The sequence below is a fragment of the Citrus sinensis genome, chromosome 3 (assembly GCF_022201045.2).
Source record: "Citrus sinensis cultivar Valencia sweet orange chromosome 3, DVS_A1.0, whole genome shotgun sequence".
Classification (NCBI taxonomy): Eukaryota; Viridiplantae; Streptophyta; class Magnoliopsida; order Sapindales; family Rutaceae; genus Citrus; species Citrus sinensis.
The window spans coordinates 37071036-37320378 of NC_068558.1; the positions used below are offsets into that span (position 1 = coordinate 37071036).

At 33.6% G+C, this 249343-nt stretch overlaps 26 protein-coding genes, 3 long non-coding RNA genes and 1 pseudogene across 66 annotated transcripts; 19 read left to right on the forward strand and 11 right to left on the reverse strand.

Moving 5' to 3' along the window:
- The first annotated feature begins 17484 nt into the window (after positions 1 to 17484).
- On the forward strand, positions 17485 to 22390 carry LOC102612170 (uncharacterized). 4 transcript variants are annotated; one of them, XM_025099411.2, is made up of 12 exons: positions 17485 to 18008; positions 18132 to 18355; positions 18451 to 18674; positions 19667 to 19812; positions 20059 to 20261; positions 20375 to 20656; positions 20740 to 20798; positions 20911 to 20947; positions 21043 to 21114; positions 21205 to 21355; positions 21438 to 21581; positions 21670 to 22390. In XM_025099411.2, the coding sequence occupies exons 3-12, from the start codon at positions 18569 to 18571 to the stop codon at positions 22096 to 22098; spliced, it is 1629 nt and encodes a 542-aa protein (XP_024955179.2). In that variant the 5' UTR covers positions 17485 to 18008; positions 18132 to 18355; positions 18451 to 18568; the 3' UTR covers positions 22099 to 22390. The 4 variants fall into 4 exon arrangements, with proteins under 4 accessions (XP_024955179.2, XP_024955181.2, XP_024955180.2 ...); XM_025099413.2 differs by having other exon boundaries at positions 18556 to 18674; XM_025099412.2 differs by lacking the exon at positions 18132 to 18355.
- A 1196-nt stretch (positions 22391 to 23586) lies between these two features.
- Positions 23587 to 26115, forward strand: LOC102611490 (uncharacterized). 2 transcript variants are annotated; one of them, XM_052435647.1, is made up of 8 exons: positions 23587 to 23839; positions 24291 to 24478; positions 24578 to 24638; positions 24747 to 24795; positions 25067 to 25115; positions 25194 to 25281; positions 25478 to 25596; positions 25868 to 26115. In XM_052435647.1, exons 1-8 carry the CDS (start codon positions 23668 to 23670, stop codon positions 25934 to 25936), a joined length of 795 nt encoding a protein of 264 aa, XP_052291607.1. In that variant the 5' UTR covers positions 23587 to 23667; the 3' UTR covers positions 25937 to 26115. The 2 variants fall into 2 exon arrangements, with proteins under 2 accessions (XP_052291607.1, XP_006478756.2); XM_006478693.4 differs by having other exon boundaries at positions 23589 to 23839; positions 25067 to 25121.
- Positions 26116 to 29319: 3204 nt separating this feature from the next.
- Positions 29320 to 29796, reverse strand: LOC102619109 (putative defensin-like protein 20). The gene is made up of 2 exons (XM_006478714.4): positions 29707 to 29796; positions 29320 to 29602 (listed from the first exon to the last, which is right to left on the reverse strand). Exons 1-2 carry the CDS (start codon positions 29762 to 29764, stop codon positions 29412 to 29414), a joined length of 249 nt encoding a protein of 82 aa, XP_006478777.1. The 5' UTR covers positions 29765 to 29796; the 3' UTR covers positions 29320 to 29411.
- Positions 29797 to 32612: 2816 nt separating this feature from the next.
- LOC102611205 (uncharacterized) lies at positions 32613 to 42172 on the forward strand. 20 transcript variants are annotated; one of them, XM_052437471.1, is made up of 12 exons: positions 32621 to 32972; positions 33088 to 33305; positions 33425 to 33485; positions 33591 to 33639; positions 34045 to 34099; positions 34180 to 34267; positions 35028 to 35146; positions 36343 to 36468; positions 37155 to 37248; positions 37518 to 37672; positions 38348 to 38452; positions 39903 to 40017. In XM_052437471.1, the coding sequence occupies exons 1-11, from the start codon at positions 32819 to 32821 to the stop codon at positions 38405 to 38407; spliced, it is 1179 nt and encodes a 392-aa protein (XP_052293431.1). In that variant the 5' UTR covers positions 32621 to 32818; the 3' UTR covers positions 38408 to 38452; positions 39903 to 40017. The 20 variants fall into 20 exon arrangements, 16 of the variants coding, with proteins under 16 accessions (XP_052293429.1, XP_052293428.1, XP_052293430.1 ...); XM_006478690.4 differs by having other exon boundaries at positions 32622 to 32972; positions 39763 to 40046; XM_052437469.1 differs by lacking the exon at positions 37518 to 37672 and having other exon boundaries at positions 32613 to 32972; positions 33124 to 33305; positions 38326 to 38452; positions 39903 to 42172.
- A 2695-nt stretch (positions 42173 to 44867) lies between these two features.
- On the forward strand, positions 44868 to 46753 carry LOC102610900 (protein SHORT-ROOT-like). Its single transcript, XM_006478689.4, has one exon. It carries the CDS (start codon positions 45050 to 45052, stop codon positions 46430 to 46432), a length of 1383 nt encoding a protein of 460 aa, XP_006478752.2. The 5' UTR covers positions 44868 to 45049; the 3' UTR covers positions 46433 to 46753.
- Positions 46754 to 50998: 4245 nt separating this feature from the next.
- On the forward strand, positions 50999 to 52731 carry LOC102610590 (60S ribosomal protein L38). Its single transcript, XM_006478688.4, has 3 exons — positions 50999 to 51145; positions 52212 to 52395; positions 52532 to 52731. The coding sequence occupies exons 1-3, from the start codon at positions 51143 to 51145 to the stop codon at positions 52552 to 52554; spliced, it is 210 nt and encodes a 69-aa protein (XP_006478751.1). The 5' UTR covers positions 50999 to 51142; the 3' UTR covers positions 52555 to 52731.
- Positions 52732 to 53996: 1265 nt separating this feature from the next.
- Positions 53997 to 59737, reverse strand: LOC102618807 (TMV resistance protein N-like). Of its 2 annotated transcripts, none has more exons than XM_052437206.1 (4): positions 58900 to 59737; positions 57718 to 58810; positions 54831 to 56084; positions 53997 to 54731 (listed from the first exon to the last, which is right to left on the reverse strand). In XM_052437206.1, exons 1-4 carry the CDS (start codon positions 59379 to 59381, stop codon positions 54135 to 54137), a joined length of 3426 nt encoding a protein of 1141 aa, XP_052293166.1. In that variant the 5' UTR covers positions 59382 to 59737; the 3' UTR covers positions 53997 to 54134. The 2 variants fall into 2 exon arrangements, with proteins under 2 accessions (XP_052293166.1, XP_052293165.1); XM_052437205.1 differs by having other exon boundaries at positions 54831 to 56582; positions 58900 to 59736.
- Positions 59738 to 78264: 18527 nt separating this feature from the next.
- Positions 78265 to 79151, forward strand: LOC127901340 (uncharacterized). The gene is made up of 2 exons (XR_008053494.1): positions 78265 to 78512; positions 78651 to 79151. It is a non-coding gene; the product is annotated as an uncharacterized LOC127901340 (long non-coding RNA).
- Positions 79152 to 80767: 1616 nt separating this feature from the next.
- LOC102609975 (protein TRIGALACTOSYLDIACYLGLYCEROL 2, chloroplastic) lies at positions 80768 to 84311 on the forward strand. Of its 3 annotated transcripts, none has more exons than XM_006478686.4 (6): positions 80768 to 80930; positions 81148 to 81694; positions 81847 to 82176; positions 82623 to 82738; positions 83632 to 83722; positions 83836 to 84311. In XM_006478686.4, the coding sequence occupies exons 2-6, from the start codon at positions 81179 to 81181 to the stop codon at positions 83926 to 83928; spliced, it is 1146 nt and encodes a 381-aa protein (XP_006478749.2). In that variant the 5' UTR covers positions 80768 to 80930; positions 81148 to 81178; the 3' UTR covers positions 83929 to 84311. The 3 variants fall into 3 exon arrangements, 2 of the variants coding, with proteins under 2 accessions (XP_006478749.2, XP_006478750.2); XM_006478687.4 differs by having other exon boundaries at positions 80773 to 80930; positions 81042 to 81694; XR_003065598.2 differs by lacking the exon at positions 83836 to 84311 and having other exon boundaries at positions 80773 to 80930; positions 81042 to 81694; positions 82612 to 82738.
- Positions 84312 to 90760: 6449 nt separating this feature from the next.
- LOC102609198 (uncharacterized) lies at positions 90761 to 96171 on the forward strand. 2 transcript variants are annotated; one of them, XM_006478685.4, is made up of 5 exons: positions 90761 to 91390; positions 91485 to 92477; positions 92852 to 93160; positions 93605 to 93696; positions 94930 to 96171. In XM_006478685.4, exons 2-5 carry the CDS (start codon positions 91509 to 91511, stop codon positions 95804 to 95806), a joined length of 2247 nt encoding a protein of 748 aa, XP_006478748.2. In that variant the 5' UTR covers positions 90761 to 91390; positions 91485 to 91508; the 3' UTR covers positions 95807 to 96171. The 2 variants fall into 2 exon arrangements, with proteins under 2 accessions (XP_006478748.2, XP_052294117.1); XM_052438157.1 differs by having other exon boundaries at positions 90762 to 92477.
- A 304-nt stretch (positions 96172 to 96475) lies between these two features.
- Positions 96476 to 102141, forward strand: LOC102608719 (calreticulin-3). Of its 2 annotated transcripts, none has more exons than XM_006478683.4 (14): positions 96476 to 96642; positions 97120 to 97227; positions 97501 to 97693; positions 98033 to 98291; positions 98526 to 98582; positions 98681 to 98728; positions 99025 to 99111; positions 99193 to 99250; positions 100029 to 100096; positions 100643 to 100738; positions 100822 to 100878; positions 100965 to 101048; positions 101414 to 101443; positions 101767 to 102141. In XM_006478683.4, exons 1-14 carry the CDS (start codon positions 96552 to 96554, stop codon positions 101776 to 101778), a joined length of 1248 nt encoding a protein of 415 aa, XP_006478746.2. In that variant the 5' UTR covers positions 96476 to 96551; the 3' UTR covers positions 101779 to 102141. The 2 variants fall into 2 exon arrangements, with proteins under 2 accessions (XP_006478746.2, XP_052294278.1); XM_052438318.1 differs by lacking the exon at positions 101767 to 102141 and adding an exon at positions 101531 to 101707.
- Positions 102142 to 107629: 5488 nt separating this feature from the next.
- LOC102608429 (hydroxyacylglutathione hydrolase 2, mitochondrial) lies at positions 107630 to 112857 on the forward strand. The gene is made up of 8 exons (XM_006478681.3): positions 107630 to 107797; positions 108775 to 108957; positions 109337 to 109540; positions 110195 to 110318; positions 111016 to 111116; positions 111846 to 111920; positions 112015 to 112113; positions 112525 to 112857. Exons 1-8 carry the CDS (start codon positions 107741 to 107743, stop codon positions 112669 to 112671), a joined length of 990 nt encoding a protein of 329 aa, XP_006478744.1. The 5' UTR covers positions 107630 to 107740; the 3' UTR covers positions 112672 to 112857.
- Positions 112858 to 116321: 3464 nt separating this feature from the next.
- Positions 116322 to 131291, forward strand: LOC102607843 (3beta-hydroxysteroid-dehydrogenase/decarboxylase). 2 transcript variants are annotated; one of them, XM_006478679.4, is made up of 12 exons: positions 116323 to 116718; positions 117209 to 117298; positions 117398 to 117531; positions 117626 to 117796; positions 118220 to 118336; positions 118433 to 118512; positions 119020 to 119218; positions 120367 to 120484; positions 121069 to 121243; positions 121660 to 121816; positions 122030 to 122093; positions 122190 to 122583. In XM_006478679.4, the coding sequence occupies exons 1-12, from the start codon at positions 116478 to 116480 to the stop codon at positions 122402 to 122404; spliced, it is 1761 nt and encodes a 586-aa protein (XP_006478742.2). In that variant the 5' UTR covers positions 116323 to 116477; the 3' UTR covers positions 122405 to 122583. The 2 variants fall into 2 exon arrangements, with proteins under 2 accessions (XP_052294885.1, XP_006478742.2); XM_052438925.1 differs by lacking the exons at positions 122030 to 122093; positions 122190 to 122583 and adding an exon at positions 130943 to 131291 and having other exon boundaries at positions 116322 to 116718.
- LOC102618529 (LRR receptor-like serine/threonine-protein kinase FLS2) lies at positions 122553 to 136800 on the reverse strand. The gene is made up of 3 exons (XM_052438924.1): positions 133527 to 136800; positions 133121 to 133431; positions 122553 to 122903 (listed from the first exon to the last, which is right to left on the reverse strand). Exons 1-3 carry the CDS (start codon positions 136687 to 136689, stop codon positions 122793 to 122795), a joined length of 3585 nt encoding a protein of 1194 aa, XP_052294884.1. The 5' UTR covers positions 136690 to 136800; the 3' UTR covers positions 122553 to 122792.
- A 2611-nt stretch (positions 136801 to 139411) lies between these two features.
- Positions 139412 to 141456, forward strand: LOC102606874 (small ribosomal subunit protein S13, mitochondrial). Of its 2 annotated transcripts, XM_015530475.3 has the most exons (5): positions 139519 to 139574; positions 139788 to 139886; positions 140177 to 140233; positions 140710 to 140954; positions 141035 to 141456. In XM_015530475.3, coding segments are annotated over exons 3-5 (414 nt in total). In that variant the 5' UTR covers positions 139519 to 139574; positions 139788 to 139886; positions 140177 to 140232; the 3' UTR covers positions 141203 to 141456. The 2 variants fall into 2 exon arrangements, with proteins under 2 accessions (XP_006478741.1, XP_015385961.1); XM_006478678.4 differs by lacking the exon at positions 140177 to 140233 and having other exon boundaries at positions 139412 to 139574; positions 140730 to 140954.
- A 217-nt stretch (positions 141457 to 141673) lies between these two features.
- LOC102631470 (uncharacterized) lies at positions 141674 to 144741 on the reverse strand. 2 transcript variants are annotated; one of them, XM_052438255.1, is made up of 4 exons: positions 144373 to 144741; positions 144152 to 144290; positions 142292 to 142377; positions 141674 to 142162 (listed from the first exon to the last, which is right to left on the reverse strand). In XM_052438255.1, the coding sequence occupies exons 1-4, from the start codon at positions 144646 to 144648 to the stop codon at positions 142031 to 142033; spliced, it is 633 nt and encodes a 210-aa protein (XP_052294215.1). In that variant the 5' UTR covers positions 144649 to 144741; the 3' UTR covers positions 141674 to 142030. The 2 variants fall into 2 exon arrangements, with proteins under 2 accessions (XP_052294215.1, XP_006478739.2); XM_006478676.4 differs by having other exon boundaries at positions 141674 to 142172; positions 144373 to 144735.
- Positions 144742 to 155632: 10891 nt separating this feature from the next.
- LOC102631162 (cytochrome P450 87A3-like) lies at positions 155633 to 158914 on the forward strand. Of its 2 annotated transcripts, none has more exons than XM_052435856.1 (9): positions 155633 to 155928; positions 156034 to 156361; positions 156850 to 156999; positions 157089 to 157337; positions 157455 to 157544; positions 157695 to 157773; positions 157887 to 157975; positions 158224 to 158351; positions 158493 to 158914. In XM_052435856.1, the coding sequence occupies exons 1-9, from the start codon at positions 155729 to 155731 to the stop codon at positions 158587 to 158589; spliced, it is 1410 nt and encodes a 469-aa protein (XP_052291816.1). In that variant the 5' UTR covers positions 155633 to 155728; the 3' UTR covers positions 158590 to 158914. The 2 variants fall into 2 exon arrangements, with proteins under 2 accessions (XP_052291816.1, XP_052291815.1); XM_052435855.1 differs by having other exon boundaries at positions 155636 to 155928; positions 157869 to 157975.
- Positions 158915 to 159852: 938 nt separating this feature from the next.
- On the forward strand, positions 159853 to 161935 carry LOC127900534 (uncharacterized). Its single transcript, XR_008052715.1, has 2 exons — positions 159853 to 160126; positions 161622 to 161935. It is a non-coding gene; the product is annotated as an uncharacterized LOC127900534 (long non-coding RNA).
- An 88-nt stretch (positions 161936 to 162023) lies between these two features.
- LOC112498236 (uncharacterized) lies at positions 162024 to 164239 on the reverse strand. The gene is made up of 3 exons (XR_008052716.1): positions 164005 to 164239; positions 162443 to 163882; positions 162024 to 162166 (listed from the first exon to the last, which is right to left on the reverse strand). It is a non-coding gene; the product is annotated as an uncharacterized LOC112498236 (long non-coding RNA).
- A 6194-nt stretch (positions 164240 to 170433) lies between these two features.
- Positions 170434 to 180408, forward strand: LOC102630663 (flowering time control protein FPA). Of its 3 annotated transcripts, none has more exons than XM_006478674.4 (6): positions 170434 to 170948; positions 173073 to 173318; positions 173794 to 173886; positions 174130 to 175127; positions 175855 to 177123; positions 180063 to 180408. In XM_006478674.4, the coding sequence occupies exons 1-5, from the start codon at positions 170670 to 170672 to the stop codon at positions 177110 to 177112; spliced, it is 2874 nt and encodes a 957-aa protein (XP_006478737.2). In that variant the 5' UTR covers positions 170434 to 170669; the 3' UTR covers positions 177113 to 177123; positions 180063 to 180408. The 3 variants fall into 3 exon arrangements, with proteins under 3 accessions (XP_006478737.2, XP_015385984.2, XP_052294221.1); XM_015530498.3 differs by lacking the exon at positions 180063 to 180408 and adding an exon at positions 178336 to 178608; XM_052438261.1 differs by lacking the exon at positions 180063 to 180408 and having other exon boundaries at positions 175855 to 178143.
- Positions 180409 to 180748: 340 nt separating this feature from the next.
- On the forward strand, positions 180749 to 184986 carry LOC102630354 (F-box protein SKIP16). Its single transcript, XM_006478672.4, has 5 exons — positions 180749 to 181139; positions 182137 to 182850; positions 183656 to 183874; positions 184175 to 184281; positions 184435 to 184986. Exons 1-5 carry the CDS (start codon positions 180936 to 180938, stop codon positions 184511 to 184513), a joined length of 1323 nt encoding a protein of 440 aa, XP_006478735.2. The 5' UTR covers positions 180749 to 180935; the 3' UTR covers positions 184514 to 184986.
- Positions 184987 to 187181: 2195 nt separating this feature from the next.
- Positions 187182 to 192321, forward strand: LOC102629290 (probable transcription factor PosF21). The gene is made up of 4 exons (XM_006478670.4): positions 187182 to 188695; positions 189509 to 189641; positions 189860 to 189944; positions 191613 to 192321. The coding sequence occupies exons 1-4, from the start codon at positions 187998 to 188000 to the stop codon at positions 191975 to 191977; spliced, it is 1281 nt and encodes a 426-aa protein (XP_006478733.2). The 5' UTR covers positions 187182 to 187997; the 3' UTR covers positions 191978 to 192321.
- Positions 192322 to 192557: 236 nt separating this feature from the next.
- Positions 192558 to 202405, reverse strand: LOC102628838 (electron transfer flavoprotein-ubiquinone oxidoreductase, mitochondrial). 2 transcript variants are annotated; one of them, XM_052436163.1, is made up of 18 exons: positions 201842 to 202405; positions 201573 to 201649; positions 200914 to 201020; positions 200277 to 200358; positions 200092 to 200200; positions 199360 to 199406; positions 199175 to 199249; positions 198587 to 198703; positions 198053 to 198121; positions 197137 to 197229; positions 196721 to 196823; positions 195406 to 195530; positions 194896 to 194945; positions 194710 to 194776; positions 194134 to 194213; positions 193361 to 193489; positions 193207 to 193273; positions 192558 to 192816 (listed from the first exon to the last, which is right to left on the reverse strand). In XM_052436163.1, exons 1-18 carry the CDS (start codon positions 202284 to 202286, stop codon positions 192724 to 192726), a joined length of 1935 nt encoding a protein of 644 aa, XP_052292123.1. In that variant the 5' UTR covers positions 202287 to 202405; the 3' UTR covers positions 192558 to 192723. The 2 variants fall into 2 exon arrangements, with proteins under 2 accessions (XP_052292123.1, XP_052292124.1); XM_052436164.1 differs by having other exon boundaries at positions 192558 to 192807; positions 201842 to 202404.
- A 4754-nt stretch (positions 202406 to 207159) lies between these two features.
- Positions 207160 to 210063, reverse strand: LOC102628538 (protein STRICTOSIDINE SYNTHASE-LIKE 13). Its single transcript, XM_006478667.3, has 4 exons — positions 209583 to 210063; positions 208924 to 209208; positions 208654 to 208821; positions 207160 to 207673 (listed from the first exon to the last, which is right to left on the reverse strand). The coding sequence occupies exons 1-4, from the start codon at positions 209948 to 209950 to the stop codon at positions 207274 to 207276; spliced, it is 1221 nt and encodes a 406-aa protein (XP_006478730.2). The 5' UTR covers positions 209951 to 210063; the 3' UTR covers positions 207160 to 207273.
- A 1452-nt stretch (positions 210064 to 211515) lies between these two features.
- On the forward strand, positions 211516 to 215266 carry LOC102628053 (protein ENHANCED DISEASE RESISTANCE 2-like). Of its 3 annotated transcripts, none has more exons than XM_052437669.1 (3): positions 211516 to 211718; positions 211997 to 212094; positions 213337 to 214289. In XM_052437669.1, the coding sequence occupies exon 3, from the start codon at positions 213345 to 213347 to the stop codon at positions 214287 to 214289; it is 945 nt and encodes a 314-aa protein (XP_052293629.1). In that variant the 5' UTR covers positions 211516 to 211718; positions 211997 to 212094; positions 213337 to 213344. The 3 variants fall into 3 exon arrangements, with proteins under 3 accessions (XP_052293629.1, XP_024955027.2, XP_006478728.2); XM_006478665.4 differs by lacking the exon at positions 211997 to 212094 and adding an exon at positions 214822 to 215266 and having other exon boundaries at positions 211520 to 211718; positions 213337 to 214285; XM_025099259.2 differs by lacking the exon at positions 211997 to 212094 and having other exon boundaries at positions 211518 to 211718.
- A 288-nt stretch (positions 215267 to 215554) lies between these two features.
- On the reverse strand, positions 215555 to 217300 carry LOC102627759 (RHOMBOID-like protein 13). Its single transcript, XM_006478664.4, has one exon. The coding sequence runs from the start codon at positions 216806 to 216808 to the stop codon at positions 215999 to 216001; it is 810 nt and encodes a 269-aa protein (XP_006478727.2). The 5' UTR covers positions 216809 to 217300; the 3' UTR covers positions 215555 to 215998.
- Positions 217301 to 221494: 4194 nt separating this feature from the next.
- Positions 221495 to 224504, reverse strand: LOC102617965 ((R)-limonene synthase 1, chloroplastic-like; annotated as a pseudogene).
- Positions 224505 to 235214: 10710 nt separating this feature from the next.
- Positions 235215 to 238344, reverse strand: LOC102627456 ((R)-limonene synthase 1, chloroplastic-like). The gene is made up of 7 exons (XM_015530476.3): positions 238068 to 238344; positions 237686 to 237956; positions 237174 to 237543; positions 236701 to 236919; positions 236419 to 236560; positions 236083 to 236331; positions 235215 to 235799 (listed from the first exon to the last, which is right to left on the reverse strand). The coding sequence occupies exons 1-7, from the start codon at positions 238296 to 238298 to the stop codon at positions 235458 to 235460; spliced, it is 1824 nt and encodes a 607-aa protein (XP_015385962.2). The 5' UTR covers positions 238299 to 238344; the 3' UTR covers positions 235215 to 235457.
- A 5319-nt stretch (positions 238345 to 243663) lies between these two features.
- Positions 243664 to 245183, forward strand: LOC127900810 (uncharacterized). The gene is made up of 6 exons (XM_052436050.1): positions 243664 to 243830; positions 243919 to 244089; positions 244175 to 244606; positions 244694 to 244789; positions 244890 to 245018; positions 245136 to 245183. The coding sequence occupies exons 1-6, from the start codon at positions 243681 to 243683 to the stop codon at positions 245181 to 245183; spliced, it is 1026 nt and encodes a 341-aa protein (XP_052292010.1). The 5' UTR covers positions 243664 to 243680.
- A 530-nt stretch (positions 245184 to 245713) lies between these two features.
- On the reverse strand, positions 245714 to 246247 carry LOC127900811 (uncharacterized). The gene has a single exon (XM_052436051.1). It carries the CDS (start codon positions 246245 to 246247, stop codon positions 245714 to 245716), a length of 534 nt encoding a protein of 177 aa, XP_052292011.1.
- Between the last annotated feature and the right edge of the window lie 3096 nt (positions 246248 to 249343).

Genomic DNA, 249343 nt, shown 5'->3' on the forward strand with positions numbered 1-249343 from the left:
ACTTTTAGGATTGTGGCCGTGGAATAAGCCGGTTCTGGATGGGCTTTGTCAAGAAAGAAATGTTTGAATTTAACTGATTCAGTTATTTCCAAAATGCTTTGATAATAAGACTGGGGTTTTGTCAAATCCCATGGTTTGAAAAACCAGCCTTTGGGGAAAAACTTTGAAATACTTTGAAAAGGATCAGTATGGTAAAATCCATCTTCCATAGAAATAATGTTTTGAAAATGGGTTTTATCAAACCAATCGGAGGTTTTCTTTGAAAGTGTTGGCTGAGAAAGCACAATTTGGGAAGATGAGCTTTCAGCAGAGACAACAACATTTTGGGAAGAGGGCTTTGAAACTTCAATTTCTTTTTTAGGAGAGATTTGGCTTTGAGAAAGGTTTTGAAGGGCGAGCATGAGCTCAGGGGATTTTGTAATGGAACTCATCCATTGCTTTACTTGGTCATCAGAAGAGACAGATTTGTAATGGGCTCCATGATCTTCAACCATTTCGATCCAAGATTTAATGGGTAAGGCTGAAGAAAGTAATTTTTCTTTGGAAGGGGTTGAAAGGGGTTCTTTGGAAGGTTCTTGGGAACCAGTGACTTGGAGAACTGCTTTACCTTTATTCTTCTTTGGCGGCATTATCTGTTTTGAAGAAATTCTCTGGTTAGAAAATCAGGAACAGAGTTTTTGTCACCTTTAATAAATTCAATATCAAAATCAAAAACACTTAAAATTGCTTGCCAACGTGCAAAAATCTGTTTTGATGCAATGTTTTGAACATCTTTTTCTAAAACATGTTTTGCAGCTTTGCAATCAATTCTAAGTAAAAATTTTTGATTTAATAAATCACTTTGGAATTTTGATATGCATAAAACAATAGAAAGAATTTCTTTTTTGATAGTAGAATAATTTTTCTGGCAATCATTCCAGTGAGCAGAAACATATTGTACTATCTGTTCTTTATCATTTTCTTTTTGTTTCAATATACCTCCATAACCTATGTCAGAAGCATCAGTTTCAACAATTTTAGGAAATGCAGGATTCGCAAGAAATAAACATGGGATGTTTTTAACAGACTGTTTTATTAATCTAACAACTTTGGTGTGTTCATCTGACCATGCAACAGGATTCTTTTTTAACCTATCATGCAAAGGTTTAGATATCCTATTGATGTTAGGGCAGAAGTCAAGAACGTAATTTAAACTACCAAGAAATCTTTGTAATTGGGTTTTGTCAAGAATTTTGTCTGGGAATTTATCCGCAAACAAAAGTGATCTCTCAATAGGGGTAATAGTGCCTTTGGAAATATGGTGACCAAGGAACCTGACTTTTGTTTGAAATAATGAAATCTTTGTACTTGAAAGAGCCAGGCCAGCTTTCTTTGTAACAAGATGAAAAGTCTTTAGATGTTTGAAGTGTTGATCAATATTTTGAGAAAAAATCAACACATCATCAATATAAACTATACAAAACTCGGAATAGGGATTATAGATATCATTCATGATTCTTTGAAATTCCGAGGGTGCATTTTTCAAACCAAAGGGCATTACTGTCCATTCATATTGTCCAAAGGGAACAGTAAAAGCTGTTTTGTAACGATCTTTAGGATGGATTTGAATTTGCCAAAAACCAGACTTCATATCAAATTTTGAAAAAATGAAAGCTGAGCAAAGTTTTTGGAGCAAATCTTTTTTATTAGGTATTGGGTACCTAATCCATTTTAAAGCTTTATTCAAAGGTTTGTAATTTATCACAAGTCTAGGAACGCCTCTTTCAATTTCAGAATTTTTGTTGACATAAAAAGCGGCACAAGACCAAGGTGATCTGGATTTTACAATTAGTCCTTTATTTTCAAGATCATTAATCTCATCTTTACAATGTTGTTCCAATTCCATGTTCATTTGGATTGGACGAGCTTTGGTGGGTATCTGTTTTTCATCAAAAGAATTTTCGTAAGGCAAATCCACCAAATGTTGTTTCCTTTTCCAAAAAGCAGATGGTAAATCAGCACATATTTCTTTTTCAATAAGGGTTTTGAAATCAAGGATTTTTCTTTGTATAAAATTACTTTGTAATTGACTTTCAATTCTTTGGAAATCTAAATCTTTTTGTAAGCAAAATAAATCATCCTGTTTAGACTTGAGAATAGCATTGATTTTGTTTTGGTAAACTGAACAAGCTTTGACAATATTCAAATCCCTTGTTTTGGGTTTTTCAATAAACGAGAAAACAAGGTCCTTGGATTTTGCTTTGAAATATATACCATCATAATTGACAGCATATGGGGTTATAAGATTTATAAAAGGGGTTCCTAAAATGATAGCATGGTGTATATCATTTGTAAGAACAAAAGAAGTCTTAAATTCAATTTTATTATTATAAATCGAGGCTTCAACTTTGGAGCTAACATTCAATTGTGAATTGTTAGCGGCAGAAAGTCTTTCTTTTGTTTTTTCATGAAATCTTTTGGGGACGATATCTTCTCTGATGCAATTTAAATCGGCGCCAGTATCAAAAAGGGCAATGGCATCTATTGCAAAATCATCAGAAAAGATTAAAGTGATTTTGATTAAATACTTTCTGGTGGTGATTTGTTTTAAAACAAATAGAAAATCATTGGGTATAGATTCAATGTTTTCCACTTTAATTTCATCACCCTCATCAGGATTTGATTCATTATCTGAATTATCCTGCAATTGTTTTTGTAAAAGAAGTTGTATAGTCTCAGAATCATTTTTTTGTTTTTCTTTTAAATCACGGATTTCACATTTGATTTCTTTTATCTCTTTCTGAAGATCTTGGATATTAGGAACCATCTTTTTTGTTTTCTTTTTATCCAAAATTTGAGTAAGATCATAAGAATTCTTTTTGATAATTGGAACCTTAGAAATCTCAGCTGAGGTTCCGGCTTTGTCGGAGTCCATAGTTTTCAAAAGTTTATCAAGATACTCCTTTTGAAGATTTGGATCAGAAATATGCTTTACAAGTTCAAGAAAAATCTCTTGGTCTTTGGTTAAAACATTGATTTTCTTTAAATAAGAATCCGAATCAGAATTGCTGCTGCTAGATGCAGAGGTGTCTGAATCAAATAACTCATCAACTTGGAGGGGGTCATTATCTCCCGACATGGAAGACTCAGAGTCTGAGGACTCTATAAGGAGGGGGGCTATTTTGGAAAGGATGTCCTCATTGAGGTCAAGCTCATGGAGTCTCTTGTTCATTCTGCAAAACTTTGCAGTATGACCTTTCATGCCACATTTAAAACATGTAGCATCTTTGAAATTGAATGGGGTTTTAGGTTTGGCTTTAAACTCTTTCTTTTTAGAGAAACTATGTTTCTTATAAGGCCTCGAAGGTTTCTTATAAGGAAGTTTCCTAAAATCATGAAAGGGTTTCCTATGGCTTTTAGACTTGTAATGTTTCTTGTAAGGTTTCGAAGAGCACTTACCATTACAGTCTTTGGAAGTAGAAGCTTTAAAGGGGTCATAGTTGAATTGCTTACAAAAACTGCCTAATTCTTGCTTAGATCTCCTAAGCTCCTGTTTCAGACGTTTCTGTAATTTCAAATCTTGACAGATCTTTAAGCCTTCTTTATTGACAAAACTGACTAGTTCACCATAAGTGAGCTCGTCATAAGGAATACGATTGTCATAAAGAGCTTTGATTGAATTCCTAACCTTTTCTCCCAAAAGGGTGGGTAGACCTGCAAGGAATTTTTCCTTCCAAGTTACATGATTTGCATCATCCCTAAGGAAGAGTCTAGTAAAGAAAGTGGTTTTGTACTCTTGGAAATCACTGAGTTTTCTACACCTCAAGTTGTGTAGTAACTCGGCGTTTTTGTCCCTAAGGTGAGAAGGGTCACCTATGAAGTGAAGGGAAATGGTCAATATCAGGGTGGCAACAGCATCCTGTATTGGGTTGTTGAATTCGTCAAGAATGGGAGCGCCATTCTCATCGGTTTGGATGGCATTAAAGATGTCTAATTGCTGCAATTTAGTGAGAAGATGATCCCACCATCCTTTAAGTTGACCAGTAAAACCCGCAATTAGGATTTCTGCAATGGCCTTGTCAGAAGTTCCTGATTGTGTTTTATAGGCATTGGCTGCCATGGTCATTTGCTGCAATACCCCTAGAATGTTGTATTCAGACATTCCATCTATATTCCACTCATAGACAGAGGATGCATTATAACGAGCTTGATTTAATGCACTAGGCCTGTTGTCTATAGTTAAATCAGGTGGAGATTTAGAAGTAGGGATAGCAAGTTCCCAATGGATTTTGTTGGCTTTAGAAATTGGTTCATCAATAAAGGCTTCTAAGTCAGAAGAGGCAATAGAAGTTTGGTCATCTTTTTCTAATACTCCAATCTTGCTAGATTGAGGAGTATCAAGGGCTATCTGAACTTTGCTAGATGAGGAAGAAGCAGCTTCTATCCTATCTAGTTGTTCTCTGATGGCTTTTGCAAAATCCGATTTTGATTCATGGACAAGCTTTTGGCTAGTTTTCGAAACCTGAAAAGGTTTGAAAATAGGTTCCTTAAGCTTTTTATCAGAATCTGATTTTGAAAGAATGGGCTTTTGACTATGAGAAACAGATATGGTTGACTGATGGAATTGGTTTTCTATTCTAGTCAACTGTTTTCCTATAGTATTTAAGTTAGTATTACAGAAATTATTCTGTTGAATAATACTACTCAAATTACTATCAGTATCATTAGGTTTGGGGATTTTGTAGGGTGAAGCTCTAATTTCTATAGGAGGTTCGCCGTGGTCAACGGTTACACTCCGGAGGGGTGGATGCTCAGAATCGACAGTTCTATTACTTTCGGAGAGTTTCCATTCAGTGGTCTTTTTCCTAATAGTAATAGGGTTTGACTCTTTGAAGGGGTAAGAGATGTTGTTATCAGAAGAATATATCTCAAACCAATCAAAAAACAATATATGAACTTGATGGAGATTCACAAATTCATAATAAGTTTGTTGGATTTCTTTTCTTTGATTTAAAAAATGTTTGAAAAACCAAAGTCTTTTTTCTTTGTTTAAATCAGAATAAAAGTCTTTATGCAGAAGAGTTTTATCTAATTCAAATTCTTTTTCAATGACACTAATGACATTTTCTGTAACAGCAGAAAACGTAGGAGATGTTGGAGGAGAAGGTTCCTTGTCTTCCTGACTTTGAATATGTTGATTACTAGTGTAGATCGGATGAGGAACACTAGTGGTATAATCAACTGATCGGATGGAGGTACTAGGAATATCTGAAGTAGAAAACCTAGGTTGACTTTGAAAAGGAAGATTTATAACAGAAGGGACTTTTGTGAATTTCCTTTCTAGTGAAGGAATACTTGAGCACGATGCTTTATCAGAAAATCTGGATGAGGTGGATCTTCTGAATGACAATTTGACTTTTCCATCAGAATATTGAGTCACATTTTGCAACTCTGTGTTAGGCTCAAGTTGTTTTGGAATCGCTGGTGGAGCGGCTCCTTCAAGAATCCATTCTTCTGGAAGATGGACATCTTTCCATTGAATAGGTTTTGGAATGACAGTGTTGGCTCTAGATAAATCAGTCTGCAAGAGAAGAGTCTCATCTCTTTTTGACTGAAATTTATGTTGTGTACTGAATGCAGTGATCATTGCCTTATATGAGATTTTAAAAATTAAGGCAACTGGGATAGATCCCTCAATCATATGATAATTATGAGTTTTGATTTGTAAAATCATGCTTTTCAAAATATTTTTGTCTTTGAGTGAAATTGTTATATTTGGATAACAATCAAATGAAATTGGACCTTTACACAGACTGGATTCGATGCTACTTAGCAAGGAATCATCAAAAGAGATGAATCGCCCATCTCTTAGGACAGCAAGGATAGAAGTGTCCAAGCCTTCTTTGGTTAAGGGTTTTATTCCAACCTGAATAAGACCGATGTGAACATAATTGAAATTCTTTTCTTTTAATTTCTTTAAAGAATGCTCAGAAAACAATTGAATTGTTTCAAAAGGATTTGAAAGGGTTATGTCACGTTCTTCAGTCTTTATAATATAATCACTCTTTAAAAAATCAAGCTTTTTTGTTTTGTAAATCTTTTCTTTAGAAATTTTTGGAAGTTCCCAACAATCAATTGCTTTATCAAAGTTCTCAATAAAGAATTCTTCTGAACTCACAACATGCTTTGACTCACTAGTCTTCCCGGAAGAAGAGCTAGAAAAGGATGATGTTCTACAGTGTATAGGATCCATGGATAGAAACCTATGGTCTATCTATGGTTTTGTCAGAATGGCTACAGGTATGGTTTTACAGCCCTAAACGGATGACCTTATCCTATGGCGGGACTTACTACCAGTAAGGATTCACCACACAACAAAACTTCAAAATAAAACACAAGTCTTTAAACACAGAACTATAAACTGCTTTACACTATCCTCCCCTTGGCTCTGATACCAGAAGGAAATAGGATCGAAGGATGGATGTGCTTTCGTTAGATCTCAATATTAAAACTTTAATGCCATGGTCATTTGCTGCAATACCCCTAGAATGTTGTATTCAGACATTCCATCTATATTCCACTCATAGACAGAGGATGCATTATAACGAGCTTGATTTAATGCACTAGGCCTGTTGTCTATAGTTAAATCAGGTGGAGATTTAGAAGTAGGGATAGCAAGTTCCCAATGGATTTTGTTGGCTTTAGAAATTGGTTCATCAATAAAGGCTTCTAAGTCAGAAGAGGCAATAGAAGTTTGGTCATCTTTTTCTAATACTCCAATCTTGCTAGATTGAGGAGTATCAAGGGCTATCTGAACTTTGCTAGATGAGGAAGAAGCAGCTTCTATCCTATCTAGTTGTTCTCTGATGGCTTTTGCAAAATCCGATTTTGATTCATGGACAAGCTTTTGGCTAGTTTTCGAAACCTGAAAAGGTTTGAAAATAGGTTCCTTAAGCTTTTTATCAGAATCTGATTTTGAAAGAATGGGCTTTTGACTATGAGAAACAGATATGGTTGACTGATGGAATTGGTTTTCTATTCTAGTCAACTGTTTTCCTATAGTATTTAAGTTAGTATTACAGAAATTATTCTGTTGAATAATACTACTCAAATTACTATCAGTATCATTAGGTTTGGGGATTTTGTAGGGTGAAGCTCTAATTTCTATAGGAGGTTCGCCGTGGTCAACGGTTACACTCCGGAGGGGTGGATGCTCAGAATCGACAGTTCTATTACTTTCGGAGAGTTTCCATTCAGTGGTCTTTTTCCTAATAGTAATAGGGTTTGACTCTTTGAAGGGGTAAGAGATGTTGTTATCAGAAGAATATATCTCAAACCAATCAAAAAACAATATATGAACTTGATGGAGATTCACAAATTCATAATAAGTTTGTTGGATTTCTTTTCTTTGATTTAAAAAATGTTTGAAAAACCAAAGTCTTTTTTCTTTGTTTAAATCAGAATAAAAGTCTTTATGCAGAAGAGTTTTATCTAATTCAAATTCTTTTTCAATGACACTAATGACATTTTCTGTAACAGCAGAAAACGTAGGAGATGTTGGAGGAGAAGGTTCCTTCTCTTCCTGACTTTGAATATGTTGATTACTAGTGTAGATCGGATGAGGAACACTAGTGGTATAATCAACTGATCGGATGGAGGTACTAGGAATATCTGAAGTAGAAAACCTAGGTTGACTTTGAAAAGGAAGATTTATAACAGAAGGGACTTTTGTGAATTTCCTTTCTAGTGAAGGAATACTTGAGCACGATGCTTTATCAGAAAATCTGGATGAGGTGGATCTTCTGAATGACAATTTGACTTTTCCATCAGAATATTGAGTCACATTTTGCAACTCTGTGTTAGGCTCAAGTTGTTTTGGAATCGCTGGTGGAGCGGCTCCTTCAAGAATCCATTCTTCTGGAAGATGGACATCTTTCCATTGAATAGGTTTTGGAATGACAGTGTTGGCTCTAGATAAATCAGTCTGCAAGAGAAGAGTCTCATCTCTTTTTGACTGAAATTTATGTTGTGTACTGAATGCAGTGATCATTGCCTTATATGAGATTTTAAAAATTAAGGCAACTGGGATAGATCCCTCAATCATATGATAATTATGAGTTTTGATTTGTAAAATCATGCTTTTCAAAATATTTTTGTCTTTGAGTGAAATTGTTATATTTGGATAACAATCAAATGAAATTGGACCTTTACACAGACTGGATTCGATGCTACTTAGCAAGGAATCATCAAAAGAGATGAATCGCCCATCTCTTAGGACAGCAAGGATAGAAGTGTCCAAGCCTTCTTTGGTTAAGGGTTTTATTCCAACCTGAATAAGACCGATGTGAACATAATTGAAATTCTTTTCTTTTAATTTCTTTAAAGAATGCTCAGAAAACAATTGAATTGTTTCAAAAGGATTTGAAAGGGTTATGTCACGTTCTTCAGTCTTTATAATATAATCACTCTTTAAAAAATCAAGCTTTTTTGTTTTGTAAATCTTTTCTTTAGAAATTTTTGGAAGTTCCCAACAATCAATTGCTTTATCAAAGTTCTCAATAAAGAATTCTTCTGAACTCACAACATGCTTTGACTCACTAGTCTTCCCGGAAGAAGAGCTAGAAAAGGATGATGTTCTACAGTGTATAGGATCCATGGATAGAAACCTATGGTCTATCTATGGTTTTGTCAGAATGGCTACAGGTATGGTTTTACAGCCCTAAACGGATGACCTTATCCTATGGCGGGACTTACTACCAGTAAGGATTCACCACACAACAAAACTTCAAAATAAAACACAAGTCTTTAAACACAGAACTATAAACTGCTTTACACTATCCTCCCCTTGGCTCTGATACCAGAAGGAAATAGGATCGAAGGATGGATGTGCTTTCGTTAGATCTCAATATTAAAACTTAAATAAAACAATTAATGGATCGGCTTTTCCAAATTTTAAAATAATAAATTACCAGCTTTGATCATGGAGTTCTTTGGATCATACAATGTTCAAACAAATTTGAACGCGGTTGGTCAATTTTAATAACTAATTGATACGTGGCGTTGTTCTACCGGAACGATGCGACCGAAGTCAAGCCTTTGGATCCAGATCTGACTTAGAACAGATCAATAATCCGCACGTTCTGGTTTCCAGCCGATATATCAGATCAGTTTTATTTTACCAAATAATATTAAGTTGCTTTAAACGTGGTTGATTCTTTTTATTGGGCTATTGTCAGATTTAGATTAGATTCTTTTAAAGGTTTGGGTACATACACAGTACCAGATCCGGATCCCGGAAATGGTGCTCTGAAGGAATGGAGGGAGAAGAGAAGATTTACAACTGAGGATCGAGATCCGGTCTCTTTGCCTCAGAGGAATGTAGAATTTGTATGGCAGATCTGATATAGATCAGTCTGCAAGCATGCTTTGAAAATAAAAATGCTTTAAAAATAAATTGCTGGAATTTAAATGTGCATAAAATTAAATTGCAGAAAAGTAAATGCTTTAAAGTAAATTGCGAAAATTTAAATTACATCGAACTTTAAAAATTTAAAGAACTGAAATTTAAACATACATCTTTGTTTTCTGGCTTTTACAAATTTTCAAATCTTTCCAGAAGGGAAGATTGAAAGACGGGAAGATTGAAGATAAAGAATTAGTCTGATCACCCAAAGCTCTTGTGATAGAACTATTGTGTAAACAGAAAATTTCTTTGAACTCTTCGGACTTTAGAGAGAGAGAGAGAGAGAGAGAGAGAGTTTTTTGAGAGAAGGAAGAGAAGAAGAGAAATGAAAAACCTGAGGAGTCTCAGTCTTCCTCTCGGTTTAAATACAAAATTCTTTAAACTGTTCACTGTAGCGGAGTTTTGAGTGCACAGTAAGCTTTGGATCGTATACAACAGTAGTCTTTGTAGCGTATGAAGGAATAGTGACATACGGAGATACAAAGCGGGTGAAGAGACATGTGCGCTCTCACTTGTGTCCAGGGGACCACCCGAAAACATAAATTTCATTTTTTTTTTTTTTTTTTTTTTTTTTTTAAGTAAATAATCAAATAATTATTTACAATGCTTTATCGGAGAGAAAATGCCGAAACAGTCATCTTCATTATCGTCTCCGAGAGAAATGAAAGGCTCTTCGTCATCATTATCCTCTTCGTCTTCATTTTCAGAGGAAGCTGCAACCGAGGACTTTGAGCGCGAGGCGAGGAGCTGTTCCATGGCTTTGAAATACTCATCTTCAGTCTTGGCACCTGCCAACAATGACTGGGCTTTGGATTTTTGGGTTAAGAAGGTTTGTTGGGCTCTAGAGGCTTCTAGGGTTGGTTGAAGGAGGTTTTTTGAGGAGAGCCAATCTTTGATCATGTTAACAGTCAATTTGGACTGTTCATCAAACTTTGACCACCATTTGACTTTAAAAGTTCTTTGAAGGATGACTTGGGAATCCTGGGAATGGAAACGGAGGTTCCACGAACAAACCCAAGGTAGGAAGAAATTTGCACAAAAGCAAAGAAAGGGGGGAAATCTTTTTTCTGAGTCAGAAGGTAAATAATGGGCTTTGAAGACGTTTAGGCAATTGGTGGCGTTTGGTGTTAGGATTTGTGGAATTGGGCCAAAAAGATTCCACCATTGATGAAACCAATTTGGGAGACTTTGAACGGTTATTTTTGTGTTGAAGAAAAATAACCAAGAATGGGATTTTTTAGGGTTCTGGATAAAAAAGGTGTTATACCACGCTTGTTGGTAGTCCCAATAGGAGAAGGTCCGACAATGTGGTAAACGGGTCTCAAAATTTAAGGGGAAGGTTTTATAACTGTGGAGTAGGTCACCCCACTGATTTGGGCTCAAAACTTTTAGGATTGTGGCCGTGGAATAAGCCGGTTCTGGATGGGCTTTGTCAAGAAAGAAATGTTTGAATTTAACTGATTCAGTTATTTCCAAAATGCTTTGATAATAAGACTGGGGTTTTGTCAAATCCCATGGTTTGAAAAACCAGCCTTTGGGGAAAAATTTTGAAATACTTTGAAAAGGATCAGTATGGTAAAATCCATCTTCCATAGAAATAATGTTTTGAAAATGGGTTTTATCAAACCAATCGGAGGTTTTCTTTGAAAGTGTTGGCTGAGAAAGCACAATTTGGGAAGATGAGCTTTCAGCAGAGACAACAACATTTTGGGAAGAGGGCTTTGAAACTTCAATTTCTTTTTTAGGAGAGATTTGGCTTTGAGAAAGGTTTTGAAGGGCGAGCATGAGCTCAGGGGATTTTGTAATGGAACTCATCCATTGCTTTACTTGGTCATCAGAAGAGACAGATTTGTAATGGGCTCCATGATCTTCAACCATTTCGATCCAAGATTTAATGGGTAAGGCTGAAGAAAGTAATTTTTCTTTGGAAGGGGTTGAAAGGGGTTCTTTGGAAGGTTCTTGGGAACCAGTGACTTGGAGAACTGCTTTACCTTTATTCTTCTTTGGCGGCATTATCTGTTTTGAAGAAATTCTCTGGTTAGAAAATCAGGAACAGAGTTTTTGTCACCTTTAATAAATTCAATATCAAAATCAAAAACACTTAAAATTGCTTGCCAACGTGCAAAAATCTGTTTTGATGCAATGTTTTGAACATCTTTTTCTAAAACATGTTTTGCAGCTTTGCAATCAATTCTAAGTAAAAATTTTTGATTTAATAAATCACTTTGGAATTTTGATATGCATAAAACAATAGAAAGAATTTCTTTTTTGATAGTAGAATAATTTTTCTGGCAATCATTCCAGTGAGCAGAAACATATTGTACTATCTGTTCTTTATCATTTTCTTTTTGTTTCAATATACCTCCATAACCTATGTCAGAAGCATCAGTTTCAACAATTTTAGGAAATGCAGGATTCGCAAGAAATAAACATGGGATGTTTTTAACAGACTGTTTTATTAATCTAACAACTTTGGTGTGTTCATCTGACCATGCAACAGGATTCTTTTTTAACCTATCATGCAAAGGTTTAGATATCCTATTGATGTTAGGGCAGAAGTCAAGAACGTAATTTAAACTACCAAGAAATCTTTGTAATTGGGTTTTGTCAAGAATTTTGTCTGGGAATTTATCCGCAAACAAAAGTGATCTCTCAATAGGGGTAATAGTGCCTTTGGAAATATGGTGACCAAGGAACCTGACTTTTGTTTGAAATAATGAAATCTTTGTACTTGAAAGAGCCAGGCCAGCTTTCTTTGTAACAAGATGAAAAGTCTTTAGATGTTTGAAGTGTTGATCAATATTTTGAGAAAAAATCAACACATCATCAATATAAACTATACAAAACTCGGAATAGGGATTATAGATATCATTCATGATTCTTTGAAATTCCGAGGGTGCATTTTTCAAACCAAAGGGCATTACTGTCCATTCATATTGTCCAAAGGGAACAGTAAAAGCTGTTTTGTAACGATCTTTAGGATGGATTTGAATTTGCCAAAAACCAGACTTCATATCAAATTTTGAAAAAATGAAAGCTGAGCAAAGTTTTTGGAGCAAATCTTTTTTATTAGGTATTGGGTACCTAATCCATTTTAAAGCTTTATTCAAAGGTTTGTAATTTATCACAAGTCTAGGAACGCCTCTTTCAATTTCAGAATTTTTGTTGACATAAAAAGCGGCACAAGACCAAGGTGATCTGGATTTTACAATTAGTCCTTTATTTTCAAGATCATTAATCTCATCTTTACAATGTTGTTCCAATTCCATGTTCATTTGGATTGGACGAGCTTTGGTGGGTATCTGTTTTTCATCAAAAGAATTTTCGTAAGGCAAATCCACCAAATGTTGTTTCCTTTTCCAAAAAGCAGATGGTAAATCAGCACATATTTCTTTTTCAATAAGGGTTTTGAAATCAAGGATTTTTCTTTGTATAAAATTACTTTGTAATTGACTTTCAATTCTTTGGAAATCTAAATCTTTTTGTAAGCAAAATAAATCATCCTGTTTAGACTTGAGAATAGCATTGATTTTGTTTTGGTAAACTGAACAAGCTTTGACAATATTCAAATCCCTTGTTTTGGGTTTTTCAATAAACGAGAAAACAAGGTCCTTGGATTTTGCTTTGAAATATATACCATCATAATTGACAGCATATGGGGTTATAAGATTTATAAAAGGGGTTCCTAAAATGATAGCATGGTGTATATCATTTGTAAGAACAAAAGAAGTCTTAAATTCAATTTTATTATTATAAATCGAGGCTTCAACTTTGGAGCTAACATTCAATTGTGAATTGTTAGCGGCAGAAAGTCTTTCTTTTGTTTTTTCATGAAATCTTTTGGGGACGATATCTTCTCTGATGCAATTTAAATCGGCGCCAGTATCAAAAAGGGCAATGGCATCTATTGCAAAATCATCAGAAAAGATTAAAGTGATTTTGATTAAATACTTTCTGGTGGTGATTTGTTTTAAAACAAATAGAAAATCATTGGGTATAGATTCAATGTTTTCCACTTTAATTTCATCACCCTCATCAGGATTTGATTCATTATCTGAATTATCCTGCAATTGTTTTTGTAAAAGAAGTTGTATAGTCTCAGAATCATTTTTTTGTTTTTCTTTTAAATCACGGATTTCACATTTGATTTCTTTTATCTCTTTCTGAAGATCTTGGATATTAGGAACCATCTTTTTTGTTTTCTTTTTATCCAAAATTTGAGTAAGATCATAAGAATTCTTTTTGATAATTGGAACCTTAGAAATCTCAGCTGAGGTTCCGGCTTTGTCGGAGTCCATAGTTTTCAAAAGTTTATCAAGATACTCCTTTTGAAGATTTGGATCAGAAATATGCTTTACAAGTTCAAGAAAAATCTCTTGGTCTTTGGTTAAAACATTGATTTTCTTTAAATAAGAATCCGAATCAGAATTGCTGCTGCTAGATGCAGAGGTGTCTGAATCAAATAACTCATCAACTTGGAGGGGGTCATTATCTCCCGACATGGAAGACTCAGAGTCTGAGGACTCTATAAGGAGGGGGGCTATTTTGGAAAGGATGTCCTCATTGAGGTCAAGCTCTTGGAGTCTCTTGTTCATTCTGCAAAACTTTGCAGTATGACCTTTCATGCCACATTTAAAACATGTAGCATCTTTGAAATTGAATGGGGTTTTAGGTTTGGCTTTAAACTCTTTCTTTTTAGAGAAACTATGTTTCTTATAAGGCCTCGAAGGTTTCTTATAAGGAAGTTTCCTAAAATCATGAAAGGGTTTCCTATGGCTTTTAGACTTGTAATGTTTCTTGTAAGGTTTCGAAGAGCACTTACCATTACAGTCTTTGGAAGTAGAAGCTTTAAAGGGGTCATAGTTGAATTGCTTACAAAAACTGCCTAATTCTTGCTTAGATCTCCTAAGCTCCTGTTTCAGACGTTTCTGTAATTTCAAATCTTGACAGATCTTTAAGCCTTCTTTATTGACAAAACTGACTAGTTCACCATAAGTGAGCTCGTCATAAGGAATACGATTGTCATAAAGAGCTTTGATTGAATTCCTAACCTTTTCTCCCAAAAGGGTGGGTAGACCTGCAAGGAATTTTTCCTTCCAAGTTACATGATTTGCATCATCCCTAAGGAAGAGTCTAGTAAAGAAAGTGGTTTTGTACTCTTGGAAATCACTGAGTTTTCTACACCTCAAGTTGTGTAGTAACTCGGCGTTTTTGTCCCTAAGGTGAGAAGGGTCACCTATGAAGTGAAGGGAAATGGTCAATATCAGGGTGGCAACAGCATCCTGTATTGGGTTGTTGAATTCGTCAAGAATGGGAGCGCCATTCTCATCGGTTTGGATGGCATTAAAGATGTCTAATTGCTGCAATTTAGTGAGAAGATGATCCCACCATCCTTTAAGTTGACCAGTAAAACCCGCAATTAGGATTTCTGCAATGGCCTTGTCAGAAGTTCCTGATTGTGTTTTATAGGCATTGGCTGCCATGTGTTTTTAAAAATTTTAAATAAAGAAAAATTCTGAAGAATTAATCAACTAATTCTTTCTTAAATTCTTAATTTATTTTTTGTGGCTTAGGTGGCGTTTTTTTTTTCTCCGAAATCTAAATAAACCTGAATTAATCTGAATGATGTATTTTATTTTTTTTCCTGAATCATTAAAAATAACTATTAAGTTTTTTTAACTTAAAAAACCTGAAAACTATTATTTTTACATTTACGTCCTTACAAATTATAAATATTAAACAAATAATAAATATCTCAAAGAATATAAATAAGATAATTCATGATCACAACATAAATAATATTCAATTGAATACAACTCTTTAATATTCTACATTATATATGTTTGCCAATTTTATTATAGTTTATTATGTTTTTATGTGAAAAATGTTTATAAAAAATTATGTAGATAAATAATGCTAATTTGAAGAAAATAAAAAAAAGATAAAAATAACAATAGTCTACCACTATATATTATCACAACTTATATAAAGATGGGTAATAATGCTAATTTTTAAATTTTATTTAGGTAAGGATGAAAATTAATTAATTAGATAGAGATATTTCGGATAATATATTTTAATGATATCATTCAACCTTTTTAGATTAAGCAAAAAGCTAAAAAAATAGCTTAATGACTTAATGGCTAAAAATTTTATTAAGTTGAAAAAACAAACATACTTAATGACTTAACTGATTAAAATTAAGTTTATTAAGTTATTAAGTCAAAAAAACAAACGGCCCCTTAGTTTTTTAATTATATTTGACTACTAAGATTGCTTTACCCTAAATTTAAGTTAACTATTTTTATCCTTAAAAGCTGAAAATACCAAAATAGTTGCTTTAACTCCAACATTTTTATATCTTATGCAAAATTTGCTGTTCTAAATGGTCAATTTTATTTTACTAGTATGATTATTAACCTTTAGTTAAACAAACCTAATGTCTTAATGAACCAATATTCATGTAAATTATTAGGCTGTCAAATTTATGTCATTTACATGTAAAATATTGAAAATTATCAGATTTTATTTAAAAAGTTAGATTATAAGTTGCAAAATTAAGTACCTAAGGTATTGGATACAAGAATACATATTTATTCATGTAATTAGGTCATTTTATGTTATAAAGATAAAATAATTAAATAAAACTTATATCAAAGCAATCTTATTAGTGAAAATAATAATAAGTAAGAAAAAATATAAAAATAATTTAATTGATTAATTACACAAATATTTTTATTGATTTGTATTTATTAGAAATAATATGAACATTTTGTAAGTTTTTTTAGAAGTGGAGTGGAGATTTCCCCACCCGTAATTAAAACGTTAAAAGCATAACTTGATTTATAAATCATACCTAAGAGTTTGTCAGAATTCATTTTTGCACCAGATTAGTGTATGTTCCACGAAAAGGATTGAAAACTCCCTTGTCACACTCATTGGACCATCAAAATACATTTGAAATTCTAAGTCAACTTGATGGTGTAGAAAACCTCCTCTTCTTAAAACTTAATTATAAGGGAGATAATTGACATTTTCCCCTACAATTTTTCAGCTTTACCACTTTTACAATTTACACTTTCCCCTACATTTTTTCAGCTTGACCACTTATTTCCAATTTAGTATAATACTCTACTACCTCCTTACCTCCTTAATATTAAAACTTAAATAAAATTTTTTTTTTTTACCTATGATAAATTTTTTATGTGCAAATTTTGGCATTATTGATAACAAAAGTATAATTACTCTATTACCTCCTTAACATTAAAACTTAAACCAAAAAAAAAAAACTAGTAGTTTTATTTTTTTTTTCCGCCTATGGTAAATTTTCGTGTGAAAATTCTGACATTGTTGATCACAAAAGTATTATAAATTCTGTAGGAGTGTAGGTGGTAAAATTTAAAAAAAAAAACTATACGAGGAGAGTGATATCATCATACTATCCTTGTCCCAAAATAAAAAAATAGAAAAAAAAAGAAATAGTTGGAATTAATATATTCGTAATATATTTATTTTCAACTATAATCACCACTTGCCTAGGCGTAGAAGCCATCATAATAAAAATAGAATTCCAACTTGAATCACCACTTGGCTACAGTAACATAAAATTTGCAAATTGCAATCAAAATCTATATTCTTACCCAAAACCATATAATAAGATTCATTTTTTGTCACCTATGACGATTCATTTTACACCAACTAGCGGTATTTTTTTGACTACACATGCTTTTTCTTTTTATTGACAAACTGAAGGAAAATTAAAAGAAAAGGGGGGAAAAAAAGTTGAGGGCCAACTTTAATTTTGAGGTATAATGTATAATATTTAACTTTCTTTTTGGGGACTATTAGTAGAAACAATAAATAAAATAATATGACGACTATATCCTTGACCGAAAGGGTAGGTAGCGTTGACAAAAAGGAACTTTGGTGTTTATTATTGACTATTTAATGGAGGAAAAAAAATAAATTGAAAGAGTTTTGGTTGTTTTAAATCAGATATTGCATCAATCTCAGACTAATCCATTAATAAGATAAGTGGATTAAGTTGAATAAAATTCTTTTTTTCCAGTTTTCTTTATTTTTTTATACCTTGAAAAGTGGTTTTTAATTTTTAATTCATGGGTTTAATATTAAACTGTGCATTTGAAAGTTATAAATTTGGAACACCAGCGGTGTTTCCGTTGAGGTTCTTGACTTGAAAAGGTATCATAATTTGAATAGAAAACTGAAGAGTCTCAGCTTCTAGATTTGTGTCGTGTTTATTATATATGCATGTTTTATACATGCATATGCTTCTCTCTTAAATAGATGTTCATGCATATGTTTTGCCGTTTTGGGGGGGGAAAAAAAAGCTTTTAATTGCTTATTGTTCATAAATTGATTGATTTTAAGCCAGAAGCAATTTGGTAATATAGCTGGAGAAATTAAGGTTGAATTATCTCAAGAATATGTGTAAGCAATTATTCATCACCATCGAAGTTTCAGAGAGTTGCTAGGCAGCTAGCTCGGGGTACATGTTGATGCTTTTCTGAGAAGCTGCTTTTTCAAGAACCTGGTCAAGTTCCAAGTAAGTTGATTATTTTGCTACATGGATATGGTTTAACTTTTCAGATTCTACAAAAAAATTGTATCCCTAAGTTTCCGATTGTGTTTTCTTTGCGGCTAAATATATTGTTCTTTGCTTGCAAAGGAGTGATTCTAGACAAAGCAGCCGCTGGGTTGCTTTTTGAAAAGGGTTTGCATCAATTTGCACTCCAGCTTAAACCCGTTTTGGCTTTTGTCCGTTCACAATGAAACAAAAGCACTTTTTTTCCTTTCTCGCACGCTTTAAATATGAAGCCTGGTTAGGTTTAATCTCCTTCTCTTCAATTCACAAAAACCATGAGGAGTTTCTCTCTCGCTCCGACGTAACTTGTAAAGTTTCTGTTCAGCTTCTTGTTTTGTTTTGATTCAGTTTTCTTGATGTGTTGAGTTTCTCTCAGCCATGATGAAGTGTTTTTTTTTTTCAGAAAGGGCTGCCTGCCCGTGATGGCTTGTTCCAGATGAATAAATTTGGTGAAATTTTGACGACGCTGATGAAAGTCTAATGAATGCGACATTATTTTGTTTGACAGGTCAAAATCAAAGATGGAGTCCAAACGCGGCAGCCAACTTGTTCTATACGGAATCTTGACGACGTTGTTTTTTGCACTTCATTTCGAAGAAATTTTAGCTCAATCAAGCTCTGTACCAGGTTAGAATTCTCATTTTGTTTCTTTCTCCTTCTCAGTGTCTTTCTTTTTTTTAATAAATTAGTGGTAAATGCTTTCATTTTGTAAAAGCTGTACTCTTTAATTCTTTCTTTGTCGTCGAGTTGGGCTGCAGAATGCGTAAGCGCTGATGCTTAAGCAATTTTTGCTTTACTAAAAGTTTGTGTTACATAAACTTTAAATTATGGGGTTTATTAGTGCAATTCGAACGGTTGAGATTGTTCAAGTTGTTACAAGTCAATGGTGGACCCTTACCCACTCCATCCTATATCTAAGATTCAATGTTGAGTTAAATTTTTTGTTAATAATTTAAAAGTATATAATTAATGGTTATTGGATAAGAATATAAAATTAAATTTTAATCATATATCGGCATTTATATATCTGTGATAAAAAATTATGAAGAGTTAAATACATATAAACTTAGTACTGAATCCAAATTCTCTATGATTAGAAATATGTCTAACAATTTTAGGTCTAAATTTCTGGATTGTAGTACCCAAGAGCAATCAGCCGTCTACATCAAAACAAATAAATCATTGAAGCGATTCATAACATTGGTTTAGGGGAAACTAAGAAACTTTTACACAGGTGTAAAAGTTTGTTTTGATATTAAAAATGAATATTAATATTATTGATAGTTGTCTTGGTACGCAGGTGATTCAAGTGAAACACATAATAAAGTAAGAAATTTGAATGTGGGATTAGTTTACCTAAAAAAATTTAAAAAAAGGTTAATTTAGTACAAATCATCTCAGTGATTGACGTTGGCTTTTGTTGGCTTAGGTAATCGGCACTTGAGCCCATATTGTGTATTGTGTCAACCCAAGGCCCAACAAATCCCCCTTGACCCAATCAACAAGTTTCCATTTTGCTCAATGTCTATTTTACTGATTTTTTTTAATACATAAGCAACTACGAGGTAATAATTTCTTAATCTTAAAGGTTATTAATCATACTCCATTTTCTTTTTCAGATTTCTCAAGGAGGAATTTGCTTCAAACAAACAATGAGTCACCACCGATTAGTGAGGAAGATGATGATACCGTGAGGGCAGATCCTTTGAACAAGTTAAAGAAATATAGAGGAGGCTATGACATCACCAACAAGCATTACTGGAGTGTAATTCTCTCTCTTCCTTTTCTCGTTCATAGACAAATGTTAAAAGAATACAAAACAAAAATTCATTTGATCAAAATTTACACGAGAAAGTTTTATATGGGACATCACCACATTCAACTGTGTCATAATTTTATTGGATGTCATATCCAGATATTTTCATAAAAGATTTCCTTAAAAAATAAAGACGGATTACGAAATAAATATGAAATTAGTTAGCAATGTAATTTTCCTTTTTTTGGGTTGCAGTCAACTATATTTACAGGCATTTATGGCTATGCCCTTGGATTGCTGTGGCTTTTGGGTGGAATAATATATGGAAGCTTTCTGCTAGTAAAAATCCTCTGCTGTAAAGGCAGGAGAAAAGCAAAGCTGAAGAAAAAGGCACTCTGTTACAAGCAATGTTACCTCAGGCCGATTCTCCTAGCTACATTCCTCACAATTTTGGCAATGTAATTTCCTAAACTCTGAATATAGAGCTACTTAATAAATTTGATCGAATCAATAATTGTTTTTTCTTTTTGTCTTTTAACAACTCTGTTTACTGATCACAATATTTATGCAGACTTGGATCCGGGCTGGTTCTTGGAGGAAATGCAAGATTCAATTCGCGTGCAAAAACCGTGGTGGGGATAATCATAGATACTGCTGATCAAGCATCAGAAACTATATACAGCACTACAGGAGCAATGAAAGAATTGGATGGTAGCTTGGAAAACACTGATACAAGAGGTGTGCCTCGTGGCTTCCTTACTTCAGCATCAAGAAAACTTGATTCCGAAGCAGGAAATATAAAGAGGCAGGCCAGGAAGAACCGGCGGCTCATCGATAAGGGCCTTCAGATAGCGTAAATTTCATTTCTCTCTCTTAAAGGTCTGCATACAGTCATAACAGTGGCATAATGATGAAATTGTATGTTTATTCTTGCAGGTATGCGGTAACCACTGCAGCAATTTCCCTTAATCTGGTTGCAGTGATTGCTCTTTCCGGTATGTGTCTTTTGTTTGTAACTTTACAAAGTACAAACATTGTATTGCATGCTTGTTGTTAACTGTTAAGTGGTAGTTAACATCTTTAAGTGTTGATTCTTTTTTTATGCAGTTTTTGGTGTTTTAAGATTTCAAAGGACACTTCACCTGTAAGTAAACTGAATCATTTTGCCACAAACAAATTGATATGTGTTATGTAGATATAGCATTTGATTTCTTTTTTTATATATGTTTTCTTTTCCAGGCTAATTGCACTCTGCTGGATCTTGACCTTTTTGTGCTGGGTACTCTTTGGACTGTATTTCTTCCTAGAAAAGTAAGTGAGTCTTCTAATTTCAAGAACAAACTTTTTCAGTAATTTCTTGCACGCCAAGAAAGTGACAGAAATTGATCCGGAACTTTTCAGTTTTGCTAGTGATACATGTACAGCTCTAGAAAACTTCCAAGAAGATCCAAGCAACAGCACCTTAGGTGCAATCCTTCCCTGTGATGAATTGCAATCGGCAGAATCTGTCCTGTCCGATTTTGGTGCAGGAGTCTACGATATTGTTAATCAGGTATGTATACTTTCATAATCTTTTGCCGCAAATTAACGCATTGAAGCTTTTGATAATTATATGTTGGTGTATATTATTCCAGGTGAATGCAAACCTATCAGTCCTGCAAAAGACCATGTATCCAAATATCCCTACCATATGCAATCCTTTTTCGGGACCACCAGATTATCAGTACCGGACAGAATTATGCCCAGAAAATACAGTTCGCATTGGAGACATCCCAAAGGTGTGGCCATTTTTTCTAAATGACGTTAATCAAACATTTTTATTTTTGAAAATTTGTGTTTGAACATGTCTGTTATAAATTGCTTCAGATACTGAAGGTATACACTTGTTCTAATGGGAACTGTGAAAATGGAGCATTCATCACAATGTCAAACGATGTACTTAACTCAGTAGAGTCATACACAAGCTCGATTCAGAATCTGCTTAATGTGTATCCCGAACTGGAAAGTCTTGTAGAATGCCAATCCGTAAAGAATGCATTTTCTGAGATTCTTAACAATCACTGCAAGCCATTGAAGAGATACGTTCACATGGTGTGGGCATCGCTTGTTTTTCTCTCAGTGGTCATGGTGCTGTTGGTCATTTTATGGGCCGGCCTAGCTCATCATCATAAGCAACTCCCTCACTCTTTAGATGGTTCTGTAAAACCTGAAGATCATTCAGCAACAGCTGCAAATTTTTCGGAATTTGATAAGTCTAAAGTAGCAGATGATCACCCAAATATTAGTTCTGTTTAGGAATTAAATTAGGGGCCAAGTTCAATAGATTACATACATAGCCAAACAAGATATTGGCTTACACAAGTATGAATCACAGGATTAAGTTAGCTATAAGTTGCTTAGGAAAAATATTTACTGAAATTAAAAGATTCAGAAAGATCAAGGAAAAAATATACATTGTGCGCAGGAGGTGAAATATGTTGTAACACAATTTTTTGTTACAATTGTACATAATGTTTTATCTAGTAAATATTTACGAAACCCAAATTCGGGACAAACCCGAAAATGGGATTTGAGCATTTATAATTTACTCCATTTACTTCAAATTTTCATTAATACATCTCTTATCTGAGAATCTATACATAACTAAATTGTCCCATTCATTTTTCATTGACCTTTTTCAAGTGTTGATGGAAAGAAGCGCAATATTAGGTGACACATACAATTATAAATCTATTGAAACCTTGATAAGATCATATAGAGATTCCACTCCTCATGAATTTATCTTGAATCACGATTTTTTGGCTAATTTTGTCTCAGTTTTTGCGGAAAGAGTCACCCATTTTCTACCTTGAATTAGTCAAAAATATGCAGAATCTTTTACTTTTCGTGGTGGATCAATTCCAATAATTTAGAAGTTTATGAATGATTGATATTGCACACTTTATGATACCGCAATTCGAATATAGGTGTAAAATAGACTGAATAAACCATTACCATAACAATAAGGCGAAAAGGTATCCAATCACTCAATTAAAGAATGGTTTAGGGTATTTCAATCTTTTAATTATCTTTATTGAGGGCATACAACTTTCTTAAAGTATTATTGATAAAATCATAAAATTAAGGTAAAATACGAAACTTACAAACAGGCCCTTCATGAGTAGGGATGGCAATTTGCGGGCTTGGGCCGGGCTTTTTAAAGCCCAGGCCCAAGCCCGCATCATTCAAAAGAAGCTTAGGCCCTTCAAAAGCCCGCCCAACTTAGACGGGCCGAACTCGGGTCGGGCCTAGACAGGCCTAGGCCGGGCTCGGGCCGGGCTTAGGCTTTTTAAATTAATTATAAAATATTTTTTAAATTAAGAAAAAATATTTAAATTAAAGATAATAATATAATACATAGATAGAATAATGGTAAAATACATGAAATATTAGTAATACAACCTAATAAAATAACAAATACTAATATAAAAAATTAAACTAATTTAATATTTTGAATTTTTTCTTTTTTATTTAAATTAAATTTATTTTTTATTCATAAATTTAAAAAGCCCGGGCTTTTTTGCTAAGCCCTTGTCCAGGCCCAACATATGCGGGCTTTGTAATTTTTAGGCCCATATCCATGCCCATCCGTGCGGGCCGGGCCAAGCCCGGGCTTTTTTGCCACCCCTATTCATGAGTCCAGGAATCATGAAAATTTTCAAAGACTAGGACTTAATTATAAACTCTGTCAAACAATTAATCCCCTCAGTATATCACAAAACTCAGGTATCTAACTGATAGTTTACCATAACTGTGATTCTACTGAAGCTGAGTCATTTGACCAGGAGTTGACTTTCTGAGCAGAGTGAGGAAAAAACGGAGAAAATGGAGCAACCATCATCACCAGGAAGAAGCCCAGTTGATTACAGAAAATGCATAGAAGAAGCATTGAAGTTCATCTTGGAATCTCACATCAACCAAACACTTGAACTCGATCTTGGTCTCTCCAAAGACTTATGTTCCTTTCTTCTTACTCATGATGTTCCTCTCACTGCAGGTAAGCAACAGAGAAAAAGAACTTAAAATTTTTTCTTGCTATCACTACATCTTTACTTCGATAGTTTCTCTTCTTCTAATGAATGCAATATTAGAGAAAAAAAAAAAGGGATTTTTTTTTCTTTTTCGTTTTGGTGCTTTTTCTGAATTAAAAGTATGAAATTTACTCTTTCAGTTGAATGCTTGCTGTAAAACTAATATGAGAAAAAAAAAAGGAAGAGGGGAAAACAATTTAGTTTCTTGTTGGGTTTTTAATATGAATTTCAATGACTTGACTGAGGAATCAACTAGTTCAAAATCATTTTTTTTAATAAATGGTTCACATAAGAATTAATTTAGACAAAGTTTTAGTTGGAATATTTAATGGGGTTATGCTTCGATTGAATTGGGAATCGGAAATCAATCTTATTGTTTTGGGGAAAGGCATCATTTCTTTGTACTCTATGTGGCAGGTTCTAGTGATACAGAGTCTCAATATCCTTTATACAAACGATTAGCATCAGTTTTTCGTGAATCGGTAACTTCTACAGCCTCATGTGGGGCATTTAGCAATATTGCATCATTGAACGAGGACGATGACCTGAAGAAGCGAGAGGATTGGGGTAAATTGGTTCTGAAAGAAGGATCTGAAATGATAGAAGTATGTATATGTGTTGATTTCCATTGTTCCCAGCTTAGTGTTGTCGTATCCATGTATCAATGATGAGCTTTCAAAAACCAACTGCTGTCTTTGCACCAGCTTCTTAAGACTGTAAACTTTGAACTTCATGTTCAGGAGCCATACTTTACCCAATTAAAAGGTAGTTATTTGATTTTGCAATATGAATGTGTTTATTTCTTCTTGATATCATGAGTAATCATGTCAATTCACTTGAAGGCCATTGATATCAATTTAATATTGTTTGTAGATGGATTGAAAACTGTTGAAGGAAGGTGTGCTGTTGGTGACTACAATAGGTATATCCCAATTTCAAACTCACACATGTTATGTTTCATGTTTATTGGCGTCGGATTCCTGCAGACCCTGCTTAGTATTGATTTTCACAACATACTGATCTTTTCTGACTTAGTGCTTCATTCATAATTGATAGTGAACTAAGGCTGGTTTAAGCACTTTCAATTTGGAGTTCCTGAGTTGTTTTATCAAGATCGATTTGGTATAAGGTTTTGCTTCAGTATATTATTAAATTCCCTTCTTTTAATTTTGTCTCTTTTTTTCTAATCTCAGAATAGGCTCTGGATCTTTGATTCTATGCAACAAATGTCTGGTGCTCAAGGTTCAGGTGAAAGCAATTAGTTCAAATTTACAGGCTCTCTTCTAAAACTTTCTGTGTTGTAATTATAATTGATTGTAGGATGTCCACGGGTATCTGTCATTTTCTGAGATGCTTCAAGCTGAGAGTCTCGCAAAAGTCCTTCCTGGCATAAAAACCATTGATGAAGGTATCAATCAATCTTGTATTTTCTTGGTGTCCCGATTCATTCTTGGAAATTGAAAAAGTTATGCAAACAGAGACAAAATGTCTTCCAAGTTCAACAAAATTTATATGGTCACTTATAAGAATCAGAACTCTTAACAATAAAATGATTTATTAATTACAATCAATATTTCTCCTCCAATTGGATGTTACATTTTCAGGTGTCCAGGTTTACAGGAGGTTTTACACAGAAGAGAAGGAAAAGACCAATGGTGTCATTGCAATTTGTGTTACAAAACCAGCAGCCCAGCCATTCCTTTGTTTGGCTAGAATTCTTTCAGTGAGTTTGCTAATCACTTCCGTGTTTCCTTTCTATTGGACCTTGAAGTTCTTTAAGAGGTGTCAGATTTATTTTTCATATAAGTTATGTTCAAAAGCATAAATGTGCTTAGGATATGCATTGATGTGTGCTGAACCATAGTATTCCAAAATAATTATTAATATACAGTGGTCAATTTATCATATCCATATCATATTTTCCTCACATTATACCCTCTGGATCTGTGTGTTGTTCTGCTGAAGCTGATCTGAATCTTTAATGTTTGGTCCAGAGATTAAGCTATGGAGGTCTTCAAAGTCTTTTGGGTCTTACTGATAGAACCACAACAACTACGGAGTAACCACTCTGAGCAAGAACTTTTCTTCTCTTTCACCTGTGTCACAAACTCAGCCAAATATGAGACAATGATTTGATATGAATTGTTCATTTTCTTGTGCATTTGCAAAGTTGATTTCTGACTCATCAATGAATTCTTTCACATCCATTTACTAATATTGTGAAAGACACTAAAATTTTTAATGCATGAGTTTGTGATAAAAATTGAAGCCATTTTGGGGTTCGCATTCGTAAAACCAAGTTAAAAAATACTCACCCAATCTCGCATGCACCTTTTGCAACGGAGTCTAGTCTTCATACCCTGAGAAATTTGGTGAAGATGATTCTCAAATAATTGCAACTTGCAAAGTGATTGAAAATTTCAGAGTTGATAGGAAATTTAGATAATTTTCTGTCAAAAGGATAGAGCATCTATGCTATTTGAACTTCTTCCTTCTTTATACTGTCATTATCTGTTCAAAAGATTGGCTGAATATGATTTCCGTTGCACTCGATTAATGCCTATTTCTGCATTACAAAGTGTGTATCGCAGATTTTGGATGGAATGTGATACAATCATTTAAAACATAGTTGAAATTATTGTACCATCACTTAGGATTTGAGAATTATGTGATGCATTGTTTTATGTTGTACATGTAATGCCACTTACATTTGTTTGACAAATTTGATTACTTTCTTTTTCTTTTAAAGCTTTGAATTTATCTGAAGCTTTCCCTTCTGTTGTGCTTGTAAAGTATGCATTTGTAGTTTCTCTAAGCCTCCAGCCAGTGAAATTGGTAGAAGATGTAGCAATATGAGATTCTGCAGATACTGGACAACAATGTTTCAATATTCCAAGCTTGGTGGCTTTGAAAATTCTTCATCGTTTTGAAAATTGAACAGGTTTCTTGTGATGATACAGAATGCATTAAACATTTTATTGACATGAAGTAATTGCTTTGGAATTTTATCATACATCATATATGTTCTTCGCTGCTTTAAAGCACACTATTATCGAAAGGCTTTATGAAGTCTTAAACCTATCGCACATCCACACCAGTGTGTAGAAATTAATCTCCTTAAAAACATTCTTCTTTCAAAAACACTCCGTATGGTGTTGATAGTATAATAAATAAATAAATGAAAAGGTGACAAACACTAGAGAGATAATAGATTATATACGGAGAATGTGAAATAGGGCTGAACTCTTCATGCATATTCTCTCCACCCCACCTGTTAGACTTTTGTTGCATGTAAATTGATTGTATTCGATCAATTGTGTATGAATAATTACACATGTAACAAGAATTTAAGGATGACATAATATACACGGAGAGCACCCAAAACTTTTTTAAGATTTCAAATCTTGCTCCTCTCTATAGGATTGAAAAAGCACAAGCAAGGATTCCAAGATCTTGTTCAAATTTCGGCATGTGGTTGTTTGGCAAGCCAGTCCATGCATCAATTCCCTTAGCATCGCTAGTGTCAACAAAAGTGGAAGTATTACTAAGTCTCATCGCACCACTTACCAATAATGGCATTCCCCATCCAAAATCAACTTCATAATACAGAAGGCCAACCGGTCCGCTAAAGCCAAACACCCAAAATTTACTATTTGTAACGATCTCTTCAGCATCTTTTACAAAGTGATTCACAAAGATCCACACCTTCAGACAGCTCTCTAACAAATTCATCATTCACCATCTTCACAGATTCCTGAATGGTTCTTGCTAAATCTTTATAATCATTGGGCTTGTCTACAGGCCAATTTGCTAGAACTGCATGAAAGACATTCCCGATGCATGTAACACTCCGGCAAGTGCGGATTCACTCGATTTCGTAGATTCACAGGAATTGTTGTTATAGTTGCAGGAACGTCACGCATAGCTATCAAAGCACCCCAGATAAGAGCGCACGCGACCTCAAAGCGTGTTGGACGATATTAGTCACCTGATTCTTTATATATTCTCTCTCTTAGGGCAGCTATCTTAGTACCATCAAATGTGAACCTCTTTCTTATGCATTCTATTGAACGTCGTATCTTCTAAATGCACCGCCAGATGCAAGGAATCAAATGGCCTGGAGGAAATACAGAACAGCATGCTTCATATTATGATCACTGGAAGTTACCACAATTAGTAGTGGTAGTGACAGTAGCCCAGTTTATGGGAAAAGATACAATAGCTGTTGCAAGCATCTGCTGTAATATGCTTATAACAAACAGCAATTGCTACTCCACCACAGTCAAGTAATTGATCTGAACACGGAGGTTCGCTTAATTAGCTAACTTTTGTTCATGGGGTTTGAATGGCAGTATCCGGTCAAGTGAATCCATTTCTGGGGTTTTCTGAACCTTGGACGTGTCACTGGCTACTAGGGTCTTAATAAATGGGAAGCCATTATCGTCACAACCAACAGAAAAAACATCTTCGGCTCGTCCCGCCAAAGAGTAGCAGTGGGTTAGTGTTTTTGTGAGAGATTTTTTTTGAGGAGATGAGAAATTTTTGGGATTAGTATTTTTGTCTGATACAACTTTATAAAAGAAAATAAGTGGGAAGTAAATGTCAGGAGCTAATTGATCAAGAAGTGACATTTTATGAGATTTTAGGTGCTAAGGAGTCGGTGAAGATGGTTTGATCATTTCTTTTGATATGATACGGACTTACATGGCTGGTTGTATTGCTTTGGATGTACAGAAGCTTTTTCTTTTTTCACTTTAATTTGCATGGTTCGGGTCTCTGAGTGTTACGTTCATATATGCATGATGGAGACTAAAATTACAGCTGCACCCTGTATCGAGAAAAATAATTTCAAATGGTTCTGAAGGGATTAATCCGAATGTTATTACAAAATCAAATCCTGGTACTTGAAGAAAGATTCTAGATGTAACTAAGCAGAAATGACATCCCACCGTATCTATTGGCCTAAAAAGTCCATGCCATAAATTTAGATATTATTTTCTAAATGATGTGGGTAACACATTTCATTATCGTTGGGATCTTTTGTCTGTTTCTCTGCAGGATCCGGCTGTTTATGCAATCACAGAGTCAATACTTATCTTCTGCATAGTTTAGATTCAGTCTTCGATAGTTACTCAACAAGAAGAATTTAGACACTTTTTTGGAGTTTAATTTTGATGGAACCCAACGCTCAGCAGCACTTCTTTCCACGTCAAAACTGCGACTAATGACAGAGATTCACAGTTTTTACTTTCGCAACAAGAAAAACATCAATCACATGAAAAATTAATTTATCCATTAGATTAATTCAATTTAGTGGCAGTTCAACGACGACTTATGCGCCAAGTAGCATCATCAATTTGATGATGATTCAGTGATCGTTTGTCTAATATGCAATTTGAGAGAAAAAAAATTTAAAAAAAGAAAAATCAACCAAATGATAGTAATTATTGCCAATAATGTTGAACATTTGTTTATTTTGATGGTTACATCATTTATTTTGATGGTGGTTACATTAATATATATGTGCTTGATGTAAAATCAGCAATAACAGTGACATTCAAAATGATTTTTGTAGACTTCCTTGCAGAAGCCTCCCTTTTCACAATCTGAAACACAATAAGTCCAGCATTTGCCACCTTGATCAGGATCGTCATCCACACCATGCTTACAACCCCCAAGCTCTGGATGATTATTGCAGCATTTTGATTTGCTCACCACTTCCTTGCTATCTGTAAAATTTATTATAAAAAAATCAAAATCAAAATTAAACAAAATAAAGAAAAACCTTAGATAAATAAAATCAAATTAAATTAAAAGAAAAAAAACTACATACTTATGCACAGCATGAGTGCCACAATGAGCACATATGTGAGAACCTTCACTTGAGCCATTCTTTCTAAACAAAATATGTTTTAAAATTTGTGTGAGAATAGATTAAACTAATCACTAGTTCTTGCTATTTATATAGTGGTGAGTGACACATACATTTTTGGTAAAAACGATTTTGGCGTTTAAAACAAAATTAGTATAATTACAGACAATCTCCAGTCATCATTTACAAAAGGAATATTTGGACCAGGGAAGAAACAAAATCCCGAAAATCTATACACTTCATTCCAAGTATCCTTTTCTGGTCTTATTTTCTTCTTTTATTTGAGATTTTGAAATTCTAAATTGTCTTCCTTTTTTGTTTATTACAAAATTAAATTATTGCTTAATTTTAGTTTCTTTCCTTGCCAATAATATTTCAGAATGTATTCGCCCAACAAAGAAATTTTAAAATACATCAGAAGTATTTTAAAATGATATTATGATGTATATATATTTATTTTAAAAAATTATCAAGCAAGTGGTGATTATATTAAATTCAACTACATATGTCATGCATACATCAATTGATTGCAATATATTAAATGTATTTTAAAATTTCTCCGCCCAACAACATATATGGAAAAAGTCTTGAATGTTTATGGAGTACCAATGTTGTTCTAAATACTCTCACAGTCTCACCCAATTACAAATTGACACATATTATGGGAGGAAAAAGTGATGAAATTTTGTTCGTGGTGCCACACAGTTGATTCTCCCATTCGTGCTTCCATATCTTGTTAATATATTATCAAACATATTTTAATAAATGTCAAAAGTTTATTAATGTGAGGACACACTAATTAAATTCGGATAATCTCATCGTCTAATTTTTCTTAAATTTTTATTTAAAATTCGGACATGTGAAATTTAAAACATTTCTGGTGCGTTTACTTTCTAAATTGAGAAATTAGAATTTGGAATCAAAATAATTGATTGCTTTTACTTCCCAAAATAGAATTAAGAATCGGAATCGTATGACCCACCCCAATTTGAGAATGGGGAATGAGAGACTGATTCCTAACGAGCTTGGGAATATCCACCATTCCCAAGATTGACTATTTTACTCCCCAAAATAAAAATAAAAAATACCTATTTTTCTCCTCAATTAAAAAAAAAATTGAACACAATCGGATCTTTGCACGATCGATCTATCGCCGACGAGAAGCAGAAGCCATGACCAATGCATGTTGGTTGTTGAACGCAGTAGAGCCATGATTGTCGACCTTGCTCCACTAATCGTTGCTAGTCATTTGTAATATCTATCGATTGTTGCTATCACTCTCTGAACTTCATTGTCGCTTGTCGATAAAGAAGCCACTGCCATCGCTCGCCAGTGATTTGTTATTTTGCTGTTATTGTTGTTGTAGTTATTATCATCATCGCCGTCGTCGTCGTCTTCATAATAATAATAATAATAATTTTCACACATATTATTATTAATGTTATTATTAATAACAATAAAATAATAATTATAGTTATTATAATAAATAATAACAATAACAACAATTAGCTAGGGGCATTTTAATAAATTAAAATAGTCCACTCCGGTTCCAAGACAAAGTAGACGCATTAATGGCAACCCATCTCATTCCGATTTCAATTCCTACCATCTAAGTAAACAACTTATTTTAATTCTTATTCCTCACTCTTGTTCCAACCCATTGTGATTTCTGCCCATTCCGATTCTCATTATATAAACATGTTCCAAATTGAATAAAAATCTTAGAGCTTGAAATTTAAAGATCCTTCAATATAAACAATTATGAAGAAACATGAGTGATGATAGAGATATGAACTCTTGTACAAATTGTTGTGTCATAAGTTTATTAGTTAAATGAAACTATGAAATAATAAAAGTAAATTATCTGGGTCAAGAGTTATTTAATCTACTAATTCATTATGCTGAATTAATTTTTATAAAATAAGTTTATATAAGAATTTATAGATGTATCTTTATTTTTACTACATATGTCCATAACTAATCATAAAACAGAGCACCAATAAAGATATTCGAACTGGGTAGAGTTTACATTGCCACATAAACAATGTAGTCAATCATATCTTATTTTATTGGAGGAATGAAATTTGTGATTTTATTATCAATATATTTAGGTGGCGTTTGTTTTTTTGTCTGAAATCTGAATAAACCTGAATTAGTCTGAATTCTGAATAGGTCTGAATGTCTGAATCTGAATAATATGTTTGTTTTTTCATTTGAATCTCGGAAAATAAGGATTAAGTTGTTTATTTTTTTCAACTTAAAAAGCAGAAAATATGTACTTTTACATTTATATCCTTATTAAATTTAAATGTCAAATAAATAATATATTAAATACCATAATATTTTAACATTTATAAGTAAAATTATATTCAAGTGAATACATAATTATTTTAGAATTTTAATATATAAAATACCATAAATTTCAATTTTTATCGTATATAATATAAGAAATAAAAAAACAGGAATATTTTTATGTGGGGTAAATATCTATGGGTGAGTTTTGGGATAGACATGAAAAATAAATTATAAACCAGGGATATTTTTTACATTAGCAAGTAATTGACTTAATTCAGTTTTCTCCATTAAATAAAAAGCTAAAAAAATTAGCTTATTTTATTAAGTCAAAATTATCTAAAAAGTCTCATTAAATTATAAAAACAAACATCTCTAATTAACTTAATTAATTAAATTAAGTCACTTTAAATCATTAAATTAAAAAACAAACGACACCTTAATTATTATATATAATTGCACAAGTAAAATTAGAAATCTCAATAATCAGGTCTTAGTTAATATTATATTCATATATTGAATACTCGAATATTAATATTTATCAGCTACAGAAGATGTTATCCAATAAGAGAGTAACACAAAATGGTGGGGTAAATTTTGGACTTTTCAGTAGAATAATTGTCATATTTGCAGTATTACCGAGCGCGGTGCCAGTGGTGCCGTATTTGGAGAAATAAGCCGCTCGTTTTTGAAGAAGGAAACAGAGAAAGCTTGAGACTCTGTTTATAAAAGCAACCTTCAAAGACGATTGAAGAGGAAATTACCTCAGAGCCATTAACAAATGGAACGATTGAAAGACTGTATGGAAGAGCTACTGAAGTTCACGCTGAGTTCGCACATCGACGAAACCCTGGATTTTGACCTCGGCATTTCCAGTAAATTCTGCACCAATCTCCTTCAAGACGATCCAAACGATGCCGTTTCACCCTCCACCAGTAATCCTCATAACACACACTTCATTCTCCATTTGTTTGTATCTTATTTGCGTGCGCGCGCGTGTATGAAAGTAACCTTATGTTATTTATTTTCTATTGGTTCGACATAATGTAGGTTTTGATTTTGATTCTGATGAAGATTCTCTTCAAGGAGTTCCTTTGTATCCTTTGTACAAGCGTTTAGCGTTAGCGTTGTGTCGTTCCGTGAATTGCGGGGCATTTTGTCGGACGTATAAGAAGGTTGCTTTGATGAATGAAGAATGTTTCTTGGAACAGAAGGAAGAGGAGTGGAGTCAATTGATTTTAAATAAGGGGTCGTCTGATTTGGTCGATGTAAGTTTTCAAGTTAAAATCACTTTTTATAAAAGCTCTTTGTTAGTTAAACATTACAAAATAGATGCAGAAGCACTTTGAGTGATTCTAAAAGCTCTCCTGTGATGGTTTTGTGGTAGATTTTGAAGGCTGTAGAGTTTGAACTTCATGTTCAGGAGCCCTTCTTTTCATTTATAAAAGGTATAATTATTTATTTACTATAGTACTTTAGATAATTTCTCATTGATTTCTTCGTAATTTGTTTTTATCTGTGTTGTTTATTATTTAACATTGACATGTGTGTAGATGGCCTCGAAACTGTAGAGGGAAGATGCACAATCAGTGATTACAACAGGTGTGGCTTATGCTTAGTTGTTTATGAGTTGAATTTTCATAATTACGTTTTCTTTTTTCTAGGATCCTTTCATATTATATTTGATAGTGTAAAGTACTGTTTTGCTGATCAACAAGGAATCTATGAATGGTTGTTGGAGTCTATTATGGATACAAGACGTGTAGTTTCCACATCTAGAGGCTGGGAATTGTTAAGGGACTCTGACTAGGTGACATTGAGTATGTTCTAGATTTAATTATTAATTTCAAAAATAATGTTGTAGTGTTGATTTTGAAGCTTTGACTATTAATTTATGGGTTGTTATGATCACTGTAGAGGGTAGTCTCTTTTTGCTATCTATAATCTGTGTGCAGTTTTGGTTGGCCACTGTTACTCTTTCTTATTTATCTAACTATTTGCTCACAGCATAGGGCCAGGTTCAGTGATTCTCTTAAATAAGTGCATGATGCTTAAAGTTCAGGTGAGAAATGTTCATTTTACTTATTTGTTACTATCATATTTCTAGTTGAGTTGCACATTCATAGTCTTATCCATTGGCAGTCTGTTTGCCACTATGATTCATTTTCAGAGATGTTGGAAGCAGAAAGTCTTGTGAAAGTCCTTCCTGGGGTTAAAACCATTGAAGAAGGTATTACATCTGTGATAGATCTGCTACTGCATCACGTTATACTTCAGTATCAAGAAAGCCCTTTAGCTCTTTGCAGTAATGTCTGGTTTTGTACAAGTGCCATCAATGTTGGCAATACATGCAAGTTGCCACCATAAATTTGAAATGAGGGTTAGGGTGCTGTATATTTGTTTAAGGGTGACCAGGGTGGGTTTTAGGGCTGTTTTATGGATTAGGAAGTACCACTTAGAGCAAACCATCCTATCTTCTGTTTCTCTATGGGACTTTTGTGGTGGTTGCATATTTGAAATAGCAAATGGCTAGCAACTGTTAACAATTCACTGAAACTGAGAAGACAGAATGCACAAATTCATAAATTTTTAGGAAGTTCATAGCTAGATCAGAGCTACAAGAGTGTGAAAAATAATGCTTTAGTGCCTTGCTAAACTAAATAAGATTTGCTACTAAGATTTTATTGAGCATTTACTTGTAATTGGTAACCCCTAAGAATACTTCTGATGGAGTAAAATCATTCAAAATACCAAATATTCCCTTTCATGTTGGCATGCTGCTATAAATATAGCCAATGAGCAATTTCCAGATGCAGGGGATTGTCAAAAACTTTAAATGCAAGTCACAATTGGTATGGCTTTTGTGGTAAATATGTGTCTCTTTATTAGTTTTGGACATAAAAATAGAACTTTCAATAGGTTGACTATTGGGCAAGGTTTTTGACCTTTGATGTCTAACTAATTGGAAGTAATGGGTGTAAGTTTTGCAGGTGTACAAATTTATAGAAAATTCTACACAGAGGAGAAGGAAAGGTCCAATGGTGTCCTTGCAATATGCATTTCCAAAATGGCTACTCAGCCCTATGTTACACTGGCCAGCATACTGTCTGTGAGTTGCCTATCTGCACCCCTGACTTGCATTTTTCATTTTTAGTTCATAAGTTTTATGTTTTGAAATTCCTTTTTATTGCTTGAACTCAAATTTGTCTGGTTTGGACAAAGTTTAATTTGTCGGTTATAGCTTTTGGTTTAGGCTAATTAAAGTACTGTAGAAGGTTATAACGTTCACATTTAATGAGTATGTGAGTTGTTATTAAGTTATATCATGTCCTACATTTAATATACTTATTTTGTTTCTGAGCCAAAAAATTCTAAGCCAGAAGAAAAAAATGTAAGTTATTGAAATAGACATTGCACAGCTTCAAATTCTTTAAGCAATGAATGGAAAATGGCTGAAGAAAATCGAAATAGGCACTCTTGAATTTGTTGAGGTTTCAAAAATTGATAGGTTGTGGCTATTAATTAATTTCCCAGTTTAGTGAATCTTGCATCATAACCTTCAATTATCATTATCAAATTTAAACATTTGATCCTACGAGGCAAATGATTTTTGTTGTATGTATCATGATCATATGTTAACAATTTATGTTATGACTGATTTGAGATCGGAATTCTCCATTTGGTCAACGGGTGAAAGTGCTTTAGAACTTATAATGGTCCACCTTACCAAGAAACAGTTTATTTTTATTTTTTGAATCATTTTGAAACTTTGCTATTATATTGTAATAAATCTCTGTTGAACATGACATGGATCTATTCATGATGAATGTTTAACTTAGAGTCTTTTAAAATCCAAATTCTATCCATAATTGATATTGCCATATTGGAAAGTTAAGAAAATTCTGATGAATGACTCAGTCGAGGTTTTGACCATTTAAAGTGTTGTTCATCTAGAATATCCTCTTCTGCATGAACCAAACTCTGTGTAGAGCAGTACAGAGTGAATTAGATTTTTGAAGGATATCAAGTGCCTGTTTTAGCAGTGGTTGTAGTGCATTTGAATGATACTTTATTTCTCATCTGAAACTATAACTTTCTATATGTGTGCACTGTGTGCAGACATTCATATATGTGTTTGCTTGTGATTCTGGGTGTGGATCTGTGCCATTAGCATTTAACCCGTGGCATGGCTGTAAAGTGTTTTCATCTATAATTGGCCATGTGAAATGTCCATGAACAAACCTTTGCCTGACAAAATTGCAAAGTCTTAATTGTAGTGCTGACTGCTTGAAGTTTCTAATTTAGGGACTCGGTTATGTGGGCATTCAAAGCCTTTTGGGTCTTTCGCATACTGCTGGAACGATTTCAGATGCACTCCCACCACCAAGATCAGCTCTTCTCTCATCATTCATGTTGCCTTTTAAGCCAAATGTAAGATAGTGACTAGTTCTGAAATGCCTTTTTATCTTATTTTATTTTATTTTTTAAATTCACGCTATACTTTGGTTTTCCTCTGATTGGTTTGTTTTTTATCCCATCAACAAAATATTTTGTGTTTGGTTTTGAAAATTTATAATATTTGAATAAGATTTTTTTTTTAAGAAAAAAAACCTTCAATATATGTCTGTGATAACAGTGCACAGAGGATTAGTGTGATCAGGCAGCATTTGAGAAGAAGATATTCTGTTTTATCTGTCCCTAAAGGGATAATCCATTTGATTTAGCCTTTTGCCGCATGAGTAATAGATTGATGGTTTGATCCCCACACATTAGTTGAATTTGGTTGGGTGGGGTGCATGGTAACTGAAACAAAAAATAAATAATAAAAAATGCAGCTAGACATCCAGAAGAGAAGATTATCTGTTAGAAACAAAAGTGTTTGTGATCATCAAGTATTGGTGGTCAATTGGACCCACTAGATAGATGTTGGGAACAAAGAGCTTGGGTATTCCATTCTGCCTATCTGCAAATGACTGTCCATGTTTTGATCTCAAATCGGTACAAGAGAAAGAATGTTATTCGTTCAAAATCTAAGAGTTTTTCTATGCTTTAGTTTTAGGCTTGAACCTTCTAAAATTTTATTTGCTTATTTATCAAATTCTCTCTCTTTTTTGGAGGTCAAAGGTAGTTCCTTAACTTGTGGAGCCAGGGCCTTGGCAAAACATGCTACTAGGAGTAGCAACAGGTACTGGGGTAGATATGATGGAAGTGGTTAGTATCTTGTTTATGCCTTTGTTGTTTTTGTTTCTTGTTTCGTTGATATTTGTTATGTTCTTAACATACATGCACGGATACTTTAAACCATCTGCTGAACCTTCATGATTGGCTTATGCTGCTTTGGTTAAACAAATGAGTCAAATTCAGGCATTTTTACCAGTCTATTAATTGGGGAAAAAATAATAATAATAACCTTCAGCTTGTAGTAATTCTTTTAAATTTCCAGCCACTACTTAATGTTGATCCCCCCCCCCCCCCTCCAGATTCCAATAAAAATAGGCTCGCAATGGATGTCATTGGTCCTTTAATTGCTTACTGCTGCTGGCTACATGTGCATATTGTTCAACCTCATGGAATTGTCTTTGAGATTAGAGTAGCCGATGGTTATGGTGCTTGTTGGTCTGAGGATGGATGCAAGGTATATGCTTAGTATTGCATATATGCTCACAATGTATATTTAACTAAACAGGTTACTGAGTATGCAGAAGTATTGCTATTACCATGAATGTGAAAGTTTTAATGCGTGTGCGAGGTCTGTCGTAGAAATGCTAAACTTTGAATTCTGGAAGTTCATTTTTATTAATTTGAAAGATGTGATCATTTGAATCCTGCTTTGTTATGTGCTCATTTGAATCCCCTTATGTTCTTGGTTGGTCATAGCAAACTGCTCAAATAAATATACGGCTCACCTACTTGGCAATCTTGCATCTTGAATCAATTGACCAAACTGGCAAATTATATGGCTATAACTTGAATAACTGTCAGCTCCTATTTTGACTCTTTTTTTTCTTTTTTAATATAAACCACTGCTGGTATTGGAATCAGTGTTGCAGTTAAAACATTTATACAGTCTTCTTTTCCTAGCCACTGGAAGGTTTAGTTTCTCTGGCTTGCTGTGCAAAACCATTTATATTTCAATGCACTATGAATGCATTTCTAGTTACATATTTTGGCTGGCATAATATCACTTCTCTGGACAGGATTGTTTCATGATTTCATCATGGACCTTTTAGTCAATGAAGCTTTTATCCCTTACACGGTCACTGCCAAGCCAAATCTTTAATTTTTCAGGTTCATATTTGTTTCATTTCAGTTCATTGGATTTCTTGAGCCATACATGGAAGATGGCCACTCAAAGGGATGGAAGCATTGAATTGACTGTAGATATTTTTCCATTTTGTTTACTTGATCAATATTGGTATGTCTACTTAAGATAGCTTTCTTTCTCTTTTTATTTTAATTTTTTTAATTCTTTATCCCTCCCATTCACTTGTGTTTGCATCAGTTTCCATCCTATTGTAATGAATGGGAAACATTGGAACAATGTGACGATTAGTTTTCTCTCCCTGATACAAAGAGTATGTGATGATTATTATTTGATCTTTTGGATTTGGGATTTTTTTTTTAATTAACATGGTCCCCATCACATCTACCCTAAATTAGACTAATCCCCCTCTAAGGTTGATGCGAGGGCATTCAGACCCTTGGCCTCTTGCTTTGACTAAAAGTAGTCAAACCATTCAGTCTCGCAGTGGAAGCAAGAGGTCTCAAATTTGAGTTTTGGGAATACGTTTAATTTGGGGTTGGGTAGGGATGGGGTGTGATGTAACTGAAAAAATACGTTCCCTTGGGCCTTGCATCTTTGGATATGGGATATGCTTCGCCATGTAGGATCATTATTGACCTTTATTAATACTCTCATGAAGCACTAATTGAAGATGAGAGAGAGAAAAATGACAAAAGGCATGCATGGTTGCTTGTATTTGTAGATGAAACTGAGGTTGACCTGGGTGGATATAATGACAAATAATCTTGTCCAGGATATAATGACAAATAATCTTGTCCAAAAAGGATTAAAACAAGCTTTTAAAATTAACAAATTAATAATTCTTCATCCTCCCATTTTTGCTATTCATTAGAATATCTACCACATTAAGGCCCCGTTTGGGACTTCCGTGCCGTCAGCGCAGCTCCACCATACGGTTCTTAAGTTAGGGGATGAAAATTCCATGTGTAACAATTTTCAAGATGGATTTTTGCTATGCCTTTGATATCTTTGCTTCCTATGCTCTCTCTTTGTTGTTTTGGTTCTTTGATGGGATTTTTAGGTGCTTAGATATTTCACCTTTGTGTTGCATGCATGTGCACACAGGCATGGTTAGTTATATATGCATTAATGCTTCTACTTGCATTCCCCCTCTTTACTAAGATGTGATTGCCGTATATTAGCAAGGAATCATGTCTGGAAAGAGAAGGGGATAACTTAATACCTAAGGTGATAGGCAATAGTAGTATTATGGCGGTGATGTTGGCAATTAAAGTAGGAGATACACAGAAATCATAATTTTTTAGCTTTTAAGAACCATTGAATGTATCAATGGAGCCTTCAGATTTATAAGTGTGGAATCAAGCTGGTTCTTGACCACATTGTTTGTTTCAATAATAATTGCAATTGTCATGATGACAGTAGCATGATCCCTCGATAATTTATTCATGCTACTGTACCAGATTATAAGCTCATGGATACAGGGGAAAAAGTGATTATAAAGGATGGTAAACTGTGTAGCTGACGCTGAAATTATGTGGATTGATTTTGATTGACGATGTCGACCACAAGTGAGAGAAACTTTTCTTTTAACATATGACAGCCAAGAATTTATATTTGTCGGCCACATCACTACAGAGCTTTCATACGGATCTGCTTGCGACATGATTGCATCAAACTGCCCCCCAGGTGGACAACTTTTAATCTCTCTTTATGTATTCGTGAAGTTGGTTTATCTGGTTCATTCTTCAAAATTTTATCTGATTGAGCCATCAATGTCAGTGACCTCTTGCAATGGACATTTAGTGTATGTATTATACTGTGGACAATTCATAATGAAATTTAAGGATTTGTGAAGGCATGCAACATACGGTAGCTAACGACATTTCCTGTTACCTCTCCACTTTAATAATTATAGAACAATAGTATTATTTGAATATCCTATAGCATGGCGCTAATGCTTTTCAGAATAATTAGTTTTTTTAACTTCTTAATAGATCAGCCTCTTACTTCATGTTGTACTTTGAAGAGATTGGACATAAGAACCTTGTAGTCATTCTATGACATGATTTTCATTATCAGTATGCCTTTCCTTTTTATGTTACTGTTTTTCTACTTAAAGAATCAGTGATTGAAATCATTAGTTGTTGATTCAAAGCATTGGCCTAAATTTGGAGTTCTAAAGCAGATCATGATATTAAAACCAGGCAAATAACTCACGCCTTCGAAATGTTGCTAGCGAATCATCCCTTTTAACAGTTGCAATAGATTTAGGACTCTGTTTGGTCTTGAAGTGATTGTGGCTGCATTGATTCTTACATTTGTTGTAAAGTTTGTGAATTGTGATGTAGTGATATATATTTTACTTCCGGAGAGATCTTTATTTTTTTCCATAACACTTGCATTTGTCTTTGGTAAGTATAATTTTCATTTGGACATTTCCTATGCGAGACCCACATGTGTGCATATACTTTTTTCATGAAAAAAGTGATGTTTGTTGAATTTTGTAGTTCTTACTGTAATCTTGAAATGACTGTGGACCCAAAGCTTTATTGATTTTCCAGATATCAGAGGTTGCCTTCTCAAGATACCCAATGAACCTCTTAATCTTTGGTTTTGATAGGTTATTGTGGTTGAATTATATCAACTAAGAAGTTAATCGCCGATAACCCAGCATATGTTGAACACTGTTGTTGTTCCGTTGTTCTTTTCTTTTTGTGGCTGTGTTATCGGAAGTTCTTTGACACCTATTATTGTCAATATTAACATGTAAGTTTATTCTTGTGTGGAAGGTTATGTCCTTTGGTATATTTATCGTAGTTTATGGTCATTTGCATCTGTTTTTTCAAGTCTGTTAGGCACACTTGTCAGTGAGTAAAGCAAGTTGCCCATGAATATTAGAGCTGTATTCTTTGATTTTGACACAAAATGGAAAAATGAGTGGAGGTATGTAACATAACCTCTCAGAATTGTACTTCTTTTCTTCTTTTGTAGAAACATATCATGTGGCTCTTATATTTTCACATGTTATTATCTGATCATCTTCGGTACCCAAGCTTGTTATGTTCATTGTCTTGATTTCAATACATAGAAGATTGTTCAGTTGTGTGCAGTCGTGCACCAGATAGTATGGGAGTGTGTGCGTGCCAAGCTTCCATTGGGGGTGGGCCCCACTGCCCACGAGGTTGACACGCACCCAGTTGCGCACTTACGGTGCACACCTGATCAGCTCCCTTGATACATAATCTAATTAGATTTTGTTCTCTTCAATTGAATTTGGCTGTTGTTTGAACTTAAGTAGAGCATAATTTGTGGTCTATGTTGAGTTAATATAACTGCGTGTAGTAGCAGTACACAAAATTTCGACTGCAAGGTGTAAATTTAAACTTATGAGTTTTCTGCACGGAGGAAATTGTAACAAATTATATGAAACTTTTGAGCTATGTTTTTGATGACTTTACAGGAGGATCATGATCATCTTGAGAATTTCGAATTTCAAAGAGGCCATTGATTATTGCTATTGGGTCTCAGGTTTTTAAGAAGCTTTGCTATGTAGGGTTATTATGGTCGGTTTCAGGGCCCTCTGTAGTTTTGTTTGTTTAACCCATAATTGCTTTTTCTGGTAGCGCTTCTCTCTAGTCTTAGAGGTGCTTTTCTATTTTAACACCTTTGGTGTCAGCAGAAAGCAGTTATGTGCAAAAGCCATACTGGAAACTGGAAAGGGAAGAAGCAGAAAGTCAAAAAAGAAGAGATATAACCTTTTTGTTAAAGCATAGTTTCTTTTTCATTTTTAAAGTTATTTGCCCATATGGTTTGATCTCAAGATTAGCATTGTCAGAAGTACTTTTTAGCAATTTAAATGTTTTTTTTTTTGTTTACTTTTTTAACAATTATGCTCTCGAAGGATACATATGGTGTACAAATTCAAGTCATAAAACTTGTGCACTCATATAACAAAAAACCTATAAAATTAATTTGATGACGTTACTGCATAGATAATTTGTATCTGTAGGGTCATATACTTACCTTATAATCATCTAATGTCGGAACAGTTATGTTACCGATTCTTAAATTTGTTGTTACACTTCTTAAGTCGAATGTCATATCTTCCAAGCGTTGTGTCCCTCGTTTAAATAAGAAGTTATCGTGGAAAATTTATAACTAAAATAATTTTAACACATTTTTTGATATCAAACACATATTTTCTACATTCTAAACATTCCCATGAGTATATAAAACTTTTATTTTATTTTTTCAATCTAATTGCAATTGTAATATATATGTTGGGAAGAACTTGCAGACAAAGAATGCTGCAAATTCATGGGCCACTTAAATGGAATCATCTTGGAGGCCACCCTTTTTTATTATTGTTAATATATATATATTATATACAAGATGGGTGAGGCAGAGACATTTCTCCAATGATTGGATGGATAAACAGTAGATCCAACAGTCCAACCTTGTCTTCTTGTCAAATCATTACCAAGGAATAAGCATCATTTTGATACCCAATTAATTTTAGTTACTTCACCTTCTACTTCGTTCTTGTTTAAATTTTAATTTTTTTTTCTTTTGTTTCATCTAGTTCTTGCCTCTTTGCCCCCACTTTTAAATTAGACCCCAAATTCGCAATTTTATGGTGTAAATATATGACTTTAAATATTAAAAAATGATGAACGTTATTCGTGTGTGTCTGTGTAGAGTTCGTTCATTCATGAGAAATTCTTCTTTTTAGTGTTATTAAGACGTATCAATTAAGAAAAATGTGTTTTTAATTTATTTTTTTCTCTAGGAAAAAATAATCATCAACATCAATACCTTGTTAGATAGTTGTCTAAACCTTTAGAAATAGTAAGCCTGCTTATCACCATTATGTATTGATACAATGTGGTGTTGTCAATTAAAGACATTTCATTTTACTTGAAAGCTAGCTAGCTTGAACTATGGAGTAAACTAACAATGAGAAGGATTGAATTGACAAGAACATGAAATGATATGAACAGATTAAAAATGGAACAAATACAAAAAACGCATCATCAAGTTCAACGGCGTTTTGATTATAATGGAAAGTGATTTGTGTGTGATAAACTAATAAATGATGGTTATTGGATGATTATTAAAAGACAGCAGCTGAGTTGTAGACTCCATTTCCTTCTGAGTGCAATAAAAATTAATGTACATGTCAATTTCCAATGGTCATGGTGTAGTCCAAAGTCTAATATTTATATTTCTAATGGATGAATCAGTGATAAAGATTTATTATTTTATATGAATGAATGTTGTTAGATCTAATACTAACATTGGGTTATTCTCGCTTTTAATTTAAGATTTTTTAGCTCAATTAGTAAACATCTATATCTTCGAGAACTGTCATCTGTCGTCTCTCATATTTTTTATAATGTAATTTTTTTTTGTCTCAACCTATCTTCCCCTCCCCCTCCGCCCGTCCCTTTTTTTGATAATTGTAGGGGGAGCGATAACAAACTTATTAATAAGAAAACCAAACGATACATGTAGTCAGAAGGTGAAATAAACCTTATTCCTCAATAAAATCATAGAGCTAGAACACGTATCAGCATAAAATTTATGAAAACTACTGAAAATTGTATTAAGGACCGCAACTTATAATTTAGAAAGCCTTTAGCTTCCCGTGACAAACTTAGCCAGATACTGTCAGGCCTTGCCCTTCAAGAGTTGTCATCTTCATAATCACCACCAAAACATATAGAACAAGGTATTGAACAGTATTATAGAACTCCAACTACAATATTAATGTCTCCAAAATTATAGAATGATACAAAATTTATCTGAATTATATGCTAATAAAGTTGACAAAGTTAGTTATATAGGGAAAATCCAATGACATCAAGCCATAATTATTATGCTATTATTAATATTGCTTTTATAATCATCTCTTTGTCTTCATTTTCTCAGGAAAATATGTAGTTTGTTATTTTTCTGGTGGCAGGATGCAGTTACTATTGAACAATTGGGATTCCACTAACTTATTTTATTAATTTTTGGGAATAAATGTTTTATTCCTTGCCAAACCCTCCCAGCTACTCTACCAATGTGGTGATAACATCAACTTGATAAATCATTTAAATTATTAATTAGTTTATTTTACTTTCTTAACTCCTGGTGCATTGAAATCCCATACTGCCAGACCAAATTCTTAAAAAAAAAAAAATTGAGTTAAAGGATTGGACTGGTCTATGAATCAGTGCTACATATCTTTTCAGTTTCTATTTTTATTTTTATTTTATTTTTTCCTCCAAAGTTGGTCTTTGAGATTTACTTTAGTATGGCTTCTCAAGTGAAACCATAAGCATGAATTGCTTTTTCCCAAGAAAGCTAGCTAGGAACTTGATTACAATATACAAAGTCCTAGTGATGATCTTTCTATTCTTTCATGCATATATTATTTGTTCAAATAACAAACAAAAACTACAATCCAATTGAATTTCTAAGATCCTAATTTGTGTCACCAAATATCATAAGACGAAGCATTATGGTAGGTCCTTATTCTCAATATAAGCTTTTATTTAATAGATGTTGGATAGATACAATACTACTTATACATTTAAAATATTATAACATGAAAATGACCCTAAAATTTTATAATATATACCATGGCTGTCTCTAAACCATAGTTTTGTACTTGACCATTTCATGAAACCGAAATGAATTGAGTTTTGCAAAGTTTATTGCGGTTGCCTCAAGTCTCAAGGGGGACCTCCCAAATAGTTTATGGACATAACTCTTTTTTCTCCAAAAGGAACACACTCTCATCACTTCTTCTCTTTATCAAACCAGCAGCTGCAGCAAAGCAATGGTGATCAGATAGCTTTAGACATGCAAACCAACAACAACAACAATATTCAGCCACAAAACAGCTGCCACACATCGACTAGCCGGTCATCGGACTCCGGTGAGCCGTGTGCAGACACGACGGGTGGCAACAAATGGGCATCAAAGCTTCTTAAGGAGTGTGCTAGAGCCATCTCTGACAAGGACTCTAGCAAAATCCATCATCTTCTATGGATGTTAAATGAGTTGGCTTCCCCTTACGGAGATTGTGATCAGAAATTAGCTTCGTATTTCTTGCAAGCTCTTTTTTGTAAGGCTACTGAATCAGGGCAAAGATGCTACAAAACCCTAACTTCAGTTGCAGAAAAGAGCCACTCCTTTGATTCAGCTAGAAAATTGATTCTCAAATTCCAAGAGGTAAGCCCTTGGACTACTTTTGGTCATGTAGCTTCAAACGGTGCAATTTTGGAAGCCTTGGATGGAGAGACCAAACTTCACATAATTGATATGAGCAACACACTTTGTACTCAATGGCCTACTTTGTTAGAAGCTTTGGCTACCAGAAATGATGAGACACCTCACTTGAAGCTCACTGTTGTGGTAACTGCTAGCCTTGTTAGATTGGTCATGAAGGAAATAGGTCAAAGGATGGAGAAGTTTGCTAGGTTAATGGGTGTGCCCTTTGAATTCAAAGTGATAACTGGATTGAACCGCTTAGTTGAGCTCACAAAGGGAACACTAGGTGTCAAAGAAGATGAAGCTGTCGCGGTGAATTGTATCGGTGCCTTGAGAAGAGTTGCTGTAGAGGAAAGAGGTGCTGTGATCCAGATGTTTCAATCCCTTAAGCCAAAAGTTGTGACAATCGTTGAGGAAGAAGCTGATCTTACAAGCTCTAGATATGACTTTGTGAAGTGCTTTGAAGAGTGCCTTAGATTCTATACATTGTATTTTGAGATGCTAGAAGAGAGCTTTGTCCCAACCAGCAATGAAAGATTGATGTTGGAGAGGGAATGTTCAAGAGACATAGTTAGGGTTTTGGCTTGTGATGATGATAATAATAGTAGTAATAATGGTAATGGTGATAGAGAAGAAGAAGAATGTGAGAGAAGGGAGAGAGGAAGCCAATGGGCTGAGAAGCTGAAAGAAGCTGCTTTTTCACCAGTTGGATTTAGTGATGATGTTGTTGATGATGTTAAGGCATTGCTTAAGAGATACCGAGCTGGATGGGGACTTGTGCTTCCACAAGGAGATGATAATACATCAGGGATTTACTTAACATGGAAAGAAGAACCTGTAGTATGGGCTTCAGCATGGAAACCCTAAAAGCAGCTTGGCCAAAAGCACCATTGATTTTCTCAAGAAGCGCACTTCAAGCTTAGCATGGCATTTATACACAAGTACTTGGAAGCCATATATGAATCATGCATGTATGAAGTTTATTAGCATTCAATGTTTCCACTATCTTCTCCATCGTATTCATATCCAAATAACTTTTAGTTTACATGCTTTGTGGTTGGGAGTTTGTGTTGCCTTTTTTTTACTTTCTCCTCCTGCTTTTAGATCATTGTTCTTGTTTGAAGGTGTTTTGAAACTTAGTTATTAGTTCCTTTCTATACCATATTTGCCATTTGGATTGCTTGCTCAGTTTCTTTCCTTTGATCCCTTAGCGGGACTTTGTAAGAAATTATTTCAATTGTATGTTTTCAATAAAGATGAAATTGTTATTGATATAAAAATACCCATTAATCTAGGTTTCACTATGAACACCCCCTGATTGATTTCCTATAGTGCCTGAAAGTTTGATTCAATTCATTTCTCATAATCAAGCAAGGGCATCAATGTATAAAATTATATGAAACTTTATAGATTATTAAAATTTCGTTCGACATTGAATAACCAATTACAATCAGGGCTTTAAGTTTATTATCCTATTGAAACAAATTTTTTTCAAAAACTTATGTAGTTAAACTAATCTCATGCAACTGTGCAGATTAAGACCTAGAGTTAGTGAAATAGTAGTATAATATGCTAAAGTAAAACTAAAAAGCTAAGGACTTCAGTAAATGAATTAAAGAAATCAAATTGTTGGAAATTGGGGGTCTGGCTAGCCTAGCTAGCTACATATTCTCATGTTTATGGTGCAAAATAGTCTTGATTCTTCAGATAGCTAGGCACCTATATCTAGCTCGCTAACTCACATAGCAAACCAACCCTATCATATCCATTATTTTCATTTCCTTTTTCATTTTCATACTGCTCTTGAAAGCTGAAGCTTAGGCTTTGAGCCTTAAGGATATCGAATTGATCTTCCAATCATGGTGAATCTCTTTTTCTCTGTTTCTTGGAAACAAAGCAAAAGAAGTATACTACTTTTATCATCATCAGAAGAAGTTGAAAGGGAATAGTGTACAATAAATTGACATAAAGAAAAGAAAAAGAGGGGGCCAAGAAGAGACCTTGGTGGCAAACATAAGAGTACCAACTAGAGATCCCATGTTTGCCTTTATGTCTAAAACGATTTGAATAGCATATATATTTTGCTTTTAATTACTATACTCTTGTACTCGCTTTACTCCAACATTATATAGTGGAACACAACTTTTCCTGATTTAGATAAGACTTTGCTCTATTCAATCCCCATTTCCTTTAAATTCTTGTTTATCATTTATTACAATTATGCAAATTCTTTTGCATCATCACATGCGTGTGCGTGTATATTTTATATATACTAGTATGGTTATTTACAAATGTGTATGTGCACTAAAAGCATGCAAATACAAACAGATAATTACAAGATTTTGTGTAATAATTTATTTCTTTTCAATCTTTGAAAACTCCTTCAATTGATGTGAGATAGGTTTTCAAGTCAAAAGTAGCTCATATTTACTTAATTAAAGAACATGATAGCAATTTTTTTTTTCCCAATATCTGATTGAACAAATAAAACATTTCTTTAGGTCATATTTGTACATCAAATAGAGAGTTTTGGAAAAGCTTCTTTATCAAAAATTGGATAATGAAAGGGGATTCTTTTATGATGATGTATAAATTTTTCTTTTTTTTATGATGATGATAATGAGGTTATTATAGACCCTTAAATTTTTATGTTTTAATCATCACTAGTGATTTAGAGCTAGTTTGCTAATGCTGTAACTTTTAAATTTATTATTATTAGTTGTTCTATGCAAATAATCTGTTATAAAAAGAATTAGTTAAATGTTTTGTTAAAAATTTATTTTTTAAAGTGCTATAAATTTTAAAAACAATCGTATGTACTTGAAAAATCTTATTGTTAAACTAATGTAAGAACATAAATAACCAAAATAAATATAATGACAAATAAAATTTATTTACATATTTATAAACATGTATATATATATTTTTTACATTGTATATGTAATAATTTATAACTAAAATAAATATTTTTATTTTATTAATTTTATTTTTTATCTCAATATAATTGGTAATAATAATAATCTCCTTAAATTTAATAATTTTATTTTCTTATTGAATAAGGATAATTTTGGATTTTTATATTATATGTGAGGATATATCTGATATTATATTAAATATAAAACATATTCTCAAAATTAAATTTTGAAAAGTACTTCTTCACTACTTTTTAAAATGAACTATAGGATGAGGTGATTTTACCAAAATTAATTTTTAAAAAATTTACAAAATACAGAAATTAAATTTTAACTTTTCAAAATTACTTTTGAGTCTCTTAAAAGCACTTTCAAACAGGTTCTTAAATTATAGATGACTAAGCAGAGTTGTTATGGACCCTTGAATTTTAATGTTTAATCATCACTATTGATTTAATTTAGTAGATAACTAAATAAATGCTAAATAATTATTAGGTAGTATTCAAATTGCTGATAATATATATGTTCATGGATATAATTTATTTTTAATTAAATTGGTAAATATTTTCTAAATCAACAACAAAATTAAAACTAAAAATCAAATATGCAAATATGCATATTATAATCTTCAACGACACATATTAATAGAGATCCTTTTTGTCATTTATTGCTGGAACAATAGAATATTGAATTCTTAGTTTATTCATTGGCTTTTTTTTTCTTTAAATTATTCATTAGCTAAAATTGAGTTGATCCAATTATTGCAACACATTTTAATCTAGCATTTTTTTTAAGAAGAAGAAGAAGGGATATTTTTAAGAAGAAGAAGAAGGGATAATTATAAGATGATAAACTAACATTCAGTTTTGTCATATTAATTTTTTTTTTTAGAAGACAAATATAGAAATATAGATATACTTATTTCTTTTTTATTAGTTAATCTTAAAAAAATATGTTTAACCAATTGAATAACAAGTAAATTAAATTTTAAATAATTAAAATCAAAATATTATCTTAACTAACTTGATAAAATTTAATAGTACATGTTTTATGCCACTTTTGATATTGTAATTTATATAACAGTGTTATAGAATGACCCTATAAAAGGATTTATTTGTTTAATTTGTAGCTTAGTTTATTAAGTGATTACCAAATATTCCAAAATTGAGCATTTCACTATAAGAACTTTTAAATTGTAGCAACTCGATACTGGGGGACCTATGTTGTGGTGGGGGGTTGCTGGCTCTCCATAATCATAGAAAAGTTTTAGGAAAGATGGGGGTTTTAATTAAAATTTATCCTCTTTTCTTTGAATTCTTTAATTTAGATAAAAAGATGCCCATCACTCAATCAAATTTACCTTCATGATACACACAAGAGGACTCAAACAATAAATCTCAAAATTTAGGCAAGGACATGATCATCACTCAATTAATGAGTGGCTTGCAACCAGGTGTAGGTAGGGGACCTCGGCCATCCTAAGTTTAAAAAAAAAAATAAGGGATGAAGTTGAAACTATACTAAATTTTTGGCTTATTTTTATGCTTGCTCTTTTAAAAATTTTTGTTACAACTTATTAATTTTTATATGTTATAACCAATTTAAGTTTATGGATTCATCATTTTGGAACCCTCGAACCAAAATCTTGTTTTTGCCCTTAACTTGCAAATACATATAGGGTTATGATCTCTTGGATGGAGGCGCATCATCTTTAGCATGCTTAACTACGGAGTTCTGAAGTAAATATGGACATATTATTCTGAAAATCAATTAGTGATCAAAGAATGGACATCAAACTATTTAACTCCATCCCTCTATAGTCTTAAGGGTGATTACTGACCCCCCATTAGGCCAACACAATAGAATGACTTGCATATTTTGAGTTAAATTTATGAAAGTTAATTCATCTTAATCTAAATTTTACCTTTTTAACTTTAAATATCTAACGATTGATAAACACAACTGTTGATTGTATTGAATGAGATAGACAAGCATTTAGGCAATAGTTAAGCTTATCATACCCCTTTAAAATCCTTATAAAATCCCATTTTTGTAAACGTAGTTCTATTACTAGTTGAAATTATATAAAAGGAAAAATTGAATTAAATCAAATTAAATTAAAATGTCTTTAAACCCAAATATGAAGCCTATCTTTATATTTTAATACTTGATATAATTAATTTTTATAAACTCGAAATTATTTTGAACTGATGAGGAAATAAATTATCTAATGATCGATTCTTATTATGAAAAAATATAGTGTAAAATTTAATTAATTTATTCTAGACGATATTTGAATATAATGAAATTGAAAACTCTATTGGATCTTTTGCCCTTTTCTATTATTGTGATTACGAAGAGCAATAAACGTAACAGCTTGGTTTTCACAAGAGTTTTAATGGGGTGTTAAAAGTCTACTGTTTAGGCAAAGATAAAGGGCTAGCCCGGCATAAAAATAAGCCCAGCTCATTTTAAGAGAGAAGTGCTAAAAGGTAAATATAAAAACTAAATGGGGACAAAACTGGAAAGTGACGCATAGAAATTCTAGGTTTTATTCATAATCAGCACTTCAGCAGCTATAAAAACATAAAGCTTCACTTAGCTCTAGGGTTTGGGGGCGCGCTTAAATTCGAAAACTCGAGTGGAACAAAAACCTCGACCGAGAATGGTAAATTTTCTTTAAATTAACTTTATTATCTTTATTTTTCTGTAATTCTTTTGTGAGACATGAACATGACACGTTTTTTGTTCTCTTTGTTATGGATCCGTTACCTGTGTGTAATTATATGTGTGGTGCAAAATTTATAATGGGTACTAATGATTTGTTGTTTTACCTCTTTTATCATCTGGGTTTGGTTTAGTTTTCCTTATTTTTTTGGTATTTTTGGTGAAAGCTATTGTCTTTTTGCATATAAAGTGTTGATAAAGTGAATGGTGAATTGACTGTTTGTAATGATTTTGATTTTTTCTGTGTTGGGTGAACGTGTCTGTGTTTAGTAGATAGTGTTTTTATTTGTGTTTTGCTCATTTCCTTGCCTTTTGATTAGTTCTCTGGAAGGATTTTGTAGATAATAATGCAATAATGAATTAAATTAAAAATAAAATTTAGTGGGATTGAAGAAGGTAGTTACTCCTATCATTGTATGTTCAGAAAATGCTTTGGTTTGACCGACCTTGGGAAATTAGACATCTTTAAATGATGGTTATGTAGCGGGAGATTTGCTTTTGTGGTGTTGGCTTGAGCTGATTGTCAGTGAAGCTGGCTAAAGATTTTCTTGTACTTCTTGATGTGCATTCTATTTGACTTTTGGGGAAAAAATATCTGCTCCTGTTTAAATGGTTGAATGGCTTGAAGTTAGCACAAGTCCGTATCAGTTAACAAATTGAACCACAATACTCATTTATGTATATATTCAATTAGCCAATGCTTGCTTATTGTACTTTTGTAATTAATGCTCACAGTTGTTTTGAATGTTTTCTAATCTGTCTTTCTTGTCCAGTGTTCCCTGCTGCTTCGCATTTATGCATTAGCTTGTGTTTTGCTTGTTGATTTTTTTATTTTTTATTTTTATTTATTTGTTTTTGGTGTTTAACTTTGATTTGAATTGTGATTGAGTTCATCCAACATTTGCTGATAATTTAACTCATGATGCATGAAACATTTTTAAGTTCATTTGGTATTTTACAATATTTTCTTCTGCTGCTTACTTTGTAGTTTTTGTTGTGTTGCACAGCCTAAGCAGATACACGAGATCAAGGATTTCCTTCTCACCGCCAGAAGGAAGGATGCACGCTCTGTGAAAATCAAGAGAAGCAGAGATGTTGTCAAGTTCAAGGTTCGCTGCTCTAAGTACCTTTACACCCTTTGTGTGTTCGACTCAGAGAAGGCCGACAAGTTGAAGCAGTCTCTTCCTCCAGGTATGTTGTTGATTGAAATACTTCGTCAGTTTCTGATGCACAGAGCTATTATGACTCATTGTAATACGTAGTGAAATCTTTGTCTTTCCAATGCTTTTCTAGAATTAATTTCTGTCTCTGCATTTCATGTATGCAGGTTTGAGCGTCCAAGACCTGTGAGTGTATGCGAGCTTGTCTTAATTTACTAGGCGATGAGAGCTGCTTTTTTACATTTCATGCTGTTTTCGCATAGTAGAAATATTGTGTGGATTTGAGCGTATTGGATAATTGTTATTTTTAGAGGATGCGGATCTTTTTGCCAGTTGATTTATGGACGTTGAAACTTGGTTTGCACAATTGCAACTTTTTGCCTACTACATTATCTTCAGTTTAATTTCTGGATGAAATCTTGACAAATCATTCCTCCACAGATTGTTGTTAGGTATTTGAGATATGTATTTGAGTTAGAAGTATTAATCAACTATTAAGCTCAAAATCTGGGTGAATTCGGTTAGGGAATATGAAGTTGTGTTAGTCCTAAATTTCATTAACTGGAAAGTTGGGAACCCGTTAAAAATTCATCAATTTTTGGTTTGGTAATAGGTATATGTGGAGGTTTTGATGCTTTTAGTGTTTAGTGTATGGAGTGTGATATGGGCTAGCCGGCCGGTAGCAAGTCCTACTAGTTGCCATACTTATTGCCATCGGAGGCAAAGGTCTAAGGTCTTCGGCCTCGGAGTTTAATGGAATTCAAATTTCATTTTGAGTTGTTTTTGGTATTGAATTAATAATTGTTAGGTGAAATAAATAAAACAAATGAAAATTTAAAATAATTGTAACTATTGATTCAGCAACACTGAATTTTTATCCTAGCCATAAATAAAAGGTAGTACTTTAAACACTTAAGAAAATCTCTTGATAAAATAATTCTCCCTGTATTGTCTTTTCTTCTTTATTTGAATCCTAAGTGAGAAGAATTTGAATGTCAATAATTAGTAAAGGGGCCTTATCAGAACACTGAAGGGATGTTAAAAACACAATTCCAAATGAAAGCTCCAATAAATTTGGTTTTGTCCAATTCTATAACGGATTGGGATCCGGTGTTGTGCTGGCTTCTTATTCAACTTCTACAAATCATATTTCTCTCGTCTACTTCGGCTGTTAATGGGTGGGATTGGTTCCCTTTTCAATTTTTTCTACTTTTTAAAAAATGCATCGTATTGAAATAAAATCTTAATTATAAAACATCGCGCTTTTTTCTTCCAGCTTGTTTGCTTTCAGCCTCATCATGCATTCTTGAAACAGACTTCACTTCCATCGTCATCATCGTGATATCAATTGAAGAAAGTTTGAAAAGAAAAAAATTCAATATGGTTTTTTCTTTTTTGCATATTTTTTTCGTTAATTAAAGTGGCTGCAACAAAGATTAGTTTAGAAAATTCAATCGATTTATGCTGCAAACCGAGACTAGGCATGGGGTTTGATCTAGAAGAAGCAAACACTTCTTGAAAGTCACACGCTGGCTGTTAATCAAAACCTCCAAAAATATATGTCCATGGTTGATTCTCGATTTGAGGAGCTGCGGTCAACTGATGCTTTGACGTATTAATTCTGCTGCTAAGTTAAATAAAATAAGGTATTTTCAAAAGCAAAATGGAATACATAGATAAAACATCATCTTAAACAAATCACAATCTAGAATTAGAGCATTTTCGACATGCCTAAGGAAAAAGATTACGTGAAAATGGGTGACTCATTTGCTAAGGAGTGTTGATTTGATTGGCTCTGCAAATTCTCTTGGGGCTCGGTTCCAATTCCTCTACATCCGAAGTTCCACTCGCGCTTGACAAATCATCCAATTTCCAAACTTCGGTAGCGAAATTGATAGTAAAAGTGTTGTCTTTGGTCTCGCTGGGATTTGCATATACTGGACATACTCCGCAACGTTTTATACCCTTTAGGTTACGCTCAGCGAAGAACTTAAATGTGGCAGTTGTATGATGGTAACCATCAGGAAACCCAACATTCAAGCAAGGTTTAAAACCAAGTATGACATGATCTGAATCAATGTGGTCTTCAATAAAGCGCGAATTGTAACCCAGATCAACATGTTTGGTTTCAGAGAGAGTCTTTATTTCTAAGTCCAATTGACACTTGACGTAAAAATAACGAAAACAATCAGAACAAACTTGCTTTAAATCAGGAACAGCACAAAAAGCAAACCCGATTAAGTTTCTGCAAAAAGAGTGCGGTGGCAGTTGAATACATATCGAAGATCCTGAACTTTGATTGCTGAACCAGTCAGGAATTTCGCTCCCAGGTAAAACAATTAGGGATCCTCTGAGTTCAGAAATTTTCTGCGAAATGACATTTAAAAAAAGAAAATTGTAAAATGAAAACCATGATTTCAGATATAACAAAGAGGGACAGAGTAAACAAGAGAGGGAATTTGATACCTGGTTGATTGCCTTTTCATAGCCCAATCTCAGTGATGCAATTGCCATATGCCGAATTCTTAGTAGTGAATCTGCCAAAATCTTGTTGTTTGCTTTTCCATTCAGTTTCAAGCAGTTAGTGAACCCAAAATAAATTGGTTGTGACTCCAGACTTCCGGGTGCCCATTGAAGAAGGTCCGGAGAGGGTTTGGATAGCGTTTCGAGTACGGATGCATCTAGTTCTTGCAGACATGACGGAATCTCTGGCAAAGATTGAAGCCGGTTGCAGTTCCATGCGTTTAGTGATTGTAGACACAATGAAAGTTCTGGTAATGACCGAAGCATGTTACAATCCCCCAAGTAAAGATATTTTAGGCACAATGGAAGTTCTGGTAATGACCGAAGCATGTTACAACCCGTCAAGTTAAGAGATTCTAGACACAATGGAAGTGCTGGTAATGACCGAAGCATGTTACAACCCGTCAAGTTAAGAGATTCTAGACACAATGGAAGTGCTGGTAATGACTGAAGCATCTTACAATCCCTCAATTCAAGAGATTTTAGGCACAATGGAAGTTCTGGTAATGACTGAAGCATCTTACAATCCTCCAAGTGAAGAGACCTCAGCCGCGACAGTTGCTTGATACTTGCAGGTAAACTCTCAAAGTTATTTCCACTTAGATGCAAGCCTGTCAGTGAGGATAGACAGGCAATCTCTTGTGGAATTTCCATTACAGCAGAGTAACTTATACGTAGAAGTCCCAAAGAAGATAAACCTAATAATAATGATCGAGGCAATGATACCAAACCTTTGCAGCTAGAGAAATCAAGAATTCCAAGTACGTTTGAATCTGCAACAGAGGATGGTAGTTGACTAATAGCTGATCCAGCTGCTGAGATGTGACCCAAAGATTTTAAATTGCCAATGTTATCCGGCAACTTATCAAGTTTAGAGCAATCTTCTACGAACAATACTTCAAGCCCCGGTAGATTTTCAAATGACGATGGCAGCTCTGTAATTGCCGTCCGGCCTAAATAGATGCGTTTTAAATGTTCCATTTTCTCCAAGATTTCTGGGAAACACTCCAGGTTCAAGCAGCCATTAAGGAAAAGATCAACCAAAGATCTCAATTTACAAAACCTAGTTGAAATCCTCTTCAGCCGTTTGCAATTCCTCAAATACAACACTTCAAGATCAGTTAGGCACTCTATTGATGATGGAACTTCTTCTATTGCAGACTGGTCTAAGTATAGCCGTGTAATTTTCCCAGAAATCTGTGGAAACTCTACGAGACTAACACAATAGGAGAAATTAATAGTTACTGGACAAACAAAATGAAGATTGCTTGGAAAAGACCTAAGACTTTTGCAGCCCATAAAATCCAACCTACTGAGATACTTGAAATTCTGGATAGATGAGGGAACACAAGCCTTTTCTCCTTCCCAAAGTTGCTCAACTTTACTGAAACGCAAATTCAGTTCAACAAGGTTCTTTGGCTTGAAATTTGATGGCAGTGTCCTTAATGGATATGTGTCCCAATGAAGATATCTCAATTTTTTAGGAAGACAATCTAGGCCTTTTGGAAGCTGCACTTTAGAGTATGAAAGTTGCTCTTCAATGCTCATACTTAGAAGCTCTTCAATCTCATAAAACTTAGGTACATAAAATTTGAGCAATCTCATACTAGACATATTTGTGAAGGCTCCGGGGTCTAAATTGATGCCTTTTATTTTGGACAAATTCAGAAATATGCCTTCAATTGCATTGGTCCCCTTATAAAAAAAAAAAAAAAACAAACAAAGAATGGGTAAGCCTAAAACAGAAAAGAAACATTCGTAAACTTTATTAACTAAGAGGTTTTTAAACAAAAACAAATTATGCAATCTTTGATTTTATTTTTTTAATATATTAAATATCTATATGCGAGAAAAGAAAATTTTGGGGACCATTGCAAAATTAAACTAACCAAAAAAAAAATTCAAAATTTCTCTAATTTACAAACTTGTTATCTTAATATTTAGAAGTTGAAAAGACAAGGCCTATTTGATTGGTATAAGATTTCGATTTTTTTTTTTTAGTCCATAGAATCCAAAATGTTAATTCAAAATTAGGGAAAAAAATGAAAGTCATTTTTTTTTCTACTAACTGTAATTGTATCCAAATCAAATTGAGATACGACCCTTTTTGAAAGGATTTAACCATCTTACAGTCTCCTTAAGGTACATTTTTAAGCTAAAAGGAGTGATTGGAGGTAGAACTAGGTGGGCCAATCAGTCCATTTTATTAATGACTGTTGCTTACAAAAATTATACTCTAAAACACACTTACTTTTTTGAAAAAAAATATAATTATATTGAAGTAGAACCAGGTGGGCCAATCCTCATGGCACTCACTTTGTTCTGACACTCTTCATTAAATTTAAAGAAAAATAAAATTATACTCTTCACACTCTTATTCAACATTCCAAAATTGAAAAAATCTGGAGTTTTCTTTAAAAATTTAAAATTTGAAGACTTGTTCTCTTGACACCCTTAGTCATTAATTTTACCTAATTATGATTTTTATGATTTTGGCTGTTTTGTTCATAAAAATGCTTTTACTAAAGGATGTTCTAGTAATAATAAAATTTATAAAAAAACACATGGGTGTGCTGGTATGGTTGGAAAAATATGAGTGCATAACTCCAAACAAATAAAAAAAAAATATATATATATATATATATATATATATATATATATATATATATAGAGGACAGTGATCCAATCTAGGAGTCCCGGATTGAATCATTGTGGGAGTCCCGGATTGAATGATTGTCCACCATGTGCAGCCACTAGTGGCTTTTGGATTGAAATCCAAAGGCCACTAGTTTTTGACCCTATATATATATATAAAATGGAGGATTCTTACCTTATTATGCTTTAGTACGCGGCGGATTTCCTTAGGATCCCACAACCTGCTGCGTTTGCCTGGCTCTTTCTCAGATTCTTGGCGAACAATCTGTCGCCCCATTTCTTGCAATAAATCATGCATTTGCAAGCCATTATATGACACTGTTATGAGTGACTTGTCCACGAGGACATCCAGTCTGTGAGACCCAGAATCATCAAGTATCCTTGTCACAAAATCTTTATCCTCTCCCTCAAAGAAACAAGCAATATCTAGAAATACACTCTTGACATTGGGCGTTAATTCATTAAAACTAATCTTTAATATATCATAAATATTATGAATATCAGATTCACAAATCCGATTTAAGTCGTCCAATACGTTTCCCCAATGGCTTTTCCTCTTGAGGGAGGAACCCAACACTTTAAGAACTAATGGATTGCCATCAGCATACTTTACAACTCTCCGTGAGTCACGTTTGAAATCTTCAGGACAATGCTTTTCTTTAAAAGCGAAGTTACAGAAATGCTCGAAAGCCTCATCAAATTTCAATCCATGAACCCTATATATTTTCTCCACTGGAAACGTCTCGAGGACATGTTTATTCCTAGTGGTGATGACAATTCTACTTCCTGGACCATACTGATCAAGCCCTCCAATCAAACCCTCTAATTGTCCATCTTTACTCACATCATCAAGCACAATCAACACCTTCATGCGTCGGACCCTCTCTTTAGTAAATTGTGGAATATTGGGACCATCTACTTTAAGTTTTTCTCTTAATATCCTTGAAAGAATTTGCTTTTGTAGATCTTCTAATCCATCCCCTCGTTCTATATTTCTCCTAACATCTGACATAAAGCAGCTACCTTCAAACTCTCTGGAGAATTGATTGAAAATAGCTGTGGCAAGGGTGGTTTTGCCTATACCACCCATGCCCCAAATTCCAACAATTTGGACAGTATCCGACAAATCCATGCACAGAAATGGTTTAATCTGCTCAATTCGTGAATTTAATCCAACTAGGCCATTGGATGAGTCCGTTGACACTGTTATTTTTTCCATCTTCTTCAAAACATCTTCGACAATTTTGCTTACAAGTTGGGCATCATGCCTAATATGAAGGTGCAAAGATGCAAAAACATTGAGTCAAATCGGGCCAACACAGAAACAGAGATAAGATAAATTAGGAAAGAGAGTTACCTGAATTTCGTGGATTCGTGGCCAGCTAGATGGGATGTTTCTATCAGTGCACCCCTCCACTTCTGAACCATTTCTGGCTTCTCTTTGAACTGTTGTTTCAGCTGATCAAAACCGTGCCCAAAACTTCCAGTTTGATGCCGCACATCGGACGGACTTACGCTATAGAAAACTGGAATAACGATTTGGCCGTTTGTGTGCTTGCATTCAAGAATCTTGACAAGTTCATTCAGGCACCATTTTGAAGAAGCGTAGTCCTTTGAGAAAATGACCACCGAAATTTTTGAACCTTCGATTGCGTTCAAAAGAGCAGGTGAAATCTCATCGCCTCGCCTAACCTCCTCATCATCAATAAACGTTTTGATTTTCGTTCTTTCATTCAAATTATAATAGAGATGGCATGTAAAGCTCACGCGAGTGTCCTCTCCTCTGAAACTGAGGAATACATCATAATTGCAAGAAGAAGAAGAAGAAGAAGCAGCCATGAAGGAAATTTTAGAAATTTGGTGACAGAAACAGAGAATTAATCTTGAGAGTTGAGAGGGGATATGTAAGAATGAAAATGCGTAAATAGTAAATAATTGAATTAATCTGGCCAGTAAATAGTAAATAATTGAATGGCCGGAGCTTTCTTAGTTTCCTGGAAATTTCCTGGAGCTTTCGTATACATGATTTGTCAAGTCAAGAAACATAATCATGATAATGGGGCAGACCAGGAAGGAAAGAAAATTTGATCCAACCAATAAAGGAAGGAAAAGTAAAGAAAGAAAATTTGAAAGTAGATTCAGAGAATTATAAAAAGCTAAAGGATATTGGAATTTGGTACAATTTCTCTATCACGGTTTGGATTAAGATTTGAGCAAGCATTCACCTAAATTTTACCTCTGCTGTAAATTCTTAAGTTTTGAAAATTATGAGACCTTTATATTGGGAGATATTATAATCGAATCAAAAATTAAAATTTTAATATTATTAATCTTTAATCTTTTAAAGAAAAATTGAACAACTGAGTAATTTCTAACATAGAAAAAGTTGTCCACGGTAAGTTATAAGTCTAGTCAAGCACATGCATAGAGCTAGCTAGAACAAGAGAACCAAAAAAAAAAAAGTGATAATGTGTATGGGTCCTTGAAAGGAAAAGCAAAATCGCTTGGTGGCCCAGCAAACTTAAGACCGAATACGTTTTTACATAATATGTCAAGCACATAAATGACAAAAGTCATTTAATTTCTCTTTTACATGTTATTAATTTTTGTAACACGGGGAGGCAACATATGCATAATCAAGTGAGGCAAAAGGGTTTCAAATTATGGTGGCAAAACGTGAAGAAGGATGCCAACTGAATTTTTTTTTTACAAAATTCAAGCTCATAAATGACAAAAGCCATTTCATTTCCCTTTCACACGTCATTAACTTTTGTAACACGGTGTGTGCATCGTCAAGTGAGGCAAAAGGGTTTCGATTACAATGGGAAAAGATGAACAAGAATGCATAATGAATAATTCCTTCGTTAAAGCGAAAATTAAGCACAGAATAATCCTAAACTTTAAACTCTAATATCTTATAATGTATTGATTAAAAATAATCCTAAGAGTTCCCAATTGAAACTTCCATAAGTATTTTTATTGTTTTGGATAAACAAATTGCACTAGGATAAAAATTTGGCAAATTCAGAGGATAATGGAAAATAGTTATGCTTCAATAGGCCAAAGATTAGAGAACAAAGAAGAATTAGTTTTTGATATACAAAAGAGAAACACTCCAAAATTTCAAGCAAAAATAGTTTCATATACCATTTCGATTTTGGAAGGGGTGAGGTTTTGAACTTCAATAGTTTCCTCTAAAATCAAAAGGAAACTATTTGGAGATGGAATGTCTAGTATTTGTAAGTGTATATATATATATATATATATATATATATATATATAACCATTAAAACTAAAAAAGAATGTGAATTTAAAATTAATATGAAAAAGCCAAAAGTAATTTCATAATTTGGTATAATTTTTAAACAAAATATGTCTTCTTTAGATATACAATCCTTCACAACAAATATAAAGAACAAAACCAAAATCAAACCCATTGGCTACTACTGCTGGAAATAAAGCCTCTTCAAAACATCACCCCCATCATCTTTGAGAGCAATCCCACAAGCTCCACAATAGTGGTCTCTAATAAATTGATTGATAAAAGATCTGTATTTGAAGATAATCAAGAGTTAACAAATAAAATTAATAAATTCTAGAGCTAGAAAAGTGGATCAAAAGTTATCTACTATGAGTACCAAAACCAAAGTATTTTTTCCAATAACTATTCAGCAAACCTGATAAATTATGCAGTAATAAACTAATTCAAGAAAATTGAAAGCTCAAAAAAAAAAAAAAAAAACCGAAGCTAGCTAAAATTTTGAAATTTCAAAGATCGAAGTCTTGTAGCTATAAAAACTATTATCATTCGTTGAAAAATGAATAAATAAAAGATGATCAAGAATTATAATCAAATAAAAACCCCCCAGGTTATGGACATAAGTAATCAACTTAGATTTGTTTTAGAATATTGACATGACTTAAAAATGATTTCTAACTCCCAAGTATAAGAGTGTCTTATTATATTATAACTCGGTGAGTCTGAGATCGATCCACAGAGAAATGATTAATTTGTTTATTTAAGTTTATCAAAAACAAATAAAAATAAAATTTAAAAGTATGCAATTTAATTTAAGAAAAACTATAAAATTTAATTAGTTAGGGTTATGGATCCACTCCTAGTAATAAATACAATTTAACAATTTCTCTTTATTTTATTTCTCAAAAGATTAATTCTATAAATTAAAATAATTTTCCCTTTAATTTTATTATGGATTAAGAACTTAATGTGCCAAAACTTAACTTGTCTACACTAAGTCAAAATACCATTTTGCCATACTTTATACTAGGATATTAAGAATTCATTGTGCCAAACTCCTATGTTTGTCTACACTAAATCAAAATTTCAAACTATAAAATATGGATAAAATTAAATAGAAAATGATTCAATTTATAAAATTAAAAATGGAATTTGATTAAATCATATTTCTAACTATGAATATTTAGTTAAACATTTTTGAAATAACGAAAATTATTAAAATTGAAAAACACATAATAAAAAAAATAGAATTTTAAAATTGAAATAAAACTAATTTTATTGATTGATAATATATTACAAAGAGAGATGAGAAGAAGAAATTGAGGGGAAAGAAGAGAAGAGAAGGTGTGTAGAGGTGTGTTCCACCCTCCTCTATTTATACTAATACATGGTTAATCCACACCACACAAATAAATAAAACTAATTGCATCTTAGCCTTACATTTGTCCCACTAATAAAACACAAACCTAACTTAATCCACTAATGCATATCCAACACATTCCACTAACAATTACCATAAAGTAGTGTACTAGGGTATATACATAATCATTTTACATAACTCTGCACTGAATGTAATACATCAGCAAACTTGGAAATCATACATTCACTACAAAACTGCACCAAATAATACCTAGAGGAAATAACTCTCAATACTTACCGGGATCATCATCGCATGAGTAGAGGGTGGAAAACCTCTCAATACCTAACAAAATTTAACTACATCATACAGGTAAAGTAATTTAACTCTCAATACACAATGCACATAGCTTATGGGGAAGACTACATATATGGTGATTGGCAATCACATATCATGACTCAATTAAATATATAATATGTGTATATAAAATCATATTATCAATCATAAATGCTTCACAAAATACATAATGGTAATAATAGTATCTACTCACAGATTTTGTTTCACTCGGGATCCGTTGGGGCTCTTGTGGGTTCCCAAATTCTTGAATTTCTCCTAAAATGCAGAATTCAAAAATTAAATGTTAGAACTGATATAGAAACTAATGCGTACGATGTAAATTAAATCACAGCTTCTTATATTTCACAAATCTATTACCCACTGACTCACTTAATATAGATTTAACTGTCCAATTCTATTTCCTATAATATTTCCCTCAATTCCACTTTTCAAATTCTTTTCCACTCACAACTTCTTAATTTTCTTTTTTCTCTTTTTTCAATCTTTTCCTCTTTTCCCATTCTCGGCTTCTTTCTTTTCTTTACTCTTTTCTTTTTCTTCTCTTTTATCTTCTCTACTTTCTTATTTCTCTCCTGTTTCCTTTATTCATTCTCAGTGCTCAAATTTGCTAAAATGAAGCAGCTGTCAAAAATTTGCATTTATATAGCCACCAAACAGCCACCGAATGCAAGCAAGTAGCTCTCACTTTTTAAATATATGCAGGCACCGCTTAAAGCAAGAGAACATGTAGCTAGCTGCTTCCAATTACCTGCACTTGTGCTGTATAATTGTAAAATTGGACTTGGGTTTGAGAGGCCTCTTCAATGCTTTCTATTCTCTCATAATTATTGTTATTAGAATATTCCAACCTAGTCTACGTACAACTGTATTCTTCACTCGTCCTCATCATAGGCCTCTCTACTTCTCTATGCCTCGGTCACATTGCCTCGAGCACATGGTGCTTAATACTCCAAGAAGAGCCTTCACCTTAATACTCCAATTGTCTTTGTTGCTTCCCTTTGATAATGGAACTTCCAATAACGCAATGCAATTATTTGCCACAACTCTTAGGCTCTGTTTGGTATTGAGGTGGTGTAGCATAAAAGGTACAAATGCTATAGAAAAAAGATATAATTATGAAATAAAAGTTAATAATATATAGTAAAAATAATTTCAGATAAGAATTTTAATAGAATTAATAAAGATATAATAGATTTTTTATTATACAAGTGTAAATCAAATCAATTTAGTTTTCAAACTACAACATTTATTATTTACAAAATAATTTAGTATTGTATCTTTTAAGCTATAATTGTTCAACCTCAATTTTAAACAGAACCTTAATAAAATGAGAACTTAATTGGACATTCTGATCACCTAAATGGATCTAGAACATGAAAAACCCTAAAAAGGGACTCTAACCATGATTTAGTCAACAGCTTTACCTTTTTTGTCATTTCAGTTTTTTTTGGTTGAAACTTTTGGTGATATCGATCCTTGGACACTTGGAGATTTCATGGTAGCATGCTTGTAACCTTAAGCCGCTTAGCACCAATACACCATTTTGGAAATGAAGTCCTTGAATAAATATTTTACTTCATTCAAACATTAAAAGCTCACTAGCACTCAAAATAAATGCCACTCCTCATAACTTCTTAATTTCTTTTTTTTCCTCACACTTCAATTTATTTATTTATCTTTTTTTGTGCTTCTTTATTTTTTTCTGTGCTTGGACAATCTTAGAGAATGATGTAGGACATTGTTTAAGGATTTAGATTTTGTTTTTATTTTACGTATTTTGATATTTTTATTTTTAATTAAAGTCCATTACGGTATGCATTTTAGTCTTTTATTTCCAGTATAATTATAATTTAGTTTCCCTTCTAAGATGACTTAGGGAAATAGGTTTATCCTATTATAAATAGGGAGGTCATGTTATTATTTTCATAAACTTTTATTAATGAAAAAAGACCTCTTTTATAACTCTCCTTGTAGAATTATCTATCAAAACTTGCTTATAAAGTCGTTTGGATTATAATATCACCTAATCTTATTTATTGAGTCATTTATATTAGAACGAGATCTAATCGTGCTTCAATTAGAGCGTAACCTAATTGCATTACCTTAGTCCGATACTAGAATGATATCGAGTATTATTTATCCTATCAATCTTCTTCCATGATACTGCTCTGTCATTGGTATCAGAGCAGTTTTATGCCTATTACACAACGTTCTTGGTTACCCGCATCCAACCTACCAAATCCATCATTGAAAAAAAAAGTTCCCAAAATTTTAAAAACCCTAGCAGCCATTGCCGCCACTTAGCCTAGCCGTCCTTTCAACCATAGTCGCCCATCAACCCACCACTAAATGTACTAGCCTCGACTAACTAAAACTAATCAAACCGAACTTACGATCATTGCCATAAACTATCACAACACCAACCAAAACCCGCAACTCCACTACTTAACTTATTGTCGTTCTGCCACCTTTGCCATTGATCAACACTATAACTCGCTCCTCTCTAGCCATACATCCAAAACCAGTCACTATTGCCACCAACAACTAGCCATAAACCACCATAAATCACAGCCAAACTCACCACAAGTCATTACTATTTCAAGTTGGTTTTCTAGTCAAATTGTTACTGCCACCATCACTATGCTCCCGCCACCATATCTACCAAATCTGACCATCATCACTCCAATTGACAGCAATGTGAAAACTTGACAATAAATGGAAACTACCATCTTATTTATAATGTGCCGGACTTACATACTTACCTCTTAAGAAATTTCTTGATTAGGTAGACAAGATTGGACATTGGTTTATAGCTTTACACACTCCTAAAGAATAGAACATACCATTTGCTTTTGTAAATTGGGAATAATTGTTTTAGATCGGTGGGAACATTTGCAAGATTCTCGTCTTGATGAAGGCAAATGCAAAATTCAATCATCGAACCATATGAACCATATTCTACAATCTAAGTTTATTCATTTTGATTATTGTTTGGTACAACAAGGAATGAGATCAGTTCTAATTATGCTTTTGAGTTTGAACAATTTTATGGATGCAAATATTATTATGACCCTGAAGAGTGTAAAGTTACAAGATGTTAGAGGGCCAAGTTTTCATATTCATAATAAAATGCCTACATGCACTATCTTCACTTTACAGCATGCAATTCATTTACCACACAAATCGAGTCACAATATCATGTTAACATATATGTTTCCATAATATTGATTTTGATGATAACAAACAAGATTAAGAATGATTAATCTTTTAAGCTCAAATTATTTAATATTCTTTTTAAATAAATCATTATTTTCACATTATAAATGTTTTGTATTTAATGGAAAAATGATTTTATGAAATTGATTATTTTTATTCTTTTTAAATAAATCATTATTTTCACATTATAAATGTTTCATATTTAATGGAAAAATGATTTTATGAAATTGGTTGTTTTTCAAAGTTTATGGTTTAATTGAAACATTTTGAAAACTTTGAAATAAACAAGTATTGCTTGAAATTTTGGTGAAGGACTTATTTGAAAAGTGTCATAGCATTTTGGGCTATAACATAATTTCAAAAAGTTTTGGGATTAACAAAGCATTACTTAGAAATTCTGAAATTGGACCTATTTGTAAAGTTTCATAACGTTTTGGGTTATAGTACAGTTTTGTATAGTTTTGGGGTCAAACTGTAATTTCAGAAAAAATGAACTGTGCAGGTTACTGTAGCAATCACTGTAGCAAACGGCTAACCGTTTATTTAAAAAAGGCTAACCGATAATTTCCAGAAAGCATGTTCTGCAAAGTATTGTTAAAATGATGATTCTGGAAACTAACGGTGAACCGTTTACTGAAAACGGTTAACCGATTATTTCCAGATTGCTAACCTTGAACCGTTTAGTAAGAACGGTTAAACCAAATTTGTTTTGCAGGTCTCTGGAAATTAACGGCGAAAGGGTAAGCCTAAACGGCTAACCGTTTATTTGAAATTTGGTCCAACGGTAACTTTGACCAAACGAAACGGTTAACCGTTTATGGTTAACGGCGAACCGTTTTCTGTCCGACAGTTTGTAACGGCTAGATTTTCAGCTCCAACTATAAATAAGCTCAATCCAATTCAAACAAGTCTTCTTCGAACGATCATCATTGAGCAAAATATAGAGAGTACAACTTTCATTGAGCTTTAAATCTTTGTATTCATCTTATTCATTCACACATTGAGCTTTCACTTGTGATCAAATACATTGTGTGAGAGAGATTCATTTGTAATCCTTTTTGTAAAATCAAGTTAAAAGATTGTAAGTGTTGGGATACACTTGGGTTAAGAGATTGGGGATAATCTCTTGTTGTAAAGGTCCATTGACACCTTGGAAGTCAATTGTAAGCGTTTGAAGCCTTGGGAGGCTAGCTTAGTGAAATCCTCAAGCCCGGTGAGCTTGGAGGCGTGGACGTAGGCGGGGATTGCCGAACCACGTAAAAATCATTGTGTTTGTTTTCTCTTCCCTTACTCTTTTAATATTGCGCATGATTGAATTTATTGTTTTCAATTTGATTAAGGCAATAGATTAAATTGTTGTGTGGTTTGCCTAGGATAATTTTTTAAATTTCCAATTCACCCCCCCTCTTGGGTTGCACACTCATATTTCAATTGGTATCAGAGCGAGGTGCTCTTGTGTAGACTTAACCGTCTAGAGTTAAAGATCTATAGCAACCCAAATTAGCTCAACCATAATGGAAGGACAATCTATCACTAGACCTCCATTTTTCGATGGAAATGATTATAGTTATTGGAAAACTAGGATGAGAGTTTATTTACAAGCTTTAGATTATGAAATTTGGGAAGTTGTTTGTGATGATCTATTCATTCCTAGAAAGAATGTTTTAAGTGAATTAGATAAGAAAAAGATGTCTTTAAATTCCAAGGCTATGAATGTTTTATTTTGTGCCTTAGATAAAAAGGAATTTCATAGAGTTTCAAATTGTTCTAATGCTTATGAAATTTGGAGAAAACTTGAAATTGTGTATGAGGAGACTACGAGCGAGGAGGAATTTCACGAAGTGTCGAATTTGGCACTTATGGCAATTGGAGATGAATCGGATGATGAACTTGACGAGGTAAATGATCTTCCTACTTATAATGAATTACATGATGCGTTTAAAGAATTGTATGATGAGTGGATGAAAATTGGTAAAAAGAATGCATGTTTTAAGAAGAAAATGCTAGAACTTACAAATGAAAAGGATACCATGCAAAAATGCATTGATTCATTTAATGAGAAGATAAAGGAGTTAGAATTAGAAAATAAAACATTGCATGATGAAGTTGCATTATCAAATGAGAAATTTAGCACTTCACATGAGCATCTAGAATCATATGTAGATGACTTGAAAAATGAAAATGATGCTTTACAAAAATGCAATGATTCATTAAATGAAAAGCTTAAAGGACTAGAGATAGATAATAAAATGTTGCATGATAGAATTGCATCATTTAAATGTCAACAAAGTATTTCGTATGAGCATGAAAAATCACATGTTGATAAATTGATGAAAGAAAATGATGTGCTTAAGAAAAAAAGTAATGAGCTCAATGAAATTGTTTTGAAATTCACAAATGGGCAAAAGATGTTGGATAACATGCTTAATTCACAAAAATGTGTATTTGATAAAGGAGGACTTGGGTATAAGCCTTACTTGAAACAAAAATATTATAAGAATTATTTTGTTAAGGCTACCTCCACAAATGATCAAATTGTATGTCATTATTGCAATCAAAATGGTCATATGAAGAATAAATGTCCAATTAAAATAAATGTGTATTATGGAGTCAAATGTATTTGGGTTCCGAAAGGAACTAAATCTAACACTCAAGGACCCAATATTATTTGGGTACCAAAAGGCACAACGTGAATGTTTTCTTTATAGGTACCACAATCAAGGAATGGTGGAGAAGTTCCTTGATGAAAGCTTGTGAGGATAATCACTTGAGTATGATCTAGGAGAAAAAGATGAGGCAAGATAATTTAATTATTTTGGTAACAATTCTTGCCATATTAATTTTGTTGAATGAATCATAATAAATGAAATTGCGAAAGTATGCTTGTATGTTTACATGATGGAATTATCATTTTGTGTAAATATTGAGTGATTTATCATGATGGATTTGTTTGATGTTAATGTTCATGAAGTGTTTAAGCATGATAGTTAAGTGGTGTGTTGGATTTATTAACTTTCGAATGCTTATATGTTTCATTATTGGGAAGAACAATTTTCAAAAATTTGGCATAAACTTGGGATGATGAAATTCTCGCATTAACATTTCTATTTATGTTATTGAATGATTGAATCTATTAAAATTGTTTGGAAATCAAATGAGTCGTTGAAAATCCTGAGTCTGCACATACTGAAATGAATCGGTCATAACTTCTTCTAGAGAACTCAAAATCCAGCTCTGTAAAATTTATTGGAAAGCTAACTCAATTATCTTTCCAATGGTATATAGCATACATGTTACTTCTTGCTCAATCAATACAGTGTTTATTCAGAATTTGACATTTCTGCATTTTATCATGAGTCTGCACAGGCTGTAATGAATTGGTCATAACTTCTTTTAGAGAACTCCAACTCCAGCTCTGTAAAATGTATTGGAAAGCTAACTTAATTATCTTTCCAACGGTATATAGCTTTCATGTTAATTCTGGCTCAATCAATACAGTTTTTATTTTGAAATTGAACTTTCTGCATGCTCTTAAGTTTTGAATGCTTATATGCTTCATGATTGTATGCTTGTTGGATGCTTATTGTTTCATGACTGTGATGAATGAATTATATGCATGAATTCTTGTATCATTAATTGTGTTATATCATCATTCATTTATAAAATTGCCATTATTGTTTGATATGATTTCATATGTTTGGTCTTGTATACATTTTTGTCTCATGCATTAAAATGGCTTATAAAAACATTTTTGGATCAATTAAATGATTTTGGAATGTATTATTTGCTAGCCAAAAATTAAATTAATTGTGCGGAATTATAGATGAAGTAAACGGATAACCGTTTCTCAATAAACGATGTACCGTTTAATTCCAGAAACTAGGCTATGATGATTTAAACCTTACTCCCTTACCTTTTCGGCAAACGGTAAACCGTTTAAAAACTTAAAGCTCACTGGAATTTACCCCTTTACCGTTAAGGACTAACCTTTCACCGTTTTTCCTTTAAATGTTCTCTGGAAGTTACTCCCTCACCGTTTACAGAAAAAGGCTCGCCGTTTTCTTGAAATATAAAGTTGTTCCAAGGGTTTCTTCTCCTTCTTCATTTGCCCTCTTACCGTTTCTGCCATTGTTGCACAATCGAAGCTTTCTCCTTCTTCAATCCTTCATTTTTCTTCATTTTCTTGCCAAATCATTCTAATAAAATCATTTCTCTTCATCTTTAGAAATCCAAACCCTAAGGACAGTCAAACGGATTTCCTCCATGTTGACCGAAACTTTGCCCTTCCTCAACCAAAATTGAGCCATAATTTCACATCTTCACCACCTACTTAGTTTCTGACTCTCATATTTGCACATACATTTCATATTCTGTTTCCTGGTGTGTTGCTATTTTGTTTGGTATACATTACTACTTGTATTTGATTTTGATGTTGGTATTTTTCTTGGCTATTCAAACACAAGCAAAACTTATGGAGTGTATAACAAAAGAACTTTGATTGTGGAAGAATTTATACATGTTATATTTGATGAGTCTAATTCTTCCTCTATGGAGAAAGTTGTCTTTTTTTTTATGATAATGTAGATGAAGAGTTACAAGAAGATTATCAAATGATAGCCAAAAGATTGCACCACTTGAAAATCAAGAGGAGCAACATGAAGAAACAAATGCGGAGTAAAATGAAGGTACTTCTCAAACACTCCCCAAGGAGTGGAGGTATGTTTCTTCTCACCTTAAGAACTTTATTTTGAAAGATCCATCACAAGGTGTAACTACTATATCATCACTTAAAAATATATGTGAGCATTTGTAATAATGGATTTGATCACTTGTTCTTTAGCTCATAATGATGGCTTTTTAGCTATGTTGATTTTGATGATCTATAATGGCATATGTTGATTTTAATTATCTATATATTGCTATTATGTACTTATGCTTTACTTAAGTTTTGATGATAAAGAATGTGCATTGATGATTACATTGTATTTGATGAAGTTTTGATCTTATGCAATTTATGATTAGTGAATGAATGCATTTTTTAAATGTGCATTGATGATTACATTGTATTTGATGAAGTTTTGATCTTATGCAATTTATGATTAGTGAATGAATGCATTTTTTTTGTACTTTATCGATGCATTGTTGAATATGTCTTACTTGTTTTTAAATGATATCGAAAAATGGGAGAAATATATATACTTCGAGAATTTTAAGCATATGAGATTTTTTTTTGGTTATATTGAAATGTCACATTAGATATTTGTTGAGTTTAGTTGTCTTTATTTATAAAATGTGATTGGTAATTATGGAGCTTGAATATTTGATAATATGCATGCCAATTTGGTAAAGAAATCAAAACCTTTTTGCGAAGAAGAATTTTCAAAAAAAATTCGGCATAAACTTAGAATGATTTGATTTCTTGATGATTTTGGTAATTGATGATTATATGTGCTTGATTTGAAGTCTTGATGATTGATAGGGGGAGACAAATATGATTTTTTTTGATAAAATCTTTTTGGTTAAATTTTTAAATTGGCCATATATTAAGGGGGACACTACTCTGTCAAAGAAGTCGTATTTATACATGATGAGAACTCATCAAGACACAACATATTTTAACTACCAAATAGATTCCAACCACATAAATGAAATACTATCTAAGCAACCCAAGAGGGGGGGTGAATTGGGTTATTAAAAAAATAAGCTAAGCTAAGCAAACCACACAACAATTAAATCTATTGTCTTAATGAAATAAAATAATAATAAATTTAATCTAGCAAGATAATAAAAGAGTAAGGGAAGAGAAATCAAAAACTTGATTTTTACGTGGTTCGGCTAACTATGTCTACGTCCATACCTCCAAGCTCACCGGGCTTGAGGATTCCACTAAGCAAGCCTCCAGGGCTTAAATCGCTCTTACAATTGACTTCTAATGTGTCAATAAACCTTTACACAAAGAGATTATCCCCAATCTCTTATCCAAGTGTATCCCAACACTTACAACCTCTCAATTTGTTTTTCAAAAATATTACAAAAATAAATCTCTCTCACACAATGTGTTTGATTACAAATGAAAATCTAAAGTGTGAGTAAGTGAGATGAATACAAGAATTTAAAACGCAAAGAAAGTTGTATGCTCAATAATTTGCTCAATGACAATTGTTGGAATAGTTGTTGTTTGAATTTAATTGAGCTTATTTATAGTTGGAGTTGGAAACTAGCCATTATTGACTTTCTGCTCACTGTCGAATCGTTGTTTAACTGGTCAATATGACCGTTGGGCTGAATTTTCAAATTGTCTGATTGTCGTTAGTGTCCAGAGGCTAATCTTTTAATTCTGTTCAATGTCGGCGAGCCGTTATTACGATGTCAGATCGCCGTTAGTGTCCGGAGACTAATCTTCAATTCTGTTTAATGTCGGCGAGCCATTATCAAGATGTCGGATCGCCATTTTCTACAATGACTGCTACAGTGAACTTTTTTTTGTAAAATTATAGTTTGACCTCAAAACTTTATAAAATTATACTATGACCCAAAACTTATAAAACTTGTCAAATAAGTCCATTTCCAGAATTTTAAGCAATATTTGCTTATTTCAAAATTGTCAAACCTTTTTCAATTTAAATCATTAACATGAGAATAACCAATTTTATATTAAAAAAAATATTTTCATAGAATATAAAGCCTTTATAAAGTGAGAATGATGATTTAAAAGTATATGAAAACTATTTTAAGCTTTTAAAAGATTAATCAATCTTAATCAAATTTGTTATCATCAAAATCAATAATAAAGAAATATTTATGTTAACAATAAATGCTTATAACACATATTAATCAAACAATTATATAATAGTAATCAAGCTACATTTTCAAAGCTTATTTGGTGGCAAACTACGCCAGTTGATATTCAGAGCACTCTTTCTAAAGAGTTTTTCTATATGTGCGATCATCGTACTAATTTGATTGATTTGCTATTTTACTTCCCCCCCCCCCCTATGTCTCTTTTGAAGAGTAAGGTTCACTACGACCTCTGATTTTTTTTGTGTTTTTTTTCTTTATTATTAGTAATATGTCTTTGTAACAAGGCTCATTTCAGGGAAAAAAATAAAAAATAAAACTATAGAAAATGATAATAAAAAACTAAAAATAAAATATATAAACACGCATGACACTTAAATTAAACAATTTCTTTATTACATTCATTTAGTCATAGGATTACGATAAGAAAAACAAAAATAGTTAAACACAAACATGACACGTCAATTTATTCAGTCCTCAAAATAAGTAAAGAAGACAAAAGTACGTAGTTCACAAGCACTACAAGCGACTACCTTATAAAAAGTAATTAAATAAGTGGTAAAAGTCATATGGGACTATCTTATAGCACTATGAGCGAGTATCTTAGAATATTGCAACCTCATTTAGGACTGCGGCCGTCGTGTCGTCCTCCTCATCCTTGACTTCTCTACCATTGCCTCTTAGAGATGGAAAAAAAGCTTGGCCCAACCAAGCCCATTTCCACAGGCTTTGGCTTAGGCTCCCTATATAAGAGCCTAGGAGAAAAAGCTCGGGTTAGGCTCAAGCCCCTTTTTTTTAAAAAAAAATTATAAATTAGAAGAATAAATTTAAATTTAGAAAATAATGGAAAAATAAAAAAGAAAGCTTAAGTTCCAAATTTATATATCAATAATGAATAAAAAACTTAAAATTATAATACTAAACTCGCTTTTAAGTGTTAATTAATTAAGAGAGTGCTTTAATTAGCGAATTTAGTATTGAAAAATTAAATCTCTAAACTTTTAGTAAACAAAACATAAACCTACAGAAGTTACACAAAACTTGTAAATCAACATTAAGTGTAAAATAAAATAAAAAGTAAGTAAATAAAACATTAAACCTGCAAATAGAAAGTAAAACAAATAAACTAACAAAAGAGTGGTAAAATGATGTATTATTGATAAACAAGATATAAACTTACAGATGAAACATAAAAATTATAAATCACTATTAAATGTAAAATAACATATGAATTTTGTAAATGAAATAGAAGACTTATAAATGAAATGGAAAATAAGTAAATATTATAAGAGTTATTAAGAAAATAAAACTTACAAATATAAAATAAAAACTCACAATAATAATGATTACCTTATATATTTATTGTTTTTATTTCTAAAATTGAATACTGATAATTTTGGGTCTATATAATACATGTAATGATATATGTGAAATTTTATTAAGGATAAAACTTATTTCTAAAATCAAATTTTGAAAATTTGTTTTTCATATTTTTCAAAATTGTTTGTAAGAGAAGTGATTTTGCATCCTAAACCTGCTCGACAATAACCCTAAATAAGACTTTTTTTTTTGTTTTGGCTTGATTCACATCAAGAAAAATAATTTTACTTAATTAACTTGCATATTTAACAAATAATATGACGGAAAAAGAAAAAAGGTTTATAAGTGTCCTAGCATGAACATAGAATTTATGGTTAAACCAGTTTAATGAAACTTATTCCAATTGTCTTCAACATAAATTATTTGTTTTCAATTGAAGAGTAACTTTTTTCATTACCTAAATAATTAAATAAATAAACATTTCTCGAGTACATGCGGATTAATTTTCTGACTCCATAAATTCTCAAACTGTGTTGCTCTCTATAATTTCCAAGCCAACAGTTGATATATTGACCACTTTACATGAGGAAAATTCTTCCTTACTTAATCTGTTGTTGCTTCACAAAAAGTTTGCAGAGGGAGAACTTTCTTCAGCTTTCTCTGTTCGTGATGGACTATTACTTTACAACCATCGATACTACGTCAGTTCTCACTCCAAATTAAAGAGCACGCTTCTTAAAGACTTCCATGACTCTCTCATGGCAAAGCATGCAAGTGTGAAACGCACCCTAGTTCGGCTTTCTTCCACTTTTTTTTGGCCGAAAATGCGCTTTGATGTTGAGAAATACATTGCTTCATGTCTTCACATGTCAACAAATTAAAAATTCTACTCAAGCACCTGCTGGATTACCTCAACCTTTACATGTTCCTTTACTTGTTTGAGATGATTTGACTATGGATTTTATTATAGGCTTGCCAACTTCTAAAGGCTTTGAGTTAATCTTGGTAGTGGTCGATCGTTTAACGAAATCAGCCCACTTTGGTGCATTGCCATCTCAGTTCACAGCCGATAAAACAGCTACTTTTTTTGCCGATTTCGTAGTCAAGTTACATGGGTTTCCAAGCTCAATATTATCATAACGAGATCCTATATTCATGAGTAATTTTTGGTAGAAACTATTTGAGCTAAATGGCACTATATTACGGCATAGTACTGCTTATCACCCTCAAACTGACGGCCAAACTTACGGGCCTTTACTCGGGACAAACCGCGATCGTGCTCAAGCTTGCCAGGCTGGGCTGAATTTTGTTACAACACTAGCTATCACAGTGGGTTGAAGATGACACTATTTCAAGCACTCTATGGGAGACTACTGCCCACAATTCCTGGCTATACGAAAGGTTCTACTTCGATTCAAGCCTTAGAAGATATGTTGTTGGAACGAGATGAATTTTTGAGAAATTTAAAAATTAATTTACTTCAAGCTCAGCATCGTATGGAACAAAAAGCCAATGCCCATCGACGAGAACTCCAATTATAGGTTGGTGATAATGTTTTGGTACGCATTCAACCTCATAGGTAAATTTCAGTGGCTAAGCTTGCTTCTCAAAAGCTGGCTATGCGATACTATGGCCATTTCCGAGTATTAGAACAATAAGAGTTATTGCTTATAAGTTGCAGTTGCCTGAAGGATGCATAATTCATCCGATATTTCATATCTCAGCACTCACGCCTTATGTGGGAGACTCGGTTGTTTATGTTTCATCTTTGCCTCCTGATACCATTAACAGCAAGCCCGTCTCTACCCCTATAACTATATGTGTTGACCGATCCATATTAAAACAAGGAAAAGAGCATTGTCAAATTTTGGTTCAGTAGTTTGGTTGTGCTCCTGAAAATTCGACTTGGGAAGACTTTGCTGATTTTTGCCGACTTTACCCAGAGTTTCACCTTGAGGACATGGTATATTCTCAACAGGTGGGGAGTGATACATCCTAGCCCATTAAAGTGAGGGAGCTTGAAGATGGCCCAATAGTTGAAATGCAAGAAGTGGAGCAAACATTGCAACGCCCAGCTCGTATTCACAAAGCTCTAGAGTATCTCAAAGACTATATCACCTAGGGGAATATTCGAGAGGATTATTCAATAAGGATAGCTATGATTTCTGTTATTTTATTTCTATTGCAATTGGTTAGTTACACAAAAGTTGTAGAATGAAAAGGATATATGTAAAGGGGAAATGCATGAGCTGGATATGAATAGAATTCACAAAAAGTTTATTCTCTTTCTTATATCTATTCTTCCTCTTTTTCTCTGTTCTTCTTTGGAGCTTGTGCCTGCTCGAAAGGTGGAAATACCCTAATACGGACAGATATTCATCTGAGGACGTGTCACATCATATGAATATTATCGTAAGTATGCATTAATTATGGGCGAAAAGATACCCATACTAAGGATAAACGTACTTGTGAAATTATATCATGTTTGCTGTAAACAATGTTATCAATCGAAAGTCAAAAACTCAAAATAGATCTTCCAAAAGTAAAAATATAGAGCAAAGAAAAGAATTGGGTGTGATGCTAGATTATTTATCAAGCTAAATAGGAAGAAGAATAATTGGTTTGTTAATCATTTTATTGAGTCTCATAGTCATCTGTTTGTAATGCAAGAGTGTGCCCATATGATATCTCCTCAAAGAAAAATAACAGCTTCACAAGCGAAGGAAGTAGGCTTGGCAAAATAATCTAGGATTTCACTTAAATCTACATATAAGATGATGGATATGCAAGTGGGAGGGTGAGAATCTCTTGGACATACAAAAGTAGATCAAAATAATTGTCTTAGAACAAAGAGACAAAAAGATTTAGTGTATACAGAAGTAGGGTATTTATTGAAATATTTTTCTGATAAAACTTTAAAACATCCATCATTTTTCTATTATACACAGCTAGATAATGAGGAACAGATCACAAATATATTACAGGCAGATGCTAAGATGATTATTGATTATGGCCAATTAGGAGATGTTGTAAGTTTTGATACAACTTACAAAGTAGATAAGAAAATCAACCATTCGCAATTTTTGTTGTATTTAATCATCATCGACTGACAATTGTATTCAATGTATGATGAGATTGCCGATTCATTTATGTGATTGTTTGACATATTTTTGAAGGCAATGTCTTGGAAATCACTAAAAATGATCTTTATAGATCAAGATGTTGCGATGACTAAAGTTATGTCTCATGTAAGCGAACCACAAGTTTCGTGCATGACACATAATGCAAAATGCCTTAAAGCATGTAAACAATGCTTTTAAAATGTACTGAAGGGTTAAAAATTGCATTATCTATGTTCATGGAGTCTATTGAAGAGGAAGATGAGTTTTTTAGTACTAGGAATGCAAATGCTTAAAGAATAATATGTGCGTGATAATAATTGGTTGAAAAGCATATTTGAGTTAAGGGAGAAATGAACTTATGCATATAATAGGTAATCATGGCCAGGTGGAATCAGTAGCACCCAACTTAGTAAAAGTTTTAATGCTAGCGTAAAGATTACCTCAATGTAAATCTTTTAATTGTACAAGCAAGAGAGGTTTATAGAAATATATATCAAGAGTTTCAAGATGAGCTTAAAGAAGCTATTGATTTGTGCATACAAAATCCTGTTGTAGAAGATGAATGTTTCCTTTATGCAATTATTATGGACAAGCACTTTAAAAAAGCGATGTGCAAAAAAAGAGATTAAGGTTACATCATCTTGTAATTATATGATGTTTGAGAGGAAAAGGGTCTTATGTAGTCATGTGATTAACGTTCTTAGAGATATTATGGATATCAAAGAATTTCTTCTTAGCTAGTGTATCTTTAAAAAAATAGACAAAAGAAGTAAGAGGTGTATCCACTCAAGACATTCATGAGGGTGAAATTTAAACTGATCCAAAGTTGCAACAGACATGTAAATATAAAGTTTTGTGTTCCACCTTCCCTAGGGTTTCAATTAGAACTCCTAAGAGTGAAAAAACATACAAACCGGCAAATGAACATGCAATTAAATTAGGAAAGCTAATTGAAGAACTTTCGAGTTTAGAAATGGATGGTAATAAAAATGAAAAAAAAAATCAGTACTCTCTTCTTGTTAAACCCGCAAAAGGGAAAGGGCTAAAAAGCAAAAGAGTGTTCTCGCCCTGAATGGTTGACGAATTGTGGAATTTCTATGTTGAGAGTGGTGGGTGGGAAAATAAAAGTTGGAAGGATACGAGTGAAAAATAACAATTACCCTATGCGGCACGCGATTGTCGTTAGGGGTGGGCATATTTTAACCGAATCGATCCAAACCGACGGTTTGGATCGGTTTCATTAATAAAAACACTGGTTTCGGTTTATTGGATTGCAAACCGACATCACTCGGTTTGGATTTTGGTTTGGAAGGATTTCAAATGGATTCAAACCGATCCAATCCAAAATTTACACTTTCATACACAAAGGAAATGTACACTTTCATACACAATAGCATATCTCTTACTATAAAAACAAAAAGATAAACATAATTTTCCAAACACTCACGCCTCCGCCTCCACCTCCAGTGGTTCCTAATTCCTATCATTCTCTAACTCTTTCAATCTCAAATTCTCAATCGCTCATTCTCAAGTCTCCTGAGGTATGTTTTGATTTTATTTTTCTTGCTAAGATTTTATTTCATTTTAGTGAAAAGTAAAAATGGATTTTGGTATAATTGATGATAATTTATTTAATTAATTAATTCCATAACTAATTTTTTAATCTTTATTAATTATAGAAGCTCTCACCTCTTGTCGTTCTCAACTCTCTCAATCTCAATCGCTCATTCTCAAGTCTCATCGTCATAATTTCAAAAATCGAAACTTGAGGTATGTTTTGCTTTTGAAAGGCTCGAAGAAGAGGAACATGATGGACCATATATGAGTTTTTTCAATGAGAGGAAGACAGAACAGATCAGGCCACCCACTCCCGAAGATTGGAAAAATGCTGAAATATTTATTGAGTTTTTGAAAATTTTCAATGATGTTACAGTTGATTTCAGTGCTTCATTATCAGTGACATCTAACTTGTATTTTCATCGTCTTTGCACCATTCAAACCCAATTGCATTTGTATATTGAAAATGAGGACGTGCTTCTCAGTAAAATGGCTGAAAAAATGTATTCTGTTGTGAACAAATATAAAAGCAGTATGTATTCTGTTATTAGAACTCAAACCGATCCAAACCGATCCAATCGGTTTGGATCGGTTCGGTTTATAAAAAATTTATGTCTGTATCAGTTTGGGAATATTTCAAACCGATAAGTTTGGCCGATTGGATCGGTTCGGTTTATAAAAAATTTATGTCTATATCAGTTTGGGAATATTTCAAACCGATAAGTTTGGATCGATTTGATAATATATCTCAAACCGATCCAAACCGAATTTACCCACCCCTAATTTTCATGCCGTAAATTGGTGGGCTACCATTAGCAATATTTGTGAGTGGAGAGCCCAATACTTGTCAGTGGAGGGCCACACTTTATTCAAAGTTGTGGCAGCTCTTTTTTTTTTTTTTTTAACAATTACCTCTTATATTGTTAATAAATTATTAAGAAAATTATTTTATTTCCTTTTCAGTAATAAAAAATTTAAAATTATTGAATAGCTCGAGTGGATGTTGAATTTGAAATTTGCCCTACCAGAACTGTATTAAATTATGCAATTCACCGTCAAAGTGTTAATCTCTAATTCATCAATTTATTTTCAATTGTTTCGTTTACATTAAAGAAAGAAAGATTTGATGAATCAATATTTTCTGTACATTTTATCAAAATATACACATGCAGCAGTAAAATATAAATAAAAAATCACTCTAATTTATTTTCACAGAATATAAAATAAATAAATAAAAATATGAGTGATATGGGTTGCCCATGTTACGATGAATAATAACACTTTTCTATTGTTGGAGAGTTGCGAAATCATGTCACGGATAATAAAGGCAAATCATAAACCATAATTTTATTTGGAAAATTATTTTTTTTTAAAAAACTTAATTTTGCTGTTACTCAACAGTCAACAATAATAATTGGAGGGAAAATATCATAAATGGTAAATCCTAGAGATGGCAAAATCCTCCACGGATTTGGAGCCCCACCCCAAATGGGAAAAATTTTTAATAATTTTTGGGGAATGGGATGGGGAGTGGGGGAAAAGTAATCCACAAATTATTAACGGGGTGAGGTTTGGTATTGCACTTCCCACCCCACCCCCACCACAATCCCCATTATATATAAATATATTTTTAATTCTTATTTAATAATTTTTATTTTATCAACTATAATGTCAATTAATAATTTTTTTAATTTTTATGTAATATAAATAGAATATGAATAAAAGAAAACCCTACAATATTTTTCAACTTTAAAACATTATTATATATTTTTTTCTCTTTTAAGGAGTTGCTCTCTTTAAATATTTTTCACTTTTAATATCATTTTAAGATATTATTTCAAATTTTTAAAGATTTTTAAAAAAAATTTCAATACTTTATAATATGGTAATGATTTTATTTTAAGTCTTTAATTTTTAATTTACTGAAATCATATTTTTATATCTACTATAAAATAAGTAAATGGGGAATGAAGTTGGGATGGGGGAATCATTATCCACGTGGGGATTCCCCATCCCCAACCCACTAAATTTATTGAGAAATGAGGTGGGAAATAGTGGCAAAAATTTTTAATGGGGTAGGTATCCCCACCCCCACCCCGCCCCATTGCCATCCCTAGTAAATCCTAAATCCTATATAGCCAAATTCCAATTTAAATTGGGTCGGGTCGAATCGGATACCAAGATCCGAGCTTGAAAAACGAATCAGAATGACGAATAGACCCTCAAGTCACTCTGTGCTCAACTACCATGACCAGGACCAGGACCTTTTTTTTTTTTTTTAATTTTTTACTCGCTCTCTTTGGAAAATAGAAAACGAGCTTGGACTGAGGGAAAGTTGGCTTGGGGCTTTGCTTGTTAAGGATAATACGATCTTAGAATTTGAGAGTAAACCCTAATTCAAGGTAATCCCACAAATCTTTTTTTACTTTCGGTTGATCTTTGTTTTATTTTGTTTGTTTATTTTGGTTAAATATTCATCTTCCTCGCTCTGGCCTTTGAGTAAACGGGAACAGGACTTAAATATTGCTCAATTTAGATGATTCTGAATTTGGCCGAAGACACTTACTACCACTGACAATATTTTTTGGAACCTTTGGGATTGGTCATTCGTCATTGCAGCAGCTACAGTTGAACCGGGATCGTGGAGAGGATGGTTGGAAATTCTTTAGTCCAGGTTTCAACATGCCCCGCTGTGTTATCTTCGATGATTGCTCAATCTCGTAGTTCTTCAAATTTCTTGCCCTGTCTTCCGCCGAAACCAAAGGCAAAAGTTACCCGCATAAGAGCCTTGTCTGCTGATGCAGGACATGACCAACCGCCGTCTTCTTCGGAAGGAAAGAATCCGCTCACTGCCGTTATGGATGTGCCTCGGAATATTTGGAGACGAACATTACGTCCGTTGAGCGATTTCGGGTTTGGTCGGAGGAGTGTGTGGGAAGGTGGGGTGGGATTGTTTCTTGTATCGGGCACCGTTCTTCTTGCCCTCAGTTTGGCTTGGTTGAGGGGGTTCCAGCTGCGGTCTAAATTCAGGAAGTACCTGGCTGTGTTTGAGTTTTCGCAGGCTTGTGGTATATGTACAGGAACACCTGTGAGGATTAGAGGGGTGACTGTTGGCAATGTCATCCGTGTTAATCCTTCTCTTAAAAGTATTGAAGCAGTGGTCGAGGTGTGTTTCAATACCATAATTTTGTCGTGGATGTTTAAGTCTGGTTATCTTTCCATTTTGATAGTGAGGTATCTGAAACGTGTTGAAAAAAAAAAAAATTGGCTGTTCCACTTAGTTCATCTTTTCACTTTAAATGTTGTATTCTTTTGTAGGTTGAAGATGAAAAAACAGTTATACCACAAAATGCTCTGGTTGAAGTGAACCAGTCTGGTCTTCTGATGGAAACTTTAATCGATATAACACCTAGGGATCCAATTCCAACACCTACGGTTGGGCCTCTGGACCCAGAATGTGTTAGGGAAGGTCTAATTATGTGCGATAGACAAAAGATGAAGGGACATCAAGGAGTAAGTTTGGATGAACTGGTAGGGATAGTCACCCGTCTTGGACGAGAAATGGAGGGAATTGGTATTACCAATAGCTATTTGCTGGCTGAGCGAGTTTCTTCTGTTATTGAAGAGGCAAGGCCACTTCTTACAAAGGTGTGATGTGCCCTTCTAACTATTTTTTTCTTTTTTTAAAAAAATTTTTTCTGGTTTGAATGATAATAACTGATTCAGAGTAGTTGAACAGGACATACTTGTAGCGTAAATGTTAAACCATTTCGTGAAAAGATTAGGATTTTGCTAAGAAATTTGAAAATACAATGTTCTGATCTTTTCCTCTCTTAGGATTCCTTTGTCATTTGAATTTTTGTTTCAGGTATTTGTGGGAGAATTTGTACTTGTTAAAGAATTAATTTAGGTGATTTTGTGAAAGATAAATATGCAGGCCATTAACCAAAAGCTATTAATTTAAATATTTTAATCAAGCAAAATTTCCCCTTTTCACTGTGTAAAAGCATTATTGAACAAGATCCAAACTTCATTCTCGGTATTTGATGTATGCTCATGCACAATTCTTTGGCATTGATGTAGTGATGTCTCAGATTCAAGCCATGGCTGAAGATGTCCAACCTTTGTTGGCTGAAGTTCGTGATAGTGGTCTGCTTAAGGAAGTTGAGAGTTTAACCAGAAGCCTGACACAAGCCTCTGAAGATTTGAGGTGCAGTCTCCCGTTCTTCTCTGTTCATTTCTTATTTTGGCATACATGTCACATCACACGGTCACAATTTGGGGAAAAAAATTGTAATTCCCATAGTATAAAAGAGAAAGTTATTAATGTAAGGAAGAAAGAGATTGATATTCCTGACTTTGTGTGAGTTTATGAAAGCTGTATGGCACTTTTGCACCAAGAATGACTTGCATCTGACTTGCATAACCTGAGTGTGAGTTTATGACCAGGCCAAAAAAAAAAGTGCTTGCCTACGTGAACAGAGGTGCAGAATATTAAAAGTCAGTCTCTATATGTTGGCCTGGCTGTAAGTAGGATTAAAAAAAATTACAACTGTAATGAGAATTGTGATATGTGTCCGTGAGAAAAACACGTAGACGGGCAATTAGGAGACGTCAGTATGTATTGCACTTCAAAGACTGAATGTCCATTCTCCAGGCCTCTAGCTGTCAGCCTCTCATATAAACAGATGAATATAGTTGTAAAATTTGAGATATATTCTTGTTTCAATTTCAAAGGCTGATTTGTGTGTTTTGAGACCTGGTGAGGGAGTCATATAGCTGTTATTCTTAACTTTGTCTTGAAACAGTTATTGTTGAGAAACTGATTCCAGATGTTCACATTGAGTCAGTGGCCCTGTCAAATTTTCACCATTAGCATGTAAATCAATATTTGATCAAAATTTGGCCACAAACATTGCCTTGAGAAAAAGGCTCAACAGTAGACACAAAATGGAATGAATCTGTAGTTCCTCTCACTTTCTCAGGCAGACAAGTGCATATGGATGCATTTTCCTCCCCCTCCCTCTTTCTCCCTCTCTTTTAGCTGAAAGGCTGATAGACAATCCACTTTACTTTTTTTTTTTTTTTTTTTATAAATTGCAGACGGGTGCATTCATCAGTTATGACCCCCGAAAACTCTGAAATGATACAAAAATCTGTGTACTCTCTGATTTTTACTTTGAAGAACATTGAGGTAAAATTTTACTCTCTATATCCTTTTGCTATTTACTTGATTCTTCAACTGTTTTTGGTTAAATCTATATTTTCACTATTTGTCCCATCTTCTCCCTCCTTCCATCACTGCAGAATATAAGTTCCGATGTTCTGGGTTTCACTGGAGACGAGGTTACAAGACGGAATCTGAAGTCACTTATAAAGTCCCTCAGCAGGTTACTTTAAAGACTGTGATACGTGGAAAGAAAAGATGCAAGCACGTAACAGTTGATTAGATGGTAGGTTGGTAACAATGATTTTTAGCCTTCATTTATTGAAGGTTAGAGAAATTCACGTGTCAAAAGTCTTGTTCGCTCGAAACGCTGGGAAAGTCTCAATGCTTAGGTAGTTGGCACATTCTTTTATCTGATGGAAATGTGAAAGCAAGTTTTGTTCAAATTCTCTTCTTCCCAAATTAGTTGTGAATGCTTTGCTGCTGAAGCTTTATGGATATAGAAAAATTTGTTGCCAAGTTGAGAACATTTTCACTGTTTTGTGCTTGTAGGAGATTGGAATTCAACTATTTCTGCTGTCTGGTTCAAAGATGGAAATTTTCTTTATTTTCTCTCTATCATAATCTTCTTCGACTTGAAACATTTCCCTTCGATTTTGAAGGAACTTTACGGAAATTGCTTCGTTCAAGTATTTGATGATTGTTTAGACAAAAGCAGTTTATTCTCATCTCATTCTTGCATTTATCCTAAGTATGTGTAATATCATTTAGCTTAGATTATAAAAAGTTCAACATAACCCTGCTGGGTACTGGGTTTAAACTCTGTAATTGCATGTTGATCCAACTTGGGATTTGGTTATTGATGCATGTTGCCAATCTAACTCTTCCTGGTTTAAAAATTTCAAGTTTAACGCTTCAGTTTCTAATACTACAAAAATGTACTCTTAGCGATTATACCCAGTGTCTCATCGTCAAGACTCGTTTTCTGTCCTGCTTCCAATTATTAGTTGGTGAAATATATTCTCATGGAAAAGGACATGTGCCCATAGCGACTTAACCTCAAATCTTCCAAGCCACCCACCTTGTGGCCCTCTCTTAACACCACAATTAGGACTCTTACCCTCTGATTATTCGATAGGGACAGAAATTTCTTTCACAAAACGTGAGTGGACCGGATATATTTTTTTTAATATTAGAGCGGTAGATATATGTTAATATAGAAATTTAAATTTTGAATTATATCATAATAGTTAGTTTTTTTGGGGTTTTTTTTATTATAAATATAATTAATTGTTGATACATATTAGTTTTCTGAAAATAAAACCTCAAATGCTATTGAAATAACTTAGGGGGTTCATGGGTAATATAATTACAAATGAAAGCAAGCGGTATGCTTTTGAGTTGTTTAGTGGGTGGTACATGAACCGGCATTTTCAATTAGTAGGCATGACTATAAGTTAGAAAAATAATCATTGATGTATGAGACTTTTAATCCTTATTGTAATTCAAGCACGAGACAATACCCCACATATCTCAAGACTTTGTATGCATTGAGATTCCACATGCTTTAAATATTTTTCTCAATTCTTGATTGTAACATGGATTAGCGTGTGTGTGTGTGTGTGAAGGTGTGCATGAATAGCTGTCACCCCAAATAATAAAGCTTTTTTTTTTAATTTTGAATTTTTAAAGCACTATAATATTTAATTTTGAAATTATTTGTCAGTTGATGCAAAATAATTAACATACTAATTTATTTCATTGCTAAAAATTGATGGATTTTTTTTGGTTTGCCAACTATCTAACGCTTAATTACTTTTTGGTTGACTCAAATATGAGGTGCTTGTTGGTTCATTTGAACTTTTTTTTTGGTTATATTTAGATTAAAAAAATAAATATTTAATGACCTTTATATAAAAAAATTATTATTCATCTTTTTATTTTCCCATTTTACTTGAAAAAATACTATAAAAAAAATAAAAAAATAAAAGTATTTGAGACCAATTAAATGCAAGTTATCAACAACCACCGGCGCCAATATGAACACAACAAGTACACGAGTTTCAGGTGAGAGAGAGAGAAAGAGACGGAAGTCAAAATAATCACATGCTCTCGCCGTTTACTGTATTTAGTTTGGACGTATGTTATAAATCCTGCGTGTCATAATCATAATGGCTGACACACGTATCAGTCGTTGACTGATCTCCGCCGTTGTATTTGATACCATTGGTCCGTACTCCCCGTTCATAAATTTGTTTAATAATAATAGCAAATTTAGAATGTCCCTGATTTGAAATTAATTGAATCTACTAAAATTTAATTCAAGTGAGCAGTGGTGATTCCAAATAATCTTTATTTTATTTAATTCAGTATATTCAGTTTGATTTTGAATTAAAAATCAATTTGAAACATCAGGTTGGTCGGTGTTTTCTTTACTTAACTTTAAAGTAAAGGGTTTGAATCTTTCACTGCTGGTGAAAGTTTAGCATTTTTAAATTATGTATTTGTTTGAATTTATCGATCCAATAACTAGACAATAAGAGGTCTTATTAGTTGTGACTATTCACATTTGTAAATTACTTTTATCAATTTTATTCAACCTATTTAACCAAAAAAAAAAAAATACCGTTATACCTTATAACTTGAATACTGTCATATGACAAAAGAGTCAATAAAATCAACATGCAACATCTTACTTTTAAAATAAATAAGTTAGAAAAAATAAAAAAGTCAGTTCAGAATTACTTTCAGAAGGCTTAAAAATAATTTTGAAAATTTAAAAGTTAATTTTAGTGTTAGATAAAAAAAATTAAAAGTACTTTTGTCAAAATCAACTCCTCCTACAATTGATTTCAAAAAGTATAAAAAAGTAACATTTAAATTTTGATTTTGAGAATCAATTTGATTATTTCATACAATTTCACAAATATACTTGCAATTATTACCTTAACCAAAAACTATCCTCATTCGAATTGAAAACAAAATCAATATTTTAATAAATTTTGATTATAATTCAGGCATTTCTTTCCTTTACCCTATGCCTTCTTCATGTTTTACATTCCATTAAAAGTTCTCTAGGGCAACGAGGCGAGATACCAATACGAGTTTCGTCACCCTTTAACTAAATTCATCTTGCATTACGTCCATTTTATTCATTTGTTTACTTAAAATAGTTTAATAGTAAGATTAACGATCAAAACTCATAATATTTTAAAAAATAAATTTTATTAAATATTTAATTAATTTTTTTCACAACTGATTATTTTTATAACTCTAGTTACCAATAATTACTTTATATATAAAGAGAAAGAGGGAGAATTATGTCCTGTATGGGTCCTATATATATTTTCAAGTACGGAAAATCTACTTAGTTGAATATGTGTAGATTTTGTTCTGGTTAATTTATTAAATTAATTGACAGTGACCCCTTTCTGCTTTGAGATTGCTTCTCTGCTAATCATTCTTGCTTTGTCTTTAATTCGCCCGAATAATTACAACAACTTTAGAATATTCTGTGTGTATAATTTGTTTTAATCTGTAAAATTAATTAATTACTTTAAATTATGCTCTGTTTTCTTCAAGAAGAACAATTTCCAAGCATAGGTATCATTCGGTAATCAGTCAATTGATAGATGCTGTGTCGGCGAGCTTACTCAATGTAGTTTCCAAAAGTGAGAAATGATATTGTCCATGTATGCATGATTTTCTTTTGGTCTCTCCCTTCTCTCTTGTGCTTTTTTTTTTTTTTTAACCTTTTAGTGAAATCTAAAAGAATAAGAAAAATAAATAAAAAAAATCATACAAAGGAAAATCTATGGTCCTCCTTCCCCAAGAATCATGGACTCTTTGGATTCTCTCTTAATTCCTTTTCTTTGAGTATAAAGTTGTTATTATTGGGTGACAATTTTGTTGAAATTAAGATTAAAAAAATCATTTATGAGATTTTCCGTGATACCTCAAGTCAAAATTAAAAACAACTAAAGTTGTTTTGATAACTAATAAGTGGTAATAATAATAATAAAACCATAACTGTCGTGTAATGTTTGAGTGAAAAAGAGAGCGAAGCTCGATTTTTTTTTTCCCCCCCCCCCCCCCCCCTCTCCAAAAAAGAAAAAAAAATTTCTCAAGTTAACATTCACAAATACAAGTTATTTAGTAAAAGTATTATTAGAAGAGTGAAAATGTAGATGATTTGCCATGATAATATTACATTAATTAATATAAAAATTATAGTATTTACTAATGAAAAAATTATCATTTTATGTTTTTTTTTTCTTTTGATCTAATTGAAATCATGGGATAGTGGTAGTTTATATAAGTTCGAATTTCAATTAAGGCTTCATGTATCCTCAAAAATTATTCTCGTTCAAAGATGTAATTAGCATCTTTCACTTCTTTAATAGAAACATGACCTCTTTCTTTGGGGTAGTGGGGAACAATTACAAGACCCAAAAGAAAGTGGTATTCACAATTATGATGCTTAATTAATAATTAATCATGTTTAAGTGGCTTGCTTTTGTTTTTAACTTGTTGACAACTTAGCTTTATTTTTTTTTATTTATTATTTTTTTGCTCAAATGGTAACAAACATTATCTAAATCGCAATAATGTTGCATCATGTCACTACTGAATGAATTATGAGCAATTGTAATGCGGACTTCTAGATCCTGTTGTTTGACTTGGTAATGTCAACCATATTAAAAACAATGCTTCATTGTTTGAATTCACTTTTTTTCTGGCACGTTCATTTTATTTACTTTTAATTGGCCTTTTTCCGGGAAAATTCTTGCTAATTTCCGAGAAAACAAACATGATGGGGTTGTTTGTGCTTTTATTTAACCTTTTTTTTATCCCTTTACCTAACACACAATCTCTAACTATGCAGTTAGGTTTTGGAAAAGAAAAAGAAAAAAAAGAAAGAAAGCATAGACCAATTATTTTTGAAACATGGTTTGATTGGTGATTTTCTCATGTAACCCCAATATTATATCCTCCAAGATTGTCCCCCAACTAAATAATGGTCTATACATTATATGATAAACGAATTAAAAAGATATGCCAAAACTATGTGGATCAAGACCATCCAGCCAACCAAAAACAAACCCTTTTTTAAAAAAAATATTATAATAGACAACTAACATGGAACTAACTCCATACACATAATTTTATATGAAATAATTTAGCTATTTTAAAATGACAATCAGAGGGTATCAATTATTCATTGGAGAGGGGAAAAAAAGGATGAATAAGAGAAAAATAAGCTGATGAAAGATGTGAACTAAGTACCTATATGGATGGTCCCAAATCATTGGCTTGCTATCAGCCAATATTTTGAGCAGATTCAAATGGGATCCGGAGTGCAACTTTTAAAAATTGGATCTAGTAGAAATTGACATAAAATATTTTTAAACATTAGTAATAGGGGTTGAAATTTTTAAACTATTTGAATAATATTTGGATTTTGTTTTAAAATATAAAAGTTAAGTTAATTGGAGCAGTTTTCAATCAATTCAGTATAAATTGGTTAGACGGGTGAATTTCAGTGACTGAGTTGTTATTTTATTTTCACAATAAACCATCATTCAATAGGTTACATCAAATTTTTGTGCATAATCAAAATAAATTGATTTGAAAATTTTACAAAACCAATGCAATAATATTCAGTAGTCTTGAAACAACGAAATTCACCACTATTCATTTTATTTGACATTAATTTGTTCCCACCCAAAAAAAAAAAAGAATTGAAAGAATAAACATTCTTTTTGTGAAAATTGTAAAATCAAGGATACATCATGTTGGTGGTGACAATACTTCACATCTTGAGATAGTGAAATTTCAATGCCATATATACCTTTGTTAATGAATTATTTTGCAAGTTTGTGGATTGGGGGGTCCCATCTCCAATTGCCTACCACATGTTGGGTATGTTGCTTGAGAGCCATTCTCTTAAACAATTTGTAGCTAACACACCCAAAAAATAAAATAAAAAATAGAAGCAAGATAGAGAGATGAGTGCACTTATCTTGGGGATGTGACAACTTTTCAGGCTAGCCGACACCCCATTACATCGTTTTTGACATCCCCATAGCTTGGCACATGCACCCATTTCCATTACAAAATCAATTAACACTTCTAAAACTATGTATAAAAAAAAGAGAGAAGTTTATTGATTCTCCAATTCACTAAAGTTAAAATATAAATGTTTAATTCTACGTATGTAAAATATTTAGGTTCAAGATATCTAACTCTATATCTCATAAGTGATTTTTAAGTAATTTCATTTAGTTGACTGCTTGGATTCTAACTCTTAGAAAATATAAGAGACTAAAATATAAATATAAAATTTATTCACCCTTAACTTTTTTAAAAAGAAAAAAAAAGGTTTATATTTTGCTAAGTAAATTGGTAATTTCGTTTGAATGAAAATAGTAGTCTGATATTTGAACTCTACATAAGAAGAAAATTGAGTTACATTTAGAATATAATAAAAAACAGTTTATAGTTGGCTATATGCTCACCTTTATCATTAAATCGTTTATATAGGTCTTTACATATAGTATGTTACATTGAACGTACCATACACAACTAATAAGAACCACACAAATTGTGGGACCCACATAATTATGTGGTTCTTGTTAGTTGTGTATGGTACATTTAATGTAACATAGCAAAATCCTTATATATATTCTTTTATTGTAATTATGATGGTCAAAATAAACAAGAAATTAAAAATAAATAAATTTGTACATATATTTATATTCTCTGCCAAGATTCGGCTGCAGTTACTGTTAAGAATTCCATAAAATTGGCTCAACAAAAAAAACAAGTCACAAACTCAACCAAAGCCAAAGCGTTTGTCAGTGTCCATTTTCTTTTACAAGATACATCTTAGTCCATGTGTTTGGATATATGTGTTTGTGTCAGAATCTGACACATTTCATATGTGAAGAATCATAAATAATCAAACCATATTACGTATAAATAAATATAAACAAAGATGTTAAGGATATCTATACACATATACGTAGAGGAGATGATGGATACACTATACATATTTGTTCACGTCAATCATGCATTGAAGAGTAAGCCTGGCTTCAATTATTATTCCTCCTTTTTAACCTGCTCCCATGTTACACACATTGCACTTCATTCATTTCTTCTCAATGTTAGGTTTCTTTTTCTCTCTTTATCTTCTAAAAAAGTTGCCTTTTGCTCTCATTGGGTTTCTTTTCAGCCGGTATAATTTATTTTATAGTAACTTGCAAGCCCAGCCAAAAGATTTTATCAGTTTTGTACTTTGTTTCCGCTCTTTCTATTCTGTTCTGTTTTTGTTTTCTTCATAAAATGTGAATTGCTCTTTATCACTCCCACCCATTAATTGCTTTTTGGGTCACTGAGTTTTTGGTAAAGCTTTTATTATTTATTTTCGTTTTTCCCAGCTGTACACCATTATTACTGTTACTTATCAAAATACCAAAACCTTCCCATTCAGTTTAGTTTCTTGCCTTTGTTTCCGTATTTAGTGATATTTTCTTTTTGATATTAAAGTCAGTTGAGTTGGGGTATAATCTGTTTTTGTTTTTTGTGTTTTTAGTAATTCTTTGTGCCTTTATTATTATTATTAGTACCGAAAAGCTTCGACAGGTTCCTAATCTGAATCCAAAGAAATATCTCTGAGTTGTTCTCTCAATCTGGGTATTGATCAAATTCCAATCTTTTTGAGTGTTTCTTGAAGATCTCTTGTGCTGTTACATGAAATCTTGAATCATTTCCATCTGGGTTGCCACAGTAATGCAAATTGGAAGTTTCAGCAATGGCAAATCTTGTGCCTGGTGTGCTTCTCAAGCTTTTACAACACATGAACACAGATGTGAAGGTTGCTGGTGAGCATAGGTCTTCTCTGTTGCAAGTTGTGAGCATAGTGCCTGCATTAGCCGGAGGTGAGCTTTTCCCCAACCAAGGCTTTTACTTGAAGGTTTCGGATTCATCCCATGCTACCTACGTATCTTTGCCTGATGAACATGATGATTTAATTCTTAGTGATAAGATTCAGTTAGGCCAGTTTATTCATGTTGAGAGGCTTGAATCTGCTTCTCCTGTCCCCATTCTTCGTGGGGTTAGGCCTGTTCCGGGGAGGCATCCTTGTGTAGGAAGCCCTGAAGATATTGTGGCAACTCATTCTCTTGGGTTCCTCAACAATGATAATAAGAGTAGTAATAGCTCTTCGTGTTCTAAGCCTGGGGAGAAAGTGAAATCACCTGTGAAAGTAGTGTCAGGCAATAGTCATGTTGGTGAAAAGGAGAAGGTTGTTGGGAATAAATTGAACGGTGGAGCTAAAGATGATCCATTGGAGAAGAAAAGGGGGACTTTGAGTAGATCGAATTCTCAATTGTCGAAGGCATTAACTTTAAATGTGAAGAAGGAAGTTTTAGGGAAATCGAAGTCATCAAGTTCAAGGTCAATCCCATCTTCTCCGACTAGTGTTTATTCATTGCCGACATCATTTGAGAAATTTGCCAACGGAGTTAAGCATCAATCAAGGATTAAGGGATTGGATAAGGTGACAGCAAAGGTGGGATCAGTGGAAAAGGTGAGTTCTGTTCGTGGGGGGAGTCCCACTGCAAGGAGGTTACCTGTTATCAAGAATTTAGTTCAAGGGTTTGAGTTTGGGGCCAAGGCTTTGCGGAAGAGCTGGGAAGGGAATTTGGAGGTGAAGACTAGGGAGAATTCAAAATTGAGAGCTGCCAAACATGATCCCAAGCCTGAAGCTCGGAGTACTTCTGTGAGTTTAATCATTTGTCTTAATTGCTTAAATTAAATTGAGAATGTGTTTGTTGATTTGTGATTAGAAGAAAAGTGGAAGAGATGCTTGTCTATGGACTTGAAAAAAGTGACTTAATTAAATTTTGAACCAGTGATTAATTTGGTATTTTTTAAGGATCTGATCACTAAGTGTTGGTTCGTGCATTTTTTTCCCCATTTTTTAGATTTTCTGTTATCTCCTAGAAGGTTTTATCAAAATAACAAATTTCTTGTTGCATTCCTTTCAATCTAAGCATTGTTTTTTGGATTCTTTATTTCATTTTATATTATATTATATTTTATTATTCATGTTAAACACTTTTGCCCTTCATCTAATTAAGTCCTACTTTCCAGGCTCCTAGAAGAAGCACATCAAGTGATAGGTTACCATCGAAAGAGGATGGTAAGGTTCATATGTCTGCAAAAGCATCTAAAGAGGAGAACAAGTTTCAAACCCCTGCCAAGAAGATTCCTGCAAATGGAATGTTGAATGATCAAGAACAATCAAATAAGAAAAAAACTTTCATTGGAAGGAAATCAGGGGAACCGAATAATAATGGTCTTCCAGGAAATTTGGTCAAGGTTCCAATAAATAGTAGAAGATTAACAGATGGAAGTGTTTCATGGGCTGCGCTTCCCTCTTCCCTTGCAAAGCTTGGAAAGGTAAAAACCACATGATGACTTGGTTCTTGATAAGTTCCTTAGCCTTCAATAAAGAGAGCTTCTTTTAAGCTTCTTCCTGTTGAATTTTTATCCTGCTTATGCATACAGTTCTTTGCTTGCTGTCAGCATCTCTTGCACACTTGTAATCACACACTGATACATGCATTCATGGGCTATTGGATACTGGAAGCACAGATATTTGTTAAAACTTCAGAGTGTTTCTCTTTTGCATAAATTCCCTTGATTATATTTACCGAAGAATTTGCTGAGATATTTTGTAAGTTGAGGTTTGAACCTGATGTTACTTGATCCATTCTGCTTGCTTCAGTAATTTGTCTCCTCAGGCAAATGTGAACCAAGTAGTTAGCTTTAAAAGTCAGAAATTTGTCAATTTCATCCTCTCTAAACCTCATATTTCTTATGAAAACCTATTTGTTATTACAGGAAGTAATGAAGCACAGAGATGCAGCGCAGACAGCTGCAATAGAGGCTATGCTGGAGGCTTCTGCTTCAGAGAGGTTACTTCGATGTTTAAGGTATGACGTTCCCAAAATAAACGATGTCATTGTAGTCAAACTAGGTGTATTATTTTGCATTGGATACTATGAATTATGTACCATCTGTGAAAGACTCCTTTTCTCCCCTTGCTAATCTTGTATAGGATGTCTGTCTTGATTTTTAAATATGCTGAGAGGATTCTTAATAGCTTGAGTCCAATAGATTGGTACATAGCCTAGATTGTCCATTATTTCCTTAAATTTTTTTGTCTAGAGGATCTGTGTCAAAATAACAGTTTGATTAATGCTTTGACCTTGAACTTTAAGATCAATTAGAACAAGTAGAAATAATTTGAAATATATCTCTTTGCCTGTTGATAGTTCATGTGGATAAGCAGAACTCCCAAATCTCTGTCAGAGTGTGCATGATTTGCTTTCTCGTTTTGAGGGTAGGAATGCAAAATAGGCATGAATTCTGAAGACTTTCCAACTTTTCGTCGCTTTAGGATGATCAATCAATTAGGGGTAGCATGAGCTGTAGGTTATTAGTGCTCTGCTCTTGCCCCTTTTCTCATAAACTTAAAATTCATACTTTTAAGTAAGATGAACTAGGGCTAATAACCAACCTAAATATGGTAGAAGAGGTGTTCAGCTACCAACCCAAAAAAAAATATTTCAGTAGCAACCAATCAAACACCAATTTGTAGTTGACTTCCTATAGATGATGACAAATCTGAGATGACTGAAATTGGTATTTTTCACCAATGTAGATATATAATCTCAATTTTCAAACATCATAATTATCATCATTCATGAGCAGCAGCAACAGTCAAACTGCTGCAACAAATCTGAGATGACTGAACACCTTTGCTGCATGGTTGGAATTCAGAGTTTGTTCAGAGCTGGAATGATTTAGTTGGAAGATAAAATTATTGAGTGGCCTAATAAAAGGGAATGATGATGGTACAGACTGTTTAAGTAAAACCGTAGACTTATTGCATGATGAGGCTGCGAATTAGTGGATAAAGGATATACAATTGTTTTATAGAAATGTCATAGATACGCTATCATGTGGTATTGTTTGTGGCATTTAGGCAGCGTGTTCATTTATGTGGACCTATGCCTATAGTGAATTTTGGAAATTCTTAATTTTAAGCGAAATTTAAGTATATTTTCTGTTGTGGTGGTACTTTATTTCGTATTTTCTCTTTATGTAAGGCCTTATGAATTGGACCTTTTGATCCAACTCATCTACTCTTATTCCTCTTGCAGCTTGTATTCTGAGCTAACATCCTCTGCCAATGAAGACAATCCACAGCCAGCTGTGGAGCAATTCTTGACGCTTCATTCAAGCTTGAATAATGCTCGCATGATTGCTGATTCTCTATCAAAAATTCTACCAGTTGGTTCGTCCCCAGATCAGGAGGAAAATCCTTCAGAAGAAGCACTAAAGGTCACATCAGATAGACGGAAGCATGCAGCCTCTTGGGTCCAAGCTGCATTAGCCACTAATTTATCATCGTTCTCTGTTTTTAGTAAAGAAACCAACTCTACTCTTTCAGCTCCTGCGGCCTCTTCTCAAGGCCAAAAGATTGTTTCTGCCAATCAACCAATGATAGTGCTAGAAAATTCCGCTAAGAATGTTTCAGCGAAAACCCCAGGGAAACCCCGTTCAACAGTTGTCTCTAAGCTTGTTGCATCAGGAGCAATTCGCAGACCTGGTGATAGTCCAGCCACTGGTCAGAAGCCACAGCCCCAACCCCTACCAGAATGGACCAGAGGAAATGGCCTTGACGAGGCTGTTGACTTGGCAGAGATGTTGCAGATGGAGTCACAGGATTGGTTCTTGGGTTTTGTCGAAAGGTTCTTGGATGCTGATGTTGATACCTCGTCTCTTTCTGATAATGGTCAAATAGCAGGGATGTTGTCTCAGCTCAAGAGTGTGAACGACTGGTTAGACAAGATTGGGTCCAGCAAGGATGAAGTAGAAGCACCCCGTGTTTCAGCTGAGACAGTTGATAGGCTAAGGAAGAAAATATACGAGTATCTTCTCACACATGTCGAATCAGCAGCTGCTGCACTTGGCAGCGGCTCACAATCTTCACCACGAGTTCAAGCAGCAGAAACAAAATCAAAAAAGGTGACTTGACTTCCCTTCACGAGTTGCATGATCCTCAATGTATATGCAGTATCCCTTTGACCACCAAGTGGTTCCAGGAGCTGGGTGACCTAATTTATATGTACATAAAAATCCTACACAAGGGTTGTGGTATAGATTGGAGTAGAACTTAAAAGTCATGTTGAATATCAAAAGAGAGGCATTGGATATGAAGTGCAAAGAATTTTCACATTTGTTGGCATTTGTTTATTGAAATTATACAAATGAAAACAGTTTGGAGAGAGTAGGAATTTGTTCTTTTTCATCATCCACCAGGGCGGATCTGTAATCATATTGATTATTATCATTGCAATTGCAATTTATTATCTATAAGTTACCAAACTTTGCATTCAGAATTTTTTTTAAAATTATTGTGCTAATTTTATAACACCTATCGACGAGTGACAAACAAGTGACACGCAAGCCATGTATTATGCAGTCAAGTATTTTAGTATTCAAGACTTATGATTATTTATTTATTTATTATTTGAGGGATAAATGTAAAAAATTGAGGAAAATTGATCGCCGGGACTGAGAGCATGGTGGCAGACTAGTAAAAATGAAGCGGAAGCTTCCAGACTCGAGTTACCAATCAACAAAATAATTATTAAGTTAAAATGTGAGGGTATTTTGGATATTTCACGTTCATAAAAGTGCTACGCCGCCGATGTTTTTATAAGGCGAACTCAGTTCCGCAATAGGCAGCGTCCCGTAAAGGGTTCGTTTGGCAGCGGAAATGAGAGTCGAGCTTCAGCTTCTGCTTTTACTTACCTATGTTTTTCTTCAGTTCGCTTCCTCAGAAATCTTTTTCGAAGAGCGCTTCGAAGGTAAGTGAATGCACCTTTGAGTAAATTAACTTCCTTTGCAGAAGCACCTTTTTCTAGTTCTCTAAGCGCTTTGGCTAATTGGTAGCGCTTTTGACCCAAAAAAAAGAGCAGCAATATTGAATGCTTTCTTATTGTCGTTTATTGATTTGAATTGCTTTTGAATGTTTTATATTCTTCAATGTGTGTGATCTTGATCGCTTGTTGTGGAAGTAGTAGTTCTACAAGCTTCTATTATTTACTACTTAATGATTTGGGGAGTTGAAAGCACTTTGAGCATAGTCGCTTTTTTGTAGAAACACTTATTAAGTGATTCATTATCATTAATAAGTGCACCTGTCGAAGTGCCTTTTTAAAAAAGCAATTTTCTGGGAAGCACTTTGTGCGCTTCTTAGAAGATCACTTACGGAAGTTCAGTTTTTCATACCAAAATGAGCTCTATTGAAAGCTGAATATTGTTGCACTTGAATGTGTTGCAAGATGGGTGGAAGAGTAGATGGGTTTTATCAGACTGGAAGAGAGCTGAAGGAAAAGCAGGAACCTTCAAACACACGGCAGGCAAATGGTCTGGAGATCCTGATGATAAAGGTATTAAATATTTTGGAGAACTTGATGGGTTTTCTTATTCTTTTCTGCATTGATGTGATATTTTATTAACATGTTCGAAATTTATGCAGATTTAAGTTGTTTTGTGTTCTTGCTCAATGTTTTTGAATGTGAAATATTATTGGCATAGTTTACAGAATAACTTTATACAAAACAAATGCTTTAAATTGCTGAATCTTGTCTTTGGAATTTATGTTTATACCCTTTAACTTGTGCTTGGTCAACGTGAGATTGATAGGCCCAGAAATCATGCAGGTATTCAGACATATAACGATGCCAAACACTATGCCATATCTGCAAAGATACCAGAGTTCAGCAACAAGAATAGAACGCTAGTGGTCCAGTACTCTATTAAGTTTGAGCAGGATATTGAATGTGGTGGTGGTTACATTAAGCTTCTTTCAGGTTACGTCAATCAGAAGAAATTTGGTGGTGATACCCCTTACAGGTCTGTCAACTTTTTATATTTTCTGCTTGACCTGTGCTTTCTAAATTTAAATTCAATTTTCCTTGTCCTTTTTTTTTATATGTATGTATGTATGTATGTATAATTTTTTTTTTTCACTCTGTATGTTTTTGTTTTAGTTGATCTCATCATTTGATTGTCCTCTAGATTTTCTTTGCATTAGTTCTGGCATTGCTTTCTTTGTGATTTAGTGATTTTAATTTCCCTCTGTCATCAACATCATCTAAAAACCCAGTGCTTGAAAGTCATTCTATAATTTGTCATTATCAATTCTCACTATAAACAGGTATAAATCCTCTGACCATCACTTTATCCATGCAGTTTGATGTTTGGACCAGATATCTGTGGCTCACAGACCAAAAAGCTTCATGTGATACTTTCCTATCAAGGGCAGAATTATCCCATCAAGAAGGATCTACAATGTGAAACTGACAAGCTTACACATTTCTACACATTCATTCTTAGGCCTGATGCAAGTTATAGTATCCTAGTTGATAATCGAGAAAGAGACTCTGGGAGCATGTACACAGATTGGGATATACTTCCTCCACGAAAGATCAAGGATGTTAACGCCAAAAAGGTATGCCCTCAAGATTACTACCATCCCAGTTTTTTTGTTATGCTTTGTTTTGAGGATTATATCTACTATGGTGGAAAACACTATTTGACTCTAGAATTTTTTACATAGATATTTAGCTGTATTATTGTTTGTTCTTTGGGGTTTTTTTTCTCTCTCATTTCATTGTAAGGCTTTACCTCCTGCTTGTATTAAGTTTCCTTTTCCTGGCATAATATTATTGATTTGTATTTACAGCCAGCAGACTGGGACGATAGAGAATATATTGATGATCCAAATGATGTCAAACCAGAGGTACGTTGCATATTGCTCTTTCTGAATGGATTGAATGGTACAGGAAATTGTTCCACATAAATTAAACTTGTAATTTTTTACCTGTCTTCTTATTGTAGGGATATGACTCAATTCCAGCCGAGATTCCAGATCCAAAGGCAAAAGAGGTATGTTGCTTACTCTTCATACATAATAATCCCACATTTCATGGCCATCTACTTTGGAGATTCAATAGACATATTTCTTGCTGCCAACGAGAATTAATAATTAATTTTCATTATCAAGTATTTGACTTCTATCTTTATATGTTTATATATTCTCTTGCTTATCTTGAAGAAAGGATGACTCCGTTGTCTGTGAGGGATCCATTAATCGTCATATAATTTTGTTGGTTGGTTAATAGCCATAAAAGAGATATACAGTTACTGCATCGAATGACCTTTTCTTGCTGATTTTGCATTAGCCTGATGATTGGGATGAAGAAGATGGTGGAATTTGGAGGCCACCAAAGATACCAAATCCAGCTTACAAAGGAAAATGGAAGCGCAAGGTACTTTCGAGTTCTAAATAAAGTTGACACCAAGTATTCTTGATGTAATTCATAACTATTTAAATGTTTGTGGTTTTGCAGAAAATCAAGAACCCCAACTACAATGGAAGATGGAAGACTCCCTGGATTGATAACCCAGGTAACTTCATCTCTGCAAGATTTAGTGACTTAACTGGGTCGCAGTTCAGGAAGTAGAAGATAAACTTTGAACCATTAATTCAAAGAAGAATAAATATCAATGAATGAAAATGAACATTTATCAGACTTTCAATGTACAGTAAATTTGAAACTTGACTGGACTGGGTAGCATGGTCAAACTCCCAGAAGCAAGTCCAATTGCTTTAGAACATTGAAAAATCATTTCTATGAATTAGTGTGGGATTACCTGCAACCTGACACATACTTCTATGTTGAAAAAATTGGTTTTGTGATTTGATCTGTGCTTAAATATCAATAACCCATTACCCAAAATAAGCAGGCAAAGGTTAACTGCCTGGTGAAGTGATGCATACAAGTACTAACAAAGTATTTTATAGCTGTCTTTGACCCCAACGTGAGGAGAATAAATTAGATAGAGGACTTTGAATTTTAATATTTTTTTCAATAAATTTTGTCTGTATATCAAAATCTAATTACTTATGTTATACTGTAGCTTAGATTGAAAAAGAAATGCCTTGATTAATTGGGTCCATGAAGAAAATTGTTTGCCTGATTTTGGTTGTGTTTCGACAAACATGCTTTGCAGCAAAAAGTTTCTTTTTTCTTGACAAAATTTTCTTCCTTGTATGTGCCTGCTGTTCATGAATTTGGTTGTATTTGGTTGCATTTTTTGTCTGACTATTCAAACTATCTTTCAATTGCAAAATGTACCCTCTCTAATTGTGCATAAACTTTGCTTATCTTTTCTTACTTTTCAGAGTTCGAAGATGACCCCGATCTTTATGTCCTGAAGCCAATAAAGTATGTTGCAATTGAAGTATGGCAGGTAACTATCATGAACTTTCTTGTTCTACATAGAGCTAATGGTACAAATTAAAATTTTAGAAATCAACGAATTATCATCTCATTCAATGTTTTTGTGAAAGCATGCATGTTGTTTATTTTCTCAAGTTGACAAAACCAACAAAGTTAATGAATATTAAGGTCAGTGATTTAGGTTTAAGTTTGTTGAAATAAATTATCTTATTTTTTAAAGCTAGTCACTACATATACCACAAGGTCCACGACAATAATTTTTTAGTTTCATATCTCATCATCATATTCAATCAAAATGGTAATTAATGTTTTTAGTTACTATGAAAAAGGTTGGTGAACTTGAGTGTTGATTGGGTTTTCTATCTTCAACTGGAAGTCACTGTGGGTGTGCTCTTAGCAGATTCAATCTTAGCTGTTGAAGCTGCTGCAGTAAATGTTTATTTGACCCTCTTCATCTTTGCATACGTCTCAGTGGAATTTAAACTTGAACTTCTGTTTTGTGTCTTGATGGACTTTCTGAAATATTGGAATAAGTGGATCAATTGTCGTACTGCAGGTGAAGGCTGGGTCAGTTTTTGACAACATTTTGATTTGTGATGACCCACAATATGCGAAACAAGTTGTAGAAGATATCTTTTCCTCAAATAGGGAGGTGAGCTGCAGCTTATGGAAATCCATATCTATTGTTTACTTCTGCTGGAGCTGCTAACTTGCTTATTTTTGCTTAATATTCAGGCAGAAAAAGAGGCCTTTGAGGAGGCAGAGAAAGTGAGGAAAGCTCGGGAAGAAGAGGTGTGCGCAATTTATGTTACAATTATTCACCACTGTCCCTTTTTGAATTTTCCTCCAAATAATAATACGAATCATCATATGTATAGGAAGCTGCAAGAGCTAGAGAGGAAGGTGAGAGGAGGAAGAGAGAAAGAGACCACGAGTATGCAGAGAGGAGGCGCCGTAGAAGGGTACTTTTTCTCTTGATTTCCTCATCTGTTCTTTTATTATCATGGATATGTTTTTTGGGAATGGTAATTTGCTACTGTATCATACTTTGTCTATTAGGATTTGAAAAAACCACTCCTCAGTTCAGATAACTCAGTTGGAGAGACTTAATGGGCATGGTGAAAACGATGATTGAGTGAAAAATTGGCCTGAGTTTTTCTATCATCTTTTTGTCAGATAATTTTGAAGAATTAAATAGAATGAGAGTGTGGCTTGAAAATGCTATCTTGTTGGTTGGATAGGATCCTTAATTATGATGATTGTGATGCTTCAGTTTCTTTGATGAAACACAAATTTGACTTTGTTTAATTTCTTTTTACGTTTGCAGCATTATCCCCATGATTTGGACGATTATCATGTAAGTATTAAATTAACACACACACACACACACACTCCATGTTTCTCTCATTTTCCTTATTTTATTCTATTCCATTTCCTTTTTAAGAGTTCTCACTGTTGATTTGACGATTAATTTGGTATGACAATGCGTCTCCATATGAGTCTTTCATTCTTTTTCATGCAACATGACGGAGTTTATGCCCCAGCACCTCATATAATTAGTTTTCTCTCAAGAAAAATTAGTTAGAACTGCATGCCATAACGGCTATTGGCATCCGAATGTGGTGTTCATATTTGTTAATATTCTGACGAAAGTTTCTACATTCCTTTTCGAATTTGCAGGATGAACTATGAGGTGTCTACTGCAGTTTCCAGCTTTCTTTGAGGTGTCTACTTGAAACGAAAGAAGAAAATCTGTGTTCCAATTCTCTGAGGCAGCATTGTACATTTTTGCAAAGTACGTCAAAACCTGTTGTTGTACCATCATGGAAGCACAGGAAATAATTTCCTCAAGTTGATGAGTGAACTGATTTTATTGATTAGGATTCATGCGGACTCAATGCTATGTAAAACTTGATGCACACAATCTAGTGCTTTGATGTAATCACAAAGGATTTTTTTTTTTTTTATATTTTTTAAATCACAGAGGACTAGGATCGGTGGTGTTGTTATTTTTTAATCACGATCATCTAAAACACGTCTCGGTTTTTTTTTGAACTGATGATCCAATCGGACATTTGATATTTAATTGCATTGTTGATATGTTACAATCGGATAGTTTATTGGGACTGCAACTTTATATTGACGATGCGCTTGTTTCGTGGACTGGGGATTTAAAATTTAGAATTAGAATCTACAAGAAAGGCGGAAATTGGAATAGGAATTTGGGGACATCCTAATTTGGGAATAAAAAAATGAGAGATTGATTCTTAGGGGACGGAAATTGGTCTCCCATTATCAGGAATTTTAATTTTACCGCATTAACATTTTAAAATTTTGAAAATGTCGTCCTATATAAATTTAAAAATAAATAAATAAATGAGAGCCAAACAAAACAAATTGTAGTATGCCAACCTTTGCTGCCAAATCGAGCAGTAGCAGCAACTGCGATCCAATGGGCAAACTATTGTCGTAGGTTGTCGAGCAGCAGCTGGTTGCCAATGTCGTCCCTACTTGGGACCGTTTTCGAAGTCGTGCGATCCAACAGCAACGTCGCCAATGATGTCGTTGAATGTTGATGATGTCAACGTTGTTGATCCCTTTTTCGCCATCGATTCGCTGCCATTGTTGATCATGATAATGACTTTGATTTTGATTATTATTATTATTAAACTTAACTCATTAGTTTGTTGTTTTTATAGTACTGTCTCTGCTGATAGAACTTGGATTCAAAATCATCACTTTTTCATTTACAGAGCAATTAATATATATATATATAGTAAAGCGAAACAAACTCTTGTTACAGATCCTAAAAATAAGAGTTGTTGAAACTAAGCTAACTAATTTTCGAAATCAGTTTTAAACAATATACAAACAAAAAAAATATTCAAAATAAAATCCCGATTGTCAAGGAGATGCAAATCTTCTGTCATGCCCCCTCAAGATGGAGCTTGGGAGAGAATTCCAATCTTGAGTTTTAGTTGTGAAACAGTTGACGTGGAAGAGGCTTTGTGAGTGCATCCGCTATTTGGTCTACTAAAGAAATATGAGCGACACGAAGAGCACCAGCTTGCACTTGATCACGAATAAAATGGAAGTCAATAGCAACATGTTTCATTCTTGAATGGGAGACTGGATTTGAACATAATTGATTGGCCCCAATGTTATCACAATAAATTATTGGACAGCAAGAGAGCACAATACCAAGATATGAAAGTAGATAGCAAATCCACTTGATTTCAGCAGCAGTATTAGCAACAGAGCGATATTCGGCCTCGGTGGATAATCTAGCAACGGTCCTCTGCTTTTTATCCAAGAAACGAGATTTCTACCAAGATAAACTACATAAGCACCTGTAGATGAGAAAGTATCTCTGTCCCCTGCCCAATCCGCATTAGAAAATGCATGCAGACTAAGAGAAGAATCACGATAGATTTGTAAGCCATCATTCACGGTGCCAACCAAATAACGGAGAAGATGCTTAACATAAGACCAATGCTCAGTGCTTGGGCAATGCATGTATTGAGACCATTTGTTAACAGCAAAGGCAATGTCGGGTCTCGTAAGAAGTAAATATTGAAGGCTACCCATGACTGTTCTATATTGAGAAGGATCCGGTAAAGATGAACTCGATTGTACAGTAAGAGATTGACTGGTTGGCATCGGAGTGAGAACAGGTTTCACTTTATGCATTTGAACTTGAGTTAAGAGATCTTGAATGTAGCGTTTTTTAGAGAGTAGCAAACCATTTTTGTTATGGACCACTTCAACACCGAGAAAGTAAGTTAACATGCCAAGATCCTGAATGGAGAATCGATGAGCAAGATTGGTCACAAAACGATCTATCACAGCAGCGTCATTACCCGTGATGATTATGTCATCAACATAAACAAGGAGATACAAAATATGGCCATTAACATTGAAGACAAACAGGGAAGCATCGGCATACGAATTCTTGAAACCAGATGACAAAAGAAAATTTTTAAGTTCCTGATACCATGCTCGCGGAGCTTGTTTCGGGCCATAGATAGCTTTTCTGAGTTTGCATACATGGATTGGGTTGTCTTTATCTATAAAACCTGGTGGCTGAGATATGTATACATTTTCTGATAGATTACCTTGAAGAAAGACATTGTTTACGTCTAGTTGCCGTAAAGACCAACCGTAACTTACAGCGATAGCAAGTACAATTCGAATGGTGGTTGGTTTAACCACAGGGTTGAATGTATCCGTGTAATCTATTCCTGGTCATTGATGAAAGCCCTTTGCAACCAAACGAGCCTTGAACCTATCAATAGAACCATCAGACTTGTGTTTAGTTCGAAAAATACATCCAAACAAAATTTTGACTTGTATCAGGTGGTACCAACTCCCATGTTCCATTATTGACCAATGCATCACACTCCTCAGACATAGCACAATAAAAGTGTTATAATTAATTAACATACTAATCATATTATTATTAATCATAATAATTTTTAAATAAATAATCGCAGTAATTAAAATACAAAATAAAAATTATGACAATAGTTAATTTAGGGTTTTTTAGTAATTTGTAATAATTTAGAATTTTTTATTAATTTATAATAATTTAACTCATTCTTATTCTGATTTTAAAACAAAGTAAATACATTAATACAATCTAGTTTATGCTGATTTTGAATCCTATAGTTCAAGTAAATGCATTATAAATTTTTATTCTAATTTTTCATTCCGATTCCCGTTTAGTAAATGCATCATAAATTATATGAAGCTCTTTCCCAAATTGTCTACTCTCAATAATATTTAAGGATGCCCATTCCGATTCCGACCCATTTCAATTCCTATTTAATAAATATACCATAAATTCTATGAAGCCCTTAACCACATTGTCTAACTTCACTATTATTTAAGGGTGCCTATTCAAATTCCCATTTAGTAAATGCACCATATTTTCTATGAAGTCCCTTGCCCATATTATCCTTACTAAAGAGGGTGCCCATTTTCAATTCCTATTAAGTAAGTGCACTATAAATTCTGTGAAGCCCTTGCCAGATTGTCTACCATCACTAATATTTGGGGGTTATTTGCTCTACTCGCATTTTACAAGAGAGATAGATTGCAAACTAGCTCCACTCAATGATTCTTATGCTGCGTTTACTTTTTGAATTGGAGTGGGAATTTTGAGGAGTGAGAATTCTTGGATTAGGAGTGTGGAGTGGGAGTGGGAGTGAGAGTAGGATGTTTACTTAGACTAAATGAAAGTATGGATTGTCAATCAGAATCCTAATTATTTGTTTATTTTGTCTTGGATTGGGAGTAAATTGTTTTAAATTATAATTTTATCCTTATGTACAGAATTATAATTTGTAATTAAAAAATTAATAAAAAATATTTAGAAAATAAAATAAATATTTTATTATATTTCTAAATTAATAATAATTACTAATATTCTTAATTATGTAAATCATAATTTTTTATTAATTTTAATTCAAATTATGTGAATAAAAATTATTAATAATAGCAACACAAATGAAATATTATTATTGATAATATAGTACAAAATTAATATTTTTTTAGAATAAAATATTTATTATTATTAATTAAATAAATAATTAATAGTTATTAAAATTAATTTTTAATATTATTAATTTAAATATAATATTTATTTATTTTTATTTTATTAAATTTAATAAAATAATATGATATAATTATTATTTTTAATAAATATGATATTATTTATTTTATTAAATATTATTTATTTATTTAATTATAGGGATAAAATGGAAAGAGGGGGGAGTGGATCCCCCCATGGGAGTGGGAATCCCACTCCCCACTCTAAAATTAGGTGGGACCCACGGATTCCCACTCCCGCTCCCCCTTTTTTAAGGTAAGTAAACACTGAAGTGGGAGGAATCCACACTCCACACTCCTACTCCAAAAAGTAAACACTACCTTAATTAAACTGACTATAAATTGGTTCTACTCAATTATTCTTAATTAAAAGAGAATTTTGAGTTTCTAAAGACTTAAACTACTATTCTAAAAATTGTGAGAGTAGGTCAAATTTTAACTTTTATTCTAATATCACAGTTATTGTGGACAGTTGAACCCTCCTAACAGCTGATCAATCCAACTAGGAGTGTGTGTTGCTTTGTTTCTAAGTAAAATTTTTTCTTAAAAAATAAACAAGCAACATAACGCCTATATTTAAAATTTTAAATAACTCTTGGTATTTTAAATCCCGGAAACACACATACATCTTGTGGCCCAATAGAACGAGGGAATAAAATCTCTATTATCAATTTGAGCCACGTGGAGCAGAAAACTGTCGTCGGTGACACACACGCGAACCTTAACGGGTGGCATAATCATAACACCAACACGGCAGCCCCCACCTCCACGTGTACTGTCGTTTGAATTTAATTAATAAAATTAAAAGCTCTTTAATTTCCTCGCCAGTCGCCACCCTGTAAGTTTTATCTGCCGCCCTTCTCACCGAAAAATTAATTAAATTTCTTGAAATTTTAAGTAAATACGTGTGATGGTTTCCAAAAACGACATATTTTCATTGTTTTATTCACCAAATAAAATATAATTATTTATCTTCAAAATAAATACCACAATTATCAGCTCAAAATATTTCGCATATTAAATCCCAAAAAGTTATTTACACTCGTCCTTTTATTTTTTAGAATTTATATTTTTTTTGTTACATCTCCCTTTCTCAATTAAAAGCATCCTAAGTCATTTGATTTATTTTGAAGTAATTTGTTTCTTTTATTCCTTCAATTTTATGAAGCCATAGTTAGTATCATATTACTATTAAAGAATAATAATAATAATAATAATAATAAGGTAGGACAAAGTTTTTAAGTTGAAGTTTTAGTTCCTACCTCCCTTAGATTGGAACATTGATTACCAGCAAAGTAATATAATAATAATAATAATAATAATAATAATAATAATAATAAAAGAAGTAAGAACAACAACTAAATTACTTTTAATTCAATTTGAAAATACACTTTATTTTGAGTGTATCTACAATTTTTATTCACCTATCGCTAAGACTCCGTATATCCCCTAATAAAATAAAATAAATAAACTCGTGGTAGTGGTCTTTTAAAAAAAAAAGAATTTATTTTCTCTCCAAATAAATTTAGCATCTCAAAACAAATATCACAACAATTAATTATTTAATTTTTTTTCCACCCCAAAAAAAAATCACCTTCTCAAAAAGTCAATATAAATAAAGTAACAAAATGATTATCGGGATAATAATATCCAGACCCCTAATTTTTTTTAATATATTCAAATTGGATATAGTTTCATAGTTTGTCCTCTTTCACACGCAGGTCCAAACCTCGGACTTCTTTAGAGCTCTGTCCAATGGCCCAAAGCAAAGACAATTAGACAAAGGACAATTCTGGAGAATGGGAAGACTTATTTGATACAAATGGATAAACTATGCTTTTATTTAATAAATAGTGATAAAACAGGTGTCCATATGATATTATCCAATGGATTAATAAAATAATACTTGAGTAGCAACTGCCAAGTGCCAGCCCACTGAAATCACTTTCCCTTTTATAAATTAAAAACACTTTCTTCTCTCTCTGCGTCACAAGGACACTTTCTCTCTCTAAACATTTTTTCACAAAGGAAGAGAGAGAGAGAGATGCAAATGATCTCCAGAGCATCATCTGCTGCCATGGCCTCCTTCACTTGTTCAAGGGTATCCGCTCTTTCCCATTTTCTTTTTCTTTTTATTTTTTATTTTTTATTTTTTATTTTTTATTTTTTTGCGTTTGTTGGTTTCATCTTTCATGGATGTTTTAAAACCTTTTTTAGGGTCACCTTTTTTTTTTTTTAAATTTGGAATGTTAGTGGGAAAATAAAATAATGGCAACATTTTCAATTTGATGTGACCGTGTGGGCAAAATCCAAATTTCGAGTTGAAAACGATAAAGAAACTTTTTTATATGTTGTTTTAAATGTTATTTTCATTTGTTTAATTGTTATATACTTTATTTTATTTAGAGTTGTTTCTTTGTTTATGTTTTTGTTTTGCTTGTACTTAACTGAATTTGTTGGTGCAAACTGAACTACTGGTATATTTTTTAAAATTAAAATACAAAATTAAGTTAAATGCTGTTTTATAATTCATTTTTATGTTGGAAATTTTATTATGGATTGTGGTTTTGTAGAATTTTATATAGTTTGGGTTAGGAATTTGATGTGAAGTTGAAAATTTCACATCAAAATGAATGATGATATTGTGAGACATTAGAAATTATGTTATTGATTATACAAAATGATTATATTCTTGGAATGAATTGCGTATGATTCCACACAGATGTAGTCATTCATCTATTATTTTGGTACAAGAATGTTTGTGGGTGCAAAAGTAATTTGTGATTTGTATAATCCGCATAAGTTTATTTTATATTTCTAATTGGCAAATGAAAAAAATCGCAGTCTTTCGTTTTGTTCAATTTATGTTTTGTATTCATATTGCAACATGAACTGTATTCCACTAGTCCATTTATACCTTTGATAAAACAATAACATGTATTGTTCTGTACGCTCATGTCTATGTAAATGGTGATACTTGTAGTTTATTTGCTACTTACATTTTCTCTGACTTTTTTCTGAAGTGGGTATTTCATGATTTTGTGGTAATTAAGATTGGAAATGTTTCTCATGTTTTAGGGGCAGAGTGGCCTTTGTGTTGTGCCAGGACCAAGACAACTTTGCCTTAGAAAGGGTCTTCTGTATGGTTTCATGCGCTTATTATCAATGCCATTCAAGACATTGCATTTAGCAAGTCGATCTCTTAGAGTTGCTGAGTTTTGCAGTATCTCCAATATGTCATCATCGTTGCAAATTGAGTTGGTGAGTTGATTTTTAAATATCATGTTTTATAATATAAAGTAATGGATGCTTCTTGTAATTATGTTATGTCATTTTTGTTGGCCTTGATTAATGTATAATTCTTTCCCTTTCTTCTAATATGCTTCTTTGAGCAAGAATGTTATGCTCTCCATGTTGGACTTAAAAATCTTGGACATCTTCACCACCAAGTCGCTAAATTGGATTACCTATTTCTCAAAAAATGAGAACATAGACTCTTATCTGTAGCAAAGAAACATTGAAGGAGCTAGGAAATGAAGTCTTTTTCAACATGAATCCATTGATATCACTCTGCCTACTGCCTTCCCATGCTAGTAATGTTTATTGTTGCCATCGTTAGTAATCACAATCTTATTTTCAGGTACCGTGTCTCAGGGACAACTATGCATATCTTTTACATGACATGGACACAGGTACTGTTGGAGTTGTTGATCCTTCTGAAGCTGTTCCTGTGATAGATGCTTTGAGTAGGAAAAACCGAAATCTGACTTACATTCTAAATACACATCATCATCATGATCACACCGGTGGTAATTTGGAGCTAAAAGCTAGGTACGGTGCAAAGGTATGAATATGGTATCTGTCTTTCTCACTTTTGTAGCTGATTGTGAATGAGTAATTGACATGCAATTGAACATCAACTCAGCTGTTGAATCCTTGTGAAGATCATTGATGTGGTGCTTATGTTTTCCGTTGCGCACTGTTTATTTGAAGAAAACTCCAATGGCTCTAAAGAATTTTTCCCCATAAGGTTTACAGATGATACCATATGTTGTCTTTACTTGTGAAGGACAAACTTTGAAGTTTAATACTCCTGGCTAATTACCCAAAGAGTCATAGTTAGCATAAAAAAACTTGTATGCTTTTTAATCCTGGTTCCATTGACTTACATGTGCAGACCACGATCTGTTACATGACTCAAAAATTAAAATTATAGAATAGGCAGGTAGCCAAAATTTCTGAATGCAAGTATTTTCCCCTGTCAAAATGAGCATTTTTATAGTCAATAATGACCAAGTGTACAATTTTATTACTGAAGCAAGTATTTCTTTAGATCATCATAAGCCTTTATGTTTATAGTGCCCATATTTGATGCCCTAGGTTATGATTGAACTATGGGGATGCGTTATTGCGTTATTATGAACAGAGCTCATATCCGTAATGATTGGTTACATGATGCATGTAAGTTTCTGAAGTTTTATACTTTCCTTTGTTGTAGGTGATTGGTTCAGGAGTAGACAAGGATAGGATCCCTGGCATTGATATAGTTTTGAATGATGGAGACAAATGGATGTTTGCTGGTCATGAGGTGCACGTGATTGATACGCCTGGCCATACCCGAGGTTGGATGTCATTACTTAATCATCTTATAAAGTCATTGAAGCATTTTTGTTACTTAATGATTATGCCCTCTTTTAAACTACTTTAAGTTGCTCTTTGTACTTGTCTTTTTTTTTCGCCCCAAATTTCTATGAAGTTAAAATGGCATGTAAAAGGTCCATTCACTGCATCATTGAATTTTCAGCATTGTTTTTGGTTGTTAATTTTACTTCATTCTACAAATTCTTTTGGTAGACATGGAGATGTATGACGGTTATCATCTGCATCAAATTATTTTTTTTATTACGGAACCATATGATTGTTCAGGTTTGGAATTTTGGGATTTGATTTTTGAGTCTGCTCCATATGGATACACAATTAACATCTGGGGTCTGTAGCCAAAAGGATTACTTTCATATTCTTTTGTGATGTTTTCTTGAATAGAGAGAGTAATTTGATCTGAATAACATGCATGCAATGTGAAGGATAATGGACATCTGACTTCTGTAACTTAAATCGAAGTGAGGTGTAATTCCGAAATATAGATTAGTATATTTAGATTTGTGATATGTTCTTAAAGTTTTAAATTGTCTTTTTTAGAGTATTATTTCCTGACGTACAGAATATATGGATGTGATTTTGCATTTCGTTTTACCTTTGTCATTTCTACAGATTATTCCCAATTTTTCTGACTCACTGTATTGGTTGTATTTGCAACAGGTCATATTAGCTTCTACTTTCCTGGATCAGCGGCAGTTTTTACTGGGGACACTTTGTTCAGCTTATCCTGTGGCAAGCTTTTTGAAGGAACCCCTGGGCAGGTAGATTTTGTCTTTCAATGATTCTTTGTGGGTTGGAACTTTTTGTTATAATTATGGCATGCAGATGATGTTATTTTGAATTGAAAGGTTATTTTAATTGTTCATCAGTCTTATCTAAAAGGTGAAAAGAATAACCTGCTATTTAGTGCTCATTTATGTGTTTGGGGAGGAGAGAATTTTCTTGGAGAAGACCTAAAGAGATTAAAATTGTTGCCATCTATATTAGTTCAAGTAGAAATATTGATTTTGGGATATTTAAGTCGAAAACAGAGCTATTGTTGTATCATTCTTGAATAATTGTTATAGCTATATCGAGGTCCAATTGAGAAGTCCATAGCTAGTCCAATTTTGAGAAGATTTTAGCTTTTTGCTCTTTGTTGCTCATCGAAAACAAGGCTTCTAAAAGCGTGAAAACATAGTTTTATTTCCATGATGAGATTTCTATATTCATATTTAAAAAGAAATTGAGAAGATAGCATGATTGAGGATAAAGAGAATAATATAAGACGGAAGCTCATTTTCCTTTTAATGGGTATATATGCCATTTTAGATATTGGCCTTTTAAAGAAATACTATATACAATAAATATACACTGGTAAATGGTTGTGTCTGCGAAGATGTTTAATACACTGCATGAAAGGCATTTCTTTCTCTGAAAAACATAAAAACTACGTTAGCTCACTGTTTTGATATGATTTGTATATCAACAGTTGGTTGTCTATGTTACAGATGTTTTCTTCCCTTCAGAAGATAATGTCTCTGCCAGATGATACAAATGTATATTGTGGTCATGAATATACACTGGTATGTAATTATTTTCTTTTTCCCATTTCAGCAATTTGCAATTTTTTCAAGCTAAAACTTTAAGAACCCTAACTGTGATTTAAAAATTGTACAGAGTAATTCAAAATTTGCATTGTCCATAGAACCCAACAATGAGGCCCTTCAATCATATGCAGCGCACATAGCCCAACTTCGAAGCAAGGGTGTGCCCACGGTAATTTCTTGGACTTTCTTTGTTTGGATTTAGTTCCTTGACTCTCTTTGGATAGCTATCTTTCAGTTTTACAATTGTTAAGTCTTAGTTTGGTTGGAAATTCTTTGCACTTGAAAGCACGATTATCTTGAATTCGTCACATGATATTATTTGGTTAGCTAAGGGCATGTGCAGTCCTTGTAAATTTTTAGCAGCCCTCGCATGCGATCATTTGTATGTCAGGAACGTATCAATTGTGGCTTGTTACAGCACCTGATTTCACTCAGTCTTTGATAAGCTTATATAACTATCTATCAAGTTCATTTTCATTCAAGGAGCAACGCACGCTTTCTTCTTACTGCAACATGTTGCTCTTTTTCTATCATTTTTTTTTCTTTTTGGCAATAATTGTTTACTTGTGTGTCTACCCAGATTCCAACAACAATAAAGATGGAGAAGTCATGTAATCCATTTCTCCGCACGTCAAGTCCAGAAATCCGGCAGTCATTGCGCATTCCAGACACTGCAGATGATTCAGAAGCCTTAGGTGTCATTCGTCAAGCAAAGGATAACTTCTAGGATCGTTTTAACTACTATTGTTTGTGTACAGAGAGTAGCTGGTGCCAATATGAAATAAAACCACCAATGTATACATTTTAACCCTTTTTTTTTTCAATTTTAATTTTTACTTTGTCATTTGTCCCAAAGTTATTTGAAATTTCCATGTTCTCTTGAATTGAGTTTAATGCAATGGCTTTTTGGGAACTGATAAAATGTACTCTCTTTTTCTTTTTCTTTCGTACAATTTACTTGTGTTACATTTATGGTCAACCAAGAATTTAGACTTGTGCAAATATAACATAATTTCAAGGTGTATATAATTCGAAAATGTTTGCTCATCATACAAAAATTCATTCGGCTAATGGCTGTTGATTTGTATAATAAGATGAAAAGATCAAAGATTTGGTATGGTTGTCGAGTCAGATTTGTCAAAGGAACAGGATAAATCTGTCATTTCTCAACCCTTTTTGGCTATGAGTGGTTGGCTTGTCTACAATTCTGCACGTACTTCTTTTCTCAGCAAAGAAAGTGAGGAGGACATTTTGACTGAATGATTGGGATGGTTACAGTTCACATCTTGAAATATTTAGTGATAAAGGTTTTCGTTAAAAATAATAATAATTAATTAATTACTAAGTGTACGTATAATTCAATAATTGTGTTTGGGGAATGTTTCCTTTTTTTTTTTTTAATGTAATTACTGAAGCAATTTAATGTGAAGATATCTTAATGTGTTGGAGATATCTTCACATTAATCACCAAAGCAATTCAATGTAAATATATCATAAATAATTTTTAATGTGCTTCCAGATATTACTCAAAGGGGAAAGGAAAACATCTGTCGAATATGATGTTTCGCATTTTATTAAAAATATATTAAATTTTTTTTTTTGCGTTTATTTGTTTGAAATTTATCACTTTATCACTTTTTTTATTAACACCATAAGAAAATTTAATAGAATATTGATAAAATAATTATCTTACCTTTGAATGTAAAAAAAATTGTTTAATCTTTATCTAAATGACAAAAAGAAAAAGATTTTATCTTATATATGTTGGAACTAATAATAGCTACAAAATCAACTATATAAACTCATCAAGCCGACTAATTTAAAGATATAAAATCACCAAAAATAAGCAGCTTAACTAATTTGTAGCTCATTTATCGTATAAATTAAGAACCCTACTCATATAATCCATCATGAATAATATATTTTCAACAATAATTACAAATCTTCAAAAATGAAAAATCACCAAGAGAAACAGTAATAGATATCTAACTTACATTCAAAGTAATCATAAAATCAGTTATATGAGAAATTTTGAACATTATATTCCGTTACTTAGAGTTTACGATTTATTCCCATCAATCCAAAATAACAACTAATATTTTATTAAATTATCTAATAATGTTAAAAAAAGGTGATGCACTTTCTAAATTTTAAAATTAATAAATTTTTACATAAATTTATTAGTGGAGAAAGCCCCATCAATGAATGTATTTGGTGGCTCAATTCAATTGGATGTGGATGGGTTTACCAAACACAACCCATTATTTTATATATTTTGCAAACTGAACTGAGATCACTTCCTCCTTTTCAGTTTTCAAAGAAACTTGAACCACTATGGCTAGCTAACATTATCTCCATTTTTTATAGTATTTTTGTTCGCTTCCATTTGTTTCAATTCTCTAATTATTCTGTTACCCTCTTACTTTATTACATAAGACTAATTTGCTTCTCTTAATTATAATACAAAGCAGGGAGCTTGCTATGTATATATATATATATATATATATATTCCAGGCCTTAGTTTTGAGTTATAATTAGGCCAAATTTATGGATTACTCATTTGAGGTAGAATTTCTTCTTATGTAAAAATAAATATTCATAGGACCCGAATCCCTTGAATGTTAATAACACAACCTATTAGTCTTATTATTTTAGTCCTTCATAATTACAAATAAAATTGTAAACTGCATCAACATTGGCAAGAAAGGAAGCGTTCTCTTTTGAGTAGATTATTGTAGAAACAAATCTATCAACTTAATTAGTATTCTTCTAATAATAATGATACATCTACAAATGACTGTACTGTTTGAGAGAAATACGTCGACGAGACCAGGCATGATGAGCAGATATCTGATGGCAGAGTTCTGCGAACCGATGTGTCCCGCAAGAGCCTGGTATCCAGGGGAGCAGGAGTAGAAATACCCTGCTCATCCACGAGCACGTCAGCCGCGAGTCCAATCTCCTATAAGAAGCATAAATTCATTCCTGCTGTATTCTTGCTAAGGGTTTATTCGAGGAGACCTGGTCAACGACAGTTGGCGAGGTACGCTCTCCAGCCCGAGAATCTAGGCACGAAAACCACGCAACCACCCACGACTACGGAAATGGGGAATCCACATCCGAAGGTGGGGAGAATAACGGGCGTAAACTGCGGAAGGTCGGGACTCAGAGGAAGCCTATAAAAAGGTAGCCAACAAAGGTAAAAGGGTTAGACTTTTTGCTATTTGTACTAAGAAAAGAGAGAAAACAACCTAACAGCCATAAGATTTGTGGCAAGCGTTCCCCGAACCTTCATATCTGACTTGAGCGTCGGAGGGTTTGCGCCGGGAAAACAACCGGCGTACTCTGACCTGTCTGTGTGCGCAGGAACCTCTGGAGAAGAAGCTTTACGAGGAGAGATCCTGGTCGTGGTGAAGTTGATCGAGCAAAGACCCTGGTCGTAGAACGAGGAGAACCAGAATCTCGCATCAACATGTACAAATTTTCTTATACAATATGAGGTGGTAACTTATATGGCATGAAATAATGTTTAAGCAACTAATTTCTTCATTACACGTAAGCCGCCACTAGATATAATAATAATATTATTGTCTTAATTGGAGTTTTAAGCATTAAAGTAAGCGAAAAGAACATCTACATTTTTAAGAATTGAGGAAATAGTTATGTAAACCTCTAAATTTTTAATAAGAGATACTTTTTTATTATAATACATGTTGGCTCTATTAACTAAAAAAATTGACTCTATTGTTTCGTAATAAATAAAAATATAATATTTAAAAAATATTTTAATATTTTATAATCTTATATTATATTAAACTAAATTTTATAATAAAAAAATATAATATTAAAATAAATTTATAAAAATTTAAATTATTTTAATATTATGTAAAATAATGTTAATATAATTAATAGATGAGATATGTTTTATTAGTTTAAAATCTATTTAACCAAAAGATTTATTTAAAAATTTTATAATACATACAAATATATTATTAAAATAAATGCAATAATTTATATTTTAAAGATAATTTTATACATTCAAAATTTTCTAATACTATTAGTCTTAGAAATTAAGGTATTTAAATTATATTTGTATTTATTAAAAAAGTTTAAAATTAATTATTTTGGTTACTATGTATAAAAAAGAATTATAATTAAAAGCATTAAAAAATGAAAGGTGTAAAAAGAATTTATCATAATTTAATTCTACAAAATAATATTAAAAATACTTTCAATCCAATCACCTTTTCGACCGAAAGGCGAATGCCCATTAAAATCAATCAAACTTCCAAACCAAGAAAATTGACCACGTGATTCTGTGGGCCCCTGACACTCTACAGTCAACAACGCACTTAAGTGAGCAACTTCGCTTTTTTGCCCGCCGAACGCACACGCCCTCTTGAAATAAACAAACAAGCCCTCTCGCCCTCTCTCTCTCTCTCTCTCTTCCCCCCTCAAAACGACACCGAATTGGAGTCGTCGATTGTTTCAATTCAAAGAAGGGGAGAGGAAAAGAAAAGGTACTAAAACGACATGCCATTCGACGAGGCGATCCCGAGGACCTGCGTGGTCCTCAACGGGAGAGGATTCGTCGGGAGATCGCTAGTTTTGCGGCTGTTAGAACTCGGCAAATGTATCGTCCGAGTCACCGATTCGACTCAGTCTCTCCAGCTCGACCCCTCCGAGTCCAACTCGCTCCTCCCCGACTCTCTCTCTTCCGGTCGCGCTGAGTATCACCAAGTCGATGTTCGCGATATCTCTCAAATCAAAAAAGGTGTACCAAAAATTATAAATACACTCAAACGTATTTTTAAGTACACACGTATACGTCATCATGAGCATTCGTATGTTGTATTTCGTGCGTGAACTGGATGCTGTTTGGTTGCCGAGTAAAATGCGGAGAAAGAGAATATGAGAAATGGAATTCATGAATTGATTATTATTGGTTACAAATTTATGAGTTAGATTTTTCTTAATCTTTAAAAAATGTAAATGCATGTTGTATGTATTTATGTGTTGTGGTTGCTGAGGAAATGTGGAAAAAGGATTTATGAAAAATGAAAAGTAGCTATAAATGAATAAATGTTGATTATATTATTGAGGACTGTTTGGTTGCTAAGAAAATGTCGAAATAGACATTTACATCTTTGTTGAGAAAAGGAAATGGTAGAGATTCTTGTTACTGTCCTTTTGCATTTTATTGTTCAATTTCTGCAAGAGTTTAAGTTGAATATACTTTTGTGTGTTGCATACACCTTTTGCAGTGCTGGAAGGTGCGAGCACAGTATTCTATGTGGATGCCACTGATCTGAACACTGATGATTTCTACAATTGCTACATGATTATTGTTCAAGGTAATTTGGATATCCCAATGAAGGAAAGATCTTTTGAGAACTAAACAGAGACATCTTTTAGTGGATTAGTGATTGTTCTGTGTTTAATTCTATGTTCAGGTGCAAAAAATGTTGTCACTGCTTGCCGAGAATGCAAAGTTAGGCGGCTCGTATACAATAGTACTGCAGATGTTGTATTTGATGGTTCACATGATATTCATAATGGGGATGAAACCTTGACATGTTGCTGGAAAGTAAGTTAGTTAATTAGAAGGGTTTTCCACACGTCTTGTAAAGTGTTTCATTTTATCTAATCATCCTTTGACTTGTGATGTGTGCATGATGCAGTTTCAGGACTTGATGTGTGACCTTAAGGCTCAAGCTGAAGCTCTAGTCCTGTTTGCTAACAATATCGATGGTCTTTTAACATGTGCTCTTCGTCCAAGCAATGTCTTTGGACCAGGAGACACACAGCTTGTGCCTCTTCTTGTGAATCTAGCCAAACCTGGATGGACTAAGGTTTGATACTGTTGCTGTGTTAAAAAAACTCCATAATTTCTGGACTGGGAAGGACATTGTATTAACATTTTGACTGCCAACTGAAATTTGAATGCAATTATGGATCTTTTTGGAATCTTGTTCACATTTTTATCCCCATGTCTTTCTTTCTACAAACCTTAGTCCATCCAGGTTTATTTTAAATATGGACTAAGGTTTGTTTGAAATCTTTTAGAAATGATGCACTCAAGTTCCCAGCCACAATACAACTTATTTTAGTAATGATTCTTAAATACTACGCAGACCCAATCATTATAAGCTCCATTTTTCTTTTCTTCACATCTTCATTGTTCAGAAGTTTCAATTTTTGTGTTGTTTTGTATTTCTTATTCATGCCAGTGTTTTGTTAGAACTTTTCTGGAGTAACTGAATTTCTCATTTCAGTTTATTACAGGAAGTGGTGAAAATATGTCCGACTTTACCTATGTTGAAAATGTTGCTCATGCTCATGTCTGTGCAGCTGAAGCTCTAGATTCACGAATGGTCTCTGTGGCTGGAATGGTACTCTACGTTTTGGATCATTGAATTTAAAGGCCTTATATATTTTCTGTTTTTCATATATCTATCTATAAGGAAGCTTTTTCACTGAATATGCAGGCATTTTTCATCACTAATCTAGAACCCATCAAGTTCTGGGACTTTTTGTCTATTATATTAGAAGGCCTGGGATATCAAAGGTACAGTAAGCATTCTGAATTTCTAGTGAGAAGTTGCATACAAGAACTGATGAGTATTAACAGAATTGCAGTTTTGAATTTACAAGTACTGGAAAAGGTTTAATTTTGTTCTTGTCTTCTTTCCTTATTTGATTTCAGCTATTAGATATGGTAAAAAGAATACCAGAAAAGGCATATTGGTATGGGGAATGCACTGTGTTATAATCCATTCACCGGCACACAGAAAACACATTTATGAATGGATATATCTCACTGAGTAGAACGAGAGTCATCATCATCTTTCCTCTTTATCTTTTTATGTAACAACAAGGTCATTAGACATTTTGAATTGGGCAAAGATGAGATCCCAATTATGTTGTTGTTTGGCCTATTTTCTTTTTTGCATTTTTCATGCTGCTGTGCTATACGGCAATGCATGGACTAATTCTCGTTTCTTTTATCTTCTTCTTTTCTTTGTTTTTCTAACAGTATACTATGAACTTTAAGTCTCTATCTCTTTAATTCCAGACCATTTATTAAACTTCCTACGGGGGTGGTTTGGTATATTATCCTGCTTGTGAAATGGATACATGAAAAGTTGGGCCTCAGGACATATAACCATTCTCTATCAGCTTGTTACATCGTTCAATTAGCCTCTCGCACCAGAACCTTTGACTGCATTGCTGCACAAAAACATATTGGATACTCACCAGTTGTCTCCCTGGAAGTAGGTGACTTTTTGATCTGATGTCTTTCTTCTTACATATATTGATTTTTATCATCTATCTTTTGTTCTATGTGTTTTTCATTTCATATGTTCTGTTAGTATTTCTGATTTCAAGTCCTTAATTCTAGGAAATTTATGAAATCAATTTTTATAATCCTTAGGATTCCTGTTACCTCCTTATTTTTACTAAAGTTAGGACTATTGTCATTATTTGTGGTTATATCTTGTTTTTGTTGGACACAGCAATAAGACCAAGTAGAACTAGATGGTCAGACCATGTGGCACTAGGTCCAAATCTGAAGGGAAAGAATATCAATTGTCCGATGGAAGGATTTTTGTTTGGCTTCAGTTTTTTTTTTTCGTTTCTTTTTGTCTTCCTCTTTAAGTTTCGGTTTTATTAATCTTATGGTGGCAAAAGATGACTATCCATAGAGGATCGGGGAATTATGGATTCATGGTGCATTTTTTGAAGTTAGTATTTGTCATATGAAGGCCCAAGAAGCAATCTTATTGAAGTGGCTCTATTGTTTTTCTTGGCATGTCCAATACTCATTTTTTGACAATTTAACAGTTAAAACTAGGTGGTTAGGCATCACTTTCTAATGTAGTTCGTTGAGATATTAAAAATACATCTTTGGTGTGGAACATTTTGTTTATTAAGAAATGATAAGAGATGAGGAAAGGGTTAGAAGGAAAAGATTGCTTGAAGGCCACTTCTGTTGTTTTATTGGACGGAATATGTAAGACAGGGATTTGTTTTCCTATCTTCAAGTAGTCAAAAGGGAGAGATTTGCCACTCACTTGGGTTCATGTGTGAAGTTCTCACCTTGGTCTCTGAGGGTTCAGCTTCAGTCTCTTTGACAATTGCATTGATTTTGCTGCGTTCAGGACAATGCTTTGCTTCCTTTACCTGTTTACTCCATGCCCTTTTTTCTCTTGTCTTTTCTTTTCTTCTTTCTTACTGCCTAATAAGTGTTGTTGGATCTACAATGAGAGCAATTGATTCTATTGCATGGTACCATATGCTGGGCAGGCTGCTTCTCCATTTCCTATATTGGAATTTACTAGCATGATTAGCCAATTATTGCTATGGAAATTTGAGTTGTCGGACATTTTGCTTATGCCTGTGATGGTTGTTCATTCTGCAGGAAGGTGTCTCTTCAACCATTCAGTCATTCTCTCATTTAGCCAGGGACTCCTCTTTAGCTTATTCCAGAGACTTTAATGAACAATCAAAAGTGGAGAAGCTACTAGGCGGAGGGAAAGGTTGGAAACTTAAATAACATTTTTTGAAATGGCTCAAAAGTCAACCTAAGACAACATATGGCTGTAGATTATGCATGGTTAAAATTCAGTTTTTACTGGTATATGTTGTGGGATCATTAGCTTATCCTAAGATCTTTTAAAAGTCAGCAGTTAATTTTGTGCGACAAATTAAATGGTTGGATATCAAACATGATAGACATGGCAAACATGGATCTAGAGACCTGGTTGGCTGGATTTTGCTTGGCTAGCTACTAATCATTTGCCACAGCACATGTTGCTGGTCTTGGCAGAACCAGTTTGTTGTTCTAGGCTTGGCTTTCTTTAATATCACTGTATTGCAGACAAAGGAAAAAGAAAATTTAATTTGCATCTTTAAGCACTGAAAAGTAAAGCATATTTCTGTGTGGAAATTACATGGTCTGTATAAATCAAACGTCATAACAGAATAATCAGACGGCCGGAAATGATCATCAGTAGAACAGCTTACGAAGCAGAACCTGCTTTTAAGTTTAGACATAGTTTGTTCCTAGGATATTTCTTATGTGAATATTATTGTTTTTTGACCTTGAGGTATATCAGTGCAGTTGCAGACATTTTGCTGTGGAAAGATGAGAAGAAAACATTTACATACTTCCTTGTTCTGGTTCTGTTATTTTATTGGTTTTTTCTTGGTGGAAGTACTTTGATCTCATCTGCGGCCAAGCTTCTTTTGCTGCTTTCTGCTGTCCTTTTTGGATATGGCATTTTACCATCAAACATGTAAGTATGGATGGTCATTGAGGCTTAGTATTTCGTTTTTTGTTCCCTTGCGTGTAACTAGCTCTCCAAAATCAGCCATGTTTCCCTCTTATTCAACATTTGTTTTATTCACTTAATTTTCACTATTATTTTTCCCCTTCCCTTTTCGTATGCATGTATGCCAAGGTCACCCCACTAGAGTACCGTTTTCCATATGGTGGAATTTGTTCTTTCTAATTGCTTGTTGGATTATGCCACTGATGTTTCTTCAAAATTTCTGAATTCATTGTCCAGAATTTAGAGTGTTTTAGCATCATAAATAATGTGTACTCGATTTTCAAATGAGCCCTCCCTTGATTTTGATCCGGCTATATTGTTAAGCTCATTTGTTTCAGAAGATTATTTAATTCTGTTGACTATTTGCCTTCCTTATGCAGATTTGGCTTCAATGTTAAGCGCATATCTCCATCTTGTTTTGAACTTTCAGAAACAGCGATAAAAGATTCAATTGCAAGAATATCATTTTTGTGGAACATGGGGTTTCGGAATATAAGATTGTTGGCTAAAGGAGATGATTGGAATAACTTCTTCAAGGTATGCAGTGCATATTACATTAAAGTTTCCAAAACTCATCTTCCAGGCAATTTTTATGATAACCACTTCTTAATAAAGTAAGCTGGAAATCAAGGTCGTTTTGTTTGATAATGACACCTTGTTAGCCTCAGAGTGACATATGGTTAGCCTCCTTTTGCACTGTGCCCTTAGAACATTTTTTCTTGGCCTTAAACCACATTGAAATTTATACAGGTTGCAGGTTCTCTTTATCTTTCCAAATTGATGTTGCAGTCCTTCACTTGGTCAATTGGCTTAGGTAAGCAACTATTGATCTTCCTATTCCTCAGTGGTTCTAGTTGATATTCGAACATTTTTCATTTTTCAAATTGACGTTCTTCGGAATTTAATGCAGCTCTGGTTTTTGCATTCACTGCATTCTTCGTTTATGAACAATATGAACCGGAGATTGATGGATTAGCAAAATTCTTGTTCAACTATTTGAAAAAGTCAAAGGCGTCGTTGATAAGAAATGTACCCGCTCCATTTGTGTCATTTCTCTATGACTGCAAGATCCTGCATGAACATAAAGCGCCTACTGAGGGAAATGATCGGAAGCGGCTCCAATGAGTGAATGCATGAGAATTTCTTTTAGCTCATTTTAGATGCTTGTACATGATTTGTTAGCTCGATTAGTTGCCTGTAACAAATATATGGCGAGAATGTGGTGTCCCCAAGAAAAACGAGAGGGGGTAGAAAAGGAAAAAGACGGGCTATATTCACATGGATCAAATTCAGGTTTCTTTTTTTTTTCCCCCTTTTCATTATTACTAATCATCATTAACAAATCTGACTTTGAACACATAACGTTGAAAAGGAATTTGCTAGCCAATTTCAGAACTTAAAGCAAGTTTTCCCACCTTTTGCTAACGCTTCTCTTCTACAGTTGTACATGCAATGTTTTTATGAATAGAAAAACAACTAATACAGTAAACGATTAAACCAATATTGCATAAAATTAGAACTGTCCTTTTAAAGGCGCTGTTGTGTTTGATTCTCCACCGGAAGGAAAGTGTTCATCACGATTTCCAAATCTTGTTTCTCGTAGCTTCGGAAGCGTAGACAGCACCTCGTTCATATTGGGACGATCCTCAGGATTTGAGGAAGTACAAGCCAAGGCCAGTTTAAAGAGCTCTTCCAATATTTGGTACTGCTCCTGCTCTTCATAAATACTCAAAACCAGCCTAGGGTCTGTGATTTGACGAACCCCGTTGATTCCATTTGCCACAGCTTTCTCCACAAGTTGACGCAAGCTGATAGGCGACAACCCATTCTCTGCATCCAGTCCTGTTGGCCTCCGTTTTGTCAAGAACTCCATGACCACTATACCAAAGCTAAACACATCTACTTTAGTCGCGACTGTCCTCATGTACGCAAACTCTGATGAGAAAGAACACATATATGATTTAGTACAAGACTTCTATAGAAATCATGACCTGTAATAAGGAAACACTGATGAGCTTGAAAGATTTACCTGGTGCCAAGTAGCCAATAGTGCCTTGAAAAGCTGATGATAATGAGGAGACATCTTGTAGATGAACATCCAACATTCGAGACGTACCAAAATCGCTCACATGAGCCTCAAAGTCTCTGTCTAAGAGAATATTGGAAGGCTTCAAGTCACAGTGAACAATGGGGAAGTCATAACCTGAATGCAAATAATCCAACCCACTGGCAACGGAAATAAGAACATCTATTCTTTTGGGCAGCGTCCACCTTGAGTGATCCACCCCAGGTCCATGTATAACGCTTTCCAAGCTTCCATTTTCCATGTATTCAAGAACCAATGCCTTGAGTTTCCCACTTTCCCAAGCATACCCCAGCACCTTAACCAGATTCCTGTGCTTCAGCTTCGATAAGGTTTTGGCCTCGCGGTAGAAGCTCTTGTCAGACTCTGCAGAGAATTGATGGAAATTCAGTTTTTTCACTGCTACAATCTGCCCATCTTCCAGTCGACCTCTGTAAACAGTACTCAAACTGCTGTTACCAATAATGTTGTTTTCACTGAAGAAGCCGGTAGCATTTTCTAATTCTGTTCGATCAAACCTTTTTAGTGTCATCGCGGAAATGAACTCTGGTTCTTGATCTTGGGCCTCAACCCTTTCTGATGTCCTATTTTTGGCATATCGATATCGACGGAGTGTTAACATCAGTAGCACTAGAACTAGAACTAGAACCACAGCAACTGAGCAGCGAAGTACCAACTTTGTCCTCTTGGATAAATGGTGTGAGTTTTTCCTTGATGAGCTGCATGATCTGAGAGTTTTTGTTCCGCAGAGAGCTTGGTTTCCGACCAAACTAGACATGTTAATGCTTCTGAATATGCCAGTTTCAGGAACGTGGCCTTCAAGTTGATTGAAAGAAAGGTTCAGTTGTTTCAAGGCGGAAAGACTGCCCAGGCGTTCCGGGATGATGCCCGTCAACTTGTTGTGAGAAAGGTCTAGCGAGCTAAGATGCTTCAAATTTGCCAACTCTTCAGGAATTTCACCGTCTAAACCATTTTTTGAAAGGTTCAAGCTCATAAGCATATCCATTCGACCAAAAACTTCAGGAGGGATTGCACCAGAAAGTTTATTTCCTGACAGATCAAGAGAGAACAGATTTCTGCAGCCTTGAAGCATTTTAGGAATTTTCCCTGAGAGGTTATTGTTTGAAATGTCAATGGCTTGTGCCATTTCCAGCTTACCAAGCTCATCTGGAATACTTCCCTCCAGGAAATTGTATGAGAAGTTCAAATATATTTGTATACTCCCCATACCTGCAATCGTAGCTCCTGGAATGGATCCTGTTAAATGGTTGTGAGAGAGATCCAGGGTCAAAAGTCGATGAAGACGCTCCATGCTTATTGGTATTGACCCGTTAAGATTGTTGCCTTGGAGGTTCAAGTATGAAAGAAACCCAAGATTTGAGATAGCATTTGGAATTGGACCTGTCAACTTGTTTTGCTGCAAATCAAGATAGGTTAGCTGCTTCAGTTCAAACAGTCTATCGGGTATTGCACCTTCTAGATGGTTGTGATTCAAAAGGAGTCCCTGAAGGAGAGAAAGCTTGGATAAGTCTGGTGTAATAGGACCTGTGAAACTATTTTCACCAAGAGACAAGGTCATGAGTTGGCTCAGATTGCCGATCTCTGGTGGGATTGGCCCAACAAAGAAATTTGTTCGGATTTTCATAATCTTGAGATTATTAGGCTTTCCGACTCCTGGTTTCAGCAGTCCACTGAAATTGTTTTCACTCAGATCAAGAATTTCAAGATTTGAACAGTTGAAAAGGTCATCGGGGATTTCTCCGGACATACCATTTGATGACAAGGATAGGAATGTAAGGTTTTGCATCTTTCCTAAACCAGTGGGAATTCTCCCAGTAATCCTATTGAATGCCAAACCTATGGATGCGAGATGGGTACAGTTCGTGATACTAGATGGAATGGTTCCCTCAAGAAGATTGTTATTCATGGTCAGATTTTCGAGGTTATGAAGCAAGCCAATGTTTGATGGAAGCTTCCCTGTTAAGAAATTGAAGCTCATTGACAAATATGTTAAATTTGTCAGGTTTGTCAATGAAGAAGGGATCTCCCCAGTGAACTTATTGGAATGTAGGGTCAATACTCGTAACGACCTTAAAGATCCTAGCTCAAGGGGTAATGTTCCAGTCAACTCATTCTCGGAGAGGCCTAAACGAGTTAAAGATTTCAGCTGGAACAAAGAAATTGGGATTGTGGAATTCAATCTATTTTTGTATAGATGCATTGATTGTAAGCTAGCCAAATTTCCAAGCTCAGAGGGAATGCTTCCGGTGAGCTGATTGGTGTACAGTTCAAGGGCGAGAAGCTTTGTAAAATTGCCTAGTTGGGACGGGATTCTTCCTCCAATAGAATTTTCAAATAACTGAAGATATTCTAAGTTCGACAGGTTTCCTATTTCTGGAGGTATTGTTCCCGACAACATGTTCTGACTCACATCTAAAGCTTGCAAGGCTTCTAATCTACCCATGGAAACTGGAATTGAACCTACAAGCTTGTTGTGGTATGCTACAAACATTTGAAGGCTTCTCAAATTTCCTATGTCTTTTGGGATTGTACCAGTAAGATTGTTGAAAATGAGACCAAGCGCTAACAAGGAAGTACAGTTGCAAATGCTTTCAGGTATGCTTCCATTCAAGAAGTTATTTCCTAAGTCCATTGCTTGCAGATTCTGAAGGGATCCTATTTCTGGTGGAATGGAACCCGAAAGAGAATTATGGTACAGAGTTAGTTCAGCAAGCTGGGAGCATTGCCCCAGCTGAGCCGGAATACTCCCAGAGAATGAATTCAAAGATAAATCGAGAACCTGGAGGGCTGAAAGGTTGCGAAGGAATGGAGATATCTGGCCTTGGAGCTGCTTGTCGACGAGTTTAATGGCAATGACATGGTTTGACGAAGGGTCACAGGTGATTCCAGACCAGTTGCAGTGATGAATTTGATTTGCGCCATTCCAATCAGCGAGTGCTCCTAAAGGGTCGCTGGTGATGCCATTCTTAAAGGCCTTCAAGGCTTCAGTTTCTACTTCTTCTAAGCTTCGTTCTGCAGTTGATAATGCAACAGTGGAAAAGAGAGAAAAAAATATGACTACGATTAAGCTTAAGCTGACTGTTTAAGACTCCATTCGCTAGATGTGAAAGTTTGTAATGAAGGGGGAAAGTTATATAGAAATGTTAAATCATATCAAACGGCCCCGTTAGACCTAATATGTCAAGCTAATCACATGGGTTCTTTGAACCTTAGGCTCAATTTCTCCTACTGTTCCACTGTTGACTTTGAGCTCTACACATGATGACAAAGAACTATCGGCCATTATCTAGAAGAGATAGATACCGCCAACGTTTAGTATGAACATTACGAAACTATGACCGTCCACTCATAGACAAGCGTTAGCAGCAATCTTAGTCTTGTACAAGATCGAGCAGTTGGGTCGTAATTAAATCATATAATTTTAATGCTTGATGCGGCGGTTACAGACTTGCAGAGTGACCCATTGATATGCAAGTTGCAAAAAACGGCTAGAAAATTGAAGGGGTTGATTCTGAGTTTCTGACTCGTGATTTGGCCACAACAATAAGGCAAAATGATAGCAGATTCTTCTTCTTTTATGTGATGATTTTGATACCGCCGACGTGTTCAGGAGGGGCCCATTTTTATAACCTATATCTTTATTTGTTCATTTTTTTTTTAATTTTATTTTCCTTGATTCGTTTGATTGGATGTGCGAACCCATTGGTTTGATTTGATTAGTTTGATGGCTTGCAAGTTGAATTTGAGTGGAAGGTTTTGAAAGAATGGGTTTTTATATTTGTATTAGAGAATAGTTGTAATAACAAGGGTGGTGGGGTTATTTTTTCAACTATTAAAAGTTTAAAACAACACTTTCCTAGCCTTCCATAATACCGAAAATAATTTCAATATGATTTTTATCTTCAAATAATTTATTACCAAGCAACCACGGAACTCTATTAACTCGTCATTTTCATTTTCTTGAATTGAACTTTCATAAACTTGGCAATCTCACAATCAGAAAACAAGGGTAACAATTGATGCCAACATAGAATTGTTAATTTTATGTTGAAATATTAAATCACAGGAGACAAATCAGGATGGGGTCAAGTGTTCCTGTCCGAGATGCTGATGCATGGACTTAAAAAATATCATTTCTTTTATATTTGATTCTTTTGTTTGGTATATTATCCTGCTTGTGAAATGGATCCATGAAAAGTTGGGCCTCAGACCGCGCAGCCATTTTCTATCAGCAAGTGACATCATTCAATTAGCCTCTCGCACCAGAATCTCTGCACAAAAGCCCTGGAAGTAAGTTACTCTTTGGTCTGATGCCTTTCCTCATGCATATATTTGTCTTTTATTCTATGTGTTCTTCATTATTTTCATTTATGTTGCATTTATTTTCCGCATTAAGGAAAATCAGAATTAATGACAGTATTTATTTCGTAAAGTTTAAAAATACATATATTATTCTCATTTATAATTAATTAATATATTATTATTATTATTATTATTAATTCATATACTACTCTAATAATTAATTAATATAGTTGTTACTATTAATTAATATATTAATATATTATTAACAATAATTATTAATAATTATAATTTTTGATAAATACTCACAATAATTAATATATTATTATTAATTAATCTACTATTATTAATATAATTATTATAATTAGTTCAAATATTATTAATAATTAATTAATATAATTGTTACTGTTAATTAATATATTAATAAAAATAGTTATTAATAATTATAATTTTTGACAAATAATTGCAATAATTAATATACTTTTATTATAATTAATTAATTGATATACAATTATAATAATTACTAATATAATTATTTTAATAATTCATATATTATTAATAATATACTAATATATTAATTAATATTTAATTTTAATAATTATTAATATAATATTACTTATTATTGTTTTTGAATAAATAATCACAATAATTAATATATTTTTATAATAATAATTAATATAATTATTATAATTAATTAATTAAAATTTTTAACAATTAATTAATATATTATTGCCAATAATTAATAATAATAATAATAATTTTTGAATAAATAATCACTATAATAAAAATATAAAATAATAATTATGACAATAATTCATTAAGTACGTTTTAGTAATTTATTATAATCTAATTCATTCTGATTCCGATTCTAAGATAAAATAAACACATTAATGAGATTTCATCCCATTCCGATTCCGATTTCTATAGGTCAAGTAAACAATTTATTATGATTCTCATTCCCCATTCTCATTCTCCATTCTCATTCCAGCTCATTCCGATTTCAGCCCATTTCGATTCTAACTCATTCCGATTACTAACAAATAAACGCAGCATTCTGTTAGCCTTTCTGATTTCAAAATCCTTAATTTCAGGAAACTGATGAAATCAAGATTTTATAATCCTCCAGGACATTACATTCTTATTATTTTATTCAATTTGGGAACTAGTGCCATTATTTGTGGCTATATCTGGTTTTCTGCTCAATTTTTCACGTTAGCCATGGCAAGAGGACCAAGTAGAACTAGATGATCTAACCGTGCGATGCAAGGTCCACATTAGAAATACATCTTCGGTGAGGAACATTTTGTTTATTAAGAAATGATAACAGTTGAGGAAATGGTTGGAAGGGAAAAGATTGGTTGAAGGCTACTTCCGTTGTTTTATTGGAAGCAATGTGTGAAACAGGGTTTTGTTTTCCCATCTGCAAGTGGTCAAGAGGGAGAGAATTGCCACTCGCTTGGGTTTATTTATTTTGCCTTTTTCTTATCCAACCCCTTCACCTTATTCAACGAAATGTGAAAAGAGTCTTTCTCTCTTTCTCTCTTTCTTACCGCCTAATAAGTGTGGTTGGATGTACCATGAGAGCAATCGATCCTAGTGCATAGGCTCCATGGTAATATGCAGGCTGCCTCTCTGTTTCCTATATTTGGAATGTACTGGCATGATGGATTAGCCTAATTATTACCATGGAAATTTAAGTTGTAAGACGTTTAGCTTGTGCCTGTGATGATCGTTCATTTTGCAGGAAGGTGGCTCTTCAACCATTCAGTCATTCTCTCATTTAGCTAGAGACTAATCTTTAGCGTATTCCAGAGACTTTAACAAACAATCACTAGGCAGTGAGAAAGGTTGGAAACTTATAACATTAAACATTTTCTGAAATGGTCTCAAAAGTCAATCTAACACAACATTTGGCTGTAGCTTGTGGTTAAAATTTAGTTTTTACTGATATATGTTGTAGGATCATTGGCTTATCCGAAGATCTTGCAAAAGTCAGCGGTTAATATTGTGTGAAAAACTAAAAGTTTGGATATCTAATATGATAGACACGGTAAACATTGTTCTAGAGACCTGGTTGTCTGGCTAGCTACTAAAAATTTGCCACAGCAGATATTGCTGGTTTTGGCGGAACTGGTTTGCTGTTCCAGCTTTGGTTTTTAATTATATCATAGCATCACAGACAAAGAGGGGGAGGGGGAGGGGGGAGGGAATTACTAATTTGGGCTCTTTAAGTACTGAAAAGTAAGGCATATTACAGTGTGTTGACCTTGTCAGTGCAGTTGCGGATATTTTTCTGTGGAGTGATGAGAAGAAAACATTTACGTAATTCACGTACTTCCTTGCTCTGGTTCTGTTATTTTATTGGTGTTCCTTTGTGGAAGAAGCCATGCTTCTTTTGCTGGTTCCGCTGATATGGCATTTTTCCATCAAACATGAAAGTATGGATGGTCATTGTGTGTATATCTTCTATTGTTCCCTTGTGTGTACTACTTCTCCAAAAACAGCCATGTTCCCCCCTCGTTCAACATTTATGTTATTCACTTTTTGAATGTAAGTGGATGTACTTGTTCTAGTTAGAAAACTTAATTTTCACTATTATTTTTCCCTTCACTCTTCGTATGCTTGTATGTCTAGGTCTCTGCTGGCAGCCATCCCTCACTCCGCTAGAGTTCCCTTTAACACATGGCGGAATTTGTTCTTTCTAATTGCTTGTTAGATTATGCCATTTCTTCATAATTTCTCAGTTCATTGTCCAAAATCTAGAGTATTGCACGTGAATTTGATTTTCAAATAAGCCTTCTCTTGATTTTGATGTAGTTACATCGTTAAGCTCATTAGTGTCAGAAGATTATTTGGTTCTGCTGACTATTTGCCTTTTCTGTGCAGATTTGGCTTTAATGTTAAGTGCATAGCTCCATCTTGTTTTGAAATTTCAGAACAACAATAAAAGATTCGATGCAAGAAGAGCATTTTTAAGGAACGTGGGGTTTCAGAGTAAAAGACTGTTGGCTAAAGCAGATGACTGGAATAACTTGTTCAAGGTATGCAGTGCAGATTATATTAAAGTTTCCAGAGGTGGTCTTCCAAGCAATTTTTATGGTAACCGTTTCTTAACGAGTTAAGCAGGAAATCAAGGTTTTTGTCCGATAATTGCACTTGTCAGCCTCAAAGTGACATATACTTGCTTTTGCTCTATGCTCTTGAACTTGTTTCCTTTCCCGGTGAAAGCTTGGCCTTACACTGCATTGAAATTTCTACAGGTTGCAGGTTCTCTTTATCTTTTCAAATTGATGTTGCAGTCTTCACTTGGTCAATCGGTTTCGCTAAGCAACTCTTGATCTTCCTATTCCTCAGTGGTCCGATTTGATGTTCAACGTTTTTCCATTTTCAAATTGATATTGTTCGAAACTCAATGCAGCTCTGGCATTTGCATTCACTGCATTCTTCGTCTTTGAGCAACGAGAAATTGATGGATTAGCAAAATCCATGTTCAACTATTTGAAAAAATCAAAGGCGTCGTTGATAATGTACCAGCTTCAGTTGTGTCATTTCTTAATGACTACAAGATCCAATGAATGAATACATGAGAGTTTCTTTTAGCTCGTTTTAGATACTTGTTGATGCAAGAAATCCGGATAAGTTGGTCAGATCTCAGATCCCTGCATCATCATTAAATTTGTTTGGTGGGAAGCTGATGATTAGTTAGCACCATGAGCAGATTTTCAATGAGCAGATGTTCTGTGAGTAGACAACCCATGAGCAGATGATCCATAAGCAGAGAACTCATGAGCAGACAAACATATGAGCAGATAACCCGTGAGTAGACGATCCATGAGCAGATAACCCATGAGCAGACGATCCATGAGCAGATAACCCATGAGCAGACGATCCATGAGCAGATAACCCATGAGCAAACGATCCATGAGCAGATAACCCATGAGTAGACAATCCATGAGCAGACAACCCATGAGCAGACGATCCATGAGCAAATAACCTGTGAGCCTGTGGACACAACCAACAATCAGGAGGTACCGGAAGTTTTTCTGGCGAGAACCCTCCGACGCTCAAGTTAGCGATTCAGGTCTTATTTGGAAAAACCCATACCACAATTCATGTGGCTTAATTATGATTGCCTTAAACAAAAAGTTTTTAAGTAAATTTAAAGGAAAAGAATTCAAAATAATCAATCTTAAAGAAATCACAGGCGAAAGAGAAATTTCTCTGTGGTAGAGAGAGAAAAATATCCAATGGGTTCAGTTGCTTAGAGAGAGAGAGAGAGAGAGAGCGCGCTCCAAAGACCCCTTTTCCTTTCCCTTCCTAGGGTTTTTATAGTAAACTATAGCGGTTTTCATCCACTCTCCTAGAATTATTAAGAAAACTATTAATTTTCAGCCCACTAAGAATATGATCCCTAATATTTCGGAGAAAATGTTTTGACTGAATCGTGCTTTCTGGTAATTTCCTGGTCGAGGTCACCACATATTATTCTGGTTGAGGTCACCACATATTATTCTGGTCGAGGTGACCAATAATATCCTGGTCGAAGTGATGTACTCGAGGTCACCACATATTATTCTGGTCGAGGTGACCAATAATATCCTGGTCGAGGTGATGTGCTCGAGGTCACCACATATTATTCTGGTCGAGGTGACCAATAATATCCTGGTCGAGGTGATCTGCTCAACCATTTGCTCGCATTTACTCTGGAGGAGAGCATGATAACGTATGAGAAAACACCTTTATCTTGGTCACCCTATTTCATTCCCTAAACAATACTTGTACATGATTTGTTTGCTCGATTAGTTGCCTGTGTCAAATTAATTGCGAGATGGTCGTGTCCCCAAGAAAAGGAAAAAGAAAAATAGATTGGGGGTATTTGGCTACATTGACTTGGTGCAAATTCATGTCCTTTTATTTTCATTAACAGTTAACACTAATCATTATTAACACATCTGTGACTGTAAAGTGTAAACACATGATGTTGAAATGGAATTTGCAAGCCAAATTCAGAATTTACTAGCAAGCTTTTCTCACCTTTTGCTAACGTTTCTCATTTTCAGTCTTCTCTTTTCCATTTTTCTCAAAATGGCTAGGTTATCAAAAGCTGAAAAAAGAAAAAAAAGAAAAATTACAGCTTGTTATTCTATGTGTAGAGTGTTTAGGAATACATAAATAGATAAAAGAAGTAAGAGAGCAATCATCCTCTCAATCAATGACGATCAGCCAAAATTAAGTTACAATGTTCCAATGTGAATGACGTCAGGGCGTTTATATTGAAGTTATGATTAAACAAATATTCCATAAAGACCGGAATATGAACTTCAATAGAACTGTTCTTTTAAAGGCGCTGTAGTGTTTGATTCTCCTTCATCGAAAGGAAAGTGTTCATCTCGATTTCCAAATCTTGTTTCTCTTAGCTTCTGAAGCACAGACAGCACCTCATTCATATTGGGACGATCCTCAGGATTTGAGGAAGTACAAACCAAGGCCAGTTTAAAGAGCTCTTCCAATACTTGGTGCTGCTCCTGCTCTTCATAAATACTCGAAACCAGTTTAGGGTCCGTGATTTGACGAACCCCGTTGATTCCATTTGCCAAAGCTTTCTCCACAAGTTGACGTAAGCTGATAGGCGACAACCCATTCTCCTCATCCAGTCCCGTTGGCCTCCGTTTTGTCAAGAACTCCATGACCACTATACCAAAGCTAAACACATCTACTTTAGTCGTGACTATCCTCATATACGCAAACTCTGATAAGAAAAGAACACATAAATGATTAAGTACATGACTTACATAGAAATTAAGACCTGTAATAAGGAAACGCTGATGAGCTCGAAAGATTTACCTGGTGCCAAGTAGCCAATAGTGCCTTGAAAAGCTGTTGATAACGAGGAGAGGTCTTGCAGATGAACATCCAACATTCGAGACGTACCAAAATCGCTCACATGAGCCTCAAAGTCTCTGTCTAAGAGAATATTGGAAGGCTTCATGTCACAGTGAACAATGGGGATGTCATAACCTGAATGCAAATAATCCAACCCATTGGCAACGGAAATAAGAACATCGATTCTTTTGGGCAGCGTCCACCTTGAGTGATCCACGCCAGGTCCATGTATAACGCTTTCCAAGCTTCCATTTTCCATGTACTCCAGAATCAATGCCTTGAGTTTCCCACTTTCCCAAGCATATCCCAGCACCTTAACCAGATTCCTGTGCTTCAGCTCCTTTAAGGTTTTGGCCTCGCGGTAGAAGCTCTTGTCAGACTCTGCAGAGAATTGATGGAAATTCAGTTTTTTCACTGCTACGATCTCCCCATCTTCTAGTCGACCCTTGTAAACAGTACTCAAACTGCTGTTACCAATAATATTGTTCTCACTGAAGGAGCCGGTAGCATTTTCTAATTCTGTTCGATCAAACCTTTTAAGAGTCATTGCGGAAATGAACTCTGGTTCTTGGGCCTCAACCCTTTCTGACTTCCTCCTTTTGCCATATCGATATCGACTGAGTGCTAACGTCAGTAGCACGAGAACTAGAACCAGAACAACAGCAACTGAGCAGCCAAGTACCAACTTTGTCCTCTTGGACAAATGGTGGGAGTTTTTCCTCGTTGAGCTGCATGCTCTGAGAGTTTTTGTTCCGCACAGAGCTGGGTTTCCATCCAAATTAGACATGTTAATGCTTCTGAATATGCCGGATTCAGGAATACGGCCTTCAAGTTGATTGAAAGAAAGGTTCAGTTGTTTCAAGGAGGAAAGATTGGCCAGGCTTTCAGGGATGATGCCTGTCAACTTGTTGCGAGAAAGGTCCAACGAGCTAAGATGCTTCAAATTTGCCAACTCTTCAGGAATTTCACCGTCTAAACCATTTTTTGATAGGTTCAAGCTCATAAGCATATCCATTCGACCAAAAACTTCAGGAGGGATTGCACCAGAAAGTTTATTTCCTGACAGATCAAGAGAGAACAGATTTCTGCAGCCTTGAAGCATTTTAGGAATTTTCCCTGAGAGGTTATTGTTTGAAATGTCAATGGCTTGTGCCATTTCCAGCTTACCAAGCTCATCTGGAATACTTCCCTCCAGGAAATTGTATGAGAAGTTCAAATATATTTGTATACTCCCCATACCTGCAATCGTAGCTCCTGGAATGGATCCTGTTAAATGGTTGTGAGAGAGATCCAGGGTCAAAAGTCGATGAAGACTCTCCATGCTTATTGGTATTGACCCGTTAAGATTGTTGCCTTGGAGGTTCAAGTATGAAAGCAACCCAAGATTTGAGACAGCATTTGGAATTGGACCTGTCAACTTGTTTTGCTGCAAATCAAGATAGGTTAGCTGCTTCAGTTCAAATAGTCTGTCAGGCATTGCACCTTCTAGACGGTTGTGATGCAAAGAGAGTCCTTGAAGGTGAGAAAGCTTGGATAACTCTGATGTAATAGGACCTGTGAAACTATTTTCAGCAAGAGACAAGGTCATGAGTTGGCTCAGATTGCCGATCTCTGGTGTTATTGGCCCAATAAAGGAATTTGTTCGGATTTTCATAATCTTGAGATTATTAAGCTTTCCGATTCCTGGTTTCAGCAGTCCACTGAAATTGTTTTCACTCAGATCGAGAATTTCAAGATTTGAGCAATTGAAAAGATCATCGGGGATTTCTCCGGACATACCATTTGATGACAAAGATAGGAATGTAAGGTTTTGCATCTTTCCTAAACCAGTGGGAATTCTCCCAGTAATCCTATTGAATGCCAAACCTATGGATGCGAGATGGGTACAGTTCGTGATACTAGATGGAATGGTTCCCTCAAGAAGATTGTTATTCATGGTCAGATTTTCGAGGTTATAAAGCAACCCGATGTTTGATGGAAGCTTCCCTGTTAAGGAATTGAAGCTCATTGACAAATATGTTAAATTTGTCAGGTTTGTCAATGAAGAAGGGATCTCCCCAGTGAACTTATTGGAATGTAGGGTCAATACTCGTAACGACCTTAAAGATCCTAGCTCAAGGGGTAATGTTCCAGTCAACTCATTCTCGGAGAGGCCTAAACGAGTTAAAGATTTCAGCTGGAACAAAGAAATTGGGATTGTGGAATTCAATCTATTTTTGTATAGATGCATTGATTGTAAGCTAGCCAAATTTCCAAGCTCAGAGGGAATGCTTCCGGTGAGCTGATTGGTGTACAGTTCAAGGGCGAGAAGCTTTGTAAAATTGCCTAGTTGGGACGGGATTCTTCCTCCAATAGAATTTTCAAATAACTGAAGATATTCTAAGTTCGACAGGTTTCCTATTTCTGGAGGTATTGTTCCCGACAACATGTTCTGACTCACATCTAAAGCTTGCAAGGCTTCTAATCTACCCATGGAAACTGGAATTGAACCTACAAGCTTGTTGTGGTATGCTACAAACATTTGAAGGCTTCTCAAATTTCCTATGTCTTTTGGGATTGTACCAGTAAGATTGTTGAAAATGAGACCAAGCGCTAACAAGGAAGTACAGTTGCAAATGCTTTCGGGTATGCTTCCATTCAAGAAGTTATTTCCTAAGTCTATTGCTTGCAGATTCTGAAGGGATCCTATTTCTGGTGGAATGGAACCCGAAAGAGAATTGTAGTACAGAGTTAGTTCAGCAAGCTGGGAGCATTGCCCCAGCTGAGCTGGAATACTCCGTGAGAATGAATTCAAAGATAAATCAAGAACCTGGAGGGCTGAAAGGTTGCCAAGGAATGGAGATATCTGGCCTTGGAGCTGCTTGTCGACGAGTTTAATGGCAGTGACATGGTTTGACGAAGAGTTACAGTTGATTCCAGACCAGTTGCAGTGATGAATTTGATTTGTGTCATTCCAATCGGCAAGTGCTCCTAAAGTGTCACTGGTGATGCCATTCTTAAAGGCCTTCAAGGCTTCAGTTTCTACTTCTTCTAAGCTTCGTTCTGCAGTTGATAATACAACAGTGAAAAAGAAAGAACAAAATAAGACTATGATTAAGCTGAAGCTGACCCTTTTAGACTCCATTACTAGGAGGAAAAAAGTCTTGATCCTCGTGTGAAAAGTTTGTGATAAACGAGGAATGTTATATAGAAATCTTAATCACATCAAATTGTCCCATAATGACAGAACATTTTGAAGCTTTGCTGAATTTCTCCTACTCGTACTACTGACTTTTGAGCCATGTAATTCATAACAACAATTGAATAATAGCTAATTGGCAATTATCTAGAGATAAGTACTCCCCTGGTTAAGATAAGTTCGCGTGCTCATATGAAACTATCAACTCATAGAGATTCTGCTTATATTTACATAATTAAACAAGTGTTAGTAGCAATCTTAATCTTGTTTAAGATGAGCAATTGGGTCATAATTAATTCATGTAAGTTTAAATGCTTGGTGCGGCCTTGCGTGATGGGGTCTTCGACCTTCCCAGTTACAGTGTGTCCCATTCGATTGATGTGCAAGTTGCAAAAGAAAGGCTGATAAAATTATGGACTGATTCTGACTTGTACTTTTAGTTGATAATGCTGACGTGTTTGGGGCCCATTTTATGATTATTCATTTGGATATTATTGGATTTGTAAACAGTTCGGTGTGTCTGACTTTGATTGTGGATGATGGATTGCTTGAAATCGAGGGGAAGCCTTTGAATCAATGGGCCAACTTGTGTTGACCCTATTCGGTTTGACAGAAGCCCTGTGTGAACTTGCCCTCAACCTGTAATATGTGAGAAAATATTCTACAGTGAAAATATAGCACCCCAAAGCGAACAATAGCGAACAATTAGGAGCTATTTTTTCACTTTCCATTTTAAATAGCACGCTTTCTCTCAATTTGTAACTCAGATGAGCAATTAGTTTCTTGTTTACTCTCTGCATGTGCAATATTTTTTTAAATTATATATATGTAAATGGACAGACTTTGCTTTGGGCAATTTGAGGTGTCGGACATTTTCCTACCATTCTGTAGAGCATTCAAGAGATTGCTTCGTTACCACTGGAACTACACTTTATTTCATTCAAAGAGGCCTTTATAAAACACCTTTTATGCCAATTATTTATGCATTCAGCTTAATCAGGCCTATGACGAGCATTATGTTCCCCTAATTAGTGCAAGATTGGTGCTATAATGCATTAAAATAATACTAGTTTAATGTAAATTATAATATAAAATATTAGAGTATACAATACATAATTCTATGTTAAATTTAATACACATACAATTTCTAGTAATTTAAGAAAATAATGCAGAACATACGATTTTCAGTGGATTTTTTTTATTTTATAAAAAAGTATACCTTTTATTAAGGACCAAAATCAGTCCAATTATAAAATGTCATAGGGACATAAATACATGACACTAAACTTAAGTACAAAAAATTGGATAAAACCAATAACTCAAGTTTAGGTTAGGGCAACTCCTAACAACAAATATAATTACAAACCAAAAGGAAAAAATAAAGAGAATTTCACCTGTTAAACCTATTTACAATCAAGAGAAATTTTACGGACCGTTGCCAATCTCAACTAATGCAAATGAAAATAGTACTACAAAACTAACACAAAACACCATAACACAAAATCAACTACTAACTACAAACACAACAAAACCTACAAAACTCAACAAAGCAACCACCCCATCTAAATTAAGCATCTCGGAAGTCTCTTAATAAGCCCTCAAACCAGGCCATTGTAACTCGCACCAAGTCATCGGCAATATCGATGCACCACTAGTAGAGCGCTTCGTCAACTCCAATACAGACAAATCCTCGGATTTAAACTTTGACACGATACTGATCTAAGGTAGTGTTTACTTGCTGGAGTGGGAGTGTGGAGTGTAGATTCCTCCTACTCCATTGTTTACTTATCTTAAAAAAGAGGGGAGTGGGAGTGGGAATCCGTGGGTCCCACTCAATTTTGGAGTGGGGAGTGGGAATCCACTCCCTCTCTTCTCATTTTATCCTTATAATTAAAATTAAAATAAATAAATAATATTTAATAAAATAAATAATATCATATTTATTAAAAGTAATAATTATATCATATTTATTTTATTAAATTTAATAAAATAAAAATAAATAAATATTATATTTAAATTAATAATATTANACANTAATTTTAATAAATATTAATTATTTATTTAATTAATAATAATAAATATTTTATTCTAAAAAAATATTAATTTTGTACTATATTATCAATAATAATATTTCATTTGTGTTGCTATTATTAATAATTTTTATTCACATAATTTAAATTAAAATTAATAAAAAATTATGATTTACATAATTAAGAATATTAGTAATTATTATTAATTTATAAATATAATAAAATATTTATTTTATTTTCCAAATATATTTTTTATTAATTTTTTAATTACAATTTATAATTCTGTACACAAGGATAAAATTATAATTTAAAACAATTTACTCTCAATTCAAGACAAAGTAAACAAAGAATTGTGATTCTAATTGACAATCCATACTTTCATTTAGTCTAAGTAAACACCCTACTCCCACTCCCACTCCCACTCCACACTCCTAATTCAAGAATTCCCACTCGAATCCAAAAAGTAAACGCAGCATAAATTTTAAGTTGTCACCATCGACGACCATACAAAATATCAAGAGGGGCATATAAACAACACCCAACAATCAACAATAAAACCGACCACCATAAAAATGAAAAAAAAATTTTTTAAAAATTTAAAGCAATTCCTCGGTCGTTTTTAATTTTCTACAGTTTGGTTTCTTCGAATTGACCTGAAAATCAATTTCTAACCCTTTATTATTTTGAATTTCCAGTTATGCCCTTCGTGTATTAAAGCTGAAAACTCTTCACGTCTCGTCATTTCGCAACTCTCTTTCGAATTTTCACAGCTGCGACTGCCGATTCATCTCAGACTCAGAGGTAAAAATTATGTGATTTGACATAGTGATTTCTTGTTATTGTGTTGGATGCTATTTGCTCTTCGGTTGAATGAATTAAACTGGATGCTTATCTTCTGTTTGATAAAATGTCTAATTTGCCACCTTGAACCCCAACTGTTTGAAAAAAGGTTCAAGTGAACCATTAGGTGCTATTTGACTATTTATATTCATGCTCAATGTTTTCTCTTTTAAGCCGAGGCGCAAGGACCGGATCGACATAAAGATGATTAGTTTACGCAATTCCGTTGGGATGTTATCCAATGTCAGTCGGCAGCTTATTCAGACCATTTCGGTGAGTTCAGTTCGTCGCTGCTTATGTGACAATCTTTCTCATTTGCTCAGAGTTTCTAGGGTTTAGTGAAAATTTCAAGTTTATGATGTATATGACCTTTGTAGATATTTTTGTTGGTGGTTTTTTCTTTTTTTCCTTTAATTTTTTAATCTAAGTAAGCAGCATACCTAGCAATGTATCCTAATCCTCTAGAATGAAAGCAACGACGAGTTCATTGACAATATTTTACAAGAGAAATCTTCATAGAGAATAGAATTTTAACTTTTTAATGTCTGTTTTTGTTCTCGCAGAAAATGAATGGAACTATGGGAATGACTGATTAATTTGCTGCACTACTCCGTATAACAGTAGGTGTTATGTAATAGGAACTGAATGAAATAATTTACCCTCTATGGAGTCTTTCAATTTCATCTAGAAAATAGTTTTCGGATTTTGAATTCTTTTCGCTTTCTCTGGGAAGAAACTTGTTTATGAATGGAGCTAATGCATATAAGCACATTACTTTTGAGAAGAAAAAAGGCCTTAGTTATTAAGGTGTAAAGTTCTGTATGCTAATTGACCATTGTTTTCACATTTTTATCAGACGCGACATCAGGTTAATTGGAGATTTAAGAATTTTCAGGTTCTAAATATTTGTGAATTTAGTCTTCAGTGATTTGTGTTTGTTGTCTTGTGCATTAATTTGGCGGCAATGTTTTCAACTGATTGCCCAGTTGATTTATTTGCAAAGCTCAGTCAAGTTCTGTTACAAGTTTTTTGGTGTCTTAAATGATATATTTGCATTGATACCTAGTGGAGGAATATGGTTGAAACAAACCATTAGTGTCATATTGTATTCTGCAGTTTCATGGTCTACGCGTACAAGGTCTTCGTGTGGGAAACACAGAGATTCCAAATGACAAGAGACTTGAAACCTCTCTACAGCATGTTTATGGAATTGGGCGCTCAAGGGCTCACCAAATTCTCTGTGACCTAAACATTGGGAACAAACTCACCAAGGAACTAACTGGAGTGGAACTCAATTCTCTTCGTGAGGAAGTTTCCAGATACTTGACTGGAGAAGATTTGGTAGCTTTCTCTTCCACTTGTCTATGTTATATCTTCAGATTCTTCTTTTCATATTCAAACTTGCTTTTGCCATGTTTCAGAGGCGATGCATTAAAAATGATGTAGAGAGATTGGTTGACATCCAATGCTACAGAGGTATTAGACATAGTCAGGGGTTGCCTTGCCGAGGACAGCGAACCAGCACCAATGCTAGGACCCGTAAGGGTAAAAGAGTTGCAATTCCAGGGAAGAAGAAACCCACTCGTTAAACTTATTGGCTGTTGTTTGTGACATATCAGAATATTGTGAATTATTTTTTTGATACAAATAAGTTTTAGGACAAATTCAACTAGTTTTCAAGTTAACTTTTATCTATTTAATCTCTTTTCTTTAGAAGTGTGCTTGTTAATTTTTGCTCTTGACGTTATGAAGTCGAGATGCAACCCCAATCCCTTTGGAAATGGGTAAAAGAAGGGATCAATCTGTATTGACTTGACTTAGTTCTGATTTCTCTCTTTTTTTCCTTTTTTTTTTTTTTAAAAAGAAAATATCACTTCTTCCTACCCGCATCAAATAGAATTTGTTCATGAAAACATTATATTTTGCCTTGAATTCAACACGTGAATATTAAAGGCAATAGTTTGATAACAAATTTGTTGGGTATTTTAATGTTGTGAAACATTAATAAAGTAACAATAAACATAAAGATTGGTTCTTGTAGATATGTGTTTACTGTGAAATAAAACCAACCAGGAAGGAAAATCTGTATTAGACAATTAGATTACATCGTTATACCTGTATTCACACAATAAATTTACAAATCCAAAATCTCTTCAATGTCACTTTTCGACCAGTACCTAATCCATGGTTGATTAACAAATTTGTAAAAAAAAAATAAAACAGTGAAGGAACCAGAGCATTAGAATCACTGCATTTTCAATAATCTCTTTCAAATACTACCCCTTTTACCAACCATTTTGGAAGGATTGAAAAATGCAAGTGAGGTTCGAAAATGACAGCAACCTTCACGTTCGATATTCTCACATTTTAACTCTTGCCACATGAAAAAAGATGTGTAATCCACTCTCACCTTCTAATCAAAGCTCGTGCCTACTGATTCTTCTTTTGCTTGGAAGCAGTAGCAGATGATTTGTTATCATGATTGGAACTTCTAATAATAAAAAGAAGCGTCTCAACGAGCATGCCACAAACCAATCCGAGGATGCCTCCTGCAGCACTCTGAAAATCAAGGTTCGAGTCCATCAATCTCATCAATGTATGTATGGCAAAAGAAACAATTTTAACCAGAGGAATAGAAAAAAGTGTACTTATATTTAAGATAGTCTTTAAAAAGGTACCATGGCAGTGCTGTCGCTAAACAATGCTCTGAATGCTAAATACCCAACCAAATAGCCGGTAAACATTATAAGTACAACATGTAAACCTGCAGAATATGAAAAAGAGTTTATACAAGCTTAAGCATCTAAATCAAAATGTAGAACTTAAAAAAGAAGATTTTAAAAAATCGTAATAGTGAAAAAAGTAAACATGATGCTCAATGGCATAAATACAGTGGCACAAATTATACGCTCAGCACAATTTGGAAGTGTGTGGCTAGTGCTAGGCCAGTGCAATTGATTGATTTCTTCATTAAGGTCTTGAATACCAAAAAATTAGCCAATAACTGCAGTAGAAAGAAAAGAAAGGGAAAAAGAAAAAAATAAAGAAAACTTGATACATCCACAAGAAAAAAAGTGATACTTAAAGTCATACACAAAATAGGCACGAAGCTTGTGGGACAGAGAAATTTCAGAAGAGCATAACTGAGCACAAATTCAGGTATTATCAAATAAGTTGGTGTCAAAAATGGTGTAATAAGAGAAACAAGCAATAAAAAGATACGACACTACATTTTGCAGTTTTCCCAATTGATCTAAACCGATGGAAGTCTGAAAAAGGTTCTCACCCTCGATCAATGAAGTAAAATGGACAAGATTCTTCTACCTCTAATCTCTTCCACTAGACAGATCTCTCTTGGCTCTCAGAATTATACCCTATAGAGATACAATCACTCTTTTGCAGAGGCTCTATACTTGAATTCTCTCAACTCAGTGGTCTCAATCTATAGATGCATTTCCAATACATACTCTTGGTGAGTTTCCCATGCACTCATTGGTGGGCCTCTTGCATCTCTCCACTACTCTCAATCTACGCACGTATAAGTGTAGGGAAATTCTCATTACTTGTAGAGGTTGCACTCAACTTAGAAGTGAAAAACCTAAAAAGAAACTGCCTAAACAAAGGAAGCTCACAAAGATTTCTCCCAAATAGCATACAAATTCCAATAGTCAGTACATTTTTTCTCACAAAATGGGCTAAAAGCAATCTTGTTGGTGGGGGGATGAGGTGATAGTCAAGTTGTGTCTACATTTAGCTTTAAGGTGGCTCAAGCGACGAAATTTGTGAAGACGGAGATTAATAAATTTTGGGTCATGTTCTAGGAGAAAGAATATAAATTTGGACAAGTTTTGTGGAGATGTTGCAAAAGAATAGCATGTCAGTCCCTAATTCACATGACTAAGGAAAACTTTTGATATTTTTTGTTGCCTGTTATTTGCAGACGATATGGTATCAATGTAAAACTAGAGCAGAAGGACAATTACAATTACAGAGTTATGGAGATATGCAGTACAGTCAACAAGACTTGGGACAAAAAAGCTGACAGATAAAAAATTTACAAAAAGAATACAATCTTGCTAGAAGAGGAACAGGTTCACATAACAAAAGCTGAATTGATATGTTAGTCCCTACCGCAAGATTTGAATTCAGGCGTCCATCCAAAGAAAGCTGGTTGAAAACCCACTCAGCTAAGTCCTTGGGGGCAATTAAACCCCCAAGTCGTTAGCCTCATTTGTGATTAGTTGAGTTGAATATAAATTTTTTTCCGCACTTGTAAACAAACCATATTCATTTCAAGTCACCCAATATCTGAAAACCAATCTTCACAGACGTAAATGATATCCCCAAAATCATCCTCCTACTCCGTCAAATTTGCAATAGTCATCTAGTTTGAAACTACAGCCTTAAACGAACTCCGGTAATTAAAACTAGCTGGATTGAAAGTGCATGTTGACATGCTTAAGATAAACAAACTATCCAAATGAATGAATTAAAAATAAACTAAAATAAATTATTTAAAGTTGAAAAAAAAAATTTACCAAAACCAAGCTGATCCTTGTAAGAGGAGAAGGGTTCAGTAGCACTGCTCTTGGGCAATATATCCTTAACAAGCTCTCGATACTCATCCCTCTCCGCTCTTTCCGCTAGCTGCCTTAATCTCGCCTTCAGTTCTTCACTCTTCAACAAACAGACATTTTTATCAGTCAAAAAGCGCATCGAAATTAATTAAGTAATTTCATTACCCATTATTGTTTCTCACCTTCTCCCTCGGCTTGGGGCTGGTGAAGACGAACTCAGAGCCAGAGAAGAGGCGAAACAAGTCGGGTCGGATTGAAGGGAGAGACCCGACCCATATTTGTCGGATTGACTTGTATGGAGCTTTGTTCAAAGAGGAGAGATTCAAAGCAGTTTCTCGCAATTCTCGCGGGAGCTGAACGTCTTCTGAAGCGGAGAGAAGAAAAGATCGAATGGAATCGTTGTTTGAAATTATGAGTCCGGATGAGTTCTGCTCCGGGTTGTCGGATTCGGATACCATGCTGATGGATCTTAGATTTTGTTCTTTTCACTAAACTCTGCAAGCAAATAAACAAGCTTTCAATAACTTTGCGAATGCTCAAGCCCTCTCCTTTGAATTTGATTTATTCGGGCTCGGTTTGGTTTTTCCTAAAAAATCAAACCGAACCTGAACGTATCTCAGAAATCAAACCGAAGAAATAATAAAAACTTTAAATTCAATTTTTAAATTATAACTTATTAAAAAAACGAATAGTGATAATAACTTTTCAAATTTTGGCACTGAATAGTGCAGATTCAGCTGCAAGCAGTAGTTGTCATAACTTCTCTCATAGAAATTGTTACCTTAAAAAAGGTAAATTGATTTTATGTCCATCAGTTATTTCTCAAAAATTAATACTTTTGGTTTACTTTTTAGTATTTGGTTCAGTTTAGTTTATACCTGGTTTGATTTGATTTGTTTTGGACATTTTTTACTATTTGGTTTAATTTAGTTTAGTTTTTAATAGGTTTGTTTTGAGGTTTGCAGTTAATTTCTATCCTTTTCTAAATTGGTTTTAATCGTTTTAAGTTAAAACCAAACAATTTTTGTTTAATTTCGTTTATAGAGAAAATAAGTTGAACTCATGATTTTACCCTTTTTTACTATGGTGGGCAAAAAAGTCCGGGTCGTCTCATTGGACAAGGGCTTAATAAAAAATTCCGAACCAGGCTCAAGTCCATTATTTAAAAAAAAAAAATTTATAAACTAGAATAATATAATTAAAATTGAAAAGTAACTTAAAAAAATTTTAAATTCTTAATTTATAAATTAATGATGATTCAAAAAAATTAAAATTATAATATTAAACTATCTCTTATGCGTTAATTAATTAAGAGAATATTTGAATTAGAGAATTTAATATTAAAAAAAATTAAATTTATAAGCTTTTATTTGCTTTGTTTATTATTTTACTTTGAAATATTCATTTTCTTTAATTTATTTATAACTATAATAACTTTTTTATCATTAATTTATTTCAAATTTATAATAATTTAAAAAAATTTTAACAATAAATAAAGTATGAGCCCAGCCCAAACCCTCATACTTAACTTAAAGTGGATTTGGGCCTGGGCTTGAAAAAGCCCAGCCCAAACTCACTTTTTGTCATCCCTACTTTAGAGTTTAGACCCATTATTTAATAAATTTATTAATTATTAATTTATCCTTCAACAAAATCACATTTAAGGACAAGAAAATGTAATTTAAATAAATAAATAAAGATTATTCTCACACTCCATTTTTGTGATGAACCATGTCTCCTCTCCTCCTTCACAAATCACTTAAAACTCTTGTCTTCAATTTTTCAGAAGGATGACTCAATTTTTTTGGCAGTTCTTAATTTACATTCTAAATTACTATGAACTAACAACGAAATTCTCATAAATCATAATTCCTCTATGATTTCATGAGATTCTGAAAGCCTCTTATTCATTAATTAGTTATTCCTCTATCCATAGCAGTTGAAATTTTTATAAATTTGAAATTTTTTTTGAGAGATTGGCTTTAAATAAAAAACTTGAGAAGCTGGTTCTCGATAATATTTTAATAGAAGCTAGTTTTTAGACTTTTTAGGGTGCATGGAGTAAAACCCTACTAATTAAATTCCAGTAATGGATTTATTTTAAAAAAAAGTTGTGAGTAACTTGATGAGTTCAAATAGTCCTACTCTTTGACTTAATAAGGTTAGTTTCCTTTTCTTTGATTTGTCAATCAAATTAGTTTAGAATAAATGCTTGTTTAGTTCTTGCATTTTGATTTGATTGCCCATTAATCCTTATATTTTAAAAATATCTCAAGACACTTATGCTCTTAAATTTGTTACACTATTGTCCTTACTCTTTTTTTTTTTACTTTTACAATAATATCCTTACTATAATATTCTCGACCATGATTAATTTATCTATTGAAAAATTTGATTAGCAAATTAACCAATAATCACTTGTTAGTAAATAAACTAATAAATATCAATATTAAAGAACTGGTATTTTCCATACATTTGCAACAATCTTGCTAATTATTATTTTTAAATAAGTTAATATTAGTCAATTTTAAGGAATATTTAATACCCTTACAACAATCTTACTAATTAACTATGTATAAACAAATTAATTTATAAACTTAATCCTAAAGAGAAATAATAACAAAAAAAAAATTACACTAAATTTTATTTTACTTTGATTTGATAAATTATCACTATAAAAGTAAAGAAAAAAAATAAAGGTATGAGTATAACATATTTAATAACAAGAGAATTTGGAGTTATTTTTTGAAATATAACAATTAAAAGGCTACTTAACTTAAATTATAGAGATTAAATAAGCATTTATCCATTAATCCTTATATTTTAAAAATATCTCAAGGCACTCCTGCTCTTAAATTTGTTACACTATTTCCCTTATTTTTTCTTTACTTTTACAATGTTATAAACAAAGCCTCTGTACAAAAATAGAGTAGAGCTGAAAATACAAAAGATAAAGGAAAGATGAAGTGCTGAATTGATTCATTTATTCATAATCAATGGCCTTTATACAGGCAATTACACCAACTGATAAAGCATGAAACCGAGCACTACATAACGTGCAAAACAAAATTTCCTAAAAAATAGAACCACATGTTTTTGAATAGGACACTTATGCTACCAATAACCAATTAAATAACAAACTCCTATTGACTAGGACTCAACATAAATTAATTAATTTTATTTAAGACTTGGTCATGTGACCTATCACACGTGCTACACACAATCAAAATTCAACACCCTCCCTTAAACTGATATTTGCATAAATCAGTTTACATACACCAAATTGTAATCCGCTCTTTTAAACAACTTCAGCTTCCTTTGAAGAGCAAATCCCAAGCATACTTCGAAGTTTCACAAAAACTGCAAGTTTTAGCGGTTTAGTCAATAAATCTGCCAATTCATCTTCACTCCTGCAAAATACCAAATCAATAACACCATCCTTACATAAATCACACAAGAACTGAAACCTCACATCAATATGTTTGCTTCTTCCATGGAGGACTGGATTTTTTAAGAGTTTTATTGCAGAAACATTATCACAATAGATCACAGTTGGTCCTTGCTGCTGGTTGTGTAAAGTTTCAAGTAACTTTCTCAGCCAAATAGCTTCATATGAACTTGATGTTGCAGCAACAAACTCAGCTTCGGTTGTTGACAAAGTCATTATTTGTTGCTTTTTATATGACCATGCAACAGCTCCAAAATTCAACATAAATATTGTTCTAGATGTGCTCTTTCTATCATCAATATCTCCAGCATAATCACTGTCTGAGAACCTAATCAAGTTTGAATTTTCACCATTTTTGTACAAGATTCAAAATTTGCAGTGCCTTTCACATAGCGAAAAATTCTCTTTGCAACTAAAAGATGAGCTTCACTTGGATTCTCCATGTATCTGCTAATTAAACTGACAGCATGCATAATATCTGGTCTTGTTGATGTCAAATACATGAGACTCCCAACAATTTGTTTGTAAAGAGTAGTATCCACCCTTTTTCCAGCTTCATTCTTTGAGAGTTTCATACCATACTCTGTTGGAGTCGAAACCGAATTGCAATCCTTCACTATGAACATGTCTAAAATTTACAGAGCATATTTTTTTTGAGAAATAAAGACACCAGCAAAGGATTGTAGTACTTCAATGCCAAGAAAATAATGCATCAACCCCAAATCAGTCATATCAAATTTAATCATTATAGATTTCTTAAAATCATTAAGCATGGCTATGTCATTACTAACATAAATGAGATCATCAACATATATACACACAATTAATATTTTCGTATCACCTCTATATTTAATATATAATGTGTGTTCATAAGGGCATTTAAGAAAATCTTCCTTAGTAAAGAAAGCATCTATATGACTGCACCACGCTCTCGGTGCTTGCTTCAATCCATATAATGCTTTCTTTAATTTGTATACCTAATTCTCATGACCTTGCCTCACATATCCAGGAGGCTGATCAACATACACCTCTTATTCCAATTCGCCATGCAAAAATGCTAACTTTACATCCAACTAATTGGATAGGCCAGGAATTATGTGGAGCCATGGATAACACTAAACAAATAGTGTCAAGTCTTGCAACTGGAGCAAACACCTCTTTATAATCAACACTATGTTCTTGTTTGTACCCTTTTGCAACGAAACAGGCTTTGTACTCGTCAATTCCACCATCCTTGTTCAATTTTGTTTTGTAAACTCATTTAACCTCAATGGATTTTTGCCCTTTTGGAAGGTCAACCAGGTCTCAACTTTCATTTTTCTCTATAGAACATATCTCCTCATCCATGGCTTTTTGCCACTTTAAATCCTTGACAGATTCTTGGAATATAACAGGATCACAATCTGAGAACAAAGCATAATAAGCAATTGTATCATCACTATCAGATTGAACACAAGTTACCTCATAATCTTGCATCCATATGGGCCTCTTTCGACCTCGGCGAAGACGTGGTTCAGCTGCTACTTCAGCAGCTTCTACAACTGATGAGGACGTTTCAGCAGTTATTAAAGCTTTATTTGATAGTGTAGGAACTGCTGAAATTTGTTGTTGTAACAATTGTTGATTTTCTTCTTCACTGTCATTGTCAAACATGACTTGTGTAGTTTGCTACCCATTCCAGTTCTAAGTGCTTTCCTCGTCAAAAATGATATCTCTGCTGATTATTATCTTCTTTGTGATTGGATTGATTAATTTATATGCCTTGGATTCTTCAATTATGCCAAGAAAGACACATTTTTCACCTTTATCATCAAGCTTTTTTCCTTTTCTCATCTGGAACATGTGCATAAACGATGCAACCGAAAATTCTGAAGTGATCAACAGCTGGGTTTCGGCCACTCCAAGCCTCCTCTGGTGTCATGTTTAGAACAAAAAAAATAGGACTTCTATTCAAGACATGGATGCTCCAATTTACTGCTTCCGGCCAAAAGCTCTTTGGAATTCTCCCTCTTTTCAACAAGCTTCTCACCATGTTGAGAATAGTTCTATTTTTTCTCTCCGATACACCATTTTGCTGTGGTGTATAAGCAGATGTGAGTTCCCTTCGAATACCGTGATTAATACAAAAATGTTCAAATGTTTTTGAGCAGTATTCGCCACCACGATAAGTTCGAAGAGTTTTAATTGTTTTTCCTGTTTTATTCTCAACACGAGCCTTGAAGCTTTTAAATATACCAAAAGCTTCTGATTTTTCCTGCAAAAAATACACCCATGTTTTTCGAGTATAATCGTCAATGAAAGTAATTAAATACTTTTTACCTCCATTAGATGATGGTTTTATCGGCCCACAATTGTCAGAATGAATCAACTCCAAGACATTTTTTGCTCTCCATGACTTTCCTTGGAGGGAATTGAGAATGATGTTGTTTGCTAACAACACATTCTTCACAAACTTAAGAGGGAATGACGATTTCAGAAAGACCTATAACCATAATTTTCTGTTAGAGAGTTTTTAGTCCACCAAAATTCAAGTGGCCATAGCGAAAGTGTCAAATCCATGAAGGATCTTTCACTTCAACCATTAAGCAAGATTGTGCACTATTAATCTTCAATGGAAACAACTTGTTTGAATTCATTTGAACAACTGCAACAACTCCTCTAGAAGGGTTATATATTTCACAAGCACTGTTTTGAATGGTTATTACATAACCATTTTCTTGCAATTGACCAACACTTAACAAATTACTTTTCAAATCAGGAACATAGAAAACATTGGAAATTGTTTCTACAAAACCATTCTTGGTTATAATGTTAATATCACCCTTTTCCATTATTTCAACAGTCGAACAATCACCAAAACTCACTATAGAATGAAAATCTTCATTTAAGGAAGAAAATAGTGACTTACTTCCACACATATGATTGCTGCAGCCTGTATCCACATACCACACATCTGACTTAAGTTCTTTATCAACTTGAACAACCATCAACAAGGTTTCCACTTCTTTTTTTCTGTAAAATTCGATTTCTCCCCCTTTTCTTTGTCGTTAGGCAATTTTGTATAACATTCATAACGATAGTGACCGAATTTATGACATCTAAAGCACTCTACCTTGGATTTATCAAATTGATGATTTCGACCTCTACCTTTGTTTTGGAAATATGATTGGTCTTCATCATCTCTAAAATTGCCTCGTTCGCCTCTATCTCTACCTCCACCTCCATCTCTATTTCCTTGTCCTCCTCTTCCTCTTCCTCTACCTCGATCTGCTGATCTATTCAGTGCTGTAACATTATTGTTAGTTAAAGCCTTTAGAGCTTGCTCCTCCTTATCTTCCCTGGAGAATTTATGCTCATGAACTAGCAAGGATCCCTGCAACTCATCAATTGAAAGTTCATCAATGTCTTTTGATTCTTTAATGGAACAAACAATATAATTAAATTTCGGAGTCATTGAGCGAAGAATTTTTTCTGTTATTGTAACATATGTCATCGTTTCGTCATGAGTTCGCATTTTGTTTACAATTGCCATTGTTAGAGAGAAATACTATGTGACTGACTCTTTTGATTTCATACAAAGTAATTCGAACTCAGTACGAAGTGCTTGAAGCTGCTGCCTCTTAATTCTTGTTGACCCTTGATACTTTTTCTTCATAGAATCCCATATCATTTTGGAGGTCTCTTTGCAAAGAATGGTGTCTAAGATTGAACGATCAATTGATTGGAATATGTAATTCTTTGCCTTTGAATCTTTTAGCCGCTGCCCCTCAATCTCTGTTTTCTGCGCATCCGTCACTACCGTGCTAGCTGCTGGTTCTGTTATGCCTTCAGAAACTACTTGCCATTACTCTTTAGGCCTGAAGAAATTCTCCATCAATATGCTCCAATGATCATAGTGACCATCAAAGCGTGGAATTGCAGGTTGCACGAAAATGTCAGAGACTATCATCCTTAACTGCTGTTTTCTTAACCTTGCTCTGATACCACTGTTGTAAATAAAGCCTCTGTACAAAAATAGAGTAGAGCTGAAAATACAAAAGATAAAGGAAAGAGGAAGTGCTGAATTGATTCATTTATTCATTAATCAATGGCCTTTATATAGGCAATTACACCAACTAATAAAGCATGAAACCGAGCACTACATAACGTGCAAAACAAAGTTTCCTAAAAAATAGAACCACATGCTTTTGAATAGGACACTTATGCTACTAATAACCAATTAAATAACAAACTCCTATTGACTAGGACTCAACATAAACTAATTAATTTTATTTAAGATTTGGTCATGTGACCTGCCACATGTGCTACACACAATCAAATTTCAACATACAATAATATCCTTACTATAATATTCTCGACATTAATTAATTTATCCATTGAAAAAATTGATTAGCAAATTAACCAATAATTATTTATTAGTAAATAAAATAATAAATATTAATATGAAAGAACTGGTATTTTGCAACAATCTTGCTAATTATTATTTTTAAATAAGTTAATATCAATCAATGTAAGCAATATTTAAAACAATTACAACAATCTTACTAATTAACTATGTATAAACAAATTAATTTATAAAATTAATCCTAAAAGAGAAATAATAACAAAAAAAAATTACACTAAATTTTATTTTACTTCTATTTGATAAATTATCACTATAAAAGTAAAGAAAAAAAATAAAGGTACGAGTATAACATATTTAATAGCAAGAAAATCTTGAGGTATTTTTTGAAATATAAGAATTAAAAGACTACTTAACTTAAATTATAGAGATTAAACAAGAATTTGTTAGTTTAGTTAGCTCAACCATGGTTTGGCCATTAAGAAAAAAAAATGTTTTCAATTTTTTTTTCCTTTCAACAATAATCACACATGCAATGATATTACATGTATATTTTTAAAATTATTACAAGCTACAAACATATACAATTTAAATTTTACTAAAAATTTACATACATTAATTTTGTAGTAAAATCTAGAGTTGCACAAGCTTTAGCTTGAAAATCAAGTCTCACATAGTTATTAAAATTTAGGAAACTTCAATTTGCTTTTGGACTATGAACATGGGCTATCACCAGAAAGAAAGTCCAGTGCAACAGTATTTCCCTTAGTTTTATACTTATTTTTTATTTTTTACTAGAAGTCTATATAAATAGATTCTACTATATAACTTAGAGGTCTATCAAACATTAGCTTGGATATCTATTCTCCAGAACACATGAAAGATAACTACCATATAAAATTTAGGGAAGTTCAAACTCTCTTGGGACGCTCATCATATGTCGGAAATGTATTTTACCACTAAATAAAAAGGTTTAGTTTACAATATTATAGTTAGTTTTACGGTAAATTTCAATTTATAAAGTTTGGCATATTCCCCCACTTAAAATGACAGTCTTCCATTCACTCTTGAAGGTTTTAAAAATATTAATTTATTCTCATTTATCATTAAGAAGATTAAAAAAAAAAATTCAACGTATCGTTATTTATTCTTTTTTTTTTAAAATAGAGATGAATTAATATTTTCACACTTTTAAATATTAAATTGAAAATCTTCAATTTAACCGGAGATTAATTTTATGCATTAGTTCTCCTATTTGATATGATCAGGAGTTTTGACATAAAGCATAAGCTCGATCCAAATCTTTTCAAGTAAAAAAAAAAAAAATCGGCGAAAATGATAGCGTTTACTTGTCTTTGAAGTCAACTGAATAATTCTGAGTTGGGGGGCAAGTGGCACTAATTATAAGTCCTCTCTTCGGTCGATCAATTTCTCCGCCGCCTCTATTGAAAATTAATGACTCTTGCAAAGTCAAATATTCTAGATGGACGATGAACCTACTTATCCTCCAACACAATCTTGATTCTTACGATCACATTACATTGCTGGGACTCGTTGGCTCAGATAAAATTAATTGTTTTTTATTTAATTATGAAATAATTGTGGAAACACTTCGATTAACTTCCATAATATTTTTATAAAAATTCGAATCTTTTCCCTCACATATTGTGAATGCAAGAAAACTTTCCTATTAAGTCAAAGGCCTATTGGTCAACGCAAGCTAGATTCCTAAATCGGAATAAGTAGCAAAATAAATAAATAAACAAATAAATAAGAAAAGATCGTCATTGCTTCCGGGGGAAAGAAAAACAAAATTCAACGAACTCCTTCCTTTTTGATTGGCGTAATGTTGCACTGTCTAGTAACCATGTTATCTCCGTTGCTATTCTGGAATCAATCTTTATGAATTTTATTTTTTAATGTTTAACTCCAACCTTAATACAACCATGCTTTACGTGACGACTTTACGATATTGACCAAATTAATATTTAAAAGAGCTCATTTTATACATACATACATACATATATATACATATATATCAGTGGCGGTTTTAGTGTTAGGCGAACTAGGCAGTTGTCTAGGGCCCCGTATTTAGGAATGCCCTAATTTTTTGGTATCTGTTTATTATTATTTTTTTAATGTTTAATCACAACCTTAATACAACCATACTTTACGCGACGACTTTATGATATTGACCAAATTAATATTTAAAAGAGTAGCAATTAAATTATATTTGGTAAACACTTGTAGCTGTATTACTGTAGTATAGAAGATGCGGCTGTTTGTACCATATTTGACAAAATTATTATTTAAAATCTATATGTAATTACCAAAATCTACAATAAATCAATACCAAACAGACCCTTATTATTAGTACCTTGTTTACCCGGGTGGAATTGTATAGATTTTGAAGTTGTTGGTGACACTCAATTTCAGCTTCATCGACCGCAACATTTTCATTGCCAAGATGCAGCAAATGCTTCAATACTGCCTGTACAAATCATAAAAAATTAATGAAAAATAAATAAAATCGAGAAATTTCACTAATTAAAAGTCTAAATATTTTTTTAAAAAAAGAAAAGAAACGGACTTGCTGCTGCTTGGCGACTTGTTCTCGGAGCTTGATTGCCTGTTTCTTGATAGCTTCCATACTGTTTCTTTCAAAAAGCTACAACGGCTCAGCTCATGGAAGTTGGGGGAAAAAAAGTGTGATCGAGAAAAATTAAAAAAGGCATTAATAATTTTTGACAAAAAGCGAAAATCAAGGAAAGCCAGCTTTTTTCCAGAAAAGAAAAAAGAAAAAAGAAAAAAGAAAATTATAGGTTTGAAAGGAGAAGATGATAGTGGAAGTGAGCGGTGTGACTGACAGCTACTTGGATTGTGTAATCGGGTAAGGTAATCGTAGAAAATTATAAGTTTGAACAGAGCATGTTAGACTTTTGCTGACAAAATTCAAAAGCAAATTGGCATGGTCCAGAAGCTTTTGAATAGAATAACTTTCTAGAAAGCTCCATCTTTTACGTCCCCAATTCAATACTTTTTTTTTTTTCCAATTAGAGTAATAATTAAATTAAATTTTTATTGAATAAATTGAAATGGTTGGGAGGTTACAATGTTATTACTGCTTTAACTCATTACAAAAATAGTTATTATTTTGATCTAATTGAAAAAAAAAAAAAAAAGTATGTCAGTGTGTTATAAAATTGTCTCTAGTACTATAGGCTTACAAAATGGCGTATAATATCAATTTACAACACGTTCATATTTCATGATTTATTTCCTTCACTATCATATTTTCTTTTCATTACATCAAATAATTTAAATATGTCACTTTCTCTATCAATAAAGTAACAAAGAATTTCAATAATTTTTTTCTAATAATAAAATTTTAATTTTATAATACAAGTTTACTTGTTGCACTGTTATAGTTTATTTTATTAAGAATGTGTATTTTATTAAGATTTTTAAGGCTGCGTTGCTGGATATATGTTTTTTTTTTTTTTTCTCACTTCTCTACACGCACAACATTCAGACATTTAATAAATTTATAAATTAGCACAGGCTAATTAAAAGCGTTGCTGGATATATGGTCTTAACTTTTAACAAACTAGGTTTCACGTTCCTTTGTTTTTTTGACTTGGTCCGCGTTTTTAGCTCTTTTTGTCAAAGGACACTGCATAAGTAGCTGTCCCAGTGGCTGCATTTCACACCGATCGGTCGTTGAGCTCAAAACTTAAATTGTTCAAAAATGTATGTGGCTGCTGTTTTGCTGGTTACCCTACTTGTTGTGAAAATAAGCCACTGGGTTTATACTTGGGCGAACCCCAAGTGCAATGGCAAACTGCCTCCCGGTTCAATGGGTTTGCCGATCATCGGAGAGACGATCCAGTTTTTCACTCCCTATTCATTATACGAAACCCAACCCTTTATCAAAAAGCGAATGGCTCGGTAACCTCTTGATCATCAAATATATTACGTTACATTATATTATATTATATATATACATGCATATAACTTTAATTAGTTTATTTAATTTTGTGGGGTTCGTTTCAGGTATGGATCTGTGTTTCGAACAAATATAGCCGGGCAGAAGGTGATTGTATCGACGGATCCTGTGACGAATTATAGCATTATGAACACCGAAAATAAGTCACTTTTATTTTGGTGTACTGATGGTTTAAGTCATATATTTGGAAATCAAAACTTCCTCTCGCAACATGGTAGCGTCCATAAGTACCTGAGAAGCTTGGTTTTGCATCTCACCGGCCGTGAAATCCTGAGGCAAAAATTCCTCCACGAAATTGATCAAACAACTCGCGCACATCTACACTCATGGGCTTCCTCTCCAGGCACTGTCAATGTCCGCGACGCTTGTGCAGAAGTAAGCCAGCTAGCTAGCTGTATAAACTATATCAATTCGACCAGGTTTAATGTGTTCGACTGAGCTTGCGCGGAACACTAAATTAATGATCATGATTTATCCAACATGAGTTTCGCATGGGTCCCATTTAACTCCTTGCGGTTGATTCAGTGCTCAGCTGAACTTATCCGATCAAATATTATTATAATGTTTTATTATATGTTATTATTATTATTCATATATATATAATCATCAATTTAATTACTTGGGCACTGCATGCTGGCAGATGATATTTGAGTTTGAGCTTGCACTGAACACTAAATCAATGATCATGATTTATTCGACATGAGTTCCGCATAGGTCCCGTTCAACTCCTTACGATTGATTCAATGCTCAGCTAAACTTATCTGATCAAATATTATTATAATGCTTTATTATATGTTGTTATTATTATTAATATATATATAATCATCAATTTAATTAATTACTTGGGTACTGTATACTGGCAGATGATATTTGAGTCTTGCGCCAAAAAGCTAATAAGTTATGATGAAAGTAAATACTCAAAGAAACTCAGACAGAATTACAGAGCTTTCAAACTTGGTATCGTCTCATTTCCTATGTACTTTCCGGGATTCGCTTTCTATGAATGTATTAAGGTACAAGCCAGTCAGCTACTCCTTATGCACATATAAATTAATTTGTCAATCTAATTAATGACAGAATTGACAGAGAATTAATTACACAGGGACGCAAGCATATACGTAAGGTGATTGAGGACATTTATCAAGAGAGGAAAGCAACAAAAGTGCCAGGTCATGATTTCTTGGATCGTGTACTTGAAGAAGTAGAGAAAGAAAACGCAGTATTGAATGATTCTAACGCTATCGACTTGCTCTTCGTGCTTCTCTTTGCTGCTTTCGAAACTGTGTCTCAATCCATCACCTTGATCACTAAGTATCTTACCGATCATCCTCAAGTGCTGGCAGAACTAACGGTTTGTGCTACAGCTTAATTATTTTATATGGAATCTGAATCCAGTACTGCTGAGTTGAGCTGTCGCATTTATAAGGTAAGATTTCACTTAATAAATTTTGTTAGTGTCATGTTTCAGGAAGAGCACGAGGGAATTATTAGCCGCCGAGAGGACGAGAATTCGGAAGTAACATGGGAAGAATATAAATCGATGACTTTCACACATATGGTGAGTTAATTAATTAGGATTAAAAATTAATTATTCTGAAGGCCTTATTATATATATATATATATATATATATATTTTCATATTTAATCAATACTGATTGTTGATTATGCACGTATTTGTTAATTTCCTTTTTCATGTATTGTATTACAGGTCATTAATGAAATTGTTCGACTGGCAAACATAGTGCCGGTGACTTTTAGGAAAGTCCTGAAAGATATGGAATTAGACGGCAAGTTAACAATAAAATACACACATACGTTTGCACATATGACCTTGGAATTAATGTTAAAAGAATTATGAATAATTGTAACTATTAAAACACAGGGTATACAATTCCAGCAGGCTGGGTGATAATGATGGTTCTTCCGCTTGTTCATTTTGATGCTGATAAGTATGAGGATCCACTTGCATTCAACCCATGGCGTTGGAAGGTGATTTGTTCACTTACAAATTTAATATTTATTGCCACATAAATAAACAGCTCCAGATTTCTGAGATGTGACTAAGGGATTCTAAGGGTTCTGTATCAAGTAACCTGGTCACCGTTTAAATAATCAGATATTATGTTATTGACTTTATCCATATCCGATGGTGCCTTAATTTTGGGATGCAGTACTCTGATGGTGATGATGCCATTCTTACATTTTTTTAATGGATTGACTATGTTATTATATGATAGGGTAAAGAATTGCATACTGGGACAAAGACTTTTATGGGTTTCGGAGGTGGTGTTAGACTTTGCGCTGGAGCCGATTTTGCCAAGGTCCATTTGGCCGTTTATATTCATTACTTGGTCACAAAGTACAGGTAGTTAATTAATAAAAAAATATACATAAATGTGTTCATTAGTCTTGTATAATAAATAATTACTGAAATGTTAATTTTGATGACGACGACCTAATCATTGATAAGGTTAATTTTATGCGACTTAATATATACAATTGTCAGGTGGTCTGTGGTCAAAGGAGGGGAGGTCTTTAAGCAGCCGGGTCTCAAATTTCCAAATGGACTGCACATCAAAATTGCTGAAAAGCACAATATTTAAGAGTCCATTTGGGAGCGTGGGCTGTCAAAACTCAACTATTAAGGTGTTTGGTCATATTTGTAGATGGATTTTGGCAATTTAGTAGATTTTTTTTTTTTTAGTTTCTACTCCATAGTTATATTTTTTACTCTACAACAGCTGCAGTTTAAAAATTACAGCATTTCACTCTCAAATGCACCCTAAAGAAGGGAAAAAAAAAGTAGCTAAGCTACCCATGCAATAAAAAGATTATCAGTTTAGAAGATACTATACTGATAGTCGCTAGACTGTGTATCGGTTTGTATTATGGTGACAATAAATAATAATAAAAGTGCTTTTCAATTTCTGCGCATTATGTTATCCAAAGAAACCAAATTAAAGTGCTTGTTAATTCATTTCTCATTGTGCATGCTTCAAGAAATTAATTAGATTATATTCTATATATGTTGAATGGATGTAAATCGACCAAATTGCAGCTGATCAGATGGTACATGCCCGACAAAAATACTATATGATCATCAAAGTAATCTTTTATATTTGTTTTTTTTTTGTCCAAAATATCTTTACTTATGTCCCATAACAATCATCTTTGCTGGATTGTGCTAAATAGCAATAGATTCTTAGTGGTTTTTGAGCTTTCTTGTTATATTATAGGCCAATTCTTTTTTTTTTTTTTTTGGGTTTTGGAACCCACTGATAATTTATGATTAGAAACTAAATCAATCTTATAATGACAGGACTTAAAATTAATAATTCGATAAATTTGTTAAAAATTATTCTTTTATAAAATCCAATTAATATATAAATTAACAAATAACTAATTTGAAACTAAACATTTATGATTTTCTTTGTTGTATTAACATACTGCATTATCATTTCAGATGAAAAATAATTGTTATATTTTATGTGTTATGTTAAGAGAAATGAGAGAGAGATCAACTTAATATGTTGCCTCCAAAAAATCTTCTTCAATAAGTTACTGTGTAATTATGATCCATCTTTTAGATATCAAGTAACAGATTCACTCAATCAATTAATAAAGATCAAGTCAGAGATCATACTATTTCTCTACTTAGGAAAAAAAAATTCCTATCATGAACATGATATCATCTCTACACATTATTAATTTATTAATAAATCAGTAATTATTAATTTATCAACATTCTAATATTCATTAAATGAATAAATTTTTTATGATCCTAAAATTATTAATTTACGGAAATTCTTTGGTATACAATTGTGCATGATCGATGAAAAGGTTTTTCTAAACAAATATGTACTTGATAAAAATATGGTTACTCTTTTTCTTTTTCATTGTTTTCTTCGAATTACGACTTTCCAACCCATTTTTGTGCCTTCAAATCAATTATTGACGGTTGGTTTATTACTTTCTTATTATTTATCCCTTGCTTGCTTAAAAAGGCAACTGTATTCACAGCATTGACAAGAAGACTAGATCCAGATGAGAGAGACAGCAAAGAAAAATAAAAAAATGAAAACAGAAATCTTGATTATCTCATCTTTAAACAGCTCTGCAACCGATCTGGTTTTCCATGAGGTGCACTCATCTCTAATTTCTCAGGAATCACTATCTTGCATAGTTTTTCTTTTCTGCAATCTTCTGTTTTCATCTGCTGTTGAGCTTTTGTTTTAGATCTTTGCTAATCTAGCTAGTGAAAAACCGATTTTATAGTTTGATTGTTGTTTATGTTTACTTGTGTAATAGAAAGAAAAAAGACTGAAAAAAAAAACTGGAACCCATCCCTGCTGATGACGATGAAGCAAAGAACCGATGGTACTGAGATATTGAAGGGTGATATGGTCGATATATGATTGGGGTTATGGGATGGGTGGAGTGGGAAAAAATTATGTTAGTAAAAGAAATGGCAAGGCGAGCTATAGAAGACAAGTTTTTTGACAAAGTTATTATTGCTGAGATAACAGTCACACAAGACCAGAAACATAATTTAAGAAAAAATTGCTTATGATTTAGGCTTGGAATCTGATCAGAATGTATTTGGAAGAGCTGGTCAGAGTGAAGAAACATTATGTTTATTCTGGTAGATTGTGGGTGATTCAGCAAAAGATTTTCTTTCATTTGTATTTTGGTTCAATTGATTCAAGCAGATACTTGGCATGCGCATCTGGCTGCAGTTACTGTAGTTGGAAAATGTGCTGGTTTACCACTTGCAATTAAAACAATTGCAAGTGCACTTAAAAATTAGAGTTTTTGGAGGATGTCTAGAATTGGCTGATGCAAGACAATCCAAGGAATTGATGCAAATGTGTACTCTTCCATAGAATTGAGAGTTACAACTTGTTGGAGAGTAAGGAAGTAAAGTAAATGTTAATACTCTATGTTCTACAAAATGATAGTAGTATTCAAATGCCTATAAATGGCTTGATGAGGTATGGGATAGGTTTGGTTTTATTTACAAATATTAACGCATTGGAAGTAACAAGGAATAGGTTGTATACACTGGTTGATAATCTCAAAGGCTGGAGATTGTCTAAATGCATGACATCATTCGTGTTGTTGTGGGTGTGATTCAATAGAACAGATAATTGAAGATACAAGCACTGATTGCAATAACTCCATGGTTGATAAGGTCTGCAGTTGGTTTAATTTTCCTGTTTAACCCAGTAGCACCTTTGTTGACTATCAAGACTCAAAACTTTCTACCCAAGAATTCATATTTCAGATTGGCTGGTGTTAAAGAGTTTATATGTACATGAATGTGAAAGACTGGGAATATTATTTGCTACTTCAAAATTTCAGATCAAAGACACCCAATAGCCCTATTCTCACTTGATCATAATAAGGTGTGAAATCAAATGATGGCCTATTACTACTTGTACAAATATTTGTCTTGTATAGTTGTATTTGAGGGTAACATTCATTTGCTTTCTGCTATACACACGCTACGCAAAACATAAATTAATGATTGCATAAAGAACTTAGTCCGGTTGCTAAGTAGATTACAATATTTGGTAATAGATTGTTGCTAATCCTTATCAAATTAATCAATGCATGTGTATTGGCATATGTATAGGGAACAATACTCAAGCTTGAAAGGTGGCCCTGAGCCTGAAGAAATCCAGCATTCCAGCTTATAGCCATTTTGCAGCTGGTTGTACTGCAACTTGATTTTCATTTTTGAAGAGCAAGATGTTTGAAACATCTATCACACTAGGTCCCGACATTCCTAACTAAGGAAGGAAATATTGTAAGAACGACTGCTTATCCAGCATCTTTTATGAGTGAAAGAATTAATTGATTTGTGAATGTAAGTTGAAATCAACTAGTACTGTAGCTTAATGATCTGCATATTGGTTATATACGTAAATGATAATTGTGCTTACACAATGTGCGAAGAGTCATTCCTTACCGCTGAAGCTTAAGAGCAAGATAATTTTGCTCAAGCGAAATGACCAACTTCATCACTTGTCATAACCATATTCATGCTTAATTCATCAATCAATGCATTCTGCTGCTAATATGATTACATAATGAAGTGGAGCAAGTTTGTTTCAAAAGCCCGCATGGCAATCTTCTATAATACAGGATAATGTTCACCACAACACTCGCACCATTTCCCTACACATTTGCACAATATATGCACACAATAACATGCCAAAATATTAGGGATTGAAGACTTGAGGTCCACATTTTTAAAAATTTTTTTTTAAAGATTGGGACAATAAACTCACAAAAAAACTTTAACTAAAATGCACCGATTATGCAATTCCTTTTACCCATTGCCAGCCCAATTGTTTTTTAAAAATGCCAATGTCCAGGAAACAAAAGGGACAGATAAAACATAATCTAACTGAAAAAAAAAGGATTAATGGGAGAAAAATCAATAAAACTTACGAGGATGGACTGTATTTAGCATTTTCAATGCTGTTGCAGTGAAAAAATCTGAGGCATTTATGCTGCAGAGTTGCACTTGGTTTGATAAAGCTTCCCGTTCTACATTGGGAACTAGTAACATTAGAACTTCAGTTTAAGTGCGAATTGCAAAATTTCTGACTACACATGTAAGCGGGTTCCAAAAAAACTGCAATTACATGTATTGGTCGGATTACACGACTTCTTCAAGCATTAGACACCTTTCTAATCTTCTCCTTACCATCTAAATGCTGTTTAAATGCCTCCTCTGCCCTCTTCATTGCTTCATACAAATATCCTAAAGTTGATCCGTATCCATCTGTGAGTTCAACAACTTGAAGCTGCAAAACTTCCACCACATTTCTCCCATTACTCCAAAATTCTGTAGAATGAATAGCTTTATGCACAGCCTCAAGTGCACGATTTACACTACTCGACCCTTCCTGTACACAAGATGAACAATCATGTGGCAGCTGCAATGCTCGTAATTATTTTTCAGCTTCCAAGATTGAATTGAGCATAAATAATTCGATGGCAATCTTAGCCAGGCCACCTCGATTCTTTCTTGGGAGCAAAGCTATATAATGCTTGACAACAATTTGAATATCAGTTTTGCATAACTGAGTAGTCTTATGAATCTAGGGAACATAAAGGTATATGAGTAGCAAAAGTGCTCCAAGTTCACCATCAGCACATTTGGACGGGTGTATCCATGAGTGTTTCAGGATAATCATCTCCACAACTGCATTGAAAAAGTGTCCTCTAAACTCAGCAGAATGGTCCACCATAGAATCATCACTATCATCGAGGATGAGCTGAACAATATGCTCGGGTCCCAAAGATTCAATCGTCGAACATATGCTATCTATAAAATGATGAAATGACATCCCTTCCTCAGGAACTATAATTTAATCCACATAAACCAAGCCACCAGGGGTATACGCGAGAAAGTTCACACACACAAGTTTTGAATTTTTCACTACCTTAGATATGATCAGTGGTAAAAACTTTCTTGACATCTGCAACGTATTCCTCAATTTCATTCTTGACACCGAGGATCAATTGTGAATTGAGAACTGAGTAACTTGGTTTTCTGTAACGAGGCCCAATTTCTGCAATGCTCTTCAGCAAGTGACCAATAATCGTGTAGCTCGATGAAAATTATTAGCTTTCTTTTTGGGAGCTGAAGTTGAAATGATTTCAGGTTGTGGATCATTATTTGAAGAGATCGTCAAATTCCGGTTTTCTTAATTTGAGGAGCATGAATTGCTTGAAGTGCTTCAATTTGAACATCTTCACGAACATTTGGGCAAATTTCAATGCCCCGGCCTTTTAACTCCAGATAAATGCGATTTAATCCTAGCTAGGCCCCCAGCAAAAGTGCTTTCATCATATATATGTGGGAATGGAGAGAAAAGAAAACTAAAAAAGATGCAACAAGAAAAAATAATTTCCTTAACTTTTATCAAATAGAGAAAGAAGCATCATATATATATATATATATATGTGTGTGTATGTTGTTGCCGAGGAAAATTAAGACTTACGAAATTAACTTTTGGTTGGAAGCCCAGTGGAAGAGAGAACGCCAATCAAGAACTTGCAGGTAGTTATCTTTATCTCTTAGATGCCTATTATTGTTTCTGATTTTGTGACAAATACAGAGACTTTTTGTGTTGCAGGTTGTTGCTTTGCATATAAGGCATTGTTATCGCAACCAAGCCTTGGCACGGCCTAAGGCGGTGACACAATTCTTGTACTCAACGTCCGCACCTTACTGTGGCCACGTCTGTCTGTTAAAATTAAAGTTGAGGAAATTTCATTAAAATGAAAATAGAATGATCTTGGAATATATATTCATAATCATTCTCAGGTTACAAAGCCATGCAGTGTAATAATATTAAAATCTGACTCTATTAAATTCTATATTTTAAAAAATTGTTTGCTTGAAAAAAAATAAGAGCGCTCACACTAAATAATAATCTTAATATATATATGTGTGTGTGTGGGTGTGGAAGTGTGCGTGCGTAAAGCTATGCATTATAATAATATTAAAATTTGACTCTATTAAATTTTATGACTTAAAAGCTGTTTGCTTGAAAAAAAAAAAAAATTAAGCGCGCCCATGTGTATATAAAGGATCTCGCACTTTAGTTGCGGATTGCAATTAGAGTCGCTCTTAAGTCACCCTTTATTGTTGCTACTTGATGTACAATATACATCCGTGTATCTGCGAAAAAAAAAAAAAAGAAACAAATAATGAAAAAAGATAATTTTGAGATTTAGTTGAGAATATTTATAAAACATGAATTTGCTAAACTTTTAATATAACATGACAACATTACTGCTCTTGACACCTATCTAACACGGTCCCTTCAACATACAATTGTCTTACAAAAAAGTAGATCAATATTTTGGGAGACTCTAACAACAAAAAGGTAAATATTATTAACACTAAAATTTAGGATTAGATTAGTAATGTTTTAGTTTTTAAAAATAATTGTTGTTAGTTGTACTATAGAAATAATTAGTTTTGAAAATAATTAATTAAATGTTTGGTAAATTTATTTTTAAAAGTACGGTCAGTTTTAAAAGCAATCGCATGTATTTGATAAATCTTATTGTTAAACTATTATAAGAATATAAATAATTGAATTGAATATAATGTTGATTAAAATTTATTTAAACATTTATAAATATGTATATAAAATATTTTTTATCATGTACATTTAATAATTGATAACTAAAATAAGTATTTTATATTTTTATTTTTGTTTTGTTGTCTCAATATAATTGGTAATAATAGTCTCCTAAAATTAACGATTTTATTTTCCAACTAATAACAATAATTTTAGATTTGTATAATATATATGAGGATATGTATGAAATTATATTAGATATAAAAGTGATTCTCATAATCAGATCTGCTTTTCAAATCTATCGTAGGATGGAGTGATTTTAACAAAAGTATTTTTTAAAAAAATTTTACAAAACACCAAATTGTACTTTTATTTTTTTAAAATCACTTTTGACTCTCTTAAAAACAATCCCAAGCTAGCCCTTAGTGTCTTGATAACATGTTATATGATTTATAATATCATTATGTAATCAATAAGTTTTTGCTTGAAACTTTTACTTGACTTTGAGCTGTTGAGAATGTCAACAAATTCATCAACCCGTCAATTTTTTGATACCTCAACTGTGTGTTTAGTTCTTGAATTGGGGAATCAGAATTTAAAATTGGAATAATTGACAAAATAAGAGTGGTAAACAGAATTGGAATCACGTGGGGTTTAAGAATTATTCCCATAGATTTGATTCCGGGTTGGGAATCAAACTCAGACTTCCAAAACTACCCTGTTAAATTTTCATAATCCCAAATTGCCCTCAGTCAAGTTACATTATTTTTTGCATTTTGGTCCCTGCAGAATTTATGAAAATTTCCATAAGTTTTGTATTATTTGTAAATAGGTCCTTCATTATTTAATTATAATAAGTAATCATCATTATCATTTATATCATTTATATCATTATTATTATTATTAGTTATTATTATTGTCATCATCATTATTTTAATAATAATTATTATTATTAAAATTGATTGATTTTATTATTTTAATTAATATTATTGTCATTATTATGATGATTATTAGTTCTATTATTGTATTTATTCTTATTATTATCATTTATAAAAATAATACTAGAGACAATAATTAATAAAGGACATTTTAATAACTTGTAATAGTTTATTTTATTTTCAAGATAAAGTGAACACATCAATAGACATATCATTCATTCTGATTATTGTAGTTCAAGTAAACAACTTATTCTGACTGCAATTCCTTATTTCAATTCCAGTTTATTAAACGCACAACGAGAGTACTTAGATTTCAAAAAGATGTGAAAGACAACATTAATTTTTCTAAATTGCCAAATTAAGATATTACTAGAATTTACAATTTTTTTAAAAAACACTTCACGAGGATACGCTTCACCACTGTCCGAGGAAGATTTCCTCAGCAAGATATCAACTATAGCTTTAGTACGACCTTTTTACTCTTGTCATGTAGATCATCAACCATACATCAATCGAAGTTATGTGAGACTACGATTTACTTTGAAGCTATGCCCCTTGATAAATGGGATGGATAACTTGAAGGTTTGAAATCTCTTTTTAACTCAAGCATCCAAAGACCCTCAATGCTACTAGGGACCCCTTTTTTTGCCCATCTCACCAGGAAAAGTTTTGGGTGAAATGGGATAACCCCCGAGGAAGCTCGCGAAACCTACAGTAGCGTCACTAAAACGATTGCTACCAGAAGTAGAAAAACACAAGGGAAATCACTCATGTTTCCATCATTAAAAGCCTGGAGAACCCTCGCAGTAGAGCTATCAGGCTTGTCTTACAACTTTCTTAACTACAATAATTTTTCCAACTCCTCCCATCCCGTAAACCCAATGTTGACCTTATCATCTCCTAACAACTCCATAACAACTTATAATACTAAATTTTGTTAACTCTTATCCCCTTATAAACATTAGTTATGTCCTTCCTAAATCAACATGAAGGCAGGAAAAGGTGCTAAAATTGTCTTTTCATGAGATTATGAACACAAAACAAAATTGTTGTTGCTTGACTTCTTATTCCTCAACTTATGTGACACCCTGTGATAATTTAGAGAACGATTTAAGTTAAATGATGTATAACATCAATTAGTAACATAAATCAATTCTGTTATATAAATATTAAAACGTAAAACTAATAACAAATAATAAAATACTTTTGAAGAAACAAATGACGGCTTATTCCCTCTAAAAAATAAGGAAAAAATAAGAAACAAATTATATAATTTAATTGTTACCAATGCATTTTAATCTTAAATTTTCTTTCTAAAAAAATATTAATCTCTTATTATTGAGATTTAGAATTCATGATGGATTTATAGCAGATTTGGATTTTAATTTTTTTTTTTTTTTGGATTTGGAGCAGATATAGATTTTTATTTTTTGTTTCGGATCTAGATATGGAGCGAAAAATATAGATCCATGACGGATCTGAAGCAGATACGGATCTTAATTTTTATTACGGATTTGGATCTGGAACAATGTATATCCAATCCATATTTGCTCCATTGCCATCCCTAGACAGTCCAGTAAGATCTGTTATAATAAATTTATCAAATAATGTCAATAGATTTCTTTTTCTTTTTTGAAAACAATGTCAATAGATTTCTAATTGTAAATATCAGTCGATTTTTAACTATAATTTATCAGTATAAACAAAAATAATAAAAATAAACAAATGGATCCTTTTTAAAATTACTTTTGTGAAATTATCTTTAGTGCAATTACTATGATTTTTTAATATGAAAATATAATGACTTGGCCAGTTGTTTAATATAATAAATTAATAATACATCAATCTTGCTGCGTTCCATATTTTAGTGCTGAAAAAGATTTTTTTTAAAAAAAATCTTTCCATTTCTTAATCAATGTATTTATTTTTTCTGTTGTTTTATTGACGATTGTTTTTTCTACTATTATATTTAATAACGTTTCCTGTACTAATAATTATTTGGAATTCCTTTTTGATATGATAAAATTTTTGTTGCAAATAAATAATGGTGAAGTTATTTAATAATGTATCCTGTATGAGAAAATATATATTCACATAAATAAAGGTGAGGTTATTTGAGCCTATTAAATAATAACTAAATCCATTTATTTAATCAACACATTATTAAATTTAAAATATAAAATTTTACTTTATAAACTCACAATACTTAAAACACCCCTATTAAACTAATTATTATATTTTCCCTTACCCTCTTCCTTTGTGTTTAATCATTTTCTTCATCTATTTCTTATTTTTCTCAGTACTTTCTTTATCACTGTTTTAGACCCAAATTCTTTAATTTTTTTATAGCTTTATTTCCTCTCAAATTTTAACGGTGGTGTTGTTGCAAATCACTCCAAATGCTTGACAGATTAAGGAAACAACTAATAATAAAAATAATTATAATTATTCAAAGCAACTAAATTCAAGTTGTTAACAGCTCTCGAATGAGCTCTTTTATTTTCATATACAAAAATAGAGAGAGCCTTTATTACCAGACCTAAAAATGTTGGGAAGAAAGTACAGTTGAAACTTGAAATCAAGATGTTTTTTGAGCTAAATCCAAATATTTATCCAATTCATTGAATCTTCATTTCATTTTATTAAAAATAATTCAGTAAAAGGGCATAAATTCAAAGAAACATGAGAGTATTAAACCATCAAAATGTTTGGTATAGTTTTCTGAACATGGTTTTTCAAGCTACTACTAATAAAGCTTTTGGCAGAATAAATATTTATTTGTTTAGCTGTCAAACCTTTATTAGAAAATATAAAATCACTCTAATAAATAATTTTTTTAAAGTTATGTTATAAAATGAATAAATTTAAATTTTGAAATAAAATAACGTTGCTATAAACAAGTTCAAAAATTAAAATTTTATGTTTAGCCCCTCAATTTTTACTTAATTTTGTTAAAGCCTGGTAAATTTTAATGTTTATCTATTATAGCCTCAATGTTGGCCTCTTCAATTTTATAAATTGTACCTCATAGCCTAAACAAGATTATAATTTTTCTATTATGATTTATGACCCAATGAAACCAAAATCCTAGTTCTATACTTTCATCACTGAATATTAGTGTAAGGACAACTATCTCACGAGCACATGTTTAGGTTTAACTTCAATGGAAGGGGGACAAATTAAAAAAAAAAAAAGGGGAGAGCACCCAACGACATCATTTTAGAGACCAAGAACTACATGATTGCCCATTTCATTTCATTATGGACGATAGAGGGTGCATCTAGCATGTCATTTACAATTGATGGTGTAAGGTATCATCATGCTATCAATATATGAAAAATGATGATTGATGACATATTTCTTAGGACAAGAACTATGTACCACTACTATGTAGTAATATAATTACTCAAAATATTACTCTTTTTTAATGTGTGAGAAGTTGAGTTCACACTTGTCATTTATTAAGAGGGACCTCACTATCTCTTAAGGTAAAAAATAAGTATGGATCCCATTTTCAAATGTTATAAAATGATGGTTGACTCTTCTTACTATCTATTTATTAAGTTACTCTCCGTGTCACAACCAAGTAAGATTTTGGTCCAGTTGTCGTAGCTTCTTTGCTTTATTGTTAGGATTTACCATAGAACTTGATGAAGTTAACAAGTGTGTACCCCAATTTCCGCTGATATTAAATGGTGGTTGACGGCTCCACTATCTCTTAAGTTACTTTTACCATATTTAATACGTATAGGAAGTTGAGTTCACAATTGTCATTTATATAAGTGGTGGGCTCCATTGAATCAAACGTCAGATTTATACCGATAGTAAGTGTGGACCCCACTTTCTATCGTTACAAAATGATATTTGGTGGGTCCCACCATCTCTTAAATTGCTCTCCATATTATAGTTAAAGACAGATTTTAGTCCAGCTGTCGAAGCCTCTTTCCTTCTTTCTTTATGAAGTTTACCTTGAAACTTAATGATGTGGTAGTTATTTCTCTATACAAACAAGCACATAATTCTTAATTAAGTGATTTTTTTAATACTAATTACACATCAGATTATTAATATTTACAATTTATGAAATACATGTTTAGACAGATAACCCTCACAGACGAGAATGTTTCTACTCTACTCGTATTTTATAAAAGAGAAGGACTTACTTGTGAGGGCAGCAACTCAATCACTCATCTTGAGGCTTAATTAAGTGATGTTAGAGCTACAAACAATGTATAAAATTACTTTGTACAAAGGGATGTGTGATGTGGCACTTTTAAGGATTTGCAATCGCACGCACTGTAGAAAAGAGTAACCGCACAAAGGGACACCATCTCAAACAAACGGACCCTATCTTATCCCCCTCATTTTTAACCTTCTCCATAGTATATATACCCCTCACCACCTTATCGTTTTTACAATCTCTTTCGCTCACTCAATTTTAAAATTTCAATTTCTAGGGTTTCTCTCCTTCTCACATCTTTGTAGATACGTAGTGTAGTTAACGGTGTTGATTTCCTCTGCTAATCAAGTTCAAATTCTATCAATCTCAAAACCCTAATTTCTCCGGCAATTTGTACGTTCGTTCGTTCGTTCGTTCGTTCGTTCGTTCGTTCGTTCGTTCAATCAATCAAATCAATGGCACCGCCGCCAAGTAAGTTCAACAGAGCGTACGACGACAAGGAGGCGCCGCCGTCGAGCAATCTGTGGGTTGGAAACTTGTCGGCCGACGCGACCGACGCGGATCTGAAGGAGCTGTTCGGGAAATTTGGCGCGTTGGATAAAGTGACGACGTACTCGTCGCGGAGCTTCGCGTTTGTTTACTTCAAGCGCGTGGAGGATGCCAAAGCCGCCAAAGACGCCCTCCAGGGATCCGACTTCCGTGGGAATCCGATCAAGATCGAGTTTGCTCGACCGGTTCGTTCTAATTTCTGCGATTTAATTATTATTTTATTATTTTGCGGATTTTTGTATTTGTATAATAATTTGTTTGACACTCACGTTTTATGGTTTTTTTCTAACGTTTTATTGCCGAGAAGAAAAGTATTTCACGAAAATTATTATTTTATACGAAAAACAATTTCGGCCGGCAAATTTAGGAGCGATATATGTTGAAATTGAACCCAATTATTTGTCTGAGGACCGAGATGATTTGGGATAGATTCAACAAGACGGATACGATTTGATAATTCATTTTGATCAAATATAGATGATTTCCAAACACTTGTAATGCAGCTTGAGAAATTTTGTTTCGCTAATCAGCAACATTAAACATTTATGATCACAAATGTAATCGGCATCATTCTTAGTAATTTTAGATTAAGCTTGGGGGTTTTTCCTATAGAAGAAGATGACACACCATTGAAATTGGCCGCACTAAAGCACTTAACCAGACCTGAGCGAAATGAACATACTTATGGGATCTGCTAAACGTTTTATGAAGTTGTGTAGCTTTTCTCACAACAACCGACTGCATCATTTGATGGGATTGTTCAACAGTAGATGTGGATTTCACTTTTTAAAGGTCTACAAAAGACCTAATATATATAATACTGCGGGAGTATAATAGAAGCCTCCTTTCTTTCTGATTCTTTTTAGCATTTTGGAATTCTGCAATTCTTGAGGAGCTGGGCAATTTGATCCCACATGCTGCTTCAAAATGGATAGGGTTTACAAACTGGATTTGATTGATTACTAAAGATCAAGGGCCAATTTGGGATTCTTGCACCTCGGATTGAGCTATATCCTTTAAACACAATTTTTTTTTAAAAATATTTTGGAAAAAATACGTTCAGAAATAGTTCCCTCACTTGACAAAATGTGAAAAGAGGTCAAGCTCTTGCAACCTTAAATTAAGAACGTGTGAAAATGTTTTTAACTAATGATTTTTATAATTTAATTGGATTTTCATGTTCTTTAGCCAAACGTCCAAAAGAAATAAGGTGTCATTATGGTTGCTGAATATTTTGAGAGACTAAGCTAACAAAATAACTAATTGCCACGATGAAACTTTTTTTTTTTTGAAATTGAGTAATAAGAAATTTTTTAAAAAATAATCTGTCACATGTGTTTGTTAATTCTGATTGATGGAATGTATTTTTCTTCAACTATATTCCATCACATAAGAAACAATAGTTTGGATTATATTATTCTTCAAGAAATGAAGCTATCTACTATATCAAGATGGTTCAAATAAACAAAAGGTTATATTTTAACTAAATATAATTCTTTTTTACTTCTAAAAGTAATAAAATTTTACAGTGGATTAGGATGTTTGGATATGGGCTTTTTAAATTTAGGAAAATATCAGGATTTTGGATTAGCTGATTCTTATAATCAACATCTAAAATGTTTCTATCCCTGCATATGAGACCTGCATTGTGAAGGGTTGATAGTCCCCTAAAGTGGTTTTTGACATGTTCTATTACTCTTGTTGAGCTTCAGCTGTTGAAATTTGCCTCTGGAATGTTTTATCACCATAGCCATCTCAGTTGGAGCTAAATAAGAAGTTTAGAAAATAGAAAGCAAATGATGCTTCCTCTATGATTCTTTGTGATATAAGAAAAAGAGCAAAAATGCATCCCAGTTTTGTTAAATTGAAGCTTAATGGTGTTTTACTGTGGATTTGTTTTGTTGTCTATTGGCTTTTCAGAGTTATGTAAAGTCATGCTATTTGCTTCAAGCTGAATTGTTAGTTAAAATTGCTTCTGGATCAAAAGATGGAATTGAATTGATGTCCAGTTGCAGATTGAGCAATTCCATTGTTTGAAATCATTTCGGATTCAGTAATCTTAACTTATTTTAGAATTAAAATAAAGAATCTAAAGCTAATCTCAAATCAGACAAAAATAGGTTTGTTTTGATGTTTAGTATTGGGATAATACTGTCTATGGGTCAGACTTTCTTGAGCTTTTCATTCAATTTTGGGCTTTTATATAATTCCTATTAGATGTATTCATTTACTGGCAATATTCTGGAGTGGTGATTTCATATTCAATGTTAACCTTGTTATAAGGGGTTGCTTCTAATTCTTGTTTGCAGGCCAAACCTTCTAAGCATCTATGGGTGGGTGGAATTAGCCAAACTGTTTCAAAAGAAGAATTGGAGGAGGAATTTCTCAAGTTTGGTAATATTGAGGACTTCAAGTTCCTTAAAGATGGCAACACTGCCTTTGTTGAATACTCAAGACTTGAAGATGCGGCCGAAGCTTTGAAAAACATAAATGGTAGGCAAATAGGTGGCGAACAGTTACGTGTTGACTTTCTTCGATCACAACCCTCAAGAAGAGTAAGTCTATATGTTCATAATTTCAATTTGTTCACAGGGAAAGATATCTTTTGTTTATGAAAGATTTATCTTGATAGTTAAGTCTTATGAGTGATCATGAATTGATAGAAAGCTGAAAAGTGGTAAATCAGGTTTACAAGTATAGCATTTGCCTCTCTATGCCCTGAAGCAACTATTATTTTTCAAAAGTAAATTACAAAAAGTTGTTGATAACTAGAGGACATGATTGATTTATGATGCTCAAAGTTGGACTTGGTCTTGAATAAAATCTTCTCTTCAATATGTGCTAAGTTTGCAGGAGCGTTAGAAAGAAATTAAGCTATATTTTCATGTTGTTATGCATCTGTCCATTTTTCTATTGTCCTCTTGAACTTTGGGAAAGTTTTGCAGAATGGGTTTCAGTGTTTTTATATATATATATGTATCTTTTGCTCATTCTGAAATGGATTTACATTTTTGTTTTGCTCTTTTTCAGGAACACTGGCCTAATTCACATGATGCTAGGGATGGTCCAATTCTTGGTAGGGGCACTGGTTTTTCCGATAATCATTCGGCTTATAAAAGATCAGTGAGTCTCAATCTTTGACCTGTTAATTAGATATTGCAAAATGATCCATCATTTACGATGCTTATCACTGGCATTGTGTGATCAGCATCGTACAACTATTCCATGCACATTGCATGTGTGGCAGGCTGAGCAATTTAAACGCTTAGTGCTTCAAGCAGCTGTATGTCGAAGAACTGAATATAGAAATTAGTTTATTTCTTTGCTTTGGTTAGTTATGCTTTAATCAATTGCCTTATTTTGCAGCATCCTCAGTCTTCAGTGGGACGAAATAGAGATGGTCCACCGAGTAAGATTTTATGGGTAGGTTACCCACCTTCTGTTCAGATGGATGAGCAAATGCTTCACAATGCAATGATACTATTTGGCGAGATTGAGAGAATAAAGAGTTATCCTTCAAGAAATTACTCTTTTGTGGAATTTAGAAGTGTGGATGAAGCCCGGCGTGCTAAGGAGGGTCTACAAGGTCGGCTGTTCAATGATCCTAGAATCACCATTATGTTTTCAAGCAGTGAGCTGGCACCGGGAAAAGATTACCCTGGTTCTTATTCTGGAACTAAAGGGCCAAGATCAGAGATGTTTTTTGGTGATCAGATAAGACCTTCTCAGCTGGATATGCTTGGTCCTAATCAGTCAATGCAGCCTAATAATTTTGCTGGACATTTGCAACCAGCTGACATTCGTGGACCAAGTATGCCGATGCGGTCTTTTGGTGCTCATGGTGGTCATGAAACCCTGCTTTCAGGCCCAGACTTTAAGGATTTTCATAGTATGCAAGATCCTAATGCCAAAAATTTGGATCCAAACTGGAGAAGGCCATCGCCCTCACCTGGTATACGTACTTCTCCTACACAGGGTATTAGGCAACCATTGAATCATGCACCAGGTTCATGGGATGTATATGATGCAAACCAATTTCAACGTGATTCTAAACGTTTGAGGGTAGATGGTTCTATGCCCATTGATGACGCTACTTTCCCTTCAAGAAAGATTGATGATCATGGGCTTGCGTTGGATCAGTCATATGGGCTTGGTTCAATAACTGGTGGACCTGCTTCTGGTGCATTTGTGAACGTTCAAGGGAGGAATCGTCTTAGTCCAGTGGCTTCAAAGGTGACAGCTGGTGGATTTGGTCGAAATCCTATTGATAGTGATTTTATTTGGCGCGGCATTATTGCGAAGGGTGGTACACCAGTTTGTCGTGCTCGATGTGTTCCTTTCGGGAAAGGGATAGAGAGTGAGCTGTGAGTACACTTCGATTTACCTGAGTTCCTTCTGGTTTAAGATATACTGTAATAATTTTGGTTTAGTATGTGGGCTTATTAATGGTTTTGCTTTATTGAAATGTTTCTTGTTCGTTTTCTTTTTACCGTGTGGGCTTATTTTCATTTTTTGATCTTTGTGACTTTGTGCATTGCATGTCATGGAGTACCCAATGAATCTTTAGACATGACACTAATGCGTTCATATCCTTTTAAATTAAAATGTTTCTTCTTTGTCATCTTCTTTTGATTATTTGATTTATTTAGTTTTATATTGATCACACAAATTTTATTTTAAAAAATGAAGAAGATGCCAAAGTGAACCATGGTCCACAAGGGCAAGAAATACCGCGCTGTAGATTCTAACTGCCTGTGCAAAGTAAAACCCAGCTTCTCTGTTTCCCAATTGAGGGGTTTACCATGTCGAACTATTTCCTTGTTCATACATGCTAACCTAATTGCCTTTTATTCCTGAATTGGATGTTCTTTTGGCAAATACTGAATGTAATAAATTTCTGTATGTTTATCTGTTTCATTATTTAAAGATTTTTATATTTTATTTCACCATGGCTATTATTATTTCAGAACTGTTAGTTTAACAATGGTTTCTTTTAATTGAAACAACCTAGTATTCCCACTATAATTAAATAGGTGTTACCAAGTAATCTTTTGTTGTTCCTCATTGTATGCTTGGGTTTCTGTTTTGCAGTCCTGAAGTTGTTAATTGCTCAGCCAGGACAGGATTGGATATGCTAGCAAAACACTATGCTGAGGCTATAGGATTTGACATAGTTTTCTTCTTGCCGGACAGTGAAGATGATTTTGCTTCCTATACTGAATTCCTCCGCTACCTGGGTTCAAAGAACCGTGCTGGTGTTGCAAAGTTTGATGATGGGACAACCTTATTCTTGGTGCCACCATCAGATTTCTTGTCAAAAGTGTTGAAAGTTGTGGGGCCAGAACGTCTATATGGTGTTGTGCTGAAGTTGCCTCAACAAGCAATGGTTCCACCACAAACTGTTGATAAACAGAACATTCCACCACCTCATGCAGAGTATGGTTTAACTCGCCCAAAGGAGGAACATGTTTTGCCAGTGGACTACAACAGGTTTTCACATGATGACTCAAAGGTTCAATCAAAAATGCATTTCCCGCATGCTAGTGAGCCCCTTATAGCGCACTCAAGTTCCATGGATTATGGGTCAAATAATGCTGCAGCTATCTCCCAAGCTGGAGTCAAGTTAACACCTGAACTTATTGCTACTCTAACTTCGTTAATTCCTGCAACAAAGTCAGCAGAGGTTGCTCCTGGCTCGTCATCAGCCAGGCCTTTGTTAGCTGAACCTCATGTTCAGTCTATTGAACAATTGGGGAATCAGTACAATCCTCAAGCTCAATCCTTGACTCATCATTATGCCTCTATGTCTAGCACTCCTAGCCATTCTGCACAAATGCTCCTTGGGAACAATCAACTTCAGGAATCCACTGCCAGCTTATCCCAGCAGGGCATGGTGTATTCTAGGCCACTGCCTAATTTTTCAATCGCTCCTCAAGCTGCTCCTGTTGCTGTTTCACCTCCAGTGAATCAGCAGTATCAATTTGCAGCTCCTCCGAATTCTCAAAAAGGATATGGAATGATGCAGGGAACAGAGGCTTCCACATTATATGGTTCATCTGTTTTTCAGCAGCCTAACAATCCTACTGCTGTGTCAAATCAAGTTAATCTTTCGCAACCACAAAATGTCATGACGGTATCAGTGGACAAAGTGAATTTGGAGCACCCCAATCATGTCCAGCAGCTTCAGTCTGTGCTCTCTGGAGCTGGTCAGGGGACATCTGATGGAGAGGTTGATAAGAATCAACGATACCAGTCTACACTACAGTTTGCAGCTAACCTTCTGCTACAGATACAGCAGCAGCAGCAAACAAATTCTCCTGCAGGACGAGGGACTGGAAATCAGCAATAAGAATTCTCTAGGTAATTATTTCTAACATGGCTAATTATCTTGAGTAGATTGCCTTTATAGGAAAATATTCTCTCTGCTTAGCGTGGAAAATTGGCTTATTTAAGGAGAATGAAACATGTTAGATTTGTTTGTTGGTTGTTGTTCGTTGTTCACTGTTTGTTAGTGTTTTATCTCATAGTTTTAGTGTTTTCTGGTTAATTAAAATGCATTCTACATGATGTTCTAGCTGTGTATGGTTTGTGAAAGCCTTCTTTTAAAGTAAATCAACTGTGGAATTTATGTCTACTTTCACATTCCTCCAAATGAATGGTATTCTACTGGGTTTTTAAGCGTATTTGGGATTAAAGTGTTTATAAAGGGAGGATTGATTTCTAGTTCCTTTTAGAAGCTCTTAGTTATTGAAGTCTTTGGACAATAATCATCTAGAGTCTGATCCCCAGCTTTCTTTCTGGGGTTATTAGGGGTTTGCATTAATGATTGGCTTTAGGAATTTGCAAGGAATGCTGCTAAGAGACTGGTTACATCAGTCAATAGAGATAATAATAACCAAAAGTCATGCTGATTGTTGAATTCTAATTACTTCGGATGATGATAGGTTGGAGTATTCTTATTATGCATAAATGCAATGTTTTCTTGGCATCTGCTATATAACACGATTCTTACTGTTAGTTCTTGCCTATTCCCTTATACTGCCGCATCCGGTATTAACATGTCTGCTTATTGCTGCTTACATGTTATTTTTTAGTGTGGATATCATTATGTGTTGTCTACACTGCATATTCTTATGGTAATATGATTCTTTGCAATTGGTTTTGAGATTTTATATGATGTTAGTCCTTAGCTAACATGTAGTGCAGCTTAATATTGTATGTCTGTGGAACTTTCTTCCCTGAAGTTAGCTTATTTACTACTGACCTTTAGGGTGGAACCTTCTTAATTTTTTGTGTTATTTGTAACTATTGCGAGTTGTAACTGAACCTTGTATGATAAGTTTTCCTCAATTGAAAAATTAGTTGGAGGTGCATAATGTACTTGTTTCTTGCAAGTATGTAAAGAGAACTGCTACCAATGGGTCATATGTGTTAAAAATAACCCAAAATTAGTCTCAACAACTTAAGCTCGTGGTACTAAATTTTTGAAATTATAATATGTCAAATTTAGAAGGCTTAAGCTGTTACTTGCATGTGAAATAGGCTCTTGATACTATGGAATTCTGGTTTCAGCTAGAGATGGGGTTAAGGACTTGATCCTGTTGGTTGGCGAGATACTGCTTAGACAGAGCACCAATCTTAATCGTAATGGTTTGCCAAGGTCGAACTTGTACTAGGCAGTATTAAAAGTCAATTAACCAACGTAAATTGATTGGCTAACCTAATTGGAGTTGGTATGTTATGTAGATATAACGCAACACACATCAAAGAAACAATCTTACCTAACACACTGCGGAACTTTGTTAAGTTAGTCGCTACTCATAAATCATTTACACTTGCTAGTTAGTTGTGTTGTGTTCGGAATTCTTGAAGCAATTCTAATACCTGGTAGCTTCATAGTAAATTTTACTGAGAGCAGAGAAGTGAAGGCATCGGCTAAATATGAGCTGTTACTGTGATTTTGATAAGTAAAACTACCAAGCGAACTGGAAATGTGTTTTAGTTCTGTTCGTTGAGCGTCAATCTTTTACTACAATTCTTTTCTGCTCGTTAAAAATGGTTCGATTAGAACCCTTTGACATCAGTATCAAAACTCAAAAAGGTTTGATTACAGACTTTGAACATCTGCTTAAAATGTCACTCAGGAGTTGTTATTCAATTTGATGAGAGACGTTACAAACCTTTTAAAACATCACAAAACTTATTACTTGGATGGATGTTATGGGTAATGGTTATCGAAGATGAGTGTATCTAATGGAAAACGTGTACGATGAAGTGCAGAAAGAAACATTGGTTCATCTAAAAGTGATTTTTGTCAAAATTTATGAATCTAACGCGTTATTATGCTCAAGGGTTTTGAATGACGAGCCGTTGCTTGAGACGGTTTCTGGGAGCTTTTAATATTCAATTATGCGTGTGGGCCATGTTTAATTTGAGTGCGACTGTGCGAGGATGGGAAGAACATGTCCTAGGTTTGAACAGTTCCTGTCGAAGTTATCCTATTTCCTATGTCGGTGCCTACGAGAATTGGTTTATCAGATCAGTTAGTGGTATTACTGGAAGAAGGAAAAGACAAATAGAAAATTCACTGCGAGAAAACGATTTCCAGTGTCAATTATGTGGCGGTAGTCTGATGCTCTCCCGTCACGATTGAAGTGATCATTTGTACAGGTCCATATGATTTCTTGAACGTCTGTCGTGAATGCTTATTACGGTCAGAAAACCCAAACGGTCCCTTAATCAATGGAGAGTTAAAACAGGGAAAAAAAAAAAAAAAAAGACATAACAAGAATACCTTTCCTTTTGTTCTTGTTCTCATTGGTAGCAGATTCCCTCTTTTTTATTTATCTATTTATTATTATTGTTATTATTATTTTTTTAACATTTCCGGAATTAACACGTTGCTGGAAAGTGTTTTGGACATGAGTCGGCTGCACTACCGATTATGTCCCAACATTCAAACATAAAGTTGAAGGCAACTGCTATGGTGGAAGAATCTCCATCTTTAGAGTAATCGAAAGTGTTGTTATGATCGTTGAAACAAACACTGCGTTGGATCTAGTGGTTATAAAATTTGTTCTATAGTAGGAGATGTTACCCAAACTAGAAATTTGCTATTAAGGAGTGGCACACGACGGACAAACCTTGGATAAGACTTGTCAAAATTCTTAATGAATTTCATGTTTTTATGTTCAGCACCTTTGATGATGCCGTATCAGATATTACATTAACGTAAAAACTGGGGATTTTTTTACCTTAATCACTAGCTAACGAGGTTTGATGTCTCCAATTTTGTGTAGGTAGTTGGGCTATCGTTTTCGTTTTGCCTTTTTCCAAACTGGATGTTGAAGTGCAAGATATATGAAGAAGAAAAGTCTCGTAGGGTTTTGGATCGGATGAAATGAAGGGGAGCTTCTTTTTTTTGTTTCATTTTCAGTATGGCCTTGAGGGAATGTGCAGATTGGTCTCCCTCTTTCTTTCTTTTTTTTTTTATTTATTTCTTTTGGTAACTTATAATGTAAATATGCTTGCTTTAATTAGAAAAAAAAAATACCAGATCAAATGACTGCAAATTGTTGATTTTGTAAGCATAGTCTTTCTTTCTACTAATTAAATCCAAATGTAGTTTTCTTTTCGATTAGAAAACATTATCCAAAATGACAAAGCCATAGCATGAGACCCAAAAAAAAAAAAAAATCTGATTAATATAATGTGAAAGATACTTCGAACTAGATTGTGACTCCAACCTTGAAATTTATGATTTAATTTTATACTGGGTAAAAATTTAAGTAGTGATTATTGGTTAGTAAATAAAAAATAAAGTGGAGAGAATTCTAATTCGACATATTTACTCAGTACTTCATTTTGGTATTTTAAGTTAAAAAAATTACAATTTCATTCTTTAAAAAAAAAAAAAAAGAGAAAAAAACAAAAATATTAAACCCTAACTAAAAAAAGGTTAAATTACAGGATTTGGCTCAAGACCAAACACACGAAACCACATAAAACAAAAGTAACAAAGGTTATCACTCACGGTCACGGAGATGTGTGTACGAAAGCTACACACCCTTTGTCTTTGTCTTCTTCATCTCATAAATCTCTTACTCGACCGACATGACAACAATATTCACCTGAACTGAGCGAAGGGAGAGACCCAAAAAAAAAAAAAAATTATGGGTTTGGAGATTGTTGGCGATTTGGCTTTGAACGTAATACTATCAGGGCTGGGGCCAAAAGACACGGCCAAAGTGGCATGTCTCAGCAAAAGATTTAAGGCTGCTGCCTCTGAAGAGTGTCTCTGGTCCAAATTTTGCTCCGATGATCTTGATCTTGCCTCCCCTCTTGACCCTCTTGGAAACCCTGCTCCTTCTTTCAAGGTTTTGCTTTTGCTATATCTATAAGCTATATTGTCTGTTTCATGTGGTTTCTGTTCATGAGCTTTTTTTATTCTATTTGTTTTATTTTTATGATGATGGTTTTTTTTTTTTTTTTTTGTGCGCGCGCTGAAATGATGATCTTTTCGGGAAAAGAAGTTATATTTTCACATATGGGTTTTTTGGTTTTGATTCTGTTTATATGATTTCTTGTTCTTGATTTTTCTTTTTGTAAGTAAAAATTTGGATAGGAAGGAAGATTTTGGTGAAAATTTTGATGATGGGTTTTTATTTGTTTCTAAAATGCCGAATTTTGGGGTAAAATAGTTATTTTTGTCTTACTTCTCTGTCCTGAGATATTGGTGATTTGCTGTGATTCGTGAAGATGGAATATGTGGCTTTTGATGAACTTGAGAGAGATTTTTAAGAGTTGGGGCTTTGTGGTAGAAAATGGATTAAAAAAAAAGTTGAAAATTTTGTGGAGAAATTGAGAAAATTAATTTTTTTGGGGAAATTGAGGAAATTTTAGGTATTTTCTGCATTGCAATTACAGTTCAAACTTCAAACAAGTGCAATTCTCTATTTGTGCTGATGGTTTTTGATGGGTGATTCTTAATTTCCTTTGGTGATGTGAATATTGGACTATAGGGTTTAATATGATCGGGAAGGAGTAAACTATCAACCATTCAAAACATGGAATTTTTAATAAGAAGTAGAGAGAGTTCTAAATGATAGTTTGGGTATATGTGAAATCTCAAACACTTTTCTATCTAGCTAGTAATTTCATTTTTCCTTCAATGCAACTTATGGATGGATAAATTAATTATATTCAGTCCGTTGTGTGTGTGTAGATTTTTTTGAGTGTATAAATATATTTCTCAGTTCCAAATACTAAATAAATTACTTTCTGGATTGAATTGTAATAAAAAAAAAAAGATATATATCTATATTGATTGAAATTGGTATATTGACTGAGTGCTCTCTTACAATATTTCCCCAGGCAGCTTATCAGATATGGCGGGAAGCTTTTGGCATGTATCCATGGCCTCTTGTCAAACGAGTTAAAAGATGTTGGGATAGACTTAAAAACTGGTTGGCGGAAAATTTCCCAGAGGCTAAGGCTACTCTTCGAAAGGGTGCATCAGAAGCAGATATTCAACAGCTGGAAAAAAGTTTGAAAGTTAAGCTGCCCGTCCCAACAAGGATTCTCTATCGTTTTTGTGATGGTCAAGAATGCCAGACTGATGATTTTGAAAGCATAGGTGCAATGGGCCTCATTGGTGGATACTCTTTTTATGGGCATCTGGTAAATGTATACTTGATACCTTTGAGTCACATTATTATGGAAACAAAGGAGATCAGACGCCACTTGGATTTTCCCGGCAGAGATAAATATGTTGTCGTGGCCTTTTCTTCCACATATAGTGAAAAGTTTTTCTTCCTCAATTGTACCAATGGCCAACTATATGTTGGTACCAAGAATCTTCTGTCAGATGGAGAAATGATTCCATGTGTACCAAACGCACTGATAGCCTTGGGGCATGGCTGTAACAGTGATCAACAGCAGGATGGTATGCTGCTATGGTTAGAAGAACATGGCCGTCGCTTACATAATGGCATTATCAGACTTCGTGATGAAGAAAATCTCAAATTTATTAATCTTTTTCCTGAGGAACCTCCCCTCTGCTCAATTGCTGTAACCAATGGTGTGAAGGTAAGTTACTCTAGCGACTTGCGTTGGCTTTAGATTTGCCAGTTTTGTTGTCTGCGAGTTGCGGGGTTCGTTGGAAGAGAACCTTGGTAAGGTGAACAGCTATTTATTATGGCCAATGCCAGTCTGTGCGGCCCATTTGACCATCAATTAGAATAGGAATTCCAAATGCCTACTTTCTCATGCATGCTCTTCTTCCGCGTGTGAAGAAAAAATAGTAATCTTCTTTTATTTCAGCACCATATCAAAGTTTTGGGGGTTTGTTCTTTTATACTTCCTGCTGCACATAGTGTAATTATTTATGCTTGTAAGGTTACATATATGCATACTCCCACACAAAAAATGCATGTGCAAATTGTCAAATTTGGTTGCTTGAGGCTAAAGTGAAAGCCACTGCAATCTGAAGTATGTAGTCTGGTTGATAAATGAACATTTCCTGTTTCCTTCCTTTCTTGTTAGGTACTCTGTAATGGGATTTTAAATAGATAAATTTAAATGCCATTTGAAGAGGAGTCATTTATTCTCTGCTAATATTGACTAGCTTTCTTGTTAGATTAAGAGTTCTCCACAGCAGCGGTCTAAACTTTTGATTCTCCATGAAGCAGAAATAAATTTTTGAAAATTGACATTTAACTGGTACATTTTTGAAGCTATATATATATATTGGAAGTATAGGAATTCCCTTACTCGCTTTAAATTATTTTTCATCCCTTATATGCTCGGTGATGTTACTTAATTAATATTCTGCCCTGATACTGTCATGCTAGTCATTATTATAAGAAATCTAATAAATGATAATCTACTTCAGATTCGTGCCTCTGCTGTATTTATTCCGGAGTTGGCTGACCCTGAAAGTGACACCGAGAAGTACTTGTTTGCTTATTCAATTCGCATGTCTCTACTGCCTGAAGGATGCGTCATAAATGGAATGACTTTCAGCTCTTGTCAACTGCAACGTAGGCATTGGATAATCCATGCTAATAATGTTGTCGTATCTGATGTTAGTGGAGAAGCTGTGATTGGAATGGTATGGCTGAAGTTGATCGTTTTCATTTTTCCTCCCTTATTGTAGTTCTCCCTGTAGATATCCACTGCAAGCTTTTGTTGCTGCTTTTGCTGCTGTAGAAACTTTCAAGTGACATGATTATTACCTGAAACTTTTCATGTGATTAAGAAAAGCTTCACGTAAAATTTAAGGGTTATCATTTTCAACAAATGAATAAAATTTAGAGGCTCATCTTTTCTATGAATGAATAAAAGTACTTTACCTTTGTGCCTGCATAAAAGTGTTGGAAACTTCATTCTTTCTTCTCTTGTATGTTTGCAGTATCCACTTTTGCATCCAGGTCAGAACGAATTTTTTTATCAGAGTTGCACAAATCTACCAGCTTCTCCAGGCTCTGTCAGGGGTTCTTTTACGTTTGTCCCTGGCAGGTACTCAATCTAAATCCTTTGTACTAATCTTCCTGACAATCCCAGCTGTTATGAACCAATTTAAGAGTTTGCAGCTTTTCCCTATTGTTTATTTAAAGAGTGCATAGTTCATGTCAATGCTATTACTGACATGATAACATATTCTTTGTCCAGATTGGCGGACCCGAAAGGCAGTCCATTTGAAGTAGTTGTGGCAGAGTTCCCCCTCCAACGCCCAGACTACATATTCTGAAAATTGTTTACATGGTTGTTATATGTTTGTCATCAATTAGTAAATGAATAGTAAAATTATCTGCATTTGTGAACTTAGCTCAATTATGACTGGGCCAAAGACCATCAGAAGGTGTCAAACTGGAGGAAGCAGGAGTTACATCTATAAGCCTGGCTTGGGTAACTGCAGACACCTTGCTTTTTCAGCTTCACTGGACTGTCATCCAAAATCCGGCCACTGCTCTGGGCCTCTGACATCCAGTGGTTGGGAGTGCAGGTCCCGGGTTGCAACTGAGAGCTTTTTGTATAAATTTTTGCATTTTGTAGGTGGGTTAAAAATCACTGCTCGAGTTCTTGCTTGGATTCTTTTTCTTTAAACTTTGAGCAAGGTTGTACTTTGCTAATAATGGTTTTGCATATTTCTACATAAATGCCTGTTGTAATGTTGTTATAACATTTACATGATATTATAAAATGTGGTTGATGATTACTTAATTCCAATTACTACAACCCTTGATGTCTCAGAATTTTGATTCATTGGCTTTTCTTTGATTTCTTGCTTCCCAATTAACTTAACACATTTAAGTCCTTGTGGGGGACGGCTTAGGTGGGAGTAAATGTCAATTACATAATATATCATTATATATGAATTTCCATGTAATTTAAATAAATAATTTCCAATTAAGTGGGGATAAACTTCACATAGTGTTTCTTAATATTTCATTAGTGCCTCAATAACATCCAACTTAATTATCTGTCACCATGTAATTTACAATTGATAAGCTTGATTTGAATTGACGCAAGTGAAACTGAAAAAAAAATAAGAACAAATGAAATCAAGCCAAACTGTGGTTTAAATTAACTTCTAATAAATCATTAATTAATTTTGTTTAGTACTTATGTTTGTGTCTGTAGTCATTTCAAGTTTCTTATAAAACTCACGTTGATTTCAATGGAGATTGGTGTATCGTTTATGACAATTAATAGTAATAATCGTGAACTAAATTCTCAAATATAATTATAATGATTGATAGCATCAACAATTTCATCATTACTTCAAATGTGATCCTAATCACTTAAGATTTAAGAAGATATCGATCAACTAAATATTTCTATGATAAATTCTATTATTAAAAAAAATCATTTATTAATATTCGGAATAAATTTTTGTTATCTATTTAAATATATGAAAGAAATACTACTAACTAAGCATGCATAAATAAACTTAGTAGTCTTCTTAAATGAGTAGGGGACAACTAAGTTACTAGCATATGTACAATACTTTATAAAGTGTAAATACTAAAATAAATTTAAAAACAAATCATTTTTTAAATTAACTAAATGCTCCGAAAACAAAATTTGGAAAGCGTAATCTTTGTACTAGATTTAGTGTAATTAATTACTTTCTTTATTTACCTGTGGCAATATCTTTTCTACATTAAAATCATTAACAACATTAACTAATAAGATGGATAAAAAATTCACAAAAAAGAAGAAGATTATAAACCAACCAGAAAGTAGCTTATACCTACACTTGAGATACACACAAGGATTTCCCACCTGGATACAAAATCCCGCGCTTTTGCCATCTGGCCCACGTCGTTCACATGTCGTGCTCCTCATACTTGTACCGAAGACACGTAAGCCTTTTAATTCCATCCCAACATTCATTCCAACGAGTTTTTTTATCAGCCAAGTCTTTTAGACTTCTGTTTTTTTATAAACAGCACGAAAGTTCTTACATTTATCTATTGAGCCCCTATTGTCATTAAAATTTTCAGTTAATAAAAAATTTACTCAGATTCAAAGAGACGAAGATGGGAACACATAACACAGATTCAATGAAACTTTCCACAATAAGAAAGAAAAAAGAAATAATGATAAACACAATGCATATCTTATCTTGCACGTATATGATAGCATACTCTAGTCTGTTTAATCACAATGTTATTGGTTCCCTTTAATTGTAATATTCATTTAACATATTAAATATTTTTTGAGAAATTTTAACCCATGCAACATAATTCTTAATACATTTTCTAAAATATTTATAGTATAACATATTCAAATTTTAATTAGTTTTGGTCAAATATAACTAAATAGTTATTATATTTAAGATAACGAAATTATTGTATCGGATAAGAATAAATCAACACAATATAATCAATTATAAGTTCACCTATCATGAATTTTTTACTTAGATCCGACACGATTACTAAATAAATCACGTGGATTCAATACGATTAGATCATTTTCGATCAACTCAAATTTGCTCACTCATATTGCGCTAACGTGTCATGTCTGAAACTGTCACCCCCCAAACTGTCATGAATTTTTTACTTAGATCCAACATGATTAGTAAATAAATGACGTGGATTCAATACGATTAGATCATTTTAGATCAACTCAAATCCGCTCACTCATATTATGCTAATGTGTCATGTCCGAAACTGTCACTCCTAAAATATATTAATATAATGGTATAGGGACTTATAGCATAATATATGAAATATTGAATGAAAAATTCAAGTTTCTTGACCTACATGCCAAAAAAATCCACTAAATGACTCTAATCCCAAACGTACAACACCAGATTAGCAAATACCAAACAAATGGCCCCACTACCATTTTAGGCACATGTAATCTACGATGAAAAACTCAAGTATAAAATGAAAAACGAAAACAAAATTCAGAGAGGAGAAAAAAAAAAAAAGGAAAAACAAGATTTTGCATTTGTGTTGTGTAAGAAAGAAGCTTCTCTTCTCTCTTCTCTTGCGTGTGTGTGTGTCTCTCAGATCTCATTGTAGTGTTATTTTTGTAGATAAACGTTTAGCAAAAAAACTTTAATTTTTTTTTTTTGCCTTTTTCGTTAATTAAATTTATTCTATGATTTTCTCTTTTTGTAAAAAGCCCGTGGATTCTCTGCGTTGTCGTTTCACTTTTAAGCAATTTTATAATTCGAAGAAGATCTAGCTAGGATTTCACTTCCCAGTTTTTTATTTTCCTGGAAAGCTTGGATTTTTCCAGGAAAGTTCCGGCATTTCACCTTCGCGAGGGAAAGAGCTCACTTTTCTCCGGCCGGCTGTATCTAGGGTTTGCTTATCTGAATCTTTTCTCTTTGTGTAGTCAGTTTAGTGATATTGGAGATTTTAATATTTTTAATATATACATATTTTTTGTACTAGTTAGAGTTTGTTGTGTGATCTATGTTTGTTTGTTGATTTCCATTTGTAGTGTTTGTTAGTTTATCTAAGGTTTAGTTTTGGAACCTTGAATTCTCAATTGGGTTTTCTTTGTTGTGTTATCAAGGGCTTTTAAATCTTTATTGCTTAGATATTTGAAAAAAGAAAAAAGAAAAAAGAAAAAAGAAAAAAAAAAAGAAAAAAAAGAAAGGTGTCTCCCCCGGTTAGTATATTGCCCAATTTAGGGATTTGGGATCGTAGGGAAGTTTGCCTCAGTTAATTATTAGTATTCTTATTAAGGAGGTTTAGAAATTTTTGTTCTGGATGGATAAGGATAAGTCTTTGAGCCATGGTGGTATACCGCCTCCATCTGGACGTTACTCAAGCTTTTCTCCTCCTGGAAATAATAATTTCAACGTGAAGCCTGAGCTGCCATCGTCTTCGTCATTTCCTCCGCTAGCTCCAGGTGGTTCTAGCTCAGACGGATCTCATTTTGGTCATCAATCTGATTCGAACCGCTTTAGCCATGATCTTAGCCGAATGCATGATAACCCACCGAAGAATGTGGGCCATCGTCGAGCCCATTCTGAAATCCTTACTCTCCCTGATGACATCAGCTTTGATAGTGATCTTGGTGTGGTTGGTGGTGCTGATGGGCCATCTTTATCAGATGAGACGGAGGAGGACTTACTGTCTATGTATCTTGATATGGATAAGTTCAATGCTTCTACAGCAACATCGGGTTTTCAAGTGGGTGAGCCATCAGCGGCTGCAGCTCCAGCACCCACATCGGCGGCGGCTGCTGGCAGTGGAATTTCTTCTGTAGAGAATGTGGGTGTTGGATCTACTGAGAGGCCTAGGATTAGACATCAGCACAGCCAGTCAATGGATGGTTCGACGAGTATTAAGCCAGAAATGCTCATGTCAGCTTCAGATGAGGCGCCTTCTGCTGATTCGAAGAAAGCTATGTCTGCTGCTAAGCTTGCTGAACTAGCACTCATTGATCCAAAGCGTGCAAAGAGGTATTATTAGAAATCCTTTGAATGATCTTTTGTTTTGTCACTAACTCAGAATTGAGTTAGTTTACATCTTCAAGCATAAAATAAGCATAAGATACTTGTTAAACGTATTGATATTACCCATACTAGAGTACTGCTCCCTTGGAGTATATTTATTCCTTGCATACTCATTTTTTTGATAATGTATGAAGATCTCATGTCATGAAGTTTCTAGGGAGAAAATAGCTCCTCCTACATATTGTTAGTGCTCATTGTTCTCATAGTAAGAATAGTCAACCAGGGAAAGTCCCATTAGGAAGTGCAAGGGGCACTGCAGATGACTTCCTTAGTCTAGTTCCGTGCTGTTCTCATTAAAAAGAAGAATCGCAGGAAGAGCGGTAAAGCTCCGTAAAACCTTTCTTTGAAGATTCTGGGCAGAACCAAATGCCTAACACCTTCTTCTGCATTGAAAAATTCTGATAGTTCTCATCTAGAAGTTTGATAACTATCCCTGGCCATTGTGCCTGCACTCATTCTCTATCCTAGAAGATGCCCGTCAGGAAGTGGGTTGTGAATTTATACAGCTATTTGCTCTATCCTCATGGATCTTTCTATTATCTTCGATATGCTTTAGCAAGATCTTTATTATCTGTATGATTCTCTCTTCTGATGATTATTCTGATTCTTTCTCTTCTGATGATTATTCTTGTCCTCCTTCTTTTGTTTGTTGTCTACCTATATTATTTCATATTTCCGTAAGAGACTAAAGAAACAAACTACTAATTTACTATTTTATGCATTTTATATTAACACTACAAACTCTCTGCAATGTGATAGAATCTGGGCAAATAGGCAGTCAGCTGCAAGGTCAAAGGAAAGGAAGATGCGATACATAGCTGAGCTTGAACGTAAAGTACAGACATTACAAACTGAAGCAACCTCATTGTCTGCTCAATTGACATTATTGCAGGTAAGTTATATGAAGTCACCATAGTCATCAGTATTGTCAGAGATCGGTTTCTGTCGTATGAATGTTTTTGACTTATTTTTCTGCTATTTATGGTATATTCCATTAATAATAATCCGTGTGTATTGTATTTTTATTCCCATGTGGAATGTATTTAACTTGTACAATGAAAATGATTGATATGTATGTTTATCTTGTGTTTTTTTTTTCCGCCTGAGCAGAGAGATACTAATGGTCTGACTGCTGAAAATAGTGAATTGAAACTGCGTTTGCAAACGATGGAGCAACAAGTCCACTTGCAAGATGGTGAGGATCTCTTGGGAACCTTTTACTAAAGACTTATATCTCATTCCAATTAGTTGTCATTTCTTACTCTTTAACATTCATCTTCTTTCTCATTTTAATGGGGAGACATACGGGAAACCATACTTTTTGGGTTTATAAAATGATTGACATACAGGAAACCATGTTTTTTGGGTTTATAGTTTGTATTATGTTCCACACATTCTAACACGACCAGAACTTATCACTGTTCAAACATTGTGACACTTCCGTAAGTTAGTTTATGTGTAAATTTGTATTGTTTCTTATACTGCAAAAGAAGGAAAAAAAATTAATGCCAACTTTACTGTTTCAAGGGTTGTTTGTGTGATCTGTGGCTCTTTGTGTAACATCATATGTTTGATAGATGTTATTCTTCTTAGGTTTTCTGGTTTTATGTTTAGGATTAAATCTGGATATATTGGTAATTTACTGAGGACTAATATAACAATAACAGCCAACTGCTGAGAAGGTTCCTGATCTGTTTGTGGAGCTATTTATTTTTTCGGTATTCTATTTCAATTGATTGATTATGTTTTTAAATGTCGGGTCACTTGGGAGTCAAAGTAAAACTTCTTACTGAAGTAAGATGCTTGAGAGAAAAGCAAGAGATACAATGAGGAATGAAAATTTGGTAGTATTCCATGTTCCTCAGATGCTACTAAAAACTAATCTTCATTTCCTTCATAGTAATATTGAAGATGACACTTTTCAAATTAGCCTGATAGATATCTGATAATATTTTTAAGTGTACTGAAAAATTACCCCAGAAACTCGTACATAGTAAAATTCGTCTTGGATTCTTTCAATGTGTATCAAATGCATGTTGAACGTTGGGATGTTTCAACTTTCAAATGCCATGCAAAGAATTAGTTTTAATTAATTTCTTTAACATTACAACATAACTTTTAACTAATGTATAACAAGAATGTGTGTAGAATTTAGAAGTAATTAAATGTTCAACAAGGTTATATATTGAATTCATAAATCATTTCTTTAGTTGTTAATATATTTACACCTTTTTGTATCTAGATCCTTTACGAATTTTCATAGTTGCATTGACTGGGCTGATGTCAATGACTTTCTTCTGTTGCATAATATATGATATGAAGAGATGTTAGCTTCCTTATGTTTTGTTATTCATTTGCAAACTTGTCAGGCTCCTTTTTTTTTTTTAAAAAAAATTAACATACCATTTTTTCTGTGATTGCATTAAATTTTGTTGGAATTGCTGTGTGTGTGTCAAATTGCTATAAAAGATTTCTGTATCATCAAAGATGTTGCTAAAACTGCTTTCTTCTCCAATTTGATATTTGGTGGATTGTCTCTGCAACATTTGTACATCTTTGTATTTAAATTATGTATATTAAGTAGTAATTTAATGCAGATTGCTACTATCTTTGCTGCTTCCATTTTAGTTGAATGTCTTCAGATGTGGCATAGTCATCGAAGAAAGGTTTAATCTATCCAGCACTTTTAGAAGTCTTAAGTAGTGCATTATTATAATTGGTGTATTGCTGTAATAAATTATAATTTTTAGCGTGATAAATCTATAACAGCTTTCCTTTCCATGATGCACACGGTGTTATAACGAGGTATTTAAACTTTTATGATTTATGTCTTAAAAATGCTTACTTTTTGTTTTTGTGCCAGCACTAAATGATGCACTGAAGGAGGAGATTCAGCATCTGAAGGTATTGACTGGCCAAGCAATGCCTAATGGTGGACCAATGATGAACTATCCGTCTTTTGGAGCTGGTCAGCAATTTTACCCAAACAATCAAGCTATGCATACTCTTCTAACCGCGCAGCAGTTCCAGCAGCTTCAAATTCACTCGCAGAAGCAGCAGCAGCAGTTCCAGCAGCACCAATTGCATCAGATGCAGCAGCAACAACTGCAACAGCAGCAGCAGGAACAGCAACAACAAACTGGGGAAATTAAAATGAGAGGATCAGTGCCTTCTCCCAACCAGAAAGAGAATACTTCAGATGTCAACCCGTCTATATCAAAGGATTGAGGAATGAATCGAGCAGTTGTTACCAGAATCCCAGTTTCAGTTGTCAGATAGGCTCATTTTGCCATGTTCCTTTAGTGTTTTTAGATACATCTATAGCTTATTTCTAGGCAGTTATTGGATTTTAGATGGAGATTGGATTATGGGAGATATATATTACATGATATGGCTTATTTAGAGACTTTTTTGCACCTGTGGGTCTCTGCATGTGATTTGTTAATTCAAATTTGGTAGGTTGCTCCTATCTTACAGTCTTAGGTCGCTATGTTGAAGTTTCCTTTCAGTGGGCTGTGGCTGGCTTTTATAGCTAGTACGATTCTTTTATTACATGTTGGTTCTCAGTATCATGGTATGTGTGCATTACTTGTGAGTTGTTTATTGTCATTCAAGTGTGTTTGCAATTGTTGATTCATTTTCGCGTTGTCCTTGATTCTGCTATCGGTTTAGAATTTAACTTATTGCCTGATGATTTTGTAATTTTTCAATCCAGTTATAATTGGGCTAGCATTTCATCTAATTTTAAAGCCGTGTGTTATTTCAACGACAATTTATAACCACATCTCGATACGCAATTGCAAGGAAATGAACGTTGCTAAAATGGGCTATTTCATTACTTCAGGAAGGAGATCAACATTTCATACATTTCGCAGGTTTGAGCTTTGTGAGCATTGAGAGGGTCACTTTCCGGTGGCCGAAAGTTATTATTGTGAATACAAGCCAACATTATTTTGCATCAAGCAGTGCGGTGTCTACATGACCGAGTAGCCAGGGCCACCACCTCCTTCTGGCACCGTCCATTTGATGTTCTGCTTTGGATCTTTGATGTCGCATGCCTGAAAATCCTTCAAGTGAACAAAAGTTAGTTTCAAAGTAAACTAAAGTTGTATTCATAACATATGAAACAACAAGAAAAGGCACTGACAGCTTGATTCTTTCCAGTGCAAGCTAGTATTTACCAAGTTAATTTCTTGATGATGAATTTATATCACTTGCGAACCAAGCCCCGTAACACTAACGTGAGTGGAAATAGTTTGCAAGACTTTCTTGGGTGTATGACAGTATTTCAGTCAAGTAGTATATGATGCTACAAAGAACCAATGCCAAACGAAATAGAACCAGATTGGTGCAGTTTAATTACTTTACCTATACATAATTATTACTACTTATAAAGTCAATTTCCAGGCAGCTATCTACCTGTTTTGCCATTAAAAAATAAGTGGATTAGATTTTACCTTGCAATGCAAGCAATTTTGAGCATTGATCTGCAGCTTGACCTGATTCTTTTCATCTGGGACATACCTTTTAAGCATTAAGATGGAACAGACATGTAAGTGAGGATCCATTTAGAGAATATTTGAAGCACAAGCTCTGCAGAATGCACATTACTCGTATACACGGGCAGGACAATATCGTGACTCAGGTCCAGCATACTCTGGTAAATTCACAAGTTCAGGAATCTTTGGGTCCCTTAAGCGAAGATGAGCAGGTTGATCGTGTTCATGATTTGTGTTGCTCCTAACAGGTAAATAAAGATAAAAAGATCACTACTTTAGACATGGAAAAACAATATTGTGTCAGGAACAAACTGAAGAATAAATGAAGTAGGAGAAGAACAAGTGGAATAAAGGAAAATGAGAGTCAAAATGGGAGAAAATGCTTCGGGTTTTCATTCAATAATAGCAACATATTTAATTAAAACTAGATTTTATAATAAGAAAGCCACCAGCCATTTTGATATTTAATTAAAATCCATTGGACAAGTGGTGTGGTAGACTTTATACGAAAAATTGTGTAACTCTTAAATGGTGGAGAGCCTCAAATACACAATGACAATTTTTCACGAAAAAACCCTACTCACTCGCGATGACAAGGAAGATACAGTTACCTATTTGATTTTTATGTGTCGAGAATAGACAGCCTCTTGTGAGACATGTTTCTTAACGACGTCAGAGTTAGTAATAATATTATGATTAGGCTAAAGCAGTGCTGTTCACCAAGTAGGAAACCATGCAAAGGCTACACCTCACATCTATGTTTCTAGGATCTTGCACAGTTTTGCCACCCTCCACCCAGCTCGGGTGAGGTGTAGTAGGTATTGGGAATTATTTTTAGTAGCCTTTTTAATTAATTTATTTATTTACTATTATTATTTTGTATACCTGTGCAGGGATGTTGGTACGTCAAACGATAATACCCCATCAGGCTTTGGATATTCAATTGGTGAGTGTAGGCGTGCAGCCTGCAAATGTGAAATGTGAAAATTGTTAATAAATAGCTATTAGTATATACACCTGAGCTATAAAGCATCATTTGACGTTACTTACAAACTAAGCTATAAGTTATGAGCAAATTTTGGTAGCTTATCAGGTGATTGATCTATAAGCATTCAAAAAGATTATGTAATATATGAGGGAGTATCATAAATTAAATTCTACTGATTACTACTGAATTTTTTCTCCAAGTGTCACAATCCATTTTAGCATATATTCAGCTTCTTCACATATTATGGTAAACACGTTCATTCATAGTATTCCTGAAACATCTTAACAAAATACAAAAGAAAGCTCAAATATTTTATCTCATTTTGATCTGTCCCTAATAAAATTTCACTCCCTGTCCAAGTTTACTAGTAGCACAATCTCAACAATAACAAACATATTTCAATAGATATAGTTAAATTATTTAACTAAACTAAATAATTCAACCCATGCGACTATGAATGGTTATTTCCATACATCGGTTGCTTCGTGATCAGGCTTCCCATGCTTCAGTGTGTAGGGCGACTTTCCTCTCAGTATGTAGCTGAAAGGCAGGAAATAGAGCTGAGTAAGTTTCACTCAAGAACAACTAAGTTTGATACAAATAAACCTTTATATAGATGCAGAATAATGTCTACAGTGGTTAAAGCAGTAAAATCTTACTGCTCTAACCCACAGATTGCCAAACCAGGAAGTAGTCCATACTCGAATGCCTACAAGAACAAAAAGATCTTTGAGATAAATGGAAGAGCTATAATTTTAACCTAAAGAATAGGGTAGATAAACAAGTTTACAACTTTAGAAAACTTCTTATTAACTGAAAATGGAAATTCTATTAGGAGGATGTCTAAATGTTTGTACATCAGGAAAAAAACCAAGTCACCTGTGAGATCAATCAAAATAGAGATGCTATATTCTAATTTAGATATTCTGGTAATATGAACAAAATGTTCTCTAGCATCTATAGCATCCAAAGAGTGAAGTAGACTTGGATAATTTGGGAGTTTGCTAATTCAGGTAAAATATAACTACTTGAGATTAAATTGAAAGGCTTGAGACAGTTAAAAGCTAAACAAAAATGAGCATTATAAAATGTAATGCCATTTGTGGAAACCTTACATAACAGAAGTTAGAAAACAAATGAGAGAAGAAAAAATGAATTGCTTTACTGACAGGTCGGTAGTTTCTAGCTCTTTGGAGTTCTTGCCACACCCATGATTTCTGCAGGGTGTCCCAATATATCTCCATATTCGAGTCCTCATGTAATACACCAAAGCCAGCTTCGGCTGCAAGCATTCCTGCAAGAAACAGGTAGCAATTTAAGATATAATTGAACTATAACTAATGCTGCTTAAAGCACATATGGAAACGCTGAGGGGACTTCTATAAGTGATGTTACCTAAGACTCACCCTCTCAATAACTATTTATTGGATGATCTTTCCAGTAATCCCACTATTGAATTAAATACCCTTGAAGTACATGTATATCAAATTTCACTCATCAAGGAAAATATAAGACTACATGATCCTAGACTCATTCTTTTATATTATTAAACCTTCAGTTATGTACAAAATAGGTGAGGGTTCCTAACCTACGATCAACTGAAAATGTGGCAATTGCCAAAACATAAGGACGCTGTAAATCCAAAAGTAAGGTTTTTCCACCAAAAACACTATAACAAGGTCTTTTAAGGGGGTAATACAAAAAGATACCACCATTTTTCCCCCCTTAATTTTGAGGAGACACCCACTAAAAGTTGGTATATCATACATTCATTATAAGGGAAAAAGAAGCAGAAAAAGAAAAATACTCGGGTAGAGATTAATCCTCAGTTACTGCCCTTTGTGGTTATGCACAGCTTTAACCCAAGATCGACATGAGAAAATACAAACTACAAGAGGTGCAATATAACCGAAGGTTGCTTATTCCAACAAATGTAATAACTTATCCCCATTCAGATTAGTGGTTTTAGACAGTAGAAGGTTGATCTAACCAGATAAACAATTTTCAAAGAACAGCCACATGCACAGACTTGGTGCTTTGTTTTATGTGATCAGAAAATTCATAAATGCACTAGATTTTCTAATTAGATGCCATTCCATTCTATTAATTCTAGTTTTGTTTCATGTACATATGGAAAAGGAGGGAAACAGACTCTCAATTCTACGCACAAACTGACTTAAAGAATTGCATTAGCAATGCAATGGAATTTATGGTTTATAGGTTTTAACAGGTAAGGAAATACAGACCTGATAGATAGACAGAAAGACGTCAGCTATCATTTAATACCCATAATGAGTTCTAAATATCTTATAAGAACAGAAATCTCTAAACCACTGTGCTGTTAAGTTTGAAAATTAAAAGTCTTCTAAATTATTTCAAAATTTCCTTAGCCTGTCAAGTCTCTAATTTATATCAAAATTTCCTCATAATGATGGGCTGTATAGCCGAAGATAAGTCAATCCTGAATTTTGTTAAAATGATTACCTGATTTCATTGCAGTATGGGTTCCCTTTATTTTTGGTACATTCAAGAAGCCAGCCGCACATCCAATAATTGCTCCTCCAGGAAAAACTGGATATGGAATAGACTGAAATATAACTAGCATCAAATTCTTATATGTATAAACAACAACAAAAGCAAATGCCAAACTTCGGTAAAGCTTTCAAGCACATTGGGAGAATGCAAATAACTCCCTCAGCTTAGGTGCCACAGAAATCAACTGAGTGATAAGCAGTGGCACCATCCAAGGAACGTTTTGGCAGGGACTATTCCATCTTCAGCTAACATGTTACATTTACACAATAAATTGGTTATAGCATCCAGATAAGGCATCATTCTTGCACGACGCAGACCATTTAATCAGACATTGATAATGGGAAAAAGATAGATGCCTAATTCACCTGTAAGCCACCCTCATTTAAGGTGCGAGCCCCATATTGAACTACAGTCCCACCTTCCAGAAGCGGTTTGATGGCAGGATGATGTTTAAATTTCTAAGATGAAAAAAATACAAGAATAAACTGAGTGAGATTCCACATAACTATGCTAGGCAAATGAGTGACTTATAAGCTACTATGGTAGATATCAAGTCCTTTCAAAAGTTCACCATAACCAACTACAGGTAGCAGTCAATAAATAAATAAAAGGTATAAGGGAATCTACCAGCTAACTAACTCCATTTTCAAAAGAACTCTTTTTTCATTCTTTGTGCATTTCTTTCATACAATTGCAAGTTAGATGCAACTGCCAGCCCTTCTTTCCTTGATGCTTAAGTTTAAGATCAGACTGATTTTATGCAAACCAACAACATTTGGTTTTTAGGTAAATTTAGATCCCAGATGTGGCAATTAAGAAACAGCATAAAACTTGAACCAGGAAACTACATATTATAAGAAAATTAAATTAGTACTTGCACTGTAGAATTGCAAAACTGTAACTAATATCCATCCATTTGGAAATGGTTCAACAGTTCCCATAAGTACGATCATGGAAAGGGGTTTTACTAATCAAATATCTGAAAACTCATTCTGCACAAAAATTCATGGCTTCCAGCAATGAAGGCAATAGTGAATAAGGATCATTAAAACCAAACAATCCAATCTAAAAAAGACTCTTAATGGTTGACTACATATACTATTAAGCTGAGAGCTGATAGGAACTGTAAATACTTCTTTCTATAAGCAGTTAGACTAGGTTATGTCTATGGGAAAAAAAAATCTGCAATACCACAGATTCTTGTAAATATGCTCCTCAAGCCAAAAATTTGAAAAAGAAAGAAGCAAAAATAGTAACAAAGGAACAAGAGATCTAGTTTACCTGGAATTCCTCGTAAGGATTCAAGAAAGGATTGTGGTAATTTAAAGCGACAACAAGGCCCAATGCGATCTGAATGATCAACCAAAGTAAAACGATAAGAAATCAGCTATTCCAAACTGTGAGCTTGTTATTCAGAATACCTGTCAATAATGATGCTTAAAAACTTGGGAAACATACTTAATTACAACACCAAGAACAATATTGCATATAAATCTTCCATGATACAGAAAAATAAAAGCTATCAAAATCCTTGTATGGTGACAATCACTTGCTGAAAGTCAGCTTGTCTTTTTACCTTTCAATTTTATGTTTATCTTTTTTTTTTTTTTTGGGTGGTTGGTGGTATCTGTCAGGACATACGAATACAAGCATATTTGATAAAATAATTTGGAACAAATGGTGATGAAAACAATAGAATTGATAACAGCAGATATTGCAGTGATGGACATGGCAAAAAACTAACAGTTCATGGTTTCTACCAAAGCAGAATTCTGCATAATATAAATAGAAATCAGGAAATGAAAACATTTTCACCTGTCTATCATTCATGTGGTACAGAAAAGATCCACCGTATGTCTTCTGATCCAAGGGCCAACCCAACGTGTGAAGAATCTCACCAGGATTATGCTTGCCCTCATCAATTTCCCAAACCTTCTCAACCACAACAAAGGGAATTTCTCAGAATTTTCTTGAGTAGTAATCTGAACAAGTTTGCAAATTGATATTGAGAAAAATATCAAGAAGGCAAATAAAATTAAAAGAAAAGGAAAATTAGAACTTTTCTATTATTCTCTAACTCTTCATGTAAGAACCTTCATCTTTTCCTAATAAGGAACTAATGTGTGATATGAATATATGTGTGTTATGCTCTAATTCTCTGTTTAACCTTTTCCTTTTTGTGAAGGCTGTGACTAATCCAGTACTAAACAAGAAAAAGTAGATCATTTTGATCTCATATCTAGAAGATAAGGATGGAAATAGCTAATGACTACGGTTTGTTACAATCACCACAGCTGAGAAATACATGCTGTGATATACATAAAGAATTTCAAATTGAAAATATTGAATTCCTTATAAAGTAAAACCCAGTTAGACATATAATTCCTAGTGAATGTAGGTTACCTCTTTAATTCCCAAAGCATAAGTCTGATGTTGAGCATGACTTTTCTCTCTCAGTTTGAAATTTTTTATAAGTTTCTGTTTAAAAGGAAATTAAAACAAGCTCTTGTTAGCATAATGGCTTCATAATGAAGACTGAGATTTCTAAAGTTATGACAGCTAGTAGAGCAATAAATTCTTTTTTGAACCTCTGACAATGATCCTCGACAACCTTCAGCCAGTAGTGTTATGCGCCCTGCATATCAATAACACATAGTTATTCAGTGAATTGCAACTAAGTTTATTAATATAAATTTGTGCACCAGTTACTGCAGTATCTAATCTGCACACTTTCATGGTATAAAAGAATACACACACATGCATCTACGGAATATGTATAAAAATCAGTTCATACAAGGCTTCCCAGTACAGTAGATAGGACAACTTTGTTCACGGTTGCACCAAAAAAGTTGGTAGTTTTTACCAATAAGCATGTAATTGAGAAATTAATAACTGCTCATAAGTCATGGTTCATTAAGTCTAGATAAATTGCAACTTCAAATCATAGTCTTCTTTATTCTTAGTTTAATTATACCTGGATATGTAGACTTGATTTATAGAGTTAATAACTAAAGTTATTTTTTGGCATAAGGTAGGGAAATTATAAATGCATAAATGCAAGAGAAAAAGACTTAATTTTATGGAAACCGGTTTGATCAAACCAACTGAAATTAAGCATTACATCAAGTCAATGATGATATACATAGGGTCTAATTATTTCAGTATATTTAACTTATATCTGAGTAAGAATAACATGATAAAAATAACATGATCAGGCTATTTGAAAGATTTCAACACAATAACATTTTATGTTGACACAGTAATAATGTAGTGGATGAGGAATATGCATCTGTTTACGAGGGAGAGGGAGAGGGACCTACCTCGTAATTCTACTCCACGCTGAAAATTCTCCTTTTTAGAACCATCTTTGGCAATTCCCATATCATTGGTCCCAATGCCAATAACTTTGTTGTCTGCATCATATAGTATCTGACAATTACAATAACTTGATAAGTAAACATCCAATAACATATCGAGCATTCTCATAGTTGAAAAATTTGAGTACCTCACTAGCAGCAAAGCCAGGATATATCTCTACTCCTAATTCTTCAGCTTTCCCTCCCAGCCAACGCACTAACTGACTTAAGCTGCATAACAAGAAATTAAGCTAGAAGGAAGAAATTTTGACCACTAAATGGAAAGAAAAAAGTTGCAAATGAAAGCATCTGAAAAGATAAAGATGGTCAAAGCTCTTGCTTTTGTTAATGAAATTTTGTCTTAGACCAACTTTGGTTGAAATAAGTAAATTAATAGCAGGATTTAAGCAACAAATTTAAAGCTTCTAACTCCTTAATCACACTGAATTACAGTATCAGCATATTAATACTAACTCCAGAACAGATTTGCTGCTACGATTTGAAAAATTTAGACATAAACAGTTATCATGAAGATTTTCCTTGAGAAATAAGAGGCCTAAAATTTTCAGGCAAAATTTTGCGACTCCATAGACCATCTTAGCAGCTATGCAAGTTGCAAATTTGTTAAGTTTTATGTTTCAACAGAACCTGACAAGAAAACAAATAAATTGAAAAGATGCAAGGTTCATGATGTTTCTTAACTTGGCCACCTGATAGATGACCGAATGTTGAATTTCACACTTTTCTAAATTGAACATTCCACACATGGTGCAAGAACATAACTACCTTATAACATAATTTCCTCTGTTACTAAAAGGAGATGGAAGTGAAAATGCACGATCCTTTGTAAGGAACCAAAATTTGTCTGAAGAAACAGGGACCCTTATAGGAGCCTGCAAAAAAGCTCGCAAAGAACACATGTTTTGATTAAAAAGATGTAAGTGGTAGTAGATTATTCATTTTTGCTTGTTTATAAGTCACGCACCAAGTGACCATCTGCTAGTCCTTGTATTATAACTATTGGAGCAATTTATGGCTGTCATGTTCAAAGCATGAAAGATTGGACAAACTATGTACACTACTTTGAGTTTAAAGCATGAAAACTATGTCAAAAAAGATCTAACAAGAAGTTAGCCATAACAAAATTTAAAAAAGCTATATTAATCCCTATCATTCATTTGTACAGTTGCTTTACCATCATAATCTAACAAGTATATGACAGAACCAGATCAAAATAGTTTTTAACTGAATCAAATATGACGAACCCAAAATAGTGTTAAACTTTTCTCACATAAGAAACTTAAATAACATTCGCAAGAAGGGAGCTTCATCAATCTTTACCACTATTACAACATCAATTAACATATGTATTATTGAGCAAGATTATAATATTAAAAGTAGTGAAAAAAAAAATACAAGAACTATAGTGGGCAGACAGCACACACCTCTTCCTGTTTCCATTGTGGCAGTAGTTCATTCAATGCGCGGGGTTCAAAAACGTTCCCAGATATAATGTGAGCACCTAAAATCACACAGAAAAAAAAAAAAAAAACAAAAAAAAAAAAAAAAAAACCAAGACAGCAGAGAGTATTAAAATTAAAGGTCTTGCTGAACAAAGGAAACTGTTAAACAAATAATATTAAAATTACCAAGCTTAAACAAAACAATTTAACTTAAAGAAAGAAAATTATATTGTTAGATTACAAACACGTACCCACTTCTGCTCCTTTCTCAACAACACAAACTGATAAATCAACATTCTTTTCACGGCAGAGTTGCTTTAATCTAATGGCAGCTGATAATCCAGCTGGTCCAGCTCCAACAATCACAACATCATAAGCCATTGACTCTCTACACATTTCACTACAAAAGCTCCTAAAGAAAAGCTTCGCACACGATACCCCACTTTCATTTCTACCAAAACCCTTAAAATTAATGCCGTTTGGAAAATAGCCAGATGAAAAAAAGCATGGATTTTGATTGAAATGCCGAAAAGGTGAGTACCCAGATGGAGTTTTGATGGAATTTGTAAGACTAGATTGGCTTTGAAGATTGTTAGTTTGATTTAAGCGGAAAATGGAAGGTACAAAAGGTGACAGGGAACCACTATGGCGCTTAAGAGTACTGAATTTGTAGGAGTTAGAGAGAGACTTGTGCATGGTTTTTGGTTTCGGATCATCGAAAGATTAATAAAAGACAGCAAGTGTTTATGAGGTAATTTGCTTTCAGTTTCTGTGGAGAATGTTCGTTACGAACTTAGATGTGACGTGGCATTCGACCGAGTTCGATAAGAAGGGAGAGGGAGCTGACGTGCCAAGCTCATCATCATCGTTGATTTTGATATAAACCTCAATTTTATTTATTTATTTATTTATTATTATTATTTTTTTTTTTTTTTTGTAAGCTATTGACTTTTCAAGTCCTCCTTGTAAAGGAGTTTACCGCCCTTCCATTTGCCTTCTATAAAATTTATTGGGGCATGCTGCATTATTGAGTAATTAAAAAATTAAATAATAATTAATAATAAGGTATCATTTGATATTTTATTTTAGTTGATATATTATTTTAGTTCAATTTTTTATTATTTATTTATTTATAATATGTTATCAACATAATAGTTGATTTGACGTGAAAGTTTAATTTTTATTGTTTTGTTTTTAGTTATATTGATTTTTTTATATTTTATTATTATGCTTGTTAATTTAACTATTGTTTATTGTTTATAACAATTTTAATTTATGTGGTCGGTTCTATAGTACTGTCTATATTATTATTTTGTTTATATGTTATTATTATGTTAATATGGTTGTTTTAATTTATTTGCTTCATATGGTTGGTTTTATTACCTATTAAGTTATTTTAATTTCATAAATTAAGAGTATGGGTGTTCGCGGATCAGATTTTACGGATTTGACCTCAATCCATATCCGATCCATGATTTTGTGGATTATAAATTTTCAATCCAATCCAATCTACGGATTAGTGAAATTCAATCCAAATTCAATTAATACATTTGCGGATCGGATATAGATTTGACTCAATCCATATCCAATCCACCATTTTATGGATTGATTTGCGGACTTAAAATTTTTAATTTTGCCCAATCAACGAACTAACTAAATAAAAAATTTTAATATAAAAATAATTTTGCTACAGATCAAATTTTAAATTAAATAAGATTTAAATAAATTAATTGTTTAAATAAAGCTAGAAAATATATTTAAAGTTTCAAAATATAACACACCAAAATGAAAAAAATCTCATTCGTTTAAATCAGTACATGGAAATTAACTATTTAAAAAGTTGTATTTGTTTATTTAATTATTATTTTATTTTAATTTATTATCAGATAAGATATAATATAGTGTTAATGTAACCATAGTTTAACTTATTTATTTGCTAGTAAGTACTAATACCCTATTTACAAGTTTTATTTTTTAATTAAATAAATTTTTTTTTGTAGATTTACGGAATTTACAGAAGTAAATCCATATCCAATCCACCGATTGTGGATTATCAAATTTTCAATCCAATCCACGGATTGGATTTTTACGGATCGAATTTCTACGGATCAGATAGATTGAGCGAATTGGATTGGATTCTGAACACTCATAATTAAGAGTTGTTCTCACTTATATTTGTCTTTGGATATTATTGTTGTAGTATGAGTATATAACACAAATAAGGCGATGAGAACATGAAGTTCTAATATCATTAAAGATCAAATACATGAAATTTTAAATTATGATTTTAAAAGTTAAAACCTAAAATACTAAATATATGTATACATTTCTACAAATTTTCATAATTTTTCTTGTTTAAATTACAAACTTTATTTTTATATTGTGATACTTATCTTTTTATTATTATTATACAAGATTTGAAAAATGGTGAATCTGACAAACCTGCAAATTCTAGCTCTTGATATTTTTAGAAGAAATTATATTTCTTGGATGTTGGATGTAAAAATGCACCTGCAACCTGTGGAATGTTTGTGAGAGACATAGTAAGGAAAATGGTACAGAAAAGAAAATGCCAGAAATTATAATATAGAAATTTGTTATCGATGTAGAGGAAAATGACATTAGTCATGCATCTGCTGTACAAACAAACATTTGGTAGACCTCTATAATTATTAAGTAACTAATATAATGACCTTTGTGTTTTTTATAGTTTCATCATATGTACTTAATGTCCATATCTAATATGATATCTACCTAAACTTTTATTTCATGTAAGGTTATGGATTTTTTAGAAATAAATTATCTATTTTAGAAATGAAAGTTAGGGATATGCATTGCGCTGATAGTGTAACAACACTCAATATTCTACAAAATAAAAGATATTTCTTGAAAATTAAATTTGGTCCTACAAACTTAATAGAATGCTTCGAAAGAGTTATAATCTTGTTAGCAAGTGGACCAAAATTAATAATCTAAAATACTTTATATTCAGTAAGATCCAAAAGAAATTTGATGAGTTTTAAAGATATCAGCTAAAATGGATATCATATTGGAACTTTAAATTAATATAATATAGAATACCTCCGTAAAGACAATAAGTCCTGAAGAGGTATGAAAACACATAAATGAAAAAAAAGTCTACAAATTATACTTGTACAAGGGAAATATGGGATCATAATCAAACAAACATAGATAATATATTTTCATTCACAATAGCCACTATAACTAAAAATGATTTTGAGCTTCAAATTATCAATGAATGTAGACAAAGGCATGATTGACCTCAATGGAAGAAGGCAATCAAGCAGAATTGACTTCTCTAACCAAATGTCAAGTATTTGGACCTGCTGTTCAGACACCCAAAAATTTCAAATCCATTGGATACAAAATGGGTATTTGTGAAGGAAACGTAATGAACATAATAAAATAACTTAATACAAAGTGCAACAAGTTATACAAGGCTTATGTAGAGATTTAATATTGATTATAAAAATACATATTCTCCAGTAATGAATACTATTGTGTTTTGACTTTTAATTAGTTTAGCAGTCTAAAAAAGACTTGACATGCATCTCATGGATGTAGTGACTACATACTAGTATGAGTCACTTGACTCTAATATTTATATGAAAATCCTTAAAGGATTAAAAAATACTTGTAGTATACAAATCAAGAGGTTGTAATTTATTTTCTATTAAGTTACAACGATCCTTGTATATTGAAACAATTTGATTACATGTGGCACAATTGTTTGAATGAATATTTGATTAAAGAAGGATATAAAAATGATCCTATTTGTCCTTACATATTCATTAGAAAATTTAAATCTAGATTTGCTATTGTAGTAGTTTATGTTATGATATGAACTTAATTAGCACTTACAAAAAAACTTCTAAAAATTACTAAATTTTTCAAAAATGGAATTTGAAATGAAAGATTTAGGAAAAACAAAATATTATCTCTGACTAGAGGTTGAGCATAAAATTAGTGGAGTACTTATTCATCAATCTATTTATGTTGATAAGATCTTAACGTGTTTTAATATTAATGCTCATCCATTACATAGTTATAGTTGTTCGATCACTCAATCCTCAAAAGTATCCATTATGTCTTAAAGAGGATGATGAATAGATGCTTAGTTCAGAAGTACATAGCTAAATGCAATCAACACTCCGACTGCCTTCATTAGATGTTCCAAGGCCTCTACACTCACAAATTGAATTATACTTTACTATGTTTAACCTAATGCATTAGATCGGATATCACATTCTCAGTGAACTTGCGGGAAAGATTTAGCTCAATGTCGACACAATTACATTGGAATGACATTAAACATATCTTCTGATATCTTTGTAGAACAATAGACTTGGAATTGTTTCGTTCAAGTGAGCTAATAGAGAATCTTGATCTTATTAGTCATACAAATACATGCTATCCTTTTTATCCTCACAAAGCTCGTTCATAAATATGATATGTTTTCACTTATAATGGCAAGGTAATTTCATGGCGATATATTAAGCAGACTTCCGCTGCCACCTCTTGTAATAACTCAGAGATCCTTGCATTACATAAAGCAAGCAGAGATGTATTTAGATCTATTATGCATCATATTCAAGTAGGTGCAATTTGACTTTCATAACGAATATTCTAACAATTATATATGGAGACAATATTGCTTGTATTGCTCAAATTAGAGGAGGATACATCAAATGAGATAAGACTAAGTATATCTCACCAATGTTTTCTATACTCACGAGTTTTGGTAAGATAAGAAAATTAATGCCAAACAAATACGCTTTGCTGATAATTATGCTGATCGTTTTACTAAAGATTTACTCACATCAACATTTGAGAAGTTAGTCCATAGTATTGGAATGCTTCTACTCAACAAATTAAATTGCATATGATTTTTGAGAGGTCATTTTATCAGGGGGAGTATATTTTGAAGAGAAGAATTATGTAGCTATATTGGGCAAATGTGTACTACTCTTTTTATTTCAGTCAGGTCCCATCCCCTTAAATTTTTCGGATGAGATTTTAACGATGTAGTATTTAAGCATATCTAATACCACTTTTTATTTTGAAAGTTATATGTTATTAAAATAATGAAATTCGAGAGGGACTGTCGTAGACTATTGACTTCACCACTTAACGTTTAAGTCCCACATTTGGAAGAAGTATACCGCCCTCTCCATTTGCATCTTATAAATATAGGTGTATACTGCATTATTGAGTAATCAAGAGAAAGGCTAAATACTCTATCAAAAAAGAAAAAGAAATAGAAAGGCTAAATAATAGCCAATAACAAAGTACTATTTCGTACTTTGTTTTAGTTTAACTTTTTTATTATTTATTTATTTATAACATTTTAATTTTTTTTTGTATTTTTCTGTGTTATTTGTGATCCCTATCTTTTCATAACAATGTTAATACATTGTAGCCACGTCCCATTTTTAACTATCTTGATATATGTAGCACGAAATATTATCGCCTGATTATTAATCATCAATAAAAAGCTAAAAGTTCTAATCATAATAATTATCAATAGTTTTACACAAATAAATCCCCAGTGATCATCAAGAACCTCAAATTCGGAACATCATCAATTATAGTTGATAATACAAAACATCAAAGAAAAAAAGGTTAGAACAAACTGAAATTAAGCCTGCTAAATAATTAATCACTAAGGATAAGGAAGAGTAGCAATGTGATTATGAGCCACAGTTCCAATCCACAGCTTCCCTTGTGCTTCTTTAACTTCACTCACAAGCTTCATCACCACACCTCTTGGATCCTCAAGCACTTCAAGAATCTCTCCATTTTCATTGAAGAGTGAGATAACTGTGTACATTTTCATCCCCATCACCCTCGCTAAGAAGCTCATTCGAATCGGAAGCCGAAAATAGATGCTTCTGATCCAAGGATTATGCGAGAGCACTTCTTGTGCTGCTGTTCTGCAACAATCTATTGCCACCCAAAATTGGCCTCTCTCATTTATTCTTACATTATCAGGGAAACCTGGAAGGTTAGCAACAAGTTCCACGGTTCCTGTTTTTGGACCCTCTAGCCAATATTTCATCAGCCTGTGATAGTAAAGCCAAAAAGTACACATTATTTTAGTGGAAAACCAGGATTATTACTGTGAAAGTGCTTCCTGAAAGTTCTTTTGGTAGCAGGTGCTGGAACTAATGTTGTATCGATCGCTTGATCCAAAATTTTAATTATTTTGCCATCATTCTAGTCTAATACAGTAGCAAAGCCAATAAGGAACAAGGAGGGGCAGCTACCCCCACTTAGCCCAAAAATTGTGGGAGACATTTTCTTTTTAGTTCAGTAAAATTATAAATTTGCTCTCATTGGACTAATTAAATAAATTAAATTTGGGCTTAAAACGTATTAAAAAGATTTCAAGTTTTAAATTTATTTAAAAAATCACGCGAATATATATTTCACACACACGTGAGTGGGGCTTGAAATCCAAACCTCTTATTTTTAAGACTTATGTATTATATAGTAAAATTTTAGATATTGTATATATTTTCTTCCATGTTTGTATTTTATGTCGCTCAAAATTTATGTGCCATTGTTCATTAATTTGTTTTTCTAGCTACACCACTGTCTAATAAGCTTCTTCACGTGAAAAATGGATCTGATGAAAATAGACGTGACCCAAATTGGATCAGATTGGAGGTTGTCGAGATCAAGAAATCATCAAACTTTTTAAAACAAATTGTCAGGGAATTGATTAAAGCGGAAGAAAGACAAGAGGGTTTAAACTTGAGATCTTGATTGTAATTATGTGAGTATTAAGCTACAACTATTATATTATTATGAAATGGAAGGCCTAGCTGTTTAGTGGATAGTTGATGGCCATCAGGTAAAACACCATTAGCCTTTCAAATTGCTTACTTTCAAAGTTTCAATATATGGTTTTTGGGCAATGATAAATTGTGTTGCCAAAAAAAAAAAAAATTGAAATGAATGAAGCTTTAATCACTTGATCTAAAAGTCGTTGTTAGTTATAATTAGGTTCAATAAAAGAGGGACTGATAAGGATTGTTACCTGCAATTCGTAGTCTCAGTAAATAGAAGGGAGCTTTGGTCTTTAGATAATTGTACTCCATTTGGAAAAGCCAAGCCATCTAACACAATATGAGTTGTTTTGGTCGGAGGATCATATCTGAGAAGCCTACCAGTTGATTCTCCTTCCAACAAGATAAAGAAATGGTCCCTGCAAATTAACAAAATTAATTAATAGAGCTCCATAAATAATTTGACTTAATTTACAAAACTCACTTTTGAACATTTAACAGAAAAATTGATGAATTCTTACACTCTATTATATCTTTTGCTAGTGTCCGTGAAGAAGATTGATCCATTTTTGTGAACATCGAGATCATTGGCAAAGAGAATTGGCTTTCCTCCCGCTTGAGTTGCCAAAGGAGTCGCAAGCCCTCCTTTAGAACCAACAACAAGGAGGCCATAATATGCATCGGCTATGTACAAGTCTCCAGTATCTTTGTTAAATCTCAAGCCAAGAGGTCGACCACACCATTTCTCATGCTTCCATTGCTTTGCTGTAGTTGAGTCTACTCCTCTAGCACAAAGCTTCTCTGACCTTTTAGGTGAAATTTTGAATGTAATTAATTAGCTCGAAATACCAAATTAAAGGTAACAGAACAATGTATATATGTTGTGAATATTAAAAAAAAAAAAATTGTGCACATTGTCTTATCGTGTATCGTATATCTAATTAATCAAAAGTTATTATTTTGGTAGATCTAGTAGGTCCTATGGTGGGATTCGTAGTATATCCATATACTTTAGTGTTATGAGAGACCCATTAACTAGAGATAAAAAATGTGGTACCCGCCATGGGGTCATCAACAAAATGACATATTTTGATTGGTCAGATACAACATATCATGCAGACACTAACACAACCCACTTTAGATGTTTATTATTTAAAGATAGCTAAGAAATTAAACCCACCAATTTGAAGTGACAATTGCAAATGTTTCCCATCCAACATTCTCACCCATCCATCTAACAATACGTCCATCGGCTAAACCAGTGTAAGGGCCACGCCCCAATCCATCAAACTCCAAGGATTCTGGGCCGAAAACCTCGTCGACAAACTCTAGTTTCCCAGTCACCAGCCGGCTGAGGTTGTCTCTCGGCCAGCTCTGCATGACTTGCCTGTACGGAGCAATGTCATGCTTCACAGGCCGGAACTCGTGGGCGCCGAGGGGCCCCATTTGAAGAGGATCCATTATCAGAAACCCTAGCACCAAAGCAAGAACAAAGAGAAATGGATGCTGCAACAAAGTTTCGTCTACTAAAGGGTTCTTTTTCTCCATAGATGAAAACAAAGATCGGACTGAAGGTGATAGTGATGAAGAAATTAATATGAACCCTTATAGGGTTTTTCTTTTTCGGTGGGGGTAGCTAATTACTGAGGTGACATGAAGCAATAATTGTATGAAGATAAGTTGAAGTTAGAGAGCATGGAGTGAGTGTGATATATAGATAGCTTTGAGGTATTGGATTGGAAGTAGGTTATCTGTTGTTAGTGGTCATGTTTTTGGCATTATTTCATTTGTTATAGTGAGTGATAGAATCGATTGCTAGAAATATATTTATCAACTCCTTGCAAGAAAAAAGTGTGCAGGTTTTGTGCTTGAAATGTCTATGAACACACACACACACACACACACAAATTAGAGACAAGTACAGCTCGCATGACGAATGATGATTCCAAATGCATAAACATGAGATCATTTGGAAGAAGAGTTTCAGAGATGAGACGATCATCACTTTACACAAAAGAATACAACTAAAAGGGTCGTAACAAATTATATAAGAGAGTATTTACTCTCAGCACGGGGCTTTAGTTTGTTATAATCTCCAAAAATATTTGCTTTCGTTTGTTTTCGAAATTGCATTTATCTTTTTTACTTGTGTGTACTAAGCTTTGATTGTGATTCAATTTTCTTTAGGTCCAAAATATGATTTTGGCAACTACTTGAATTGTGTTTGGGAACGACATCTTTTAACGGGTCTAAGTTTTATCAAATTAGCTTATTTATGGTCTATTTTTTTCTAATTGTGTATAACTTTTCAGTAGCCTACTCAGTTTTCTGTACACAAGTGAGATTTTACCCCCGAAGCACAAGATTATCTAATTTCTATTAATGTGATCTTTATGGTTGATTTTCTTTCCTTTTTCTGAAACTAACTTGTAATTATGAAGGTAAGAGTTAATATTTGCTTATAGAATTAATGGAGCTCTTTACTTCTAAAACTTTTAATAAAACCCCATTTTTCTTTTTTGAAAAATTACAAAAATATAAAGTTAATTCTAATAACTAAAAAATACGAAGCAATTTCATTCGTGTTAGAATCTCTCCAAATCCAATAGCAAAATCTTTTTTGAGACTTAAACTGGGATAATGGTTTCTTAATTAAATTCTATTATTATTCTATACAAATTAACAAAAAAATTTTCCTAATAAAATTACTTAATCTTTTTATTTTATTGTGAAATTTTTTATACTCAATAGCCTGAACATTAATCAGATAATCAATAAAAAATAATAAATTTTGACTGTCTCATAGTGTTCAACTATAAAATAAAATACCTTGAAAATACGGTAGTCACAGAGTTTACTTTAAACAAATTATAGAAAATTAATTTACATGTATTTTGAAAATACAAATTTGATAATCTAAAATTAGTTACTCTTCACATGACTATCTATTTACGATTAGCCAGGTTGCTGGTTGTAATTGGTCAAAGATGAGTCACATCGATCTGACGTCCGTCTACGGTTAAGCAGGATAGCGTGCGTGGCACCAGATCATTCCCTTTCACTTTTACAAATTAACCTTTGACATCTTATACCAATAGCAATTAGGATAAAGAAAAATGGAATATTTACTTTTATTTTTCTAAAATAAACTAAAGAAAAAAGAAAGCTTTTGAAGAAGAAGAAGAAGAAGGCTCCCCATGAAGATTTCTTTTATAAAACAATCACACAACAAAAACCCTAACTTGTGATCTCATTATCTCTGCAACTGATGCTTTTGAGGAGCTTTCATTGCTGAGTAATCTCTTTTCACCTCAAGGTTAGGGTTTTATATCTACATTTTCGAGATTAATCAGTGTAGTTGGTCCTTTTTTTAACCTTTTTTTTTTAAAAAAATGGAATGGATTTCTTGATACTTAACTGCCCTTTTGCCGCAGATTTCATATTTACTTAACTGCCCTTTTGCTGCAAATTTTCTTGTTTACTTAATTGCCCCTTTTGCTGCACGTTTAATTGTTAAAATCGTTTCTTTTTTTTTTAAGCTAGCTTTCGAATTATTGAGGCTATTTATATTGATGTTTAATGTGATCAATTTAGAGGGGGGAAAAAGCAGACATATTCTGGAAGAATTTTTTCCTTTTTTTTTTTTCCTTACACATTTGTTCCATCCGGGTTATGTGAGAAAGAGTTAAAAGGTATGACTTTTATAAATTTTGTAATCCCTAAAAATCAATTAAATGCTTCTTATATGTTTGATTTTACTTTTAAGGTTTTGATCAAGGCAGGATTGCTAATTACACGGTGATTTGACTGTTATGAGTTCATGACTAATATGACAATCTAGTGATCCATTGTACTCAGAAAAGTCTGCTTGTTGTTTATTTTCTTTTATGAAGTTCAGTTGGTTATTTGCTACACTGTGTGGGACTAGTGCACCTACAGTTGTCATTAATTTTTGGTTGATCAGCGTTTAGTAATACATCATAATGCAATAATTTGACTAGGATTGTGAATTTGCTTTTCATTATACCTCTGATTTTGTCTGGGTTGGGTGGCCATATATTTTGAAATCAGTAACCTTTATTTGTTTCTTTATGGCCTATTGGTTTGATTTACTCACTCAAAAGAACCCAAAGAAACTGTTTCCGTACCGCGGTGTATGCTTGTACTGCTGTTCTTTATGTTCCCAATACCTAATAATTTATTATGGACAATGAATTAACGAGCTAATACATTGTCAATAGATCATAGGATAACCATCCCAATGTATTTTTCTTGTATTACATCATCGGATATATCATAGTATTCTATGCTTGCTTTGGGAACTTTGATCATTAAATGAAGTCATTAACTGAAGAAGGATTGGGAAATTATTGTTCATAACTGTAAGTGTCCTCTTTCCAGAGTTTTACTAAATTATTAAGCTTTTAATGAAGCTGGCTTGCACTAAATGTATCTGTTGGAAAAATTTCAAAGACTTTTCCTTCATTAATTGCTACCCAGTGATACAATATCTGCATATCATGATGGTTGTGGCACTTATAGATGTTTGCTTATGGTTATTAAATGAACAACCTTAAGTCTGGTTATTCTTCTGTGAATGGAGGTTTGGTAATTGCTGGCGGAATATGTCCTGAGTATTGGGGCATATAATTCTTTGTGTTTATTTTAGTAGATTTTTCGTTTTGAATCCCCTTTTTTAAGATAAGCAAGCACCTATCAATGCGGTAGTAAATATAAATCAATTATAGACATTTGTATTTATGGTTACAGTCCCTACACGTATTTTATGTAACAATTTTTGCTCATTAGGCTAGAAAGTGCATTATATTTGTCAGATGTAATAAGAATATAACAGTTGAAGTCATTAACCAGTTTATATCTACATTCTTTCTTATTCGCTCTTTGATTGCCCTGATATATTTTATGCCATCCAGGTCATTACATGGCCGGTCCTGATAGCATAAATGAGCCTGAATGGATAAAGAAAGTAAAATCAGGGGGAGCTGTGCCGTATCTTGAACCAGATAACTGTTCAAATGGTTGGGCAACCCCACCTGGAGATATGTTTATGGTAAGAGGTCCAGATTATTTATCAACCAAGGTTAAAATCCCTGCTGGTGAATACATTCTAAAGCCTCTCGGTTTTGATTGGGTTAAAAGTTATACGAAGATTGGTGCGGTTTTAAACCATCAGAATAACCGTGTTAGGAAGGCTATTGAGGAAGCATTTCCAACAGGTGATAAGCCTTTTGTTTGGGCTTTCAATCTACAAGTTCCGAGTAAAGAAAATTACAGTGCCATTGCTTACTTTGTGGCCACAAAACCAATCCCAGAGGGATCTCTGATTGACCAGTTTTTAAAAGGAGATGATGCTTTTAGGCTTTCAAGGCTTAAACTGATTGCCAACATTGTTCAAGGTCCTTGGATAGTGAAAAAAGCAGTTGGAGAGCAGGCCATATGTGTAATTGGGCGTGCTCTTTCATGTAATTACTGTGTAGGAGAGAATTTCCTAGAAGTAGATATGGATATTGGTTCATCCATGGTGGCTAAAGCAATAGTTCATCTAGCATTCGGGTACATTACTACATTGACTGTTGACCTGGCTTTCCTACTTGAGAGCCAAACTGAATCAGAGCTTCCCGAACAAATATTAGGAGCTTTCAGATTCTCTGAACTAAACCCTGCTTCAGCTTGTTTAGTCGAACCCGGATCATATGGAAATGCTGGTAGTTTGCAGTCTTCTCTGCCAACTCGTTTCTGGAAGTCAATTGGTGAGGGGTTTTCTCACTTTTTGCACCCCGGTGCACATGAAGGTGGTTCTAACTCAGCTCATGTTAATGGTTCAGTTCATCAGGAAGACCAGGGTGAAGGCTCTAGAAAATGGTAAATGTTTTATTCTATGATCACTGTTAGATTTTATTTCTTGAAGCATATTAGAATTTAACTGAAGATTGGTGTTCTGGTCTGTATTAATGGATAATGAAACAGATACAGAAAAGAAACATTTTCTGAAGAGATTAATCATATTTTTGTTGCTGGTACCACCTGAATATTATAGTTTTACAAATTCGTTAGATGTTCAAAGTCCAGTTCATCTTTTTTAGAAAATCTCTCTTGCAAACACTCTGGCGGTTTTATTCTTCTCTTAGTTTGCAAGTTCATCAGTATATTACTTTTTCACAAGAATGATGATGTCACCATTTAACTTTCAGCACATACTTCATCTTACATTTGTAGCCAAGGAAAATAAAAAATCAAGATTCTCATAAAAGCGAAAATTGTGTAATATCTAGGGCTTCCTGTTACATTTACATTATCAGCCAATCATGGAACTTGGCTATTGTATTTATTTTTTTTCCTTGGATATTTCTTCATTTTATAGATTGTTGTACTTAACAGAATCATTTCGATAATTGCAGATTAATCGGGCATTTCTGACAGCGACAATTGTTACCATCGAGGATCGATGTAGTTGTTTCTCATTTATCATTGAATAGCATTGATTTAATGCTTGCAGCATCCGCTACATGATTCATAGCATTGCTGACTTGTAATTGATTGCACTCTAATGGGGTATTTTTGAAGGGCAGTCATATAGATCCCCTAGATCCCTGGGCTTGCTTGGTAAAACGTCATATTTATATGTAGTAATAGATTTGGTTCATTTGAATACTTTCTGTGCATAAATTACAAATAGATTCTGCCCTCAAATCCTGGATCATTTATAAATTCGAGTTCTCTTAGATGTTTTAATCAAATGATGCAGGATTTGGTCCATGAACTCTGTTTGTAGTTCATGAATCCTGTGCTCAGTTAGCCTGTTCTTTTTGTTGATATAAATGTGTTGCAGCAGCTTTTATGTTACAGTAATTGTAGTTCTATTAGGTGAATGGTCATTCTAGTAACATTTTGTTACATCCAACACCTTATGCAAGAGTTTTTGTTGCCAATTGTTATTAGATGTTGGAAGTGTGATGTTTCGTGTTATTTATTTATTTAAAAAAAAAAAAGAACTTGTTGATGTATTACCACTTGCAGGATGACATGTCAGTGCATAATATCACATCCTAGAGTTTTGGTATTTAGAAACTTGCATTAGTAACGGAAAAAAGCTGAGCCATTTAACAAAATCAAAATATAGAAACAGAGAACTCGAAAAAGAAACATTGTATTGTAAGTTTTTCAATTTGTACCATTTCTTTAGAAAAATGGCGAAACAATATTACCAATTTATAAAAAAAATCAGAATCAGCAGATCCAGAGAATCACAAAATTACAGAAAACATTGAGAATCATTTCTAAAGTACACCAAGACAAGATTAATAATTGGTAACCTTTCAACTCACATAGTGCTGCAACAGAATGCACCAGCCGTTCCCATACGCTAAATGTTGCTCCTGGAAGGATGTATGACCATAGCAGAAGAGAGTTAAAAAACCTGAAAAACTTCATTGACAAGAACGTCCCAGCAATTTAAGACCACAAAGCTTGACAAAGCAAAATTACATAGTATCAACAGGAGATGACTCTTGAGTGAAGCAAGCCACATTCCAAGAATAAGGATAATATCTTAATCGAAAGTTAGACTATCTTGAGTTAGACAATCTCAACACCTTCAACTGGAATTGCACTCATCTGCAAAGTTCTACCATTTCCAATAAACCGCACAGAAGGCAAGGATGGATCTGTAACAGATTCAATCTCAAGAAAGTTGAAATCATATGTACCAGATCTCTTCAAACTATACACAAACACAAGCACAATCCATCCCAACATAGAAAGCGCCCAGTAATTATTCATCCCATGAATCAAGCCCCACGCTATAGCATACCCAACAATGATTCCTGATAAATGCCCAAGAAAGCTGGCTTGTGGAACAATAATTGAAGTGAAAATCAATGACTCAAATGGTGCAAAACTGATGGGGAGTGAAAGAAACCCAAAGAGATCCAACTTTGAAGAGGGTTGTTTCACAGAAAGAATCGTCATCCACCCAAAAACAACACAAGAGTACCCAACAGCTGTCACTCTCCGAAAATACTCAAGCTTAAATCTTTGTATCAATAAATGGTAAATACCCAAGACAAGCAACCCCGATAAGACAACCAAAACAAGCGTGTACTGAAGGTAATATGCCGTGCCAAGACCAACATCCCCTAACTGTTCTACAACACCTAGACTCCAAAGTGCACTCATGTTAAAAACAAGATGCAAAACACTTATATGCGAAAAAGCCGATGTAATGATCCTCCAATGGTGTCCATCAACTGCAGTTTCATAACTCAAACCAACATGCGAATACCCAATGTTCTTCTTCTGTATATGAAACCATATTACACTACATATTCCAATTATACAACTTGTAGCTGGTTTCTCCATGATCTCATAAAACAATGGCCTCCCCATTTATGACAACCCCTTAGAGTTACTTTCTTTACAATTCCTCCGCTTTGTTTAATGCCTCAAGCTAAGCTAATCGTAATCATCAACAATGTAAATCTCAAAGAAGGAACTATAGCTCCATCAAAGCTTAAACAATCACGGGCACCATCAAAACCTAGAACTTCTTCAAATGTATAAAAAAACCCAAATCAAAACCCACTTAAATCAATGTACCCAGATCAAGAAACCCCTTAAAAATGCGATTTTAATGGCATCCAACCATAAATCAACACAAAACAAATCTGGGTTTTTTTTGAGAAACAATCAGCAACTTTTCTTTTCAAAGAATCCACTAGAAAGTGCATGAAAAATATAACTACGATTAAGGAAACCCTAAAAGTAGTTGAATATTAAAATTTTCATACTAACAAAATCAGGATTTTTAAGCTATTTAAATTTCTCACCTGATCGATTCAGAATTCTGCGTTTCGGCTACCTAGACTTTCTGGGTCATTCTATTCTGTGGCCATACGCCAGTCCATTAACAGGAGGGATATTTTCGATGGTACCCCTGAGATATGTCTTAATATTAGAAAATGCTCTTCATGTTTCAGAATTGGTCTTCAATATCCTTGTCAAAAAGCTTAATTTTTAAGTTTTTAGCAGCACCACTCCTCCCCAATAATTTTTTTAAAAAAATAGAGCTTTTAACAGCACCAGAGCAATATGGTAAGTAAATTAAGTAAAAAAAAAATTGCAGATTACCAAAATTTTCGGTTTTAGTTAAAAAACAATCTTTTTTTTAATATTTAATCATAGCATGGCTAGTAATTAAATTCCCTTCAATCATTAATAGTAATTAAATTCCCTCTTTCTCCACTATACACCGAGTAATTAATATTCGATCAGTTTAATCAAGGATTAATAATGGAATCATTTTTGAAAATTAAGAGAAGAAATTATTAAATACTACCAAAATTAGCCACATGCGATTCATGATTATAGGCGGAAACTCTCGGCCCCCATCCTGAAGTTTAAGTGCAGTAGGTTGGTCGATTTTCCTTTGGGCTAGGACTAAGGCCGCATCATCTTCCTTGGGCTTCTATGATGGGCTCTTCATCTTCGAGCCATCATAACATTCTTCAAATTACTTCTTTCGAAGGTCCGTGTAGGTGACTTTTGATTTGACTTTTATTTTAGTTACTTTTGTGTAAACGTGCCCAAGCCTTGGTGACACTTGATGCTACCTGTCAACATAAGTTAACGTTAAATAATGTTTGGGACACGCACATGTCTATTGCTCTTTCATTGTTCTTGCTTAGTCACCCTCCTACGCAACTCTTGCGCTCTTTGTAGGCCCATTCTAAGCCTGGTCAACAATAACTTTGATAATGATAATAATAATAATTCTGTAGGAATGCAGGGTTACCTAATTCCTCCTCATAGTTATTTTGTATTCGTACTCTTTGAGATTTGATATAAAATAAAAAATTTCTTTATAATATTGCTTAGGCGAACATGGAAAAGATTCATTTTTATAAAATATAACCAACCATATCAACTAACAAACATTGCCGTTAGTTAAATCAGTGTGTAATTAAGGATAGTAAGCCTTGGTTGCAACCAGAGCCACCAACTGTTCACACACGTTCCTTAATGGTTCAACCACCATCTTTTTGAGAATTATCACGTTACAAGTATAAAATCTCTCATCCATCCCCCAAAATCTCACTAACAATTGAGCCACTTTATGATCGAGTCATCTTCATTTCTCTCCAATGCCGAACGTCAAAGTTCGTCCGATCATCGTGTTCGATTATCCGGAAATACATCAAAGCGAGTCGCTAAAGCTCGCGGATAAGTGGCAAGATGATTATGCAAGTGGAAATCGCAATGACCTCCAATACTATTGGCATGCAAGACGAGCTTTCTTGAGCAGCTACCAATTTTCGGAAGAAAATAAGTGCAATAAGAAGTTCAAGGGATCTCTAAAGGAGTTGAACGAGGCAGCGATGAGAATGTTTTCGGATATTCGACAAGAAGTATCGAAGAGAAGGCTTGGGATTAGAGTTTTCAAGGTCAAATTTGTTGTGCCATCTTCCGCAGCTGTGATGAGTGTGGGATGTTTAATGCCATGGTTGAACAAAAGAGAATTGATCGATATATAAGTTTATATATATATGTATGTATCCCTCTCAAGAAATTTGGGGATAAAGATCTGTGATAATCATTCAAGTGATCGATATGAGTCATTATGTATACTTTGATCTCGTTGCAATATTTAAAAGTTGAACTCTTTTGTTTTTTGAGTTTTCATAAACAATTTACAAGTTGCACTTGGTTTTGGTTTTTGTTAATTAGGAGATATTAGATACATTGGAGTTCTTCAGTGCTTTGATAAGTGAACAATAATAAACAAATAATAAAGATACAATGGGAGAAAAAAAATCCATTACAAATTAAGCTTCCGATTGAATACAAAATTATGTAGCTTAGACCTTCTTAAAGCTAATTTGGTAATATTGTATGTTTTAAAATAATTGCTACATTGCTACAACTTGTGCTGTACAAATAATTAACTGTGAAGATAATCAATTAAATATTTAGTAAAATATATTTTTAAAAATACTATGAGTTTTAAAAACAGTCGTATGTATTTAGTAAATATTACTTCTAAATTACTATAAGAATTTAAATGACTTAGTTGAACATAATGTTAAATAAAAATTTTTACTCACACATTTATAAACATGTATATAAAATATTTTTTATTGGGTGTATATAATAATTGATAACCAAAATAAAGATTTTATGTTATTAATTTTATTTTGTTAATAAATCTCTTTAAAGTTAATAATTTTATTTCTTAAATTAAGGATAATTTTGAATTTTTATAATATACTATACATGAGAATATATATTGAATTGGATTACGGGCCCGTTTGGGATTGCTTTTAGGAGGTTTAAAAGTGATTTTAAAAATTTAAAAGGTAATTTTAGTGTTTGGTAAAAAAAACTCAAAATCACTTTTGTCAAAATCAGCCTCTCCTACACTACAGTTGATTTTGAAAAATAAAGAGAGATTAACTTTTAGATTATAATTTTGAGCATGAATTTTATCTTTTAATACAATTTCATAAATATCCTTAAAATTATTACCTAAACCCAAAATTATCCTTATTCAACTTGGAAACAAAATCAATATTTTAATAAAATTTTATTATAATTCATCAATATAAATTTATTAATATCAATTTGTTGGTTGAATTATTATTAAATTTGTTTCACTATATTATAAATTTAGTTATCAAATTTTTTGAGACAAAAAAATAAAAAATAAAATCAATATATTATAAATTTTATTTTTAGTTAAAATTATTATAATACACAATTAACATATTGCATGTGCATGTTTTTATAAGTAAAGTTTATCCTACAATATGTACATTTTAGTCATTTATTTTCTCTTAATAGTTTAACAGTAAAATTTACCAAATGCCCATAAATATTTTTCAAAACTCACAGTACTTTTGAAAATAAAATTTACCAAACGTTTAATTGATTCTCTTCATAGCAGATTATTTTTACAGCACAGCTAGCAGCAATTATTTTAAAAGTTACAGCATTCTCAAACTGGCCCTACGTATAAAATTGATTTTTAAAATTAAATTTTGAAGAGCTATTCTTTTTTTACTTTTCAAAATATGCTAGGATAGAATGATTTTATTAAAAATAATTTCTAAAAAATTTTAATAAACACTAAAATAAACTTTTAATTTTTTAAAATCATTTTTAAACTTTCCAAATACAATCCCAAGCATACTCTTACCTATACAAATTACAATTATCAGAAGATTATCTATTTTGATAACTGGCATTTATATATTAGTCAGTTCAAGATTTCACAGATTTTGGGTTACATCATTGGTAACACAATTGAATTAGTAAAGCAATTCCCATCTTGGTAAGCAAGGGCACGTGTATGAAAATGAAAGCGCGATTTCGGCCACGTACATATATAGTAATTCAACTAGCCTTCTCTGAGAAAATCCGTTATAATATTAAAGAAAGAGAAAAAATCAACCAGTATAAATCAAGTCAGAGATTAATTTTTTTCATTTGGAGTAAGGCATTAAAGAGTTAACACGTACCTATAAACTCTTGAAAACAAGGATGAAATGGGTGAAAAGAATTTTTTTCTCTATAATATATTGATATTATTTGATGGAGAGAATGACTGCTAGGTTATATTTCTTTTTAATTCTACCATTTAGGTCTTAATTATTTTATAATGATTTATTACTGTCCCTTATATTATGATTTTATTGTTCGAATTTTATTGTAGAAGGATAAAATGTGATTTTTAAGCATGCCAAATCTGTCCTAACACATCATATATTAGATTGATGGTAGAGTTCTAATATTTTAAGAATTTTTTTAGCTAGCAACTAATTATCTCATGTGAGAAATGGATTGAGCCAGACTTAAGTGACAAGAATTCAATTCTGACTGTTGGGTTAATTTTTTGCTTAATTAGTGTTGAATCAAAGGTTGTTAGATTAAAAAAATAAAAAATTTAAAAAAAATCAAAATCATTGATTCAACATTGAATCTTGATCTCAACATGCAACGTAACATTTTTCTGTAAACCTTAACAAACAAGAATACTTATTAAAATAAAAGATCTTTTAGTAAACCTTCACAAAGAAGAGAACTCGTTAAAATAAAATAAAAGCATTACATGCGGTTAGGGGAATATAGTGAACCTTATCTCTCATCACAAATATTGCAAAGAAAGAGAGACGAACTCTGAAGAAAAGGCAAATAGCGAACATGAAATACTTATTTGGGAATCCGTGACAATGTCATCCGTTAATTATATTCATCGGCCTTTGGTACCGGGTTTTATGCTGAAGCTAAGGCCACGTGTGTATTGTTCTCTACGGGGATGGGCTGAAAGAGCAATGCAAAAACTTCATCCATAGTCTCTTGTTTTTGAGCACCATGCCCATCTCCATGTAGATATATAAAATGGGCAACTCTCAGCGGATTCAATATGATTTCATTTTTAGTTTGAAACAAGGGAGGATCTTTATCATTACTAGCTCTGCATACATCCATCATCACCTTCTTCCACATCTGTCTTATCAAGTCCTTGATGTGCTCACGGGCAGCTTCCTCTGAGGCACCAGTTTCATGCATGTAACACTGGATTGATTTAGAAACATCACCTCTCTGTATCTCGTCCTGATGAAATATTGGAAAAAATAACACATAATCAATTCATAAAGGGGAGGAAATGGACGAATTTAGATCTAGGGCTGATCACTTAAGTTTGTGCTATGTTTTTTAGAATATCCTGCTGTCATGCGTCTATTATATTTCCGCTTATCCAATAACTACCAATTACAATACATTTTAAAAAACTCAGCACAAGGTAGGTCAGCACTAGCTAAATTATCTAAAAGCAACTATATGAATTTAATGCATTGTGGTGTAATAATATACCGATGAAGTTCCCAAATCGTTGAGAAGACGCAAAATCCTAGACGACCATTGAATTAAATCCGGATTGCTTTCTAGGTATTCCAGTTCCTTCTCTATGATTGGATTTGTGGCAGAAATGTATGCAGTAATTGTAATCAAAGGGCCTGATATTGATAATGCAGCATTTTTCAAGTATTCTTCCAGTGTTGGTGCGTACTTATTGTGGTACCATTTGGCCTCCACCAAGAAGGCTTGTAATAAGCCTAGCCACTGATGCACATGACACAGGAAAATCCCAGTTACCATTTATTAATTTAAAGAGGATCGAATAAATCGAAGGGGAGGAAGGGGAGGTACTGAATTTTTAATTCTGAGAAGCTGATCTGAGTCCTGTTGTTTGAGAATGTAATCAGCAACTTCACTAACAAAGTTGTAAAGCGCAAAGAAACATATTTTCATATAGTCTGGAAGCTGCTTTATAGCAAAATTGATGTCCCATCTGTGGAAAAGAAAAATCTTCACATGTGTATATACATATATATTTGAGAAGTAGCTATCTAGCAGCTTAATTAATTAATTAGGTATAAGAATATTTGCCAACAAACCTCTCCACAGCATAAGTGAATAGATCAAGTTCGTCCAAAGTACCATAGATATCATAAATATCATCAATGACTGTAACTAGAGCTCCCGCGATCGTGAGTACTCTCCTGGACTAAGCGAATTGAGGCTCAAACGCAATCCCCAGGCCACCGAGGAAGGATGTTATCAACCTGCTCCTGGCAAACCTTAATTTCTCTCCAAGACCCTTATCTTCCCACCACCTTCATAGTCACAGGCAAATGCAAAGCAACATTACAATACTATGACGCGCGCGCGCGCACGCACACACACACACACACACATATATATATATAGAGAGAGAGAGAGAGAATCGTTCTCTCTGGTGCAGACATTTGCACTTTATAAAGTGAGGACTTAGGTCTTTACAGTTGTGTCGAAGTGCTATATACAAGGGATTTACTGCACTGTAAAGGGCTGAGTCCACACCAGCTGAGAATGACAATATCTGCATATATGATTAAACTGTACAATTACTTAGCGTTTGATAACATCAAATCTTACCCTGAAATGTCTTTAAGTTCTTCCTGGTAAGTTGCTTGCAAAATGTTGAAGTCCAATTTAGCGAGCTGGAGTAATGCATGGTTCTTGTCCTTTTTTTTCTCATAAACATCAATGAACCACCTTGCCTCCAACCTTGGCATTCTCCAATGCAGAGGGAGCTCCAAGGCACGCCTGGCTTGCTCATTCAGGTCCTCATCATCCTTGTTGCTGTTCAAGCACTGTTTAAGATGTTTACTTGTGAATTGCCAGGCCTCCTCCATGATGCTTTCTCCTTCTAAACTACAATACGAGGCTTCATACAAGCTGAGTATTCCCTTGAAATCATTACAAATGAAACCTCCGTTCTTGTCTCTAAAGCTGCTAAAAACCTCTGCATGCAGTGCTCAACCAAATTAGAAAAATTGCATTATTTTGCATAATATATATATATATTATCAATCGATTTAAGTATTGAGATCATGCGTGCGTGTGACAAAGTAAGTGATGTAGTGAAACAAATGCATCCATTACCTTGAGATACATTATAACCATGTTGTCTGAGGAGTCTAAATTCAAGAGAGGTTGCATATAGATTTTCGTTCTTCCACTTATCATCCTTATTATTGTAGATATTGTGCAATATGTTCTCAATCTCAGTCTCAAAATGATAAGCCAATCCAAGTCTTTGCAAGTTGTCAATCAGCTCCAATTGATCCAGAGGCTTATTGGTCACACTCACTTCGTTAATCATCGTCTTTACTTTTCCCTGGAGATGTTCTGCTTGTTTTTTGTAACTTTCGCCCTGCATGCACAATTTAATTCAGTTTGCTGATCAAATCACGCTGTGTCTCAAATTCAAATTGAACTGAACAAAGGATTAATAATAATTAATCAATACATTAAAGTTGCAACTCAATGAGTGCAGAAAGTCATGGTCCCAAATTGAAGGTTGGTTGTTTGCTGATCTCCTAACAATTATTGCAGTATCAGGCTGGGTGCTAGCAAAGCACTGGGCTGGCTTGTATTGACTCATTCTCATGGTTGTTGCCCTATTTTTTGCAAGCGGAGGACATAATTTGAAACCATTTACAGAGGTAATAAACGTTGATGGAATAATGGAAGAAGGCATAATTGGATATAATGTATGTAAGCTTACTCTTTTTCTAACGCGCTTAATAATCTGTGGTACGTCTTGGGGTCAGGTGCATGCATACATATTTATAGGGAGAGGAAAAGTACGTACTGTACGTGTTTACTATTAATTTGTAATTTTATTTTCTGAAAAGTATTTTGTATAAGTCTTAATAATACAAAAATATTTTTTTTTAAAAAGATATTAGTAAGGCGGTCCATTTAATACTATATAAAAGTCTATGCCTAATTTAACTTAAAAATTAACTTGAAGATTAAAGATTTACCAAATCTTATATACTTAACTAAGTTTAATACTCAGCCGGTAATATTTTTTTAACAGCATGTGTTCAAATTTTGCACAGTAAAGTTGGTAATTCATCAATTTCCGTAAGTCTTACAACTGCTTCTATTCCTCTTCGGACTTTGTGAAATCGTTGGATTAATTGTCAAAATCTTCTCTCCAAAATGTCTTTCAAGTTTACTCATATACGGACAAAATAATGGAGCCGTTGATTGTCTTGCATGCTAATTTGGTACGCTCTGTCAAAGATTACGACACATTGATTGGATCCAACGCTTCGTTGGATTAATTATAGCCGTCCAATTCCAATTAGCAATTTCTTGAAGTATAACGTGGTGTGCCTAGTTTTTCAAAGTTTGTCGTTTGGATAGTTTAGGTGTGTCCGATCGCCATTTTTTTTCACAACACTGAATATAACAGAATCATTGCAAATTTTTCATTTATGGTTAAAAGAGCAGGAAACTCGTTAATTATTTGGGTTAGGTTATTTTGGAATTGCTCTACCTTAAAGTTAGTAATGATGATTGTAAAATTATAACAATAAATATAAATTTAATATTTATTTTTATAATCGTACAATAATTTATCAGTGACTCTAATGTAGCAACTCTATTATGACCTCTACCTAATTATAACGTGATAGACTCAATTAATTAATTAAAGTCTACTAATTAAGGGGCATGTGCCTTGGAGTGGGACACACTCACCTCTATATTTATTTTGAAATAAAAAATTATGCGAGACCCATTTAATCTGTGCAAGTGGGACCCACTCACCTCTATATTTATTTAGTTATCTCATCTTTAATCATGTGATGCTTTTATGTTCCATTATCCAATTATCAATTATTATTTGACAATAATGCAAACTTAATGTTCTTCAAGAAGCATCTTTTTCATTGATTTTGTTCGTGTCTAAGACAAATTTGAAAACAAATAATATATGGGACCTTGCTAAGTTAAATAATATTATAACTTACAACAATCCAATGTTGTATCTACTAATTCAAAAGCAATCGACAACTAAATTATGGTTGGTTTTAATGGTGCAACTCTTTGATTGTTGTAAATTACAATGTTATATAACTTATCTATACCCTTAATAAATGTTATTATAGTGGTCCGTGGGAGTCTAAATGCACTTATGAAGATTCATTGACGGATGAGTTTGTTTGTTTGTTTTTTTTTTTTTTACATTTTCTTAAGTTCATTTTTTTTATTAAAGTGGAGTTATTTGAACCCCTAAAATAACCACTAAACTTATTTCAATTTAAGTTTATGAATTATTACTATAGTCAAAATATATATAGTTCTATAAGACACTGTAGAAAACTATGCATATTTCAATTTAATTTACAGTTGATAAGCTATAAGTTAATATCCAAACCTAAGATACAGACACATACACGTATTGGGTTTAAGTTATTATCTTAAAATTATTTGAACAAGTTCCATTTCCTGAAAAGGTGATTCATTGAATTAAGATACTTTATATTAATTTTACAGGAGATAATAAAACTGAAGATGGTGTTCAATCCATCTATATATAATTGTAGTGGTACCATGTATATATAGCAAACGAACAAAGCAGCATGTGGCACGACATAAATATGTTTTGGTAGGGCATGCGGCACGACTCGACATACATGCAAGTTGGGTTGGCTGAAAATTTTAGGCACCTGGATCTTAAAAGCATTGCATTATTAAAGATAAGATAAATAAAGGCACGTGAAAGGACCTGCAATAAGCATGTTTCACTTTTTAATGAAAGTAAACTTAAAATTTTATGATTTTACAAATAATTTGAAATTGAATCTTGTTATATATTTTATTAGTGTCATTTAATTCTTAGTTTAAAAAAATAATCTGATTTTTTTATGTTTATAATTTATTAAATGAATATGTGATATCATAATTTTAATAAATAAAACTATAAATATCATGATTTTATAAAATATTTATTAATATTATTATGGATTATAATCTATAACTCTATGTAAGTGTGAGCTAACAATTAAGTTAACCCTTAAGAAAAACTTATTATTGTTGTTGTTATTGTTAAATATTAAAAAAGAATTCCAATACTGTAAAATCTAACTTAATAGTTAGTATTATATTCTCTCACTATTGTTAGTTTATTATTATTGAACATAGACTTGAATTTTGAAACTTTTGATTTGATTGAATTCAACTAAAGGCATATGGGCAAAAAAAAAAAAAAAGTATATGGGACTGAAAAAAGGATGCCAACAGATTGGCATGCCTTCTTAAAAAATTAAGGAAAAAAAATTTGTTGTGTTTTTTTTCTTAGGCACAGCCCACGGGATGACACGCATGGACATAACACATATATCAGGTCAATTAGGAATGGCACGACACAAACATATGATTTATATGGTATGACACGAGCACGAGCCTGCATAAACCTTCATTTGATAGTTGGTACGGCCCGTTGGCCAACTCTACTAACTCGTGCTAATAGAAGTTCATTATCAATATATTTTTTTAGAGAATTCACTTGAAATGCTTGATGATCATGAATACCAATTAATAATAATAATAATAATAATAATAATTATTATTATTTAAATCTTCTATTAATGCTTAATTTCTTTGAATAAATTAAAGCTTTGCTAGGTTAAACATTATGGGATTGTCTTACAATCAGGAAAATGAATGGTTAGTGACAGTCCTCCTTTTCAGTTTTTCTTTTTATGAGATTATTGCTCAAGATATTTACAATTATATAATTATTAAGACCAATTTACATCAAATTTTATATAGCACCACCCAGATTCCAATCCTTTCTAATATTCGAGGGGCGTCAACTCCAATTATAGGAGAAGACTGCCTTTACTTAATCTTTGAGGAATGAAATTTAAATTAAACCCCCACAATGCATTTGTGAGGGTTTGAACCACTTCCCTCACACTATGAGAGAGTGGCTCTAGCCACTGGGCCAAGCCTTAGTGGTTTCAGTGTTCCTCTTTGTTTTATTAATAAATCAACAGCTTTGCTCATGTATCACTCTTACTGTGATTCTGATCATAATCTTCTAAAAATTAATATTGAGAGATTCATACTTTCCCTTTTATAGTTGTCAAAACTTTAACACATAAAAAAATGATTATCTTGTAATTATAAAAGGGTTATTTAGCGTCAACCCCACATGTTTCGACTATTTGCGCTACACCGCCGCACTCATTGTCATTAAAAAAATTGTTTTCTGTTATAATATCGTTTGTGATTTTACGAATGATGAAATTGCCCTCATTTTTGAATGAAAAGGTAATTAAAAAAAATTCATATCAATTTTGCCTCAAGAAAATTTATTTGAATGAAAAGGTAATTAAAAAAAATTCATATCAATTTTGCCTCAAGAAAATTTATTTGTATGACGTTTTTGCCCTAAAATAACAATTTAATTACAGTACATATGCGGCATGAGATGAGCACATTACAAGCATAAGTAAAGCATCTACAGATTTGCATTGTAACAGCTATATATATGTAGAACAAGTCATTCATTTACAGTTCCTTTACAATGGTAACACAACAGCATGCCACTTTCTTTCTAAGTATAACATTTCACCATTAATCTTACACGATACCGCTCCACTTTGTCATTACCATCACATTTGATCTTGTAAACCTATTTGTTTATAATGGCTTTTCTTCCACGTAGTAGTGGTACGAGTTTCCATGTCCTATTCTTATGTAGAGCCTCAATTTCTTCTTGCATTGCTGGCATCCACAAAGCGACATCCGAGCTGTTTAAAGCTTTATAGAAAGCTGATGGCTCTCCATCTTCTGTTAGAAGACAGTATGCAACAATAATCTTTGTGATATAATCCAAGTGCCATACAGATGATTGTCTCTCACTAGTTTATCGACGATCATCTAAAGCCTCAAACTCGATTGGTACTTGTTATTCATCCTCTGGTGTTACTTCAGAAGAATCTGAATCTTCATTTTTCAAATTATTTTCAATATATACCGATACAATCTCTGAATTTTCTTTTACAGTGCTATCATCTCCATCTTTTATTTGTAGTTGATATTCTACAAATATAATATCTCTGCTAATGACAATCTTGTGACCAGTGGGATCCCACAGACAATACTCTTTTACTCTATTAGCATATCCTAAGAATATACACCTTCTAGAATTAGGATCAAGTTTTGTTCTTTCTTGGGCATTGTACATTACGTACACAAGACATCCAAATGCATGTAAATGAGAGTAATCAACTAGCTTTCCAATCTATATCTTTATTGGAGTCTTCAAACCAATTGTTGTGAATGGTGACCGATTTGCCATGTAACAGACAGTTTTGGCTGCTTCTGCCCATAATGAGTTGGGTAGACTAGCAGTCTTCAATATAACTCTTATTCTTTCCCTAAGAGTCGTGTTCATTTACTTTGCCCCTTCATTTTGTTGAGTAGTGTATGCTACAGTAAATTATCTTTGGATACCTTCTTGCTTACAGTATGAAAAAACCTCACCATCTGTATATTCTCCACCATTATTTGTCCTCAAGCACTTGATCTTTTTCCCAGATTCAAGTTCAATATGTGCTTTGAATTCTTTAAACACTAGAAACACATTTGACTATTTTTTTATTTAATACGTCCAACATCTCTTAAAATAATCATGAATGAAAGTCACTATATACTTTGCACCTTCCATGGATATGTTTGGTGATTCTCAAACATCATAATAAACTAAGTCTAGAATGCATTTACTTTTGGCAACAAATATGCTGAATTTCAATCTATGCTACTTACATATAACACAATGCTCGTAAAATGGTAAGTTCACCGATTTAAGCCTAGGAAGTAACTTTCGCTCAAAGAGAATCTTCAAACCTTATTATAACATGTGGCTGAGTTTAAGGGGTCAAATCATCATTGATTCTTCTCTATTGGATGCGACACATGCATTAGCTTTCTGCAGTGTTTCCCCTTTAAGCATGAATAGATTAGCACCAATATTTTCTGCCTTCATCAATACAAGCGCAACTTTAACTATCTTCATAATCCATTTTCAACATGAGTTTTGCACCCAAGACTATCTATTTGTTATAAAGACAATAGATCTTCAGACCTTTGACATGTCGTACTTCCTCAATTGTGCGAATCGTAGTATCAAATATTTTTATTTTGATAGTACCAATACTAGTGAACTCTAAGGCATGATCATCTCCTATGTATACAAATTTTCTTAAGATAGGTTCATATGTATAGAACCATTCTCTCTGAGATGTCATATGTCGGGTAGCTTCTAAGACTATAAGTTAGATGTCAAATAACCATTCTCTGCCTTCTAAAATAGTTATTGTTTTGTTGTAGAGAATTTCGTCATCATTTGAGGTACTTGTTACACACCTCTGAGCATTTGATGAGTCAAGATCTTTACTCTATTCTTTTCCCTTTATTCCAACACTCTTTCTTAATGTGGGCTTTCTTGCCACAATTATAACATTTGACATTCTTCTTATTTTTTTAATTTTTCTCTACATGGTTGTGACTCTCGTTGGAGCCACATTCCGTTGATCTCTCTCTCGTCATTGATAGTGCTTTTGCTTGTTTGTCTTATTTTTTTCGCTTCATCTCCTCATTTAATGTAGAGGCTACAACATCATAAAAAATTAGATTGTCTGCTTGGTTATTGTTCATTAGATTGATGATGAGTTGATCATACGAATCTGGCAAACTTTGAAACAAAAGCTCTACGCGTTCATTTTCCTTTATCTAATAACCCAATGTTGTGAGTTGTGTCAAGATATTGATATCATCAGTCACCGATATATATTCTACCATTCAAAGAGTATAGAGTCTTCTCTTTAAGAAGATTTTGTTGTGCAGTGACTTGACCTTGTACAATATTGTGAGAGTATCTCATATTTCTTTAACTGTCTTTTTCTCTGCCACATTGGATAACACCTTGTCTGTAAATGCTAAGTGTAGATTGGCATTTGCATTGCCATCTATCTCGTTCCACTTGACATCATCAACCATCTTCATGGGCTTTTCTATGATTGCTGCTAAGCAATTATTTTTCTCAATACAGCCTTCATTTTCATTTTCCATGATAAGAAATTATTATGTTGAACTTCTCAATTTCGTATTTTGCCGCCATCATTTTTCACGACGAACTACCTTTGCTAGGATCGGCTTTCACCGTTTCATGTGAATAGTAACCGTATACGTGAATAGTATATTTTTACGTGAACAATACTCCAACTTCAAAAAATACAACTAATAACTCTAATACCATTGTTGGGAAATTGATTGGGTGAAGTAGGGCCAGAGCTAAAAGAAAATTGGAAGAAAATAAAGAACAAGCATAAAGAGGACACTAGAAAATTATGTAGTTCGGCTTTTAGACTATATTCACAGGTAAAGACAGAAGGATAAAATTTCACTAGTGAAATGATGATTATAAGTATTGTAATATTTTGGCTCACTACCTAAAACCCCAATACATCCAAACTCTCAAATTATTAATCACTCAAGAGTTTATTAAACTTTTAATACTTTTAACTCTCTAAATGTAGGAAATGCTTCTCTCAAAACTGGATGCAAAAAAGAGAAATGAAGCCCTCTATTTATAGCTTCATTTCCTCTCCCTTTTTCAATTAAAATAATAATATTAATATTTTATAATATTTTTTTTCTTTTTGTCAAACCGTGTTTGGTACGGTTTGACATTTTTTTCTTTCCTTTATGGTGGGGCAGCCTTTATCTAGAAAAGCGATGCCCGCCACTCACTTCTCTTTTTTTTTTCTTTCTGACAATGTTTATCATTTCTTTATTCCTCATTCAATTAACTTTTAATTATTTATTTCATAAAGTTTATAGTGGAAGTGTTTAAATTGTAATATTGCATGGATGTAAATAGAAAGCATCATGATGTTTAAAAAAAACAATAAAAGAAAGAGGCATATGAGAACATAAGTGAAACTTGTCAAAGAGTATTGAAAGTTAATTCCAATTGTTCCCGTAAATCTAAAGAATACTATGATATTATGAATTTTCTAATAGTACTAGGAGTTTGATGTTGAAATATTAGTCAGAATTGTTGAAGGAAAGAATCACTCAAATTAACCACATTCTAACCCCAACACACCTATGTACTTAAATATCTTTTTGCAATCAATAACAATTCAAGCCTTAAGTACAGTGTTTAAACAAGGAAGACTTTAAAAATTTTGCAAAACCATCTACCATCCTTAATTCAAGTTTTCTCTTCACTTATCACGAATAAATTGTGACTTTTAGAAATTGAATCACAATAAACTATAATGAACATAAATTTCAGCAAGTAAACTAGTTTTTTTAATAACAAAATACACATATGTTTTTTTACAACGCAAATGAATGAAATGTCACGATCTTCTAAAAACACTGTAAAACAAAATTCATCAAAATCTCTTTCTATCACTTTCAAACTTTTACATTTTCTTCTATCAAAATATATATCAGGCATGTGGCACTTTGCGCTATGCATGTCACTTTTACTATGCGTAGCAGTTCGGAGTACGTTGGCCTTCAAAAGGTGGCCCTATATGGTTTCAAGAGGTGGCCCCTAGTGCAAAACTCTTATAAAACGTAGTTTACTTTCTTTCTTTAAAATCAGTTTTGATAAAATCCACTTTTTCATTTCATATAACATGCTCATGTTAATAAACTCTCACACATACTTATGCCCGTAAACAAAATCACATTTAACACATAACAACACATCACATAAACACATGGACAAAATCATATAAATACATATCCGTACATGTCAAATATGTCAAACACATACATATTGTTTATTTAAAAGATCTAGATTTGGGTGGAGATTTGATATAATTTTTGCTTGATGATTCATGTTTTGGACCTTATTATCCTAGGATGTGAGAGTAAAGTCTTTTGAATGGAAGGATTTTGAGTGTTTGGTTATGTGGCTAGAGGCAGAAAATGGTTGTCTTCTGAAGGATTTGGTTGAGATTGGTGAGGTGAGTGAGATAAAGATGAGTGACTATATAATATTATGTCAGTGCTCAAATTATGTTGTATTTCATTTTGATCAAGATTTGGGGAATGTTCCATGTTTCCAAAAGTGTCTTGAGAGTGGCTATGCCTATAAGCTACTCTTGACTGTCTGAATTCATGAGAACTATCAACAATCGGTGTTTTTTGTTCTTTATTAAATTGAAATTTCATATTTACTTATCTTTTAGTTTGATCTTCATTTTATTAAAATAGGGACTTTATTATTAAAAGAATACTATATACTAATAATCTAATGGTCGTCATATCTCTACAGTCTTGCTATTAGTCTAAAAGTTAAATTTATCCTTCAACAATAATGTTTGAATATTAAAATAATAATGTCGTTGATGTAATGAGTAATTGAAAAATAAGGAAACTAAAATGTTCATAACTTCATAAAAATTTGGATGACATTAGAATTTATGATTAGGACTTTATTATATCTTATGAGAGTTTTATTAACAATTTTAGGTCAATAATATTAATATGCATTTTTTTTAAAAATATGGATGCCTAGAGGTAAGTAAATCGTAGAAGCATTGAAATAACCAAAATGGAAAAGGGCCATGGAAGATGAATGCAATGCCTTGATAAAAAAGAAACTTGGACTTTGATACTAAATGACCAAAACTAGAAGCTAATTGGAAATAAGTCGGTATACATAGTACAAGAAAATCCAGATGGTATTATTAACAAGTATAAGGCTAGGTTGGTGGCAAATGGATTCTAGCAAACTACAGATCTTGATTTTAAAGAGACCTCCAGCCCAGTTGTCAAAGCTGCAACAATCAGAATTATCCTAACCTTGGCAATAAACAATGATTGGATACTGACACAGGTAGACATAAACAATATTTTTCTGACAAATGACTTGACAGAAAACAATTTACATACCACAACCTAAAGGATTTGCAGATAAAATTAAGCCAAATCAAATATGGAAATTGAAAAAAGTATTGTATAGATAGAGAGAGGCTCCTAGGCATGGTTTGATAAGTTTAAGAGTGCTTTAAACTCTTGGGGATTTGAAAGCTCTAAGTGTGATAACTCATTGTTCTTTAAAAGAGTCAAATATAAGATAATCATCTTGCTCCTCTATGTTGACGACATAACAACTACTAGTAACAATAGTAAAGCTATTGAAGAAGTATAGGCAACCTAAATGAAGATGCTATAAAGGATCCTTGAGATTCGGACTTTTTTCGTAAGATACAAGTAACCAGAGTCTAAGATGCTCATTTGCTTTCTCAAGTTAAGTATATTCAAAATTTGTTAACAAAAACTAAGACGAGTAACTGCAAAGGAATAAAAGCTTCTTGAGACGCTATAAAAAAAAAACTAAAAAGGATGAACGAGCCAAAATTCACGATCTTACACTCTACAAAAGTGTTATAGGCAATCTACAGTATGTCGCACTCACAAGGCCTGAACTTGCTTTCTCAATGAACAAGCTTTGCCGATTTATGTCAGATCTTAGGCAATCTCATTGTATAGCATATAAGAGAGTACTGAGGTATCTTAAGAACACTATGAATATGCATATGAAATTTATCAGTGTATTTTAATCTTGTGGCATACATAGGTATAAATTGGGCCAGTGATCCAGATGATAGAAGATCAATAAGTGGCTATTTTGTGTTTTTAGGAGATAACTTAATTGCATAGAGTTCAAGAAAACAAGGCAAGGTGATCTAATTAAGGTAGATCTTTATGTCATCAGAGACAAGGTGATTAGAGGAGAATTGTGGAAAAAATTTGTTGCTGACTGGGACCAAATTGCAGGTGTTCTGACCAAACCATTACCTTACTCCAAGTTCAGCTGTTTTAGGAGCAAACTGAATGTCCTTGAAGAGACCTTGAATATGAGAGAGGATGTTGAAAGTTGCAGTTGTGGAAAGTCAGCAGTTGACTTTGAAGCCAAGTTGGCATACCACCTGAGTTATTCCTATCTGCAGCCAGCTGACATGGGAAATGAGCTTGACTTATTGAGCTGGCAAAATGGTTATGCTGAAGAATATCAGAACATGAGCATAGAAGGATGACATTACAAGAAGCTTTGCAATGATTGGCTAGTGAAGCACAGCAACATTCTTAACAATCTTTGTCAGCAACATACTTAACAATCTTTGTCATCTTATATTGTTTTAGCTAGCAATTGATTATCTTGTGGGAACTGGAATGAGCCTGACTTGATGAGGATTCAGTTCTGACCATTGAGTTAATTTTTTACTTAGTATTAAATCAAAAGTTATTAGGTAAAATTAAAAAAAATAAAAAATAAATCCTAATCATTGATTCAACACTGAATCCTATCAACCATGACAAACAAGTGAACTTATTAAAATAAAAGATTTTGCAGTAAATCTTCAAAAACAAGAGAACTCATTAAAATAAAAGGAGAGCGTTACATGCAGGTAAGGGAATGCAGTAAACCTCCCCCTGCGTCACAATTATTGCAAAGAAAGAGACACAAACTCTGAAAAAAACCAAATAGCGACCATGAAATGCCGAGCGCCTCACACCAGCTGAAACGATATAATACTTATTTGGAAATCCGCAACAAGTCATCCATTTATTAAATTCGTCGGCCTTTGGTACCAGGTTATGCTGAAGTTAAGGCCATGTGTTTGTTGTCCTCTAGGGGGATGGGCTGAAAAAGCAATGCAAAAGCTTCATCCATAGTCTCTTGGTTTTGAACACCATGCCCATCTCCATGTAGATACATAAAATGGGAAACCCTCACCAGATTCAATATGAATTCATTTGTGATTTGAGATAAGGGAGAATCTTTATTATTACTAGCTCTGGATACATCCATCATCACCTTCTTCCACATTTGTCTTATCAAATTCTTGATATGTTCACGAGCAGCTTCCTCTGAGGCACTAGTTTCATGCATGTAACACTGGATTGATTTAGAAACATCCCCCCTCTGTATCTCATCCTGATGAGTAATTGGAAAAAATAATACATAATCAATTCATTAACGGGAGAAATTCGATAAATTTAGATTTAGTATTGATCTGCTGGACTATGCGAAGTTTTCTAAAATGTCCTGTCACGCATGTATTTATAATGTCAAAATTTAATTGTATTTTTTTTTTCTTATCCAATAACTACTAATCACAATATATTTTAAAAAGCTCAGTATAAAGTTCAGCTCATCACTAGGTAAATTATGTAAAAATGACTAGAGGAACTTAATGGAAGGTGGTGTAATAATATACCGATGAAGTTCCCAAATCATCGAGAAGACGGAAAATCCTAGATGACCATTGAATTACATCTGGATTACTTTCTAGATATTCCAGTTCCTTCTCTACGATTGGATCTGTGGCAGAAAGGTACGCAGTAATTGTAATTAAAGGGCCTGCTATTGATAACGCAGCATTTTTCAAGTACTCTTCCAGTGTTGGGGCGTACTTATTGTGGTACCATTTGGCCTCCACCAAGAAGGCTTGTAATAAGCCTAGCCACTGATGCACATGACACAGGAAAATCCCAGTTACCATTTATTAATTTAAAGAGGATAGGATAAATCAAAGGAAAGGAACGGGAAGTACTGAATTTTTAATTCTGAGAAGCTGATCTGAGTCCTGTTGTTTGAGAATGTCATAAGCAACTTCACTAACAAAGTTGTAAAGCGCAAAGAAACATATTTTCATATAGTCCGGAAGCTGTTTTATAGCAAAATTGATGTCCCACCTGTAGAAAAGAAAACTCTTCATATATGCGTGTATGTATGTATTTACATGTGTGTGTGTGTGTGTTTGAGAATATATTTGAGAAGTAGCTATCTAGCAGTTTAATTAATTAATTAGGTATAAGAATCTTTGCCAACAAACCTCTCCACAGCATTAGTGAACAGCTCAAGTTCGTCCAAAGTACCATAGATATCATAAATATCATCAATGACTGTAATTAGAGCCAGCGTGATCGTGAGCACTCTCCTGGAGTAAGCGAATTGAGGCTCAAACACCATCCCCATGCCCCAGAAGAAGGAAGTTACCAATCTGCTCCTGGCAAAGCTCAATTTTTCTCCAAGACCTTTGTCTTTCCACCACCTTCATATTCACAGGCAAATGAAAAGCAACATTACAATACTATCACATGTATATATATAGAGAGAGAGAGAGAGAATCGTTCTCTGATGCAGACATTTGCACTTTAAAAAGTGAGGACTTATGTCTTTACAGTTGTGTCGAAGGGATTTACTGCACTGTAAAGGGCCTGAGTCCACACAAGCTAAGAACGACTATATCTGTACATATGATTAAATTGTGCAATTACTTAGGTGTTTGATAACATCAAGTCTTACCCTGAAATGTCTTTGAGTTCTTCCTGGTAAGTTGCTTGCAAAATGTTGAAGTCCAACTTAGCGAGCTCGAGTAATGCATGGTTCTTCTCCTTTCTTTTCTCATAAACATTAATGAACCACCTTGCCTCCAACCTTGGCATTCTCCAATGCAGTGGGAGCTCCAAGGCACGCCTGGCTTGCTCATTCAGGTCCTCATCATCCTTGTTGCTGTTCAAGCACTGTTTAAGATGTTTACTGGTGAATTGCCAGGCCTCCTCCATGATGCTTTCTCCTTCTAAACTACAATACGAGGCTTCATACAAGCTGAGTATTCCCTTGAAATCATTACAAATGAAACCCTCGTTCTTGTCTCTAAAGCTACTAAAAACCTCTGCATGCAGTACTTAACCAAATTAGAGAAATTGCATTATTTTGCATATAATATATATATAAAAGATATCGATCGATTTAAGTATTCAGATCATGCGTGCGTGGCGAAGTAAGTGATGTAGTGAAACAAATGCATTCATTACCTTGAGATACATTATAACCATGTTGTCTGAGGAGTCTAAATTCAAGAGAGGTTGCATACAAATTTTCGTTCTTCCACTTATCATCCTTATTATTGTAGATATTGTGCAATATGTTCTTAATCTCAGTCTCAAAATGATAAGCCAATCCAAGTCTTTGCAAGTTCTCAATCAGCTCCAATTGATCCAGAGGCCTGTTGGTCACACTCACTTCGTTAATCATTGTCTTTACTTTTCCCTTCAGATTTTCTGCTTGTTTTTTGTAACTTTCGCCCTGCATGCACAATTTAATTCAGTTTGCTGATCAAATCACGCATATCTATGTATATGTATGTCTCAAATTCAAATTCAACTGAACAAAGGATTAATAGTAATTAATCAATACTGTAAAGTTGCAACTAAATGAGTGCAGAAAGTCATGGTCCCAAATTGAAGGTTGGTAGTTTGCTGATCTCCTAACAACTGCTGCAGTATCAGGCTGGGCGCTGGCAAAGCATTGGGCTGGTTTGTATTCACTCATTCTCGTGGTTGTTGCTCTATTTGTTGCAAGCGGAGGACATAATTTGAAACCATTTACAGAGATGATAAACGTTGATGGAATAATGGAAGAAGACATAATTGGATGTAATGTATGTAAGCTTACTCTTTTTCTATTGCACTTAATAATCTGTGGTGCGTCTTGGTGTCAGGTGTATGCATACAGATTTATAGGGAGAGGAAAAGTACGTACTGTTTGTGTTTACTGTTAACACCATCTTTCCTTGAGGAAACTATAACCTGCTAGCTCTAACGTGTTCAAATTTTGCACGCTAAAGTTGGTAATCCATCGATTCCCATAATTGTCAAAATCTTCGCTCTGAAATGTCTTTCAACTTTATTCATATACGGACAGAGTAATGGAGCCGTTGATTGTCTTGCATGCTAATTTGCTTTGCTTTGTCCAGATTTCACTTGATGGCAGAGTCATGTTCTAAACGTTCAAAAATTTATTGCTCATGATGTTAGCGGATTTCCTGAATTTGAATTCAGTTAGATATCTTCTTCTTTTTCCTTTCTTATAACAAATTATGCGGAAGCGTACCTGAATTCATACAAAAAACCTTAATAGATCACATATAAGCCTAAAATTGGATTAAGAATCCAACAATGTCAGATTAAAAATAATAATAATCTTCCACTTGTGCTATATGTATAACCTTATAATTATACTTTACAAAAACTGTATGAGTTTAACATTATTGTCATTACTAAATTGTATTTATAATCAATCCGGTCCATATATCATTGATTATTTCAATAAATCCCTCATTTAATTAAAACAAGATCATATGCTTATCTAATCGTTCACCTAGTGACAAATACACTGATGTGATTAGTGGTTGAAAAACTAAAAATAATAAAAGAAAACATCTAAATATGCATGAAGACAATTAAAACAAATCCGAGTAGATAATGTATGTAGGTTGTGTCGTAAAATCAATTTATTCATTTCTTTTGTTTGTATTTTTTAATTTTATTGATTTTATTTCTTGCAATAACTTAGACAGCTTCAGAATTACTTATAATAATAGTAATTGTATTCATTTGATTCCCACATACTGATCTGCTATGTAACTCATTAATTAAGATGAACTTGTAATAATACTTCAGTTTTTCTGTTAACAAACTCGTGGCATTTACATAAAATAATAATATTTTGCTTCCAATTGTAAGCTCACCTCTAAACAACTTCCTATTCATGATTAGGAGATTGTCAAACTTTTTCCTCTATTGAAATCATTATATACCAATTATCTCCAACTATTTTCATAATACTGGATAATTTCCATGGCACTATAATTTTACAGTATTACCCTTATTTTTAAATATATTTTTATTTATATTAATTATAAATTATATAAATTATATAAATTGAAATTAAAATAAAAAGATTTAATTACCGAAATAAGAAATATAAGTTTCGAAGTGAATAAAAAATTAACAGTAAGAAATATTTTCTTATAATAAATATTATTTTATATTTTCAAAATGATTTATTTATCTCTCTTTTTCCTTAAAATTTTTTATGTTATGAATATTTTTAAATATTATGAAAATAATAAAAAAGTAAGTGATATATAAAAATTTTAATAAGTAAAAACTGAAAATCTCTCCTTACAATATTGATATGTTGTCTTATACAGCTTGTATATTTGTTTTGTAAATATGGTAATAAAAGAAAAATGAGTTTATTGGTTCGTACAGAAGGTGATATGTATCGAGTCATTTACCTATTAATTGAAAAGTTTTGATGTGATTGGTATTGGGTGCGTTTGGGATTGAGGTTGGGCAGCTGTAGCTTAAAAGCTACATCACTAAAGTGTTTGGTAAACACTAACTGCTGTAGCTTTTAAGCTATATTGATATGATTTTTCACTTATATAATACAAAATCCATTATATCTTTAATAATTTTATCAAAATTATTATTTAAAATTTATATTTACTATATATTATTAACTTTTGTTTCATAATTACAGCTTTTTTTTTCACAGCAGCTGTAGCTTAAAAGCTACAGCACCTCAATCCCAAACGCATCCATTATTACCTTGAGTTTTTAATTATTATTAAATTATTTGAGCATGTGATTTTACATGCATTTTAGTCACGTTATCAGCAATATATATAATCATTCTCAAGCGCCTGCATCTTCAATTTTTTTAACGCTGACAAGTTGTTAAGTCATATGATTTAATACAATTATCTTTTAATGTATTATAAAATCAAACAGTTTAATGATTTTAAAGTCTGACTCTATTAAATTTCGTGGCCTAAAAGTGTGTCTGTATAAAAAATAAAATAAAATACTAGAGAAGGACTGCATGTGTGTGTGTGCACGCAAAAAGATACCCTTATTTTTTTTATACAGATTCGCTATTAAATCATGCAGCTTAATATAATTAATTTTTAATACATTTTAAAATTGTGCAGTTTCATAACATTAAAAATTGACTTTATTAAACCTTACTGATTAACAATGTGTCTATATGAAAAAAAAAAAAAAGAGGGCACCCGCACTAGAGAAATATTGTGTGTGTATTGTGTTAATTACCTGTCTTTTGTTTGCATGATGCTTAATTTATTTTCTGTATGCTTTTAATTTGACCATTTTCAAGAGCTAGTTGAGATTGAATTTTCATAATCAAATAAACCCTCTTTCCATTCGACAGAAAATAATATTGTTTACTTATTTTACAGAACAAAAATAAAATGTAATTTTGTTTCTTAAAAATATGAATACGTCCCATTCAATAAGATTAATTGAGAGGAGTAGAATCTTCTCCTTATTTGAGTTGTCCTTTTTTTATAAATCTTGCACTACATATATTTTAGTTTAGTGCTAGTATATGATTAGAGTTTAACTAACTTTATTTTTTAATTTATTTACCGTCAACCACATTAATAAATTTTGTTCGAAAAAAGATTAGATCATAAGAGGATCTTGATTCTAATTAAAGGCCCTGAACCAGTTAAGTTTCAATAAAATTTTTAATTTATAACTTCCCCACTGTCAAAGTCTTTGTATTATTTGATCAAAATCAAATCCAATTTCTCTCCATTTTTTTTTAACTTCTACTGTACTCGCTTCTTCACAATTTTCAATAGATATCAAAACTTCCATAAAAGATCTCATCCCAGCGGCCGTGAAATAATCAATATTTATCTGGACGTCATCAATTGGACGGCGGTCGGGTGGGGGAATGGAAAGTTCATGCATGAAGCTATTATTGCCACACCCCATGTTTTCGTTAAGTACAACGTGGTCTGCGCCTAATTGTTTGAAGTTTGATATTTACATAGATTAGGTGTGTCCAATCCCCCATGTTTTTCACAACACCTCCAATATAAGCGGAGCATTGCAAAATTTTCACTTGTGGTCAATAGAGCCGGAAACCCGTTTAATTATAATGTGGTGTGCCCAATTAATCAGTTAAAAGGTCTTGCTAACTGAGTAGGTCGTGCGTCTTGTAGTGGGATCCACTCATCTTAATGTTTAATTTGGAATAAAAATTGTGTTGAGATCCACTTAATCTGTGCAAAAAATATTGTCCGACAATAATGCAAAAGCAACTTAATTTTCTTGGGAAATTTACACTAATAACTATAAATATTTTGGTTTTTTTCATCTTAACCTCCCAAACAAATTTCTATCAACATTAGTCATAAAAGACCCTTTGAGTCCAAAATACCCCTCTCCCTCATCTCACCCTTTCACGCATCTCTCCCAAACCAAACAAAAACCCATCATCGGTGGCAACATCAGCCCTCGTCGGTGGTGGCTCCATCTCTCATCGGCGTCCGATCTACCATCTACAGCCTTCAAAAAAACCTAGGTTAGCCATTTAACTTATTTTCATTAATTTAAAATAAATTTTTAGATTAATAATGGTTGTAGTTTGAGAATAATGGTGGTGGTTGTGGTGTTTGTGATGATTGTTATTGTTTTGGGAGTATATTGATTTGGGAGTATGTTGAATTGGAAAATGACTTGGGGATTTGGGGGGGGGGGGGGGGGGGGGGCAGCGCGCGCGCGGCCCGCTGCCGCACCAGTTTTGGTGTGACAGGCTCACCAGTTAATTACAGTGGTTTTTTTTTTTTACAAGTCAATTTTTTTTTTTTGCTGTAAATGTAATGTAATAATTTTATAAATATTACAGATACATGGCGAAATCAGAATCACCAGATATCGAAGTAGGCAAGATGTATTTTGGTTATGCCGATCACTTTCCTGGTCGAATTTCGAGCATGTGTAAGTTATCTTCGGTCGTAAAAGTTATCGAGGAAAAATTAACAAAGCGGCAGTTGAATGTGTTCAAGAAGGATATATTTGGGCATTTCTTAGAGTGTCGAAGTTTTCCATTTAGTGGGGTAATTTTGCACAATCTTTTACTGAGACAAGTGGCACATGAAGAAGATAGCCGTAAGGATCAGTTATGGTTTCAAATTGGTGAGCATTTGATTCGTTTGTCAATTGTAGAATGGTGGCTGGTTATTGAACTTTCATATGGTGTTGATACCGAACTATTAGATGACAAAAAAGTGGATAGGCTACGGAAAACGTATTTTGTGGTGTGCATCGCAAGATCAACGTTAAGGAATTTGATGCATTATTTATGGAGTTGAAATTCGAGGAAATTGACGATATGGACGCATTAAAGATTGCGCTCTTTTATTTTGCGGACAGAGTACTAAATGCAAGAAAACATCACTGTCAAATCAATTTCGATTGGCTTAACAAAGTTGATGATATAAAGTACTTCTAAAACAGTCCATGGGGTCTTGTGTCGTGGGAAATGATATACGATAGTCTTGATGATGCACTGTTCGAGAAATACGAGAAATTTAAGACGACTCGGTTGAAAAACCCAAATCATAACATTGAAAAGTACAATCTTTACGGTTTTACGTCCGGGGTTCAGGTGCGTTGTTTTTTTGTTTATTAATAAGTTTTATAGTATTAAATATTTGATAGATGTGTTAATAGGTTTTTCACTTTGGTTGTTGTAGGCTTGGATTTACGAAGCGATCGGAGGTTTGCCGTCAACATGGGTCGTGAAAACGAAGAACAAGATTCCCCGCATCGTGCAATGGAAGCCCATGGCGTCTTCGAGAATCAACTTTGCTAAGGTTTATTTGTTCTTCAACGACGAATCTTATCTTATAAGTAATATGTATTAGTTATTTTTTTAACTTTACTAAATTAAGTTATGTATACTTACTTAAAATTTTGAATTGAATTTATGACAGGGGGACGTTTTACAAACCCTTGAGCCAAATTCAAAGGAGAGTAGCGGAAAATATTGGCTCACTGTGAATGATTACATGCCAAGCATTCCAGACTGGGTTCATAAGGTCAGTTATAATCTAAGTACTATAAATTATATTTAATCGAAATTTTTGACTTTTCATTTATTAATTTTAAATGATACTTGATACAACACCAACCCTCAATCAATGCGATGCTGTCGGTTTCAAGGCAATCAGACGAGCATGACGACATACCAAACCCAACACCAGAGCAGCGTCATGACACTTCTGAGGATGAGGTGGCTGTTGATGACCACCTGGAGCAGACACATGCCGACTCTGATGACGCACATGATTCTGAGGTTATAAATAATATACGATATTCTTCTTTTATTAATCATTATTGTTTTACTGTTATTCTAAAGATTTACTTATTTTCTTTTGTAATAGTCGAGGACAAAACAGTTTAATGATTACGTGCGACGACGGCTGGATAAGATTGATCGTAACGTGTATGAATTGAAGTCGGAATTAAAAGATTTTAAAGAAATCGTGGTTGGCTTTATCGACACCTTTTCTACACGTCCAAATAAGGATTCTCCCACCGGACGCTCGTATGCGGTGAGCATAATTAAATTTAATAATTATGTTCGTTTAGCTTTTAATTTAATAGTTGTTTAATATGTTCATCTTGGTGAATGGATAGGCCCCGGATGACTATGGAGTGTATACTGACGTGGGCAATCAAAATTTGTCTACGCCCACGTCATTGTATAGTTTCTACGGGGATGTTAGTGGGGAGAGCGTGCAGGTGTTCTCTGAGGTGCCTCCGGGCGTTAGTAAGTTCGGCCGCGCGTACATACCGTCGTATGTTTATAACAGTCCTTACATGATTCTTCCACTCAGGCGAGGAAAGAACGTCCGGCCTATACCTCCACCCCAAATCATGGACCATGCCCAAGACATGAATACGAGTGTAGATATAAATCCACTGAGAGGATTGGAGGATTCTAGTCTGTTTGCTGAGTTTGATCGATGGTTCGCTGGTGATATGATAGTGGTTCGGAGAGTCCAGCACCCGTGGTCATTCTTTCAAATACTTTTGGGTTTAACTTCGATGGGATGGCTATGCGATGAGGTAAGTATATTTTCGAAGTTATTTGAGTGTTGTGGATTTGTGTACAAATTTTATCTTTTAAATCGTAATGTTTCTGTTTCTCTACAGCATATTCACGAATATCTCCGCCTGATTAGCGAGAAACAACGGCAGTATCCGAATGCCTTAGTTCAACGTGTCACACTTACTGACACATTTTTTTGGGTAACGTGCCGACAAAACTTAAAACTACTATTTATGTTTTTTTTAACTTTTGCCTTTAAGTTTTGTTAATTTTTGCATTTCTTGGTTATCCATGTACTAGGTGTTCTTGAATCAGTTATGGAACAATGAGGATTGTCTGGTCGATTCATTAGTATTCGACGACCGCTTGAATAGTTATCTTTGTGGGCGACAGCACACAATGTCCAAATCAATTACGGATGTCGATATAGTAAGTATTTTATTGCATTTCACATACTCCATAATGAAAATATCCAAGTTGTCGCTTTTTCTTGGTTGTATTTCAATTTCATATATAACGAACATGTTTTTCAATTATTATATACAGTTACTCATCCCTGTGAACTTGGACGGCGCGCATTGGGTAGTAGCATGAGTTGACTTTCGGAAAAATAAAGTTTGGATTTATGACTCATTACTCACATTTCGCGACGACAAAAGGTACAAGTTGAAATTCAAGCCACTTGAAGTTATATTCCCTCGATGGTTGGAATATGTTGGCTTCTACATCTGACCTGAGTTGCGGAGTGCAAACTCCTGGAAAGTTATCGCAGTTAAGAGCGCGCCACAACAAGAGCCTGGAACTGGCGATTGCGGTGTTCGGGCTTAGATTGGAGTTTAACGCTAGTCATGTCGAGTACTTTAGAAAAAAGATTGCGGTTAGCATATTTAATGACGATATTGTATTGTAAACTGTTTAGTTATTTGAATCCATGAAACTTGAATTTTTATTTTAATTTGCGCACTTAAGTTTATATAATTTTAATGCTCACATTTTAATATTTAAAATAAAATAAAGTTTTATGACATATAAGTGTACAATACACAAAAAACAATAACAATTTTAACTAACGAAACATAAAAAATAATAACAGTTTTAACCAACGAATCATTGAAATAATACAACTAACTTCGAGTCGACGCAATGAGGTTCTTACATCGCTTACGATTATGGCCCAGTTCATGACACCGCTCGCATCTTATAGTCCGCCGGTCAACATCCTCGCCAGCTGAGGGTATTCTGAGCTCTTTACGACGGTCACATGATGGTGCCTCAACTGGTGGGTATACTTGCATCTCCTGAATTTCATCTGGAACTTCCCAATCAGCCACATCACCAACTGGCTCCACTGGTTGTGCATAAGCCATCGCCAACGATTCTGTAGTGTAAAAGTTCGAGCAAAGGTTAATAAAATCCACCTGGTGTGTTAGACACGCCGTAATTACATGAGCACATACAGGCTGATCAAGCTGAAATACTCTGCAAGAGCAAGTTTTCTTTCGCAAGTCAACCAAACCTTCCTTAAGCCCACCACCTATAACTTGAAATCGATGCGGAGACACCGGCGGCCGAACTATCATTCTTTCAGCTATAGTTCTCCTCTTAGTGACTATTTCATCCGCCCATGTTGTTAGCCGAGTACTCATTGATTCAGCCATAATTTTTCTATCATAAAACCATTACTGCAACGTTTTCCTAAAGTGATCAACAAGATGAGTAACAGGAAATTTTCGCAGTTCCCTCATGAAAGAATTAACACTCTCCGCGATATTGGTGGTAAGTATGCTGTACCTCCTACCTTCAAACTGAGACCTTGCTCAATTACACATACCGACATTATTTTCTAAGTAGTCAGCCGCACCCGAGTGGATCATCCACAACCCTTCAAGTTGTCTCTTAAATTCCTCGTGACCATATGCTTTTGCTGCATTAATAAACGCAGGCTCAAATTGATCCCGAAGAGCTTTTGGCATTCTAAACTGTGACTTAATGTTACCTTTCACATGGTAAAAACAAACGCCGTGAGTTGCATTGTGAAATACTTTAAAAACAGTTCTCTTTATGGCAGTGCATCGATCAGATATAATTACCAACTCAGGTCTATTGCCAATCACTCCGTGTAACTTCATCATAAACCATTCCCAAGCATCATTGTTTTCTGAATCCATGATCCCAATGGCTAACGGATACAATTGATTGTTACCATCAAGACATGTTGCCAAACATGTTTCCACGATATAGCCCCTTGAGATGAGTACCATCTACAGCAATGACAGGCCGAATGTACTGCATAAAACCCTTGATGGAATATCCGAGTGCTAAAAAATAGTACAAGAAATTACCATCTTCATCCTACTCGAAGTGAGTGACTATACCCTCATTCGCTGTACTTAGTACGTGAGAGTATTTAGAGTGCAAGTTGTATGACTCTGCAGGGTTGCCTCAAACTATTTCAAGACCAACTTCTCTCGCTCGATATGCCTGCTGGTATGTTAACTGAACACCGTATTCTTGTTGCATATCTACTCTTATGTCATTCGGAGTATAAATTCTCTTGTCTTGAATATATTTATCTTCGATAATATGACCGATAACCCGGCTCCTGACTTAATGACGTCCATCAACCAATACCTCATTATGACAAGTGTGTACATTATCAATTCTCCGCACCACCCAAAGAACATTTTGCTCGTTCGAACATCTAGTTGCTCGAATACACCATTTACATGATTCTGAACAACAGTGAGCCTCGAAACTTGTCGTAGTAGACCGTGCAATCTTGAAATCAAACTTATCCTGAAAGGCAACCTTGCGTAGTTGTAATATAAACTCATTCTTCTCAGCAAATAGCTTACCCACACTAATATCATCTGAGTCACAATTGCTAACAAAGCTTGGAGCAACCATGTTCGAAGGCAAAGTTGGAGCAAGACTTATGAGGGGGTCAATTCTCCTTCTCGATCGAACCATAGAATGAATAAGTCTATTGCCTTTGTTATTCACAGGAGTATTGTTTTCACACTCATCCTCATGCTGAAACGACGGAACATTCGAAGGACCGGCTCCTTCATCATCACCATCATTATTGAAATGAGTGCCCCTCATATTATTAGAAGGTTCTGCACAAATATTATCCCCCTCTGTCTCATCATGAAAATCATCATTGTCCCGAAAATCATTGTTGTGATACGGAGAATACGGTTGCTCCAACGACGTCGTTATTGGAAATACCGTTGCTCCAACATCCTGTAACGTAACGCTGTTATCATCAATGTTGTCATAATTGTCGTGGATTGGAGAGTAATATTGCTGCAGCGATATTGTCCTTAGCAACACCTCTTCTTCATTATTGGGGCCAGACATATTTGCTCTAAACGAAGTTTCTGTATCGACATGTGGATCAATACCTTCGCTCGGAACTCAAGGTGATGTGGTCACAAATATAGAAATGCATCCAAAATTAGCTACGTCGGATGCCATATGTAACACAACCCTCACCATTTCATCATCAAATATATCCATGGGCAGTGCACATACACGATATAATGTGTTACTAGACCTCAAAGTTGTCTTCATTGTGATATTATATTCATTAGGATTAATTTGTAACACATCGTATACTCTTGCCAATAACTGATCAAAAAGACAATTTTTCCCAACCGAAAAAGCTCTATTTTTACCATTGACATACTCCATACGCCCATTCTCTAATGTCTTCCACCAACCATCGTAACACAATTCAAGTACAACTGAATCCATTAAGCCTGAAATTATAAAAAAATAAATAAATTATTTCAGCCCTATCAAATTAATAGTTAATTGCAATGAATTTGCCTTTTCTTGTGACAGGCTGACTGTCGCACAAAACTTGGTGCGACAGGGAGCCTATTGCTCCAAGTTTTGGTGTGACAGGCAACCTGTCGCTAGATTGACCCACGAAACCATCTGCAGTTCAGTCAAACTCACGAGCAAGTTCAAAAAATAACTCATACTACTATGTGATGCCGATTAGTGTTGGATCCGGATAAATTATGATCGGATTTCACTTTTTATCGTTGCTTTTTGCCGTTGCCGTTGGTTGATGATTCAAGAGTGGGAAGCTGCCTTTGGTTTGACGAAAGGGGAGAAAGAAAGTTGCTTTTGGTTTGTAAAGAAGGGTAATTTGGGGAGAACAGCGTGTGTTTGATTAATGTTGATAGAAAAAAGTTGAGAGGATTAATTGTGAAAATAACAAAAGTTTTATGGTTATTTTTGTAAATTTCCCAATTTTCTTCAAGAAGCATCTTTTCGATTGACTTTGTTCATGTCTGTGACAAATGTGAAAAAAAATTAATAAATGGACCTTCTAGGCTACGTGATATTGTAACTTACAATAGTTCAAGTGTCACGTTTATTAACCCAAAAATATTGGACAACTAAACTATGGTTGACTTGATTGATACAACTCTTAAATTGTTATAAGTTGCAACATTATGTAATTTATCTACCTCCTTAATAAATGTTATTATATTGGCCATTGGGAGGTTAAATGCACTAATGTAAATTCATTGGCCGATGCCCCCCCCCCCCCCCTTTCTCAAGTTTAATTTTTTTTTTTTTGAGGTAAATTTGTTTGAACACACTAAATTTAATTTTTTATTGTTTATTACTTAAAAGCCCATAAATCAAATTACTATGATGAATAAAAAATATAATTAAATAAAATAATTTTACTCTTCGCACCATCTTTAACCCCGGTCCAAATGTTTCAATTT

Excerpts from the sequence above, each read along its gene's own strand:
- LOC102612170 (XM_025099411.2), top strand. The coding sequence starts at position 18,569 with ATGGAGTCCAAACGCGGCAGCCAACTTGTTCTATACGGAATCTTGACG. Across the intron at positions 18,675-19,666 it reads TCAATCAAGCTCTGTACCAG|ATTTCTCAAGGAGGAATTTG; the intron begins GTTAGAATTCTC and ends TTTCTTTTTCAG. Across the intron at positions 20,657-20,739 it reads GATAAGGGCCTTCAGATAGC|GTATGCGGTAACCACTGCAG; the intron begins GTAAATTTCATT and ends TTATTCTTGCAG.
- LOC102611490 (XM_006478693.4), top strand. The coding sequence starts at position 23,668 with ATGGAGCAACCATCATCACCAGGAAGAAGCCCAGTTGATTACAGAAAA. Across the intron at positions 23,840-24,290 it reads TGATGTTCCTCTCACTGCAG|GTTCTAGTGATACAGAGTCT; the intron begins GTAAGCAACAGA and ends TCTATGTGGCAG. Across the intron at positions 25,282-25,477 it reads CATAAAAACCATTGATGAAG|GTGTCCAGGTTTACAGGAGG; the intron begins GTATCAATCAAT and ends TTACATTTTCAG.
- LOC102619109 (XM_006478714.4), bottom strand. The coding sequence starts at position 29,764 with ATGGCTCAAGTGAAGGTTCTCACATATGTGCTCATTGTGGCACTCATG. Across the intron at positions 29,603-29,706 it reads GGCACTCATGCTGTGCATAA|ATAGCAAGGAAGTGGTGAGC; the intron begins GTATGTAGTTTT and ends TAAATTTTACAG.
- LOC102611205 (XM_052437468.1), top strand. The coding sequence starts at position 32,819 with ATGGAACGATTGAAAGACTGTATGGAAGAGCTACTGAAGTTCACGCTG. Across the intron at positions 34,268-35,027 it reads GGTTAAAACCATTGAAGAAG|GTGTACAAATTTATAGAAAA; the intron begins GTATTACATCTG and ends TAAGTTTTGCAG. Across the intron at positions 37,249-38,325 it reads GGGTAGATATGATGGAAGTG|GTTCATATTTGTTTCATTTC; the intron begins GTTAGTATCTTG and ends TTAATTTTTCAG.
- LOC102610900 (XM_006478689.4), top strand. The coding sequence starts at position 45,050 with ATGGACATAACTCTTTTTTCTCCAAAAGGAACACACTCTCATCACTTC.
- LOC102610590 (XM_006478688.4), top strand. Across the intron at positions 52,396-52,531 it reads GAAGCAGTCTCTTCCTCCAG|GTTTGAGCGTCCAAGACCTG; the intron begins GTATGTTGTTGA and ends TCATGTATGCAG.
- LOC102618807 (XM_052437205.1), bottom strand. The coding sequence starts at position 59,381 with ATGGCTGCTTCTTCTTCTTCTTCTTCTTGCAATTATGATGTATTCCTC. Across the intron at positions 58,811-58,899 it reads CACGAATCCACGAAATTCAG|GCATGATGCCCAACTTGTAA; the intron begins GTAACTCTCTTT and ends CCTTCATATTAG. Across the intron at positions 54,732-54,830 it reads ATGAAAAGGCAATCAACCAG|AAAATTTCTGAACTCAGAGG; the intron begins GTATCAAATTCC and ends GTCATTTCGCAG.
- LOC102609975 (XM_006478686.4), top strand. The coding sequence starts at position 81,179 with ATGGTTGGAAATTCTTTAGTCCAGGTTTCAACATGCCCCGCTGTGTTA. Across the intron at positions 81,695-81,846 it reads GTATTGAAGCAGTGGTCGAG|GTTGAAGATGAAAAAACAGT; the intron begins GTGTGTTTCAAT and ends ATTCTTTTGTAG. Across the intron at positions 82,177-82,622 it reads CAAGGCCACTTCTTACAAAG|ATTCAAGCCATGGCTGAAGA; the intron begins GTGTGATGTGCC and ends GTGATGTCTCAG.
- LOC102609198 (XM_006478685.4), top strand. The coding sequence starts at position 91,509 with ATGGCAAATCTTGTGCCTGGTGTGCTTCTCAAGCTTTTACAACACATG. Across the intron at positions 92,478-92,851 it reads CTGAAGCTCGGAGTACTTCT|GCTCCTAGAAGAAGCACATC; the intron begins GTGAGTTTAATC and ends CCTACTTTCCAG. Across the intron at positions 93,161-93,604 it reads CCCTTGCAAAGCTTGGAAAG|GAAGTAATGAAGCACAGAGA; the intron begins GTAAAAACCACA and ends TTGTTATTACAG.
- LOC102608719 (XM_052438318.1), top strand. The coding sequence starts at position 96,552 with ATGAGAGTCGAGCTTCAGCTTCTGCTTTTACTTACCTATGTTTTTCTT. Across the intron at positions 98,729-99,024 it reads CAGATCCAAAGGCAAAAGAG|CCTGATGATTGGGATGAAGA; the intron begins GTATGTTGCTTA and ends ATTTTGCATTAG. Across the intron at positions 99,251-100,028 it reads TCCCTGGATTGATAACCCAG|AGTTCGAAGATGACCCCGAT; the intron begins GTAACTTCATCT and ends CTTACTTTTCAG.
- LOC102608429 (XM_006478681.3), top strand. The coding sequence starts at position 107,741 with ATGCAAATGATCTCCAGAGCATCATCTGCTGCCATGGCCTCCTTCACT. Across the intron at positions 108,958-109,336 it reads CATCGTTGCAAATTGAGTTG|GTACCGTGTCTCAGGGACAA; the intron begins GTGAGTTGATTT and ends TCTTATTTTCAG. Across the intron at positions 111,921-112,014 it reads GTGGTCATGAATATACACTG|AGTAATTCAAAATTTGCATT; the intron begins GTATGTAATTAT and ends AAAATTGTACAG.
- LOC102607843 (XM_006478679.4), top strand. The coding sequence starts at position 116,478 with ATGCCATTCGACGAGGCGATCCCGAGGACCTGCGTGGTCCTCAACGGG. Across the intron at positions 117,299-117,397 it reads CTACATGATTATTGTTCAAG|GTGCAAAAAATGTTGTCACT; the intron begins GTAATTTGGATA and ends TTCTATGTTCAG. Across the intron at positions 120,485-121,068 it reads GCTACTAGGCGGAGGGAAAG|TTGCAGACATTTTGCTGTGG; the intron begins GTTGGAAACTTA and ends ATATCAGTGCAG.
- LOC102618529 (XM_052438924.1), bottom strand. The coding sequence starts at position 136,689 with ATGGAGTCTAAAAGGGTCAGCTTCAGCTTAATCATAGTCTTATTTTGT. Across the intron at positions 133,432-133,526 it reads TATTGGCTACTTGGCACCAG|AGTTTGCGTATATGAGGATA; the intron begins GTAAATCTTTCG and ends TTTTCTTATCAG. Across the intron at positions 122,904-133,120 it reads ATCGTCCCAATATGAATGAG|GTGCTGTCTACGCTTCCGAA; the intron begins GTGCTGTCTGTG and ends AATATGAACGAG.
- LOC102606874 (XM_006478678.4), top strand. The coding sequence starts at position 139,818 with ATGATTAGTTTACGCAATTCCGTTGGGATGTTATCCAATGTCAGTCGG. Across the intron at positions 139,887-140,729 it reads AGCTTATTCAGACCATTTCG|TTTCATGGTCTACGCGTACA; the intron begins GTGAGTTCAGTT and ends TGTATTCTGCAG. Across the intron at positions 140,955-141,034 it reads ACTTGACTGGAGAAGATTTG|AGGCGATGCATTAAAAATGA; the intron begins GTAGCTTTCTCT and ends GCCATGTTTCAG.
- LOC102631470 (XM_052438255.1), bottom strand. The coding sequence starts at position 144,648 with ATGGTATCCGAATCCGACAACCCGGAGCAGAACTCATCCGGACTCATA. Across the intron at positions 144,291-144,372 it reads GCCCCAAGCCGAGGGAGAAG|AGTGAAGAACTGAAGGCGAG; the intron begins GTGAGAAACAAT and ends TGTTTGTTGAAG. Across the intron at positions 142,378-144,151 it reads CAAGGATCAGCTTGGTTTTG|GTTTACATGTTGTACTTATA; the intron begins GTAAATTTTTTT and ends CATATTCTGCAG.
- LOC102631162 (XM_052435855.1), top strand. The coding sequence starts at position 155,729 with ATGTATGTGGCTGCTGTTTTGCTGGTTACCCTACTTGTTGTGAAAATA. Across the intron at positions 157,000-157,088 it reads CTTTCTATGAATGTATTAAG|GGACGCAAGCATATACGTAA; the intron begins GTACAAGCCAGT and ends TTAATTACACAG. Across the intron at positions 158,352-158,492 it reads TACTTGGTCACAAAGTACAG|GTGGTCTGTGGTCAAAGGAG; the intron begins GTAGTTAATTAA and ends TACAATTGTCAG.
- LOC102630663 (XM_006478674.4), top strand. The coding sequence starts at position 170,670 with ATGGCACCGCCGCCAAGTAAGTTCAACAGAGCGTACGACGACAAGGAG. Across the intron at positions 170,949-173,072 it reads AGATCGAGTTTGCTCGACCG|GCCAAACCTTCTAAGCATCT; the intron begins GTTCGTTCTAAT and ends TCTTGTTTGCAG. Across the intron at positions 173,319-173,793 it reads GATCACAACCCTCAAGAAGA|GAACACTGGCCTAATTCACA; the intron begins GTAAGTCTATAT and ends GCTCTTTTTCAG.
- LOC102630354 (XM_006478672.4), top strand. The coding sequence starts at position 180,936 with ATGGGTTTGGAGATTGTTGGCGATTTGGCTTTGAACGTAATACTATCA. Across the intron at positions 182,851-183,655 it reads CTGTAACCAATGGTGTGAAG|ATTCGTGCCTCTGCTGTATT; the intron begins GTAAGTTACTCT and ends AATCTACTTCAG. Across the intron at positions 184,282-184,434 it reads TTTACGTTTGTCCCTGGCAG|ATTGGCGGACCCGAAAGGCA; the intron begins GTACTCAATCTA and ends TTCTTTGTCCAG.
- LOC102629290 (XM_006478670.4), top strand. The coding sequence starts at position 187,998 with ATGGATAAGGATAAGTCTTTGAGCCATGGTGGTATACCGCCTCCATCT. Across the intron at positions 188,696-189,508 it reads GATCCAAAGCGTGCAAAGAG|AATCTGGGCAAATAGGCAGT; the intron begins GTATTATTAGAA and ends GCAATGTGATAG. Across the intron at positions 189,945-191,612 it reads ACAAGTCCACTTGCAAGATG|CACTAAATGATGCACTGAAG; the intron begins GTGAGGATCTCT and ends TTTTTGTGCCAG.
- LOC102628838 (XM_052436163.1), bottom strand. The coding sequence starts at position 202,286 with ATGCACAAGTCTCTCTCTAACTCCTACAAATTCAGTACTCTTAAGCGC. Across the intron at positions 200,359-200,913 it reads AGAGGAAATTATGTTATAAG|CTTAAGTCAGTTAGTGCGTT; the intron begins GTAGTTATGTTC and ends CTTGTTATGCAG. Across the intron at positions 200,201-200,276 it reads CTGGCTTTGCTGCTAGTGAG|ATACTATATGATGCAGACAA; the intron begins GTACTCAAATTT and ends TGTAATTGTCAG.
- LOC102628538 (XM_006478667.3), bottom strand. The coding sequence starts at position 209,950 with ATGGAGAAAAAGAACCCTTTAGTAGACGAAACTTTGTTGCAGCATCCA. Across the intron at positions 209,209-209,582 it reads GCAATTGTCACTTCAAATTG|GTCAGAGAAGCTTTGTGCTA; the intron begins GTGGGTTTAATT and ends TTCACCTAAAAG. Across the intron at positions 208,822-208,923 it reads AGCAAAAGATATAATAGAGT|GGACCATTTCTTTATCTTGT; the intron begins GTAAGAATTCAT and ends GTTAATTTGCAG.
- LOC102628053 (XM_052437669.1), top strand. The coding sequence starts at position 213,345 with ATGGCCGGTCCTGATAGCATAAATGAGCCTGAATGGATAAAGAAAGTA.
- LOC102627759 (XM_006478664.4), bottom strand. The coding sequence starts at position 216,808 with ATGGGGAGGCCATTGTTTTATGAGATCATGGAGAAACCAGCTACAAGT.
- LOC102627456 (XM_015530476.3), bottom strand. The coding sequence starts at position 238,298 with ATGTCTTCTTCCATTATTCCATCAACGTTTATCATCTCTGTAAATGGT. Across the intron at positions 237,544-237,685 it reads TGGTTATAATGTATCTCAAG|AGGTTTTTAGTAGCTTTAGA; the intron begins GTAATGAATGCA and ends TACTGCATGCAG. Across the intron at positions 236,920-237,173 it reads GAACTCAAAGACATTTCAGG|GTGGTGGAAAGACAAAGGTC; the intron begins GTAAGACTTGAT and ends GTGAATATGAAG.
- LOC127900810 (XM_052436050.1), top strand. The coding sequence starts at position 243,681 with ATGCTGTCGGTTTCAAGGCAATCAGACGAGCATGACGACATACCAAAC. Across the intron at positions 244,090-244,174 it reads CCACCGGACGCTCGTATGCG|GCCCCGGATGACTATGGAGT; the intron begins GTGAGCATAATT and ends GTGAATGGATAG. Across the intron at positions 244,607-244,693 it reads TGGGATGGCTATGCGATGAG|CATATTCACGAATATCTCCG; the intron begins GTAAGTATATTT and ends GTTTCTCTACAG.
- LOC127900811 (XM_052436051.1), bottom strand. The coding sequence starts at position 246,247 with ATGGCTGAATCAATGAGTACTCGGCTAACAACATGGGCGGATGAAATA.